The 242,608-nt window shown below is 44.1% G+C and overlaps 1 protein-coding gene across 3 annotated transcripts; it reads left to right on the top strand.

Annotated features, from left to right (window-relative positions):
* Positions 1 to 33,701: 33,701 nt before the first annotated feature.
* Positions 33,702 to 228,561, top strand: RBM20 (RNA binding motif protein 20). Of its 3 annotated transcripts, none has more exons than XM_003904250.5 (14): positions 33,702 to 34,021; positions 169,434 to 170,517; positions 171,999 to 172,060; positions 173,019 to 173,110; positions 173,470 to 173,567; positions 186,671 to 186,811; positions 188,933 to 189,064; positions 199,528 to 199,607; positions 201,190 to 201,859; positions 209,274 to 209,378; positions 210,474 to 211,134; positions 212,665 to 212,799; positions 220,177 to 220,298; positions 224,960 to 228,561. In XM_003904250.5, the coding sequence occupies exons 1-14, from the start codon at positions 33,816 to 33,818 to the stop codon at positions 225,068 to 225,070; spliced, it is 3,699 nt and encodes a 1,232-aa protein (XP_003904299.3). In that variant the 5' UTR covers positions 33,702 to 33,815; the 3' UTR covers positions 225,071 to 228,561. The 3 variants fall into 3 exon arrangements, with proteins under 3 accessions (XP_003904299.3, XP_031508450.1, XP_031508451.1); XM_031652590.1 differs by lacking the exon at positions 33,702 to 34,021 and adding an exon at positions 151,280 to 155,025; XM_031652591.1 differs by lacking the exons at positions 33,702 to 34,021; positions 220,177 to 220,298; positions 224,960 to 228,561 and adding an exon at positions 214,259 to 215,858 and having other exon boundaries at positions 159,915 to 170,517.
* Positions 228,562 to 242,608: the final 14,047 nt, after the last annotated feature.

The following is a 242,608-nucleotide window of genomic DNA, read 5'->3' as shown; positions in this document are numbered from 1 at the left end:
TGTAGTCTTGGGATTATGTGGCTGTTATGTGCCTTAGGATTGTTCCAGAAGTCCCGTTTCCCTACTGTTTAAGAATAAAGAGTTCATCCCCATGGTGAGCAGGCGTGTGGGAGCCCACACACAGCCCTGCCCCTCTACCTCAGCACAGGGGTCACACAGCAGGCTAAATCTCATCTTCTGAGATGCAACATTCTGCCTTGACACTGATGGGAATGCTGGCAAGACCGTTGAGCATGGCCTTGTGATGGACAGAGCTCATCTCATTTGTGAGATTCTGAGAAACTTCAAAAAAGAGAAACCACTGAAGCTGGTGCCAAAGAGGTCTTCCCAGTGACCCTTGCCTTTTGGTTTTTCTTTTTCTTATGGACATGCTTCTAGGCAGGGGGTCTGTCCGTCTAACTTCTGCCCTTGGCTGAGTAGATGAAAAAGAGGGGTTCGTTGATTTCAAGTAATTTCTTGATTCCTTGGGGCAGAAGGATTACAGTCTTTCAGAGAGTTTCTTTTTGTATATCAATGTATGCACTTTGTGCATAATAATTACCTACTAGGTACCAGATGGGCCCTTTTATCATCTCTCTTAAGGGCAGCGACTTTGAAGTGGGTGCTGTTAACCCCAGTTTGCAGAAGAGGAACTAAGCTTCATGAGGGCAAAGTAACTTGTCTAACAATTTCTGTCGGAAAGCAGTGAAACTGAGAGTAGAGTCCTGGCTTATCCTATTCCACCAACCTCTCTAGCTGCCATTTTAAATTTAAAATGAAACCAGTGTCAACACTTGTAGATAGACCAGCCACAAGGAAGGGCAAAAAGCACCTTTGTTGGTTTCAAAGCTGTCTATAAATCTGTGGTGTATTGTTTCCTGCTGTCTCCGTCCTCACACCCTTGGGACGCCATGCCACAAAAGCAGAAGGCTTTGTTTTAACAAGATCCTGGGTGATGGAGGCTCTTTCAGATGGTACCTGAGGAGCCGCAAATTCAAAACCAGGAGCCCCTTTTCTCGCGCTGTATGCCCCACGTGCATCTCAGCAGAGTAGGTTGCCGGCTGAGTGCCTTTGATTCTGCTATTCTCTAGTAGTTAACTTTCAACTCCTCTCACCTGGCCCAACCCTAGTCTCTACTCCCAGTTTTGAAAAGGAAAAGGCTAGTGGAGGATTGGTAGTGGGAGGACTGGGAAAGGTTGCATGCCGAGCACTAGCACTACCCTGTGCCTGTTCCTGACCCTGCCGCTTAGCACTCTGCTTTCTCACAGGAACCTGGCCCAGCCCTGCTTCATCTCCCCACTCTGAAAAGTAGGATTGTGGTTCTGCCCCCAAGCATTTCATTTCTCTTTTGGTTCTCACATCCAATTAATTATGTTTCACTTCGTAGTTTGCAGGTATAAGAGGGTTTTTTTGTTTGAGAGGGAGTCTTGCTCTGTAGCCCAGGTTGGAGTGCAATGGCACGATCTCAGCTCACTGCAACCTCTACCTCCTGGGTTCAAGAAATTCTCCTGCCTCAGCCTCCCGAGTGGCTGGGATTACAGGCGCCCACCACCATGCCCGGCTAATTTTTGTATTTTAGTAGAGATATAATTTCACTATGTAGGTCAAACTGGTCTCGAACTCCTAACCTCAAATGATCTGCCCCCCTCAGCCTCCCAAAATGCTGGGATTACAGGTGTGAGCCACTGCACCCGGCCATAAGAGGATTTTTAAGGAGAAATTTGGGACACTTGATATAGGGAGGTGTATTAGTCTGTTCTCACACTGCCATGAAGGGAATATCTGAGACTCGGAAATTTATAAAGAAAAGAGGTTTAATTGACTCACAGTTCCACATGGCTGGGGAAGCCCTCAGGAAACTCACAATCACGGTGGGAAAACACCTCCTCACAGGGTAGCAGAAGAGCGCCTGAGCACCCAGCGAAGCGGGGGGAACCCCTTATAAAACCATCAGATCTCGTGAGCACTAACTCACTATCACGAGAGCAGGATGGGGAAAAACCTCCCCCATGAATCAATTATCTCCACCTGGTGCCTCCCACAAGATGTGGAGATTACGGGAACTACAAGATGAGATTTTGATGGAAACACAGAGCCAACCATATCAGGAGGGATATGGAAGTTGACAACTCGAAACAGTTCCAGGTAGCCAAGCTGTCAGACACATTACCGCAGGTGCGGGGGTAACAATTTGTCCCAAGGCTAAATGCTCTGCAATGTGTAAGACACACCCCTTTTCTGTGCCGCTATACTCTATTTTAGCTCCAACAAACTTAAGTCTAAAGAAGGGGCAAGGTCAGGACTCTCATCCTCTTTTTTTTTTCCCTGCTTCTAGGGGTCAGAAAAAAATTCATTTCTGACCCACAGTTATTTTCCTGTCACTTTAAAAACAAATACCCATTGTCTTCTATTATTTTAGAGGTAAATGTCCCTTTAAGATCCTGTACCCTGTAAGTTCTGTGCTGGGGCCAGGCCTATCTGTTTATGTTTTGTTTTTGTTATTTTTACCCAGTGTTTGTTGAATACATAGTAGCTGGCACTCACTGAGCACTGACTATGCGTCAGGTTCTATGCTGAGTAATTTCTGTTCTTCGTGGTAGACAAAGCTCACAGCAACCCTGAAAGAATTACTGTTCTGTTCATGTTCTGAAGGAGTGGACTATGCCTTAAAGAGGTTATTATCCTTCATGGCCATGCAGCTGTAAGTGGTGGAAGTCAGCTTCACCGCAGGCCTCGTCCACCTCGGAGGTCCACAGTGACGTCTAGCCTCTCTGGCAATGAGTGAGTGTTCCATGTGTGGTAGGCTAGCTCCTGCAATACCCTGGCTACTTCGCCCCTCGGAGACTGCCCCACAGACTATTTCTGTCTTTGCCATGGTTCTCTTTAACTAGATTCTACCCATAGAGAAATAAGGAATGGGTGTTAGAGAGAAGCTGCATGCTGTGAGGCCTAGTTCATCTGCCCCCCATCCCCCCACCCCGAGGGGAACCTAGCGGTGAGGTAAGATTCTGGAATAGCTTTGCCAGAACTTTGTCTAGAAATGTGTGTGGAACCCAGCGTACTATCTTGTTAGCAAACTGGAGAGGTTCTAATCTAAACCTACCCAGTCCTTGCCTCATTATCAAATTCACTTGAAAGTGATTTTTCTAGTCTCTCCCCTTGGAGATTCTACACTGGGTCTCGGGCAGGGCCCAGGAGGGCCACAGGTGAGACCTGCTAACCAGGGAAATATATTTACCTCAAAGGGTGGAGTTAAGTCGGCTAAAAATTTGACCTTTAGAAAGGATGGTTTGTGAACCTGGGAGACATCCTTTTTGAGGCATCTATACAAAAGAAAGCAGCAGAGATTTTTTGTTTTGTTTGTTTTTATCCAATGAGGAAAGTGAAATTTATCTTTACTACGGTAAATAAACAGTGGCACAGCAACTGGATATAGAGGGGAGTCCCTGAAACTGGCAGAATTTTAGAGAGACAGGCCTCCAAGCTGGAGAGCTGGGGTTACAGAGATGAGCGAGCCAATGTCTCCATCCTGACCAGCCACGGTAATGTGCTACTGCCCCATTTTACTCGGGGCTATTAAGCTCATTCCTTTCTTGAGCGGAGAGTAATTGTAAACTAGCCAGTTTGATTCATCGGCCTCCTCATTAGGAGAAACCTGAAGTTCACAGCTGATAAGTCTATGCTGGCAGCAGCTCTGAGGGTGGGACTTGGGGGTAATCACAGCCCTGGTGGTGCAGATATGCTGCTGGGGGCCTTATGGCTGCTCCTTGCCACCTGATACTGTCCTTGTACCAGTGGTTTCTGGGGAACTTCTGTTAAAAGCTGCTGTGGTCATGCATGAAGTGTGACCAACTCCATAGTTGTCTCCTCTAGCCTAGCCCACCAAGAAAAACCCCAATGGTCCCTGCCCAGCATTCAGAACTCAGACCTGAAGCATCCCTGATCTCTGAGTCCACACCAGGCCCTGTTCCAGTAGGAAGCCCCAGACCTGGTCAGTCTGTCACAGGCCTCATTATGATTCAGCTTCCTTCCAGAAGGCTTCCCACCCTGCTGCCTTCATTCCTGGACCTCAGGAGCTGCTCCTTGCATCCTGCCATCTTCCATATTCACCCCCACCTCCTCCAAAAAACTCGTATCACCAAGCCTTCTGGAACCTTCCTTTTACTCCATGAGAATGTTTTTTGAGGTTTCTTTTCTTTGAAACACTCTCCCATAGAGACCAGATTTCCTCATCCACCTTCTCTCTCAGGTTTAGGAAGAGAGACCAATGAGTTCCTGGTTTGGTGGTCACTTTGCTTGACCACTGTTTTTTAGCAATCACCTCTTCCAGTTCTGCCTGCTCCTCTTCCCCTGCCTCCCCCAAACACTCCCACCCCACATATTCCCACAGCATCCTCAGCACCATTTACTCAGGACTCAGGGGCACTTCCTGCCTGAAGCTCAGCCTTCTCTACCCTATGGCTTGTCATCCTTCACAGAGACTTCAACCTTCTTCCTCCCAATTTTCACCCTCAGAGGTTCTCTCACCCCAGTTCTGACCTCCTCTGGAAGCCTGAGATCAGTGTTGAAGCAGAATTTTTGCAAAGTTGAAATCATGATTCTCTTACAGGCTATAGTGAGAATTTGTCAGGGACTTATTAATGAGAGAACCAGCAGGATGACAAAAGTTCTCTAGGACATTAACCTTTGGGCTTATCTTTATTTTATTTTATTATTTTGAGATGGAGTCTCATTGTGTCGCCCAGGCTGGAGTCAGTGGTGCGATCTTGGCTCACTGCAACCTCCGCCTCCCAGGTTCAAGCATTTCTCCTACCTCAGCCTTCCGAGTAGCTGGGACTACAGGTGCCCGCCACCATACCCGGCTAATTTTTGTATTTTTAGTAGAGAGAGGGTTTCACCATATTGGTCAGGCTGATCTCGAACTCTTGACCTCGTGATCCACCCACCTCAGCCTCCCAAATGCTGGGATTATAGGCATGAACCACTGCACCCGGCCCTAGGCTTATCTTTTCTAGCAGACAAGAGTCACTTCCAGTTTACCAGCCCCCTATTTCCCTGCAAGTTAACATCTCATTTACAGAGCCTGGGTCTAATCAGTAGAAAATAGTGGGTCAATTAAAGCTACTTTCCCCTGGAGAGTCAGATGACCCTTAGAGGGTCTGTTGGACCATGCTGTAGTGTGGCTTTGAAAGAACATCCAGTGAGCTTGTCACGTCTTTCCAAGTATTAGATACATTTCCAAAACATAGGAAGCTCCTCTGACCACCCACTTCAGGCCTCAGAGGGTGGCCATGAGGAAGGCAGGCCTGATAAGGAGCAGCTCAGGTCAAGGTCCGTGTGTGTGGGATGGTGGGAAGGAAGGGAAAGCGTACAGGGAGTGGGGTTAGGGACCTGCACCATAGGGTTGAATGATAGATTTGGGGAGTGACTCTTTGGTTTTATTCAATCATTTGGTGAGGACCTGAAATATAAAAACCTGTAAGTTTGATGCTTTGATTAACCAATTTTTCTGATGAGAAAACTGACACTTAGATTAGTAACAGGGTCAAGCATGGTGGCTTATGCTTGTAATCTCAGCTACTCAGAAGGCTGAGGCAGGAAGGTCACGGGAGTCCAGGAGTTCAAGACCAGCCTGGCCAAAGTGAAAAAAGTCTTGACAAAAAGTTAAAAAAAAAAATTTATCCAGCAGTGCTGGTACACACCTTTAGTCCCAGCTACTTGGGAGTCTAAGGCAGGAGGATCCCTTGAGCTCAGGAGTTGGAGGCTGCAGCGAGCCGTGATTGCAACACTGCACTCCAGTCTGGGCAACAGAGTGAGGCCCTGAGACCCCATCTCTGAAAATAAAAATAGATTAGGAAAGAGTCACCAACTAAGTGGGGAAGACCAGAATTATCAGGCCTGTGTGGGAGCTTCCACATCACTTCCACACACTGAGCCAACTGTGTGGGAGGCCGCTGAATGGGTGGTAGAGGTGACACTGGATGTGTGTGTGTGTCAGCACACACTGAACACTGATGTCAGAGGTAGAAGGGACACTGTGTGTGTGTGTATTGTGTATAAACATACCCTGAGTGGGAGGTTGCGGTGACACTATGTCAGCATACGTATGTGTATGTGTGTGGGCACACACTGAAGCGGGAGGTAGAGGAGACACTCTGTGTGTGTGTGAGAGAGAGAGCGAGCATGTCCTGAGTGGGAGGTAGAGGTGGCACTGTGTGTGTGTGCATGTTCATGCACTGGGTGGGAGGTAGGAGGTGACTTCCTCCAGCAGCAGGTGCAGAGCCCAGGCCTGGTGTGGTCTGACACATCTAAACAAAGGCAACTGCAGGATTCCACACATCCTCACTGCAGGGCCCTCATTCCTGTCCCTCTTCAGCACCAGCTGCCTTGGACCCCAGGGAATGAGCTCAGCAAGTGGGGACCACAGCGATGACAGCAGCTGGCACGGCCTTTGATAGATTTGTGCTCCAGCTTTAGCACTGTTCCCAGGAAGGATGGGTCTCTGCCCTCCTGCAGACTGGAAGGAGGAGGAGGAGGAGGCAGGGAGGGGGGTGGTCTGGGGCTTGTAATTGGATAGGAGGCTGTGATGGTGGCAGCTGTGACAGGGGCCTGAGGAGGGGGCTTGGGTGGATGGAACGAGGTTGGGCCTAGGGTTTGGACTCATTCATCACCCTGGAGGCAATTCTCCTGGGCTTTGGAACCCTCACTCCCACATCTACTCCAGAGTCCCTCGTGTCACCAACACAGCCTGTGGGGGCATGATGTCTCCTAAGTAGGGAGAGCCCCAGGAAGCGCCCACTCGTCGAGGCAGACAATACATGTAGACTCTGGAAAAAGGCGTGGGTTTTGAGTCTCAGCTGTGCAACTTGTTAGTTGCGTGGTCTTGGGCAAGTCTGTTAACCTTTGTCTCCGTTTCCTCTCTGGTAAAATGGAGACACCACATGAAACTATCTAAAAAGGTGGCTTGAGAACTATGTGTGAACAGAGTGCCTTGCGCACAGTGCTTGCTACGTGAGACTTAGGTTTAGCTTTTTGTGCCAGTTGGCAGCCAGGTTACATTTGTAATATTTGGGGCTGGGTAAGTTTGCGTGTACTCACTCTGGCACGGGCTCAACAGCAGCTCCTGAAGAGGGAAAGTTTTCCTACAGTTATTTACTATTGTGTAACAAACGGCACCAAAACTCAGGTAGATTGAAACAAGCACGATTTGATTGCATCTTATGAATTTGAAGATCGGAAATCCACGCAGGACTCACTAGGTGATTCTTTGTCTCACATGGCATTAGTGGTGGTTGCCTAAGTGGGATGGAGAGAGCAGATGGACTGGAGGGCCCAAGACGGCATCACTCCCGTGTCTGGTGTGTGTTTAGGGGAAGTGAGAAGGCTAGGCTCAGAGATGCTGTCAGCCAGAGGCCTGCAAGTGAGTTCTCTGGCCTGGCGGTCTCAGTGTGGCTGGACTTCTTACACGGAAGCTCAGGTTTACAAGAGGGAGTCCTAACTAATGGCTAAAGGGGAAGCTGCTAAATTGCTTTTGACCTAGCCTCGGAAGTCCTAGAACATCACTTCCACATCATTCAATTTGTCAGGCAGGTACTAAGCCCAGCCTAGTTTCACACAGAGGAGAATTGGGCTCCACCTCCCCATGGAGGAATAGCCATGATTTTGCAGCCATCTTTAATCTACCACAGTTACCCTCAACAAGTATTTTACAAAGTATTTGCATAGAACATTTCCAGTGCCATCTTGGGAGAGAACTGGATCAGCCATCAGGAAACCTGGTATTTGAATTCAGCCAACCATCACTCTGAGCTCCCATTACACTAAAGACCCTGTGTCTGATGCTGGGAACACGAAGGAGGAAAGAGTGTGCTCCTGGTTTCTAGATCTCTGCTTGGACTTGCTTCTAACGTAGTGACCTCAGGCAAATCATATCCCTTCTTGGTGCCCACTTCCCTAGTGAGTAGAACAAGAAGGAGCATGGATGTGCTGGCCGTGAGCCTTTTCCTAGCACCAGAGCCCTGTGAGGCTGACTGGCACTACTGGGGAAACAGAGAGACCTGCCTGGCCTCATGCCACTTTTCCAGCTAGTTCCAGAGGTGTCTATGCACCTCTCATCTTAAGCAAAGTCAGAGAAAAACAGCTTCACAAAGCTCCACAGGGAAGAGGTACCTGGTCTGCCTAGAAGATTCTCAGCAGGACTCCTTTAAACTGCCAGCTCTCCCGAAGCTCTGGAAGAATGGATACACAAAAAGGGAATTCCTGGCCCTTTCTCAGAAACACTGAGACATAAAGCCCCCTTGCTCTGTGAACTCCAGTGTGTTGAGGAATGAGATTTGCAAGTCTGGCTGAGCCAAGGTGTTAAGGGGGAGAGTCCCAGGCCATGTAGAGCCCCTTTACTCGCTGACTCTACACTGATCTCCTTGCCTGGAGAGGTCCCCAGAGCAGGCAAGCAGTCCAGATGGGGATCTCCAGAAGGCTTAGCAGACCACCAAGGCCCCAGTCTCTCCCCTTCAAGACCACCCTGGAGTCTCAAATCCTCTGGGTATCTATGGGCCAGGCCATCACAGGGAGGGAGTAGGGGAGCCAGGTTCTGACCACCAGTGGAGGAGGTGGGGGAGAGGAGGGTAGGCAGAGTGCTCTGGCCTGGAGCCAGGCTGTGGGATTTGCAATTATCCGGGGGCCTGTAAATACTTGGAGCCGCTTTTTAATCTTGAGGCCATGAGTAATTGAGCCAACTGTGTGTTGTATCCTACAGCTGGGCCCTGCTTCCTCCTACTCACAGACACACACACATTTACTTACACCTGTTATACACACACACACACACACACCATTTAGAGAGAGAGAAGTACCTTCTGTGGAATGTTTATACTCTGTGCCAGCTGTGCGTTAGGTGCTTTTCATATAATATCTCATTTAATTGTTACATCAACTCTGTAAGGTGGGCCCCAATATCCCCATTTTGCAGAAAAAGAAACTGCGCCAAGGGGAGGTAAAGGGACTTGCCTAAAGATCCACAGCTCATAAGTAGCAGAAAGAGGACTTGAGACCCTGTTCCCTTCCCCACTAGCTCAGGCCCTTCCATAGGCTCAGTTCAAGGTGGCTAGACATTGCCTGACATCACCTCTTTTTGGTATCTAATGGGGACATTGGACTTAAAAATGACCACACATCTAAAAGAAAAGGTTAATAAATTCTTTTAAAAAAAGAATTTTTTGCATGTCCAAAAAATACACCACAAGTGAAGCCAAAAGACAAGTGTCAAGCTAAGAAAGAAAAAAAATGCAATTGACATTAAGGCAAAAAGCTAATCTTATCTTCATAACATATAATATAAAGAGTTCCTATCATTTATATGAAATAATGCCAAAACAATTTTTAAAATGGGCGAAGGATAAAGACTCTTCAGAAAAAGAAATACAAGTAGTTCTTAATCAATGAAAAGATGTTTGTCCTCACTTATAAAAAGAATAATACAAATTTAAGCTATACTGACATTTATATTTGGCAAATAACTCAATTCCACATTATACAAAGAAATTCTACAATATAATCAGAAAAATACAGATAACTCAATTTTAATTTTTAAAATGGGCAAAAGCATTTCCCAAAGCCAATACACATTGGAAAGTCTTCAGAGAATGTGAATTAAAATCACAAATTACTACTACATATCCACCACTGTGGCTAAAATTAAAAAGACTCACAGTATCAAGTGTTGAGGACAGAGAGCAACTGAGACTCTTGTATACTGCTGGTGGGAGTGTAAACCACCACCATTGGTACAACCACTTTGGGAAAAGGTCTGATGGTTCATAAAACCAGAACATAAAACCACCCTATGATTAGTAATTCTACTCATAGTTACATACCTCAGATAAATTAGCACAGTTTTACCACCCCCAAAAAGGTTTCTTATGCCCCTTTGTAGTCAGTCCCCTTGGTCCCAGGAAACCATTGATCTGCTTTTTGTCAATATGAATTAATTTTTCATTTCTAGAAATTCAAATATATGGAGTAATACATTATACTCTTCTGTATCTTGCTTCTTTTCCTCCACACATTTTTGAAATTCATATGTTGCTATTGTACTCCTTTTTATTGCTATGTAATATTCCATCATATAAACATATCACAATTTTTTAAATCCGCATACTACTGATGAATATTTAGATTGTTTCTAGTTTTTGGCTATTATGAATAAAGCTGCTGAGAGCATTTGTATAGTGGTCTTTGTGTAGACATATCATATTTTAAATTCTTCTGAAGGAATTTAATTTCAGTAGGTGAGCAATTTCTGGGTTGTAGAGGTTGTATAGTAAGCATATTTGAACTCTATTAGGAACTGCCAAACTGCCGTCCAAGTAGTTGTATCATATTATTTTCCCACCAGCAGCATATGAGAGTTCCAGTTCCTCTGTACCCTCACCAACATTTTATATCACCAGTCTTTTAAATCTGAGCCATTTTACTGGGTGTACGATGCTCTTATTATGGTTTTACTTTGCATTTCCCTGGTAACTAATAATGTTGAGCTTTTAAAAATTACTTCTTGGCCATTTGCTTATCTTCTTTTATGTTTTAAATCTTTGTTCATCATAAAAAACTCCTGATTTGCATTTTTAATACAGAGTTGTAAAGTTCCTCCTATATTCTGGATTCAAGCTATTTGTTAGATATATGTGCTGTGAACATTTTCTTGGTTTGTGCCTTACCTTTTCATTTTCTTAATGGTGGCTTTTGAAGAGCAGAAGTTCTACTTTTAATGAAATCTAATTTATTAATCTTTAAAGTTTGTGCAAAGATTTTTTTCTATTTTTATTTGAAATTTTATAATCAGCATTTACATTTAGGTCTATGATTCATTTTGAGTTAATTGTTGTGTATGGTGTGAAGTGAGAGTCAAAATTTATTTTATTTTATTGAGATGGAGTCTCACTCTGTCTGGAGTGCAATGTCACAATTTCCGCCTCCCAGGTTCAAGTGATTCTCCTGCCTCAGCCTCCTGAGTAGCTGGAATTACAGGCATGCGCCACCACACCTGGCTAAGTTTTGTATTTTTAGTAGAGACGGGGTTCCACCATGTTGGCCAGGTGGGTCTTGACCTCCTGGCTTCACGTAATCTGCCCACCTTGGCCTCCCAAATTGCTGGGATTACAGGCATGAGCCACTGTGCCCAGCCCAAGGTTTAAGTATTTTTCATGAAGCTGTCCATTGGATCCAATACCATTTGTTAAAAAGATTGTATTTCTCCCATTGAATTATCCTGGCACCACTGAAAATCAATTGACTATATATGTATAGGCCTATTTCTCACTCTATTCTCATCTATTGATCTCTATATCTGTCATTCCATACAGTCTTGATGACTGTAACTTAATGGTAATTCTCAAATTTAGTAGTGTAGGTCCTCTGGATTTCTTCCTTTATCAAAACTGTTTTTAGCTATTTTAAGTTTTTTTTTTTTTACTCTCCATTTATATTTTACAATCAGAATATCATTTTTTAATTTTTTTAACTTTTAGGTTCAGGGGTATATGTGCAGGTTTGTTATAGGTAAACTTGTGTAGTGGGGATTTGTTGTACAGATTATTTTATTACCCAGGTACTAAACCTAGTACCCAACAGTTATTTTTTTTCTGATCCTCTCCCTCCTCCTACACTCTGTCCTTAAATAGACTTCCTTAAATAGTCTGTTGTTTTCCTCTTTGTGTCCACATGTTCTCATCATTTAGCTCCCACTTATAAGTGAGAACATGTGATATTTGGTTTTCTGTCCTGCATTAGTTTGCAGAGGATGATAGCCTCCAGCTCTATCCATGTTCCTGTGAAGGACATGAGCTTGTTCTTTTTTATGGCTGCATAGTATTCCATGGTGTATATATACCACGTTTTCTTTATCCAGTCTATCATTGATGGGCATTTAGGTCTATTCCATGTCTTTGCTATTGTGAATAGTGCTGCAATGAACATACATGTGAATGTGTCTTTATGGTGGAATGATTTATATTTCTTTGGGTATACCCAATAATGGGATTGCTGGATTGAATAGTAGTTCTGTTTTTAGCTTTTTAAGGAATCACCACATCACTTTCCACAACGGTTGAACCAATTTACACACCTACCAAGTGCATTTACAGCACCCAGCAACCCAGATGGGAACTCTATTAGCATCGTTGTTAGTTTCTCCCTTTCTCCCATTCCTCATATCCAAATAGCTACCATGACCTGTGGGTTTTATTTCCTGAATTTTATGAAACATGTCCCTGCCTCTCCACTACTTTGCCATTAACTCAGTGAAAGCCACCACTGACTCTAGTTTGCACAAATGCAGCAGCATCCTAATGGTTTTTCACAGAATTCTTACTGATTACAAAGGAGTTACTGATTACAAAAGAGTGGAGAAGATGAGCAGACACCATCTTAGTCAACAGATCAAAATGAACATCATTGTTAACGGGACAAATTGAAACCGGGGACCCCTTGATAAGATGCAATGAGAAAAATCATGTCTGTGATACTCCTGCCAAAGATGCATAACCTGAATCCAAGTATGGAGGAGACTTAAGGGACACTTAGGGGACATTCTACAAAATAACTGACCTGTTACCTTTTTTTTTTTTTTGAGACGGAGTCTCGCTCTGTCACACAGGCTGGAGTGCAGTGGCGCAATCTGCAGTGCAGTGGCGCAATCTGCGGTGTGATCTCGGCTCACTGCAAGCTCCACCTCCTGGGTTCAAGCCATTCTTCTGCCTCAGCCTCCTGAGTAGCTGGGATTATAGCCGCCCGCCACCATGGCCAGCCTTGTTTTTGTATTTTTAGTAGAGATGGGGTTTCACAGTGTTAAGCTAGGATGATCTTGATTTCCTGACCTCATGATCCGCCCGCCTCGGCCTCTCAAAGTGCTAGGATTACAGGCGTGAGCCACCATGCCCGCCTTTTTTTCTTTTTTTTTTTTTTTTGAGATGGAGTCTCACTCTGTTGCCCAGGCTGGAGTGCAGTGGCGCAATCTTGGCTCACTGCAACCTCTGCCTCCTGGGTTCAAGTGATTCTCTTGCCTCAGCCTCCCAGGTAGCTGGGATTACACCTGGGTAGCTTGGGTGCACGCCACCACACCCGGATAATTTTTTTTTTTTTTTTTTTGCATTTTTAGTGCAGATGGGGTTTCACCATGTTGGCCAGGCTGGTCTCAAATTCCTGACCTCAGGTGATCCACCCACCTCAGCCTCCCAAAGTGCTGGGATTATAGGCTTGAGCCACCATGCCTGGCTGACCTGTTATCTTTAAAAGTGTCAAGATCATGAAAGTCAAGGAAAGATCAAGGAACTATTCCATCTTTCAGGATTTAAGGAAGCTGAAGAAACATGACAACTAAATGCACTGTATGATTTGGAGCTGGATCGTTTTGCTATAAAGAAAATGATTGGGACAACTGGCAAAACTCAGATAGTGTCTGAGGATTACAAGAGAGTAATGCAACTATGTCAAATCCCTGCTTTGTATTGAGGTTATGCAGGATAAATCACACACTAGAGACCAACCTGCACAACATAGGGAGATCCCTGTCTCTACAAAAAATAAAAAAAATAATTAGCTGGGCATGGTTGTGCACATCTGTGGTGCCAGCTACTCAGGAGACTGAGTTGGGAGGATCACTTGAGCCCAGGGGCTTGCGGCTGCAGTGAGCTGTGATCATACCCCTGTATTCCAGCCTGGCTGACAGAAAGGCTTTGTCTTTTTTTTTTTTTTTTTTTTTTTGAGACGGAGTCTCGCCCTGTCGCCCAGGCTGGAGTGCAGTGGCGCGATCTCAGCTCACTGCAAGCTCCGCCTCCCGGGTTCACGCCATTCTCCTGAGAAAGGCTTTGTCTTAATGCTCCCCCACTGTCCTCATACCCCGCCAACCTCAAAAAAACAACAACAACAACAAAAAAGTCAGTAAAGTGTTCAGGAATAATGAGGCATCAGGTCAGTTTCTTATTCTCAAATAGAAGAAAATAAGTTACTTGTACTTCCAAATTTTCTGTAAGTTTGTGCTTATTTCAAAAGTCTTCAAAAAGGTACACATAAATGATACACATTTACTTCTAGATTTATTTATATTCTCTATATAAGAAATAAATACAGATAAAATACATACAGAAATAAATTCACGCTGAAACTTCCAGTTCCAATTTCACACCATAGAATTCATTCTCATTTTCTCCCTTTACATCTTTGCAACCCATTTCTCCAGTGGCAAGAATTCTAGTTTCATTATCCTGAATCTGTTGCCTTCTTTGATTAATCCCCCTGTAGGTGACCAGTGTCCATGTCCTCCACTAATCCTTCCCTCATCAGACACTCTCCTCTCTGCTTGGGCCCCAAATCCCCCATTCCAGGCCACCTGTCACCTATGCATAGATGCTCTCATCAGCTCAGGAACTCAGCCTCCCCACATGTGGACGCCCTCTTCACTCCACTTGGACTCTGACACCCATGCCAGGCTGCGCCTCTGCCCTTCGCAGTGAATGTTCTCCTTGCCCTACCTGTTCTATGACTCTCCATATTGGGCCACCAATTCCCCGCACCAGCAGAGTCCCTTCTCACACAACTTGGTCTCTTACCTTTCACGCTGGGCTGCCCCTCCATTGGGGCAACTGCTTTGCTCTCTTCCCATTCTGATTCCCGTGACATGCGACCTCCCAAATGGATGCCCTCCTCACCCTCCACAGACTCCGACACCCTCACTCTGGGTCACTGCAGTGTTCTCCTCCCCAGTCCCCCCACCCGCCCATGAATTGTTCGGCAAGGAAAGGAGAGGGAAGGAGAAGAAGCAGTTACCCATTTTCTTTTTTTTAGTAAACGAAGAAACCGAGGCTTAGGCAGGTCACGTTGCCAGCCTGAAGTCGCACAGTTAATAAGTGGTAGAGACAGAATTTGAACCCAAGAAGCCAGTCTCCAGAGTTCCTGCTCAGACCCGCTATGCTGTGGCCTGTTCATAAGGGCGCCCTTGACACCCCTGCTGCCTGAGTTGACTCAATTCCAGCCCTATGAGTCTAAGCTGTACAACAGCTGTTATTTCATTTCACAAATGAGAAAACGGAGAGTTGGAGAACTTGAGTACCTTGCCCAAGGCCACACAGCATGGAAGCAGCCTGGATTTGACCCCGTGCCTTTTGGACTCCAGACTTATGAGGGTAATCACTGTGCCAGAGGGCGCAGAGGGAAGGCAGTTGACTCTGACTTTCAATTCCTATCTCATCCCAGGAATATCTGACTCAAGGCAGGGTCCTTGTGTGGCTTTTGGGGGTCTCCTGGCTCACTTTCAGCTGACTAAGGCAGTGTGGCTCAGAAGCGAGTACATGCAATTTGAGTCTTTGCCACTTACTTGCTGTGTGACTTTGGGAAAGCCGCCATCTCTGAGTAGACACAATAATGTCACTCTTCCGTGTGGCCATGAGGAATCAATGAGATCGCAGGTCGTTTGCTCGTATGGGGCCTGGCCCAGAGTGGGCTTTCAGTAAATGGAAGCTCTTACTGTTGTAAAAACAAACCTCAGAAGGCAGTGAGGGAGGTCTTGTCCAGCACCTAATAGAGAGAAGGTGTCATGGAGAGTTCAGAGGCATGGAGACTAGGAGTGGGTGGAGAGCCAAGAGCTTTAACCCTGAGTTTGATCATCAGGCCGTGGAGGGTCATTCTTTTACTGCCTCCAAGCAGGAGTTCTTAATTAAGGCAAAACAAATTATTTTTTTGTTTGTTTTCTTTTTTTTCCCCAATAACCCTTTTGCACTCCCAAGGAAAAATAAATTATTACTGGCACATTTTATTAGGGTTATCAAAGGAAGCCAAAAATCTGTCAGTGGGATGTGGAATGCAGGAAGCACTATCTCCAGGGACACTAAGGGGTTGTTGGAGTCGGCTTCTCCTTTTTGGGGAGTGTTAGAGAGGTAGAGCTGAGATCAGTGGGATGAACTGCTCTTGCAGGATGGGAGTAACCTTTTACGAACTCCTCCATGGTTCCAGCTTGTGGGGCCTGGGCTCACTTGCATGCCCCAGACCTGTTGGAGAGTGGTCTCGACTTTTCACTTTCTCCTTCACTGAATCCCTCAGCCTGAGAAGTCAGGTTGACCATCTAAGGATGTGGGCTCTTAGCTGGCCAGACAGAGATCTCCAGCTGCCAGTACCTTCCCAGAGAGAGGCTGGACCCTCTGGTCCACTTTCTGCTGGAGCCCCCAAGAGACTGACATACGAGGAAAAGATCACACGCTTCAAATTCAGAGAAGCCTGAATTTGAACCTTGGCATGTGTGTGCGCTAGGCTAAGTTTCTTCACCTTCTCAGGTCTCAGTATCTTCATCTATAAAGAGAGGCCAAGTCATGCATACCTTATATGGATGTTGTGAAGGTTGAGTGAGTGTCTTTCGTTATTCCATAAGCCAATGTTTGTTGAATGTTTGCTGTGGTTAATTTTATTGTTTTCAAATCCTGGCTGTGCTCCTAATTGGTTGAGTGACCTTAGAAGAACTTGCTTTAACATCTTCTATAGTATGGGTCTGGTGGTGATAAACTATTTCAACTTTTGTGTCTCAAAATGACTTTTTTTATCATTGTTTCGGAAGTTATTTTTGCTATATATGGGATTATAGGTCAACAATTTTTTTTCAATATTTTAAAGATGTTACTCCAAGTCGTCTCGCTTGCATTGTTTCTGAAGAGAAATCAAGAAACCTGCTGTCATCTTTTTCTTTGTTCCTCTGTACATAATATGTTTTTTAAAGATGTTGTTTTTAGAGAAGTTTTAGATTCACAGCAAAATTGAAAGGAAAGTACAGAGATTTCTCACATACTCCCTGTCCCAACACGTGAATAGCCTCCCCCATTATCTGGTGAACATTCTTCACTAGAGTGGTACATTTGTTAGAGTTGATGAAACTACATTCATGTTTATTATTTTCCTCAATCATTGTAATTTTTATCACTACAAGTTCTATTTGGATCTTTTTATATATCTTTCATGTTTCTACTTAACTTTTTAAACATGGAATGCAGTTATAATCATTGTTTTAATGCCTTCTACTAATTCTAACATCTGTGCCATTTCTGGGTTGGTTTTAATTGAATGATTATTATCCCCATAATGGATTGTGTTTTCCTGCCTCTTTGCATGCCTAGTAATCTTTGACTAGATGCCAGACATTGTGAATTTTACCCTGTTAGGTGCTGGATATTTTTGTATCCCTGTAAATCTTGAACTTTATTGAACTTTGTTCCAACTATTACTTGGAAACAGTTTGATGCTTTTAGATCTTGCTTTTATGATTTTTAAGGTGAACCCAGAGAAGTACTCAGTCTTAGGCTAATTATTCCTCACGACTAAGGCAAGATCTTCTTGAATACGCTACCCAGTGCCCTGTGAATTTGGAGTTTTTCCATTCGCTCTGGTAGGAACAGATATTATTGCCCGTGCTGTGTGAGCGCTGAGCACTGTTCTTTCAGATCCTTTCAGATGATTCTTCTCCTGACCTCACACACGTGCACTGATTAGTACTCTGCTGGATATTTGAGAGGGACGCTCTGGAGATCTCTGGGTTTCAGTCTCTGTGCAGTTCTCTCCCCTCTGGTACTCTGTCCTATGAACACTTGCATCTTGGTCTTACTAGATTCTCAGCTCTGTCTCCTCAAATCAGAAATGCTACTGGGCTTTTTAGTTCCCTACACCCTACCACCCCCTCACCCCCCCACCCCCCACCCGCTACCCCTGGACTGTGTCCTGGAACCCTTCTCAAGGCAGTAAGCTGTAGTAATAACAGGGCTCACCTTGTTTGCCCCCCATTGTTCAGGGATCACGTTCTTTGTTTCCTAATGTCAAGTGTCTTGAAAACCATTGTGTCATGTTTTTCTGTTTTTCTTGTTGTTTCTGGCAAGAGGGTAAATCCGGTCTCTGTGAATCCATCGAGGCCAAAAGTGCGACACTCTTTTTTGTTTATCTATTTTTTTGCCAAGATTCCTACTTGGTTCTTTTTCATTACTCACCTGTTCTCCTTTTTTCTGCCTGTTTTGGCCTTTATTTTGTTCTTATATGCATATTATTTCTTAGTTTGAGCAACCTAAACATATTTTAAAGTAGCTGTCAGGTAATCTTATTATATTAATTTTATCTGTATTAAATTTTTGTTCCTGTTGTTTGATTTTGTTGGCTTTTTTTTAGGGTTAGATTTTTTCATTTGCTTAAAAATATTGTTTTTCAGGTTCATTTTCAGTAGTCCATGGAGATGTTCATTGTGCTTTTGAGCAAAGATTACCTTTTTTTCCATATTTTATTTATTATTCTTATGTGCTTGGAGCAGCAGTAGTGCCTCAAAGTATAAACTTACAAAGCAATCTTTAAAGTCCCAACATTCTCTGTTTATAATCTGGTGTTGTAGAAAGATTCAGGCTTTCAGTAGGCCAAAGCCCTAGCTTTGAATCCAGGCTCTGCCGTGTGCTCCTGCTCAAGTTTTTGAACTTCGTTGAAATTCAGTTCTCTTGTTCCTAATATGGGCATAATACCTACCTTGTATTATGTAGAGTTTTTACGAGGATTAAGAGAAATTGCCTGGAAGGGTCTCCCAAATGTTGTTGACTTTGTAATTGAAGCTATGATTGACTCTCCCATGCAACATGAATGAAACAGAGAAAGTTGACACTCTGCCAACAGGTGCAAAGGAAGCTGCTGGACTTTTAAAACAAAAGGACTCCAAATACACCCAACTGTTTACATTTAGCATGAGTGGTCCCTGATCCAACTTCTGTCTGTGTATTTTCAGAGGGAGTGGGTAGAACCCACAGAGGCAGGGAATGCGTGCTATTTCTGGAGCCAGAGAGCAGCACATCCAGCAGCAGGAATAACCTTCATGGTCCTGATCAGTTGCTATGACTCTGTAGATGCAGAATTTAACCAGCCAAGACCTATGTTTTTCTTAGCCTGGGGATAGAGTCAAAGAAAGGCTCACGTCATTCAGAGCCACACAGCCAATACTAATAATAGGCTGGGGCCTGTGGGTGGCATAGGTATGGGAAGTGGGAAGCTAGGGCTAGTTTAGAGCAAAAACATGCCTCAGTTGAGCCCTGGTGGTCTGAGGATGCTGTCCTTGGGTATACATATTTTACATTCCTGGGTCTTCATGTCATTTTCTTGAGCCCTTCCAAACCCAGAATCCAGCATAGAAGATGCCTCCACTTCCCAGTCATCTCCAGGTTCCCTTTGTAGGAACCCACTCCCTGGGGTTGCTCCCTAGATCCTCTCCAGGGCTGGCCACTCTGACTCTCTGAAGTCATGGGCAACCCCATACTGATTTTCACTCCAATTACTGACTCCCTTTTTGTATGGAATCTCCCTTGTGGCCAGTGCATCCATCACAAGGACACCAGAGGTGAAAACTAAGGCAGGACAGAACTGGAAAAAAGTAGGTGACTACTTTCAAGTCACTTTCACATTTAGAAATGTATTTGATTGACTGAAGACCTATAAAGCAAGTAGGATATAATACTTATTTTCACTTTATTAATGGGGCTCAGAGAATTGGTAATAAACCCAGGTCACTTTGACTTCAATGATGAAATAGAAATATTTGTGATAGTTATTTTTATAGAAATAGAATTTGAAGTTATAGAAACTTTGAAGATATAGAATTATGGAACTATCATTTTATAAGCTCTAGAATAACTATTTTCATTCTGTTTTTTTCTTTCACCTACTATTATTGTAAACAACAACAAAATGACTACCATTTATGAAACGCATGTTCATATTGGGCACCATGCTAAATATTTTACCTATTTTCTCTCTTTTAATTATCACAACAAACCAATATTGCAGATGTTGATAGCCTCGTTTTCTGGATGTGGCCAAAAGGAGTTTAAGTAACTTTTCTATCATTTGGCATTCTTACATAATTGTTTTCTTAAGTTTCTACATAATGGTTATGATTATCATTTTTAATTACTATGTACTAATAATGTCCCTAATTCACTTAATTCCTTCTGCCTTGTTAGGTATAATGATTAAAAGAGCTGGGGGACATTCATTCATTCATGTATTGAACAAGTATTTAATTAGCACTTGCTATGCTATCATATGCTGTGTTATATCCAGGGAATACAATGCTGAGTAGGACAAAAACACTCACCTTCACAGAGCACTCACAGTCTCATGGAATATGTAGCCAGCAAGAGGCAATTAGAAGACAGAGTGGTGATGAGGGCAGTTCTTGTTGCTGTGGTAGCACAAAGCAGGGAGCCTACCTCATCCCAACAATATCAGAAGAACAACTGTCAATTAAGACCAGAAAAGTAGAATGATTTGAATGGCCACTAATTTTCCACATGCAAAACCAATGATGGTGCTGTGGTTTGAATGTCCCCTCCAAAACTCATGTTGAAGTTTAATCCTAAATGTGGCGTTATTTAGAGAGGTGAGCCTTTAAGAGGTGATTGGGCCTTATGAACAGGTTAATGAATTAATGGGTTATCATGAGAGTGGAACTGGTAGCTTTATAAGAAGCAGCAGAGAGACCTGAGCTAGCACACTCAGCCCCCTTGCCAAGTGATGTCCTACACTGCTTAGGGGCTCTTCAGAGAGTCCTCATCAGCAAGAAGGTCCTTGCCAGATGCAGCCCCTTGACCTTGGACTTCTCAGCCTCCATAACTGTAAGAAATACATTCTCTTTCTTTATAAATTCCCCAGTTGCAGTGTTCTGCTATAAGCAACAACAAACCAACTAAGACAGAGGGCCACCAAACACATACCACCCATGATGCTTTAATGGAACTTGGGACTCCAGGGATCCCAGGAATTCAGATACATTAGGATTTGGAGCCCCAAACTATTTTCATTCCATGGTTACTTTACCAAAGGCTTGTCATTCTCTAGGCCAAAGAGGCCTAAAACAGCATTGTTCATGTCTTCATTGTTCTGATGATGATGATGATGGTGGTGGTGAAGGTGCTGGTTTTGACTACTTTCATTAACTGAGCATCTGCATGTGTCAGGTACTTTATAAGTGTTATTTCATTGATGTTCACAACAGCCCTATAAGGTGTTATATGTTTATTTTTTTTTAGATCAGGAACTAAACCAGAGATTATATAACTTGACTAGCTGAAGCACAGCCTGCTAATAAACAGAGAAGGAGCCAATTCTCTAAGCATAGGAGTTATATAATTTAGATTGTGAGGAACAGTGAGTGTGCTGGATTTACTCTAAAGGTTCTAGTGGTGGGTTCAAGTCTTTTTCAAGTATAAGGGGAATTTGATGCATTGTTGTTTGCTTGAAGATGGTGGAGCCACTTGAGAGGGAGTGTGGTGGCCTTAAGAGCTGAGAGAGGCCCTCCGTTGATAGTCAACTAGAAAATGAGGACTCCAGTCCTACAACCACAAGAAACTGAACTTGGTCAACAACTTGAATGAAGATGGAATCAGATTCTCACCTAGAGCCTCCAGATAAGAGCCCAACCTGGCCAATATCTTGATTTTGGCCTTGTAACATCCTGAGCAGAGAACCCAGTTGAGCCATTCTGGACTTCTGACCTGCATAACTGTGAAAAAATAAATGTGTGCCCTTTTAAGCCCTTACATTTATGATAATCTGTTACACAACAGTAGAAATGTAATGTAGCAGCTCTTGTCACATAGTCACTTGATGTTCCGTGGTCGGCAAGATCAGAGGCTCTGTCTCTACCAGGGCCAAATCACCCACTAGGAACTAGTTTCCAAATGCTGTAAATTTCTGCTGCACATGTCATGACTTGCTCCAGAACTCTAGGTGTCTACATTGTGATCCCCCTACTAGGGCTTGTAATAGATTCAACATGTCTTTCCTTCCATAAACGCCTCTCGTGCCATAGGATTCTCTGTGTCACATGGCCCAGGTAGCAGAGTTACTCGTGCCCAGCCTGTACTTTCTGCAGAATCCTTTCCCAGGCAGTGCCTCATTCCAAGAAAGCTGACAGCATTTCCTATCACTGGATAGATGGACCAAGGCAGTCTCTCTATGTTTCCTTTTGGATGATGGATGGTACAAGATGCAGTGAACTGAGGTTGCATCACTGCAGTCCAGCCTGGGTGACAGAGCAAAACTCCCTCTCAAAACAAATAAATAAAATAAAATAAAATAAAAGTAATAATTTATTCAATTGACTTCCAAAAATGAGGCTCAAAAGTCAATCCATTGGAATGCAAGAAGAAAATATTAGAGCTTTTGGTTTTCTTTTATCCATGTTACCAAAAATTTTTCAAAGTTTTGGTAATATTTCACATATAGATTGATCCTGATCCTCACCCAGTTTACATCAGACACTTATAAGACATTGTACCAGCTATTCAGAGGGGAAAGTAGAAGTTTGAAAGTGGAAAGAGGTTGATGAGGCCACTGCAAAGGATTTACCTTTTACTCTGGAGGGGATGACAGACCCTAGACCCTTGGGTCCTTACCAATCTACTAATGTGCAAGTTCCTGAATCTTCTTGAGGTTTAAGTTCTCACGTTCTGGAGTACAGACTTCCAATATAATTCTTGCTCATCCGGTATTAACATGGTGTTATAAAAATAGAGGACAATTGGCTGGGCACAGTGGCTCAGGCCTGTAATCGCAGCACTTTGGGAGGCTGAGGCAGGTGGATCATCTGAGGTCAGGAGCTCGAGACCAGCCTGGCCAACATGGCAAAACCCCATTTCTACTAAAAATACAAAATTTAGCTTCCTGGGTTCAAGTAATTCTCCTGCCTCAGCCTCCTTAGTAGCTGCCATTACAGGCACCCACCATGCCTGGCTAATTTTTGTATTTTTAGTAGAGACAGGGTTTCACCATGTTGACCAGGCTGGTCTCAAACTCCTGACCTCATGATCTCCCCGCCTTGGCCTCCCAAAGTGCTGGGATTACAGGCATGAGCCACCGCGCCAGGCGTTTTCCATGTCTTTTTAACTTTCCACACAATGCCAATGTAAGAATTCATTTTAATACAATAAATGTATATATAAAGATGTGAATATATATATTAAATGTACATATTAGGAAAGTCAGCATCTTAATAGATAAACACATGAGATCAGAAACAAGGCAAAGAAGCCCACATATACACTACTATTTAACATAATCGAGATATTAATCAATACAACGAGACAAGAGAAAACTATTAGAGGAATAAAAATTGACAGGGAAAAAAGTAAAGCTCTATTTGTAGATGACATGATAGAATATCTGGAAAACTCAAGAGTTGTAATGATAAAACTAAAACAAGCAAAATAATTCTGTGGGTATACATGCATTATTTTATATACAGATTAAATAATATAGAAATATAAATACGCAAATATACATTTATATTTATATAAACAATAACCAGTTAGAGAAGATAATAAAAGAGAAAGCCCTATTTTTATACAAACTAAAGAGCTTAAAATATTGAGGAACAAACTAAGAAGAAAAGTGTGAATTATGTGGGAACGCCAACGTAATCCCTTAGGGAGTTGTTGATCCACTATTGTGGCACTAAGCATGGAATAAATGAGTTAGATAGTTATAAATAAGAAAACATGGTATGTAATAGACAAACTTGGCTCTCAACATAACCACCCACAGAACGACCTTACAATCCCTAGGGTCTTACAAGCCCAGGTACTATGAGGGTGGTGCTTAGTTCCGGGGGAGGTGCTATGGGTACCACCTTCCGACTTGGCTAGTTGCCCATCTGGCTCCATATCTCTTGTCCCTCTGGGCTGTGAGTCTGGCAGCTGGTGTCAGTGTGATGATTTGCTTGGCTCTGTCCTCCCTCCTAGTATTACTTTTTCTGTAATAAAGCTTTTGCTTTGATCTGCTGAAGTGTCAAGTATTTTATCTGATACCACTAAAACCACCAAAACTTCTGAGGAAAACTTTAAAATACTCCCTAAAGGCATAAAAATAGACTTGAACAAAGCAAAAGACATCCCTTGTTCTGTGATGGGACTAACTCAACATTGTAAAGGTCTAATTCTCCTCAAGACAATATATAATTTTAACAATACCCTAATAAAAATACCACTTATTTATTTATTTAGAGACTGAGTCTCGCTCTGTCACCTGGGCTGGAGTGCAGTGGTGCGATCTTGACTCACTGCAACCTCTGCCTTCCGGGTTCAAATGATTCTTGTGCCTCAGCTTCCTGAGAAGCTGGGATTACAGGCATGTGCCACCACGCCTGGCTATTTCTTTTAATACCACATTTTTTTTTTTCTAGAAAATTGATTGCAGAGCTCATATGGAAAAATAAAAATGCAAGAACAGTTATGAAAACCCCAAAAAGAAGAACTGTGAGAAGAGATAATTCTTGTCAAATAACAAATATTATTACAAAAGATCTTTAATTAAAACTGATAAGTGAGCAGGAAGACTATTAGGAAAACATAGAAAGTCCAGAATTAGACATAAGTATATATGGAAATTTAGCATATGATAAAGATGGTATCTTTTTTTTTTTGAGACGGAGTCTCGCTCTGTCGCCCGGGCTGAAGTGCAGTGGCCGGATCTCGGCTCACTGCAAGCTCCGCCTCCCGGGTTCACGCCATTCTCCTGCCTCAGCCTCCGAGTAGCTGGGACTACAGGCGCCTGCCACCACGCCCGGCTAGTTTTTTGTATTTTTTAGTAGAGACGGGGTTTCACCGTGTTAGCCAGGATGGTCTCGGTCTCCTGACCTCATGATTCGCCCGTCTCGGCCTCCCAAAGTGCTGGGATTACAGGCTTGAGCCACCGCGCCTGGCCAAAGATGGTATCTTATATCTTGGAAGAAAAGCGAGCCCTTTCAATAAGTGGTGTTGGGACAACTGGATGGCCATTTGGAGAAGATAAAACTGGCTCCATGCCTCACACTGTGCACCAGAATGAACTCCAAATGAATCAGACATCTAAGTGTAAAAAAATTAAATCATACAGATGCTAGAAAAAACATGAGAATTAAAAAAAAAATCTCAGTGTTTAGAAGCTTTTTCTAATTCCGATTCAAAATGCAGGTGCAACAGAAGAAACAACTGATACATTTTACTACATAAAAATAAAATAACATTGGCACGGCAAAAACAACAAGAGAAGATGAATAATAAACCATGGCAAATACAAAAAGAAAAGACAAAACAATAAGAAAAGACAAATAATAAACCATCTTTATCAGAGACAAAGGTCTAATCTCCCTAATTTATAAAGAACTCTAAACATTGAGGGGAAAAAGATAAAAACTATATAAAGATGGGCAAAAGAGATAGTTTAAAGATATACAATGGACCAGGCATGGTGGCTCACGCCTATAATCCCAGCATTCTGGGAGGCTGAGGTAGGTGGATTGCTTAGGACCACTGGGTCCTTATCAATCCACGAATGTGCAAGCCCCTGAATCTTTGTGAGGTTTAAGTTCTCGCCCTCTGGAGTACAGACCTCCAATATAATTCTTGCTCATCTGGTATTAAGATAGTGTTACCAAAATAGAGGACTATTGGCCAGACTGGGTGACTCAGGCCTGTAATCCCAGCACTTTGGGAGGCCGAGGCCCGTATCTTACCCCCTGGGATTTATACGTGCAGAAGGTGACTGACCTCCTGACCCAGAGTAAGCTCTTTTAAGGGACTGTGTATTATGATTACTGAATATTCCCAATGGACAGTCCAGTAATCACCATAAAAACAGCCAATGACAATTTACTGAGCCCCAGTCATATGCTAGATGACACTGGCTTAAGTGCTTTACATATAATCCTCCCAGTAACCTCATGATGTGGACACTATTATTCCCATTTCTCAGATGGGAACACTGAGGCTCGGGGAGGTAGAGTAACTTGCATAACATCATGTGACTAGCAGACCTTGGGGCTGGATTTCTAATGGAGTTATTCTGACACCAGAGTCTGTGCTGAGAGGAAGCGGGGCAGGGTCTTCTGCGTGGGGTGGCCCTGGGATGACCAAATGGGCCACACCAGGGAGTGGCATTAGTCTACTCCCAGCCAGCTGCATGGGTGCCCACTCAGTGAGGTCAGCACATTGCAGGCTCTCACTGTTCCTGGCGTCACTCTGGCATGCAGAGGCCTCCGGTGTTGCCTTCCATAATGGTCACCTGATCCTGGAGTTGGTGGGCAAACAGCCTGAGATGTTTATTCTCTGATGACCAACTGGCCTGACAGACAGGCGGGATGATAAGAGAGACAGAGGAGGCAACTGGGGGATGGGCTGGATAAAGGAGTCCCCCGCCTCTGAGAAGTGCTGTTTTGCTTGGCTGGGGCCTAAAGTCACACCACTGGCCTCTGAATGACAGTGACATTCCCCAGGGATTAAGCACGACTTGTGGAAGCTGGGTCTCCACAGGGGGTGCAGAGCCCCACGGAACTTAAGTCATGCAATTAGCTACCTCTAACATTTCTCCCACATTCATTTCGTACCTCCATCACTTCCCATCCCCCCTCCAAGAACATTCAGCTGCAACTTGCTTTATAATACACAGTAAGATTGTTGTATTATGTGTCCTGGAAACAGCAAATGACAGAAAGTCATTCTCTGGCTCTTTGGAAGCATAGCTCAAAACTCCTCTTTTCCAGGAAGCCATGTCCTGGTTAACCATGCCCCTTGCTGCTCTGGGCCCCTGGGATTCTGGACGCAATCTGCAGTTGTTGGTTTGTCGCCAGGTACCGAACAAGCAGTGGCAGGAGAGAGCTCTAGCCACCCGGGGCTCGGAGCAGTGATGCTTTTAGGAGAGGCAAAGATGCTGATGTCACTTGTGGTTGGGATAACTGCTTTCCTGTTCAGGGACATTGGATATATACCTAAAGCTCTAGAACCGCAGTTTCCTGACTCCCAACCAACTGCTACTTTGAGTATGATACAACACCTGCAGGGCTTATTAGAGGACAAGAGTCCCGGCTGATAAATTCCTGACCAGAGGGATGGAGGCTAAGCCTTTCCCTGCAGCCAATGAAGGAAGTTCCCAGTGAGTTGTCGGGCAGAAAAGAGCCTCCTGGGTCATGTCCTCACTTTTCCTCAGCTAAAGTTCCCTGACTGTCTCTTTCAAATTCAGATGTGCATCCAGTTCCATGAGTAACCACATTATTTTTAAACAGCATCCTTCAGCCACTGTCTCTCTTGGGTTTTCAGAGAGCGGTGACCCTTTGTGAAGCCAGGACAGGATTTTATTTTCTGATTGTTTTCAAATATCTGTAGAGATTCCACGGACTTCAAGTCAAACAAAAATCATACACTGGTCGAGGCACCAGCCAATAGGTCAAGCTGAGGTAAGTATTTCTACCTCAGAGGGGTAGAAAAGAGAAGTCGAGAAGTATGGAGAGATGGAAAACCAAGGGATGGGATACTGGAGACAGCAGAGAGGTCCAAACCCTGGGGATTTAGCAGAGGAGTGTCCAGTCTCAAAGCCCCATTATATCAAGAAACACCACACAAAGTAGTTAAAACTCAATGCTAGGAGTAATAGAGACTAGGGTTAGATCCGCAGCTCCTCTGCTTACTAGCTGGCCAGGTGGTTGGACTTCATGAGCCTTTGTTTCCTTATCTGTAAAATGGGTATAAAAAAACCAACCACCCACTAAGGTGACTGTGAGGACTAAATGAGAAATATGTGCTCAAGACAGCCTGGCAGATTAATACTCAAGAAACAGAACTATTGGCTGGGTGTGGTGGCTCCCCTGTATTCCCAGCACTTTGCGAGGCTGGGGTGAGATTACTTGAGGCCAGGAGTTTGACCAGCCTGGGCAACATGGCAAAACCCTGTCTCTAGAAAACATAAAAATTAGCTGGGTAGGCGTGGTGGTACATGTCTGGAGTCCCAGCTACTCCTTGGGAGGCTGAGGCAGGAGGATCACTTAAGCCCAGGAGTTCAAGATTGCAGTGAGCCATGATCGTGCCACTGCATTCCACCCTGGATGACAGCTTGGGTAACAGTGTGAGACTCTGTCTCTAAAGCAAGTAATGACAACTATTAATAGTAATACCCAGATAACAGTTACTATCTTATGGCAAAGATGATCTATGGTAGACTGCTTCGTATGTATTCATAATTGTCAGATTAGTAGCTTATAACTGTGTCAATGTGACTGCTAGCAACTTAATGATTTACTTATTTAACTGTCTCTAATGGAGTTGCTAGGATAAAAGGACAGTGTTTAAGACTGGACAATATATTATCCAGTGTATTTCTCCTTCATTCCATCACATGAATTTTTGCTTTAAAATTAAACATCTTGGCTGGGTGTGGTGGCTCACGCCTGTAATCCCAGCACTTTGGGAGTCTAAGGCAGGCAGATCACTTGAGGTCAGAAGTTTGAGACCAGCCTGGCCAACATGGTGAAGCCCCATCTCTATTAAAAATACAAAAATTAGCTGGACGTGGTGGCAAGCACCTGTAATCCCAGCTATTTGGGAGGCTGAGGCAGGAGAATTGCTTAAACCTGGGAACTGGAGGTTGCAGTGAGCCAAGATGGCGCCACTGTACTCCAGCCTGGGCAACAGAGTGAGACTCCGTCCCAAAAAATAAATACATAAGCAAAACTCTTATTGATATACTAAGTGTTGTTAATGATTACTAGTTGAAAAAACAAAATTTTAAGTTTTGTTGTCATTGGTTAATTTAAAAACGACATGTTCATAGCAAAAACCCCAATAGCATATGTACTTCAATAAAATTTTATTTCAAGTATTTAAACAATATAAAAGGTCATACAAGGAAAAGGTTCCTGCCCTATCCTAATTTCCAGAGGTACTTACTGTTAAAAAGTACTTGTTGGCTGAACGTGGTGGCTCACGCCTGTAATCCCAGCACTTTGGGAGGCCGAGGCGGGCAGATCACGAGGTCAGGAGATTGAGACCAGCCTGGCTAACACAGTGAAACCCCGTCTCTATTAAAAATACAAAAAAAAAAAAAAAAAAAAAAGAAAGAAAGAAATAGCTAGGCGTGGTGGCAGGTGCCTGTAGCCCCAGCTACTCTGGAGGCTAAGGCCAGAGAATGGCGTGAACCTGGGAGGTGGAGCTTGCAGTGAGCCGAGATCACACCACTGCACTCCAGCCTGGACAACAGAGCGAGACTCCATCTCAAAAAAAAAAAAAAAAATTACTTGTATAACTTTTCCAGAAATGTTCTCTGCTCTTTGATTTTACAGACATTTAGTCATACTGCAATACTGTTGAGAAACTTGCATTTTCTCCTTAATGATACACCTCGGGTCTCTTTCCCTAGCAGTGCATACAGACTTACCTCCTCCTTTTTAAGGGCTACATTGTACTCTTTTGTAATAGAGACCATCTTTTGTAAGGCCACCCTTCTGTGCAGCACTTTGGTTGTTTCTAGTTTTTGCTATTATGAACAACGCCACAATAAATCCCCTTGTCCATGTAGCTTTGATTATTGCTACAAATAAACCCATAGGATAAATTCCTAGGAGGATAATTGCTGAGTCAGTTTCCCTTGTTGCAATTTTAATAGTTCCAATTCTGGCTGGGCACGGTGGCTCACGCCTGTAATCCCAGCACTTTGGGAGGCCGAGGTGGGCGAATCACCTGAGCTCGAGAGTTCAAGACCAGCCTGACCAACATGGAGAAACCCTGTCTCTACTAGAAATACAGAATTAGCCAGGCGTGGTGGCGCATGCCTGTAATCCTAGCTACTCGGGAGACTGGGGTAGGAGGATCGCTTGAACCCAGGAGACAGAGGTTGCGGTGAGCCGAGACCACGCCATTGCACTCCAGCCTGGGCAACAAGAGTGAAACTCTGTCTCAAAATAAATAAATAAATAAATAAATAATCCAATTCACTTCCAAAGAGTTGCTGCAACTGACACCTACAGTGTATGAGAATGTCTATGTCATCAAACTTTACAAAGTAAACTGTTGTTAAAAAATAACAGTGATAGTATACATATGCTGAACAGCCGCAGGCACGTACACATCAGCTCATCTGCAGAGATGAATGCTCACAATCAACTGAGAGGAAGCTATTATATTTCCCCTTTGAAGAGGGTACAGAGGGTCACAGCGATTCAGGCCAGGGTCTGAATCTCAGCTCTGCTGTTTATTATTCCAGTGACTTTGGGCAGGTTCTTCAAGTTTCTCCAAAATGGTGATATTAAATGAAATAAGGTGTGAGAAAGCTCCTAGAACCAGTGCCTGGATTATTTATTAACATCATGGGACAAGCCAGAGTGCCAGAGTCCCCAGTAAGTTTGAGAATGACCCTAGTATAATAGAGACCTGGGTTGTTTTTCTACCCCTTTCTACCGCCTCCCAGCAGGTTGAGTCATTTCTTTGAATTTTCTTATTTGTAAGGGTCAGTTTAGATATTTCCTATTGATTGAATGATCTGAATAGATATGAGTAGCAGAGTTGCATCACAATGCAGGTGGCATTTTATATTCACAGCAGCATCACAGCAGAAGAAGACAGGTAAGATCTCAGTTCCACTTCTGTCACTGAGGTAGTGTAGAGAGTGGGTGAGCTTTGGGGACAGACCAACCTACCTGCAGTCTTGCTTCTGGCTCTTAAAAGCTGGGTGACCTTCAACAAATTCTTGTAGCCATCTGAGCTTCAGTTTTCTTAATTATAAAACAGAGTTAACAGTTGCTGCTCATGGGGTTACTGTGAATATAAAGTAAGATAAACTATGAAAATACTTAGCAGCTTGTTAAATATTAAACGTATGCACAAACAGCAATAGCCTCACCACCTGATCGTAGTTCACTTGTAGGTCAAGGAGGGACAGGATGCTTCTGCGGAGAGGAACAAAGAGAGGTGTTACCAGTCTTCACCTCTCAGTCACGCTCCCATTTGTCAAGTCAGGTGACTCACACTTGTCTGGCTTCTGTCACGGTGAAGCGCATGCTTGGGGGAGGGGAGTGGTGAGAGACCAGGGGCAGATCAACGCAAGGGCTGCAGCCTCAGCTAGGGTTCTTTATGCTTTTTCATTCCTCCAGGAGAGAAGTGAGAAACATTTAGAAATATTTACCATTGCAACTTTTGAATATACTTTATGTTTGACTTGCAAAATGGAAGGCTTGTTCAATGTCATCCTGGAAAACATTTTGTGGGATCTGAGGAAGGACGTGAACTACCTCTAGGTTTTTGCTGTTGTGTTGCCCTCTCCCTTCAAATCTGTTCTAAGTTCAGTTATTATGTAACATGCGGATCGCAAATACTAAGCTATAATCGTGGAGATGGCATTCTGAAAAACACCTGTGAATCATTCATTTTTTTCCATGTTTTTAATTTTGAAAATTTCAAACTTACAGAAAGGATGCAAAAAAAGTCCAGTGAATACCTAGATTTTTCCATTGTTTCTTATTTTATCACATATGCTAGGATATTATTTTTGAGACTCAGACAGCTGCATTCATATAACATGGTCCTCTTTTTTTGCCAATAAAAATGTAATGGGAATAGACTCACTTATATCGATGTTGTGACTTCCAGGCTGTCAGCTTTCTGGGGTTTGAGATCTGTTGTATTAATATTTGGCTATAAGGTTGGAATATAAAGAATTATGTTTGTAATAAGTGCCAGATTGAACATCTTATGCATAAAGTATGCAAGACACATTATCCCTAACCCTAACAGAGACTCTCCAAGACAGGATCTCATCAGTTCTGATTTACGTATTTGGTAACTGACACTCAGAGAATTTGAACTATTCCACTGGTAAACTGCAGAGTCTGGACTCGAAAACAGGTCCTTTTGACCGCAAAGCTCTTTCCATCAAGGTTTTGGAGGATTCTGAGAAAAAGATTTCCGTGCAAACACAGAAAAAATTTTAATTTTATTTCTGGGAGAGCTGCAATGTTAATTTTAAGTAATTTCCTTTCACTAAGGAAGTCTGGGGGTGGGAATATGGGGTGGAGGATGGAGATTTAAGGAAACCACGGTTAGGAATTTAGTGATGGAAACTGATGATGATGAGCTAACTATTCAGAGAATGGACAAAACTCTGGTTCTTACAGCCTCTTACTAGCTGTGGATCCTCCCGACAAATCACGCTAATGCCTCCTCATTTGTGAAATGGGAAAAACAATCAACACCTCTTTACTAGGGTTTGTTGTTGTTGCTTGTTTTTCCTCCTCAACTGCATTAAGGAGAAGGGGGAAAGAGTAGAACAAGTTCCATCTGTAACGAACAGAACAATGAATTGAGCTACCTACATACCTTCGGACCAGCCTACCTGTTTCACGTTTTTGTTTTGTTTTTGTTTGTTTTTGTGAGACTCAATTTTGCGAATTGTGGCAAACTGATCTTTATGAACACAAGGAATTGACAGTGTCATTTTATATTAGAGGAGGAAGAAAGGAAGATAAAAAAAGGGAGAGGGAAGGAAGGAGAGAGAATGATGGCAGAAGTAAGGAGAAAGAGAGAATGATGGCAGAAATCAACGGAGGCGGAGGCGCAGTTTCCTGAGGCTGGAAACTCAGTCTGGGGAGAAATGAAAGCGTCTTTTAGGGAATTCAAGTAGTTGCCAGGTCTCAGGGAATCCATTTTCAGAATTTTCCTCCGCGTGGTTGCGGGAGGAAGGTGAGTTGGGTGGAGACCCTGAGCAAACTCCTCTCCAGGCCATGGGGCATGGTGGGCTCTGGTTTCCCAGGCACCCAAGGCACGCTTTTCTCTACTTCCCGGGGGGGTTGGCGTCAGGACTTAGAACTCCTGTATGCCGGACAGCCGGTGAGGTGTACTGGGCGGCCGCTTTCTCCGGTCTTTGCTCGGCTCCGCAGACATTTCTGCGTCAGGTGCCTAGCATATTCGCACCCACGTGCCACGACATTAAGCTGCACCTTGCGGGGTGGCTCTCAGCCTTGAAAGGCCTCAGGATGTCCGCGTCCACAGCTGTGAACCGGTGAGTGCAGGTGGACGGGCGCACGCGGGAACAAGGGTAATTAACAGGGCTTCAGAGGGCGTGACGGTGACCGTACGATGTCGGCAAACTCTCTTTTCATCCTTTACATTTCCGCCGAGATTTGGCCAATAAATAACAAGAATAAAATGTACGCATGGTTTTGTCTTTGCGCTCGTAGGGTCGTGGCGGGGTCTTTTAAGTGAAGAGAAAAAGAAACCAGAAACCGACGGTGGCCCCACCGGCTGCTTCCGGGGACACCTGAAATCAGCAGCTAGAACTGACAATTTGGAGCGCCCCGGGGATGGTCATCTGAGACCTGGGTTACAATACAAGTCCCACCTCGGGGCGACTCCAGGCTTTCTTCCCCTCGGGGTCGGGTGCCTCAGGCGCGAGTGGCGCTGGCCGGGTTCCAGCCTCGGGCAGATGTCAGGCCCGGCACACTTTGCATGGGCGATGCGCGCGGACGTCCTGGGCGCTCTCGGTCCGCCCGGCTTGGCAGGAGCTGCGAGAGGCCGCGCGCACGGTTCCTGGCTGGAGCGAGAGCGCGGCGGCGGGCCGCGGGCTGCGTGTGTCTCCTTCCTCACGCGGTGTGCTGCGCCGTGGAACGCTGGGCTCCGGACCTTGGGGGTGCACTGTGGCGGGTGGCGTACACCGCGCTCCCTCCCGGCTTCCTGCGCCCAGGGTCGGCGGGCAGAGTTCCTGGGTCCAGCTTGGTGCTGAGCAACCCCCGGCCGCAGAGCAGCTCCAGCCGGTCGGGAGACGCCCCCTGGCCCCCGCCCCCGCGTGGCCGGCCCGGAGGAGCTGGAGCAGCAGGAGGAGGAGGCGGCGCCGCCGGGACTGCCTCCTCCCCGCCCCTCGCGTCTCCTCCCCGCGCCACCGGGAAGGACAAGGGGACTGGGCACGGGGACCCCGGCCAGTGAGCGCCCGTGGCCCAGGACCGCCCCTCCCGTGAGCTCTCTCGCCGCGATCCCGGGCGGGTCTCGCCCCGCATGGTGCTGGCAGCAGCCATGAGCCAGGACGCGGACCCCAGCGGTCCGGAGCAGCCGGACAGAGTTGCCTGCAGTGTGCCTGGTGCCCGGGCGTCCCCGGCACCCTCCGGCCCGCGAGGGATGCAGCAGCCGCCGCCGCCGCCGCCGCCGCCGCCGCCCCCGCCCCCGCCCCCGCCCCAAGCCGGCCTACCTCAGATCATCCAAAAGTAAGAGGGAGAAGGGAACAGGGACGAGGGGTGCGCCTGGGGACGCACCCCGAGAGCCCCCTTTGTGGTTTCATCTCCCGTCCCTGCTGAACTTCGCTCGCCCCCCTTGGGTTTGAAGTTTTCTCGTCCCCCCTCTGGGCAGAGTCGGTGTCCTTCTGGCTGTTAGGCTGGAAAGAGGGGAGCCAAGTTCTTTAAGGAAAATTATTTTGTATTTCCTTATCTCCTTTCTCGTCTCTTCGGGGATGGTACTAGATATTTTGAACTAAAATAGCTCAGATTGGGGGGAAATGGCCCAGGGACTGTGTCATCTTTCTGGTCCCAAGAGGACGCTGGAATGGAGAGTCGTGCGTGAGTGTGTGCGCGCGCGAGGGTGTGTAAGTAAAATGCCAAAAATTAAACCACCCTTCATGGTGCCCCTGAAACCAACCAGTGACATTGGGGTGAAAAGGGAGGTGAGAATTTGTAAACAACATATTTTGCTTTGCCCTGAAAGTGTAGCCACGTTTCAAGAAGGCCATTTCGAAGAGTTTAGCTACGCAACCGTTTTCCATTAATGTTACCATCTTGTGACTCGGGTGACCCGTGCGACTTGGGTCGTGAATTCTCAGGTCGGCCTTCCCAATGCTTGAGAAGGTTGAGGGTGGTTAACAAGCCCCGAGAGGCTCTTTCAGCCCATTTGAGGGACATAGAAGTAAAAACAGTGATGCTTTGTGTTGTTTGTTCTTTTGAGATTGCGTGTGACGGTTTAAGGCCTAGAATGTTGGTTTATTTGAAGGATCTCTACTCTCCTAAGGGTTTACTCAGTTTGTAATGAAGTCTTTAAAACTAGTTTAAGAAGTGTAGGAAAGTGAATGATGAGCACCTCTGCGAAACTGAAAACACTGGATGAATACACGTAAGTACAGCAAAATATACCCTCATGGAACAGAGCAGAGGTTTTCCGCTGCTCTGCTGATGCTTTGAGTCCTGTAAATTTAATAAAACTTAGTAACAGAAAGAATCAGTGATGGGTGTAAATGGAAGTAAATAGCAGTTAAGTATTTATTGTTTTGAAGACTGATTTGTCTAATAGAAAGAATTGCGCAAATTCAAGTTTAATGTTAGAAAACGCTGGTATCATATTTCAGAACAAAATGGTTCCCTCTTTTTGACTGGTGGAATACTGAATCTCCACTCGTGATAACTTTTTGCTTTAATTGGATATTTTATATAACTTTCAACTACAAACAGTTTCCAACTATTCCAAAATGAAAATATTTCATATTATTATTCTTTTCTATTGTTTTGCAAATTATTCAGCCAATACTAAATATGATTGACAATTTATGTACATCAATACTTAAAATTTATCTTTATTCCTTAATATAAATATAAAGCAACAGAGAAAAACTATTTAAAATTTAAAGTTTACTTAGTGAAAAATCCAATTTGGCCAATTATTAATTTGGAAACATCTGATGTACTTCGTATGGAGCCAGTGCCTTATGGCTTGAAATCAGGCTGCATATGAAGTTTATTGAAATTGCTTTGGTATTGTAATCACCTTGCACTTTTCTATTATTTACTTTTAAGTAGAAGAAAACCGGGAACTTTATATTCACAGAAAGGTCTTTGTAGAAGGTTATCTGATTATGAAATACTGCCAAGTTGAAAATAAATGTCATTTTATGGAAATGGATCATTTAAAGTATATTTTATTTGCCTCATATAATAAATAATTTACCCTCTAAATTCATCCCCCATTTTGAAAATCCCATCTTTGGAATAGCTAATTTTAAAAGAAAAGACTCGGCTTTTCAAAGATGGCCCCTTCTACTTGAAGGGCAGGATATAGACCTCAAGAAGCACCTCATTGCTCTCCTTGCTTTACATTGGTGACGGATCAGTGTTCAGGGACCAGGACCCAGGGCTGTGAATATGCCCATAGGATTGGATGTTTGCATACTGACGTTTCAGTCTTTCTTTGTAAGGATGATTTGGAGTTTGTGCTCTCCTTAGTACCCACTGAAATTCCACTGGAACCAGACACAATGTCGCAAACGCTTCATAGGTCCATCTTCAATGTGCCGAAATTTGAGCAGGTTGTTTTGAAACTGCATTTGCATAATTCCATCTGAGCAACCATTTTTATGTAGTTATGAGGTGTGGTTTGCATCAGCCATCTTTGAGAAAATATAGTGGAGCTACTGCGCTTGGCTGCAAAATGAGTTGTCTGCCTGTTGATTTGGGGAATTTTGTGAGCAACAGCTTTGGATGAAATTCTCCTCTGGTGGAACATATATTAAATATTATTAGAGAACCTCTATTTTTTTCTAGTTATTTTAGCGAGGTCGTTATGTAACTCGTAAGAGGAGAAGTTTTGATTGCTTTCAAAATGATGGCGACATCAATCTTCTTCATGTTGCATAGTGTGTTTGAAGATTACAAACATTTTTCCACTTAATGTCTATGTTTACTGATTTTTATTAGTAATGGTTTTTATTTTAGATAAAAGTCAATGACTTTGGATAAACCATAGTAACAATTATAATAAAAATCAGTTCCTGTTCACATGTTATATTTGATCTTTAGAGAACTGCTGCGTGCTACATTTACAAAGATAAACACATGAAGTGTGATGACTAATAATGAGACTGATTTTGTTTGTTTTATGGGAGCCAGTCTTAGTACTTATGAAGATTGCATGTAGAGTTAATTTCTCTGGAGTACAATGATTTCATTTCCTTATCATTGTATTTTTAGCTTCCATTAAGAATCATCCATACCTTTTCTACTCTTCTTACGGTAAAGATTATCAGCCATGTATAGACACAGATAATTAATATTTTATAAGATTTTAATTTTAAATGTGCATTCTCCAAATTGGCTTAGAGGCATTATTGTATATAAAACATGACTTAGGCTATTTAGGAAACAAGAACTATAAATAATACCCTAAGAGGAGATTTGGGATAAGTTAGGAAATCAGAGTAATTTGAGAACTTAACAAATATATATTTTTTCCGTACTAGCAGAAATAAGAAAACATTGACATTCCAGTGAATGTTTTATAAGGATTTATCTCCTCCAACATACACAATGTTTTATTTTTAAAATTATTTTGTTTTAATTGTGAGCTTTAAAAATCAAGCCTAATCCTTTATTTACAAGAAGTTATTTATTAACCTTGATGAATGTCAGAAATTTAAGTTTTAGGTTGCAAGTTTTAAAGCACTCATTAGAATAAAAACAGAGCCACTCAATTCCGTGTGAAATGTTGCAGTTAGCTGTCAGATGGATCCACAAAGTATACCACTAGTCATGGAGGAAAGAAACCAAACATGTGCACCCCTCTTATGAAGTTAATGTATAGGGGATTTTCCTAACTTACTTGATTTGCAGCAAAATATTCCTGGCTAATGCGTGACATCAGGTTGCATATTTAATTTGAGTATAGATGACACTTTTTTCTACATTATTTTTAAAGCAGTGAATAAAAATAATTACAAACAATAGAAAAAGTTTTGGTTTAGCATTTGGTAGCTAGTGTCACCTGCGTGTGTTTGTAGTGAATGAAAATATGAATCCAGCTTTGATCTCTAAAGTTTATAGTCTTCTGTAAAGCATTAGAACACTGGCTGTCTATATTTTCAGAGCAAAGTGCTCCCCTCACTCAGAATAGAAAACGTTATAAGTAGCAGCTCCGATTTACAGACTCTAATTTTACAGACATTCTGCAGAAGGATCCCCATGTAACCGTTAGGGAGTCATGTGCAGGGAGGTTGTGTGTGATGTTCACCCGCTTTGGTGGGTATGCTGACAATTACATCCAGAACCAGGGAGAAGAAATAAGAATTCGCTAAAAAGGGACATTGCCTTGCATTCATACTTGGTCCTTTCTGGAAAGAGGATGGAATTTCTAACATCTGTGCCGGTTAACATCAGTGTGAGCCCACTTTTAGGGGAAATAGGAATACACTTGTAGAAGGAATTTTGAAAATTTTAAATACCATCTTAAACTGCACATAAGACAAGCATTCAGCAGGGAAACCATCTGAGAGGATTAAGCCTTTACCCCAACAGGGAAGAAAAGAGGGGGGGCTATTTTCTTAGCAGCCTGAACCATTCTTTTGCTTGTCTAGAAAGCTTTCCAAAGTTTTATCAGAAAAAGAAATTTTGCTTGAGGGTTTGTTGTGATAAGTATTTTTACATAGTATATACTGTCATTTAGTTGTGAGTTTTTCTCAAATTGCCAAAGAAATCAGTATTATGAAATGTAGTACATTATTCCTATTAGTCACAGTAAAGGGCTATGCATATGGTGCACACAGAGCCGTTCTAATGCCAGTGCTGTAGGGGGGAAAAGAAGAAGAATTTGATCACCCCTTTTATTTTTCTATCCATGTTTTCTTTTGCTACCTCCTTAGCAGTTTATCTAATTAATAATTTTAAAAACCCAAGTCTGTCCACTGGAAAGGGAACTCTGATCTGTTAAGATCTCTTTGCCTGTCCTAATAGTCACCAGGGGGCGGAAAAAACCCAACCAGGATTGACTCATAGTGAAATGATCCCACATTATCCTGGTTCTTTCTCTTTTGATTTATTTATTTATTTATTTTTTGTGGCTTTAGGTTCTTGACTCCAGTTTAAACTTAATATTCTTCCCTGCCCACAAGAACCAGTCCTCAAGTGAACAGATTGATATAGCTTAATTCACAGGTTTGATAAACAAGAATACCCAAAATGTTGGGAACTGGGGTTTAATCAAGGGATAGAAATTAAAATGGACTGTACTAAATAGAGAAAGTAAGAATGGAAGAAGCTTGAGATATTAGAGTTAAAACCCAAAAGAGAAGTTCAGAAGCAGGACTCCCGTCTCCCTTCATCTGTCCTGGTCTCCTTGCCAGACAAAAGTTTGAATGGTCTCCTATACTACAAAATCCTACTTAATCTGATTTTTATTTCCTGCCACAGCGATTATTTAATTGGGGATGGTCTAACTGATATTATTTTGTGTATTTTAACAGGGAAAATTGCTGTGGCTCTGCAGCTGGTGTGAGTGACTGGTAGCTGTGTTTAGAATAGAGTGTTGAAAAGCTTTGCATTAAGTAAAATGATCCATATTCCAGAATCATGGCAAGGATGGCAATTAGTGGTTTGCAGAAAGGAACGCACGGCAGTTCCCTTTCTGTTTAAAGAACCTGTCTGGATCTTGAGAATATGTGTGTTATCCTGGATGCCTAATACTGCTTGTTCCTACCAGTGAGTAGACTGGCAGATTCTGATCCTAATTAAGAAGATATATTTTTGAATCAGGAATGTGCATTTGGTTTCCAACACCACCATGGGGGTATTGTTGGCGAGCTGATAGTTTGACTGGCTCCATGGGTGGTCACTGTTTAAATTCCACCCGACTAAGGAGCTGTACAAGATTTTAGTCTTCTTCGAAGTTTACACACAGCTAGTGTGGGGACAAGTTATCACTGCCAGCTGTTGGGGGAGGAGGTGAAAGCGAGGAGGACCCCCCTCCAAATACTTTGTGTGTGTTTTGGATATGTTGCGTATATCTGTCTAATATGATAAACTCTTGACCGCGGTGGAAGTTACAGTCAAGTTGATTGATCTTCCTCTTCCCTACAACTCCTGATGGATTTTATAAGATAAGTAAGTCCCTGATGGTTTCTAAGGCGACTTTTCCAACTTGCTGACAGCAGATCTGCAGGGGAGATGGCACATATTGGTGCTAATGTACTTTATGAGCAAAAAGGGAGCAGTTAAGCAACTTGCATGAGGATGTATTGATAACTCAAGCTCAGTTGGACAAATCAATCTTTCCATGTGTTCAGAAACAAAAGGGAGAGGGTCATGCATGTGTTTGGGAGTGGTTATCACCCCATGAAGATAGTTTCCACGCCACTTTTGCGGTATTTCTTTAAGGCTGTGGTATTTGCTTTAAGGCTGTATCAGGGCCACCTGCTTCTGCCTTTTCTTTGCACCTGCTTTCTCCTGATTACACTAATGACCCATCGGTTCTCAGTTACCACTTCCCACTCTGGCCCACACCTGGAAACCTCCAATTGCTGCTGTCTGGACATCTTAAATACTTTTTGGTTTTGCAACTTGTCTGTAGACTCTTTCCCAAATATGTTTTTAAGCTTTGTTAGGCCTGCCCTTCAACCTGCCCTCCAGGAGTAGTCTAGGAGTAGACTAGGTAATATATATTTTAAAGTGTCAGGAGTAGACTAGGTAATATATATTTTAAAGATGCATTGATTTCATTAAATCTCTTCCTTTGGTTTATTTTGAATTAATTATTGAAGAGAATGATTTAAGATCAGTCTGATGTTTTCAGGTGTAAAATGAGCATCTTTGCTCTAAATTAATTACTGGGCTTCTGTCGAGGAATGCCAGAGAGGAAAAAACTCTGAACTGGGAGTCAGTGACCTGGACAAGCCAATTAATCTAGCCTCTCCAGGGATTGGAAATGATCAATTGCAGTTTCTTCCAACAATAAAATTAGGTGGCTCCTGTGCAAATCTTAGCAAACTTGTGGAGTGATCACCAATGTAGAATGCCTCCCCCATCTACTTCCTCCATCACCTGATACAGAATATGTCCCACATCAATTAAATTTAGCCATGGAAATAGGTACATATTTGTGACATTGATCACCCATGAAAGCAACAATAACCACAAAAAGAGAATGAAATGCTTTCTGTAGCATTCACAAAGAATATTTGGATCAGTGACATAATTTTAAAAGTCAGAAAAATAAACACTAATGTCAGTGAACAGGAAGAAGTTTTATACTGTTCTTCAATCTCTAAAAATGTCTTTGGTATAAGAATAATTTTTTGGAATGTTAAAGTAAGTACTTTAACATTTACTTTAACAAACTGAAAGCAGCACTTTCAGCTTAGGAGACAGACACAATAATTTCATGTGTGTGAATTGGACTGTGTTAAACACAGGCCGGTGGGAGTGTGTTTGGTGATGTTGTTGGTTTCAGAGGCAGAGAACGTAAACACAGGACACACAAACGTTTTACAGGAGCATGGCTGCGGTTGCTGCAGGGACTCCTGAACCGTGACGCACAGTCAGTCGGCCGCAGAGACCAGCCTGGAGCTCACCCTGAAACCTCTTCGCAGCCTTGCAGATGTCATAGTTGTCCCAAAGCTGGGCCTCACGCTTCCGTGTAGCCTCGCTGAATCAGGAGACCGAGTGTTTCCAGAGCCAGGATGTGGGTGCCGTGGGGCCAATGCTGTGTCCTCCCGTGCTGGCAATAGCAGAGTTGTGGAGAAACTTTATTCGATATTTGAAATGATCAATATTTTAACCTTCTGCATAAAAAGGGAGATGAGTCTGTGATTAAATCTTGATTTAAAGTCTTCAAATATGTACATAAATGAGGATGAACATAAGAATATTTATTGCAACACTGTCTAGAAGAGTGAAAATTGGAAACACTTAAATGTTTCTCAGTTGGAAAAATAAACCATGTGGAGTTATAAGGTCATGTACTCCTCCGCCATTAGAATGATGCTGTTATTTTGCATTGGTTGATATGGAAGGAGGACCATATAATATTAACTAAAAAAAAAAATACAAAAAACTACAAACAGCATGTATGCAAAGATCTCATGTTTGTTTTTGAAAAGATGTATACGAGTGTGTGCTGGTGCCTGCCAGCCTTAAAAAATATCTGAAGAACAAATGCAAAGAACATTAAGAGTAGTTCTAACTCTGGATGGGGCAATTAGAATGGTTTGTCTTTTTTTCTTCCTTTTTAATATTGTTTTTTTTTTTAAATTCAGTGAGCATATATCACTTTTACAGTAAAATAAAACAAAACTATTTTTTCTTTATCTCTTTCTTTTCCTAACCGTCTGTACCTTTGAGTATTTCATTTTTACAAACAGCCACAGAAGGAGTAGACATTTCACATTGGTACTGCACTATCTTGAAGACTGAGCTGCCCTTTAGCATCTTAGATTTTAGTCCTGAAAGGTGGCTGAGGGCTGTTTTAGCCCAGCTTTCCTGTTTTCCTAGGTAAGGCAAATGAGCATCAGAGAAGTCAAGTGAATTGTTGAAGGTCACACAGTGAGGGAGTCCTCAGGCTGGGATGAGAATCCCCTTATTTCTGTCTCTTATATTTTCTGCTAGGCCACCCTTTTGTCATCCTGGGAACGGAGGAGAGAGAAATGGAGGCATTCATAAATTAACCATGTATGTACTGGCCTTAGTCTATTCACATCCCCTAAGAGAGTTGAGAAAAGCATCCTTGGTTGTGTTATCTCCTCCCACCCCATCCTGCCCACCCACTCACACAGGACTTTTCTGGGAATGGCAGTAGACTGGGTCTCTCCTGGGCATCTCATGCTCTGTTCCTTCCTGCCAAACAGAAGCCAACCATCACATTCTCTTCTCTGCTCTTCTTGGTTCAAGGTTACTTATTTTTCCAGATCCTTAATAGAGGAAAAACCCAATACCTACCTTCCTTTCATGCCCAGAAACGTCCTCTTGATACCCTTCCAGCTGTGGTTTAAAGATGAACCTTTTGAGATGTAAAAGCATAACTAATATTTTTATTTAAAGGAAGCAAAACACATTTTACTTCTTACTCCCAAGCCAATTATAGGAATGCCTGTTATTATTTCTGTCACCCCAGTTCTCACTCTGCTTTAAATTTGTTTCAACCAAGGATGTAATTTGGACTGTATTTTTAAAAAGTAAACCTGCTTTGGGGGGACTATATTTGCATTCTTGCTTGCCCTTGAGTGTGCCCTCTCTTGCTTTTTCTTTCCCTGAAGAGTAATTTGTGTAACTATAATTTTGTTATCATAGCTCAGGAAATTGGTCTTATTCAATTTTTTTCTAATAAACACTAGATTTTTAACTTTTTCGTTTGTCAGATAATGCCTCATATAGCTGTTTTTTTTTTGTTTGTTTTTTTGTTTTTTTTTGCATTTGTTCATAATGTCTTTCTCCCTCTTTTTTTTTTTTTTTTTTTTTGAGACAGGGTCTCACTCTGTCACTCAGGCTGGAGTGCAGTGGTATGATCTTGGTTCACTGCAGCCTTGACCTCCCTGGCTCAAGCAATCTGCCACCTCAGCCTTCCAAGTAGCTGGGACTACAGACGTGCATCACCACGCTCTGCTAATTTTTTTATTTTTTGTAGAGATGGGGTTTCACCATGTTGCCCAGGCTGATCTTGAACTCCTGGACTTGAGCGATCCTCCTGCCTCAGCCTCCCAAAGTGCTGGGATTACAGGCATGAGCCACTGCACCAGCCATCTCTTCTTTTTAATCTACCAAGTATACCCAACTCTTTGTCCTTTCCATGACTGAAGATTACAGGCTAGTTGTCTTGAAGAATGAACCATGATATGGCTGTGGCCATTGTTTCTTCATGACCAGATCCAGGTTAAACATTTTGGCAAAGATAAGCTAAAAGTTTGATCCCTTGTTTAACACGGCAGCCACCAGATTGCTCCATTGTAGACAGACGTTTTTCTGTTTGTGATAAGTAGTAAGTTGTCTGCAGAGGTGCTACCATGAGACCCTCTGAATATCCTATGTTCCAACAGACTTTCATCTAGTGGCTTTGTCTTTTAATTTGATTAAATATTTAAGAAGCAATTGTAATGAAATATGTGGATCACTTTAGAATGTATGAGTTTGGACACACAGTTTATATCAAACAACCTTGCAAATATGATTGCATTGTATCAGCCCATTGATATTATCTAGAGCCTCTGGATTTTTCTAGTCCTGACGTCACAGGACTTGATCCATGGCTCAGCTACTTCCTATGTAATTCTATAGGAGGCATTCCATCTCTTGAGTTGCAGTGCCTTTTAATGTCCATTTTAATGCTAATGGAAATAAAAGGATACTGATGTAATTTGTACTACTCATGAGATTTTTTTGGGCATCCTCTTGAAGTTATGTTGGTTCTTTGCAGAAGCCTTTTAACTCCGTTTTCAAAATCACTGTGTGAAGCAGGCTTTAAAAATGACTGATGACTTGCTCTGATGCCTAAACCGGGTGAGTTGTGGTGCTGGTCAGTGACTAGCAGTTTGTTCATGTTTTTTAGATTTAAGTTACACAGCTATTTTTGCCTATTCCACTTTGGTACTCCTGTTTTCATACACAAAATATGTATGGATGAAAAAGGTGGTGTGGAGTAGTGAAAAGGAGCAGGAGCAGGCATGATCTATGTTCTGGATTCAGCTTTGCCACTACTAACCCTGAGCCTCGGTGTTCTTATCTGTTAAAGGGAGCAGTAATAATAAAGTGAATAACAACTAACTTTTATAAAGAGTGCTTTCTGTGTGCCAGACACTATTCTAAACAGTTTAAGTATTTTCAATCCACTTACTTCAACAATAATCCTGTGAGGTAAGTGTTGTTATTCTCCCCATCATGCAGATGAAGAAACTGAGGCACAACCTTACGAGGACCCAGGAAAGCTAAGAAAAATAGTATTTGTGAAAACATGTGGAATGGGGCTTGGCATAAAGAATGTTATACTAATTCAAGCAATCCTGTCTTCTCTGTGTAAATATCTGTATTCTTAATTTATAGAAAATCCATCACTTACAAGAAAATATTATAGAAAAAATGGCTGAAATAAATCTGAAAGTAGGTCAAATTTAAGACAAACTAAGCAATCCAATTAAAACATTTTTTCCTGTTTCTGTCCCCTGCTCCTGCCCTTTTTTCCCCTTATAACTGTAAGTTCAGCTTTGGATTAAAGTGAAATGTATATCCCAATTTAACTTCCTCAAACAAATCCGACTCTGGCATTTGATTCACTGTCTTATTCTGCTTGTTATGCACGTTAGGCAAGACCTAAATTTGATGCTCACGGAGAGTACACAAACACTTAGAATCCTCTCAGCATGTGCTAAAATAATAACAGATTCAATAGTTTGATCTGCAAAGTGTCTGCCAACTTCCACCAGACCATTTTTGAACCAATTCAGAAAACCAGGATTCTGCAATGATTAAAGTGTCCAAGGCTCCTATTCATAGCAAAAGGAATTCCTGACTTGAAACAAGGACACATCAAGCTCAGCCAGTCTCTGCCAGACATACTTTTTGAATCATCTTCGCAGACATTGTTACAGGTGTTCTTCTGCTTTAAGAAACCATGGTCTGTAACAACCAGACTGAATAGAATCCATAAATCGGGGAAGGATTGTGACTTTTGACCTGCGACAGGGTTTATGGTAAACATCGTTAAACCATGAGTTTCTCAGTGTGTTTCAAGTAGCAATTCAATAATGCTAACAATTCAGAGATCTAATAATAAAATTTAAAACTTTTTTTTTTTTCAATTTTAAGAGGTATAATTGAAGTATGTTAAGCTACACATGTTTAAAGCATCCATCAGGATCCATTAAGCCATTAAACAATTGAGATAATAATAAACATTGTTGGCTGGGTGTGGTGGCTCACTCCTGTAATCCCAGCACTTTGGGAGGCCGAGGCACGTGGATCACCTGTGGTCAGGAGTTCGAGACCAGCCTGGCCAACATGGTGAAACTCCGTCTCTACTAAAAATACAAAAAAAATTGCTGGGCGTGGTGGCGGGTGCCTGAAATCCCATCTACTCTGGAGGCTGAGGCAGGATAATTGTTTGAACCTGGGAGGCAGAGGTTACAGTGAGCCGAGGAGATCGCGCCATTGCACTCCAGCCTGGGCAACAAGAGCAAAACTCCATCTCAAAAAAAAAAAAAAAAAAAATTATCAGCCCACGATGTTTCTTCACACTTCTTATAATTTATCTTTCCCTCTTCTCCTTATGCCCCTCATATTCAGGGTACCACTGATTTGCTTTGTTTGTTGGTGTTTTCTAGAATTTTATACAAATGAAATCCAAGTATGTACTCTGTGTGTGTGTGTGTGTGCACGTGTGTGTCTTCTTTCACTATTTTAAAGTGCATAATTTAGTGACATCAAGTACGTTCACAGTGTTGTGCAACCATCACCACTCTCTAGTACCAAAACGTTTGCATTGCCTCAAAAGGAAACTTCATGCCTACTAAGCAGTTACTTCCCATTCCTGCCGCTCCCCAGTCACTGGAAACCAATCTACTTTCCATCCCTATGGATTTGCCTATTCTGGAGGTTTCATATAAATGGGATTACATATGTGGCTTTTTGTGTCTGGCTTCTTTTACATGGCATCATGCTTTCAAGGTTCATCCATACTGTGTCATGTGTCAGCACTGTATGCCTTTTTACTGCTGAATAATATTCCATTGTATAGGTAGAGAGAACGTTTTCTTTGTCCGTTCGTCTACTGATAGACATTTGGTTTTTTCTACCTTTTTACTATTAAGAACAGTGCTACTACGAACATTTTTGTACAAGTTTTTGTTTGAACATCTGTTTTTGGTTCTTTTGGGTATATATCTTGGAGTGGAATTGGTGGGTCATGTGGTAATTCTTTTTTTTTTTTTTTTGACATGGAGTCTCGCTCTGTTGCCCAGGCTGGAGTACAGTGGCATGATCTCAGCTTACTGCAATCTCAGCCTCCCAGGCTCAAGTGATTCTTGTGCCTCAGCCTCCCAGATAGCTGGGATTACAGGCACCCGCCACCACACCCAGCTAATTTTCATATTTTTAATAGAGATGGGGTTGCACCATGTTGGCCAGTCAGATCTCAAACTCCTGACCTCAGGTCATCCACCAGCCTCGACCTCCCAAAGTGCTGGAACTACAGACATGAGCAACCACACCTGGCCGGTCATATAGTAATTCTATGATTAATTTATCGAGGAACCTCCAGACAGCTTTCCAAAGCCCTGCACCATTTTACATTCCCGCCAGCAATGAATGAAGGTTCCAATTTCTTCACATCCTTGTCAGCACTTGTTATTTTCTGGTTTTGTTTGTTTGTTTGTTTGTTTTTCGAGATGGAGTCTCACTCTGTCACCCAGGCTGGAGTGCATTGGCGTGTTCTCAACTCACTGTAACCTCTGCCTCCCAGGTTCAAGTGATTCTCCTGTCTCGGCCTCCCGAGTAGCTGGGACTACAGGCACATGCCACCACGCCCGGCTAATTTTTTGTATTTTTAGTAGAGATGGGATTTCACCGTGTTAACCAGGATTGTCTTAATCTCCTGACCTCATGATCTGCCTGCCTTGACCTCCTAAAGTGCTGGGATTACAGGCATGAGCCACTGTGCCCGGCCTGTTGTTGTCGTTGTTGTTTTTAATGGCCATCCTAGTGGGTACGAAGTAGTATCTCAATGTGGTTTAGATTTGTATTTCAGTAATGACTAATGATATTGAGCTTCTTTTCATGTTGGCTTTTTGGCTGTTTAAATATCTTCTTTTGAGAAATGTCTACTCAAATCTATCATCCATTTTTAAATTGGGTTTTTTGCATTCTTGTTTTGGAATGGTAAGAGTTCTTTGAAAATTCTGGAGAGTAGGCCCTTATTAGGTGTATAATTTGCAAATATGTTCTTCTATTTTATGGGTTTTTTAGCATAATGATTTTGAGGTTCAGATATGTTGTTTCTTGTATCAAAACTTTGGGCCTTTTACTTTGCTGTGTAGTATTCTGTTTTGTGGATATAGTGTAAACTGTTTATTCATCCATTGATGGACATTTAGGTTGTTCCAGGTTTTGGCTATTACAAATGAAGCTGGTATGAACATTCCTTTGCAAGTCTTTATCTGGACATATCTTTTAGCTTCTCTTGGGTAAATTTCTAGGCCAATGATAATTTAACTTTTTGGGATCACAAATATTGTACATAAGAATCATTGTTTGGGTGAAACCTCTTCAAATTTTTATTACTATGTAATTGAACAGAGAATGTTAATGTAACCCTTCAAGGTGTTTAAAGAATACACACTTTTTCATCTTTGTCTTCAGAGTCAATCACTCATTAGTTTAGTTTTTTTTTTTCTTCTGTTGATGAATCTTCCTTCAATAGTTTTTCATTTGGCAAGTAATTATGACCATGGAAGTTGGGACACAAGATGAATAAGACGACAAAACCGCAGAACTTTCAAACTGAAAGAAACCCTAAAAATCACCTGAGTCAGCTCTTTTATTTACAGAAAATGTGATGAGGTCCAGAAAGGAGACTGGATGTACCAAAGGCCAGCTAAGTATTAGAGCAGTTCAGTGGAGCAGGGGAAACTTACGCACCTGTGAGGGTAATTTGACGTCTCCTAGCCATGATGCAACAGTGCTGGGGGATGAGTGAGTGGCGCTGTGTTTTGCAGTCTGTAGCATTCACAGGGCACTTTGTTTCCTTCTAGGTTATCCCAGTTAATCCTCCAACAACCTTGTGAAGTAGGTAGGGATTAAGTAGCTAGGAGTAGCTCAGGGTCACCTAGCCAATGATTGGAGAGTCTGGGCTCAGAGCCAGGTCTTCTGACTCCTTTCAAGTTGCACGCCCTCCTCTTGTTCGTTTGGGTTCCCTCCTCCTTGTCCCTACCCACTGCCGTCCCCTTAGTTCAGGCCTTCCAGCTCTCCCCCAGCCTCCTGCTGGGTTGGGTTCCGCTCCTTCTTTTCTCTGCAGCAGCACAATCTTGATCTTGTCCTCTGCTTGTTGGAAGCCCTGCTGTGGCTTCTCCTGGTCTTTAGGTTAAGGTTCAGACTGTGGAAGGCCCTTCCAGATCTGCCCCACTCAGTCCTCCAGCTGCAGAACTTGCTGTCCTATCTTGGCTGTCCTCTTTCCTTCTTCTCAACTAGAACATTCTGAATTCTGCTTAGACCTCACCTCTTCCAGGGAGCTTTCCCCAACCTTAAGCAGGAAGGAGGGCTGAGTGTCCCTCTTCCTGTAATCGTCTGTGGCTCCCATTGTAGCATTTGTCCATGCTCTCCTCTTGCTTGTCTCCCATAAAGACCATGCAAAGTCCTTGTAGGCAAGGCCACTGCCATTCATCTTTGGTATCCCCATCACCTAGCAGGGCCCCTGGCACATAGTGTGTTGAATATCTGGGAATGAGGAACTTAACTGCAACTCAACTTTCAATCTAACTGACTTGGTGATGAGAAATACTAGTCAGGATGGTCTCATGGGTGAGACCTGACGTGACGCCAAAGCTTGGTTTTCTCCATCGTCTGTTTTATTTGGACTGCCTCTCTGAAAGGGCTAGACAGACATTTATGTTTGGAGAGGCCATGTAAGAGGAATAAAAATGTGGAAAGTCATAAACTTCAGCTCTGCTCTGGGCTCCACTGTTAAGCTACTGTGTGACCAGAGGTAGCAATTAGCTTCTTAGAGTCTACATGGGTTAAAGGGGGACCAGGGTATGGGGCTTGTTCAAACAGTCAATGAGATGACAGGTGAACATGCCTTGGTAGGAAAGCAGTACTGAATACATGTGTCCTCATGTAAACCAGCTTTTTGTCTCATGATGCTGTCATCTCCAGCCAGACACCAGATTGTGTGCAGGCAATTCCAGGCTGAATTTCTTCTGAGAGATTTGATCCAAATAGGATAAATGGTGGAAATGACCACTGGGAACACTCCTTGAAACCTGCTTGCGTCAATGCTTTCAACAATACATTTTTGCATCACAAAAAAAAGTTTCTAAGCCCTAAGCTAGCATCTGCCTATTTCAAGCAATTTCTGTTCTCTTTTCTTTTCTTTTCTTTTCTTTTTTTTTTTTTTTTAAAGACAGGGTCTTATTCTTACCCAGGCTGGAGTGCAAAGTGATCCTCCCACCTCAGCCTCCCAAGGAGCTGGGACTGCAGGTGTGCACCACCATACCTTGCTACATTTTTTGTATTTTTTTTTGTAGAGTCAGGGTTTCACCGTGTTGCTCAGGCTGGTCTCAAACTCCTGGGTTCAAGCGATCATTCCACCTCAGCCTCCCCGTGTGCTGAGATTACAGGTATGAGTGACCGTGCTCGGCCTCAAGCAATTTCTAAAATAACACAAATCAAGACAACAGCAACACCAAGATACTGCTTTATTATTGCCTTGACATTTGCAATAATGACAGTTTAACTGTAGCATTAATAACGACAGTCCAGTCGCCTTGTGGCAGCTTAAAAAAAAAGTTGGCTGGAAAATAAGTGCTCACGATTCCTCAATGAGACTTATTCCAACCACCCTATTTAAATTGCATCTTGAAGCCATCTCTTCCCATCCAGGCCCTCTTATTTTGCTTTATTTTTTCCACTTGTCATCTTCCAGCACAAGGATCCCCAACCCCCAGGCCGTGGACGGGTACCAGGCTGTGGCCTGTTAGGAATGAGGCCACACAGCAGGAGGTGAGTGGTGGGCGAGCAAGCGAAGCGTCCTCTGTATTCACAGCTGCTCCCCACCACTTGCATTACCGCCTGATCTCTGCCTCCTGTCAGATCAGTGGTGGCATTAGATTCTCATAGGAGGGCAAATCCTATTGTGAATTGCACATATGAGGGATGTAGGTTGCACGCTCCTTGTGAGAATCTAATGCCTGATGATCTGTCACTGTCGCCCTCACCCCCAGATAGGACCATCTAGTTGCAGGAAAACAAGCTCAGGGCTCCCACTGATTCTATATTACGGTGAGGTGTATAATTATTTCATTATATATTACAATGTAATAATAGAAATAAAGTACATAATAAATGTAATATGCCAGAATCATCCCAAAACCATCCCCTGCCACCATAGTCCGTGGAAAATTGTCTTCCACAAACCTGGTCCCTGGTGCCAAAAAGGTTGGGGACCACCGTTCCAACAAATTATATAATTTACTCATTTATTATGTTCTTATTGTCTATTATGGCTCCTTTCACCCTGCCCCCACCACATAAGCTCCCCAGTGGCAGGGGAGTTGTACTCAGTGATTTATCCCCCGGGGCCTAAGAGCAATTCCTGACACCTGGAAGAAGCTCACTAAATATTCGTTGAATGACTAAGTGAACTGTAAGTAAAAATACTGACTTTAGTGATTGCCATGTGGTGGCCTTTGTTCCCTCTCTGAGCCCACCTAGGATATGAACTATATGGGCTTCAGGTTCTGAGTTTTGTGATTCAGGAAACTGAAAGGGGAAGGTGTTAGAAGATTGTAGCCTCCGCTCCTGTGGGGTTCTTGGAAGTAAAACTCTCCCTGGGCACCCGTGACTCAGTGCTCTTCTCATGGCCCAGCTCCAGCAGTTGCCAGTGTAACCAGAACCCTTAGGCTGGGATCTGACTTGTGTATTTGGTGGGATCTTGATGGTGGAGGGAGAGCAGCAGGCCTGGTCTCAGTCCCTAGACATAGAGGCCAAAAAAGATAGGAACAACCATGTGTCCAGCAATAGGGGATTCATGAATAACACTTGGCTACGTCTTCCCAATACTATTCGGACCATCTCTGGGTACTGATACAGAGAAGTCTCAAGAATATATTACTAAGGGCAAAAATCAGGGTGTGGAAAGTGTATACCATTGGCTGCCTTCTCTGTAAGAAAGCAGGGTGGGAGGAAGGTGAATATGTATTCATATTTGCTTCAGTGATCAGAGGGTGAAATTTGAGAGATGTTGAAAGTAGGGGCCAGGGATGGTGGTTCACGCCTGTAATCCCAGCATTTTGGGAGGCTGAGATGGGCAGATCACCTGAGGTCAGGAGTTTGAGATCAGCCTGACCAACATGCCAAAACCCCATCTCTACTAAAAATACAAAAAGTTAGCCAGGCATGGTGGCAGGCACTTATAATCCAAGCTACTTGGGAGACTGATGCAGGAGAATCACTTGAACCCAGGAGGCGGAGGTTGCAGTGAGCCGAGATCATGCCATTGCACTCTAGCCTGGGTGACAGAGCAAGACCAGTCTCAAAGAAAAAAAAAGATAGTAGAGTTGAGTGGCAGAGTCTATATGCTGCTAATCTCAGTTGCTGGGAGGATGCTCGAGGAAGATGATCTTCAGCAGTGTTGGTGTAGATAGGAGCCAGCACTTGACTGGTACCGTTAAATTCCAAATAGATCTGTGCTTTGTTAGAAGGGCTGTGAAGGGATGAGGAAAGGAGAAAGCACCGAGAAGCTCTCCTTTCCCAGTGAACTTCCATTTCCAATTCAGGAAGCCACTTGCAGTTCACAAAGACCTAAACTAATCGATCGTATTTTCAAACTAAATATTTAACACTGTGCTGACTTCTCTGACATCATTAGGAGAGAGAGAGATTATGTGTAAAGTGCAAAACTGGGTCAGGCAGTTCCTTGAGTACATCACTGCCCTTTCTCAAAAGAAATTTTCTCGGTCTAAAATGTAGAGAATTGAATCAGATGGCTTTCATTAACAGTTCTCTTAGAGGTTTTTAATTAAAGCTCCCGAGATTTTGGAAGAATTAAAGAAAACTTGTCAGCATGTAAAACATATCACTTTATGGTAGGGAACGTGAAATGATACAACCTTTATGGAGAAGTTGGCAATATCTAGCAAAAGTATATGTGAGTTACCCTTTGACCAATCAATCCTATTATAGGATCTATCCGAAGATACACACACAAAAATGTTTAAAAAGACATAGGCACAAGCTTCTCCATCATGACACTATTTGCAATAGCAAAAGACTGGAGACAACCCAGATATCCATCAACAGGGAATGTGTTGAGTAAAACGATCGTCCTCCTTCCTTTATACTGATGCGTAGAACAGTGTCTGAGATTAGGCAGCCTGTAGACTCTGATCTTCCTGTTCATCCCTACGTTGGACATCCCTCAAATCTGTCCCCTGTGGTCACTGAAGCAAATACGAATATATATCCACCTTCCTCTCATTCTGCTTTCTGGTTTTTTTTTTGTTGTTGTTGTTTGTTTTTATGAAACAGAGTCTTGCACTGTCGCCCAGGCTGGAGTGCAATGGTGTGATCTTGGCTTACTGCAACCTCCGCCTCTCGGGGTCAAGTAATTCTCCTGCCTCAGCCTCCCAAGTAACTGGGATTATTGGTGCATACCGCCACACCCAGCTAATTTTTTGTATTTTAGTAGAGACAGGGTGTTGCCCAGGCTGGTCTCCACCTCCTGAGCTCAGGCAATCTACCCGCTTCAGCCTCCTAAAGTGCTAGGATTACAGGCGTGAGCCACTTCGCCCAGCCATCACCCTGCTTTCTTACAGAGAAGAGAGCCAGTTGTATACATATTCCACACCCTGATACATAGAACACAGTATTCTATGTATCAATGACAGGGAAGCGGGGTGATCTCTGCTATGGAATGATCTCCAGAGCGTACTATTAAATGAAAAAGCAGAGTGTAGATAAACTGGATGGCATGCTATCTATTATTTATGAAATATACATGTACTTGCTTATAATTTTTTTTAAATGGAAGAATAAACCAATAAAAATATTTACCCGTATGGGTAGGGAGGAAATGGATGAGTGGGTCAGAGGTGGAAGCTGGACTTCTCTGAATGTGTTTTGTTTTGTAGATTTGACTTTGGAACCTTGTAGATGTTTGTCTTAATTATAAAAAAATTAAATCGAAATGGACAAAAGTAATCCCAAAAAATCAAGAGTAAAGTGAAACAAACTTATGTATCAAGTTGGTGGTTTAACCATACAATTATTTCAGATAACTTGAAAATACAATTAATTTAATTATCCATCCCTAGTGGAATATATTGCAGTCAAAGTGAATGCCAAATTAATCTTGACCTGTTTTCAGTAATATTGTAAGTAAAAATGTTGATAGAACTGTACTGACACTAATATATATCCACACACACCCACATAAACATATGAATATACATAATAAAAGTAATTATGTTACAATCATTAGAAACCAAAATTTTCAGAATACAAAAAAAGTGACACCAATTTTACCATCAAGATGTTAAATGAAAATCATGTAATTCTAAATCTGAATGGGAAATATTAATAAGAACTCATGATGTATTTTCTGTTAAGCATATAAAAAAAATTTTCTAACCTTGTCTACTGAACAGCCTAGAAATAATGACAAACCTAGTAGCAATAAGCACCTGTAACATCCAGATTATGGCCTCTAAGTACATTTTTTCTGCTAAAAAGAAACTGAGAATCCTTAGAAAAATGGTTGATTCCAGGCCTGGGGCAGAAAGTCTACAAGATGAGTTGGAGTATCTTGTTGTATCAGAAAGCAAAGAAACTATCAAAGACCACTGTGTCCTGTGAGAATTACTCAGAAGCTAATTGAAGAGGATCCCCCTGTCCAAATATTGAACAATTTGGGCATTAAAAGTAATAACTATAATGGATTTACACAGATCAAATATGTTAACATATGCAAAATCTATGAGTTAAAAAAATTCAGTAGTTTTGGCTGGGGGTGGTGACTCATGCCTGTAATCCCAGCACTTTGGGAGGCTGAGGGGGGAAATCACCTGAGGTCAGGAGTTTGAGACCAGCCTGACCAGCGTTGCGAAAACCTGTCTCTACTGAAAATACAAAAATTCGCTGGGCGTGGTGACTCACCCCTGTAATCCCAGTACTCTGGAGGTTGAGGCACAAGAATTGCTTGAACCTGGGAGGTGGAGGTTGCAGTAAGCCAAGATGGTGCCACTGCACTTTAGCCTGGGTGACAGAGTGAGACTGTCTCAAAAAATATATATATAAAAAAGAAAATAAATAAAAATTAAAAAAAATTCAGTAGTTTCCACTATAGGATGCAGGGTAACCAACTTTCATCCCCCTTCTCTCCCTCCTCTCCTCCTTTTCCTCCTCCTCTCCTCCTTCTCCTCCTTCTTCATTCTCTCTCTCTCTCTCTCTCTTTAGAGACAGGGTCTTGCTCTGTTACCCAGGCTGGAGTGCAGTGGCACCATCATACCTTACTGTAACCTTGACCCCCTGGGCTCTAGCCATCCTCTCACCTCAGCCTCCTGAGTATCTGGGACTACAGACACATGTTACCACGCCTGGCTAATTTTTTTTTCTTTTGTAGAGATAGGGTCTTCCTATATTTCCCAAGCTGGTCTCAAGCTCCTGGCTTCAGTGATCTTCCCGCCTCAGCCTCGCAAAGTGTTGGATTACAGGCATGAGTCACCATGACCAGTCAGAAAATTCTTCATAGAAGAATGCCATCTAATAAACACAGAAGGAATGAACATTAGCATTTTGCAACCCCTAGTGAATAATGAGTTTAGACAATGTGGTTGTTAATGGCTACTAAGCTATTAGGTGCATCTGATGGGGATCTTATAATGGGGGGATCAGGCTGGTAATATTCAAACCCACTGGTCAATCTTAATGTCTTGCCGGGCTTGAGATTTAACTACCAGTTTATAGAAAATACAAGGGACGCAGGAACATGTACAGATGATATCGGGCAGATGAAATCAAGTAATCAGAAAATGGGACATGCTAAGGCGTGATTTCTTAAACAAATTTTAAGAATCAAAATAGCAGGAGGGGTTATCTGTAGATTAAAATGGACTTAAAATACTTATCAGCAAAATGTATATAATTCTTATTTGGGTCCTAGCTCAAAACAAATCAACTGTAACTCATATACAGACATACATATGCATATATATGATAACCTAATATATTATATTTGAATAGTGAGGTTAAAGAGTTATTTATTCATGTATTATTTATTTGATTATTTGAATATTAAAAAGAATAGTTACTTTATTATTTATTAGTTACTTATTTATAGTTGTGGTAATGGTATTTTCATTATGTTAAAATACAGAAGTTGGCCGGGTGTTGTGGCTCATGCCTGTAATCCAGCACTTTGGGAGGCTGAGATGGGCAGATCACTTGAATCCAGGGGGTTGGAGACGAGCCTGGGCAACATGGTGAAACTGTCTCTACAAAAAATACAAATAATTAGTCCAGTGTGGTGGCACACACCTGTAGTCCCAGGATCGCCTGAGCCTGGGAGGTTGAGGCTGCAGTGAGCTCTGATGGTGCCGCTGTACTCCAGCCTGGGTGACAGAGTGAGAACCTGTCTCTAAAAAAGAGAGAGAGAGAGACAGAGGGAGAGAAAGGGAGGGAAGGAGGGAGGGAGGGAGAGCAAGGGAGGGAGGGAGAGCGAGAGAGAGAGAGAGAAAGAAAGAAAGAAAAAGAAAAAGAAAGAAAGGAAAGAAAAGAAAAAGAAAGAAAGGAAAAGAAAGAAAGAAGAAAGAAAGAGAAGTTATACTCTAGGACTGTATAGTAAGGTATAGATGAAATATAATATGTCTGGGATTAGCTTCAAAATAATGAAAGGGGGGGTACAAAATAAACAAGATTGGCCATAGATTGATAATTTTTAAAGCTGGGTGGTGACTACATGGAAATTATTATACTATTCTCTCTACCTTTGTATAATTTGAAAGTTTCCATAATAAAAAGTTAAAACAAAATAAACAGAACAAGACATCAGCTCAGCCACTTGGCCAGTTCTGTTTTCAGATGTCCTTAAATTTAATATTGCGCTGTGAAGTAGACAGACCCTTCTTAAAAATCACCTGGGGGCTGGGTGTGGTGGCTCATGACTGTAATTTCAGCACTTTGGGAGGCTAAGACAGGAGGATCGCTTGAGGCCAAGGGTTTGCGACTAGCCTGGGCAATATAGCAAGACCCCATGTCTACAAAAAGTGTTTTAAAAATTAGCTCAGTATGGTGGTACATGCCTGTAGCCCCAGCTACTCAGGAGACTGACGTAGGAGGATCATTTGAGCCCAGGAGTTTGAGGCTACAGTGAGCTATGATTATACCACTGCACTCCAGCCTGGGTGACAGAGAGAGACCCTGTCTCAGAAAAAAAATAAAAATAAAAATCACCTGGCCAGCAAGTAGAAGGCTGAGATCCTAACTCACATCTGTCTGGCTCCAAAGCTCACAGTCTTTCCATCTTACCCTACAGAATTTATGTCTCTCTTGGGGCTCAAACTATTGTAGGATTGTTTAGATTGAGGATTATAGAGTTTTACAAGCAGCTGTAATATAAACATGGGAAAACGGGGGCAAGGCAAATCAAGAACAAAAACTACCACCAAAACATCAGAGTCGGTCTTGCTTTGAGGGAGGGAAATTTATCCAAGGATAAGGCAAGAAAATGGAAATAGACCACATTCCTCCCACCGTGGCCTTATTGGGCCCTTTCTGTTGCCACCATCCTGGGCTTTGGATTGAGAGAGATCTGGGTTAGGTAGCACGGCCTGTTACTTAGGATGTGTGTGGTCTTACTGTTCTGTGCCACAGTTGCTTCAACCAACCTCATTTGGCTGTTGGGAGGATAACATGAGATTGTCCATATGATGCTTACCACAGTGCCTGGCAAGAGGTGAGGTCTCTGATGTTCATTTAGAAAAGAAGACTGCAGTGCATTCACCAGGATCCTAAGAATCCTAAGGCTGGGCCGGAGCTTATGTGTTTGTATATCCTTATGACGTGGGCACCCCCACTGAACCCCATGATATTCTCCAGCACTTTCTTGGGGACCTGGGGCCACCTTGCCTAAGTCTGGGATGATCATTTAGCCTGAATGCGGAGGCTCAGTGCTCTAAGGGTGGCAGTTTTTCTACCTGGCCCCATTTTATTTTGTCATGGGGCTTGATGGGTATGGACAGTGGGGAAGATCCTGCCTCGGTGGGTGAATGAAAGGTAAGTAGCTAGATGACTAGAAGCAACTTGAACTTTGCCAGCTTTGAGATTGGAAGGAAAAGGTGAAATTGCCTGTTCTTCCTGAAGCAAGCACCACGTTTTCTCTCCTTTCTACCTTGTTTGCCTCTTACAGCCAGAACCCAGCCCCCTTTTCATCAGTAATCTCATAATATACAGGGCTCCATCCTGGCAACGTCGAGCTTTTCATGAGCCCTTTAAGAATGACTGGCAAATGCACTTGTTTGAGTCATCTGGTCACCTGGGAAGTGTCTGGGAGCCATGCCTTGGAGTGCCTCCCCGATCACAAAGCCACCCAATGTGGCCTTTGATTCCTGGGCCCCTGGTGTCCTGCTCACTTTACCCCCATGCATGTGACCTGTCTACTTTCTGAGGCTTGGGTGTGAGTGAGTGGTGCAGGGAAGCTAAGCCAGAGGGAGCCCTGATTTACGAACTGTCCAGATTTAACTGAGGCTACAGCACTTTTATTAATAGAACATGCTGCATTTCCTTTTTATAAAAATATGAAGATCACTGCACTCAGGAAAATGCCTGGTGACTTTCTGTCTTTAGGGCATGTTCATCACCAGGCTAAAATTAAAAGTGAAGTCAGGCCCTTCTTGCATCTATTTTTAACTAAGTTTAGCATATGAATGTGAACGTGAAGTCTTTCTTTAGATCCCCCTAACTCAATTACTGACATATGCCAAGCATCCCGCCTGGAATTCCAGAGCTGTGGCTGGGGCTACCTTGGGTCAGGAGGCCCAAAGGGAAGTTAGGGACCTCTGGCCCGGCCCCCTGCTATCTGACTTTGTGCGTCTTCACCCATCCCAGCTTCACTTACTCTGGAAGGTTAAGGTGCAGCCAGTTATGATACTGCAAAAAATAAAACAAGGGAAAAACTAACCAAACAAACCAACCTGTAGTCATTTTGTCATGCGTAGATACAAAGTCTCCCCTAATTGGCACAAATTTTTCTAGGGGGCTCCAATTTAGAAGCAGCAACTTGGGTTGAAGGGGAGATGCTGGATTATAGGGGAGACCTTGTCATTCAAGCAGAAAGCGTGAATGGCCCCAACATACCAAGGGGGACTTGAGACAACAGGTGGAGGGAGGAAGAGGAAAAAAAAAACTGAACAAATGTCGTTCCTGCCCAGAGAGTTTGCGATGAGTGATGAGAGTGCCAGAGAAACCTTTTAGAAACCCTCTTAAATTCCCTCTTTGAAATCTTTTTCATGTCTGCTCTTTGAGGACTGTGAAGAGAGGGGAGGGTAGAGGCAGAGTTGATCCCAACTCTTAAGATTCTTTGGCCTAATGTTTCACTTGAAGGCAGAGACTGACAAAGTTCTTTTTTGAACTTCTTAGGACAGTTCCCTGTGGATACTTTTTTAGTATAACAATAATAATAATACTAAAAAAGAACCTACTGATCATTTTAAGTCCTGGCCCTTGCTTTGTTTTGTTTGAAAAGTGGCTTTTAAAATGGTGATTTTTATGGAAAACATATTTACAGTTTGTTAAAGTTGTGTCATTTTTCTTTGCACGTTTACGTGAATGCGTATTTAACTTATGTTGTCTTGAACCTCATAAGGGTGTTGTGGTTTTTAAGCAGAGGAAAATCTTCCTTCTGTTTTTTGGAATGGCAGCAAAGCCATGCTGAAGAATAAGCAGAAGATTAATTTAAAATACAGGCTACTTTTGCCAATCCACTGATGGTGAGGTTGCTTATGGCTGGAGAACTATGAAAGTGTTTTCAGATAGTCTGAGAGGGAAGCACTGGGAAGGAGTATGACAAGTCTGTATGCATGTGAGGGGTAGAGGGGACAGGGTTGTCTTTTGGGGAATAGGAATGGTATTTAAACAACCAGCTCCTTCCATGTATTATTTGAATTTTCTGTTAAAAGCAATAAAAATGAAGTGTGACGTGTTTATAGGCCACTACAATCTGTCTGAAAAATCTCTTACGGTTTTTTGCCTGCCATTCAACAAACCACTTACATGATTGAATGTGCCTTTCAACAAAACTTTGGATCAATTACAACACTTGTAGGATCAGAAGATTGCTTTCAAATCTGAAAACTTTGCACCTTCACTTGGTTACAGTACTTTTTAAAAAATGGAGATGGGGTCTTGCTGTGTTGGTCAGACTGGTGTCCAACCCCTGGGCTCAAGCGGTCCTCCAGCTTTGGCCTCCCGAAGTGTTGGGATTACAGGCATGAGCCACTGTATCTGACCTGGTTGTAGTACATTTCAAGGGACTGGCTTTCCCAGCCAAACTGAGATTTCTGCGTCTGTCCAGTTCGTAAAAGGTAGGGATTGGGGTGGCAAGAGTTGTACATTGCCACGGTTCTTAAGCAAACTAAAGAACTAAGAGTACTAAAATGTACTCTACTGGCTTTTGGAGAAGGCTTAGAACTTGGTCAGTTGACAAACTCCTGATTAAAGAGTTGCTGAATTAAAAATAATATGCCATTTCTTTGAAACCATTCGATTTCACCCTATTTAGTTGTTCCAGAAATGTTTGCTTTGGTTTTTGCCCAACTTTATTTAGTAAGTCTAATGAGTCATGTCTTTGAAACCTTTTAGTTTCCACCTTGTTTTTTTTTTTTTTTTTGAAAAGTGATTTTTGTAAATGGCGATTTTTATGTGAAATAATATTTACAGTTTGTTAAAGTGGTATAATCTCTCTTTGCATGTTTACATGAATGTGTATTCAATGCATGTTGTCTTGAGTTGAGAATTTTTGTCTTGATTTTTCCTTGCTTCAACTTGACTTCCTAGGGAGTCTAAATATTTCACACCTTGGAGTTTTAGCGTGGATTCAGGAGACGATCTAGATCACTCTTATCTCTTTCCCAGGGACTGTTGGTTGATATCTGGCACAGATAGATAGGAAGTGAAGAATGTGGCACATCCTTAGACTGCCCGTTGGTGAGATCTGAACCTAAATTTCTCATGACTGGACTGTATTTCTTTAGCTGCTGGGTGTGAAAAGCCTCAGGCATTGGCTTCTGCTTCTTTCACCATCCTTATGATTTGTGGGGACTGATGCTAGGCCTGGAATCCCTGCAACATTCATCTCCGCTGGGGTTCTCTAACACAGCGGCTGAGAACCGTGCTAATTCCAGCTGCCAGCATGATCCTCCTTCCCTGGCAAGAGGGAGCCCCACTCAGAGAACACTTAAATACTGTAGAACCATGCCTGTTACAGGTTTCCTTCGGGATGCTCTTGGCGCAGGAAATACGGCTTATTCTCATACATACTTTGAGATGTACTTCACTTCCTCCAAACTTTATGCATAACAACACGACTATAACAACAACAAAAAGGGAAATTCTTGACAGAAAAAATGTTAGCAATAATCTCTTTGTCTTATTTTTCTATTTTGTGCTCATTCCTTTTATTTTTGGTCATGTGCATATATTTTAAAGTATCACACATGGTTTTACATTGTATTTTCCAAGGATTTTTCTTGCAGTTGCATCATCTTCATAATTTAATTTTTCATGATGGCATTGGCGCTGCAAAAGAAATTCACTTTCCCATGCCACAAGAAAAGATCGTCTCTCCTGTGGCTGCCTAGAAGCCCCCGGGCCTAGAAACATCTCCAGTCAAGAAACAGAAGCCACCAGTGGAGCATCTTCAGGGATCCCTGGAGAACCACGTGGGCATGTACACATACCTCCTGACTGAGCTGACTTACCCAAAGTTATTATTCGCCTACTGATGGACAATGATGGTTCTAGTTTTTCTGTCTTATCCATACTATAGTAATGGCTTTCTTCATGCATGTCATTTTGGAATATTTTCTCAGAATGGGATTATTAGGTCTAAAGGTATGAATATTTTTATTGCTTTTGATATATTAGTCACAGTGCTTTACAATAAAGTTGTACCTGTTTAAAAAGTTAGCAGTAACATAGGAGGATGCTGGTCTCACAATAACTAAGTGGAACCACTCTGCCCGGCTTTGAATTCCAGCTTGACACTTGGCATTTACCAGCTGTATGAACCTCAGCAAGGTATTTAATCTCCCTGTGCCTCAGTTACTGCCTCTTTAAAGTGGGGGTGACACAGTACCCACCTCATAGGTCTATTATTGGGAATGAATATTTGTATATTGCACGGAACAGTGTCTACCAAAGTATTATGCATTGTGCGCTTGTGAAACAAACACCTCTCCAGCTCAACATTTAAAAAAAAACTAATTTAATAGAAGTAAAATGACACTGATATATATATATATATATAGACATGCTTATTAACCATATTTACGAGAAACACTCCCTTTAAATCTTTTTATTGGAAAAGGTATCTTTTAAAATGTTAATTTACAGAGCAGATCCATTCTAGTGTGATTATTGATATTATTTAGGAATTCTTTTCCAGCTTTTAAAAAGAGTTGCTATCCCTTTAGGGTGGAGTCTCATGATCAAAATATCACCTGGGACCTGAGGTGCTGAGGCTGATAATCAGCCACTTAGCTCTGAAGACTTCAAATTCATCCCAGAGGGACAAACCTGTGGGGTATTTTAGGGCCCTATTTGGGACTCTTCTTCCTCTCTTGTCCGGTGACGGCTCTCGGAGGATCCTGGTTTTGAAGTCTGGCATTGCTTTTACCCGGTGGGCTTCAGGGAGCCGTCCCCGCTGCGCTTTGCATTTCTCCGCGCACGTGGACTGGGTTCTGCCACGAGGGAGGCAATACCTGGCGCTGTGGGTGGGGGCAGTGGTGAGACTTCAGCCCCTGGTGGCCGGAGAGGTGGCAGCACTGACAAGTTTATGGCTCCCTCGGCTTTCCCTCCTTAATCCGCTTTCTGCTTTGCTCTCCGAATAATACAACCCTCGTGTTTGAAAACTAGAAGCCTGAGAGTTCTCAGCGAGCCAGTTGAAGGGGAGGCTCCTCTCGCTGAGTGTCACCCGGGACCCTGCGTCCCCGCTCTGCGAAGACCTCCTCTCCGGGCTGCTGCCGTCCTCCCTCGCCAGCGGAGCTTTCGGGATCGTCGGCCAGAGCCCCCGGGCCTGTGCGCTGCGCGGGCGGTCTCCCCAGGTGTTGGCGGAAGCGGCGCGCTCGCGCCCGCACGGTTCTCCAGCGTCCCCCAAGATGCTTCCGTCCGCGGATTGGGGACATTTCAGACCTGGGCGGGGCACAGCGGTCCCCGGAGAGATGGTCTTTTCTCCTGGAGTGGGAAGGCGACTTTCTTTTGGAGTGCCAATGCCCCCAGAATGCTAGGTTGTAGCGTGGACTGGTACTTGAGTTTTTCAAATAAAGCTTAACACGTACTTAGTATAGAGCAGTAGAAAGCAGGGAGGAAAAACTCGTCCTGGGCCCACTATCTAAAATCAACTGCTACCTGGAATAGTTCCTTTGCTTTTTTGTCTATACATACATTATATTTATTTTTTTCTAGTTTTTACTTGTACTATGAAGCTCAACTTTGAATTTTGCTTTTTCCCCCTTATTATAATTTTACAAACATACATACTGGCTGCATAGTATTCTATCATGCCATATACAGCCACTCTACTTTTGGATATTTAGGTGTTTTTTTTTTATTTTCATTAAAAAATTCTGCAGTAAGCATCTTTCTGGCTAAAACTTGTTTCCGTATTAGGTTATAGTCTCATTATTGTAAGGCAGAGTGAGAATGTTTTTAAGGTCCTTGATACATATTCCTGAATGGCTTTTCTTTTCTTTTCTTTTTTTTTTTCCTTTTTTTCTGAGACAGAGTCTTGCTCTGTTGCCCAGGCTGGAGTGCCATGGTGCAATCTCAGCTCACTGCAACCTCTGCCTCCTGGGTTCAAGCAATTCTCCTGCCTCAGCTTCCCGGGTAGCTGGGATTACAGGCGGTGCACACCACCATGCCTGGCTAATTTTTTTATTTTTAGTAGAGACAGGGTTTCACCATGTTGGCCAGGCTGATCTCAAACTCCTGACCTCGTGATCCACCTACCTCGGCCTCCCAAAGTGCTGGGATCACAGGCATGAGCCACCACGCCTGGCCTCCAAATGGCTTTTCAAAAAGTTTGTATAAATGTTTACTCCTGCTAGCTGTGCTTAAGTGTTTATTTCAGGCCAGCCTCACCAGCACCAGGAATTATGAGAATACTTTTAAAATAATGTCACTAAGGCCACAGGTGAGGAGAGCTTAGAAGGTACTGCCTGCTGAAGCCTGTGTGATTTGAAACCTAGATCTATATTCTGCAATCTGCTTGTTTCTAACTCCTCATATTCTGAGGACAGTGGCCTATATTGAAACTGGAGGAATGAAGTTTACTCATGTTGCAGGGATTGAAGTGGTACTAGAGGTTGTGTTGGATTGGTAAGTTCAGAGAGCCATCAGAAATTGTCATGGCTTGGTAATCTATGAGCTTGAGTCACATAAAAATGGAATATCCTTTACTGTGGGTGGCACAGCTTTTTAGGGTTGGCTTCCTAAACATTTTGGGGAGAATGAGTCTACCAGCAGAGAAGCTTTCCTTTGGCAGTCTGAGGGTGTATCTTCCTGAGGCAGGGCCAGACCTGAGGATATTCTAATCCTCCCTCCTGCATTTTTATATTGCAATTTCTGGCTGAACTTGCTGCCTGGAGAGATACGATATCTCTTTAAGGGTGCATTTCAGTCCCTTTGTGTGTCAGGAGGGTGGAAAGTAATGTAAAAGTCATTTATAGCTACTCAGTCTGCAAACATATTGGAAGGAAGGGCTGGGCTTTAATATCTGTGTAGGATGGAAGTCATTTTTGAATTATAGTCAATTGTTATGTTCTGTAAAATCCATTAGAAAACCTGTACCCATATCAGTTCACATATTCTGCACCTGCCTCTCCTGTTCATGGGGCATTGCTTATAACAGGGAACTCTTAAAACCAAGACTGCTGTTTTTGTCCCACTACTTTCAGGTTAGAGCAGGATTCCAGTGTCCTGAAGTTTAAACACATTCCAAGCATCCTCTGAGAATCATTCCCAATTCCAAGCCCATTTCCAGATGATGAGCAGACTTGAATTACATAACCTGTAGCTACACATTTTTGTCGTGACCACACAAACTCAATAATGTCTCCCAAGCCTTGTAGATCACTTTGAAGCTCACTGGATTAATGGTGTTGAATCTGTTTAATCCAAATAATTTGAATTGCATCAGGAAGCCTGCATATTAACAAGCTGGTAATAAGTGCAGGCATTAAGATTGATCACTGCTTAAGTCTTTGAGATCACATACAAGGTCTGGTGTTTTTGAGGCTGTCGATGGACTATATTTTTTAGACTCTTCCTTGATTTTATTCTGCACTCTTGACATTTAAAATAATTTAAATCAGTAACTTCAGAATTCTCCCAGCAGAGGATATGCCTATTTGAAGTGATTGTGTGTCTGTGTGTGTGTACACACTAGCTCTGTATTATTGCCTATGGAGGACATAGAAGTATATCACATACTGTCCTCAAGGAGCTTGCAACCAAGTCTTGGGGATAAGGCAAACAAAGTCAAAATATCTAATACATGTTCCAAGGCAGGATGCAATTCTGTATCCATGGTACATTGCTGATTGCTGATGATGCTCTAAATGCTGACATGGTGGACTGCAGTCTGTCTGGAAGGAGAGGAACAATGGAACATCTGTGTTGGGGGACACTTCATGGAGGTGGGATTTAGGGGAGCCTTGAAGAAGTGAGCAAGTTTTGGATAGGTGGAAGTGAACTTACTGGCTATACCCAGAAAAGAGCAGGATGGCAATAAAGGGAAAGAGAGCCTGTTTTGGCAAATAAATTTAATATTGAATTGTGATAGTCAAAAAATAGATAGGATGATGGACTAGGTTTGGGAGGAGGGTCCAAAGTTAAGAAGTGAGGCTTATACTTGAGATCATGGCCTTCACCACAACCAGCACCATCATCATTATGAGCAGCTGATGTGTCTTGCGTTCTTACAGTGTGGTTCTGAGGACTTTACATGTAGTATCTTATTTAATCCCCAAACAACCGTGTGGAACAGATAACAACTGTTACGTCCACTTCATAGCAGAGGAACTGGGATATAAAGAAGTCAACCAATTTCCGGCTGGTGTGGTATGTGGGCAAGAAGGGTTCAGACGAACTCAATCAGGCAGCTTGCTTTCAGAGTCTGTTCTTCACCACTGTATAATACTATCTCTTAGTGCTAGTTGAGAGCCCCTGTTGAGATTAACATAGTCATCCTCAAGTTCTAAGGGAGCTCTGCCTTTCAAGTCAGACAGACCTGGGCTCACATTCTGGCTCTACCACTTACTAGCTGTGACCTTGGAAATTACTTCTCTGAGCCTTGATTTGCTCATTTATGAAAAAAGAAGAAGAATACTTACCTCAGGTTGTTAGGAGCATTAAATGTGATAATATATGTAATCACTTAGCAGAATGCCTAGCAGAGAGTAAGCAAGCAGGAAATGATAGCTGCTATGGCTTATATTTCACAGATATATGTAGGGTTATAATGCAGTCTCTGAGAATGAGAAGCAATGAGGGTGGACATGATTCAGGTAGAGTTTACTTGGTAGACACTTGCAATGATAGTTAGCTAATGGAGAGCGGGTGCTGGATTTCTTCTCGAGCATCCCAGGAATGGACTATGAATTCCAGATGTGGTTCTGCTTTGCTCCAAGAACTGACTGCATTTCCTTTTGTCTTCTAAAGCCCAGAGGGTGAAACCAGGACATTTCCATTGTACTGAAATTTGGCACAAAATCTGGTGCCAATTGTACATTCCAGGGACTGAAATCAGGATATGCTGAAATTCTCGGTGTCCTCGCTCTGCTGGTTCCCACTTCCTGATGGCGCTGACAGATAAGTGCCCTGCATCTCACAGAGAGAAAAATAGGTATTTGAAAGTGGTATCTTTAATTGCCTATAAAGTTAAACAATGCACAAAACAATTACAACCAAAGCAGAGCAGAGGCATAAAAGGAAAAAAACAGTGGAAGAGAAATTTTGCTCTGAGATGAAATGCTAATTCTAACTATCGCTCTCAGAATTTATGGGGCAACATTACTTAGTACTTCTTACACTCGCGTTCCTGCACACTTCAAACTGTTCATATGGTAGTTTTTCTTCTATATGACATTCTGCGATTGTAGAGTTTTTCTTTATATTATTTCATTCACAAATTTCAAAATCCACAAAGTGTCTATCAATTAGGAAGAACAACTTCTTGTCCTTTTCTGATTTGCAACCTCCTTGGTTGTGACAAACCTATTTGTCCTTGTCCCTGTATCCTTTATATAATCCAACTTGGCGGCTTTGGAAGCAACAAATGCTATTTTTTTGCTTCAAATCCAATATTGGTTTTTAAATTTGTGGATGCGAGAGGCTATAAAGAGGTTTAAAAAATATGTAGCTTGAAAATATTAATGTTTTTTTAAAATCTCAGAGTCACTTTAGAGTTTTAAAATTTTCAAATAAGGCTATAATCAGATTGATACTTGCAGACTGTCTTAGGCTGTTTTCTGTTGCTTTTAACAGAATTCCTTAAGCAGGATAATTTATTTAAAAAACAAAATTTATTTATTATAGTTATGGGGGCTGAGAAGTCCAAGGTCAAGGGGTTGCATCTGGTGAGGGCCTTCTTGCTGGTGGGAACTCTGTAGAATCCCGAGGTGGCATAGGGCATCACATGGTGGAGGAGGCTAAGCGTGCTAGCTCAGGCCTGTCTCCTCTTCTTATAAAGCCACGAGTCCCACTCCCATAATAACCCATTAATCCATTAACCATGAATATGTTAACCCATGAATGGATTAATCCAGAGCCCTCATGATCCAGTCACCTCTTAAAGGCCCCATCTTTTTCATGACCCAGTCACCTCGTAAACGCCCCCCCCCTTTTTTTTTTTTGAGACAGAGTCTCACTCTGTTGCTCAGGCTAGAGTGCAGTGGCGCCATCTTGGCTCACTGCAAGCTCTGCCTCCTGGGTTCACACCATTCTCCTGCCTCAGCCTCCCGAGTAGCTGGGACTACAGGCGCCTGCCACAACACCTGGCTAATTTTTTGTATTTTTAGTAGAGACGGGGTTTCACCGTGTTAGCCAGGATGGTCTGGATCTCCTGACCTTGTGATCTGCCCACCTCGGCCTCCCAAAGTGCTGGGATTACAGGCGTGAGCCACCGCGCCCGGCCAAAGGCCCCATCTTAAAGGGGACAAATATTAAACCATAGCACAGAACTATTTGGTGCTAAATGGTATTTTGGGAAAACTGGAGTGTTACATATTGTTTAATTTTTCCAAATTTCTGATAAAGTGGAGGATCTTAAATAGTTGGTGTGTTTGATGCGCATGTATCTCGTGTTACTTGTCTTCATATTATAGACCTCTCTCTAAAAATAATGGTATCAATCAGGCTGGTAAAATGGCTTTCTGAATGTTTTACTTGAGTCAGAGGGAATTTGCACCCTCTAGAGGTTGCTCCTTCACAGCCTAACCCCCCGGGGCACTTCATTTTTTATTCATTCAACTGAAGGAAGTATTTACTGAACACCTATTATGTGGTAGGTGCTGAGTGATGAATGGATCAGGTAATTCTTATGGATGGAGCTTCCTGTCTAGTGAGGAAAACTAACATAAACCAAAAAACATAGGTAACTATAAAACATAAACTGAGCTAAATAATATTAAGGAAAAGAAAGGATTTCTTTCAACCTTATCTTTCTTATAGACAAGGTGGGGAAATAGAACTATGGGAGTACTCAAAAGTTTATTCACACAAAACAGATCCCTATACAAACCTAACCAAAGAGCAAAGATTAAATGTAATTATGCAAAAAATGTTTAGGTGTCAAGGCATTTAAATACATTACTTTGCCATTTAGTGGCTATGAGGGTGTCACTAAATAGAATTCTGTTTCAAGACATACTTGAGCTCATAGCATGTTGCGACCATCATTTTCTTATAATTTGGTTCACTTTGATTAAAGCAGCATCATGCCCACTGCAGCATCATCTGAGAAAGGATCTCCTGAGTTAAGGACACCCATGGAAAGCATCCTATTGTGTGATTTCTCCCTCATTGTTCATTTCTAGTAAGGTACAGTTTGGTTTTGGAAAGCACTCTTGAGTATGCAAGGCGGGAGGAGTCTGGGGTCTACTATTCATCCTGCCACCCACTCCCTTGATCAATGAACTTGGCTTCTCTGAGACTTGGAGATTTGGTTTCCACATCTGGAATAGAAAGGAATTGAGCCTGATGACCTTAAAGGATTTTTCTAGGTCTAAATTTTATTACAGAAGCAATGGGCAATAAGAGAATGTTTAGGGGGTAGATTCACTTCATATCTAATGAAGATGTGACATTTTCATGATATGATGCAGTAGAGGGAGCACTGGTCCAGGAGTCTGAAAGTTCAAGCTCAGCAATACAGAGACTTTTGGAATGACTTGGTTTATGTTCATTCAGGCCTGGAGCACAGATGGGTTCATGCTTTGCTGCAACCCACACTTGGAGATAAAGAAGCTCTGCAGTGGTTTAACATGCAGGTTCTGGGTTCAAATCCAGGATACTCTGCTGAGGAGTCATGGAGACCTGGGCAGGAAACTTGGCCTCCTGGAGCCTCAGGCTTGAATATATGAAATGGAGCCTCTGCTTCTTATTTATAAGTACTCCTCTCTTCCTCCCAAGGTTGGCACTAGGATGAAGGCTATGTAAAGTGATTAGCACCGTATCTGGCACGTAGTAAGTAACCAATGAATGGTCATTGTCCTTTTTCTTCTTTTTTTTTTTTATTTTTAATTTTTTTAGATACAGAGTCTTGCTCTGTTGCCCAAGTTGGAATGCAGTGGTGTGATCATAGCTCACTGCAGCCTTGAACTCCTCGGCTCAAGTGATCCTCTTTCCTCAGCCTCACGAGTAGCTGGGACTATAGGCACGTGCCACCATGCCCAGCTAATTTTTATTTTTTGTAGAGACAGGGTCTCACTGTGTCGCCCAGGCTGATCTTGAACTATTGGCCTCAAGCAATCCTCCTGCCTCAGCATCCTGAACCACTGGGATTAAAGGCATGAGGCACCATGCCCAGCCTCTTCTTGTTAATAATTATTATAGCTCCTGTTATTGCAGTTCTTCAGCCGGGAGCATCATGTTTTGGTTTCCTACTTACGGTTCCTGCCTCACGGGGTTGTTTTGAAAATCAAGTGTGACTTTGTGCAAGTGCTTTGTGAGCCCCTGGATCCTCTCTGAAGGGCTGGGCAGGCAAAGCCACAGGCTGGAGGTCTGTGTGTCTGCAGCGTGGCTGTTTCCTGAGAGAAGGCTTGGCTGAGGGCTGGGAGGCAGGTCCGCCTTCCTCTAGCCCTGACGGACTGGGGCACATGCAGACGCACTTCCCAGCCAGGCAGACAGGCCCAGCACACAGATGGCCACAGCGGCGTTCACTTGGTGATTGTCATTCACAGCTCATGCCATCTCGTGCCAGAGACAGTCGGCGGGCACCTCGATCTCAGTTTCATCCCCGGACTGACACTGCCCCTTTTAACCTGCTCTTCTGACATTTTGAGAGAAGGGCATAGTGGGACAGCACTGTTTCTAAATGACTTTAAAAACAATTATTTAGGCTAATTAAAAACAACGAAACCCAGAAAATGTGAGTAGTGGCATTAGAGCCGGGCACCTGTTGTCACGCAGGCTGTCCTGGGGGAGAGCAATTAGTTTGTTTGGCAGAACCACTGGAATGTTCTTGGTGGGGGCGGAAGTTCGAGTTGGGAGTGGTTGGTGGGTTTGCTCCTTGGGTGTGTTTCCTCCTTCCGAGCAGATGGAGTCGAAAGAATTTTCCGAGTGGGGAGGGGTGGCACCGGCCGGGGAGGCCGACAGGGCTGTTTTCCTGTCTGAATGGTCCATTCATAAAAACGCCTCCTCTTTCTTCTCCAGATGGCACTGGCCACTGCCTCGTTTCCCCCATCTCAGGGGTTCGGTTCTCTCAAAGCTGAGGGAGGAGGAGCTCGGTCAGCTAAAAAGGTGGTAGCAGCCTCCTTCTCCAAGTCTCATCTGCTCTCCTGGGCTGGCATGATGGATGGCCTCAGGCTGCTGGGTCGTGTGTTCAGTGGCAAGCCAGGATTTGCCAAGGGTGTTTGGCCAGCTCGGGGACTGACACATGTGGCTAACTAGCCTGGGCTGTGGTGCACTGTCACGCAATGCTTGTCACCTGGGGGCTGAGAGGGTGCACGCTTGGGGGAGGCTGTGACCCACCTTTCACGGTGGGGCTTGGCGGGACCTTCTCCTTCACCCTCGCTTTGATGCGCCTATACCAGGGGTGATTAGTAAGGTTGGAGGAGGACAGGTGCTTCTCGAGGGTCTGTTTGCTCAACTGCTTCTTGCTGGGGAGAGCTGCACCCCTACACTTCCTTCCTGTTTCTCTTGTGTGCTCCCGTCTCCCCACCCATTTCCCTTCACTTCTCTTTCCTTTCCACTTCTTTCTTGCAATCTGTCTCTTATTCTCTTTCTATTTTTGCGTAATTACAGACATGACTTGCTATCATTCATGAAAAATCTTAAGTCTGCGTGGAAGGTTTCTGTCTAGGGGCCACTTGCTTGATAGAAGAGGGACAAGGGCACCTTCTTCTCACACATTCCTTGCTGTCCATGCAGGGACAGCCTTTGAACAAACGAGGAAGAGACCTCTGCAGAAGGCATTTCACTCCTTTGTCAGGGCTGCGCGAGAAGCTGGTGACAGAATTGGCCCCGAATCCCAAGGGCACACTGTCTCCCCCTGCTGTTAGACCACGTCTCCTCTGCAGTAGGGTCTGCACCAAACCTCCTCCTGCTGGCACTTCCAAGAAAATCTTCACATCCACCTATCTTTTAGGGTTAGTTTAAGCTTTGAGAAATGGCATAAGAGAGATTTAGATGTCTAATTTCATACTCTTGTTTAGTACTTTATATTTAGGTACAGGGATCCCTAAACTGTAAGGCATTTTTAAAGGCAGTATTGGTTGAGGCATGCTCTCTGCTAATCTTGTGTGCCTTCAGGGCACTGGCTTGAAGTGTCAGTGACCTTGGAATTATTTTTGCAGTTGCTTTTAAGCCCCATAAAGACACACATTGGAAGGTTGAGGCTGGAGGCTGGCCTAGAAATGGCAGCTGCTGCTGCTCCCCGTTAGCCTGAGGTCAGGTGAGGAGTTCATCACAATTATTGTTTAACTTTTTATTTTAAAATGATTTTAGACCTACAGAAAATTTGCAAAAATAGTGCAGAGAGTTCCTGCATGCTTTTTACCCAGCTGCACCTAATGTTAACATCTTGGATAAACCATGATACATTTATCAAAACCGAGAAAGGAATATAGTCACAATATTAATAACCACACTATAGGCATTTTTCAGATTTCAACAGTCTTTTCATTAATGCCTCTTTTTTCTTTTTCTTTTCTTTCTTTCTTTCTTTCTTTTTTTTTTTTTTTTTTTTGAGGCAGTTTCGCTCTTGTTGCTCAGGCTGGAGTGCAATGGCATGATCTTGGCTCTCTGCAACCTTTGCCTCCCGGGTTCAAATGATTCTCCTTCCTCAGCTTCCTGAGTAGCTGGAATGACAGGTGCCCACCACCATGCCTAGCTAATTTTTTTTGTATTTTTAGTAGGGATGGGGTTTCACCATGCTGGCAAGACTGGTCTCGAACTCCTGACCTCAGGTGATCCATCTGCCTCGGCCTCCCAAAGTGCTGGGATTACAGGTGTGAGCCATCGTGCCTGGCCTTCACTGATGTGTTTTCTATTTCAGGATGCAATCCAGGATCCCACCTGGCATTCGTTGTTGTGTCTTCATAGCCTCCTCCAGAATGTGACAGTATCTCAGCTTTTACTTGTTTTTCATGACCTTGACATTTTTGAAAAGTATTGGTCACTTATTTTGTAGAACACAGATCGAGCCAACTTTTTCTATCTGGGGCCAGACAGTAAATAGTGTTGGCTTTGCAGGCCACATGTTCTCTGTGGCAACTACTCACCTTTACTGTTGTGGCACAGATCAGCCTCAGACAATATGTAAATAAATGAGCATGGCTGGGTCTCTGTATGACTTCATTTATGGAAATGGGCAAAGGTTCAGATTTGGTCCTTGGGCTGTAATTTGCCAACTCCCATTGTGAAAGTTTCCTGGATTTGAGTTTGCCTGCCATGTCCTGATGATTAAATTGAGGTTATGCATACTGCAAGAAGATTCCCAAAGAGGGGGTGTGCCCTTCTCAGTGCATCACTTAATTGCTTGCTTAAGGTGGTGTTAACTGTAAAGTTAAAAGTTGCTATTTTTTCTTTGTAATTAAGAATATTTCAGGGGAGCTACTGTAGGATTATGCAAATATCCTGTTTCTTTTCAGACTTTCTCCTGCTAATTTTGGCATTCATATGTGCAGCTTGCCTACGATAGTTATCATTGTTATATTCTAACAGTGATTTTCCATTTCACTCATTCCTTCTCCATTTATTATTTGGAATTCTTCTGTAAGGAAGAGCTGTTGTTCCTTCTTCCTCATTTATTTATTTATCAAGTATTTATGTCAGTATGGAGTCAGATATTTCTTTTACTTTTTGGGTTATGATGATCACAATTTTTGATTGTGTCATTGATCACAATTTTTGATTGTGTCTAATTCTTGTAATCAATAATTAGATGAGAGCAAAAAAGTCCAAAAGTGGTCGCTAAGTGTCACCCGTTTTGGGCTTTTCTGTCTCATCAAATTCCTGACCACCTTCTTGATTTCATAGTCAGCTTTACTCCAATTACAACTTTGTGGGCATCTGGTGCCCTCAGACCTAATAGGTCTGAATTTAATGAACTTGTTAATGGCAGAAGGCAGTTTTATTTTTTGGCTCAAAACACTGGTCAGATTTACGATTTAAATCTGCAACACAGCTGGTGCTGGTTGAGTTGCAGTAAGAGTGTCCGCATTAGGGCGATTGGAGCTGGTAATCGGTTTTCATTAATTTTGTGTGCAAGAGGAGTTTGGTAATATTTTCTTGTAAATGCTAGGTTGGGTTTGCATTGTGAGTGTGGTTCCAGATATTAAGCTCTCCTTCTCCTCTTATTCCTTAAGAGCTTCCTTTTTGTTCTATTATTTGTTGGGGAGGGTTATTTAAGAGTTAAAAACCTTGCTTCAGTGAAGACTTAAAGCAAATCGAGTTTTGTAGCTTTTACATACTCATTTCTAGATTAAATTAAAATGTCTAAATGATTTTGCCTCAACTGGAGAGTCAATCAAGACTTCCAGTTCAACTTTCAAAAGCTATTTGACCTGTTTTAAAAAACAAAATGAATATGTTGAGTCAGTTTTTTAAAATAGGAGAAACTCTTATTTCTGCCTACGGTTGAAATTATTCTTAAGGCAACCATATGAAAGATTAGTGAAATGATTGGTAAATGTGGCTTTTATGTTTTTTGTGGGTTCTTTAGATGATTTCAGAAACTTATGGCTCTTTGGTGGAAGATAATGGAAGAAAAAGAAAAATCAAGTTATATCCTGTGACTAAGAACAGAGTTGTATGCCTCACTTTGAAATATTTTTAATTAATTATATTTTTGCAGGGGGTGGGGGAGATGAGTAAATTCATTCAGCTCTTAAAGAAAGTCATGGAAATAATTTTTCTACAGTGTCAAGGAAAACATTGACAGACAAGAATTGCCATTTGGGACGGGCGCAGTGGCTCATGCCTGTAATTCCAGCACTTTGGGAGGCTGAGGCAGGTGGATCACCTGAGGTCAGGAGTTCGAGACCAGCCTGGTCAGCATGATGAAACTCCTTCTCTACTAAAAATACAAAAATTAGCCGGGTGTGGTGGTGCACACCTGTAGTCCCACTACTCAGGAGGCTGAGGCAGGAGAATTGTTTGAACCCAGGAGGCAAAGGTTGCAGTGAGCCGAGATTGTGCCATTGCATTCCAGCCTGGGTGACAGAGCAAGACTCTTGTCAAAAAAAAAAGGAAAGAAAGAAAGAAAAAGGAAACAAAGAAAGAAAGATGAAAGAAAGAAAGAAAGAAAGAAAGAAAGAAAGAAAGAAAGAAAGAAAGAAATTGTCATTTGCCCAAGATATTGTTAGAACAAAACCAAACCAAAATAAAACAGCACAAAAAACAACAACCAAAAAATAATTTGGGGAGCTTCTGATTTGTCTTGGTACAGAATTCAAAAGAAGTGTGTGCTACAAAACCCTGTAGAAGTTCAGGCTAGTTTCCACTGGTAATGAGAAATTGCATGCAAAATTCAGGCATGCTGTTTCTGCTTAACTTGTTCATCTTGCTCCATTGCAGTATTGGGTGAAAAGTGAGGACATTAATACTTTAAAAAAATTTTACAATAGAAAATCTTAGACTTTGTCACCATGTGTTTATTTCATTATCTGGGATGCACCCTAAATAAAGTCACATACATGAGTCAGACGTAGACCTCTTGAAGCTTAGGAGCACTCCCCCTCCCCTGCCCTGCCACCACGCATACACAAAATGTGAAGGAGGCGAGTAAAGAGAACTGCTGGTGAAACAGCTGGATGATTGTGGTGGATCCTAACATCTTGAGAAGTGAATCTGTTTGCAAAAGCTTTAGCACGGGGAGAGCGGAGAGGGATCTGCCTGAATTGCGGTAGCCAGTGGGTTTGCGCATTTGTAAAACGAGGCGAATGACCCAGCTGTTGGCCGTAGGGGCCTTTGCTGTCCTTTCTGGGGTTTGTGGTCACCGCAGAGGATCAGCACTTTTACACGCGACCTTACGCATTCCTTGTCATCTTGTCCTTGGCGGGCCTGTCAAAAAGAAGTTATTTTGAAAGCGTATCGCTGATTGCACATTTTATTCCATAAGTGCTTAGCGCATTTCATGTAACTCCTGGAGGCCTCTGAGATAAGACTGGAAAAGTGCCCTGTGCCCTTCTGAGTGGTGGGTGATCTATTTTCGACTTGGAGACTGGTGACAAAGCTGTCTTCTGTCAGGTCAGACTCGCAGGGACTTTCTTGTTTTCTGTTCCTCTGTTGACAGCTGTGCCTATGTTCAGAATGGTCATGGGGTAGCTGGAAGATAGCTCTGGCATTTAAACACCTAGATAGGAAGGAGACGACGGAATGTATTTTTCTTTGCTATTTTGGTTAGCAAGTCCCTAGTAGTCCATACTAAGAGGGGAAGAAGCAGAGAGATCATTGGGAGGGTGGGCAGGAAAAGATGTCCAACTTCAGGTTTGGAAGGCTCAGAGGAAGTTCTACCACTGGTATTCGGTATTGGTATTTTTAATGCCTAGAAAGGAAATGGCTGGAAGGAACATGAATAATAAAGGTTGGAATTGAGATAGCCTTGGGCGGGAGAGTCCGGAGGTGGGTTTGGGATAATGTGACTAACAAGATCAGGGCAGGACTTCTTTTTTCCGTACGCTTTGTGAAAAAAATGGAAACTGACACACTGAAAATTGCATTTCTATAATGCTTTTACGTAATGTGGGATCTTTGTTTTAAAAGCACAATGACGCAGGCTGACATGATAGGAGAACTTTTAAGAGACCGTTTAAATTCTCACAGATATTTAACGTAAGCCTGAGCGTATAGCTCGGATGGGGATCAGTTTAAATGCTATATGTATTCCCAGCATCTTGCATCCACATTGAATAGCTGTGGAGCTTTGACAAGTTCTTTAATCTCATGGGCCTTACTTTTCTCATCTGCAAAATGGAGCCCAGTCCATTCCTGCTTCACAGGGCTTTTGTGAGGGCCCTAGATACAGCGCTACATGACAATGTCATCATGACTCTTTAAATATGCTATCAAACTTGTGATAGAAACTTGGGCTCTCACTCCCAGATCTTACTTTCCTTACTCTTTATTTATTATTACTATTTATTTATTGTAGCTAGTCACTAATGATGAATGATTCTTTCCCTTGGCCCTCCTATAGTTAAGGTCATGGCTTCCTTCAAGAATCTGATGGAAGTATGAGCCTCCTTCCCCCGATCCCATCCCCACACAATTTAGCACAGAATGCCAATAATTCAGTCTGAAGCGCAATTTAAAGCCTCTGATTTTAAAGTGCTTTGTAAAAATGGAAATTACCCATGGTAGCACACGCCTGTAGTCCCAGCTACTTGGGAGGCTGAGACGGGAAGATTGCTTGAGCCCAGGAGTTCAAAGGCTGCAGTGAGCTAGGATCACACCACTGGATCCAGCCTGGGTGATGGAGCCAGATGCTGTCTCTAAAAAAGAATAATAAATAAAATATAAATGGAAATTACAATTTTATTTAAGAAAGATATTTTTACAAATGTCTGGAATTTGGAAATTTCTGCTTGTAGGCATTTTTATCCATCATTTATTTTTACAGTAAAAGAAATAGGCCAGGCCTGTAATCCCAGCACTTTGGGAGGCCGAGGCTGGCAGATCATTTGACGTCAGGAGTTTGAGACCAGCCTGACCAGTATGGTGAAACCGCGTCTCTACTAAAAATATAAAAATTAGCCGGGTATGGTGGTGCATGCCTGTAGTCCCAGCTACTCGGGAGGCTGAGGCAGGAGAATTGCTCGAACCCGGGAGGCGGAGGTTGCAGGGAGCCGAGATCATGCCGCTGCATTCCAGCCTGGGTGACAGAGCAAGACTCAAAAAGAAGAAAAAAAAAGGAAAATATTGTGTTCCTTGTATAAGCACAGTGCTTTTCTAGTACTGTCCCAGTTCAGCTGCCTATGGCAAGATTGTAAACTATGAAAAGAAAGAATATAAATTAAACACAATGAAAAGCTGAGTCATATGGTAATGTCTAGAAAAGTAGTAAGATACTAAAAGTATGTAAGTCAAAGAGGCACAAATTATGTTTTCCTTTCCATCCTTAAAATGTCATAGCTAACTAGAGGGTTAACATTTTTTAAGTGATGAGTCCAATCAGTGTGATTTAAATCATCCATGATATATTCATAGCTGAATGATTAAGTTGGATGATGTGACAAAACACTTAAATTGTATTTATGGTCATTGATGGTTTTACGCATTATTAGAGAGAAGCATAGTTACACCCAATTAAATGTAGACATCTGATCCAGACATCAGTTCTGTAATTTCATGGGAAAAAGTAAATCTAAACGAGCAAAAAATGTTTGGGTATTAACTCCAGTCTGATGGTATTACAAGTTTTCCCAGTTAATTAGTAACACATATTATAGAACAAATGTTTGAAACAGAAATCTCATGATTTTGCATAACAGACCAGGAGTTGAACTGGAAGTCTCTGTTCTCCCACCGCATTGCTGTGTGACCTTGGGCAAATCACTTGACCATTGTCCACCTGTGAAATACAGGGGATACGTATCTCGAATGAGAAAAGACTTCTTCCCATGTTAACATGTTGTGACTTTAAATCAATTGTGTCATTGCTGCTTTTTAAAAAATGTTACATCAACATTTAAGATGCATATAAAAAAGCTCATTGAATATTTACCCTTCTAACCAGCTCCTAGATTAAGAAATAAAACATCAACATCCTAGAAGTCCCCCTTGTCCTTCCTCTGGGTCATGAGTGCTACTCCTAAATGTCGTGTGTGTGTGTGTGTGTGTGTGTTTAAAAGGAGAGAGAGAAATATTGAGGTGATAATTTTTAGAAATTTGGTGATTTAACAAATTAAAAATCAAATATTATTCATTTGGAATCCTAATAATCCAGTCCACAATTCCTTATCTGCAATTTTGAAATCCAAATAGCTCTGAAAACAGAAAGGTTTTTCTTAAAGTTTTGAGCAAAAGTATTTGGCAGCAAAATCTGACTTGATAGAATGAGAGGCTGTTTGCAGTCTTTATTTTTGATCTCACATAGTGTGACTTTATGCATTTTGCTCAAGAAATGTGCATGTGTTTAATGATATGGTTCTGGCCTGGACTGTACTGGGTTCAAAGGCTAGTACATCCATCATACTTGTTTTTTGAAATAAAGAGGATTCTAAATTTTACCAAATTTGGCCCCAAGGATTTTGGATTCATATCACAACATAATTGTTTATGCGTTGATGTCCCAGCATTTTTACTGCTTAGATTTGTATGATTTTTATCTGAAAAGTAAAGTAGGTATAGTTCTAGTTAACTGCTTGGTCATTATCAAACATCCTTCTTTCAATCCTGTTTCAAAAAAAAAAACACTGTTACTTTGCAATTTTAGATTTACTAAAAAAGCTACAAATCAAGTATATAGAGTTTCCCTAACTTCCCCTAATGTTAATACCTTACATAACCATGTTATATTTGTCAAAACTAAGACATTATTAATGTTGGTACAATACTATTAACAAACTATAGACATTATTCAGATTTCTTCAGTTTTCCCACCAATGTCTTTTTTCTGTTTCATGATCCTACCCAGGATTCAACATGGCATTTAGTTATCATTTCTTCTTAGTCTTCCCCAGCCTATAATAGCTTCTCAGTCTTTCCTTGTTTTTTATTTTTTAAATCACCTTTATAGTTTTGAAGAATAATAGGTATCTTATAGAATGGCTTTTAGGCATTTTTTGTTTGTTTGCATGTATTTTAAAGGTTTTAAAAATTAAACTTTGTATTTTGAAATAATTCTAGATTCACATGCTGTTGTATGAAATAATACAGAAGAAATTCTAGATTCACATGCTGTTGTATGAAATAATACAGAAGAAATTCTAGATTCACATGCTGTTGTATGAAATAATACAGAAGTAAAACCAGAGGGTACATAACCTGTGTAACCTTTATTCAGTTTCCCCCAGTGGCAACATCTTGAAAACTATCACCTGATATCATAACCAGGATATTGACATTGATAGAATCAAGGTCAGTAGATCCTCCAACCATCTCAACTCTTGCACTCCCTTGGTTCAGCACATGCTGATTGAGGCTTCCCATGAGTCAGTCTCTGCTGGAGGCCTGGGGAGACAGGAGTGAGTGGGAGACAAAACCTGCCCTCATGGAGCTTAGCTTCTAGGAAACAGACATAGCAAGTAAACACCTGCACAAACAGTATAATGTCAGCTAATAAATGCTATGAAGAAAAATCAATCAGACTAAGGACTCAGAGAAAGTTGGAAATCCATGGGCCAGCCTTCCCTTTCAGCTCTGTTGGCCGGAACTCAGGGGCAGGTGCTTGCTTTTGATGGGAGAAAATATCAGTAACAGTTTAATCGGTGTTTTACAGTTCCATCATGTATAACTATTTTATATCTTTGTTCGAAATCCACAGGGTTGTTCTGTACTGGTAGTGTGGGTCTTTAAAAATCTAGGGAGTTTGTTTGTTGGGAAATTCCATGGAAAGCCTTGTTTCCATTGCTTCTAGTCCCACAGTGTAGAGTCCCTCCTGTTGGTGGCATTTTTTGCATTTAGTGACAATGGACATAGAGTATAAAGCCTTTTGCAAGTCTGAAGTAGCAGTGTTTCTATTTCTTGGTATTCTTCATATCATCAAGAAGCTGTGACAAAATCAGAGAGGTAGAGGCCAGGGAAGATTCTGGATTGCATATATTTAGATGGGCTTTTCATCTGATTGTCAATTTGTGTCACTCATAAAAGAGATTTCTTTTTAAATGCTTCCAGAAAATGGGAATGAAACAATGCTTAAATAGGGCCTTCAGACCAATATATGGAATGGTATGAGTTATCTTAAAATCCTGGAAATGACAGATTTAAAATAAGAAACTATGGCCATTTTTTATTGTAGTTAAATAGATATATAGCCTATTTGCAATTGTACAATTTGGCTAGGCATGGTGGCTCACGCCTGCAATCCCAGCACTTTGGGAAGCTGAGGCTGGAGGATTGCTTGAGGCTGGGAGTTTGAGACCAGCCTGGGCAACACAGTGAGCCCTCCTGTCTACCAAAACATTTAAAATTAGCTGGGTGTATGGTGTGTGCCTGTAGTTCCAGGTACTTGAGAGGCTGAGGCAGAAGGATCACTTGAGCCTAGAAATTTGAGGTTGCAGTGAGCTGTGATAGTGCCACTGCATTCCAGTTTGTGTGACAGAACAAGACCCTGTCTCAAAAAAAAAATTGTACAATTCATTGACATTAAATAGGTTCACAAAGTTGTTTAACCACCCACACTATTTCCTGAACTTTCTCATCACCCAAACAGAAACTCTCTACCCATTAAACAAAACTCCCCGTGTACCTCTTCCCCCAGCTCCTGCTAACCTCTAGGCTACTTTCTGTCTCTATGAATTTGCCTATTTTAGGTATCTCATATAAGTAAAACCATACAATATTTGTCCTTTTTGTCTGGCTTATTTCACTTAGCATCATGTTTTCAAGGATCATTCATACTGTAGCATGTATCAAAATTGTATTCCTTTTCATGGCTGAATAAAATGTACTTTGTAAGTACAATACATGTATATATCACATTTTACTTATCCATTCATCTGTTGATGGCCAGAAGCGTTGTTTTCACCTTTTGGCTATTGTGAATAATGCTTCCATGAATATTGGTGTACAAATATTTGAGTCCTTCCTGGACTTGAAAGACCTGAGTCAATTCTTTTGTGTATATACCTACGAACAGAATTGCTAGATCTTATGTGTTATGGACTGAATGTTTGTGTCCCCTCAAAATTCATATGTTGAGATGCTAACCCCCATGTGATGGTATTAGGAGACAAGGTCTTTGGGAGGCTGCGGAGCCCTCTTGAATAGGATTAGTATCCTTATGAGAAGAGACATGAAAGAGCTTGCGCTTGCTCTCTATCCATACCATGTGAGGATAGTAGGAGAATACAGTCCCAAGCTAGAAGGAGTGCTTTCACCAGACACCAGATCTGCCAGTGCCCTGATCTTGGACTTCCCAGCCTTCAGAACTGTGAGAAGTAAATGTGCACGTTCAAGCAACCTGGTCTATGGCAATTTGTTATAGCACCTCAAATTGACAAAGAAAATATGATAATTCTGTGTTTAGCTTTTTGAGGAACTGCCAAACTGTTTCCAACAGTGGCTGAACCATTTTATGTTCCCACCAGCAATGCAAGAGGATTCTAATATCTCTACATTCTCAAACACACTTATTATTTTGTTTGTTTTTATTGTGGCCATCCTAGTAGGTGTGAAGTGGTATCTCATTGTGGTTTTGATTTGCATTGCTCTAATGACTAATGAGATTGATTATCTTTTCATGTGCTTATTGGACACTTGTATTTCTTCTTTTTTCTTTTTTTTTTTTTTTTTTTGAGACGGAGTCTCACTCTGTCGCCCAGGCAGGAGTGCAGTGGCCGGATCTCAGCTCACTGCAAGCTCCGCCTCCCGGGTTCAGGCCATTCTCCTGCCTCAGCCTCCCGAGTAGCTGGGACTACAGGCGCCCGCCACCTCGCCCGGCTAGTTTTTTTGTACTTTTTAGTAGAGACGGGGCTCCTGGCGAACACTGTGTTCGCCAGGATGGTCTCGATCTCCTGACCTCATGATCCGCCCGTCTCGGCCTCCCAAAGTGCTGGGATTACAGGCTTGAGCCACTGCGCCCGGCCTGTATTTCTTCTTTAGAGAAATATCTGTTCAAGTCCTTTACCTGTTTTTGAATTGAATTTTTTGTTGTTGTTGAACTGTAGAATTTCTTTATGCATTCAGAATATAATCTTTTACCAGGCATATGATTTGCATGTATTTTCTTCCACTCTGTGTGTTGTCTTTTTACTCTCTTGATAGTGTCCCTTAATGCATGAAAGTTTTTAATTTTTATGAACTTCAATTTATTTCTTTTTTCTTTTATTGCTTGTGCTTTTTGTGTCACACCCAAGAAGTCATTGCCAAATCCAATGTTACGAAGCATTTCCCATGTTTTCTTCTAAGAGTTTTATAGTGTAAACTATAGTTTATAATCTCAAGTTCTGGTCTTTGGTTCCTTTCTGCATATTGTGTAAGGGTCCAACTTCATTATTTTGCATGTGGATACCCAGTTTTCCCAGCACCATTTGTTGAAAAGACTATGCTTTCCCCATTTAATGGCCTTGGTACACCTGTTGAGTATCAAGTGATCATATATGTAAATTTTTTTTTCTGGATTCTCTATTGTATTCTACTGCTCTATATGTCTGTCCTTATGCCAGTACCACACTATTTTGATTACTGTAGCTTTGTAGTTAGTTTTGAAATCAGGATACATTCCCCAACTTTATTCCTCTTTTTCAAGATTTCTTTGACTATTTGGGATTTGTCCCTTAAGATTCCATGTGAAGTTTAGGATAAATTTTTCTATTTCTGAAAATAATGTTATTGGGATTTTGATAGAAATTACATTCAATTTGTAGGTCACTTAACGATATTAAGTCTACCAATCCATGAACATGGAATGTCTTTCCACTTATTTATATCTTCTTTGATTTTATTCAACAATGCTTTGTAGTTTTCAGTGTACAAGCCTTTCATCTCCTTGCTTTATTCCTAGTTTATTCTTTTTGATGCTATTATAAATGAAATTGTTTTCATAATTTTCTTTATGGATTGTTAATTACTAGTGTGTAAAAATGCAACTGATTTTATGAGTTGATTTTGTATCCTGCATCTTTCCTGTTTGTTTATGAGCTATAACCATTGTTTGTGTGTGTGTAACTTGAGGGTTTTCTACATATAAAATCATGTCATTTGCAAACAGAAATAGTCTTACTTCTTCCTTCCCAATCTGAATGCTTTTCATTTCTTTGTCTTGCCTAATTGCCCTGGTTCGAACCTCTAGTATTATGTTGAATAGAAGTAGAGAAAGCAAGCATTCTTGTCTTGCTTCTAGTATTAGGAGAAAACTTGCAGTTTTTTGTTTTGTTTTGTTTTACCATTGAGTATGATGTTAGCTGTGGGTTTGTTGTATCTAACCTTTATCATGCTGAGGAAGTTTTTTTTCCATTCCTAGTTTACTGAGTGTTATTGTCATAAAAAGGTGTTGAATTTTGTCAAATGCTTTTTTGACATCAATTAGATGCTCATGAGGTTTTCCTTTTTATTTTGTTAATGTGGTATGTTACGTTGACTAATTTTTTTATGTTGAACTATCTTTGCATTCTGTGAATGAATCCCACTTGGTCATAGTGTATAATTCTTTAAATATGCTGCTGAATTTGATTTGCAAGTATTTTGTTGAGGATTTTTGCATCATATTCATAGTGGATGTTGTTCTATGATTTTATTTTCTTGTACTGTTTTTGTCTTGCTTTGGTATCAGGATTATATTGGCCTCATAGAATATGTAGGAAATGTTTTCTTCTCATCAAATTTTTGGAAGGGTTTGAGAAAGATTGGTGTTAATTCTTCTTTAAATGTTTGGTAGAATTTGCCAGTGAAGCCGTCTGGTCCAGGAATTTTCTTTGTTAGGAGGTTTTTAATTACTGATTCAGTCTCCTTACTTGTTATAGGTCTTTTCATATTTTCTACTTCTTCATGGGTCAGTTTTGGTAGATTGTATCTTTCTAGGCATTCGTCCATTTCAAACATGACCATTCTAAACTAAACTGTTGGCAAATTTGTTACTACTGTCTGTTTTATTGAATTACTTTCTTGTCTTAGAGTGAAACTCTCATTTTAAATGACATGGTATTTCCTTCCAAGGTAAAGTACCAAGGAACATGAGGCTTTTGTTTGTATATATTATTATTAATGTGTATTCAATTTTTGCCAAATATTTAATAAAATATTTTATTGTGTCTTGTGACTCATTAAAAGTGGGAAATCTCATTTTATACAAATAAGATTATCAGGCTATATAAAAATGATTCCAATATACCAGTGACATAGTTTAGATTATAGGGCCTCTGTGGAGTTTTTGGTAAAATATCATTATTGACTCACAATTATCTTCACTCTTGGTAAACTGACTGCTTTTTTATGGTTCTTAGTCTATTTAATCTGTATAGCAGGATAAACCAGTGTTATACTTGGCTCAAGTTTAAATTTCTCCATTTTCTTATCAGACACTGGGTCAGACAGAGCTAAGAGAAGCAACCAGCATCAGTGGGGCACAAGAGCTTTGTGACTTTCCTGTGTGCTTCTACCTGGTCTTCAGGGTGGGTGTTTCCTGATAGATATTCATGCAACAAGTGTTTGCTGTGTACCTGCCCTCTGCTAAGCACCGTTGTAACCATAGGTATCCCAACCATGCAGAGCACAGAAGCGCACAAAGCAGACAGCTCCCTGTGCTTTGGGAGAACCAATGAACCCAATGAACCGAATGAAACCAAAGCCAAAAGGCAGCCTTGATCCCCCAAAAGAAATTGATTCTGTAATCCAAATTGTAAAGTTTAGAGGCTTTTAATCCTGGTCCTATTAAAGAAGTGAACCCATTCTCAGGCACTGCCATCTTTGTTGGGACTGGGCTAGCTCTTATGCCAAAAGCTTGAGCAGTGATGATGCAGTCAGTAAATTTGTGCATGGCCTTGGAAACCATCCAGAATTATATGTGAAAGCTGATATTCTCTCCACAGAAGAAAATATAGCAAAATGAGAATCTAATCATTTCATTGGAACAAGAGATTAGACTCAAGTTACTAATGCAGGAAAAGGCAAGTAGAGAAGGGTTGAGGTTTGAATTCTAAGCAGCTCTGCTTGAGGTGCAGAGCCGATGATGGTTTGGGTTAAGATAACAATTTCCAAACCACAGCCCTGTTGATAACAGCAAACTGGATTATACCATAAGAAGGCAACTAGTTCAGTTAGAACATACCTTAGTATTACATTTTAATCAGACACCACAAGGAGCTGACTGACATTTAACTCCAGAGTTCTAACAATTTTGAATTGTTGAATTCAACAGTTGCCTCCTACAGCAAGTCAGGAAAGATATACTAGCAGAGTATAGTATCATGTCTGTGGTTCAAAGGTTGTGCCCTTACCTCTTGAGTTACATTTTGATTGAGAGGGCAGAACTGACTTTTTCAGGTATTGTCACTTCAAAGGATTCTTAAAACTCTTCCACAGGATTGATTTTTATTAGGATATCCTCAGGCAGTGAGTGAGATGACATTCTGGGGTGCTGAAATCCTTCAGTTTTCTGACCCCTGATGAGTGGTGACCCAAAGTCCCCTGCAGTTTAACTGAGGTGTTTATTCATCTGCAGACTGGAAGCCAAGGATTGGAAATTTAACATGAAATAAATAATTAAACCTCACTTCCACAGGTGCAGAGGGCATAAATAATCTAACTGCATGCTGCCCAGGCATTCCATAGCATGGGCCATTTAGATTTAATGCCCAGGCAGTCACTTGTAACTGAATATGTCAGAAGGCGGCCCCTGCCTGGGACGGGAACGGGTGCTATTTCAGAGCAGTGTGTTTGTCTGTCTGCTGGAAAGCTGCCTCCACCCTCAGACTCTTCTGGAGACCCTTTGCTGGCTTGGACTGCAGGGGAAATGTATCCGCCCCCTGCCCAGCCCAGAGTACAAAATCTACAACCAGCTCCTCTTCTGGTTAAACAAAGGAGGTGATGTATTGAAGAGAGGCCCAAGAGAAGTGATTCATTTCATCAGAAACGTTTGGAGAAACAGATGAGTTCACTGATGGGAGTGGACTTCAAACACTTTGTTCTCCGAGTCATGAGTTTGAACCTGAGACCATTTGAGCATTGGGGTGTGGCTGAAAGTGGGTGTCATTTTCTGCTTTAACAGCAAAACTTGTGATAGGCACTGAGAGGTAGCAATCCATTTTCTGGTGACCAAGGGTAAGGGTTCAAGTACTAGTTCTAATTATGTCTGCACCATTTACATGGCTTTGCACACAGTACAAATGTAATAAAAATTTGTTCAACGAGTCAATGAAAGACCACTGATGCATTGCGATATTTTGTTCTTCCTAATAGTGGTCTTGCCTGAGCCAGTGCCACTCACAGCGGGGGTCCCTGGACCAGCAGCATCAGCATCTACTTAGGAATGCAAATTCTCAGGCCCTGTTTCAGAGTCAGTCGTTCTCCTGGGTGGGCCCAGGAATCTGTTTTTAACAAAGCCTCTGGTGATTCTGATGCCTGCGGAAGCGTGAGCCGCACTGGCCTAGAGTTTCTTTGGCCAGGGAGGTGATTTGAGAATTGTACGCATCCTTATTTCCTCTCCTCAGTAAGAAGTCACCATAGCTGGTTGCAAGAGGATCACATTTTACATCTTTAGATGCACATGTCCCCAACCCTGCTGCTCCAGGACTTCTTACCCAGGACTCAGCTAGTCCCCTGGCTTTTTTTTTCTCTCCAGATCTCATGTTTCCAGATTCTGTGCTTAGTCACTTCTCAGGAAATAGAGATGGGGCTGGGGAGGGAGGCATCCTCCCCTTTGCTGATTGCTGGAGGAGATTAAGCTGTCACGTCAGACCTCTGCTGAATGCCCACTGTTTGCGAGGCCTGCACCACAGTGGGCGGTGCACAGTCCTCATCCCCGGGACCTCAGAAACTCCAAGGGTGGCAGACCTGGGAAGTGGTGAAGGTGGGGGTGAAGGTGGCACTCACTGGGCTGGATCTGGGAGCACCCAGATGGGCCAAGCACAGTTATGGGCCAGGGTGGAGTAGGAGGGCTTCCTGGAGGAAGTACTGCCTGGGCCGTGGCTGACAGGGCAAGTGAGTGGCAGCGGGGTAAAGAGAGGGAGGGCCAAAGGGGATTTGAGACCAAAGGAGCAGCACAGCTTAAAGCACACTCTGGAGAGGGTTTCATCCAACTCTGGGGGACCTTTTTTGCTTTTTGCTTTACTAGATATAGTAAAGTGTACAACTCTTATGTTTACAGCTTGATGAATTCTCAGATGTGCGCTCATCCCTGTTACCACCACACAGACCAAAAGACAGGAGATTTCCAGCCTCCCGAAAGGGAGCCAGTCCACAGCCCCCTGCCACCAAAGGCAACTCCCATTCTTACCTCTATCATCATAGATTAGTTTTGTTGGGGACTTTTTTAGACTATCCACTTCTTAAGCAAAAAAAACCTGATCCTATATAGCCAAAGATGGCTCCCAGGCTGGATATGACTTTGGGTTACGTGTCTTGTTTGGTCTATGCAGAATTTTTTTTTTAAGTTCATTGCTCAGATTTAAAAGTTGGGAGATTTCACATAACAAAAGCCCAACAACACTGGGCTTGTGAACCTTAGCAGCAGTGCTGGGCTGCAGTCAGGTGGAAACCGTCCCCCTGAAGATGGGTGTCCACACGTCGGTATCCCTGGTGTTCCCCACTGCTCACTCCTAGCCAGCTGCACTTTTGTTACTTGCCTGGCCCATGTGGTCATTGAGTTTTCAATCCCCACCTTTAAACATGGCTTTGTGTTTTGGTTTGGGGCCTCCTGCATGACTGAGGGTGCTTAGTAATTTCCTTGGTTCATTCATCAGTGTGTATTGAGCACTAACTATGAGCCAGGCCCATGCCAAGCGCTGGGATACAGAGGTGTGCTCAGGCAGAAGGACTGAGGCATTGTTTGTTGCTTGCCATGCAGGCAGCCAGAAATGTGGTACAGTCCTGCCTGCATGAGTTCACGTCTCATCACCTCCTTGGATGCCACCCATGTTGGTTGTTTCCCGGCCCCTGAGCCCACCTTGTCTCATAATCATCACACGTCTGCCGTCACTATCCTTTCATTTCCTCCTTGTCTGGCCTTCATCCCTCCCTCAAGCCTTTGCTCAAGTCTCACCTCTTCCAAGAAGTCTTCGCTAACCAGCCCTTTCTCTTGTGATACCTCGTTCCCCTGATTTTATCAGCGCGTTCCCCACACCACGGTCCCATCAATTCCTCTCAATTATTGATTCCCTCACATTGAAGAAACAGGGGCCTTATTTCTCATATTAGCTATCATAGGCCCTATGGGCAAAGACTTCCCCTATACTTCTCAGCATTGCTGCAGCATGCCCTGCACGGTTCTGAGCTTACGGCAGATACCCAGGACACACAGGAGGTGGGCTGGGAAGGGCAGGGAAGCACCAGAAAAAAAGGCTGCGATGGTGGCCCCTGAGAAGGCCAGAAGGAGAACACCAGGAGTTGCCCTCACTGGCAGGAGCCTGGCAGGAACCCTGCCTGTCCTTGAGGGCCCATCTTCCTTGCAAGAGTGTTGACACCCTGTGAGGAGGGTTCAGAAACTCCAGTCGCAGGGCCACAGACATTCCAGGCAGTGTCATGTGAGGTGGCATTGGAGCTTCTCCCCTTACAGCCTGACAGAATGTCCCCTGGGGTGGCAGGTTTGTTGAAGACAGCATGGAACTGGAAAGAAAAGGTGTCATTTTGATGGCCATTCCCTCAGCTTTATGCCATGCTCCGTAGACAGCCTAGGACACCCCTCTCTGTCCTACTTTTAGTTCCTGACTCAGTGATACAGATTGCTAAAGACAACTCAATTGCAAATAGCCCCACACCGTGTGACACTGGCTCCTTGAAAAGTACCTCAGATGCTGGCAGAGGATGGTGACCTTTCAGTGGTGTATGCCTGCTCTCAGCCCAGCCAGCCAGACCACTGCCACAGAGGTGGGAGAGGCAAGAAGAGCGTTTAACGTAAGGGCACTTGGCAAAGGGCAGTCTCATTTGCTAGGGTTCTGTTATATGTCACTTGGTGTGCAAGGTTCCAAGAACTACTTGGCTTCTTGACAGGGAACATGATAGAATGTCAGGACCTAAGCTAATGTAAAATATGCTTTGGTCAGCCAAGTCATGCACAGGCAATGCAAGAAGCCATTGGTTGTTCACACATCTGCGCCATGTGAGACGGGGCTCCACTGATGGACTTAACCTTTCCAGATCCACGTGATGATGGAGATCCGGCAGGCAGTGGCTTCTTACTCAGGGCATGCTGATTTTGAAAAGCATGAGGGCACCTTTAAAAAAAAACAACCCATTCTTTTTTTTTTCTGAGACGGAGTCTTGCTGTTGCTCTGTCTCCCAAGCTGGAGTGCAGTGGCGCAATCTTGGCTCACTGCAACCTCTGCCTCCTAGGTTCAAGTGATTCTCATGCCTCAGTCTCCCAAATAGCTGGGATTACAGGTGCCCACCACCATGCCCGACTAATTTTTGTATTTTTAGTAGAGACGGAGTTTCACCGTGTTGGCCAGGCTGATTCTCAACTCCTGACCTCAGATGATCTGCCTGCCTCAGTCACAAAAAGTACTGAGATTACAGGTGTAAGCCACCGCACAGAGCCGTTAAAAAAACCAAAAACCAAAAACCAACATTCTTAAACTTGTTTCCTGTCTCTCTTTTTTCCCTTACACAGTGGTCCCCCCTTATCCATGGGGGATATGTTCAAAGACCCTCAGTGGATACCTGAAAATGCAAATAGTACTTGAACCCTATATATATACACACTATGTTTTTTCCTATACATAACATGCCTATGATGAGGTTTAATTTATAAATTAGGCACAGTACTCTTGTGCGTTGGGGCCATTATGAAGCAAAATAAGGATGACTTGACCACAAGAACTGCCGTATTGTCACCGTTTATCCGATCATTGAGACGGCTACTAAATGACTCGAGGGTGGGAAGTATACACAGCATGGATATGCTGGATAAAAGGGTGATTCACATCCCGGGTGGACAGAGCGAGATGGCCCAAGACTTCGTCACACTACTCAGATCAGTGTGTAATTTAAAACTTACAAATTATTTATTTCTAGAATTTTTCATTTAATATTTTTTGGACTACATTTGACTGTGGGTAAAGCGAAACGGTGGGTAAGGGGGGACTGCTGTACTCCTCCTTCCTATTTTTCCCCTCTCCCATGCCTCCCCCTAGTCCCTGCCTTTTCTGTGTGTTTGTGTTTATCTGTTGCGCCTTTGGCATGAACACCAGACTTCCAGGTGACAAGGTTGGCTGGGTTTATAGGTGCTACATTTTTTCACTTGGGCGCTTCAGATTTAGATAATAGGATAAAGAGACCTAGAGGTTTCATCCAAGTTTCAGCCTTGGGCCAGTTAGGGAGTGTGGAATTGGCAACCTTTTATGATTGTTAAGCAAAATCTTTGCAGAGGAGCTTACCAATTAAGAAATGCTTGGCTGCCGACAGGAACCCCAACAGTGGCTTAAACCGGAAGGACATTTCTCCTCTCAACGTGAAACCTGGAGGCAGAGGCCTAGGTTTGATTTGGTGGTTCAACAGGGTTTTTAGGGACCCAAGGTCTTTCCATCCCCTACCTTGCCAAGTTCCATGACGTTTTGTTCTTATGTCTGTGGCCTCCTCTTCACAGGACAGTGACAGAGGCCCCAGGATTACCTACTTACATGCCAGTAACCAAAGCAGGAAATGGGATGGGCAACAAATAAAAACCCTCTTTGGGCCAGGCGCGGTGGCTCACCCTTGTAATCCTAGCACTTTGGGAGGCTGAAGCGGGCGGATCACCTGAGGTCAGGAGTTCAAGACCAGCCTGGCCAACATGGTGAAACCCCGTCTCTACTAAAATACAAAAATTAGCTGGGCATGATGGCGGGTACCTATAGTCCCAGCTACTTGAGAGGCTGAGATGGGAGAATCACTTGAACCTGGGAGACGGAGGTTGCAGTGAACCGAGATCGTGCCATTGCATTCCAGCCTGGGTGGCTGAGAGAGACTCCATCTCAAGAAAACAAAACAAACAAACAAACAAACAAACAAACACCCCTCTTTGCTTCTGCCTTATCTGGGAGGGGAAATTTTCAGACTCATTGCCAAGGAAATGTCATTTAAATGTGAAAACTGATGCACAGAGCTGAGTCATTTTGGGATACCTGTGTGAGCCGGGGGTTCCATTTTCTTGGTGACCCTTCTCAGCTCTGTTCCTAGTGGTTCTTTCTCAAAATTACAGATTGTAAAGAACTTTTTTGGGTTTTTTCCTCTTAGTTTCTTCCAGCCTGGAGTTCACAGTGGGGCTTACTTCTCACCTGGTCAACCAAAACTTAACTGAAAATCTCCAAGAGTTCCTGTCTTTAGAAACCCATAAAGTCCAGTCCTACTCCGTGGTACCGATTCTCCTTTTTTTTCTGAATGATATTCGCATCAGCCTGGACCACGGGGAACATGCTGTTCCCATCATTTACCCCATGTATGAGCTGGAGATCTCACTATTAGTGTTCAGTTACAGTGCCTTACTGGTTGGGAGCTTGCCTTTTGAAAAGTTCAGGTCTAGCCCTCCTTTGCCTTATCTTGGGAAATGACTTTCTGCTAAAATAATTTCGGTTTGTACATATGCATATCCATGAACACACCCCAGCTCCACACCATCCAGTGGGAAAGGGAGACGGGGATTTCATGGTAGCTGTCATTTTGATGAATGTCCCTGTGTCCACCCACAGAGGCCGTGACATTCCTGCCTTTCCCACTTGATAATCTGAAAATCTCCCAAGCCACATTGCCTTGCTATAGGCCTGCAACCTGGAATGCTGCATAGGTTCTGAGTTTCAGTCCCCAGGGTCTGCACTGGCTAACATCTGTAAGAGGCTGTGGGCTTGATGCTGATAAGGAAGAGAGCTAATGGGGGATTATCGAGAGAGAGTGCCAGACAAGGTGCATTCCTCTGGGGATAGAGCAGCAGGACTTTGAGGGCTGGGACAATTGTGTGAGGCAGGATGTGATTGCACAGTCTCTTTCAGCCATCCTCAGCCTTCCCCTTTTATCTGCCCCCAGATGCACTGTGCTTTTTAGGCCTCCTCACCTTCCCTCTGAAATGTGCTCCCCAACGTGCCCACCTCTTCTTTCTGTTTGCCAATCTCTGCTGGGCAAAAGTGGGAGGTTGCTCTCAAGTGTTAAACGTGTTCACTCTCACCAAGTGGAATATTTTACATTAGAATTCAATCATTCTGTTTACTTTCTTCAAAGTGAGAGCATATCAGCTGAGTGTGGTGGCTCACACCTGTAATCCCAACATTTTGCTAGGCCTAGGTGGGAGGATCGCTTGAGGGCAGGAGTTCAAAAGTGAGACCCATATCTCTACCAAACAAACAAACAAACTAATTTGCTGAGTGAGACGGTGCACGCCTGTAGTCCCAGCTAGCCTGGAGGCTGAGGCAGGAAGATCACTTGAGCCCAGGAGTTTAAGGCTGTAATGGGCTAGGATGATGACCGTGCACTACAGCCCAGGTGACACAGTGAGGCCCTGTCTCTAAAAAATTCATAAATGAAGTTGAAAGCATGTGAAGTTTATGATTGGCTTTATGAATGGAAGGATGTGCCATGCTTTCCCTTGGGTGTTGGGAATCTTCTAAAATAACTGCCATCGGGATTCAGGGTCTTCTGTGCCTGTCCACCCACGAGCCCTCACGGGCATAATGCAGAGATCTCAGAAGGGAGAGCTCTGGATCCAGACTGCTTGTGTTGGAATCAGCTTCCACCCACTTACTCACTGTGTGCCCTTTGGACAGCTGTTTAACCGCTCTGCATCTCAGTTTCTTCGTCTGTAAAATGGGAATTATGATGGTGCATACCACATGTGATTGTTAGGAGGAGTCAGTGAGTTAACTAACCATTAAGTGCTTAAAATGGTATCTGGCAATTAGCACCATGTAAGTGTTTGCTTAATAAATATTAAGAATTTGGGGTGGGTTTTTTTTTTTTTTTCTGGTTGGCTTAATACTTTTCTAACTGAAATTTTGTTGATATAATTGTAGATTCAGATGCAGTTTTAAGAAATAATTTAGGCCAAGCATGGTGGCTCATGCCTGCAATAAGGCCTCACTTTGGGAGGCTGAGGCGGGTGGATCACCTGAGCTCAGGAGTTCGAGACCAGCCTGGTCAACATGGTGAAACACCATCTCTACTAAAAATACAAAAAATTAGCCAGGCATGGTGGCAGGCACCTGTAATCCCAGCTACTCGGGAGGCTGAGGCAGGAGAATTGCTTGAACCTAGGAGGCGGAAGTTGTGGTGAGCTGAGATCTCCCCACTGCACTCCAGCCTGGGCGACAACAGCAAAACTCCGTCTCAAAAAAATAAATAAAGAAAGAAAAGAAAAGAAAAGAAAGAATTTAGAATGTATCAATTAAAAATAAAACTTAAAAAAGGAAATAATGATGAGAGTTCCCATGTACCATTTATCTAGTGATAACAATTTGCAAAACTGTAGAACAGTATTACAGCCGGGATATTAACATTGTTACAATCTACCTCTCTTAATAAGATTTCCCATTTTACTTCTACTCATTTGTATGTGTGCATGTGTTTAGCCCTATACAATTTTATCACACATGTAGGTTCATGTTTACAGCACTACAGTTGGGATACTAAACAGTTCCATCACAAGGATCTCTTGCTTTGCCTTTTACAACCACATCCACCTCCCTCCCTTTGATGAAACACCTGGCAAGGACTAATCTGTTCTCCATTTCGAAAATTTTGTCATTTCAAATATGTTATATAAATGGAATCAGGCCAGGCACGGTGGCTCACGCCTATAATCCCAGCACTTTGGGAGGCCAAGACGGGCAGATCACTTGAGGCCAGGAGTTGGAGACTAGCTTGGCCAGTATGGCGAAACCCCATCTCTACTGAAAATACAAAAATTAGCCAGGTGTGGTGGTGTGCACCTGTAGTCCCAGCTCCTCAGGAGGCTGAGGCAGGAGAACCACTTGAACTGGGGAGGTGGAGGTTGCAGTAAGCTGAGATCACACTACCACACTCCAGCCTGGGCGACAGAGCAAGACTCTGTCTCAAAAAATAAAATAAAATAAAATAAAAGCACTAATACAGTGTGTAACCTTTTGGGACGAGCCTTTTCACTTGGCATAATTTCCTGGAGATTTATCCAAATTGTCGAGCGTATCAGTGGTGCATTGTTTTTCCTTGCTGAATACTATTCCAGGGTAGGTATGTACCACAGTTCGTTTCACCATTCACTTATTGAAGGATATCTGGCATCTTTCCAGTTTTTGGCTATTACAAAGAAACCTGCTATGAACATTTGTGTACAGGTTTTTGTGTGAACGTAAGTTTTCATTTCTCTGGGAAAAATACCTAAAATGCCTAACAGTGCAATTGCTGGGTTATATGGTAATTACATGTTTAGGTTTACTACTTTAATAATTACAAAAGAACACTTTGTTATTTAAATTTGTACCTCCCAACAGTAAATGGATGTTCTACTTTTTGACTTGCAGCTAGCATTGTGTTAGTATTTGTTAAATAAATTAAAACAGGCCACTGGCTTTTACAATGTATCCAGGACTGTGTAAGAGAAAAGAGAGAGGAGGGGATTCAGATGGTATGGTGACAGTTCTCATCTTCTTGTCTTCAAGACATGTCGAATCTTAGCTCTGGGAATTGAGTGACTGGAAAGAAGAGCCATTAGATTGTGTGCAGGCAAATTACAGCAGGCCTGAAAAAGCCCAGGGGGCAGCCATGTGGGAGGTGGGAGATGAGGACAGACTGGAGGTTTGGGAAAGGCTTGTCAATGTTGGTGCCACCGATACCTGAGATTGGGAATTTGATGGTCTTTTGTATTTGACAAAAAATTGGAAATATTTGAATTTGAAGAAAAGCTATCGATTTTGCATGGAATATTATATTTTTAGTTAAAGATAAGGATTATCGTAGTGATAAATCCCTTAGAAAGGGTATACTTTTCTTACAAGAAGAAAACAGAAGCATGGCATTGCTGGAAAATGGCTGGTTTTAGTGATTCACCATCGTGAACAAAAAGTTCGATTGTTGGCCAAGTCACACAGTGGTTTTCCCAGACTCCAGCAGGACGCTGGTTCTTTCTGTGGACTGGGTCATTTTGATGGAGTGCAGTGAAAGTTCACAGAGTATGTTTGACACCTGGAACAGATAATTTTTCACATTACTGTCCTCTATATGACAACATTATTTTCAGTAAAAATCATGCAGTCAGCAGTACTTTTCTTGATTTTTTCCTTTAGTTTGTAAACAATGAATGGTTGAAGAAGAATGGATGTAAGTTTTAAATATACTACTCAGATTCAATAAAATATTTCACATCTGAATTAAAATCTGATTTTTCATTTTTATAATCACTGTGCTATCACTGTTTATACCAAATCTGTTTTAACCAGAGAATCAGTAATACTGCAGGGATTGGAGATACAAACTGTGTTGGAAATGGAATTGAAAATGAATTGATTCTAAACTAGTATGAATTTATTTTCTAAATCTATGTGTGTAGGTGAGTCTGGATTTGCATGAGCAGCTACAAATCTGAGAGTTCCCCAAATAAATTTCATGTAAATACCATGCTTATGAAAGCATAAGTAATACACATGTGCTAATTTGAAACTTACATATATATTAATCTCAACAGTGGTTGCAATAATTGTTTAGAACCTAAACCAACAAAATAATTGTTTTTGTGAAGGAGTAGCTTCTTATTGACATTGTTTAGAACTACTGATGCTTGGCCACATGCAGTGGCTCATGCTTGTAATCCCAGCACTTTGGGAAGCCAAGGTGGGTGGATCACTTGAGGTCAGGAGTTCTAGACCATCCTGGCCAACATGGTGAAACCCCATCTCCACTAAAAATACAAAAATTAGCAGGATATGATGGTGGAGTCTTGTAATCCCAGCTACTTGAAAGGAGAATCACTTGAACCTGGGAGGTGGAGTTTGCAGTGAGCCAAAATCACACCAGTGCACTCCAGCCTAGGTGACAGAGTGAGACTCCATCTCACTATAGCTATGAAGGTGAGCAAGTCACCTTCATAGCTATAGTCATCTTCCTTATCTGCAAAATGGTAGAGCTTTGTGTGCGTTAATAATATGATCCACATAAAGTATCTGGAGTGGCACTGGCATACAGTAGGTTCTTAAGAAATGTGAGTTGTCTTCCCTTCTCCATCTGGAATGGGCAATATCTGTGTGTCTCGGGGACAGCCCTGGACCTTGAGGATGGAGCTCAAGGTGACCAGTCACAGAGCTGCCTCCCTTTTCTCTTTCTGATGTCCACCAGGAAATGCAATGGTTCTGTTTAAGCAGCATTCATTGAGTGACCACATTGAACTCCAAAGGAAGCTTGAATAAATTCTAGAGGTTCTGAGCTGTGTCCATGCAAGCTTGGATGGGAGAGTTATTCTGGTCTCTCTTGGGATGAAAGGGTGGGAAATTTCAGGACAGTGTGTTGGGCTGTCTGTCTGGAGGGTGAACCTCAAAACCAACAGTGTTTCTCCTTGGCTTGAGGGTAAAGAGGCTCTGCAGCTGTTTCTCCTAATCAAAGAGGGTTGGTTGTAGTCAGGCCATTTACAAATCACTTTCCTTCTCTTTCTCTGTCTTTGTCTTGCCTTCTCCTCATACTGATAATTGCCAAAGAATGTGGTCCAGGCCTTTCTGTGGCTTTTGTGAGCCTTTTATAGCAGTAAGAAGGAATTCTCGGTATTCTCATCGTGTATAAAAGATCAAGCTATTCTTATGCATGACATAGCTCATGTTGAACGTGGAAAAACGCTTAAATGACCCAGGGAGGCTCTAGGATGGCTACTTTACATAGCAATTGTGTGTTGTAAAATGAACCTGTTGCATTTTAAAGGAGCTAAAGAGAATTCTTAATTTTGTACAGTTTAATCTGCCAAGTGATAAGGCTTTCTTTTCCCCTTTTTAAGGGAAATCTATTTAGTGACGGCTAGTGACGGCTACAGAGAATATTGGGAAGGAAGCTCATATTCTTAATTTAAACAATTAGAAGCGTATTAGAAAGTCTATCCTAGAAAAACATCTCTTGTTGTAAATAATCTCAGATGTAGATTGTTGGATATAAAATGGAGCTTAAGATTTTGTTTTTGCTAACCTGATATTCCAGAATGTATATTGTATTTTTACAATATTAGCTGCATAGCCAATTCATTTCAACGGAAAATACATCAAAAAACATATAAGTTAATCAAGATCAAGCTAAAATACACTTTAAAAAAATGTTTTTCCTGGTTTTATTGCCTGCCATTCTGCTGATTTATTTCCTAGAGAAAGTTAAACATTTTTAAAACACAGAATGAATGGTTTTAAAAGGCTAACAGGATAGCTCTGAAGCCTTAAAAATATTACTAAGCCATAAAAAGGAATGAAATCCTGCCATTTTCAATAACATGGATGAAACTGGAAGACATTATTTATGTTAAGTGAAATAAGCTGGCACAGAAAGACAAATTTTGCATGTTTTTGCTCATATGTGGGAGCTAAAAATTAAAACAACTGAACTCATAGAGATAGAGAGTAAAATGATAGTTACCAGAGGCTGGGAAGAGAGGGCGGAAAGAGGGGATGATTAATGGGTACAAAATATAGTAAGATAGAATGAATAGGACCCAGTACTGGATAGTGCAGCGGGATGACGATAGTCAACAATAACTTACTGTATGTGTGTGTGTGTGTATATATATGTGTGTGTGTGTGTATATATATATATTTGTTTGTTTGTTTTTGTTTTTGTTTTTTTTTTTTTTTGAGACAGAGTCTCGCTCTGTCGCCCAGGCTGGAGTGCAGTGGCCGGATCTCGGCTCACTGCAAGCTCCGCCTCCTGGGTTTATGCCATTCTCCTGCCTCAGACTCCCGAGTAGCTGGGACTACAGGCACCCGCCACCTTGCCCAGCTAGTTCTTTTGTATTTTTTAGTAGAGACGGGGTTTCACCGTGTTAGCCAGGATGGTCTCGATCTCCTGACTTCATGATCCACCCGTCTTGCCCTCTCAAAGTGCTGGGATTACAGACTTGAGCCACCGCTCCCGGCCAACTTATTGTATATTTAAAAATAACCAGAAGAGTGGAATTGTAATGTTCCTAACACAAATAAATGATAAGTGCTTGAGTTGCCTGATATGATTATTATACTTTGTACCTCTGTGTCAAGACACCACATGTACCCCACAAAAAGATACACCTATTATGTACCTATAACAATAAAAAATTAAAGAAAACATATGAATTAAACGCTTGGTTATAAAATGGTTGAATGAATGAGCGTTGGCAGGGCCAGCTTCACTGGAAGGTGATCTGTGCGGTCACATAGGGCCCCAGGCTTAAAGGGGTTCTGTGCTTTGTGTGATGCTCTGGTAATCATCATTTTGAAATTCTTGCTAATTTCTGAACAAGGGCCCCACATGTTCGTTTTGCAGCGTGCCCTGCCAATTATGAAGCTGGTCCTATGCATCAGCTACCCAATAGTTCAGCTCAAGCTAGCGTTGGACTTTTGAACTTTAATCCTAATCTTAACTAACATTTATCAGATTATTTTTTTCCGTATGTGAATTTGTGAGGACCAGCCTGATGAACTTTCACATAGATAATTTTTTTTCAACTATTTTCAAAGTATTAGAGAAGTGGTGTTTTAAAACATTTTTATCTTGTTTCATACAGTATAAAACTAAATCCCATTTATTTACTAGTTTTTAGTAAAATATGTAGGTTCATATATATTTTTGCTAGATAAAAACAGGTGAAATAAAACCTTGTTCCTCAAATTATTAATAAATTATTAATAGTGGCTATTGCTGGAAGCTGGGATTTCAAATGAGTTTCACTTTCTAAGTTTTATAGCTCTGAGTTCAAGTTTTTACAACAAGGAGGAATTATTTTTGTGTTTCAGGGGAAACAAGAAACAATGAAGAATTTTTTGAAAGTCTGTTAATTGGTTCCCATTCTGGAAGGCGCTGTTGGGGCGTTGAGGATCCTGGGATTCCTATTACTGAGGGAAACCACAGAAAATTTAGTGAAGTTCAAGAAATGGCTCAGAGTGATTGAGAATGTGGCTGGGGTGGCGGGACTGTTTGTGGCAGAAACGTCCAGTGGGAGTCTGTAAACTTAGGAATAATCTGGGCCTGGCATCCAATTTCACATGAGGCAGTGATGGAATTTTATTTCATTTTGAGTCCTTGGCTCTCAGTTGTAGTGTGTCTTTGTTTCTCATTTCTTTTTCTTTTTTAATGTTCTCCTCACCTCATCCCTCAATAGCAGGTCAGACGTGTTGCTGTTAACAAAGCTGCATCTCGCCTTTGAACCAGGACGGAGCTGTCTGATGCAGGGTCAGGTTCAATGTGAGCTAAACAGCTTTGGATTCTAAACCCTTGTTGACATCTCATCCCCGCTGTACAATGTGGCATGGCTAATACCCTCCTGCTGCTTGTGAAATGGCCAGGATTTAAATGCTGGGATCAAGAGTCAAAGAACCAGGGGATGACCCTGGCATTTTGATGCTGGACACTTGCCTAGGAGAGGGCAACCCCGCAGGCGTGCTGGGAACACTGGAGTAGACAGCAGGCCGTTCTGGGAGCAGCCCACACTGGCCGGCATTGCTGCCCCTCTGCTAGAGGGAGTGTCTGCCCTGACCCTGGGAGGAGGGACCATCTCTTACTTTTCTGTTTGTGGGCAGAAATGTTTTCACTAAAGGCCCTGGCACATCTTAAACATGACTTTAAAGATCAATCATAATTTATTTTGTTTTTGTTTTTTTTTAATTGGGATGGGATCTTGCTCTGTTGCCCAGGCTGGAGTGCAATGTTATGATCATAGCTCACTGCAGCCTCGAACTCCTGTGCTCAGGTGATCCTCCCCTCTCAGCCTCCTGAATAGCTGAGACTACAGGCATGTGCCACCATGCCTGGCATTTTTAAAAAGATTTTGTAGAGATGGGGGTCTCGTTTTGTTGCCAGGCTGATCTCAAACTCCTGGACTCAAGCAATCCTCCCACCTTGGCCTCCCAAAGTTGGGATTACAGGCATGAGCTGTGGTACCCAGCCTCAATTATGATTTCAAAAATCATAAAGCTCAAATAAAAAAGTCAAAACCCATTAGAGATTAACAGATTTTTTTTTTTTAAACCTTTGTCCCTTGGAACCCCAGGGACTCCAAGACGTGTGCCCTCCTACACATCTTCCAGACCAGCTTTGCTCACATCAGCATTCTGTTTTAGGCTTTCACCTAGTATTTCATATGAAGAAAGAGTTCATTTCTAGAAAGCAGTAAGTGTGAAAACCACTGAATTCGATCAACTTTTTTATCATGCTATTTGATCCTTGGTGTCCAAGGTCTCTTTAGTGCTGATGAGTGAAAACAGATACCGATAACTGGACCATGACCATATTGAGCAGTTTCCTTTGTATTTGAGGTGGGTTTTAGTGCAACAAGCTGGTGGTCATGCTGAACTGGATATTCCCCAATACTCTGGAAATGTAGCCAAGACTCCAAATTATGATGACAATAATCAGACACTTCTGTAGCGTATACTGTGTGCTCCCACTTGCCTGAGCACTTCCCATGTGATTGCTATTTGATCCTCTCAACAGCCAGGAGGTAGGTCCTGCTGCCGGCCCCATCTCATGGTGCCTCCGGTTCTAAGGTTGGAGAACAACTGAATATTGGGGCTGCCTCACTGGGCCTCCTCAGAGAGCTGCTTTTCCATCTTCAGTTCTCTGCCTCCCAGTTAAACTCCCAGCCCCAGTAGGAAAGACTGAGGTGGGAGAAGGAGCTCACATTTTGGAGAATGCAGTTTTCTTGGAGAGAAGCTGGTCCTTCCCTCCACCTTCCCCTTTGGGGGATGAATCATGGGACTTCCTTTTTCCAAAGTTTCTTATGAAGATAGGGCACCCTGGCATCCAGTTTTCCAGCTAAACACGTGTGTCATCAGGAACTGCTGCCTGCCCTGGGCTCCTGGCACAGGAGAAGGAGAAGTGAGATCAGGAACCCTTATCCCAAAGACAGGCTTCGTGTGAGCCCTGGGCTCTGGACTTGTGGAGGCAGGCAGGTGATGTGAAGGCCACGGTTGGCTGGGACTGCTTTTGCTTGGGGAACCAGAAGGCTCCTACATGTGGAGGTTGTCATGAGGCGCACTCTTATAGGGGAATCCAGATTTCTCCAGCGTCATCTAGAGGAATGGTTTAGGAGGAGGCTCTTGTTACCGTCCCCCAGCCCAAGACCATGGAGGACTTGTAGGGTGCGTGTGTGATTAGACTCCAGCCAGGCGATCGTGGCCGCCCCTATCCAGTAGTGCAGGAAAGAGGCCAGGAAAACCAGCCTGGCCAACATGGTGAAACCCCGTCTCTACTAAAAATACAAAAATTAGCCGGACGTGGTGGCAGGTACCTGTAATCTCAGCTGCTCAGGAGGCTGAGATAGGAGAATTGCTTGAACCCGGTAGGTGGAGGCCGCAGTGAGCCAAGACTATGCCACTTCACTCCAGCCTGGGAGACAGAGTGAGACTCCATCTCAAAAAAAAAAAAAAAAAAAGAAAAGAAAAGAAAAGAAAAGAAAAGAAAAGAAAAGAGTCCAGGAGAGGGGAGCTGTGGGAAGGGCAGGCTACTGCCACCTTTACTCCAAGCTACCACCACTGCAATAGCTCTTGCCTGGCTGAGGGGACGAAAAGAATGTGGAATCAGCTGTGAGACTGAAGTTTTGAAATGAACTGAGTTGAGTCTTAGAAATCTAAATGAGACTGGATAATTGCAAGTGACTGAAAAGTCAAGGGATGACTTTAAGGTTAAGATGACTTTAAGAAAGTCCCCACTCATGGGGAAAGACAGAGAAGGGATTGACATTGCCCAGATGGGGTAGTTATGTAAAAAATGAAGGCATTATATGTTTGTACCTTGTGAACTGAGACTCCCGCATAAGCCAGCCTCCTTTATCTATCAGTCTGATCCAGAAGGATTATTGATTTATTCATGCATTTATCCCACAATGCTTAGTATCACCTGCATACAATGCTAGGTACTAGGAAAACAGGACTTCAGAGTTTTACAAATGTGCTCTCTTCCTACCTACTAGGATTCTGAATTCCTACAGGGATTGTATCCCTTTTATTCCTCTGTCCCTCACCTCTGTTTATGATTGTTACTCATTTAATATTGTAAAGTAATATGTTGTTGATCTATAGTGGGAAAGTGCTAGCATTGTTTCAGATTCAGGAAGCTTATTAACATTAGTAATGGTAATCTCTTATTAGTATCAGTAATAGTAATAAGTGATAGGATCCAAGTATGGAAGTAGCATTTTATTTTCTTTTTTCTCCAATTGAATTATATGTTTTAATTAAGATCACGTTTTATATTATTTTGTGTCATTCTTCAGTAGGAAATGATGCATCAAACGAAACAAGGTGCTCAGTTACAGTTAGTTAATTGTGAGTTCATGTATGGTTCGCAGGTAAGTCATATGCCAGCTCTGGTCCTCATTTTTGTCATCCCTAAGATATTGTGTATGTTTGTATGTGTGGTTGTGTATAGCAGTAGCAATAATAGTGGTGGTGGTAGTAGTAATCATTGTGAACAGAGATGAGTCTTAAAATTAAAAGCTACTGCAATTTAGTAGCTACTGCCATAGTCTGGGCTTGACAGGAAGAGGTTCACTAGAATATTTCAATCTTTATCGATTGAGGCCAATAAAAGCTGATGTAGAGGCTGGGCACTGTGGCTCACCCTTGTAATCCTAGCATTTTGGGAGGCCAAGGCGGGTGGATCACTTGAGGTCGGGAGTTTGAGACCAGCCTGGCCAAAATGGTGAAACCCCGTCTCTACTGAAAATACAAAAATTAGTGGGGCATGGTGGTGCCCGCCTTTAATCCCAGCTACTCGGGAGGCTGAGGCAGGAGAATCACTTGAACCTGGGAAGTGGAGATTTCAGTGAGCTGAGATCGTACACTGCACTCCAGCCTGGGTGACAGAACAAGATTCTATGCTCCGCCCCCCAAAAACTGATCTAGAGACCCCAATAATTACCTTTCAGTTATGTCATGAGTGTGTACTTCGTCACCTGGACTCCACTATATAATTCTGTTTGGCATAAACTGTTTTTGGTCTTTTCTGTAATTCCCCAGCACATCTATTACACCCTCTATAGAGTATCTTAAAATGGTTGCTGTCATCCTGGGTCACCTCTCACTTTGGCTTCCATATTTTTAAAGTGTCTTTTCCTTCCTGTTTGAGTACCTCATTTTCCCCCAGGATACCTCTTGTGATGCTTCTTTTGTTCTGTCCACTCTCTCAGTGCTTGCTCTATTCCTCTGCTCTTTAGGGCTTTTAGTGTGAGAATCACAGAAGATAAGTAGTTGACATACAGGTTTGACTAACGGGGCAGATGCAGAGAAGGGGATTTATATGGAAAATATATGGAAAGAGTCCTGGCCAAAGAGCCAACACTAGGATTCCAGGCCTGGCTTGGCCACAGATCTGCTGTGTGGTCCTAAACAAGTCTCCTATGGAGAGTAACGTGCACTAGGCTTAGCTAGTATTATAACTGTTGCTGGTTATTAGATAATCTTTCCTGGCCTCAGTTTCCTCACTGTTAAGTAAGGAACATGGCTTGGATGATATCCTGAGTCCCCTCCACTCTCATTTTAGGTGCAATAAAATTATAACCCTGACTAGGGTAAATCACTAGGGAACAAAGATGAGGCCCTAAATCTCCTGTGTCCCTTGTGACACTTTGCATGCTAAAGGGGCAGACTAGTCATTTAATAATTCAATACTACTACTGGGCATTTAGGGCATTGCTGAGGAATTTTTTATTATCTAAATATATGCATTACTGGCAAATTAAAGAATAAATGGACAAATTCTACTCAGCATTTGTATAGTGTTTTGAAAGAGACACACATTCATCAATTTAATGTCAGCCTTGCAACCATTCCCTAAAGTAGGTAGAGCAGGTCTGACCTCAATTTGTGGATAAAGAAGTAGAAGCTTAGGGAGGGGATTATTTTTTCAGGTTTCCCAGCTAGTAAGTGGCAAGTCTGGAACCACAATCCCAGGCTTCTTATCCCTGTGCCAGTGCATTTTCCGGACCACTAAGGACTACCTTTTCGGGCTAGTTTGGAACAGTAAGAAATACTTCGTTGTGAAGACTGATAATATTCAAACATATTAATCCCTAGAAGATACATGGCCCAAAGGATCATCACCCAGGAATGTTATTAGAATGAAACTTACAGATCTACTGTGAGGACCTGGCTAAGCAGATCTGTGCCTGGAGTTACAGTCATGGCAGTGCTCCTAATTCTGAAGATGGGCTATGGGAAGAGGACTTTAGGACATGCTAAGCCTACTGAATAGACACTTGAGCCTTGGCATAGTCGGGATTAGGGAATGGTAGGAGACCCTCTTGAGAAAGAAGAGAGTGTTCCCTGACTCAAGAGCTCATGAACCTGGGTCTTGCCCATGCTGGGTAGCTAGAAATGTAACCATATTTGCAGTTCTTGGAGGGCAATGAAAAGGTTGTGTAAAGGAGTATTCTTTGGCAGATGTCTCTAGTACCATTGCTGCAACAAATAAAGCTGGCCTAGCACTGGCCTGTCTGAAGCTGTGCTCTGCAGTGGTTGTAGTCATACTGAACTGACCATGTGGCCATCTAGGCTCCTAGGAACTGCTAGAGGGGCCAGAAAAGGAGGACCCAAGAGCTTCCAACCCAAGGTACTCCTAGAAGATCCTATTACTTGACAACAGCAACTTCTGCTTCTAGGACTTGCCGAGAGACCTGCTGATGAGAGCAGCTGCTGTCAGCTATCAGGAGGAGCTACTGCCCCAAGAGGGCAGGAACAGCCTCTGGGAGCTGTGGGTGGCCCATGCCCAACAGAAGTCACCAGTAGGAGTAGCAGATAGAATGCCAGGTGAGGCAGTCCTTCCTCGTTGTCCTCAGCCCCTTAGAATTCTTGAGAAGGGGCAACATGGTCCACCTTCCAAGAATAATCCTTCTCTAGTGGTTGATCTGGTTGGAGACCCAGCAGCTCAGGGTAGAGGCTCCAGCTGGCTTGAATTGTCACCTGGTCTTCAAGTCACTTGTTGGAGGGATGTCCCAGGGAAAAAGGATTGCCTTCCCAAATGATGTTGATGAAAATAATAACAGTAATCCAACAGGTTTTTAAAATGTAATTTATTGGCTGGGAGCAGTGGTTCAAGCCTGTAATCCCAGCACTTTGGGAGGTTGAGGTGGGCGGATCACTTGAGATCAGGAGTTCGAGACCAGCCTGGTCAACATGGTGAAACCCCAACTCTACTAAAAATACAAAAATTAGCTGGGCATGGTGGCAGACTCCTGTAATCCCAGCTACTTGGGAGACTGAGGCAGGAGAATCGCTTGAACCAGGGAGGCAGAGGCTGCAGTGAGCCAAGATCATGCCACTGCGAGCCAAGATCGTGCCACTGCACTCCAGCCTGTGTGACACAGTGAGACTCTGTCCAAAAACAACAACAACAACAACAACAAACAAATAAAAAACCCGTAATTTGTTAATATTTGTATTTCTATACTCCATCACTCTTTACTGATTAACTCCAAGTGGAAGTGAATGTTTCCATCTCGTGTCATCACACTGTCTGCAGCACTTTCATGTAAGCCATGCATACACTCCTTCATCAGACATTGGTTGAGTACTGTAGATGGTTCAGGCCATCAAATGTCAGTTTTCCTTTGCTGCATTGTACTTACTTATGTACATATCTTAGGCCTCCGCTAGACTAAAGGCTTTTTTGTTAAGTCATGGTAGGTTAGGTTTATGCCGTAGCCACAAAACCCCAGAGGTTTAACACAACAAAAATTTTATTTCTCACTCATTCACAAATCCTACATGATTTGGTTGGGTGAATATTGAGGGGCTGCTCCATATGATTCCTCAGGGGCTCAGGATGACTGGGGTTCTACCATCTTACAGCTGAGCTAACTGGAACACGTGGCCTTGATCACTGAGACAGGAAGAGAGTACAGAAGGGTCTCACCCCGGCAATTACATTACAATCACAATTACAGTACTGAAGGGTAGCACCCCAGCCTGGAGATAGCATCACATCTACTCACAGCCCATTGGCCAGAACTAATGGCATGGTCCTCACTTAACTACAAGGGAGGCTGAAAGTATAATCCTCCTGTGTGCCCAGAAGAAAAGAACTAGATGAAGGTGAGCACTAGAAGTCTCTCCACAGCTTTTGATTATGTTCTTGACTCTCTAACTGACTTGCAGCGAAGTTGTCTCGGAAAGTATCACATTCTTCATTTGTAAAAAGGGGATAATGTAAGTGATGAAAAGTGAAGTCTGTATTGCCAATTTTCCAGTTTGGAAAAGACTAATCAATAATTTAGGCAACCTCTCTGTGAAGGTCTTGGTCTTTTCTCTTTCCTAGTAATGGGGAGGTAGAATGGTAGGTGTGTGATTAGGGGCAGAAGCAGTCCCCTTAGAAGGCCCCAGATGCTTCCCTCCAGGGCAAGGCTTAGCCTCATTTCCTGCCATGAAACAAGTCCTACAACTGCATACCACCCTCACCCCAGAGTGCCAGGGCATCTTGCTTCTCCTGCTCGGTGGGCCTAGATGGAGGCCCATTGACCAGGTCTCAATTATGTAACATCTGGCACAATTAAAAATGTACTGTTTACCTTTATTCACGCAATTGTCTTTGAAAGAGTAGGATTTGGGATTGGGGTGATCTGGGTGATCTAATATTGCAAGTTATTATGTCCTAACTTGGAGTGAGAGTACAAGAAACGGTGATCAGAGTTCAGAAGACAGTGGGTATTTCAGTATGCATATTCATGGGGAATAAATGACTGGAGTATAGAGTAAAAGAATTAAGGCCGGGCGCGGTGGCTCATGCCTGTAATCCCAGGACTTTGGGAGGCCGAGGCAGGCAGATCACGAGGTCAGGAGATCGAGATCATCCTGGCTAACACAGTGAAACCCCATCTCTACTAAAAATACAAAAAAAAAAAAAATTAGCCGGGCGTGGTAGCGGGTGCCTGTAGTCCCAGCTACTCAGGAGGCTGAGGCAGAAGAATGGCGTGAACCCAGGAGGTGGAACTTGCAGTGAGCTGAGATTGTGCCATTGCACTCCAGCCTGGGTAACAGAGTGAGACTCTATCTCAAAAAACAAAACAAAACAAAACAAAAAGATTAAAACATGGAAATTTTGAATTTACAACTGTGCTTGTTATCCTTCCTGTAATTGTGTTTTTAAACATCGGTTGATTTTTTTTCGTTGTTTGTTTGGTTTTTGCATAAAGAAATGTTTAATGTCACATTTGTCTTATCTGTGTTTCCTGTGATAGGCCCCTACACTAGTGTGGCAATCCTCAGCTGCAGGCTTCTGAGGACACTACTGTGTGCTGCCTGCTTCATTCTCTCTCCAAGCTCCTTCTGCAATGCAAAATAAGGTGTTTAATAGATGATGAGGTTGGTGAAGGTGGTCTACAGGGACAGCCTTCATATTTAATTCACTACACCCTCATTCTTTCCTATTCTTTAGAAGTACTGTTGGGACCTTCAAGTCTCGTAAATATTCTATTGCCCTCCTCCCCCTCCATCTCCCTCCTTCTCTCCAGAAAAATGCCATCTGTGCAAATCCCATTTTGTTCCAAGGATGATAATCTTCAGGGAAACTTATGGAATGTGGTGGGTTTACTGGAGTTCCTGGGTGACAGACCCCCAAGAATCCCCTTCACTTCTGCAGGGCTTACTGTAGAGATGACATCGATGTCCCTGGCCATCTGGAGTGAACTGAGTGTGAAGCGGAGAGAGTGTGGGCTTTGAAGTCTCTCCCACCTGATTTGAATCCCACCCCTGTCGTTGACTGGCTGTGCGACATTGGGTCTCACTTCAGATCTTGTTCACTTGTGGTCTGTAGTGGATTATGGTGTCTGTTGCTCCATCTGCCTGCTCCAGTTTCCCATCCCTCTTCCTCTGGTTTTAATTCCTTGAGGGGAACTCCTCATCCGTCCCACGTGGTCCTACTGTGGCTGTCAGTCATGGAATCACAAAGGGGCCTTCCTCACTCACTGGAGTGGGCAGGTGACCCAAAGCACTCCATTGCACTGGCCCCACTCACTGTGCAAGGGAGGAGCCTCATTCTCAAGCAACCCCAGTTAGCATTTCCCCTGGGACTAGCGAATGGAGAGAAACAATCCCTTTTGCACACGGGCTGCTCAGAAAGAATGTGAGTCTGGGGCTTCAGGCATCTGTTTTGTGTGACATGTGGCAATATCCTCTGAGAATGAAGAAAAACAGATAAGCAGCCTGAGAGCTAGGGCAGGGGACAGAGGCTTGGCCACATGGCCTCCTCCCTTGCATGCAGTGGGCCTGGAGTGAGCACCACCCCTGGCTTCCCAAGGACAGAAGCCAGCACTTCACCTTTTTGTTTCAGCAACTTTGGGTTGGGTTTCTGTTACATGCACTTAAAATAGTTTGAATACAAATACCATTATCATCCTCTAGTTTTTAAAACATATTCCATTTTATAAGCAATATATAAATTCATAATGACAGACATTCAGACATCTTAGTTTTTCTTAGAAGACCAAGTACTTAGAGGAGGGCCCCATGTTTCCCCACTTCTATCCAGTTGGACTCTCCTTTGCAAAAAAAGTGTTACCACTGAGAGCTGTTTGGGGTACAAACTTCCAGCCCCTTTTTTAGTATTTCTATCTGTATGTTTGTGTACATGCATAGTTTGTTTTATTTTTTAGCATATACAGTAGGTTATCACATGTATTCTTCTATAACTTTTTTTAGGTTTTTGTTTTTGTTTTTTTTTTTTGAGATCTTTGATGTTAATACATATAGTTCTACTCCTTTTTTTTTTTTTTTTTTTTTAGTCTCACTCTGTTGCCCGGGCTGGAATGCAGCGATGTGATCTCTACTCACTACAACATCCACCTCCCATGTTCAAGCTATTCTGCCTCAGCTTCCTGAATAGCTGGGATTACAGGCACCTGCCACCACGCCTGGCTAATTTTTGAATTTTTTTTTTAGTAGAGACAGGGTTTCACCATGTTGGCCAGGCTGGTCTTGAACTCCTGACTTCAAGTTATCTGCTCATCTCGGCCTCCCAAAGTGTTGGGATTACAGGCATGAGCTACCATACCCGGCCTAATTCTGCTTCATTCTTATTAAAGACTTCATAGATTTGATAGCATAGTTAATCTGCTTAAATAATACCCTGTTGATGGATGTCGAGTTATCATCATCCTGTCTTTTTCTGTAGAGGGAAAGTTTGTGTTTGTTTTTGTACATACATTTGGAGGCATATCTGTAGGTAGAGTCTTCTAATAGAATGGCTGAGTTGCAGGGCATATATGTGACACATTTTGGTAGATTCTGCCGAATGGTGTTCCAAAAAGGCTGTTTGGATTCAGACTCCCACCTGCAGAGCAGGAAATATTTGTTTTCCCACATCCTCACCAACAATGAAGGTGAGCCAGTTTTAGTTTTCCTAGTCCTGAAGATGAAAACACATGAGGTTGTTGTTCCTGTTCGTTCTTCTGAACACTGCAGGGTGGGCACCCTTCACGGAGGTCTTGGTCTCTTGCATTTCCCCTTCTGTTAATTGATACTCATCGATTTCACTTTCTAAACACACGATTGTGTGTCTTTCTTATTGACTTGACAAATTCCTAATTCCTAACAGATCTCACTGCCATGCTATTGATGTTGTAAATATTGCTTTTAGTTTTGTTTATAAATGGGTTTTATTTTGTTTTTGTTTTTGTCTCATGGGTATATGTATGTAGAGTTTTAGGTTTTGTTTTTGTTTTTCTTTCATCAGGCCAACACTTTCAATTTTTAGGACTTTGAACCTGTTCGTCTTTTTCTTTATGGCTTCTGAGTTTTGTGTCTTTCTTGGGAAGGCCTTTCCCATCCCAGATTACAAAGAATCTCTCCTGTGTGTATTTTTTACTAAAGTTGGAGATTTCATCCAGTGTTGTCGTCTTTGTCTTAGTTTCTTCATCTGTAAACAAGGATTGTAATATGTGCCTCTTAAGGATTCAACGAGATAATGTGTGTAAAGGGTTCCTCCTCCCTCCCCCATCCCTGTCTTATTCTGTTTGGGCTGTTATATTGGGCAGCTTAAATAAACATTTATTTCTCATGGCTCTGGAGGCTGGGGCATCCAAGATCAAGGCACCAGCAAATTTGATGTCTGGTGAGAGACAGCTTCCTGGTTCTTGGAGATGGCTTCTTGCTGTATCCTCCTATGGCAAGAGGGGCAAAGCAGCACCCTGGCGGTGATCTCTTTTATAAGGGCACTAATCCCATTTATGAGGGCTCTGTTCTCATGACCTAATCACCTCCTAAAGCCCCCACCTCCTGATACCATCACAGTGGGGGTGAGATGCCAACATGTGGGTTTTGGGAGAACTCCAGTGTTCAGTCCACCCTCCCACCTTTCCAGTCACTGCACTGACAAGCCTGCCTCATTCCTAGTGGAGTCCTCAGGGCTGTTTCTTTGATGCCAAGGAGGTGGGCACCCGGCCACCAGCAGGGGACTAGCTGCTTCCTGGGAGTGCTCAGGCCCTCACACCACCTTTGCTCTCCAGGAAAGTGACATTCTTCTCCTATCTACTTTCTAGTCCACATTTTGCTGTGCAACCGCAGGACTGGAACATAGCCTTGGGCCAGAAGCCTTGGCGTCATCTTGGACTCTCATCTTTCTTTTCTCCCCACATTCAGTCCATCAGCAGATCCTCTCAGCTCTACCTTAAGACACAGTCAGAATCACTTCTCCACCCCTCCTCTGCTACCACCTGGGCCAGGCCACATGACCTCCCACTTGGATCCCTGCGGTGCCCGTCCCACCCTGCCCTTGCAGCCTGCTCTCCTAACCTGCATCCCTGTGGTGCCCGTCCTACCCTGCCTGTGCAGCCTGGTCTCCCACAGCAGCTGGAGTGACTGTTTAAAATGCAAGTCTAGTCATTTCCCTCCCATACTCAAAACGCTCCAGACCCTTCCCACATTATCAGAATAAAAGCCAGAGGTCCCACTGTGGCCTGGCAGGCCCTCCATGGCCTTCACCTTCATTTTCTCTCACTTCATTTCCCATGCTCTCCCTGACATTTCTCTCACTGGCTACCTTGCTCTTCCTCAGGTATGGCCTTCGCTCCCTGCTGCCTGGAACCCTCTCCTTCCGGATTCTACAGGACTGGCTTCCTTATTTCCTGCAGGCACCTGCTCAGTTGCCGCCACATGGAGAGGCCTTCCCTGGCCCTATCTCAAGGACCCCCTAATCCCCCTTCACTCTCTGTCCCCCTTTCCTTCCTCAGTCTTCCTCTTAGCACTAAGCATTGCCTGACACATTATACATTTACTTGTCCTCTACTGGAATGTCATTTCCATGAGAAGAGAGACTTTGTCTTGTTCCCTGCTGAGTGAATCTCCAGCCCCTAGAGCAATGCCTGCCATATTGCAGCCCCTCACCTGTTTGTTGAATGAATATAGAAATGTCGAACCTGGACTGTTTCTAATGAGGGCCCTGCCTGCTGTTAGAACATTGGCTACCTTCCCTCTAGTGGGCCTCAGAGTGGGCAGTGTGAACATTTGCTCTTGTGAATTCCATTTCCCATGGGCCTTGATAAGTTCTGCCATGGAGGGACGGGACTGGTGAGTGTGTGCGTGTCTGTCCATGTTTGGGTCTGTCCAGGCATCGTCCTCCCAGTGGTAAATCATCAGAGCACTGACTGTGCCTTTTCACATGACCAAAGGGCAAATCAGCACGCTCTTCTGCAGCCTCCCTAATTGGTGTCATCTTCAAAAACAACCTGTGGCTTCCGACTCTGGTTTTGCTTGTGAAAGTGTCTCCCTATTTCTCATGGAACATCTTAATGTAGCTGGGTACTCGGATCTCTCTACACCTTCTCATTTTACCAAGCTATAAAATGAAGGCCTAAAAATAGGTGTGATAAGCAGATAAAGGCCATTTATTGCAGAGTCTTCCTCCTCACTTCACCTACAGCCCTGAGCATGTGCGGGCAGAGCAGCCAGTCTCCGGGGAGATGCATCTAGGACTTTGGGTGTTAGAACGAGGCATACTGGGGTGTCAGGGTGCAGATATTTATCTCCTGTGCCAGTTGTGGAGGGGAGGGCTCCCTCCTTAGGCACCTACTCCTTCTCCCTCTCTCTGCCCCTGCCTTTTGTCTGCCTTTGATTAATTTTTTGGAGGGGATGATGTAGTTTAGAGCAATTAAGTTAATTGTCTTAGAAATCATGATTTCTTTTGGTGCATTGTTTCCTCTACAGAGACTTCCTGGCTCTTAGTTGCTGTCAGTGTTTAATTATGGTTGTCAGGCAAGATGATTTGAAATAATTAATGGGAAGATGCGTTTCAAGAACAACGGCAGGCATTTTAAAAATAATTTTTAAATAGACTTTATTTTTTAGAGAAGTTTTAAGTTCACAACGAAGTTGAGAGGAAGGTGCAGAGATTTCCCATCTACCCCCTCCCTCACACATGCACAGCCTCCCCCATTATCAGCATCCCCCAGCAGAGTGGTACAGTTATTACAGCTGATGAACCTGCGTGAAGCATTGTGATCACTCCGAGTCCATAGTTTACAGTGGGGAGCATCCTTGGCGTTGTGTATTCTGTGGGTTCGAACAAATGTGTCTACCATTATAATATCCTACAGAGTAGTTTCACTACCCTAAGTGAAAATTAAAATTTAATCACACAAATAATAGATGAATGCATGCTACTTTAAAATATTAAAACATTACATATAAAGCTAAAGTCTCTTTTTTCCGCCACTCTCATTTCAGATCTTGCCCCAGAATTAATCACTGTTATCAGCTTGTTTGTATGCTTTTATTTGTGCCCCAGGTAACCTTGGAGGATACAGTGATAATACTAATGACATCTCTGATACCATTGGCAAAGGAGCTCGAGGGCTGAGACGTGTACAGGGGACTTCACATAATTCTCCGAGCCGGCCGAGTGCGGTGGCTCATGCCTGTAATCCCAGCACTTTGAGAGGCCGAGGCGGGCAGATCACTTGAGGTCAGGAGTTTGAGATCAGCCTGGCCAACAAGGCAACACCCTGTCTCTACTAAAAATATAAAAATTAGCTGGGTGTTGTGGCATGCACTTGTAATCCCAGCTACTCGGGAGGCTGAGGCAGGAGAATTGCTTGAACCCAGGAGGCAGAGGTTGCAGTGAGCCGAGATTGCCTCACTGCACTCCATTCTGGGTGCCAGAGTGAGATTCCATCTAAAAAAAAAAAAAAAAAAAAAAAATTCCTCTCAGCAACCCTATAAGGTAGGAGGTGGGTACCGTTTTGTTAATAACGGCTTTGTTGAGATGTAAGTCACATACCATAAAATTCACCGTTAAAAATATACAAGTAAGTGGTTATATATTCACAGAGCTGTAATTCATCACCACTAATTCCAGAATATTTTTATACCCCCAAAAGAAACTGCATGCCCATTAGCAGTCACTCCCCATCCCTTTCCTTTCCCCTTCCCTCATCCTCTGGCAACCAGTAATCTACTTCCTGTCTCCGTGGATTTGCCTCATCTGGACATTTCATATACATGGGATAATGTAGGAGTGGAATCGCTGGATCATATGGTAACTTCCGGTGTAACATTTTGAGGAGCATACAAACTGTTTTTCAATGTGGCTACACCATTTGACACCAATGCCACTAACAATGAAGGAGGATTCCAATTTTTCCACATTCTTGCAATGCTTATTATCGTCTTTTTGATATTAGCCACTCTAGTGGGTATGAAGGGGAAACTTATTGTGGTTTTGATTTGCATTTCCTTAGTGACTAACGATGTTGAACATCTTCTCCTGTGCTTAATGGCCATTTGCATATCTTCTTTGGAGACACATTCAAATCCTTCACCCATTTTTAATTGGCTTATGTGTCTTTATTGTTGAGGTTTTTTAAACCTGTTGTACAGATGAGCACAGCCCTTCCTCTGTGGCGGTGCACAGGGAAGGCAGAATTATCGTGATTCTCAGTTCATAATGAAATTTCTTAAGTGTTGGGCTGAGTTTTACTTCGATTATAGGCTTATCTTTTCTTCCGCGTATAAATAATAATAGTATTCATTTGTTAGTACATGACGGATACTGTATTCTAAACACTCTACTATTCTAAACAGCTCTGCAGAAACTGAGGCTCAGAAAGGTTACATTACTAGCCGAAAGTTACCAGGTAAGAGACCAAGCCAAGGTCCAAGTCAGGTCTATTGACTTCAGGGCTTGTATTCTGAAGTCAATCGTTAGCCATCAAAAGAGACAGACAAATCCTATCTGCCAGTGTGTGTGCAGAACCCGTTTGTCTCTGTGGCAGTGGTAAAACAAATGAACAAACAAAACTGATGCCGTGATGCTGGGCCTTCAAGCTAGTGATGCTTCAGAATACACCACACCAGACTACCTGTAAAACGTCTGCTCCGACAGGTTGCAGGCTGCTCAGGTTGAAATTGCTCCAAGCTGGGAGCTGCAGAACTGAAGTAGCCTTTCAGCAAAATTGCAACTTATTTGTTGAGAGGGGAAGTCTGAAGATGTTTCCTGGGGCCTCACCTCTTACCTGCTATTTCCTGAGAGTGCTTTGTTAAGATTTTCTCAGTTCTGTTTCTGGAGACAGAGCAAGAACCATTGACTTGAATCACGTTAGCACTGTGAGTGGGGAGAAGCATTGACTCCCTGGCTTCTCCCCACAAAGAGTCACCTTGACAGGCCCAGTAACATCCCTGTAGCTGTGGATGTGCTAGGTCACATCGTTGACCTGTAGAGGTCTGGCACAAGACTCAGGGAGGAGACAGTCCTTCTCTGAAGCCAAAGCAGATGTTTTCACTTCATGTGAATCATCTGGGGAATGAGAACAGTAGGCAAGGAAGGCAAGATCACCATTATCACAGGAAATGCTTTATTTGGCACCTACTGTAAGTGCACCGGCTTTCCTAAGGCAGTGCCTGGAAACCTTGATCCTGATCTGCCTGCATCCCCCTCAGGAACTTGACTGCTCGGGCTCTGACTGCATGCCTAGCATGTGCTGGGACTTCGAGGAGGAGGCCCAGTCCTCAAGAAGTTTAAAGTTTTGGGTAGAGAAATATGTGTGGATCGCAGTTACTGCAAGGTAGACTGTGATAAACACTCTCACTGAACTCTACTGAGCAAATGACACCATTCCATGAACTTGGATGATCATAGCTCTTTCCCATCTGCACGGCAGGTTAATCATTCTCACCCCGTGTAATTCACAAGAATGACTTGGGAGTAAATGAGACCAAGAATGTGCCAGAGTTGAGTGTACTAGTAGTGCTAACATTTTGGAATCAGAGATCCCTTTCAAGGGCTGATGAAAGCTTTGGACTTTCACCTCAGAAAAATTACTCTGGAGCGTGCACTTAGATGACTTTGCAAACAATTTCAATTTCATGGTTTTTATGAACATCCTGAAACCCATTCATGGACCCCTGTGGGGACCCATAGGTCAATAACACCTGTTTCAGTGCTTATTCCCTGAGGGGTGCTTTTAAAGTCCCAGGTAAATTCACATTACTATTATTAAGAATCTTATGTTTCTCAGTTACTTCTATGTTAAAAATCTTTCTCCTAAACAATTATTTGCTAAATATCCCTTATAACTAGGTATTATTTAGATTGATGAACTTTAAGGATAAAGCAAAAGCAAGACAATGAGACAATCTGATTGGCTAGATTTGTCTTCTGTTTTGTGTACACGTATAACATAAAATGGAAAACAATTGCAGAGGTGCAGGCTTTAAAAAAAAATACAGAAATAGAGCACATCAACCTGGATTTTCAGTATGACATCTTGTTTGGTTGTGCATTTCAGGGGCTGCAGAGCCCACAGAGCTATTGCAGGGAGGCAGCGTTAAATCTGCTGCTCTTGTAAAACTAATTGTATGGCATATAGCTGAGGTGGCGTGTGTATAGGAAGCTGAGAGCATTGGTCACGCCAGGTTCCCTGAGACGGGAGGCAGGATTGACAGCCACAGCTTGGTCTCTGTGCTGGGGGTGGAATCTGCTGCGTGTGCAGCCTCCTTCCTTCCCCCCGCCACCCCATCCTGGCAGGCAGTGGTGCTGGGCAGATGGACCCCATCCTCATCTTGGGGGCAGATGTGCTACTGGCTGCCCCATCTGCCCACTCCTGCTTTGACTCTCCCTCTCTCTGGGCACCCGCCTCCCTGCTCCCCTGACGCAGCCCCTCTGCCGGCCTCTCCCTCTCAGTGGAATGTTCTGTCCCAGGAGGCATTGCATCACTGCTGACCAGCCTCCTGCTCCTGATGACTGGTTTGGCTCTGACCATGAAAGGGCTCAGGTTTGGGTTTCAGGGCTGCTGTGGGTGTCTCTGTCCTAGGTGGCCTGTCTCAGAGTTGGAGATGGTAAGGTCATGATAGCACCCAGCATCTCTACAGCATCATATTTTTCCCTACTAGAGCACGTTCTAAGGTCTTCCCTATCCTCTCATGGCATGGGTTACTGTTCCAAGCATCAGCAATGGGCGACGCCCTCTATTCACTTGCCTTTACTCTCAGGTAGCAGATGGAGGCAGGATTACTCTGCACCCAATGAGAGTTTCACTGGTGCATAGCTTGGTGATTAACTCCAGTTCCTCCACCCACTGGATATGGGATCATGAACGACTCACGGCCCTCTAAACTACTTAGTGTCATTGTCTGTGAGGTGGGACCAACACTCACCTCTTTGGTTTTTGAGGATTAAATGACACTGGAGAAAAACTACAAAGTTTGGGGTCCTCAAAACCACTTTCACTTCTGATACCAGTTGCAGGTTCAAGGGTCTCCAAGACCACATTCAGGTGCAATAATTTGTTAGAAAGTCCTACAGCACTTACTGAAAGTAGTTATGATCAAAGTTATGGTTTATTGCAGCAAAAAGATACAAATTAAAATAAGCTGAGGGCAGAGGTGCACAGGAAAGCTCACTTCAGCCGGTTTTTTTTTTTTTTTTTTTTTTTTTTTTTTTTGAGATGGTATTTAGCTCTTATCACCCAGGCTGGAGTGCAATGGCGTGAACTTGGCTCACGGCAACCTCCAGCTCACAGGTTCAAGTGATTCTCCTGCCTCAGCCTCCTGAGTAGCTGGGATCACAGGTGCTCACCACCCTGCCCGGCTAATTTTTTTGTGTTTTTAGTAGAGACAGGGTTTCGCCATGTTGGCCAGGCTGGTCTCAAATTCCTGACCTCAAGTGATCTGCCTGCCTTGGCCTCCCAAAGTGTTGGAATTACACGTGTGAGTCACTGTGCCCAGCTTTTTTTTTTTTTTATAGTAAGAAATTCCCCCTTTTATCTTTAGGTGACACATAATGTATGTATTTCTGGGATACAGCATCGTATTTCAGTATGTGTGCCTAATTCATTTTTTCAGTTTTTGGGTTTCTGATTCACGCACGGTTTATTCTGGTGTTTGGTGTCAGATGTGGGCTGCAGTTGTATCTTTTTCCAAACAGCTGTCCAGTTGTCACAATACTATTTATTAAAAAGTCCATCCTGTTCTCACAGATGTGAGACACTATCTCAATTATATTTTAAATTTTTGTATGTGGTTGAGTTTACCTTTAAACTTTCTGTTCTGTTTTAGTTGTCTGGTTGTTTACTCATATGCAACATTTTGATATAGAGAAGACCAAATCACTTCCCTCTTGGCTCTTATTTATAAGGGGCTTATCAGTTAATTTTGTATATTTTTCTTTTTTTAAATTTTACTTTAAGTTCTGGGATACGTGTGCTGAATGTGCAGGTTTGTTACATAGGTATACATGTGCCGTGGTGGTTTGCTGCACTCATCAACCCGTCATTTAGGTGTTAAGCCCCGCATGCATTAGGTATTTGTCCTAATGTTTTCTTTCCTCTTTCCCCCATCCCCCGACAGGCCCCGGTGTGTGATGTTCCCCTCCCTGTGTCCATGTGTTCTCATTGTTTAACTCCCAGTTATGAGTGAGAACATGCAGTGTTTGGTTTTCTGTTCCTGTGTTAGTTTGCTAAGGATGATGGTTTCCAGCTTCATCCATGTCCCTGCAAAGGACATGAACTCATTCTTTTTTGTGGCTGCATAGTATTTCATGGTGTATGTGTGCCACATTTTCTTTATCCAGTCCATCACTGATGGGCATTTGGGTTGGTTCCAAGTCTTTGCTATTGTGAATAGTGCCGCAATAAACATACCTGTGCATGTGTCTTTATAGTAGAAGGATTTGTAATCCTTTGGGTATATACCCAGTAATGGGATTGCTGGGTCAAATGCGATTTCTTGAGCCTGGTTTTTACTGGGGCTCACTCATGTAGCTGACAACTGTGTGGCTGGCCCAGGTCTCCAACCTCTCTGGAGATTGAGTTGATGCTGCATGGCCCAGAGCCCCTGCCATAAATCATGTTATTAGACTATCTGGGTAGCCCAAGGTCCCCACTCTTCTCAGGCAGTCCAGTCTAAGGGTGTAGAGGTTACCTCTCAGAGTCCAGGGAAGGGGAAAAGCCAGACTTCTTTTTGGATAATGTTGATTCTTTACTAGACAGGTAGACTTTGGTAGACTTGGGTAAATTGCTGTTAGTGCTCATTTTTATGCCTAAGGTCAAGGTGAGGGGGAGTGACTTCAATTTTCTCTCTTTCTCCTTTCTCTGTAATTATGTCTGTGGTCTTGGGAGGGTGTCATTCATTGTGCCTACTGGAAGTTATTATCAGGGCGTGTTTTTGCCCAATCATAGTGCTTCTCGTTTGTGTGGTGCTCTCAACCCGTCAGGCTCACATGTACTTGGTTAAGCCTCACAACAACCCAAGGAGGTGGGTGGGCAGGTGTCATTATCCCAGTTTTACAGGTGAGGCAGGTGATGTCATAGGAGGCTTGCCAAGTCGCCAGGGCTCAGGACTGACAGCAGGCTGTCCCTGCGTATCTTTCTACCTCCTCTGCTGACCCCCTGAGCGATACTGCCCTGTTTATGCACACAGCCTTGAACTGGTTGGGCCTGGGTTCAGATCTGGTCCCTGTCACACCCAGGCTGTGTGATCTTGGGCAGAATTTCTTCACTGCTCCCCTGCCCATAGGGTTGTTGTCAGAATCATGTGCACTGAAGCATGTAACGTATGGGCTTTTAATACTGTTTGCTGAGACAGAGTATTGGTTACTGTTGCTGCAACCATTGGTTACTGTTGCTGCAATAATTTCTTCAAGCGTTTTGCTAGGTGTATAAGAAATTCAGCATGAGAAAGTATCTTGGATACAGAGAAGGCAATTTATGGCACAAGATTTAAGAACATGCGAATTAAAGGCTCCCATTTTTAACCTCAATAATCCTTTTCACTACCTTTAATAATCCTTTAACTACCAGGTAATTATTTAAATAGTCGATAAAATAACATGTGTTGTTCCCAAAGCTCTCTCCTGCGAGGGGTTGTCTCTTCCTTCAGGTCCTGGTGCCTGGGCCTCTCTTTTCTGCCCTTCCTGCCTCTCCTTCTCACCTAGTAAACTTTACGCTTTTTTCAAATCCCAACAATTTTCCAACTCCAGGTAAGGTTCGCACCCTCTGATTTACCCTTTCCTTTGATGCACTGACCAACCCACAGTTTCACAATTATTTGACAGTTTGATTAATATCTATCTCTTCTGCTAGGCTATGAGCCCCAGGAGGGCAGAAGCTGAGATCGTATCTCCCAGATTTGGCAGACGCAAACCTAAAAGTCAGATGTGATAACTTAGAGGCTCCAGGGGTGATTCCTAGCCGTCCCTTATCACTGTAGAGAACACTGGCCCTTGTACCCTGGCTGCAGTGCAGACAGGCCTGAGGGGGACTGCACCCACCTGCGCCCTAGAAAGGATGTTGGAATGCTGGAGAGGCCCTCTCCTGACCCCCTCTGTCAGGAACATTAATGTCATTTCTTCCCTATTTATTTATTTATTTATTTATTTATTTATTGAGAAAGAGTCTTGCTCTCGTTGATAGCCAGGCTGGAGTGCAACCTCGGCTCACTGCAACCTCCGCCTTCCAGATTCAAGTGATTCTCCTGCCTCAGCCTCCTGAGTAGCTGGGATTACAGGCATGCGCAACCATGCCCGGCTAATTTTGTATTTTTAATAGAGACGGGGTTTCTCCATGTTTGTCAGGCTGGTCTCAAACTCCCAACCTCAGGTGATCCGCCTGCCTTGGCCTCCCAAATTGCTGGGATTACAGGCGTGAGCCACCACGCTCAGCCCCTCTTTTTAAGACTGGTCCCAAGCACCAGGTGCTCATCTGCCTTGTTAGCTCTGCATGCTTCCTGGGAGAAGGAGACCCTTGGATAAATGACAGCAGCTAATTGGTTGCTTAGAACACATTCGAGATGGTTTCCTCTGACTTCTGTTCTCCTGACTGTGCGTTAACATAGCAATGCCAAGGCAAAGTTTCCATGGCAAAGGTTTAAGAACATGCAAATTGAATGTGCCCGATTTTAACCTCATTAATCCTGGCTTGGAGATCCCCCAACCTCCTTTCTTGGGTGTCCCACTCCAGAATGCTCCTCCCCCCTGTCACAGGTCCTCCAGCAGAAATGAACACAGCTCCTGTCCCGAGGATTCCTCTAGCCTAGAAGAAGGAGGCAGCATTGTGCAGACTCTGGAGTCAGACAGGGTGAGGTTCTCCTCCTGGTTGTGCTGTTGACATTGTGGCCTTGAACAAGCTTTAAGTTGCTAGGAACTTCATCTGTAAAATGGCCCTCAGACCATGCCAGCGTGTCCTCCTCTCCAAAGCTCATTGCGTTGGGATTGAGTGCTCCCTTTACAATCTCTCCTGGATTCCTGAGTGAGGACGAGAAGCTCTGAGACCCCATGCCCAGCTCCTCCTTCCTTTGTGTTTCCCAATCAAATAACTGCAAGAGCAAAGTCATGTGGGAGAGGCCAGCAGGCAGGGAATCAGGAAGAAGGAGGAGGGAGGCATCCTTCCTGGTTTCTTTCTACCTCCCCACCCTCCTCCTTGAAGTGCCAAGCCGCCCCCCATCCTGCTTAGAGCATGCACACTGCACCAGTCGCTTCACACTGGCCCCATTAGAAACCAGTGGGTTAGAACTCTTTAGCCTTGTGTAACTTACATGCTTTGTCTAGAACTCCGTCTGATAAGTATTTCCAGTGGTTCACTCGCTGGCCAGAGTGAGTGTGCGGTGTGAAACTGTTTTATCTTTTCTCGGTATGAAAGGCAGTCTTTGCTCTAGGTACTCTGCATGAGGCCAGTTCTCGATATTTGGGGGCTGGTTGTTATCCATGTTGGGAAATCACCAGATTCCTCCCTGCTTTCTTATTTCCTCTCACCTCCTCCATGTCTGCCCACAAATTCAAACAAAAAACAAGGAAGCAAAGAAGCTGCTAATTTCCCTGCTTTATTCCTTTCCTTGAGAGAATGAAACAAGGAAGATGGCAATTCATTTGCTTCCTTGGTAAAGAATAAATGAATGTGATCAATGAAGAGAGAAGCTAAAATTGTGTTTCGGATTTCCATGAGTTCAGTAATGTGCTATCCATAGGGTCTTACGCCTGTACCCTGGGTCACAAGTTCCCTCTGCCATATCCCATTTCTTTCTGAAAAACTTAGGAATCCACCCCTTTCAGCTGAGTTCATAAATCTGCCTTAGTTACAATTCTATCATTTTCTATGTGTACTGCCATCTTTATCTTGATCTTTAAAAAATAATTTTTCAGAAGCCTTTTATATTATAATTTGTAGAAATTATCATTTCTCCCTGTCTTGTTATCTAGGCTAATTCACCTTAGAATTTTCTGAGAGTGTGCTAATGAAAATAGACATTCTTATGTTACAATGGCTCCCAAAGGCAAAAGCTGCATTTCTTTGTCCACTTCAGGTTTAGGCTTCTTCAGGCGTTTTCCTTAGTTGTATGCTGAGAGTGTTCTTTTCAGCTTAGTTTGCAAAATGTCCTTTTTTTGTACTAAGTTTACCGTTGCAGTAAGATTCGAGGTATAAATCTGGTCTTTTAAAATCCTTACCCTTGCATTTGGCATTAGATGCCTCTTAATCTCACATTCATGGACCTTCAGGTCCATCTTCTCAGCACATCTAGAGCTCTTTCTTGTCTCCTCAATCTTCTCACCTATGTTTTTCTAAAAGGACTGTGCATCTCAAACAGTGCCACTTTTTATCTTAATAACCATCCTTCTGATAGTGACATTTTTCCCTCCCCTGATTTTTGCCTTTTCTCCAGAGTATTTCTTATACACAGCATCCTTCAGTATCCCCATGTTGCAGTTCTCGTTGGTTTATCTGTTTCGTGGTCATCTCCACTGTTTCCTGTTCTCCTGTCCCCTCGCCCCTGCTATTTCTGTGGAGAGCTTGGCATGGATTTTCTTTCTCTGACGCGCTGTCAGTCATGGTTATTTCCCAGTTCCTCCATGCTCTTTCCTATGAGAATTATTTTTTATGAAGATGGACATCCCTTCTCCAGCTTCCTCTCAGATTCCTTTTAAAGATTTAGGGGAAATGTTTCCTTTCTCCATCAGATGATTTCAGTTGCCCACCTATCCTGACTTCTGACAGAGGCAAAACCAGGTTTCCAAGGGCAAATTCAATTCACTGCTCTGTCTCCAGCAGTTAGGGTTCATTCTTAGGTTCTGAAATCATTCCCTAAATTTCTTTTCTTTCTCAAACTCAAATTTTGCCTTTCTGGGGTACAGGGTCCTTCTGGGCTGAGTGTGAGTCACTGCCACATAAATTCTGCCCTTGCTGGCCATGCACACCCATCGTTGGGTTCCAGAGTGAAAACTCTTCAGGGAGCCTCGTTCTTTCTCCTGCTCTGAGAAGACTGAGATCATGTCAAGGGTGAGAACTTGGTCCCCTGAGTCTAGAAGTTTTGAAGACCTCACTGGAAATCATTGACTGTGTTGACCTCTGGAACCATCAGCATCCCTCCTCGTTCCCCATAACAGACCCCATGAAACCCTAGGAAATCTTCCCAGGCTGCAGAACCTGGAAATAAGAATGACTACTCTCAGTGACACATATCATCAGGGCTACTCACCAGGCTCAGAAAATCTCCTTTTGCTCTTCTATTTTCCATATGGAATCAATTCTTATAAGTACCAGGATCCCTGCTGGACATCCTACTTCTGTCAGGATTTTTTGCTTCCTTTCCTTTCCGTCTCTGTCTCAGCACCGTCACCACCGTATTGCAGGAGGGAAGCTTGTAAGGCTCTGGAAGGATCCCTACAGCCAGCAACAAACAATGCTCTTTCAGAAAATGGAGTTTCTTTACTACTTACTTGAAGTTGTTCTTGGGATCTCTTTCTGCGCTTCTTGCTCCAGAGCTGGTTCATGGTGTCTCAATTCAGTTCATCCCTGTCCCCAACCCTGATATTTCTTCTAGGGCAGAATCAGTGACCCCTTCCCTGCCTTCACCCCTGACTGGGGATGTGTAATGTTGAGAGGGAGGATGAGGTGAAACCACACGGTACAGAGCCGGATGTATGGCGGGGAGAATTGACGACGTGGCTTCCAAATACCTACCCAAACAAATGTCTTTTGGAGGACGACGCTGCCTCTGGATAAATGATCTCCGGGTACACAGAGGAGGCATGCAGTGATTTGTGGTTACTATGAATAGAATTGCCCATGCAGGGCTAGCTCCTTGGGGTTCTGCACCCTGATTGAGGTCACGGTTGATCAGGGGTGCATTCCCTTTCATAATCCCTGGGGATCTTGCCTGGCATTTTTGTTTAGCTGGAGAAATATTGGCTTCACTTTGGCCACGCATTTCCCACACTGGCGTGGCTTGGCGCTTTCTGGCTGCCTTTGACATCCTGATGCCTGTGACTTTGCAGAATGCCCAGGAACTGCTCGCTCAGCTACTTTCGCTCTCGCTCTAAAGATAATCATCTCTAAAGCAAGGTAATGGACATGCTTTATCCCCAGCAATTCGGTTTGCTCATCTGGGGTGCTTCTCAAAAGAACAGCCTCAGAGATGCTGACACATGACTTCAGCTAACCAGCTTGTGTGGGTGTGATGTTTAATCATGCCTGTCTTTTTCTTGTCTTTTCATTATACCTGCGAATGTCTGTTAACCACATTCACCAGATGCATTTCTTCTCTTCTTTTGTAAAAATAAATCAACCCCTCCCTTCCATTGGATGAGGAGATAATTATCATCATTCACTGAAGGTCGACATTCTGTCTTGAATTATTTGTCTTTGGGCTAGAGCTTGAAAGAAGCATTCTAATTCCAACATATCTTCTTGATTAAATCTGGTTTTTAGAATGTCATAGCGTGTGATAAGAGGGTCTCGTTTGTCCTGGGAGAAAATGATTTGTGCTTCCTTGGATGAGATGTTGAGCAAAAGGATGGTGAGATTGTAGGAGCAGAAAGAGGGATGGAGAAGAGACTAGAACATGGAAAGTCAGTTCCACAAATACTGCTATGTCAGTAGAGAAATGGCCCCTCAAGATTGGCTCTGGGCACTCATATGCATTCATGAGTCATTTACTTTCAGATATGGTTTTGAGTATTCTTTGAACTACAGGTGTCACTGGAAATGATTCCCTCTGCTCAATATGGATTTGCATCTGTGTTGAATTTCATGTTGTTACCTACCCTATTAAATCCTGTGGGTGAACTCATTTTATTCTATAAGCCAAGATGCTGTCTTTTTTTTTTTCTATCAAGGAACCAATACAAAAATTCCCTCTAACTTTTTTTTTTTTCGAGTGTCCTTAATATACCCAGACCCCCCAACCCACTGAGATCAGTAATTTTAATCTTAAGAGTAGATATTTTCTCATTTGTAAAATAGGGCTCCTGACTCAGTTTCTTGGGTATCTTCCCAGAGATATTCTTTACCTATACACAGTACCTCCCCACCCATGTCCCCTGAATCTGCGACTTTACTTTCCACAGTTTTAGTGACTCTTGGTCAACTGCAATCTGAAAACATTAAATGGGAAATTCCAGAAATAAACAATTCCTAAATTTTAATTTGTGAGCTGTTCTGAGTGTCATGATGAAATCTCATACTGTCCCACTCTGTTCTTCCCATGACATTAATCATCCTTTTGCCAGTGTATCCACAGTGTATACACCACCCACCCTAGCATCACTTAGGAGCCATCTCAGTGAGCAGGTCCACTGTTGAGGTATCGCAGGGCTTGTGTTCAAGTAACCGTTATTTTCCTTAATAACAATCCCAAAGCACAAGAGTAGTGATGCCAGTGATTCAGATATGCCCAAGAGAAGCCATAAAGTGCTTCCTTTAAGTGAAAAGGTGAATGTTTATTACAGGTGTATATAGAAAAAAAACATAGTATATATACAGTTTGGTACTGTCCAAGGTTTCTGGCATCCAGTAGGGGTCTTGGAACATATCCCCCATCGCAGATAAGGGAGAACTACCATAAACATGTATCTGCATGTATATCTTTTTTATGTGGAAAGGAACATGTCATACATACCTTCTAGCCACCATACTTAACTTCGTTTTGACAATGTATCTCTGAAGAGATTGTAGCCTGTTTGCACACAAGCCCGTACCTTGTGCTTTCGTCCTGATTGAATAGTATTCCATTGTATAAATTATTATAATGTGTTTTCCCAGCCCCCTATTAATCTAGGTTGTTTCTGATAGGTTACTGTTACTGACAGTGCTGCAGTGAGGATCCTTGCACACCCATCTTGGCATGTATGTATGAATCCATCGGAAGGATACATTTCTGTAAATAAGATTGCTGGGTGAAAGGTATATTTGCTTTTATTTTGATGAAAAACAGTCACCTAGGGCATGAGCATGCCTGTTTGCCCCACCAGTTTGCCTTCATCTCAAGGTTTTATGCCTTCTAGTTAAGCATCAGCTACTATATGTAGAGCTCAGGACACTGACTCACGCACAAAAGGTACCTAAGTCAAAGTTGCTAATTAACATGCATCTTAGTAGGAGTTTGGGGTATTTGTTCAGGACTGCTGGTCTCATGGCTAGATTAGTGAACATTCACCCCAAGAGTGAAAGGCTCTGGAATTTAACCACAAGCTTAGGCTTTGAGGAAATGGTATCTCCCACCCATCTCCCTCTGATGGCAGATTAACCAGGCGGTGGGCAGAACCGACCCTTCCACACACCAGCCTGTCTTCCTCAGAGAGCACAAGTGCATTTGCTGGGAACATTCACACTTTCAGACCTGGAGAGGGTGACACACAATTTTTTGGCAGCAAATCCCAAATAACATATATTTAGGATTACAAAGTCACAGTTTTGCAACCAGCGGGCTTGCGAAGGAGTTGCTTAAAGCAAGAAAATTGCAATGCAGTTTTTACAAAAATTAAAATATAAACTCCATCTTCCCAAATTATATTCCATCACGTTTACTTCTCTACAAATGCCGTTTGCACACAATATACCCAGTTTTCACTGAGTTCCATTCCTTGCTGCTTTCTTCCTTCTCAATCACACACTATCTGTGCATGTCAACACGCTGTCATATAGAACTTCTGCATAGAATAAAGTATTTTATTTTGTTTTGTCTTTGCTTTAAATTTTATACACTTTTGGGATTAGGTCATTGAATACTGATCCTGTTTTCTTCTGAAGTTTCTTGGGAGAGGAAGTTTAAATATTTACCTTCATCTTAAAAAAAAAAGAAAAGAAACCCACCCAGATGACAGAAACTGAGAGGGACATGGTAGTTGCAGGTGTCCATGTGTGCTGGGAATGCAGAAACATGCCTAGAGCAGTGGAGGCTGTGCTCTGGCTCTGCCAAAACACCCTGTGGGCCTATTGAGATCCACTACCACCTAATGGAGGAATTGCCTTCTTTCCTTTTTTTCAGCAAATCTTTATTGAATGCTATGGTTTGAATGTTTGTATCCCTCCAAAATGCATATTTTGAAACCTGATCCCCAAGATGATGGTATTGAGAGGTGGAGCCTTTGGGAAGCAATTAAGTCATGCAGGCATGAGTGGGATTAGTGCTTTTATAAAAAAGACCCGGCTGGGCACGGTGGCTCACACCTGTAATCCCAGCACTTTGGGAGGCTGAGGTGAGCAGATCTCCTGAGGTCAGGAATTCGATACCAGCCCGGCCAACATGGTGAAACCCCGTCTCTACTAAAAATACAAAAAAATTAGCCGGGTGTGGTATCGTGCGCCTGTAATCCCAGCTACTCAGGAGGCTGAGGCGGGAGAATCGCTTGTACCTGAGAGGCAGAAGTTGCAGTGAGCCGAGATCACGCCATTACACTCCAGTCTGGGCACGAAGAGTGAAACTCTGTCTCAAAAGAAAAAAAAAAGAAAAAAAACAGCACAGACAAAAACACAACAGAGCTTGTTCACCCCTTCCACCATGTGAGTGGAGGCAGCAAGAAGGCACCATCTATGAGGAAGCGGGTCCTCACCAGGCACCAAATCTGCTGGTGCCTTGATTGTGGACTTCCCAGCCTCCAGAACTTTGAGCAATACATTTCTATTGCTTTTAAGTTACCCAGTCTAAGGTTTTTTTGTTACAGCAATCTGAAATGACTAAGGTGCTAAAGTATAATGTATAGAAATAATGTGTGAACAGCTTGATAAATTTTTATACAGTTAACATATCCCTAAAATCCTGCATCCAGATCAAGAAACAGAACACTACCAGCACCCCAGAAACAAGTGGCTACCTTTTGAGTCACTCTCCAGCATCTGACGATCTTTAACAATGTTGACCTCTCTGAACATAGATTAGTTTGTGTTTTTTTTTTTGAGTTTAACATAATTGGAATGATATGGCATATACTCTTTTGTGTCTAACTTCCTTTTACGCAGTTTTATGTTTGTAACATTCATCCATGTTGTAGCAAGTAATTGTACCTGGTTAGTGTTCACTGCTGTGTAGTATTCCATTACAGGAATACACCACTATTTATTCATTCTACTCTTGATGGGTATAGGTTGTTTCTAGTTTCCGGCTATTGCAAAGAATGTTGCTGTCAACATTTTTGTGTACATACGTACACATTTCTGTCAGGTATACACCTGGGGTAGAATTGCTGGGTTGTTAAATTGCCTTAGCAGGGTTATAGGACCATGTCTTGCCTACTGCTAGATTCTTGTCATCATTAATCATCATTCATATGCCAGGCACTGTGCAAGGCATTGGGAATAGTAAGGAGCAGAAGCAGATGTGGTTTCTGCTTTTGTGCCAACGTTAATTAAGCAAACACCAAGGTGCGGTAGTATGATTGCCATGGAGGTAAGTGCTAAAGAGGAAAGAGACAGGATCCCAGGACAGCTTGCTGTTAGGTTTTTTAAAGGGAAGGTGAGGGTTAAAGAAAAATGGAGAGAGAGTTGGCGGCCCTACAGCAAAACGTAGGCTTTTTGTCCAACATAAAACCTCCAGAGGTAGGGGACCAGCTTAACACCAGTGCCCACCACTGCTTATAGGCTGGGGCAATTATAGGCCTGAGCAGGAGGGGCCTGGCGGGGCATGGCCTACTGCCTGGGAAAATGTTGATAATGTGTTCCCATGATGAGGTGGTTTGGCCCTTGTTCCAGCGGAATGTGATGTTCCTTGCCCTTTCTCCCAGCAAAATGTGACAAAGTCAGGCAGTTGGTCAGGCTGTTTCTCACGGCCTGAACCCCCCGTGGAATGTTTCACTTTGACCAAGGTCTGCGAAATGACAGGGAGCTTACAAAATGGTGCAGTTTGGATTAACACTTATGACATAGGAAGTGGATCTGGGCTGGGGGAGAGGGTGGCATGGAAGGGGGGCTTTCCTGAAACAGTGACACAGCTGAGATTGGAGGGATAAGGAGAGTATATCAGGGTATGGTGAGGGAGAAGCTTTCCAAGAAGCTGGAAGAGCATGTGGGGCATGTTCCTGAGCTGAAGGAGTGCCAAGGTGCCAGAGCATGGAGGCAGGATTGAGGATGGGGAGGTGGTGAGGCTGAGATTGGTGTGAGGGCTGCAGCCTTTATGCCTGTGATGGGAGCTCAGACTTACAGCCGTGAGGTGTGTGGGTCTGAGAACTCTCCAGACCTCGCATTCCTTGCAACTTCATGTCACAGCAGAGCAGGAAGGGCCTATTCAGCTACAGGAATTAGTAGGAAGCATTTGAAATGGTCCACAACTGCTCACAATCCTTCAGGGAGTTTATGTATAACTGAGAGAGTGTGGGGAGGTGTCTGGACAGTCAGGAAGTGACTGTCACAGGTGGCATTTTCTGGCTGGGCACAGGATCCGATGGATGTCTTTCTGTCTGTTGAGTGGAGCGTGGTCTCCTGAGGACCAAGGCCTGCATAGTCTGAGTTATGCGATATGTATGTAACTACTTTAGTATAGTTGAGGGCTCTTGAAGTCATGCTGTGTCTTTAGGAAGTGATTTGAGCAGGAGATCATGAAAATTTTGCAAGAATCTGCAATCTGGAAGAGTGTTGATTCAATATACATTGATTGGGTGCCCACTCTGGGTTAGTATGTGTCTGGCACTGCCCTGGACACTAGGGATTCAGCAGTGAACAAAAATAGACAAAATTCCCCAACCTCATAATGTTTATATTCATCCAAAATGTTCTCTCAAAATAGTATTGTTTTGATGAGCTGTTGGATCTCTTGACCCTTCAGAGAATTTTACATTAGGGGAAAGTGCTTGTGTGTAGGCTTAAGAAAGAAAGAAAGTCTAGGATTGGAAAGTTGGAAACCAGTTTTCTACCGCCTTCCAGAAAGAACTGGAGGACTGACGTGGTGGTGGAAGGCAGAGTGGCAGGGGAAAGAGCACCAGCATCAGTGTTAACATTCTGGCTGGGACGCTTCCTCATGGTACAACTTGGGGCAACTTTGATCTTCTAAATGGGTATTAACAATTCCCACCTGCAGGACTGAACTGTGAAAATGCACTGAGATCCAGCACATGCAGGACTGAACCGCGGAAGTGCACTGAGATCCAGCAGGCCAAACCCCTGGCCTGAGTATTGGGTGCAGGACTGAACTGCGGAAATGTACTGAGATCCAGCAGGTCAAACCCCTGGCCTGAGTACTGGGTGGCTGTTGTGGCCATGAAGGCATGAGGCTTCGGTGTAACCTGGCTGACTAACACAGCCCACAAGCAGTGAAGAAGCCACTCCCAGCGGCCCTGCCCGTCTGGGTCCTCCTGCCCTCACTGGGTGTTCCCAGCCCCCCTGTGCTGTCTCCCTCTCCCTCCTTCTCCAAGTGCCCAGACCTGCTCCAGCTGCCCCTGATCCTCAGCAATGCAGACTTGTCTGGAAACGTTGGCACTAAGGCAAGCTTGGCATTTCCAGGCCAACTGCTGAGATGAAACAGGTTCATTGTCAAGGCCAAGGCCAGGGCAGGAAGTCTAGTTGGAGGCCCCAGGGTAGCTCGCCCCAGAGTTCTGAAAGAGCGCTGTTTAGAATTTTGTAAACATCTGTTGGCTTGGGTGTGTGTTTGATGACTGTGGCTGTGGGTTGAGGTGGAGTAATGTTGACCTTGGAAGGTTAGGATGCTTTTGTTTCTGATGAGACCATCTAGTGTAGGTCAAAAGGACTGTGTCGTAGACAGAAAACATTTTTTTTAAAGTTGGGTGTTTTTGAATCAGCCACACCTTAATGGACTGGGCAGAACTGGCGCCTGGGGTAGTACCAGCTTGGTCTGAGTGTTCATGGGTAAGGGTGGGGGCTGGGAAGAGAAGCTTGCGCAAGGCCCTGCTGCAGAGGGAGGGGCAGGGGAGCTAGTGGGAGCCAGGTGTGGGGAACTGCCTTTCACAGAGCTGGGTTATGGATCCACCGGAGAAATGGAGCCCTTTCTCTCCTTCCCACCCCCGACGTCTCCCTCTCCCACCAGGGCTGGATAGGGGTGGAGAAAGCAAGTTTATGGCCACCTTGACATTGACTAAGTGGCCTGAGGACTCCTTTTTGAGTTAAAGTGACTTGTTTTTTTTCTTACCTTTATTCATCCCCTTACTCAGTAGGATGGCAGCAGATATAATATCATTATGTATGTGAAAACATATAAAGACATTCGCTCTAGGGGACATTGTCCAGCAGATGCATGGATGTCCATGTTAGCTCTTGTGAGTGCAGAGAGAGGATGCAGAAGTCAGCTGGATCCAGCGTGGGGGAAATATCCTTGGAGATATGTGGTGTTGGATGCTTCTGTCCAGGGTGACGTGGCTCTTATTACCCAGGTTTCGGAGCCTTCTCTACTTTACTATCTGCATTTGTCTTTTCTTTTTTATTGGGTGGCATTCAACTGGGCTTTCCTTCACTTCCTGACCATTCAAGATGTCAACTCTCTTCTCTCATCAGGCTGAGCTTCTCTCAGCAGCTCCTGACATTTCCTCCAGCTTGTCTCACCTTCTCAGTTTTCTCCCATTCCCACCAGCACATCCTTTGACCTTCCCTTCCATACCCTTCTGCACCTAGGACCTCTTCTACTCCTTCCCAGACAAGAAGCTCCTGTGAATAAGCACAGGTATTCAATATATGTTAGGGTGGATACAGGTAAAATAAGAAATCACCTATAGAGGTAACATAGAAAGCACAGATAATAGAGAAATAACAGGTGTCTGCACCTGTCATCTTTCCTGAGCCCCACATGTCGGTATTTAGGGAACTGCAGGTATTTCCACATTATATCTTCTGGCACCAACAACTTCATGTGTCCGAACTTGAGCTCATGCAAACTCAGCCCTTGTCTTCCACATGACTCCTCCATCAACTCAGAAAGCCAAAGAGACCCACAGGTCATCCTTGACTCCTTCCTTTCCCTCACCTCTACCCTAGCCCCTCCATGTCCACTCACCAAGTTCTTCCAGCTTTCAGTCCTGAATTTTTCCCGAATCTCTATCTTCTCTCCAAGACTGCCCCACCAAGCCTTCTGCCATTTGTCAATTCACAACTCTGTGGCAGCCTGAAATTGTTTTCAACTCCCAGTAGCTATGTACCTGAAGGCTGCCCCCTGCCCCCCTATCACCTGGCTTTGTCCTACTCTTTCACCAAGGCTGAGCTCAGACCTCACCTCCTCCAGGAACCCCTCCAGGACCAGAGTACATGACCCACCTCCCTCCCCAGGAGAGCCCTGCAGTACCTCTTCTAGGGTCCTGCCCCTCTAGAATGCCTACTTCCCATCTAGTGTGAGGATGATCAATTTACATGCCTGTCTCCCCATGGATGTACACTTCTCTAGGGCAGAACCCAAAAGCTGCTGAAATTATCTCTGCCCAATTTGACAGAGGGAGGGAAATGTAGTGGACTAAGAGTTGAGACACCAGGTTCTGCCTGACCCCAATTAGTGCACCACCCTTTTTTGTAGATTAAATAAACCTAGGAGCTAGTTTATTATGTAGTTCCTGTAAAAGACAAGTCAATAAAGAAACCTAGGAGCCTCAAAGTCCCTTCCTGCCCTGATGTTCTGCGATTCTGCCAGAGGAATCTGCTGTCTCCAGCCTAACTTTTCTGTCTGCACTGCCTCATCAGAGGAGCCTTCTGCACTACTGCCCTCTCCCAAGTCAGTCACAGTAGATGGGAAGTAGGCATACATACAATTCACAATGTATTTAATATTCACTTTTCAGTAGCTTCCTGAGCCATTTCTTTCTTAGCTCCCAGGCTGGAGGCCTTTCCCAGATCTCTAATGGACAAACTTTCCACGCATGACTTAAGAGAAGAAGACACAGGACTTGGACTTGGACAGTTTTGCTGCATGAGCCACTGAAGTCTCTGGAACCTTAGCAGCATGCACCCATGGACCTTGGTCTTGAGTGTGGGGCCTGGGACAGTCCCCTGGCAGTGTGCTCATCTTGGACTTTTTCTGGAGCTACTAAAGGCAAGAAACCCGGTTGAGCCCAAGATTTTTTTCTTTACCCCCAAACTTCTTTGTACAGAAGTTTCACTTTCTCATAACGTGATTTCTTTCTTTTACAAAAGACAAAATAAAACAGAACCCAAACTTGACACACAAATCCAACCACTACTGCTACCATTCAGTCAGCTGGTCTATATTTTAGTAGCTCATCTATTTCAAAAGCATCTAGGTAGTAGTTGGGAGCCTTGGTTAATATTTCAAACCCCCCAAAGCTGCAAAAAGCAGAGGCTTGGGTTTTTGAGTAGAGGGCTGATGCTAGAAACGTGAAGAGATTCATCTGCATCTTCTTCAACAGTTTGCTTCACCTCCACCTCTCACTATGAAAGATCTGCTTTCTGCTGAGCATGGACCTGGGAAAGATGTGTTCCCTGGAAGGCGGCCTGGGCTGTCACCAAGTCAGTTGCAAAGGAACTGTGTGAAGCCTTCTCACTGTGGCATAAGCCATCACTCTCAGAGTACCTCAAGCCTGGCAGGGTTCTGAGAACCTCAGGGTTTAATCATTCCCGTGTTTAAGGAACTCAGACACAATGTATTTTACAAATTAGTTTTGAAATGTTTATATAAAGTGGTAATTTTATGAAATGTATATTTTACCAACAATGAGGAAAAAGGCTTATGAGCCTAAATAGAGGCTTTCACATTCATTATTTCACTTAATTCTCTAAACCTCCAATGGGGTAAATAAATTTCTATTTTGCAGATCATTAAACCAAGGCACAGAGAGATTAAGTGGCTTGCCAAAAGGGGTAAGAGTATTCATGGACTAACTGGGGTTATTTTTTTCACAGTTCATTCAAATGATAAGTTTAACATGGTATGTCTTATTTTATGTTGTACGTGATAAATATGTACACTTTTATTTGTTAATTACTACGTTTTAATGGTCAACTTTAGCCCAAAGCTTGTCCCTCTTCTCAACTTCTCACAGCCTTCTGATTCAGTTTACACACACACACACACACACACACAAACATATAGAGGCACGTACACGCATGATGCATGCAATGCCCACATTGTCCTTTATTATTATTATTATTTGAGACAATGTTTTCCTCTGTTGCCCAGGCTGGAGTGCAGTGGCACAATCTCAGCTCACTGCAACCTCTGCCTCCCAGGTTCAAGCGACTCTCATGCCTCAGTCTCCTGAGTAGCTGGGACCACAGACGCACACCACCACACCCGGCTAATTTTTGTATTTTTAGTAGAGATGGGGTTTCACCATGTTGGCCAGGCTGGTCTAGAACTCCTGACCTCAGGTGATCCGACTACCTCAGCCTCCCAGAGTGCTGGGATTACAGACGTGAGCCACAGTGCCCAGCTGTCCTTTTATTTTTATTTGGTGTTCCTTGTTGGAAGAGATCAGCTTCTCTTCACTCGAGAAATTTGTCAGTGATCCTGGCAGGGGCTCCAGGCCCCTTTTCATTAGGAAGAAATAGAGCAGAATGATTGGGAGTACAGGGACAGGGTGGTGTCACATTTCCTGAGTTTGAGCCTCAGCTCTTCCACTTGCTGGCTGTGTGGCTTTGGGGGCAAACTCCTTCACCTCTCAGAGCCTCAGATACCTCTCCCTACAGAGGAAATGCAAGTAGAAGTGTAAAGAAGATCCACACAAAATAGCACCCGTCAATCACTGTCAAGCACAATGCCTGGCACACAGTAGGTTTGCAGGGTGCCTGTGGTTTCTGTCGCCCTGATGTGCCTCACCTGGGGCCCTTGAAGGTAGCATTCCAGGCCCTCAGAATCTCCAGGGGAGTGACTGGGAGCTGTAGTTTCACCAGCACCAGGCTGATGCTTGTGGCTGGGAAACACCACTACCAAGGTGATGAAAAGGGGAAGGTGGGGTGATATATAAAATAAAAGAACTTGGAGGAAAGTTAATACCTTTGAATATTGGTTCCCAAAGTGTGGTCCTGCACCAGCAGCAATATCCACCTGGCAACTTGGTGGAAATGCAGATTCTCGAACCTTCCTCCAGACTTACTGTACAAAAACTCTGGGGTTGGATGCTAGTGATATTGTATTTGAACAAGCCCTGCAGGTGTGTCTGAGGCCTGCTGAAGTTTGCGAACCATACTTTAGAATGTTAAAGAGCCAGTCCCTATTTCATTTCAAATGAGTTTAGATGTATATTTAGCTACTGAAACAAGAAATCTAAAGATATGTACACTTGTACTAAAAAGAGAAGGAAAGAAATCCGCTGATATGAAGACTCAGTTGTATTTTGAACATCCTGGTCCTTTGCTTGGCTCATGGTGAAATACAGCGACCACCATGTGGGTCAAGAGGCTTGTGTTCAGGACAACTGAACGGATTGAGGCCTTGACCTCACGTCCTCCCAGCACCAAAAGGAGCCAAGAGTGAGAGGTTACTTCTGCCTCTCCGGAGCTCCAGCACTTCCTCCCTGGGGGTGCCGGCATCTTTCTTATGCACAGTCACTCTCCTCGTGGTTACTGTTGTTTGGGTAAATGTTGTAAGCAATTGCTTGAATACAAACCCTCTGCTTTTTCATCCCTGTTTCTCCTGGGCAAACCCAAATGTGACTGCAAAACATCTCCAAATAGAGTTCGATTCTTCTAAGTGTCAAGGCTTGGCCCAGCCACTGCCTCTGCTGTAAAGACTTTCCAGCCTGAATACCACCATGGCAAGTCATAAGTGTTGTTCTTCCCCTGCTGTGCTTCACATCCCAGGGGGCTGATCCCTACAGGCTGCATTTCCAGGCGCCTGCTGGGTTTGAACAGTGCAAGCGACTGGGGTGAGACTGCAGGATGGCAGGAGGGGGCTGCCAGGGTATTCCTCCCCTTCCTCTGTGGCTGGCTGTCCGACAGTGGCTGGGGATCTTCCAGGGCTCTATGGCTACTCCTGTCCCCACTAGTTTTTGTTTACCTTCTTGCCTGTATGATAAATTCCCTGGATTAAATTCCCCAAGGGATTTGGAGTGGTTTCTCTCTTCTTAATTGGGTCCTGACTAATGTAGCCCCTTTCCTTGCTTCCACTGGGAGTGGTCACTCAGTTGTCATGACGCATTTGCACACGTATCTTCTCCAATAGCCATGAGCTTCTCAAGAGTAGCCATCATATCCAATTCAATGTCACATCCTTAGTGCCTACTCCAGGAGCTGTCACTTTCAACATGCTTGGTGTTTGATGAATGAATGCATGATAACATGTGACAAGGGCTGAAAATGCAAAGGAAGATCAAAGTATGCCATATATTCAAAATGCATGCAACGAGCAAGGTTTACCATATGGAAATAGTGATGTATACCCTGCCTAGTAATCCAGCTTAAAATAGTAATAATAAACCTCAAGCTTGTCCACAGGAGAGATTTTTAAAACAATAATTTGAGAATGCTGAAATCTACTGCTCCATTATAAACCACCCCAGAACTTAGTGGTTTAGAACCCTTTATTATTTCTCATGATTGGTGGGTTATGACTTGAGTTGCCTTCAGCTGTTCTTGCCTGGGCTCGCTCATCACTACGTTTGGTAGCAATTTGGCTGGAATTCATATGCTTGGGACCTCAGAAGAAATGGAGATTCTCTCTCCACTAGAATCTCATGCTGAAGGAGGCTGGCGCGGGCTTGTTCACAAAGTGGCAGTCTTCCAAGAGGGTAAAGAGCAAGCTCTGAGGCCAACTGAGGTGGAGGCTTGGAAGTTACACAGCATCACCTCCTGTGCATTCTGCTTCAAAGCAAGTCAGGAGCCCAGCCCAGAATCAAAGGATGGGGAAATAGACTCACCTCTTAATGGGAGGGGCTTCCAGGAATTTGTGGCCATATTTAAGCCACTGTAGAGTGGTTATTCTCATTGCAAAACATTCTTTATTACAATATTATTATGGCTATACTTTAAGTAGAGCCTCCTGGAGTAGATTTAAAAGGTGGCTCAAGTGATAAGACCCACAAACGGGGAGCTGTCACTGCTTTCCTTAGTTCTTTGTCTGACCACCAGATGGTGGCATTGCTCAGTCGACCTGGAGTATTTCAAGGCTGGCACCAAATTCCACCTGGAGATGCCCTTAAAGCTGTGGGAATTCTATGATGTTGCATGACTGGATTGGGAGCAGGCAGCGCTAACTATGGAGAGGGTCTGGAATTAGGACTGCAATGGGCACTGGATGCCCAACTGTCTCTCCCTGACTCTTCTAGAACTGTTGTGGGAGATTTCTTCACCTCCCCAGATGGGGGACTGGAGTAAGATGCTGCAAATATCATCCCGTCACAATGGACTCAATCATGAAGAAAAACATTGTTTGTAATAAAAAATATTGTTTGCATACTCATGAACTGCCTATCGAAATTACATTGTATTGATTTCATCCCAGTGATGTAAATAATTCTATACCACTTCTTTTTTTTTTCTACCCTCTGCACCATTATAGTTGTTTGTCTAACAGTGTCTGCAAAAACTGATAACATTTGATTAAGGTCTGCAGTCCAGTCCATTGTATTGTGCCAATGTCAATTTCCTGGTTTTGATCATGTAATATAGTGATATAAGATGTTATCATTGGGGAAGATAGGTGATAAGGACATAGACCTTTCTGTACTATTTTTGCAAATTCTTGCAAGTCTATAAGTATTTCAGAATAGAAAGTTGAAAAATACCCTCACTAAAAATCACCACCACCTGCTTGTGTATTACTGGTATTTGCATTATCATTTGGGAGAAAAGTTGAGCATTCATTTTAAAAACTTTTTTTTTTTTGGTCATTCTGGCAGAGTAGCACTGGCTTCTCAACCCCCTTCAGATCCACTGGCGACCTCCACAGACCCCACCCAGGCTCAGAGCCCCTGCTATACCAGCTGATCAGTGATTCATAGACCTAGAGCCAAGGATGGAGAGAGACAGTCATCGCCACCTCCTTTCTTCCCTTTCTGGACTCAGAGATCTTCTGTCCCAAGTTTCTCCCTTATAGTCAGGGCTCTGCCCTTTACTACCCACTTTCTTGTTTGTTGTCTTAATTGCAGCTTACAGTGCTCCTCTAAGACTAACAGGAAGGCACTTTTATTTCCATTTTGTGAATAAGAAAACTAACACCCAGGGTTTGAGGAGCTTGCCTGGGGCCAAAAGTAAGCGCTGCATCCAAGGCTAGAAGGTAGATTAAATGACTTTTTAATCTGGGTTTTCCTTGCTAATTTCTAAATACACTAAAAAGAGAAAACTTTTTAGAAAGTTTTCTTTCTAAAAGAGAACACTTTTTCAAGTGAAGTAAAACTTGTTTAAAACATTACATGTTTAAACTCCTAAGCTGTAATTACATATGCTTTTATTTACTGTCTTGCTCTATTAAAATGCAACCTATAGCACCTTTTAATGTTCACACAGTGTGTGAAGTAGAGAAATGAAACTTTTATGAGTAAATGGAGAAAGTAGTGTTAACTTTTTTTTTCATTAATGAGAAAACAATAGGCAGCAATGGGTTTAGGAGTTCTGTGGCAAAAAGGCATTTCCTGAGATTAAATCAGTGGCAAAAGGAGAGCCTGTTATGTTTTGCTAACCAAAAGAACGTGGGAACATTTTAGCTAAAATGCAAGTTAAAACTGTGAAACCTATAAATAAGCAATTGGTATGCTTTTCGTCAAGCCAGTGAGCCCTGTGGGGAGGGCTCTTGGGTCCTGGACTCAAAGAGCTCAGAGTATGTCTACCTGGGGAACTAAACCGGTGTGCATGAAACAACCAGAGAGTGATATGGGGCAGATAGCATTTCATGCCAGGGTGTGTACCATGTGTGTGTCTGGAAACAAGGGCTACTGAGGCCTGGATCACTCAGAGGAGGCATCAGGGAGAATGTACTGGACTTGGGCACAATGTAGAGATGTAGGGGATAGCTCTCTTTTGACTCCTAAAATTACAGTGAAAAACTGGGTTCTTATAATCACATTTACTAGTTGTGTGTCCCTGGACTAGTTAGTATCCAGAACTTTTTCATTACCCACAAAGGAGACCCTGTGCCCATTAAGCAGTAACTCTCTCCCTGGCAATCACTTAGGTGGTTTTCGTCTCTATGGATTTGCCTACTGTGTGACACACAGTGTTTTGTGGTGGATGGGAAAACGTATGAGATTTAGGCCTTACTCTCAAGGAGCTTACTAATTGGTAAAATGTAATCTGAGAACATGAAAAAGACAGTTACATCCTATGACCAACATCTTGCTTGCTGGGAAAACCTTAGAAGCATTCCCAATTACAGTCAGAAATAAGATAGAGATGCTAAATATCACCACTGTGATTCAGCATTGTGCTGAAGAACCTAGCCAATGCAGTAAGACAAGAAAAATAAATGAAGCACAAGGATGGAAAGTAAGAGACAAATTCTTGTTATGTGAAGATGGTATGGTTGTGTACCTTCAACAAGTTGCTTACCTCTTTCATTACACGTAATACTTTTGAAAATTCAGCATCCATGTACAGAAAGCAATAGCATTTCTGCCAAACTACAATAACCTATACGAAATGTTATAGAAAAAAGATACAGTTCACAATAGCAATAAAACTGTAGGGTACCTAGAAATAAATTAGATAAAACGTGCCTAGTTCTTTAATAGAAAAATCATAAAACATAAAGTATATAATAAGTAGAATGTGATATGTTCATAGATAGGATAGCTCATTTGTGTAAAAGTGTCTCATTGAAGACAATTCCAATAAGTATCCCAACAGGATTTCTCTTGCAAGTACAGAAACCAGTTCTAAAATTGATTTGGAAGAGTAAGGTAGATTTGTAGGTCTGATACGTCTAAAAAAGAACAAAAGGGTCAAGAAAGCAGATGAAAGAGCAGAGAAACAGACCTAAGAATCACTGTGAATTTAGCATGAGGTAACGGTGCATGATGAACCAGTGGGAAAGGCTGAGCACATCATTGACTCATCTTGAGACAACTAGCTTTCTATAAAAAAAAGACTAGATCTGCATCTTCCAACACACACCAAGATACATCTCAGCTAAACCAGCATGTGAAAATCAGAACATTAACACTGTCAGAAGCCAACCCCGGGAGAATATCTTTATGACCTCAGAGGTTAAAAAGAATTCCTTAGAAAAGACCCAAAAAACACAACTCTGAAGTGAAAAAAATGATACATTTGACTAGGTTAAAGTATTATGATTTACAGGTGTATAGGAATAAGATTATGGCCTAGAAGTATACACATAGATGTTGCCTCTGGACAGAGAGGGGAGAGGATGGGACGGGGGACATTAGCTTTATCCGTCATTTGAAAAATGATAAAAATGTTAACATTGGTTAATCCTGGTTGGTGGGGACACAGGGCTTGTTATACTTAGAAATAGTTCCATGTTTAAAAACATTTTAAGAAAACACAGAGCAACTACCAACCTCAGCATGAAAGGTGGAAGCTATTGTTGCATAGGTGGAAATTGCCAGACCCAAAATCCTGATTGATCTTATCACTGCCATCAGCAAGCTGCGTCCGTGGGTGAGGACCTTCCTCCCAGAGGCTGTGCGCTCTGGAAAACAAGAGGGTTGGACTGATTACTAGCTTAGGTCCTCCTCCCTTGCCAGTACTCACATTTTCTCTGCTCTCTGTGGGGCAGGTTACAACTGCTAGAGGAGCAGAGAAGGAAGAATGCGTGGGGAAGAGCACCGTCACAAGCATAAAGTTCTATCCAAGTGTAGGGAAATTGTTTTCATTGCATTCACTTCCTACTTACCTGACCTCTTAATTCATAGGCCCTGCTTGATTTCTTTTAAGCTCTAGACCTTGCTGTTTTCCTTAACAGGGTGGAACTGGGTGTTCTGTAGTGGAATGTGTGTTCCCTGACAAGTGGCAGAGATTCTGAATTTTCTGGGACTGAGAAGGAGCAGCATGCTGCTGACATCACTGTACCAGCTTAATTGGGCTTCATTATTGGTCTTTCAGGAGCCAAGAAATATACCCGGGTATGGTGGGGTGAAGGAAGGGTGTGATGGGTCCCTAGGGAGGTACCAGTGTTTTAAGCAAGGTGGTCATTTGTGGGCTGGTAATTTGAAAATGGGAGTTGTGGAATTCTGCTTTACCTGCAGACCTGCTGATCTGTTCTGCCTGAGTTTTCTCATCTGTGAAGTGGGGCAGATGCAATTAGACTAGAGTGACGTAGGGCATGCTTTCCTTTTTGCCAGCAGAGAGAGGGCTTTGAAGATAAGAGGAGGGTAGCGTGGTTTTCCACTGGGGCTGCGTACTTATAGCTATCACTGCTATCAATCTAAGCAGGGAGTGTAACCAATGTCTCAATCATCTTAAATTATTTGTGTGTGTGTGGACAGATTCTTCAGACCTTAACAGGATATCTCTGTAAAACCTGTCTAGGTGCTAGATGACAAGAAAGTCAGAGATGAAAGGCAAGACATTCTCTAAGGGCCCCTCTTGACTACAGAAATGAATTTTAAGAGACTGTGAGATAAAGTGACAAACATAAAAAGCGACATTTACTCATCTCCACAGCATCATTTCACAAAGCCTATAATTCTGTGATGACATACAACTCTCCAAAAAGATACTTTAAAGACAAAAGAAAATAAAAAACATGCCCCCACCGTGTCTTTTGCCTAAGTCACTGTATTTCTTAAAAGAAAAATGACTCCAATCCTTGCCTTTCCTACACACAAAATAATGTCTGACAAAATCATAATTATGCCTCTATAATCTATAACCAAATACATTCTTGCACCTAAACCGTCATGGCAACCACACTTTGGATAAATCATTTAACTTCATTAGACTTCAATTGCATCATCCATAAATGAGGTATAATAGTAATTTACTTGCCTTTAGACAGGGACTGGATGAAACCGTTTTTGGAGAACCCCTCTGTGGGTTTTTTGTTAAATAACATTAAAGTTTATTTGGTAAAGGACCAAAATTGTAAAATAGAAATTAAAAAAATCTACTGATTGTTGGGTTTTGGGAAGGAACTTGGGGGAGATAGAGCAGATCCTCTGCTCAGGCACACTTTTTTTTTTTCCCCTGAAAGACTGTTTTTTCAGAGTAGGTTCACTGCAAAATTGAGAGGAAAGTACAGAGATTTCTCATATATCCCCTGCCTCCACACATGCACAGCCTCCCCTATGATCAACATCCCTCACCAGACTGGTACTTTTGTTACAATTGATGACCCTACACTGACTCATCATAATGACCCAAAGTCTGTCCTTTACATGGGGGTTCACTCTTGGTGGTGTACATTCTGTGGGTCTGGATAAATGCGTGATGACATGTATCCATCATTATTGCACCACACAGAATAGTTTCACTGCTCTAAACACCATCTGTGTTCCTCCTATACATCCCTTCTCCCCGCTAACCCCTGGCGATCACTGACCTTGTTTCTGTCTCTGTAGTTTTGCCTTTTCCAGAATGTCACATAGTTAAAATCATACAGTATGTGGCCTTTTCAGACTGGCCTCTTTCACCTAGTAATGTGTATTTAAGTTTACTCCATGGGTTTTCATGACTTGATAGTTCATTTCCTTTTAGCGCTGAGTAATATCCCATTATCTGAATGTACTACAGTTTATTTAGCCATTCACCTGCTGGAAGACATCTCAGTTTCTTTCATGTTTTGGCAATTCTGAATAAAGCTGCTATAAACATCAGTGTGTAGGTTTTTGTGTGAACACGTGTATGGATTTTTGATCTGCTAAACACTGAACTAAGAAGATTCCTGGATATAGAATGTAGTTGAAATGCATAGTATGTGCTTATTTTTTTCAATCATTTTTCATTGTAAAATTTTGCATGCACACCAAAAAAATACTTAAGGCATCTATGCAAAGTTTAACAAATAAAGCAAACACCTATGTATCTATCACTGGATCGATAAATGGGATGCCCCTGGCATCCAGAAGCCCTTGAGGGTCCCCTCAGCCATCCCAGCCTCCTTCCTCACTTATACCTTTGTGTAATTTCCTTGCTTTTCTCTATAATTTATATAATTTTACCACTTGTGTTTCTATTAGTTGGAGAATTATATGCTCTATTCTAGAAATTTTATATATATATATAAAATTTTATATATATATATATATATATATATATATATATATTTTTTTTTTTTTTTTTTTAATGGAATCTCCCTCTGTTGCCCAGGCTGGAGTGCAGCAGCGAGATCTTGGCTCACTGCAACCTCTGCCTCCCGGGTTCAAGCGATTCTCCTGCCTCATCCTCCCGAGTAGCTGGGATTGTAGGTGTGTGCCACCACACCTGGCTAATTTTTGTATTTTTAGTAGAGACGGGGTTTCGCCATGTTGGTCAGGCTGGTCTCAAACTCCTGACCTCGTGATCCACCGGCCTTGACCTCCCAAAGTTTTGGGATTACAGGCAGCCACCGTGTAGGGCGAAATTATAATATTTATACTGACAGTCTAAAGTTTATCAAAACTTTCATTTCCCATAGAGTAACTCAAGGTCCTTGGAACACTCTAAAAATGTTTAACCACTCCCCACTTATTTTCTCTCATTGTTTTGTATTTTAATTCTATGTTTTTAAAGAACACAAACAAAATACATTGTTCCACATGGTGGAAGTTCATTTTGATTTACTCATCATGCATCTGTCACTTTCTTTGCTCTTCATTCCTTTTTGTGTTTCCAGTCTTCCATCTGGAATCACTTCCTTTCTGCCTGAAATGTAACCTTTAGAATTTCCTTTGCTGGTGATGAACTCTTTGTGTGCCTGAAAACTCCTGGATTTCACTTCATTGTGGCAGGGTATTTGTGGCAGTTGTCTTAGTTTTCTCTGGTTGCTGTAACAAATTGCTACAAACCTGGTGACTCAAAACGACACAAATTCATTTTCCTTTGATTCTGGAAGGCAGAAGAAGCCCATCATCAGTTTTTCCCTGGGCTAAAGTTAAAGTACCTGCAGAGCTGCACTCCGTCTGCAGGTTCTAGGGGGAAATCTTTTCCTTTCCCAGCATTGCAATGCTGCATTCCTTGCACTGCTTGATTCATGGCCACCTTCTCCATTCTCAAAGCCAGCAGCCATTGTAGCATCTCTAAATCTCTCTCCTGTCACATCACCTCCTCTGTGTCAAATCCCTCTTTACCTTACATAAATTCTGAGATCCTCAACTTAATCACACCTGCAGAGTCTTTTTGCCATGTGAGGTAACACTCACAACTTCCAGGGACTATGACCTGAATATCTTTGGGGGTCATTCATCTTTCCACATCAGAATTATAGATTGGTCATTATTTTATCATTATTTTATTTCAGTGTATTAAAGATATTATTCAACTGTCTTTTGGCTTCCAGTTTTTATGTTCAGTTTTTTTTTTTTTTTTTTGAGACGGAGTCGTGCTCTGTTGCCCAGGCTGGAGTGCAGTGACATAATCTCAGCTCGCTGCAAGCTCCGCCTCCCAGGTTCACGCCATTCTCCTGCCTCAGCCTCCTGAGTAGCTGGGACTACAGGCGCCCACCACTACACCTGGCTAATTTTTTGTATTTTTAGTGGAGACAGGGTTTCACTGTGTTAGCCAGGATGGTCTCGATCTCCTGACCTCGTGATCCGCCCACCTCGGCTTCCCAAAGTGGTGGGATTACAGGCGTCAGCCACCGCGCCCGGCCGATGTTGAAATATTTGTTAGTCTAAGTATCATTCCTTTTAAGGTAATCTGTATATTTATTTTTCTCTAAGCTTTTCTCTTGGTTTTAATCACTGTGATCACAGATAACTATGATGGGTCTAAGTGTACATTCCTTTATATTTACTTTACTTGGGATTCTCTGGTCTTTTGACCCCTTAGTGTCTTTCAATAGTCCTGGAAAATTTTCAGCTTTTATCTTTTCCATATTACCTCATTCCCATCCTCATTGTCCTCTTCTGGGACTCCAATCAAATATATGTTGGGCCTTCTGACTTATCCCCATAGTCTAAATCTGCTCTTCTGTGCTTTCCATATTTTTGCTTTTAATGCTGTATTTTGAACAATTTCCTGTGATCTGACCTCTGGTTCTTAATTCTCTCTTCTATTGTTTTTAATCTTTTGCCAAACACTTCAATAAGATTTTCATTTGTTATTAAATTTTTCCTTTCTAGAAGTTCTGTTTGATTCTTTTCCAAATCTACTAGGTCAGTTTTTACAGTTTTTGGTGCCCTGCAGGTATTTGCAAGCTTGTTTACTTTTTCATGTGGTTAGCACATATAAACTTAATGAGTTTGCATCTGAAGCGTGTCCAGGTCTGTTTCTGCTCTCTGCCGTTTATGCTCGTTCTCACTTATGTTGCCTTATTTCCTTCTATGCCTGATTATCTTTTTTCTGATACGCCTGACAATTTCACTAGTTATTGCCCTTAAAGAAATTATTTGTGGAGATTCCCTGAGGTTTAGAATGAGTGTACTCTCCTTCTGGTTGCCTTTTGGATTTACTACAAACAAAATTCATTGTCCATGTATGATATAGAACCCGGGGGTGCAAATCTGGATGAGGGCAGGCCTCTGGTCACATCTCAGGGGTAAATTTATCCCCTTCCTACTTCCTGTCTTGCTTTGCTCAGGTTTCTCTCTGGGACCATGGGTTTGGGGGGAACAGGAAATGACAGATTAGTCCTGGTTCATCCTAATCCTGAGGGTGTGGCCCCTTGGGACCCAGCTTCCTGTAGATAAAGGTCTCCTGTAAGAGTCTACATCAGATGTCCTCTGGGCTCTGACATCTGTCATCCTTACCCCTTTGATGTCTGCAAGGCAAAAGCAGCTTTGGCACTCAAATCATCCTCGAGTCTCTTTAGGGTCAAGCTTTCTCCCTAAATCAGCCTGGTAGGGATGTGGTATCATTTAGCTCTTCAGTGTTTTTATGGTTACTTACTCAGAGTTGTTTTTAGCTGAAGGCTCATCCAATAATTCAATCACCTAACCTTCCCTCATAGGAAATAGCTATTACATTTCTATTGTGTGTAATTATGCAATTGTGTTTAATGTCTGTGTTATGTGTCTTTAGGAAATTTAGAAATTTATGGTGCAGAAAAAAAATCAAGCGAATGTAGGGCCACAAGTTTGTATTTGCTTTAAGATATTAGTAGCCACTTGGGAGATTGACCTGGTGTCGACGTCTTGGGGGAAAAAGGTGAGAGACTTTTACTGGTTGCACATTAACCCTGGGGAATGGAAAAACCCATCTTGCTGGATGCCATCTAATGTTTCCTCAGGGGGTAACTTTAATTTGTTGGCCAATAAGTTTCATCCTTGCCTTAAAAAAATGGCCACCAAGGGAAAACTACTCTTAGCTGGCTTCCCAGTCACCTCTGCCTGGTCCTGAGCTGCCCTGGAGTGGCCACCATCCAGCCTCTTCAAGTTAGGGCGGCTGGCTTTGATTCAGGCTGTGGAGACAGCATTAGTCAGCAGCCTCTTCTCCCATGCATGCCCTGATCTTTAATGCTTCAACGTGCGTCTGTGACAATGATCGCGGATTCCTGACTGTGGCCACGGCTCAGGATACTTCAGTGGATAAATTTGGGCCAGGTTTGTGAGTCCAGTCCTTGGGCTCCCCTCAACATCACGCTTTAGCCAGTTAGTGTTGGATCACGCTTTTAAAACTTTAAACCTCGAGTGTTAAGAATGAATTCTTGACTGTTCAGTCCTCATATCCCAGATTTGGATGGAAACCTCTGATGTTATAACCAACATGAGGAAAAGCCTGTAAATCATTTACAGATTCAGAAAACACTTAATGGGCTTCTCCTCTGTGAAAAGCACCATGCTGGGTATTGTGGAGTCCTTGCCCTCAGAACGCTTCTAGTCTTTCTTTTCCTATGCAGAGAACACAAGTGTGCCCACCTAAGAGAGAAACTGAGATTTAGAGGAGCCACTGAGGATGGCTGTGAGAGTGATCTGGCTAGGATGTTTGTCATCCCATTGCTCATGAGGTTTGATGTGGCTGATCCGCCTAGCTGGCATCTCTTCCCTCCTCATACCTCAATGCACATTCCTCCCACATCTGGGCTCATGGCAGTGAATGTGACCTTTCTGTCCAGAGGAGTTCTATCATTTGGTCAAGGCAGGGAGGCGATTGTGCTTCTCTGTTTAAGACTCAGCAAAAGACAAAATGCAGAAAGCCTGAAGGTGGGAGCTAATCTTTCTGGCTGTCACCAGGTCTCGTACAACCATATGGTTGTCATGATGTATGCATCAGAGTAGACCCCATTTCCTGGAAATCATTTCAGAATGGATACTGGAATTTGAATTAATAAAACTTAGATGGACCCAAACTTGGTATCTCCTTGCCAATTCTCTCAAAATTCAGTGTTCTGCAGTGTTCCTACACAAGTGAGGTTGGTGCACTTATTAATGTCACTAAGAGATCAGTTAAAGCCTCAGCAAACAATTGCCATGTGCTCTTTCAGGGGAAAACAACTTACAATCAGATTTGTTTCCTCAGCAAGAATTAGAGGATATACTGCCAGAGTTTCTCCAAGCTGCCCCCTCTTTTCTTTGGCAAGCTATTGGACTGTTAGTTTCCAGTCCCCAGCTTCCTTGACTATGAAGATTCCTTCCTAGTTTGGTTCAGAGCACAGATTCCACTTGCTTTTATTTTGCTTTCTAATTGCTTATTATTCTCCCAAGCACACACTTTTTCTTTGCTCTACTCCTCTATGTTGCTGAATATTTTGATCCTAAACAAAGGTTACTTTTGTACTCAGCTTGTTATGAGAGATCAGTAATATGTGACATGTGATATGTTTTCCAACTTTTATATCTTTATACTCCCCGGGTGTTTGGCCATGGAGATCATGTTTTGCTGAGTGTAATATCCTTGCCATTCAAATTTTAATTGAAGTAAATAGTAAAGCAAAGTTGGAGTAGAGTGGGTCTTTCTCCTTCTCCTGTCCCAGAGGAGGCATCCAAAAGTACTCACAGAATATGCAAAGTATTAAGATACTAACTTCTTAAACTTAGGATACATTCCATCGTATTACTTGTTTTTGTATGTGCATGTGGACTAAAAGTGATACCATGTTGAAGACTGTCTAATGCTATATTACAGGATATTTTGCTCTTTTGCAAAAGTAGAGAATGAAGACAGTGCAAAGTGCTACACACAGCACTGGGCGTTGACTGTTGGGAGGTAAAAGGCAACTGGTGTTCTTAGAGGAGAATTGGACAAAGTTGGACTTTGGCTACTCTGCTACTGCGTCAGCACCCTCTCAACACTCAGCCTCCCAGATGCTCCTCATGGGACCCATGCTTAGACATTATGTTGGCACATGGGAGGATTAGCTGCAGTTCTTTTGGGTGGCTTGTGTCCTCTAACCCCAGAGTCATGGAATAGACCCTACTGTGAGTTGTTTATTCATGATATTGAGCTCTGCTTGTGGCGGGTGCTGTCATAGGCATAGGGCATACAGCAATAGAAAAGACAGCAAGATTGTCTTTTTCTGTTTGTTTGTTTGTTTTGTTTTTGAGACAGGGATCACCTCTTGCCCAGGCTAGAGTGCAGTGGTGTGATCTCAGCTCACTGCAATCTCTGGCCCCCAGGCTTAAGCAATCCTCCTGTCTCAGCCTCCCAAGTAGCTGGGACTACAGGTGTGCATCACCACACCTGGCTAATTTTTGTATTTTTTGTAGAGACGGGTTTTACCATGTTGCCCAGGCTGGTCTCAGACTCCTGGCTTAAGCAATCCACCTGCCTCAGCCTCCCAAAGTGTTGAGATTACATGCGTGAGCCACTGCCTGCCCTAAGATCCCTGTCCTTATGGAGCTTATATTCCAGGGAAGGGACAAGCAATAAAGCACAAGATAAGGTAATTTTATAGTGGTAAAGGTAGGATAAGGGAGGAGGACAGAGAGTAAACCATATGTCCTGCTTTAGAGGAATCCACATGCACATACAAAATCCAGTAATAGGATGGGAGGTATCCTAAGTTTAAGGCATCACATATGGTTCACTCTCTGTGAGGTGGCCTCTTTGAGAAGATGACAGTAGCACTGGGACCTGAGGTTGAGACTCAGTCACATGAAAACATAAAGCAACGCTGCCCAGCAGAACCCTCCACCTGCCACTGATGACATGTACTGTGCTGTCCAGCATGGTAACCACTGGTCATATGTGGCTGTTGAGCCCTTGAAATATGGCTAATGCAACTGAGGAGCTGTGTTTTAAATGAAATATTAATAATTTAAATTTAAATAATGAAATGTGGTAAATAACTATCCTATTGGACAGTGCCGATGAGGGGAAGGACATTTCAGGTAGGGAGGGCAGCTTGTGCGAAGGTCCTGAGGCTATGTCACCCTGTGGATCCAACGTGAGATCTCTGCCTGGAAGCTCTGGTCAGTTTTTAAAGAGCAAATCTGGAACATTTAATGACGCTTCCTGCTTCTGTTTTATGGGCCTCTGGAGAACCTACAAAGGAATAACAGTTAACCAGACAGGAGTTAAAATCCCTGCTCAACAAAGAATCTATTTCCTTTCCTAGGAAGGACTCATTCCCACATTGGCTGACTCACAACCCTTGACTGGTTTCCTCTGCTAATGGCTGTGGCCGGCCTTTGTCTGTGCAGGATGTAGCCTTTTCGTCACTGAACTTGTTCGTTCTGGGAACGAATCCTGCCTTTGTTCTGGACTTGCATCTTCTGGTAACAAGAGGCTGGAACCCCTACCATGGCTCCTTCAAGGGGTCGCTTTGTATTCCACATACAGTCCTCCATTCATCCTATGGGGCTGAGACCTCATCTTTTCTGGCATAGCTTTTCTATTTTCCTCCATTGCAATGATAGAGTAGTCAGTCCTGGTTTTAAAGAGAAATTGGTGTTTAGAGAGGATTTCACCTTGAATTGCCACTTTAGGTTGAAAGGATTAAGAAAGAAAAGGAAAGAAGAAATAAGAGAAAAAGAAAGGCCCCAGGAATGTTTCCAGTGGTTTTCTCACATGCCATGCATGCATTGGGATCTCTCAGGCCACGGAAGCCTCTCTACCTCCTGGGCAAGAATTGGGCTATTCGAAGCAGCCACTGGTTAATCCCAGCAGGGGCAGAGGGAGGGGCAATGGCAGGGACCAGCTCTGTCCATCCAGCATGGGTGGAGATTCGGCTCCAGTGAGATTCCCAGGCGAAAATAGAGATGAGGTAGCCAATGCTGGCTCAGTGTGCTGAGGATTAGAGGAGGCTCTGCTGCAGAGTCTGTAATCCTGGACTAGCCTGGATTTGTCATTGGTTTAACGATGAATCTACTCCTCTCTTTGTACTTACATAGCCCAAGAAAAAACAATGACCTAGTACCACCCTGAAAGGTATATGAAACCAAGCGAAGAGGATCCAAATGTTAAATTGGAGGCCACAGAGCCAAGCCCACCTCCATGGGTTGACCAGTTACTCTGCCTTCTTCCTTTGGTCTTACCTGACTGTCTGCAATTAGCTCAGTGGTGGTGGGGGGCACAGGGGAAGGCTGTGAGCTTCAAGCCGTGGCATGTACCAAGAAGCTGTCTCGATGTTGATGACCTTGATCCCTCCGATGGAGAAGTTTGAGATCATAAAATGAGTACCTGTGATGCCTCAACAATGTGCTGGCATGTTCCATCTCGTTTTGCAAAGAACCTTCCCAGAATATAAGTGTGAAAACCCACCTGAATTGGGTGCTTTGGCTTCATGTGTAAACGCGGCAGTGCTTCACGAAGATCCCTCCCATGCACATGTGCCTTGCCCTTACTTTTAGCATGTGGTTCTCCAGGAGAGAAATCCCTTCTTGAGAAAGGGGCTGTGTTAGACACCTTCATCTGAGGGGTTCATTGGAAGACTCTATAAGCTACATGGGTCAATATTAGCCCAGTTGAATTCCTTCGTCTTTTGTGTGTGTGTGTGTGTGTGTGTGTGTGTGTGTGTGTGTGTGTGTGTGACAGGGTCTCACTCTGTTGCCTAAGCTGGAGTACAGTGGTGTGATCTCGGCTCACTGCAACCTCTGCCTCCTGGGTTCAAGCAATTCTCCTGCCTCAGCCTCTCAAGTAACTGGGATTACAGACACTAGCCACCATGCATGGCTAATTTTTGTATTTTTGGTAGAGACAGGGTTTCAACATGTTGGTCAGACTGGTCTCAAACTCCTCACCTTGTGATCTGCCTGCCTTGGCCTTCCAAAGTGCTGCAATTACAGGTGTGAGCCACTGAGCCTGGCCAGGAATTCCTTTGTCTTATAAAAATTATTTTTAATTTAAAAATAGGTGTGTTTATTAAAGAAAAATTAGTTGGCTGGGTGCAGTGGCTCATGCCTGTAATCCCAGCACTTTGGGAGGCTGAGGCAGGCAGATCACGAGGTCAGGAGTTTGAGACCAGCCTGGATAATATGGTGAAAACTCATCTCTACTAAAAATACAAAAAAAAAAAAAAATTAGCTGGGCGTGGTAGTGGGCGCCTGTAACCCCAGCTACTCAGGAGGCTGAGCCAGGAGAATCACTTGAACCCAGAAAGGTGGAGGTTGCAGTGAGCCAAGATGATGCCACTGCACTCCAGCCTGGGCAACAAGAGTAAGACTCCATCTCAAAAAAAAAAAAAAAAAAGAAAGAAAGAAAAGAAAAGAAAAATTAGCCTACAGCCATACTACCTTGAACATGTCTGATCTCATCTGATCTCAGAAGCAAAGCAGGGTCAGGTCTGGTTAGTACTTGCATGGGAGAAAATTTAGAAAATTTACAAGAAGAAAGAGGAGAAAAAAATTACGTATGATTCTACCATCTAAACACAGCAACTCCTGTTAACAGTTTGGTATGTTCTCCAATAGGATTTCTTTCCTACCAAAGGGTTATTTTGCCTTTTACATGGCTGTAACTGTAATATACATACAATTTTGTGCACTGGCTTTAGATTTAACATTAAATAGTAAATGAATAGTAAATATCACTTGTTAATGGCAGCATAGTATGTCCTTAAGTTCCGTGTACTTGGCACTTGGGCGACTTGAACCACAAGGACTCAGTAACGGCTGAATGTCACACAGTGAGTGGGTGATGCAGCCAGCCGTAGCCACCCCACCTCCCAGGTGAATTCTCATTATATTCACTGGATCTCAGTCTTTCCCTGCCTTTGTCCCCACACGCGGGATGTATATCACTGCCAGTTGCCTCCTTACATTATTGTGTTTTAACGCCCTCGTCTACTCCAGTGAGGACCACTATACCACCCGCTACAGGACACGTCCCCGGTGTGGAGGTCAGATTATCCCTGTCTATCCTGGTACCGGAAGAGACCCATAGTATCATAATAAATAACAGTATTCATGGGGGCCAGGTGTGCCATGTGCTTCTCCCAACCCAACTTCCACCTCTTGCCTTAATACTAGTTTTGGAGTAAAAGAAAGGATTAACTGACCTGGCACACTGGCTCATGCCTGTAAAATCCCAACACTTTGGGAGGTCGAGGCAGGCAGATCACATGAGGTCAGGAGTTCGAGACCAGACTGACTGACCAACATGGTGAAACCCCGTCTCTACTAGAAATACACCTTGCATATTGGGAAGTGCGTTAGTGGAAGTACAAAGTCTTTGGAATCCAACAAACATTGTTTCAAATGACCACATACTAGGCTTTGACACTTTAGGTGAGGTACTCAGCCATTTGGAGCTTCAATGTTCTCATCTGTGAAATGGGGATAGTGATCTTAATTTGTCTTAAGACTTGTGAAGATCAAGAGAATGTGTGAAGCAGGTAGCATAATGCCTTGTGCACCCAGACTTACTACCTACCACATGTTCACCCCTCCTTCCTTGCCTGGCACAGTGCTAGTATACAGTAGGTACTCAATACATCCTACGACATTGAACTGAATTTTCATTTGGGGTGTTTAATTTGTGCCTCTTCATTTCCAGATTGGATCTGGAGTTGTGTCCTGGTCTCTGGGTAGGAGCTAGGACCATACAATTAGAAGGGCTTATTCTAAGTATCGACATTTATTCTCCTGGGAGTTGCATTCCAGGCCATGTCTGAGGGTTCCTTTTATTTTAATAATCAAGCTCACATTCAGTGTGTCATGTTATGGAGCTCGCAATAGCAGATACACAGCTCTGGCTGCACCACATGACACATGGCTTCTACCATAATCCTGAAGGTAGGTGTGGTCCTCATCCTTCTTTCCTGTGGCTGGCTGTGGGTGGCAGGTTTCAGGCATTTGTTTTTAACCACTGCACATCACTGCTTCTCCCTCAATGGCAGACAGGAGCAGAGCCTTCTATGTGGATTTGGAATGATGTGTGTGGTGGGGCACTTTTCAGTAAACTCTTAGTCTAAGAAAGTTCTGGGCATAATGAAAGAAGACGGAGAGAGGAAGGGCCAAACCTGCTCACTGGAGTAGAACCTTGCAGTTTGGGGAAACCTAGTAGACCATGGGAAGCACTCAAGGCCAGAAGAGAAAGGCAGCCGCGGCCAGGCTGTCTGGTTCCCTCAGGTCAGGAGCTGGGACTGGCGCTTTTAGGTGTCTGTGACTGAGTCAGCAGCTGAGGCCAACGGAGCCTGAGGCAGCCTGTGGGCTGTGACTAAATTAGGAAGAAAAAGCCCTTGGGCTCTCCTGGGAGCTCACTGGGGCAAGTGGGCCATGGAAGGACCTCTGGTGGGCAGCTAGAAACAGACTGGTCAAACTGACTTTCACTTTGATTTTTCAGCGTAACTGTAGAAATGTCACACACTGGGTCTGAGTTCAGTCCCAGCAGGAGGAAAGTCCCCCGATGCCAGGGTACCCCAAGCCCCATCTCCTCCAAGGGGCTAAGTAAAATAGGAGAATCTGGTAAGCTTCAATCACTAAGTCACTTATAAGCTCACTGGGGAGTTGTGACCTTTTAAAAGGAATATGCCCTTTTGACTGTTTTGGGTAGGAGATTATAGTGGACACCAGGCATCGCAGGTGGACATCAGCCTGTCCCAGACAGGACAAATTGGAATGATGGTTGCTTTGCATCCATCATTCTAAAATCTGTGACAACAGATTTTGATTTTAGAAAATCACAAGAAGTTTCAGTTTGGTTTGAGTGTTTAAGGATTGCAGTGTGAGATTTGGAAGGAGGAAAGTAAAAAAAAAAAAAGTTGGCAGGAGAACGGTGGCTCCTAGGAAGAAAAGTTACATTTCTAAGTAATCAAACTCTGAATGAGGCCAGCCAGGGCCTTTGGCCACTTCCTCACAGAGAGGGGCTTCTTGGTTTGTTTGTTTATTTTTTTGTTTATTTGTTTGTTTGTTTGGTATTGTACTTTCTGCAAGACTGGTTGAAGGCATTAGCCTGAGAGCACAGTTTCTCAACTGCAACACTATTGATATCTTGGGCCAAAGAATTCTCTTTTGTGGTGGTTGTCTTGAGCATTGTAGGATTTTGGCAGCATCCCTGGTCTCTGCCCAGTAGATGCCAGTTGCATCCCATCACCCCCCTCAGTTCTGACAACAACCTGTTTCCAGCATTACCCTGGGGGCCAAAATCGTCCCCAGCCACTGCTTAGAGCAAAGGAGAACTCACCTTTCCTACTGAAAGGAATTGCAGTTACCACTGGGTAGGTGAGATGATGGGTCGTCTCCGTTCATCTCCTGTTCCACAAAAATAAAGAAGGGCAAGTGTTTCTGGAGCTTTGCTGGTTGGGTGTCAGTTCGCTGGGATTGTCTGATGTAGCTGTATTGCTAAGGATTTTTAGGGTATCTTCAGGACCAAATTTTCACCCGTGAAAACCCAGAGTAAAAAGCAAGCAAACAAACAAGCAGACCACCACCCACAGCAGCAACAACAAAAAACAGAGAAGTAAACCAGGTGAGACTTTGGAATTTTATTAAAAATGGTCAGCGCGATCAGCCCTAGATCTCTCCGTCAGAAGTGCTCTCAGGAGGCCTGTCTGCATAGAGCTGGCTTGGGTGTTGATACGTGAAGAGGCTGAGAACATGTGGCATAAACATCGACTGATATTGTTTGCCATTGCCATTTACACTCAGCGTGTGTAATGCAGCAGGAATGGCTCCCAGTGGCATGTGACTGCCCTTCCAGGCGGGTATGCCATGCTCAGGCACTGCTCTTTCTCTTTCGCTCCCTCCCTCCCTTGCTTGCATACCCCCTCCGCTGCCCCTTTCCAGACTCGGGAGAGTTTGATTGAAGGCTTGTCATGATTGGCATGCAGAAAGCTGGTAGAATGTCATTGGAATTTTCTAGGGAGGCACATGCGCGACACCCAAAATGACTCCCGGCTTCGGTGGCCACAGGTCAGCGCGTCGTGCCAGGCACCCTGGTCTGTTTCAGAAAGGTAAGGTTGCATGACGTCATCGTACCTTTCCCCAGCACAGGGGAGAAATCAAGGTTTATTTGTTTCTTTTTTAATTCTCCAGTTCAGGCAGTACCTCTGAACATGTTCTCGGCGCTGAGCGTTTGTGCATGAGTGTGCGATTTGTCTGTGTCCCCACCCCCTCCGTTTAAAAAAAAAATTAACAAATGATTCACAACGGCGGTTTAACATGTGACCTAAAACAGCTCCTCATGACCCCAGTGAAATCAGCGATCCTAATGTCAGGAAGTCTCGATGCTCTTTTTACGCCGGTTACTAAACTCTTCTATAAAGAAAAGTCGCGAGGCTACTGGAAAACAGATTGCGTTATCACCAGATCTGGGAGAATGGAAGGGGATGCATTCAGAATCCCAAAACTTTATAAATGATGGACATCTCTTAAGGGTGAGGTGTTTTGTGTTAATTGCTGGAATTTGGCAGTGATGGAAAATGAACTTAAAGGTGTTTGAAACATCTCGTATCTGTTGAGTGTTGACTCATTCTGGACCAGGAGGGGAGTGCCGTGATAAAATTCATGAGCAGGGGATATTTCGCCAAGAAACAAGCTTGAGAATGGCTTCTGAGCACCCCTGAAGTAGCTGGAATATGAATTTCAGCACCTCTTAGAGATCTTTAAGTAAAGTTAAGTTTTTAAACAAAACTATTTTCATTGTCGCCAAGCAAGCAAGCAAGTCTATAAACTTCTGTCATGTGGTTCAGGGCACAAATTTGGACATGGACATGATGGTCTGTTAGCAGACTCAAGCACAACCGAACATGACTCACCTCATTTCTCTATCTGATGCAATTACAAGTAGCTTCAACACACGTGGTAGAGGAATACTAGTTTTCTGCTTGCAAGTGTGTAAAAGCAAATCCACACTCATAAAACAGCATGGACGGGGTATCTTATATCACAGAGTTTTTTTTTTTAACCTTAAAAATATCTTTTATGTAGCTTTGCCATTGGTGCCATTGGTTTCTGCCTTATATGCACTGGAATCTTTTCTTTCTTGCAATTCTGAGATGTGAGAAAACTGAAGGGGAGAGGGTTAATATGTTCACACACTTGCCCCTCCCCCACGTGCTTATGCTAACAGCTGCCATGTATGATTTTTGTGGAATTTGATATTTCGAATGAAATGACTTCCTTATTTTCCATAGTAATATAATAATCAATTTTACCATAGAGAACAGTGTACATGTCAAGCCTTGGCTGCTTCTAATTAGCAATGGATGGGGTAGCTGGGGAAAGCACAGGAGAGCAGTTTCAAGGAAAAAAAAAATCAGCCTTCAAGCTTTAACCATTCTTTCTGGCCTCAGCCAAGGCAGTTTTCAATCTGCTTGGATCTTAATTGACCACAGGTTTAGTTTGTGGTGTTCTAAGAAAATATCCAGAATGGCACGTGCAAATGTGATGAAGATGGGCCTGTGTATCTAACCGTTGTGGGGTTGTCTTTTATCTCTACTCTACAGTAACTTTCTTATGGCCACAGCTTTGTAAGATAGAGGCAAAAGCCAAAAGTAAGGCACATATAATATTCTCTGCCTTGGGCGACATCTATATTTTGTTGGCTGTAGTCAGAAAGGTATGTGTCTTAAGGTACCAGAAACTTCCATCCATTTTGGGAAAGGGATATTTTTCTCAATAAATAGTTATATGGCTTATTTACAAAGCCCCAATCTTAATGTTCTCATTTAATCTAAGGAATGTAAAGGAATGAAACTGTGCACATTCCCAAAACACACATGGAAACATATACCACGTCCTTCACAAGGAAACAGAGTATTCGGGTAAGACCTACATTCCCACAAGCTTAAGACGGTCATAATTTCAAGTCAGTTGAACGACTGTTTGTTCAGTGCCTCTAATTTGCCCAGTGCTGAGCCACGTAGACACTTGGGAGTTTGAAAGATTCTAGGATGTGGATGATGTCCTCAAGGTGCTTATAATTTAGAAGGCAAAACTCCTCCCCTGGCAAACCTCACCTGGCTTTCTGCAGCAGAAACTGTATGTGTTCTCTGGGGGAAATCTTATTGCAAAAAATAGTTATTGAATTGCATGGAAAGGTGCATCAATAGAGCTAAGAAATATTTTTAGCTCGATGTGTTTGACTCTTTGTGGACTTGTAACCCTTTGTGGACTTGTAAAAGTTTCAGTATTTATTCTTCAGGGTCAGTTAAGACAAAAGGCCATGCTGTTTGGAGTGACAAAAAACGGCTTATGGAACCCAAAGTAATAAAGAACAGATTGATTCTATTCTTTTATAGATTGGTAATTCTTAGACTTTGCTGCACGATTGTTCTCCTGGGGAGTTATTAATATTACAAATTCCAATGCCTTGGTTGAGTCAATCTCTGAAAGTGGGACTCAAGCCCCAGTACTTTTTAAAACTTCCCAAGTAATTCCTAAATGCCACCAAGTTTGAGATCTAGTGATAGAAATGACTTTATCAACAACCTTTTTTTGGTTGTTTATTTGGTTTTTTTAGCCTAAGCCTTCTAGGGTGAGTTTTGGAACGGGCTTTTTATAATGATAGGGGTGGGTGTTGACTAAAGAACTTTCAGCCTTCTGGAAGCTCACCTTCTGTTCTCTGCACTAGTGAACTCAGTGTGGATGGAGGTATGCTTTCTCCCTTTCCCACAAACCTGGTAATATGACGCCAAGTCAATCACTCAACCATCTACGTTACCTAAGGTTTCCTGAACCTTGAGTGTTTTTATTACAGGAGCCCAAATGTTCTGAAAATCTTGATTATGTCTCTTAAGGGAGGGTAGTTATATGATTAATTACATGTGTCTCTTGAAATTATTTTTGCATTGTCTGAAACCCCCATGGAAAAGGAAGTCCATTCTTGGTGTACTTGCAGCTAGTAGAAGTAGCTCATTAAAATACAGGGGTTACTCAATTCCTGATAACTCACTATAGATTTTTTTTTTTTTTTCAGACAGGGTCTTGCTCACTCACCCAGGCTGGAGTGCAGTGGTGCTATCATAGCTCACTGTAACCTCAAAACCCAGGGCTCAAATGATCCTCCCACCTGAGCCTCCCAAGTAGCTGGGATTACAGTTGTGCACCACCATGCCTGGCCACTTTAAAGATTTTTTTAAGAGACAGGATCTCTCTATGTTGCCCAGGCTGGTCTCAAACTCCTGGCCTCAAGTGATCCTTCTGCCATGGCCTCCCAAAGCGCTAGGATTACAGGTGTGAGGCCACTGTCCCCAGCCACCTCACCATAGATTCTTTTCTTTTTTTAGACGGAGTCTCGTTTTTATTTTTCTTTTTCTTTTTTTTCTTTTTTTTTTTTTTTTTAAATTTATTTATTATTATTATACTCATAGGTGGGAACTGAACAATGAGATCACTTGGACTCAGGAAGGGGAACATCACACACCAGGGCCTATCATGGGGAGGGGGGAGGGGGGAGGGATTGCATTGGGAGTTATACCTGATGTAAATGACGAGTTGATGGGTGCAGCAGACCAACATGGCACAAGTATACATATGTAACAAACCTGCACGTTATGCACATGTACCCTACAACTTAAACCATAGATTCTTAGAGTTGGAAAGTATTTTCAAAATATTCTAGTGCCGTGGTTCTCAAAGTGCAGCATCAGCCTCACCTGGACTTGTTAGAAATGTACATGTTCAAGCTCCACCCCCAGATCTTCTGAGTCAGACACAGAGATGAGGGTGTGGGTGGTGGTGAGGGGCGGGCCCAGCATCTGTGTTTTAGGAAGTTCTTCTCTCTGGCTGCCCACCAAAATTTGAATTACTGCTGTTATTTCACCTTGTCAGAAACTGAGATACCTCAGTCCTGGCATCTGTCTCTGCATCATGGCCAGATCATCCTGACTTTTCTATGTGTCATGAATAACTGCCTTAAGAAAACACCCACCATCCTAAAATCATAAGGTATAAAGAAACCTTAAATGTTGTCTCATCTGACTCTCCCATTTCACAGATGAGAAAACTAAGGTCAATAGGGTGACATGAAGTCAATAAGATGTAGAGTCATTGGTGACATTGCTTTTGGTCTACTTATAACCAAACACTCCTCCTCCCACACTGGCCCACATTGCCTCTCCAGTTTCATGTGGACTTCTAGTATTTGGCATAAATCACATCAGTTAAAATGTCTAGGTTAATCGACAGGCAACTCTAGAAAAAGACCAACTATTTAAGAATTTTAATTCTTTAAAATTATTCCAAAATTCTTTAATTTCAAATTGGCTTGAATTTTATAACCATCTTTGTACATTTAATAGAAAAAAATCTCAGTGGTGTAAACTGCTGAGAAGAAAATTCACAGAACATGGGGACTACTCCTGGAACATAGGTTTCATCCCAACATCATGTAGATTAGGCACTAACAGTGCCTCAGAGGCACACACTGAAATTACATTTTCTTCAGATTTAGTTAAAAGGAAAAATGTGACAAGAAGCCTGTTTGTTGAATACTTTAAAATTTTATACTTGATGTAGTTGGTGATATTTACGTAATTTTGTCAGTGTTCAAAGACTGAATCTAATCCACATTTTCTGCAGAGCTTCATCTTTCAAAACATTGTAGCAATACACAGGGAACATTTAGCCAAGAAAACGAACGGAGAATGCACAGCTATTATCTACATACACACATACATGGAGCAGGCGTGTCCATGGATAATTTTTTTTTGTTTTTTTTATGGATTTTTTTGAGACGGAGTCTGGCTCTGTTGCCCAGGCTGGAGTGCAGTGGTGTGATCTCAGTGATTCTCCTGCCTCAGCCTCCTGAGTAGGTGGGACTACAGGCGTGCACCACTATGCCTGGCTAATTTTTGTATTTTTTTTCAATAGAGACCAGGTTTCGCCATGTTGGTCAGGCTGCTCTAGAACTCCTGACCTCAAGTGATCCTCTTGCCTCACCGTCCCAAAGTGCTGGGATTACATGCGTGAGCCACCATGCCTAGCCCATTGGATAGAAGTGTTTATTGGTTCCACACACCTACCATGTGCCAGGTATTATGATATGGTATGGGACACATATAGTTCCTATCTTCGAATGATCATGGAACAGTGGGGAAGTCAGGCAAGTGCTTCAGTAGACAATTATAAGAGCAGGTGGTGGAGTTAGAAGAGAGTACAATTGAGGTTAATGGAGCAGAAGGGCATTCTGAAGATCATGAAAGGGACATCAGTGCACACTAGATGGGAGCAGAAACCAGAGAAGGCTGCCTGGAGGAGGTGTCCTGTGAGCTACATTTCAAAGGATGGTAGATGTCTAGGTGAAGGGGAGTAGGGAGGAGGTTGTGCAGGGAGAGGGGCCAGTATATGCCAAGACATCAATGCTCATGTGCACATTGTTGATCACTGGGGCAGGACTGATCTATAAATCCCTATATATTTCCTTTGTGTGTATAAACATTAGCAATTTGGTTTCTTAGAGAATTTTGTATAGCAGTTTTAAAATATACATTTCGAAAAGCTCATTTTTTCCATTACAAAAGACTCAGATGTTTCCAAGAAAAGTTTCTCAGCTGAGCGGTCACCAGATCTTATGTTACCGAGAAAATGGAAAGATTTCCCCTAACCCCAGAAGTCAAACCAGCTTCCTCAATTTGAGACTGCACAAAACCAATTAATTTTTGCCCAGTGTGGATTTTCTTAATAATCGTATCTCAGACAAACCAATTCCTGTCCTAAGTGGATTCGAGCCACATTTCACTCTGAAAGTTGTGGGTCCATCTGGGAAATGTCTTTGTAGAGGAGAGAATTTTATAATAAGGTATTTTTGGTATTTCATTTACTAAATCTTCAGGGATATAGGTAAGAGAGCCTCTGTGCTGAACTGACTGCCCAACAGAATAAGGTTAGAGGGAATGAAATTATTTCATGCTGGCTGGCCTGCAACACATGCCTCTGAACGAAGCCATATACAGTCATGGGTTGCATAACGATGTTCTGGTCAACAACAGATAGCATATACAATGGTCGTCCCATAAGATTATAATACTTCATTTTTACTGTACTTGTCTAGGTTTAAACATATTTAGATATGCACAAATACTCACCATTGTGTTCCAGTTGCCTTCAGCATTCAGTACAGGAACATGCTGTGCAAGTTCGTAGACTAGGAGCAATAGGGTATATCATATAGCTTGGGTGTGTAGTAGGCTACACCATTTGGTTTGTGTATGTACACTCTATGATGTTCACATGACAAATTGCCTAACAACACATTTCTCAAGACATGTCTCCATTGTTATATATGGATATATATAATCTCCATTGTTATATATACATGACTGTATATATAACGATGTTTTCTTTAAAAGCATTTTCAGGAGCGGCCAGGCGCAGAAATAGCTTAATTTGTGAGCAATGATAATGATAGCTAATATCATGATCATACTTTCCAGAGCCCCTGCACATCATGTTTGATCTTCACAGTGAGTGGAACAGACACTACGATCTCCATTTGACAGATGAGGAAATTAAACCTTAGAGCTATCAGATTTCAAAGGTGAAGAGACCTTGAAGATCCTTTCATCCAGCTTTCTCATTTTACAAAAAAAAACTCCCTGAGATCCAGGGAAACGAACTGACCTAGGATCCCACAGGGAGTAAATAAGGGCTGTTGGGCCAGGCCTGGGTTTTCTGATTTCTAGCTCCCTGATTTTGTACTCCATCATACTGTTCTCCATCTTCAGTGTGTTAGAGGAAACTTGGTAGGTTATGCATTCGTTCTTAAGGAGAAATCTTGTTGATATCAGTCCTATGTGCTATTTTATAAACACACACATGTGGAAAAAGTCCCTTATTTTCCTGTTTTTTTTCTATATGTAGATACAGACGGACACATACAGACAGATACACACACCGCATGTGGATGTCACTGGGGAAATGAGGGTGGGATTGGACTTAGCAGAGTCTCAAAGGGGACTTCAACTTTGTCTGTCAAATATTCTTTCATTAAAAAATTTTGAAGCAAAATGCCATCACAGTAGCATTTGTTCATTTTGGATAATGGGCACTGAATTCATAGGTGTTTGTTTTCCTGTTCATATTTCTGTATTTTACAATTTTCAAAAGAAAACCAAATATGGATATTAAAAATAAATTCTCACCTACAATACCATACCCTTATTTTATAAAATTAAAGCATATTTTAAAGAAAGAAAAATGGTTCAGAAGGAAGGAAAGAAAACTATACTATGGTTCTCATTAGTTAAGTTGACATTAATCCTCTCTTTGCTTTAAGTCTTTCCTGTGATGACACTAGCAGAATGTGTATCATTTTCTCTGCATTTGCTGCAGGATCAGTTCTTTTTGGCAGGTTTTGAGTCCTTCTAATAAGTCCAGCAGGAAAAGCAGGCCTCTTGTGTCAGTTCTAAACCCACCAGCTGCCCCATTGTGACTGCATAGTCCCCTGGCTGTGAGAATATGCTCTGCCTGATAAACAACGTACACAGCATGATGGACTGAAAGCCCAGGGATCTGGTACCAAACATGTTAGTTAAACTCATGCCCGAAGGAAGTAGGCCCAGAAACATGATTTGTGGAGCTCCCTTTAATGAATGTGTAAACAGAGGATAGAATATTGACCTTACAGTTTAAAAACCCTCCTTCAAGTCCCAGTCAAGTCCCTTATTCACTGGATGACCTCACACGTTCATCTGATCTTTCTTCGTTTCAGTCTTCGTACTATAGACTGGAAATGGTCATATTTGACTTAGCTGTCCATATGGCTGTTCTGGAGATGAGACAGCTAATGAAGTGAGAACACTTATTAACACACCGACTGAAAAACACAAAACAAAAGAGAGATGAGATGATAGGATTATTATTGCTGTTATGAATCAGTCCAAGAGGTGTCATGGTGATATGAATCATCATATGGTAATGTCATGGCTAAGGGCCAAACACAGAATAGCAGCATTGACCCAGCAGTCTCAAAATTAGTCACAGAGGCCAAGCTACTGAAGACCCAGCAGCCCTATTGTTATCAAGAAAGAGCACTATCCAAAAAGTGTGTGGCCTCATCTTCTCCTTGCAAAGAGGAAATTCATCTGGTATATGTTGATAGGCATGTATCCCACCACTGCCACTCCTTCAGTCCTGAGGACAGAGGCAGCCTGCATTCTAGTCCCAGCTCTTCTCTGTCTCGGTGTGTGACTTGGGCTGATTCACAGAGGATGCCAACTTCGTTGGCTTTTGCAGTTTTTTGTTTGGGTTTGTTTTGTGTGTTTGTTTTTTGTTTTGTTTTGTTTTGTTTTTGTCTGTAGAATGAGTGAGTTAAACTAAATTGTCTCTAAGGCCTCACCTTGCTCTTCAAATTTGTGATCACTAGCTGGAGTTTGAACTTTAGCCCCAGTATGACTGTTGTGTTATCATTGTCATCTTTGTAACCTGGCATTCAGGGACGTCCCTCTCTAGTTCATATCCTGACCTAGCTTCTGAAAGCATTATAGCGGAGTTGAGAATTTTTGATCTAGGAAAGATAAATATTAAAAGGAAATTCCCACCTACAATACCATAAATAAGGAATATTTTAAAGAAAAATGGTTCAGAAGGAAGGAAAACTATAATGTAGGTCTTGTTAGTTAAGTTGACATTAATCCTCTCTTTGCTTTAAGTCTCTCCTGTGTTGACACTAGCGGAATGTGTCATAAAGGCATGGAAAGATCATAAATTCTCAACTCTACTCTAAAGATGTGACCGTGAGCATTGCATTTTTTTGGCCACATCTTTATAGTGTTGTCATACCTAGAAAACATTTTCTTGCCTGGTCATGAGCTCTCTCACCTCGATTACTTTCTATATTTTAGCACAAAAGAAGAAATGGCACATTCGCCACTCAGCCAGTTGCACTGGAAGTGAATTTAAATTCCTGCACTGGTTATCTTGGAAGATATTGTGCTTATTGCAAATGTGGCCGGTTGCATGAGTTTAGGCACTACCGTGCTCTGGGCTGTGGTTCTTGGTTCCTGCTTCTGGGTGACTGGACAGTAGCAGGAGAGAGTCTGCTGATACATCTATGCACATTCACTCTACTGCGTTTCAGCTGTGCCCTTGTTATTCCACAGCCCCTTAAGTCCCGGTTCACCAAGCAGATGTTAAGACTCTCTTGGATCCCTCAAACCCCATCCCCCATGCCTGCTCCCTCCTCTCTCAGCAGTTATCCACTCCTTATCTTCTAATCCTCTTTTCTCCCTACGATGATGATAGTGACCCTGTAGCTCCAACTACTGGGTCCTCACAGTCAGTCCACTCCTGCAGAGGAAACTGGAGGGTGACCAGGAACCTTCGAGTCAATGTGGACCACAGAAAGGAACCATCTTTAAAAGCTGGTTAAATGCTGGTGGTTTATGTAGACTGGCTTTCTTTAAGCAAATAAAGGAAATGCATTGCCTCATGTCCAGCAAAGTCCAGGGTGGATTCAGGAGAAGCTGGCTCAAGGCATTCCTAGGAGGTCATCAAGGAGCTGCCTGTACCTCTGTCTTCAGGCCAGCATCTTCTGACTTGGCTTTATTCTCAAGCAGGCTGTCATTAAGTGATGGCTTAACAACAATTTAGCAACCGTGGCATGACAGAGAATCATGCCTGATAGCTCCAGCAAAGTATCAGAGAGTCTTCCCCCTTGAGCCAATCACTGCAGCCAGAGGGATGTGGTTCTTGGACTAGCCAGATCTGAGACATATTGCATGGGCCCCTATTTGTGCAGAATTTGCCCCTGACTACATTCCCAGAGGGTCTTTGGATGTTTGGTTAGATGGTCTGTACTCCGGGGGGATCAATTCATACCAGCAAGATCCAATCAGCCCCTACACCTACCACCGCCTCTCTAGTGGAAGTTGCTTTTGCATCTAATTGTCTTGGGAACTGTGCTGGTTTTCTCTTGCTGCTGTAAGAAATTGCCACAAATTTAGTGGCTTATAATAACATACATTTATTATCTTACAGTTCTTGAGGTCAGAAGTCCAAAACCAGCCTCACTGGACTACAGTCAAGGTGTTAGTTCCTTCTGGAGGCTTAAAGGGACAATCTGTTTCCTTGTCTTTTCTAGTTTCTAAGAGGCTACCTGCATTTCTTTGGCTCATGTCCCCTTCCTCCATCTTCAAAGCCAGCGGCAAAGCATCTTCTCTCCTCTCTGACTTCTGTTTCCATCCTTATATCTTCTCACTGACTCTGATCCTCCTGCTTCCATCTTAGAAGGACTCTTGTGATTACATTGGGCATACCAAATTCAGAAATTCAGATAATCAAGATCTTTAATTCAATCACATCTCCAAAGTCCCCTTTACCATGTAAGACAACATATTTACAGCCTCTGTGGGTTAGAATGTGGACATTTTCAGGGCATCATTATTCAGCCTACTGCAGGGATTATCCACTCTATTTAAAAACCTGGACTTAGACAGAGAAAGAGTAGACTGAAGCTCCTGCACTGGAGTGGGGAATTGTAGATAGTCCTCTAGGAAGGTGACTTTGTACCTGCTTATAGGTTTAGTTATTCACAACAGCAATATTTATTTGCTTCTTGGGTGTATTTAGATTGTCCTTTTTGAGCTTTTTGTGGGTTTTTCTCCACAGAATTGTGTACTCATAAAAGAGGTATCCATATTGCCTCAAAGCCACCAGGTTCTGATGAGCCATACCCATTATCTTCTTTCTTCATTTTGTTCACGGCAATTACTTTGTGCCCATCAAGTGGGAGGCAGTGTGCTGAGGAAATACAAGATTCTCCAAGACATACTCCTTTCTCTTGTGGAACTTATGTCTAATGGAGTAGAAAGGCACGCACGCAATTATTTTTAACCCAAGGCGCAGGATGTGCTAAGTGATATAAAAGTGACAAACTAAGGAGTGTGGGAAGACAGCAGGAGACATCAGTTCCAGCTTCCAGGGGTGTCAGATTATGCCCCCCAATTCTTGGTTCAGAAATATGATCACTATATGCACCTGAATTTCAGGTTATTAACTATTGCAGGCTAAGAATTTTAGGGCTTTAAAAAATAGTATGATGTGTTTTTTCTTCTTTGTCTAGGGTGTTTGGATCAAAACAGGTGCTCAGCTCTGATGATTCATGTGAAATCACTTCTACTCAAGGTTGACTAAAGTTGAGAATGATGAAAATTTTCCAGTCAAAGCAAAAGTTAGGAAGAAAACCTGGTTAGTTTTCTTATTTTTTGCAGAATCTGAATGGATTAACTTCTGTAACCTGGGTCATACTCTGAAAAGGACAGGTTTCCCATGGCTGACCTGCAAATACCCAGTGTGGCTGGCTTTCCTAGTCGAAAAGCTAGCTCTTCCTCACATGTCCTTTCAGGGGCAAAGGGGAATCTCTACTAAGAGCTCTCTCCTGCCCAGAATGCAATTTTAGAAAATACAGCTGACTTCTCTGGGAAAAACAAAACCAACCTTGTCTTACTCTGGTCATGGAAACCAACTTGGCACCTCATTATCGCCTTGTTAGCAAGAACAGGCTGCATGATGGACAAACCTGGGAGGAAGAGTTGGCCCAGTGTGGCCAGGGTTTTCAGTTAAGCTTAATTGCTCTTCTAAAGCTCAGCTACTTAATATTACACAAGTCGAAATTTATCGTCAGACTCTTGATCATCCATTCTCCTCTTCCTTCCGTATTCGTGCCTACATAGATATCGGTGCCTCCCCATTCTGCTGCTGTTGAATTTGTGGTGGGTCACCAAAGGGCCCCCAAGGCTTGTTTGCAACCAGCTCGACTCCCCAAAGGAGAACAGGGCTGTAACTACCTTTAGCTTTGAGCGCCCTCTTCCCCCATATTTTAAAATGCAGCTAGCTGGTGCTGCCCTTGGAGCATAGCAGGGCTGCTGGCTGGGGAAGGTGGTGCCTTTTTAACATCTTATAGGCAATTTTTGATTTTTCATACAAATGGGAAAGAATAACAAAGGTATTTTATCTGGCTCTCAAATGTGCTTTGTACTTACGTTTCAATGTGGGTGTGCCTGACGTTCTGGGAACACCCTTCCAACAAGACAGTGTGGCAGCTTATGTCACTTGCCCTTTTCCTCCTCACCTGAGCTAGTCCCCCGCCTAAGTGTCCAACAACAGATGAACAGATCTCCTTTTTGTTTCATTATCGTTGGATTTTTACTGTACAGAACCTGTGACAGTAGAGACTAAGGTGTCCCAGTTATGCAAATGTCTACCCTGTACTGCCTAAGCATGCTTATTGTACAGCATGCATTGTCCATGGCAACCCCAATTTCCAATTTTCCAGTCCCCTTCTCCCCATTCAAATGTCCTAGAATTCCAGTTTATCAACATCCTGAACATATTTCCTGATGACACCCACTTTTCAGAGGGGAATTTAAAACCTGGAAAATATGGTCTTAACCAAAGATTCCCTGCCTGCCTGTGGTAACCACATATCCCAGACGTTCTGGGAAAGTCTTTCCAGTTTCCAGATCATGCACACTGATTTTTGGTCCAGAAACCACTATAACCAACCAATATAGGTCACATGAAAGACACATGTCAGACAGACACCCTTTGTGCAGTAACATTCGGTGAGAGTCTACTATTGCCCACTACTTCAAATTCAGATTTTTTTACTTGTAATTTTTTGGTTATTCCTTATGCTAGTTGAGTTTGAGAGCTCAGTTGAAGGGAACTGTGATATTGTGAGATTTGGTCTTCATCAGGTTTCCTAGCATACAACTCCAAAAGTCTTTGGAATCACATAAATATCTTTTTGTATGCTAATGAGTTGACAAATGTCTGGCAGCCCCTTAGGTATCGTTAGGATGGGATCTGGTTACTGGAAAGACCACGGCAGCATGGAAGGATTGGGACTTTCAGCCCCACCCCCAACCTCAGGGAAGGTGAATGCCGCTGAAGGTAGAGTTGATCACCAATGGCCAATGATTTAATCAATTATGCCTGTGCAATGAAACCTCCATAAAAACTCAGAAAGGACTGGGACATGTGGAGGTTCCTGGAGAGGGGGGTGCCTGAGAGGTCGTGGGAGTTCTGCACCCCTTCCCACACACTTTGCCCCGTGCACCTCTTCCATCTGGTATTCACTGGCATCCTTTGTCATTTATCCCTTCTAATAAACCAGTAAAACTAAGCAAGTCCCTGAGTTCTGGGAGCCTCTCTAGCAAGTTAGTCTAACTCTGATTTACAGCCAGTTGGTCAGAAGTACAAGTAAAACAAGCTGGGGCTTGTGATTGACATCCAAGTGGGGGACAGTCTTGTGGGGCTGAGCCATCAACCTGTGGGATCTGACACTTTCTCCAGGTAGTGTCAGAATTGAACTGGAGGACACCCAGCTGGGGTCCACAGCAGAACTGGTTGCTTGCTTGGTGTGTGGAGAAAACCTCCCACACATCTAGTGTCAGAAATGATTCGTGTTGTGAGAGTATAGGAGATGCTGAGTTTGTTTGTGCCTGTATTCAGACAGGAAGACAATTCATGTTGCTTTTGGATGTGAAATGAGGACAAGGATGAAACAGTGTTTGGCACAAATGTAAACACGATCCACTGTGTAGGCAATTGTGAAGCCTGCCTTTTTCACTTAACATTAGAGCATATAGATTTTCTCATGTCATTAAAGTGGTTTTGTTTTTGTTTTTTGTAACAGAGACTTTGGCAAATTCAAGATAATGTTTACCATTGGCAATGATGGGGAAGGGTGAGGTGGGGAAAGCAGGTAACCAAGGGAGATTTATCGTGTTGGAATGTTCTCTGTCTTAAACTTGGTGCTGGGTACTCTTTTTTGAATGTCCTAAATGTTACATAATAAAGTAGAAATTTAAACACCAAGTTTAATGGTTACTTAATATTTTATTATGTTGGTGTACCATAATTTCCTCAGTTCAAATCCCATCTCCCTATTGTTGGATATTTGTAATTTTCAACTTTGGACTCTTAAATAATATAGTATTAAGCATCTTTGGGTATCAAATTTTATCTTCATTTGAGCTCCTTTTCTCAGTTTAGATTTATATAATTGAATTCCAGGGTCAAAGAATATGTCTATAATAAATGCATTTTGTTAGACTATCTTTTAACAAAGCTATATGCGTTGATTATCACTGACATTGTGCCTATTCTACTCTCTCTCCAACACAGTGTCATTTTTAAAAAATTGCTATTTTGCTAGACGAATATTTATTTCGAATGGTTTTAGTTTATGTTTCTACTTGCCAGTGAAATTGAACGTTCTGTCATATAATTTTTCCATTGGAGTTTTTTTCAAATGAGTATGTGTAAGCACAGGTTTTTGCAGATTCACTTGTATGTGGGACCTGTGTGGGAAGGTCTTGTTTATGTGGGGGCGGGGACCACAGATAACAAACAACAGCCCCTTGCCCCCCTCACTGAAAACGAGCTGTGCATCTAGACCTCTGTCTTCCTGCAGTGCCGCCAAGCTCCTGGACAAGAACCCGTTCTCGGTCAGTAACCCGAACCCTCTGCTTCCTTCACCTGCCAGTCTCCAACTGGCTCAACTGCAGGCCCAGCTCACCCTCCACCGGCTGAAGCTGGCACAGACAGCTGTCACCAACAACACTGCGGCCGCCACAGTCCTGAACCAAGTCCTCTCCAAAGTGGCCATGTCCCAGCCTCTCTTCAATCAACTGAGGCATCCATCTGTGATCAACGCCCCCCACGGCCATGCTGGGGTGCCCCAACATGCTGTAACCATACCCAGTACCCGGTTTCCCTCTAATGCAATTGCCTTTTCACCCCCCAGCCAGACACGAGGTCCTGGACCCTCCATGAACCTTCCCAACCAGCCCCCCAATGCCATGGTGATGCATCCTTTCACTGGGGTAATGCCTCAGACCCCTGGCCAGCCAGCAGTCATCTTGGGCATTGGCAAGACTGGGCCTGCTCCAGCTACAACAGGATTCTATGAGTATGGCAAAGCCAGCTCTGGCCAGACATATGGCCCTGAAACAGATGGTCAGCCCGGCTTCCTGGCGGCCTCGGCCTCAACCTCGGGCAGCGTGACCTATGAAGGGCACTACAGCCACACAGGGCAGGATGGTCAAGCTGCCTTTTCCAAAGATTTTTACGGACCCAACTCCCAAGGTTCACATGTGGCTGGCGGATTTCCAGCTGAACAGGCTGGGGGCCTGAAAAGCGAGGTCGGGCCACTGCTGCAGGGCACGAACAGCCAATGGGAGAGCCCCCATGGATTCTCTGGCCAAAGCAAGCCTGATCTCACAGCAGGTCCCATGTGGCCTCCACCCCCCAACCAGCCCTATGAGCTGTATGACCCCGAGGAACCAACCTCAGACAGGACACCTCCTTCCTTCGGGGGTCGGCTTAACAACAGCAAACAGGGTTTTATCGGTGCTGGGCGGAGGGCCAAGGAGGAACAAGCGTTGCTCTCTGTGCGGCCCCTGCAGGCTCACGAGCTGAACGACTTTCACGGTGTGGCCCCCCTCCACTTGCCACATATCTGTAGCATCTGTGACAAGAAGGTGTTTGATTTGAAGGTGAGTTGTCCAAGACAGGCTGGGAGCCACAGCTAGAAGCCTGGGCAGGCCTTTCCCCACGACCCAACTCACGCTGCCAGTGGGCAAGGAACTTTTGCATTGGGGTAACAGAATTTTGCCATCAGTATTCTTGACTAAAATCATAGGTATTAGGACCCAAAGGAATTTCAGAAATGTATCAGGACCAGTCCCTTGCTTGAAGGTGAGTCAGAAATTCTTACACACTTTTTATAGATGAGAAAGCTGAGACTGAGTAGGGGAGCAAAGGACCCCATCTGGGTTGCAGAGAAGGGGCTCAGGAACTCGAGTTTCCTGCCCTCTTATGGAGCGCTTCTCCCCTGTGGTATACCTAAAAGCTACTGCCCCTTGAGTACCCATATTGTAGTGAGTTAGAAAGGAAAAAAAACAGAATTTTGGATCAGGGGAAACAGATTAATTCCCCCTTGGAACCAAGACAAGTTATAGAGAGCCTCAGGTTCCTCATCAGCAAAATGGAGATAGAGCCTCATGACACCTTCCCGGTGGTTGGAAAATGCCTTGAGTTGCTGCACACAGAGATGTATGATAGTATAATTTCCCCCCAAAAAATGTATTGCAGGTGCAGTGAAATATTTTGAAGCAACAAAAATTATAACAATTACCATATATTAAACCCTTTCTGTGTGCCAACAGTAACTCTTATGAGGCAGATATTATTATGATTTTCATTTTACAGATGAGAAAACTGAGGCCCAGAGAGATGAAATGACTTTCTCAGCCCCTTCCTCCTGCCACCTCCCCAGCTTGAAAGTGGCAGAGTGGAGATTCAAATGTGGGCCTGACCCTTCCAGAACCTGCACCATTTAAGCACTGGGCTGCCCTGCCTCCCATCTCTTATCCTGTCCAAAAGCATAATAATGTCCTTGCAGAGTGTGAGTCACACTGCAGCATGTCATTCACCTCTATTTGGGTCACATCATCCAAATGCATCCCTGTGACCCAGATGGGACATGCCCTCTGACCTCCAGTCTTGGGAGGGGGCTAGCTGACACTGGGAGGTGCTCAAGGATTTTGTCTCTCATGAACCTTTTCTAAGGCTTTGTAAGTCACTGTGAGTCTACCTGCCAGATTCTCCCAACTGGATATGAAATAGATGGGGTCTTCCTGGGGGAAAGGAGAAGGGGTGGGAGGTGGGAGGTAGGTTGTGGGTGCAAGGGTCCATTGAGAGGGGTAGAGGGAATCCAACTTGTGAGTCCGGGCTCCTGTTCAAGATGGGCATGAGATGTGTGGATGAGGAGCCGATGGAGCAAAGGCTGGATGGGGAGGCAGGAACAGTGGGAGGAGCCTGGGAGGGAGAGCAGGAGGGTGGGGGATGTGTCCGCAGGGGTGGTCTAGCCTCTGGGAGCTCTGTGCTCCCTGCCTGGCCAGTGACTCTGTGCTCATCCTTTGCCTTCCCATGGACTCAGTTCTACTTTGGTCACTTTTTTTTCTTTCTGACCTAGGACTGGGAGCTGCATGTGAAAGGCAAGCTGCACGCTCAGAAATGCCTGGTCTTCTCTGAAAAGTAAGTGCAGTTCAGGAGGACAGGCTCATGCATCGGCTCAACACATATTCACTGAGCATTTACTGTGTGTCATACGCTGTTTCGAGTCCTGGGGCAACAGCAGAGACCAGAACAGGCAAAGTTCCTGCCCTCAAGGAGCTTATGCTTCACAGGGGCCAGAGAGATGATAAACAAAATGAACAAGAAAATTACAGCATCCCTGGTGGTAAATGCTAAGCAGAAAACACCGGGTAGAGGCGGGAAGTGTGTGTGCCCGCGCGTGTGGAGGCGGGAAGTGTGTGTGCGCGCGTGTGGAGGCGGGAAGTGTGTGTGTGCGCGCGTGTGCCTCCCTTTTCTGGCTTTCATATTTTTTCATTGTAGTCAAGTTCACATAGGACTTACTATTTTAAATACTTTGAAGTATACAATTCAGTGGCATTTAGCACATTCACAAGATTGTGCAAATGTTACCACTCTCTAGTTCCAGAATATTTTCATTACTCCAAAAGGAAACCTCATACCCATTAAGCAATCACTCCCTATTCTCTCTAAGCCAGCCCCTGGCAACCACCAATCTGCTTTCTGTCTCTATGGATTTGCCTGTTCTGTACATTTCTGTAAATGGAATCATATAATATGTGGCCTTTTGTGACTGGCTTTTTTTTTACTTAGCATAATATTTTCAAGGTATATCCATCCATGTTGTAATATGTACAACCTTTCTATGGCTGAACAATATTCTATTACATGTATATATCACATTCTTGTTTATCTATTCATCTTTTGATGGACATTTGGATTGTTTCCACCTTTTGACTATTGTGAATAGTGCTGCTAGGAACATTTGGGTATAGTTTTTGTTTTAACACCTGTTTTCAACTATTTGGGGGTCTATACCTAGGAGTGGAATTTCTGGGTCACATGCTAATTCTTTGTTTAACTTATTGGGGAGCCGGTTTCCCTTTCTCGCCCTCTCCAGTGCTGGCATCCGGTGTATACTTGGTTCGGCAGAGGGAACATTGTGTGCTTCTCCTAACAGCACAGCTGTTTATAGCCCTGCTGGGAATGAAGGTGAGCGAGGCCCTACAGGTCAGCAGCTTGAAGCAGAACTGGGCTTCCCACAGGCACATTATGTCCCATCTTTAATAACCAGGACTTCCCTGATGTCCCCTTCTTATGCATATAGAAAGCAAACAGATCCCAAGACACTAAAATGCACTGGGCCTGCTGTCTGGAGTCATCAGTATTCTCTGAGATACTTTAGGCATAAAGCTTTGCTGATTATCAGCATGTCCAGAGGTATAGTCATGTCAATCACTAATAATATGTGAAGGGGAAAGGTTTGGTTTTGTACGCCTGCTTATGTCCTAATAATGACTTTTGATGTTAAGTTCTGGGTTTTCATCGAGTTTGTGTAATTCGTCATTTAGATTATGCCTCAAATCTTGGAACATCATACGTGCCCATTCCAGCAAGGTCATTTGCTCAGTCAAGCCCCACATTTCCTTTGGCTTCTGCGGGGACAACTGTGAGTACAGAAACATTTTCTCCAGAAATTAATGAAAATGATTATTAGTTTATTTATTTGTTTGTTTATTTATTTGAGACAGCCAGGCTGGAATGTCGTGGTGCAATAATATGTCACTGCAGCCTTGAACTCCTGGCCCCAAGTGATCTTCCTGCTTCGGTCACCCAAAGTGCTGGAATTACAGGTGGCCAAAGTGCTAGGATTACAGGTGTGAGCCACCATGCCCTGCCTCAGATACCTCTCTGTGTGCCGGTCACCCTGAAATGCTTGTTGCTTTCCCCAGCACTGTGTTCTTCATGCTCAGTATGCACCTGACATGCCACAGACTGGGAGGATGTTAACATCTTTTTCACTTAAAGAATAGAGAGTTGGCTGGCTTTTGAGGTCTAGACTCATTTATACCTTGTACCCTTCAATTTACCACTCTGGGAATCACACTCTCTAGTTTCCAAGATGATATCACCACTAGTGAGGTGAGCATGTGACTCAGGCAGCCCGGGAGATCATCATACTTGCTGGCCATAGATTGGTTCATGAATGGTGTGTACCTGTAGTCCCAGCTACTTGGGAGCCTGAGGCAGGAGAATCACTTGAACCTGGGAGGCAGAGGTTGCAGTGAGCCGAGATCACGCCACTGCACTCCAGCCCAGGTGACGGCAAGACTCCGTCTCAAAACAAACAAACAAAAAACCATTTTCTCCATTGTCATTGTTGTCCTCAAGCATTTGTATGGGCCTACAGGTGCTGATCTGGCTTTGTGTCATTCAGAAAAACATCCCCAGACAGAAGTTAAGAGCTGTTTAATCCAGTTCATCTAGTATGGAAACACATGACTTAAGAAGCTGACATAAATCCTTAAAATTGAAGGCATTCCTGGACTTTCTAGCATTCAGCGCTGGCTTAGAAAAAAATAAGTTTGAGCTTTTTATGTTTTTTTTTTAAGACTATTTGATGTTTTATTGAAGTGGGTTATTTCCTAGGAGAAGGTAATTTTGAAGCTCGAACCAGAAAGTGTGTGAAAATAAGGACTATGCGCTGAGCATTTGTTGGCCCCTTGAGGAACCAGTTGGTGCTGTATAATGTTTTTGTTTGTTCGTTTTTAGTTTTGCTCTCTCTACAATATACGCTTAAGTCCTCCAAAGCTCCTAAGCTTCGTCTCTCCTTTTTCACCAGTGGTGACAGCTCCTCTTCTCTCTGGGGTTTCAGTTGTTTTGTGCCACCACCCTACCCACCATCTGACTTCTCTTCTTCTTCCCTGGGCAGGAGAAAGGGGAGTGGGAGGAAAGCTGACTGTAAAACAAATGTGTTTGTCTGAACCCTCTGGAGGGCACCTGTTTGTATGCCTTAGCCTGTGCCTGTGTTTTTGTGGTGTGAGTTGCTGCAGCCTTTCTCTCTTGTCCTGCGAGTGAACACAAACTCACAAGAGCATGTCTCCACGTGCTGTCCCTTCTATGTGTTGGCATGCAAAACATCAGGCCAGTAAGCCATGAAGTGCAGCTCTCAGGCTCTGGGGAGTGAGTAAGTGGAAAAGCGAGGTGGTTCGTGATGAGATGTGAGGCCTGCCTGAGCCCAGGCTTCTGTTTATTCGTGTGCATTGATTTGTGATGTTGAATAGGAGAAGCGCTTTGAGAGAGTCCCTGTCTAGAAGCCCACATTTTGGTGAAAGAGAATTTTGTGGTTTCCTTCTTTGCACTCTGCTCACTCAGAGCCACGCCCAGGTCAATGGCAGCTTCGGGTCAGTCCCAGGAGCCTGCAATGGCTAGATTCAGTGAGGCCTGTCCTCTGAGGTCAGATTCCTGATGACATGACCTCTTGTCCTGATGGAGGTGTGGGCCATGAAGGAACTTCTGTGCTCACAACCCTGCCCTGAGACCCCACTCCAGGCACTGAAGGGGAGGGACTGTGACCACGATGGGGGAGGCTGGATTGGGTGTCAGGTGGGCAGGGGCCAGGGCTTGTAAATTGACTCCAACCTGGGATATGGGTACGGGGAAGAGATGGCATCAACTGAGCCCCTCTGTAAACCGGGGTGGATAGGGAGAGAAGAGACACAGGCAGGACATTCTGCAGTCTGTCCCAGGTCTCTTCCCCACCCTCCAGTGCTGCCCATTGAGCCAGAGACCCTTTCCTATGGACTTGGCTCTAGGGACCTAAGTTCAAGTCCTACTTCTGGAGCCACTTGCTGTGTGTCTCCAGGCAAGTCACGTTACTTCTCCGAGGCTGTTTCCTTAAGTGGGAACAATAATGCCTTTGGAAGATAAAGTAAACAACTGGATTTTCATCCAGCTTGTGTAATTTATTGTTTTGATTATTCCTCGAATCTCAGAACATCCCATGCAGCCCTGCAGCCCAGGCTTCTGGTTCAGTGGCCAGCACCAGACAGTGGGAGCAAGGCTTGGCATAGACCCAGTATTGTCTTGCCCTTGTGAGGATCAAATGAGATAATATAAGGGACAATGATTTGGGAACTGTCAAGTACATGTGAAGTAACCATGGCTGTTGTTGAGTAATGAGCGCTTTTAACCCAATTTGGCTGTGAAGAGTGGAGGGGAACCCACCCTGTCTAAGGCTGGCTCTGTCTGCTGGCCACAGGATTTTGTCCAAGTCTTGGTATCAGTGTTCCCCTTATACAAATCTGTCTAGTAATACCCAGGGTCACCCTCACTCCACCTTAGAGATGTTTTGAGGTTCCCATGAATGTATTTTTAAATTATGCACCAGTGGGCAAGCACAAGCAATCTGATGATTTGTGTGTTGATTCTAATTAATTCCTAGGAGCTCTGAGTGCAACTTCCTCCAAACGCCTAGAGATGGGGAGTTTATCTGACTTGAGCCTGGTGAGAAGCAACACAAGAAACATTTTGCTAGGAGCTAGGAGGTGACAGAGACCTAGGGGACAGCTCTCTGCTAGAGCTAGGAGGGGACAGAGAGCTAACATTTTGGGAGCTAGGAGGAGACAGAGAGCCCCAGACATTGTAGGATGATAATAACAACAATAGCCAACATTTATGTAGTGCTCAATATGTTCTTAGCATTTTTGTTTTGTATTAGCTCATTTAATCCTCTAGACAACCCTGTGAGGTGGATACTATTATCATCCTTATTACACAGTTGGGAAACTGAAGCCTAGAGAAGCTGAGTACCTTATCTAAGGCCACATAGCTGGTAACTGGAGGTGGTGGGATTTAAACCTAGGCAGCCTAGCTCTGGAAGCCTCATTTGTAACCACTAAACCCTGCAGCCTCTCTGCAAGGATCTGAGGGGTCTCTTCCTTGCTGTGATCCTTCTCTTTAGTAAGCCCCTCTCACCTCCTCCTCCCTCCGCCCCACAAGCCGCTTGGGAGGTTCTGAGGCTGCGTTGGAGGTGACAGGGACTTCTCTGGCCTTGGCCACTCAAGGATCAACCTGAAGAGGCCAGCCACACCTGGTATCCACATTCTTCTGCACTCTGACAGCATCTGCCAAGATGAACTCAGATGTTTGGAGGCTTTTTCTACAGACCCTGTGGAAGGGGAGAATCAGCATTTGTCTGGTTTTATCATTATAACTTTTGTGACATCTTGCTGGTCACATGAGCCTCCCCAAGGCTACCTGAGGGACAAGGACAAAGCCTGCCCCAGCCAATCCCTACATTGTCAGTGGCTTGATGTTCATTCACATCCTTCTGTCAGATGCTGGTCCCCCGGTTTGCCATTGCCAGCAAATAGAATTGAATGCAGGTGTATCTGTCTTGAGGAAAACCTGAAATGCAAGAACATTGACATTTGAAGACAAGCTCAGAAATGGAGAAATGATTAATCCACTCTTGAAAAATACTTTGCGAGGCTCCTTTAAGTAGCAGGAGAGTCTCTCAGAGAAACTATTGATTTTCTTTCTGCCTACAAACACCGACCTCCAAAGATATTACCTCAAAGATAAGGGGTGATTACTCTGTTGCCAAAGGATATTTTTCCAGGTTCCAATGAGTGCCCAGTGAGTTGTTTTTGCATATACATTTCTATTGTTTTTCTGCTTACAAAACTTATGCTTATTGTGAAAATGCAAACAGAAAAGAAATAATGAGGGGAATGAAATTCCCCAGTTATCTCCCTTTCAGCCCCCATAGAGATCTCATTTTCCTCCACAAGTGAGGTCTGGTCCTGTGCCAGCACTTTTTATGTCTGATTCCATTTACATACATCTTTTCAGAAACACATTTTGTTGAGTGAAACCAGGAACAGCCAGGACCCCGCCACTATCTGATCAGATCACTAATGTCTGTGGAGCGAAGAGCAGTTACTGCCTCTAAAGCTCCCTGTTTTTAAGCAAGAGAAAATCAAAGTGACACGGAGCTCTGGAAATGAGCCTTCAGAATATATCCGAACTGCCACAAAATCTAAAAGGACCGCAAAGACCATCTGCCCCTGCCACCAAGCCCTTCTGGGGACAGACTTGGCTGCATTTAAACTTCTCCCACCTCTGTTGGAGTCTGAGTGTTTCATTGCCTTGTTTGTTTGTTTATTTTTGTTTGGGTTTTTTTCTCATTTTCTTTTCTTTTCCTTTTTATTGTTATTTATATATGTATTTATTTATTGAGATAGGGTCTCGCCGTGTTACCCAGGCTGGAGTGCAGTGGCGTAATCACGGCTTACTGCAACCTCCACCTCCTGGCCTCGAGTGATCCTCCTACTTTAGCCTCCAAGTAACTGGAACTACAGGCATGCGCCACCAGGCTCAGCTAATTTTTGGAGAGACAGGGTGTCGCCATGTTGCCCAGGCTGGCGTGTTTAGTTTTGACAGAGATGGGACACTGCACTGACAGTTGTATGCTGTGTTTGCTAGTGGTGGGGTGATTTGTGTCTGTCCCCCACCCCTCCCATCCCACCCCAGGGTCCCCAGAGATGGGTGTTCACTTTCACTTAAGCTTCTGCCATTTGAGGCCAGGCACTTTCCCCTTGGTTGCCTGAATTGACATAAACAGAGTAATCAGGTTTCTGGAAGGGGCCTCGGGGTCTTCTCAGCCTGTTAATAGTTTTCTTGTGCCTGCCCGAGGTGCACTTTCTCTGTGACCGTCCCTGTAAAGCCACCCTGCGGTTTTCACAGCCACCTTGGAGTTTATTTAGTGCCACTGTCACACATGGGCCACCCTGACCTGGGATGATACACCGTGTTTTTATTATTTCTTTCTCGCCAAGACCCTGCACATTGGGGAACTTGTATAAATAAGGAAATGGAGGCTCAAGAAAGTAGAAATGTCTGTGGAAGGCCAGAGGTGTAAGTCACAGGCTGCACCCCAGATTACTTTCTGTTTCTAGAACATGCATCTGTCTGCCCTGGCCCTCTGAACACATGGCTCAGAGCACTCTGGTCTCCTGACTTCTTTGAGCATGAGGACTAGTAATTGATGTGGCGTATGCTACCAGCCCCCTCAGCCACCATTCCAGCTCTGTCATTGCTCCTGTCCCTCCAGCAGGGGCCACCTTGTGCTTTTTCAAAGAGGACAAAGATGAGGAGACAGGAGCCCTGGGTAGGTTTTGCTTCGGAATTTGTTCTTTTTACAAATCTTACTTTTTCTTTTTTTTTTTTTTTCTTTTTTTTTTTTTTGAGACGGAGCCTCGCTCTGTCGCCCAGGCTGGAGTGCAGTGGCCGGATCTCAGCTCACTGCAAGCTCCGCCTCCCGGGTTTACGCCATTCTCCTGCCTCAGCCTCCCGAGTAGCTGGGACTACAGGCGCCCGCCACCTCGCCCGGCTAGTTTTTTGTATTTTTTAGTAGAGACGGGGTTTCACCGTGTTAGCCAGGATGGTCTCGATCTCCTGACCTCGTGATCCGCCCGTCTCGGCCTCCCAAAGTGCTGGGATTACAGGCTTGAGCCACCGCGCCCGGCCACAAATCTTACTTTTTCTTGTTGGAAAAGCAGTATGAACATTGTATAAACAATCTTTAACAGTAACAGAAATACAAAAGTCAACTTTGCAGAGAAAACCGAAGCTAAATGCTTTTGTTATAACTATATATCTCTCTAGCTAGTGTATGTGTACATGTTTCAGTAGTAAAAGTAATTTTTTGGGCACAAATCAGATAATGTCATATAATCTGGTTTTTTTTTTCACTTAACATAAGCTTTCAATACATATTTAAATTGATTTCTAGACATCTTTCCACATCAGAACATAAATAGTTCCTATTTTATTTTTTAACTTCACTTTTGTATTTACCTTAATTTGTCAAGTCTGCGATTGATAGGTTTTACCAGTGACATCTGAGTTTTAGTCACAAATCTGCCACCGTTTAATTGACCACAGATTAAGATCCTTAACTTCTCTCAGGTTTCAGTGTCCTCATATACAGCGTGGACCAGATGACCTCCCGATTTTAACATTTTGTGACTCTACAGTTTCCAGGGATGTTAAAGTTGCTAAACAGGTGAATCGTCCAAGATCCGTAGGCAATCCTGTGGATTTACCAGTAGAAGTTAATTCACTCTAAGTCAAAGCTAATATGCTCTATAAAATATTTGAAAGTATTAGTAAAGGCAATGTCTACCCTCTAAGTTAAGCCAAGATCCATAGCTATGGAATTCACAGCCATTTGCTATCTGCATAATAGGTTCAAAATCAACATCTTGCTCTCTGCATAACAGGTAATAAATCAACATCATGAGAGAGAAATATTTGCCATGTCTGTTCTTAGGCATGTTTAGAACAAAACCAGCAGAGGCCCACAGACTCTGTGCCAGATAAAATTAGGTCACATCTAAGAGAGATCAGGCTGGAGCACAGAAGTCGTTTACTGAAGATGGAATCTACACTCCGCAGCTCTAGGAAGCAGTCTGAGAGACCTCACCCTGCAGGCCTGTTGCCGTAAGCCATATTTTTATTGCAACTCTAAGTTATTTGAAGTTGGGCCTCTTATTTGAACTCATCTGTGAAGCCTGTTTCTACCTGCACCAAGGGGAAATGAAAGGTCTCAGAATCTTCATATACAAGTCTGTTTGCTTCTTTTGCATTTCTCCCCAGCTATAAAAGAGTTGAGGGTCAGTTGAGAGGTCTGGGGCCCAGCCATATGAACCATCAGGAGCACCATCTGGTTTTAAAAGTGCAGCCCCAGCTTGTGAAAATGCACAACCCAGGCCCCTGATCCCATGTGGGGGTACTCAAAGTCAGTGCTGGCTTGCAGGCAGGCTAAAGCCTCCCTGAGGCTGCAAAAGGATGATTATCCCTTTAGCTTGGTAATTAGGGCTTTGGTCACTCCCCTGCAACTTAGCTGTCTTAGAGATGTGACCTCTGCTAGAAAGTTTTCAATGCACCTGTCTTATGGGTGGCTCCTGGGCGCTCAGCAGACAGAGCCCAGCAACACCTTGACCTGCCCTTCTCCCTACAGTATGTCTTTTAAAATTTATTTTTGATAACTTTTAATATATTTCAAACTTACAGAAAAGTTACAAAAAAGGTATAAGGAACTCCCATATAACTTTTGTCCAGATTAACTTCACTCCTCCTTTATATTTTGCCCCATTTGCTTTGTCATTTTCTCTGTATCTTCCTCTATCTATCCATCCTCTGATCAGCTATGCATTTTCCCCTAAATCATTATTTTTAGAGTAGATTGGTGACATTGTATCTCTTCGCTTCTTTTTAAGCTTGAATTTCCTAAGAATACAGACCTTGTCTTACATAATCACACCAATATTTTTCCCAATCCAGAATCATTGTAACATATCCTTTAACTGTTGGGGGGAGGAAGGAGATAAACATTATTTACAGGAGCCTACATAATGCCAGGTATTGCAGCAAAGCACCGTACATTCACGGTGGCATTTCATCTTCCCAGCAGTCCTATGGAATCTGTTTTTATTACCCCTGTTTTACAGACAAGCCAACTTGGGCATGGAGAAATTCAGTACAGACTCAGGTCTGTCTGATTCTCCCACTTCCCTGACTCTGGTACTTGGTGACTATAAAACTCACACTTGACGTGAGTCTGTTCTCAGAGAGGCCCCAGGCCCAGGTGTCTGTAGTTCATTTGTGTATCATCTCAACTCTTTCTAGCCACTGTGGCAGCACAATTATTCAGGGAGCTGCAGGGTTCATAAACAAGGTGCTCACTGCTTGGAGCTTATCTTCAGTCCTATAAAGATGAGACCACTACTAACGCAGACAAACATGTCTGAAAGATGAACATGCTTGGAAATGGTTGCATGGTTAAACAGCCGATTACATGGAGAGAGAGGACAAACATTACATTCATTGGGACAGGGAGTGGGAAAGACATGGGTTTCCTGTTTATGCTGAGCACAGTTGGAGAAAGCTATCATTATCCTGGTTCTTGGGGTTTAGCTTGTCAAGGCGTCTGGGAGGAGTAGAATTTTAGAACTTAGAGCCACATAAGCATATATATTTTTTACATCTGGAAAGGACTTTAGACCTACAGGTCACCTCCCTCATTCCAGACATGGGGAAACTAAGGCTCAGAAAAGGAAACTAGTTTGTCTCGGTCATGCACCTAATCAGTGGCTGAGCTGGGGATTGAACCCAGGTCCTCTGTTTTCTAGCAGGATGTTCTTTCCACTGGAAAGTTCCAAGCTTTTTATAGCTCAAGTCCCCTTTCATTATTTACTTCCACCCCCAGCAGCCACTGTCCCACATTTTCAGATTTGGAAAGATTTTGTCTGCCAAAGTACTTGTATTAATAAGTAACTAACTAGTGACCCATTTTTATTAATCAAAGACAGAGACACACCAATTAGACTTTCTGATTAACCTAAGAGCTAACCAGTGTTAAAAGACAAATTTTAAATGAATTACATTTAACAGAGTTTAATTTAATTGGGCAGCCCTCAGAACCAGAAGAGGTTCAGAGAGCTCCTCTGCACCACGTGGGCAGGCAGCATTTATGGGCAGAAAACTGAAGCGAGGTACAGAAACAGCTTGATTGGTTACAGCTCCGTATTTGCCTAATTTGAACATGGTCTGATCAGTCGGCTGCCTGTGATTAACTGAAGTTTGGCTGCTGTGATTGGCTGAGACTCAGCTATTTGTTACAAAAGTACACTACTTCAGGCTTTCACCTAGTTGATGTGCTAAACGGCAGTTCCTTACATAAGAACTCAAAGTATGGAGGCATCCTCAGGCCTAATTGAATTTAACACCAGATTACCATATCGATAAAGAAACTCAAAGTATGACCTCAACTCGCATTTTTCAATGTCAAAAATAATGTTTAGCCCCCTGCTTCCTGTAGTATTATTACCTTCGAAGACCTTTAAGGGCTTATAAGAGAGCCCAGGTTGAGAATTACTGCACAGCATGGTGACGCTTGCTCAAGGGCACTCAGGATTGCCAGTGCCTCTGATGTACAAACTATACTTTTGATGTACCACTCAGGGACCTCACTCCCCCTGTTTCTCTTCTCACTTTCCTCCCTACCTCCCTCCCTTTTTCCCTCATCATTCAGATCTCCCACAGGGCATAGGGCAAATATGCCCTGTGGCATATAGCAATGTTTATGTAAAGTGTAATGAGAGTAGAATAGAGTGATAATACTTACTATTCTACATCTCGTATGAATCATAGATGGTTTTGAACCTAAATGGACTTTAACAACAACCAAAAGATATTTCAGATCAATGGCAGAAAAGAACTTGATGAAGCATCCTAAATAAAATATTGACAAAAGAATAGAACACATAAAAATTAATTTATCTTTCTAACTGGATAGGATTTACCACATGCCCTGAAGCCAGACACCACACAAAAGCAAACTATTAACCCAGAGATTCTCAAGATTTTCATTTCATGGCTCACTTAGAAAATAATCTGCTGAAGTAAATGGTTTAACTGAAGAAGCTGTTCATGGTTACTGGAGGAACTTGGCCTTCAGCCTGAGGGATCAATATCTTGGCACTCCCATAACCATTTGCAGTTGATGTAGCTCATAATTGGAAAGCTCCAAATCACTATTATCTGGAAGAATCTAAAAATCTCATTCGTATCTTAATAAATGACGACAAGGGAATTGGTAAAATCCGGCTCCTATTTCTGATGAAAATCTTGGAAGAGAAGGAACTCAGATGTCTTTTTAAAATTTGAGTGGAAATTTTAATTGCGACCCATTCACTTTAGTGCCTTTGGTAACGACATCTACAGCATGAATACTTCTCTCTGGTGACCGGCAGCTGCGAGGTTGTTTTTTCTACTACCCAGCAGCCGCAGTTGCTGTGCTGTGTTCCAATAAAAGCCTCTCGAGTTGTCCTTTCAGTCTGGAGGAGACAATGAGAGAGGCACTGGCCCTCATGCCTGTTCACTAGGCAACTGGATGGGCCAGGAGCAGGATAGGCCCGGAACTGCCTTGGGTGTCTGCTCCGTTGTCCAAGCACGCATTAGCACAGGCCAAGCACAGCAAAGTCACATGGGGCAGAAACATGCCTCGCTAAGAGGAGACCAGGCAGAGCGCCCAGCCTCAGCCCTCCTTGTGATAAGCTCAGAGGACCAGCTACTCTGCCCTGCTTGAAAGCTCAGCTGTGTCTGCATCTTTATGTGAACACTCACACTAATGGGAGGCAAAGATTCTGCTTCTTAATAGCACTCCTCCTTTCATCTCTGCAGAAGGGTTCAGTCCTCACTAGCCAGGCTCAGACTCAAAGTCTCCTAGCTGATGGAGAGTGCATTTGCACTTTAGGGAGATGAGGAGCTGCTCTGGGAGCTGCCTGAATCCTTGCTCCCCTTTGGGAAAGTGCTTGACCTCTGGACATTGCAGAGTGGGAGGTCGGAAAGAGGCACTTGGGCTTCTACAATTCAGGGTTGAACCATAAAAGGAAATTCTTATGGACTGTAATTGTTTTCAGCTCAAATGAGACAAACGAGGGCTTTTCATGGTAGAATTACCCAAGTATTAGCCCTTGTTAGGGATGATATCTTAGACTTTCCCCCTATATTACCTTAGCAGAGTCGGACCCACATCAAATGTAATTAGATGTTGAAGTTCAGTTTAACATAGAAAATTGTGATTATGCAAATGGAGACTATGCTATTAGAATGTGTTTCAGGTTTGGAAAATTATATCCTTCTCTTCCACATTGGGTTGGCTTATGGTTACTAATTCTTGACCCTCCCAGAGACTCTAGGCTGATTAAGGTTTGCACAAAACAGACACACTTCCTCCCTCAAGGAGCTTTGATTAGGGCCAAATGGTGGCTTCCAAACTGTATTCCTTAAAGGTGCCTTTGAGACTGCCAGGTAGGGGTGGCGCCAGGGTGCCAGACCCCAAGGTTTGACCAGAATAGCTCTTTTATTTGTTGAATACATTGGTATAAATCAGTTTTATCTGAAGAAAGGATTCCAAGCTGAAAATATTTTGAAAACCACTGCCCTAAACCACAGGTTGCTGCTGTGAATGTCAATGCATATATATTACATTCTCATAAACTTTTCTATGTTCTTTTTTCTTTATTGGAATTGTAAGTCAAGCAATATGAGGTATATATGAAGAAGGTTCATCATGTCTCATCTTACTGCCTTCCTCTGAAGATAACCAGCACTGACAGGTTGATATGTATGCTCCACATCTTTGTCTGTTTGTGCTGACATTCTTTAAGCATTTTTTATTGCAAAAAATTTTAAACATACAGAACAGTAGAGACCAGTATAATTAATCCTTGTATACCCATCACCCAATTCCAGTAATTATCAAAATTTTACAACACTTGCTTCATCTTTTTTCATATATTTTTGTTTTGTTTTCCAAAAATGGCATCATGGTACACATACCCCTTGGTAACCTGCTTTTAACTTAACAATCTGTCTTAAAAAGTATTCCATATCACCAAGGTGAGAGAATCACTTGAGGTCAGGATTTCGAGACTAGCCCGAGCAATACAGCAAGACCCTGTTTATACAAAAAATAAAAATAAAAAAAATTAGCTGGGTGTGATGGCTCAAGCCATCAGTAGTCCCAGCTGTTCGGGAGGGCGAGTCGGGAGGATGGCTTGAACCTAGGAGTTCAAGGCTGCAGTAAGCTATGATTGTGCCACTGCATTCTAGTCCGAGTGGTCCAGGAAGATTCTGACTTCTTAAAAAAATTATTCTATATCAGCACATTTACCTCCTTCTTGTCATGGGTTTGTAGTTTTCCATTGTATGATTAAACCATCATTTACTCAAACATTTCCCTATTGTTGGACATTCAGGCTGTTTCCAAAATTTTTTGCCACCTAATAAATTACTGTAATAAATGTTCTTGCACATAAGCCATCACATATTGGGGTGCTATTATTTCTATAGGGTACATTTCTAAGAGGGGAATGGCAGGATCATGGGCTCTGTATACTTTGTTTTATTTAATATTGCTAAAGTGTATTCTCAAAAGTTTATCGATACTCAACCTCCCACTAGCAACATACGGATATGCTCATTTCCTCATATCCTCCACAGCCCTGGTTGTTACTGCTTATAAAAAACATTATTGCCAGGCGCGGGGCTCACGCCTGTAATTCCAGCACTATGGGAGGCCGAGGCAGGCAGATCACGAGGTCAAGAGATCAAGATCATCCTGGCTAACACAGTGAAACCCCGTCTCTACTAAAAATACAAAAAAATTAGCCGGGTCATGGGCGCCTGTAGTCCCAGCTACTGGGGAGGCTGAGGCAGGAGAATGGCGTGAACCTAGGAGGTGGAGCTTGCAGTGAGCTGAGATTGCGCCACTTCACTCCAGCCTGGGCGACAGAGCGAGACTCTGTCTCAAACAAAACAAAACAAAACAAAAACATTACTGTGACATGGTGGTGGACGCCTGTGGTCCCAGCTACTTGGGAGGCTGAGATGGGAGAATCACCTGAGTCCAGAAGTCAAGGCTGCAGTAAGCCGTGTTTGCACCACTGCCCTCTAGCCTGGGCGATGGGAGTGAGACCCCGTCTCAAAAATATATATATATTATGAATCCTTTTGTAAAGAGATAGAATACAATTGATATTTTATGTGTGTCTGTGAATGGATTTTTTCTGCACTAATTTTGTAAATTATAGTTTTACAATCATTGTTTGGGGGAAAGATAGCCATTAGGAATGTCTGGAAGATAGGGGAAAAGGGAACCGTCTTCTGAAGACCGCGACTGATCCTTGTTGCTATTAGTTTGCACAGCGGAAAGGGGCTGGCCGCGTGGTGCACATCTGCAATCTCCCTGAAGGAAGCTGCACTGAGAATGACGTCATTAACCTGGGGCTGCCCTTCGGAAAGGTCACTAATTACATCCTCATGAAGTCGACTAATCAGGTAGGTCTGGGTATTTTCACTCCAGTGTAATACCACACATTAGTGAAAGGGAACGATATAATTTTTGAAAGAAGTCATTCTTAACATAAAAAGCTGTTGCATAGCTGGCCTTCTGTTGGCATGGCATAGACGTTTTTGCTGGTGATGTTTTTTTGTTTCCCCTAGTTTCACTCTATCCTTCTAGTGATGGATACAGGCCTTTGTGAATTGTCTAGAGGTGAGAGGAGGTGCTTTGGAATGAGGTGCTCATTCACATAGAAAGGGTAATTGGCACACCCAAAATAAAAATCTATGGATTTTAATCTCTTCACTGTGTTGTCAACCCCCTGAGCTAATGCTATAGTCTTATCTTCTAAGCCTATCCTATCTTATGACCTGGATTTGGAGCCAGCCAAGAACCTGGGACTAGGTATTTTTCCTGGTCCTTGATGTCAGCAGGAGAGTAGGAGTGTAAGAATGGATGGATGCTTAGTAAATCTAAGGAACTAAGAATCCTTAACCTGTAGGAGTTGACTGAGCCCTTGGGGATGGAGTACCTTTGTCTTCATTTCTAAAGTCAGGTGGGGAGTTTATACTCCCAACAGTCAAAAATCAGAATATTTTATCTTTTAATGAATATTTTTACTTTATTAATCAGAGGAACAGGAATACGAAAAATTCTTTTCTTAAAGAAGGCTGAACTTTGGAGACTCATAGCCACATCAGGTCATCAGCTATCTCTCTCCATCAACCTGGCGTGAGACTACTCACTTGTCTCTGTTCCTACTTCTCAGAAATTCTATTTTGGGTAAATGCACAGAATTCAGCTTGTAACATTGATGTAGTGAGAGTCCCTAGATTAGTATTATTCCCATTTGACAAGTGAGAGCTAGAGGTGCTAAAATGTTTATCAAGAAAGAGGCACTTAGAAAGCTGGGTGGCAGAATGTGAAATAAAACCCTAAAGAATCTTGACTTCTTAGTCGCCCACGCTAATGTCATAGACTATGATAGCATGGAGAAAAGCCGTGCATCTGAAATTCAGAAATAAGTATGAGAGAAGGAAGGGAATGAGCTTATTTAGACCATTTAGTTTAAGGAAACGAGAGAGTTAGGGGCTCACAGTGAGAGCTTCCCTGTCACTGACCCCTTTTCCCCTGTAGCACTGAGGAATCAGGATCAGTATATTGTCAGTATAGTACAAACCAAACAAATCCAAGAAACAATAGCAGCAACAAATTCACCACACCAGCTACTGGGGTAAACTGATGCACAGTCAAGACAGTCTCTTTGGAACTCTCAGTAGACACAGATTGAGTGGAAAAGCCCATTTCTCTGTGTTTTATCAGAGCAGTTAAATAAAGAAGAAAGATGCTGTGGAAACATAATTGGGGAATTTTCCTTTTTCTGTAACTCACGACAACATGGCCTTCCTTCAAGCCCAGGGGTTTGTGAGTTCCTGAATTTTGAGTATGTTTCTGTCTTTATAAGGAAAATAAGAGCTCAAATAACCAAAGCTTGTGTCTCTTGCTGTCACCATCACCACCAAATAGCAAGTTTTATAGGGATCAGCTCAAGGCCACATATGCAACTGCCCCTCCAGGGAAATGTGGGTTAGTGAACTCTCCCATCTCAGAGGGATTCTATGGCATGATGTAGCCCGGGACAGACATACATAATTAAGAACAATGTCTGGTAACCCTGGGGATCAGGAAAGGGCCATCTTATAATGAGCTCTTTTGGTGATGTTTATAAAAAGGTCTCTTTGAACAGATGGGATCAAAGAGATCTCTTCTTTATACTGACTTTTTTTTTCCTTTTAAGTGAGGTATAAAACACATACTCTACAGTGTGTAATGTACACTCATCCTACGTGTACAATTCCATTAGTTACATGTGTACACCCATATAGTTAACACCCAGGTAAAGATATAGAGCATTTCCAGAATGTCAGGTTTCTTCATGCTTCTTCTCCATCAGTTCCCCATCCCCACCTGAGAGAGAAGCTCAATGCTAACTCCTGTCACCATTGATTAGTTTTGTCTGTTTTTGAACTTCATAGACATGGAATCATGCCTTGTACTGAATCTTGTTTAAGACCATTAAAGTCAAGTCCAATGAGTGTCCTTCCTTTCTTTCTTAGGCCTTTTTAGAGATGGCTTACACAGAAGCTGCACAGGCCATGGTCCAGTATTATCAAGAAAAATCTGCTGTGATCAATGGTGAGAAGTTGCTCATTCGGATGTCCAAGAGATACAAGGAATTGCAGCTCAAGGTAAAGCATTATCTTGTTCATTCAGTCATTCAACAAGCACCAGATGAGTTTCTCCTTCTTGTTAGGCACTGACCTAAATGCTGGTGGAAAGGAGAGGATAGGAAAAGATTCAGAAATGACACACTGCCTTTGAGGATCTTGAGGCAAACCATTGCAGCATGGCAAGAAAAGTGCTTTTGAGGTAAATACAAAGTGCAAAGAGGCATTTAAGTCTACCTGGGAGCCAAGGAAAGTTTTCCAGAAGAAGATGTTTACAGGGGAACTAAGTCAGAAGGGAAAGGTTCTGGGAGTTCCAGGCATAAACGCTTGAATACAACCTTCTCCACCTATACAGACCTTCAGTAACTTTTTCTTCCTCTGTCACCCTCTTGATCTCTTGCTCTCTTCTCTCTCCTTCATATTTACGTCTTAAGCCTCATATAAGCCCTTCTAAGCAGTTCTTGGCTGAATTGGCCACTGTCAGAACTCGGGAATGCATTCAGATAGTTCCAAACCAGGGTTTGCTTTTGTTTTAGCTGATCTACATTTCTTTCTTTTCTTTCCCTTCTTTTTTGTTTTATTGTGAAGTATAACAGAACACACAGAAAAATGGCTGATTATACATTGTGCTGTTTAAAAAGTAATAATGGGTGAGATCTCATAAACCCCATAAAACCACCACCAAAGTCAAGAAGTAGAATATGGACACACCCAGAAGCTCCTGTGAGTCCCTCCTCATGTTCAACCCCTCCCTGTCTACTCTCCTGACTTCAATGATAATCATATCTGTGCTTTTCCTTGTAGTTCTATCACCTGTATATGCCTCCCTAAATATCATGGTTTAGTTTTGCCTGTTTTTGAACTCTACATAAATGGAATCATGCTGTGTTCTTACAGATCTTGCTTCTTTCATTCAACATGATGCCATCCATGTTGTTGGGTGTGTCTATTTATTTTCATTGTTATATACATTTCCATTGTATGGCTATACAATTTGTCCATTCTACTGTTGATGGACATTTGAGTTGTTTTAGGGACAAGGCTAATCTGAACCTTCTCAAACATGTCATCCTGGTATATATGCACTTGAGCAGACAACTAGAGGTACATACATAACTAGGATTGAGATAGCTGCATCATAAGGCATGCTTACCTCAACTTTCCTAGATGACAGCAAGCTCTTTTCAAAATTAGTTGTCTCACATTTATACTCCTCCTAGTAGTGTATTAGAGTTTTCGGCTGGGCGTGGTGGCTTATGCCAGTATTCCCAGCACTTTGGGAGGCTGAGGTGGGCAGATCATGAGGTCAGGAGTTCGAGACCAGCCTGGCCAACATGGTGAAACCCCATCTCTACTAAAAATACAAAAATTAGCCGGGCATGGTGGCAGGCGCCTGTAATCCCAGCTACTCGGGAGGCTGAGGCAGGAGAATTGCTTGAACCTGGGAGGTGGAGGTTGCAGCGAGCTGAGATTGTGCCGCTGCACTCCAGCTTGGGCAACAAGAGTGAAATTCTATCTCAAAAAGAAAAAAAAAGAGTTTTCAGTGATCTACATTCTTGCTAACACATTGTCTTGTCCAACTTTTAAATTTTTGCCTATCTTGGAGAGTATCATGGTTTATCAGAGTTTTGTTTTGTTTTGTTTTTGAGACGGAATCTTGCTCTGTTACCAGACTGGAGTGCAGTGGTGCGATCTCCGCTCACTGCAATCTCCACCTCCCAGGTTCAAGCGATTCTCCTGCCTCACCTCCGAGTAGCTGGGACTACAAGCATACACCACCACACCTGGCTATTTTTTTTTTTTTTTTTTTTGTATTTTAATAGAGACAGGGTTTCACCATGTTGGCCAGGATGGTCTCAATGTCCTGATCTCATGATCCACCCACCTCGGCCTCCCAAAGTGCTGGGATTACAGGTGTGAGCCACTGCACCTGGCTGGTTTATCACAGTTTTGTATTTTATCCTCCTAATTGTGCATGGAAGTTGAGCACTTTTTCATTGTTTGTTGGCTGTTCCATCTGGATCTTCTTTGATGGGATGTTTCTTTTCAAGTCATCTGCCCATGCTTTTCTTTTGCATTGTGTCTTCTTATTGGTTTGCAGGAGTTCTCTTAACTGGAGCACCAAGTCTATTTGGATTTCTTGTAATTATTGCTATATTTGTGTTTAAATCTACCCTCTTATTTTGTGCTTTCTACTGTTCCATTTAATAGGGATTTTCCTGTTCACTTTAGCTCATTCCACATTGACTTAGGATCCATTTTGTCCAAGACCCACAGGCCTTAATCCACCTTCAAGGTTGAAGTCAGAAGACAAAGGCTCAGTGGCTAGGACTGGCATTCTGACAAGTCTCCATATGTAGATGGGTACTGTGTCAACCAGCTTCCAGAGTCCTGAATCTGCTTTGCTTGCATCATTGCCTCTGAAGTTCCTTCGCTAACAGTTCTCCTTCCGGCAGAACTTGGCTTTTTTTTCCCCCCCTAATGAAAGTATATTGCTTCTTTCAGACAAGTAAGGATCCCACCCCATTCTGTATCCGGCCAAAGTTCCTGTTCTCCTGGATTCTCCCCGTCGGGGCTAGAATTGAATTTCTACACTAAATTCCCAGTGGAACTTTGGTCTCCAAATGAGAGGTTGTCATAAGTTTCTGATTAAGATTAACGGCAGTAATCGGCTTCTTAATTAAAGTACCAAAGCATAGTAATACCTTCCTGAGGGAGATAGTTTGGGGTGGTGCAAAAAACACGGGTTAAAGAGGTCAGATGGTCGAGTTTTGCTTTCAGCAAATGTGCACTGAGTGCTCACCGTGGGTGGAACTGGGCCAGGTGCCATGGAGGTAGAAGTAGCAAGCGGGCGAGGAGCTCAGTCTGGTGGGAGTAAAAGCAAATAAACAAAGAACCACTGACAACCATGTGACCTATCCCAGATTGGAAGATGGTGATGTCAGCCTGGGCTCTACCACTTCCTGCTTTGGTGAGCTTAGAAGAGTTGCTTAACCTCTGTGAACCTCAGTTTACAGATCGGGAAAGGACTATACTTTGAGTAATTTGGCTTTAAGCATTTTTTTCATGTATTATCTTTTGAGTCTCATAATTCACCGTACCCTGTGAGGTGTGTAGGGTGGATAATAGCAGTAATTATAAGAGTAAAACAATAACAATAATATATACCTTTAATTGAGTCCTGGTACTCTGGAGCAAGTAATGTACCAAGCACTTTACATACATTATTTAATCCTGACATCAGTCCTGTTAGACAGCTATTATTATCTCAGTTTTACAGATGAGGTATCTGAAGCTAATAGAAGTTCAGTAAGTTGCCCAGGATTGTATTTAGCTACTGGAAGAGCTATGATTAAAACTTAGTACTGTTTTGGTTTTGCACTAAAGCTGCATTGTTATAGTGTGTTATTATGATCTCTGTTGTCTGCATGAAAAAAACCCTGAGAAATCAGGTAATTTGCTTATAGTCACCCAGCCAAGAAGCAGCAGAGATAGTATTATAACAGAGCTTCTCGAGCTTCAGTGTGCTACAAATCACTCGGTGATGTTGTTAAAACGCACTTTGATTCAGCGTGTCTAGGGTAGTGCTGTTATTGCGTATTTCTAACAAGGTCCCAAGAGATGCTGCTGCTGGTGGTCCTCGGAGCACACTTTGAATGGAAAGGGCCCAGAACACATTGTTTTCTGATCTTTAGTAGGGCTTTTCTGCTCCCCAAGCCGCCATATTCCCTCTTAAGGTCATTGTGAAGGTCGCATGGAATAATAGATGTGAAAACAACTTAATGTATGTTTCAACTACATAGTAATGCATGCTTTATGGTCCCTATGTTGATATGAATCTCTGTCTGCAAGTAACAGAAATTCATCTCCATTAAGCCTGTTGGCTTAAGTAAAAAAAAAAAAAGAAAGAATTTATGGATTCATGTAAATGAAAAGTCCAGGAGTAGCTCTGGCTGCAGATACGGCTGGATTCAGGACTCAGAGACCCTCATTAGGACTTGGTTTCTCTCCACTCTGCCTTCTGCTCTTTTGGCCTTGTTTACTGGGGGCTCCCTGGGGTGGGCCGTTGCAGCCCAGGCTCTGTCCTCTAGGTGGCATGATAGCTACAGTGACCTCAGCAGTTCTTACTCCCCCTTCCATTTCCTTCAGCAAGAAAAGCCTGAGTTTTTTTCCTAGAAGCTCCCACAAAAGTCCTGGGACTTTTGAGAGAGTAGCTCTGACTGGACTAGCTTAGCACAGGGGCACATCCCTAAATTGATCTCAGGCCAGGGCTAGGTCATTCTGTGATTGGCTGGACCTGTGTCATCTGCTACATCCTCAGAGCTGGGGCAGAGACCCACCCAGAGCTCTGGAGCAAGATGAGGGAGGAACAGCTGCTATCAGGAGGAAGGACAGTGGCTACTGGGAAGGTACAGGGCAAACACTGTATCCCTGTGTATCTCTGGACCAAAGGGGCTGCATGTGAGGTCCCACCAGGGTTTGCAGAGGTGGAGAGAAATTCTGATTGCTCTTTCTCCTCTAACTGTATCTTTTGCTCACCAGGCAAAGTATAGGGAGAGAAAGGAGAGATTTTAAGGTATTTTTCATTTCCTCTCTTGAATATTTCCTCATGCACATATCTTATCTCCCCATATACTTCCTGTGGCAAAGGTTCTGTTCCTCAGCTTATTTGAGGCAGAACCTTTCACTTGATAGATGTTTAATAAATATGCAAAATGAATAAGAAAGAGAAAATCTGAAGGAACAATAAAAAGTGAGTAGCCTTCTTCCTACAGACCTGGACAAGACGATTGGAATATTTTCTGGGTTGTTCTATAGAAACGTCGTCAATAAGTATGGAATCATAATCTCTTTGATGCAGAAGTGAACTTGGAATAATGTAAACCAGTGTCTCCCAGTCACTTCATCAGAGAGTCATCAGGGGATTTTTTGTTGGAGGAGTCCTCTTGCCCAGAGATTCTCTTTAGTAGGCTTGGGGTGGGAATGAGACTCCAAGGTGTTTTTGAGGGCAGAGGGCCTGGTTTCAGAGCCACTGGTCTTGCCAGCCTCCTCACTACAGAGAGGGCTTCTGGCCCTGGGAAGCAGTCTTGTGAATGGTCCATGGTGCTCTCAGTTGGGAAGATGATTGAGAGTCTTCTCTATGTACTGATAGTTACAAAGCATACAAGGCATGGTTCTCACTTAGGGAAGAGTTCACTCTCCAACTGGGAGACAAATTATTCTCGTGCAAAATTACACAAAATTTAAACATGAATGCATAAGTACAGGGACGACCAGAAGTTCCATGGCAAAAGGCAGTATGACTGAGGGGTGTGAAAAAGGGAAGAGATTCCTAAACGAGGCCTTGAAGAAGGGGAGAATTAGCTAAAGAGAGACAGGGCTTCCAGGCAGGAGTCGGGTGAGTGACAATGTCGAGCCTAGAAAGCCTGGTAATGTTGAAACAGTCGGGGCTGCCTTGACAGGATCTGGCTTAGATGAGTTCTGGGCTCATCTGGAAGGTTTCAGTGTCTTCCTAGGACTCTTGAAGTGTGTGAAACAGCTGTGGAGTTGTCAGAGGGCATGAAACTCTCCAGCAGCTCCCTTCATGTTGGCCAAGCACTCTGTGACTTTTACAGGTGTAGCCTGCCATGCCCTGAGGGTTTTGGTGGATGCCAGATGGGCCTCATTAACCCATCTTTACAGGTAGAGAAAGTGAGTTTCCCATAGGCAATAAGCCTTGACCCAGGGTGACCCAGCCAGGTGCGGGCACAGCTGGGGCTACTCTTCCTGGGTTGAGGTTCCAAGTGGTGGTGCCTCCCTCTTAATATGCCAGCACTTTTCTGGAACTACATGGGGCTTGGAATCTCAACCTTGTCTTAAAAGCAGCAAGATGTGTTAACTCTGAGCACTGTAGATGGTCCCTTGTGGGGCTGTTGAGCGGGATCATGGTCATCGCAGAAAGGATGTAAAGATAACAATGTCTGACATTTGCTTCAAAATAATATAGGAGGTGGGGAAGGAAGGTGGTGAGTACAGATGTGTATTAGTCCATTCTCACACTGCTATAAAGAACTGCCTGAGTCCAGGCCAGGGTGGCTCACGGCTGTAATCCCAGCACTTTGGAAGGCCTAGGTGGGCGGGTCACTTGAGGTCAGGAGTTCAAGACCAGCCTGACCAACATGGTGAAACCTAAACTAAAAATACAAAAATTAGCCAGGTATGGTGGCAGGCACCTGTAATACCAGATACTCAGGAAGCTGAGGCAGGAGAATTGCTTGAACCCAGAAGGCAGAGGTTGCAGTGAGCCGAGGTTGCATCACTGCACTCCAGCCTGGGCCCACAGAGTGAGACTCTGTCGCCAAAAAAAAAAAAAAAAAAAAAAAAAAAAGAACTACCTGAGACTGGATAATTTATAAAGAAAAGAGCTTTAATTGGCTCAGGGTTCCTCAGGCTGTACAGGAAACATGGCTGTGGAGGCCTCAGAAAACTTACGGTCATGGCGGAAGGCAAAGGGGAAGCAGGCATGTTTTTCGTGGCCAGAGCAGGAGTTAGAGTGGGAGCAGGGAGGTGCTACACACTTTTAAGCAGCCAGATCTTGTGAGAACTCTATCATGAGAGTAGTACTAGGGGGATGGTGCTAAACCATTAAAAACCACCCGCATGATCCAATCACCTCCCACCAGGCCCCACCTTCAACATCTGGGATTACAATTGAATATGAGATTTGGGTGGGAACACAGAACCAAACCATATCAAGATGCAACAAGATTGGTCAGCATCATTGACTGAAGATGGGTAATAGATTCTTCGGGGTTCAAAAACCATTCTCTCTACTTTTGTGTATGTTTGAAATTTTCTGTAATAAAAAGGTAACCAAAATTTTATCATAGACCTACTCTTTTCTCTCCCATTTCATTTTTTGATTACAAAGCTGTAATCACCTTTGTTTCACCTGCCCTCTTTATGCCTTTACCCACAGGATACAGAAGCTGGTCAAAGAGGAAGGTTGAGAGAATTTTCTTAGGGCTTTCAGAAGTCAACTCTCTTATTTGAAAATCTTTGGCTGCTTCTGTCCCCTTATCAGATGGCAGCTGACAGCTGGTCCACAGAGCACCAAAGAATTTGCAATTACCACCTAAAATAGCAGAACCAATGCTCTGATCCTTGGGAGGGATCACAATACCTGTGACCACTAGCCCCAGCATGTAGTATTTGCAGATTCATATTCATTCTCTGCAGCCACCTCCTTCCATCTCTCCAGCCACGCATCTTGAGATGGGTGTTAGGCAGCGCCTGCTCCATGCCAGGCTCTGTGCTGGTGCTGGCTGTGTGAAGACCGTCAGTGTAGGAGGCCCCTCACGGGGGACCTGCGATCCGGATAGAAGTAACTCCAGGAGGTATGGGCTGAAAGCGACCCCAGGAGGACGTTCTGTCGTTAAGAAAATAAGGGACAGAGGAAGGTTTAAGCCAAGGAGAGGCTCTTCTAAGTCCACTCTAACTGCACCTCTTTGACTCCTGGGAAACTGCACGGGCCACTAGAGGATGTTTTCATCTGCAGTGTCTGATCAGCCTGTTCTGCCCCTCATTGGGGGCACCCCTGAGGGGAAGGGCCTGGGGGTGCCATCTGTGATAACCAAGGTGCAGAAGGGACCGAGAGCTTGTGGAATGCCTCTGGCCCTGACATTGGCCTGACCTGCTCCTGCCCCCATGCGCCTGAGCCCCACCCTCATAGTCACTCTGCCATGGGTAATCTGCAAAACCTCAGCCGCTCCCTGCCAAGACCATCCTCCTCCCACGTCGGCCTTTCCTGGATCTGAGCTGGAAGGAATAACCAGGAGAATATGAAGTTCCAGAAGAGCAGAAGAAAACTGGAACCTTGGGGACTCTTTTTACAACAGAAAGCTCCCCATCCAATTCCCATGGGGAATTTTATTTTTATGTTCTAAAGAGTTGCCAGATACATTTATCCCAGTTTGGGGACACATTCTTTAGCCTTTGTCCATTCTAATGTGGCAATGCAAACCACAGATTTGGGAGGGACCTGGGGTGTGGCCTCCCCGGTGATGGCAGATCTCATGACATGATCTTGGTCCTGATGGCTCCCACCAGCTTTCCCAAGCTCTGCTGCTCCCTTGGTGCCTGCTGTGACAGGTCCTTTCAGGGACTAGCCATCCCAGTTGGCTTTCCCTTGATGATACAGTAGCCGGAGTCACTTGTGTGGCCCAAGGTGGGCAGGCAGGAAGAAGACCCACTTGGTGGGATCCACATTAAGTTCTATCAGCTTCAAGTGAGCCTTCTTCTTCTACCCCAAGTGACAGCCGACCCTGGCTGAAGGACCGGTGGTCTCTAGCCACACGCTGGGGTGGGAGGAGACATCCTGGACAGCAACTTTCTTCTTGGCCAATGCCAACAGCCTTGGCTTCTATCCTTGTTTGGCCTTGGTCTGAACAAGGTCTAGTTTAAGCAGCTGAGGTGCTGGAGGCCAGTGCGAGTCTTGGGTGATCTGGTTATTTGTAGGTGGCACTTTCAGGTGCTTTATAAAGGGTCGATCTCTGCAGCTTCAGTTTGACATAAGGGACCATTTGCCAAAGTTGTGGTGCCTTTTCTGGTGGACATCCTGCCCAGTGCTGAGTTCCTGGGCCTTTTCTTGAATGGGGGATTGGCTGACTTCTAAAACCTCTGACTTATTCACAAGCACAGATGAAGGAGTCACTGCCTTCTCTTTGACATTCTTTCACTTTGCATCTCCGTATGACAAGAGGTGAGGTCCCTCCCTCACTTGAACATTTTATGTCTCTTTTCTGTGTACTAGCCCTGACCTCTCTCCCTGAAACTGCAGGCAGCTCCTCCTTCATTGTCACCTTTACTCTGTTTTTCCCAGCCCAACCCTCTATCTCAACAATAACAGATAATCAGCCACGCCACTTAGAGCACTCATACTGTGCTAGTCCAGCTAGATCACATCTCTGGACCTGAGTTTCCCATCTGTCAAATGAGATACATGATGCTTTTTAACATTTGTATGGCTCTTAGTGCATGATTTAGCTGGGCGTGGTGGTTCATGCCTGTAATCCCTGCACTTTGAGAGGCCAAGGCAGGAGGATTGCTTGAGCCCAGGAGTTCAAGACCAGTCCTGGCAACATAGCTAGACCTTGTCTTTTATAAAAACTGAAAAAATTAGCCTGATGTGGTGATGAGCCCCTGTAGTCCCAACTGCTTGGGAGGCTGAAGTGGGAGAATCACTTGAGCCTGGGAAGTTGAGGCTTTCAGTGAGCTGTGATTGTGCCACTGCATTCCAGCCTGAGTGACAGAGCAGGACCTCGTTTCTTTAAAAAAAATTTTAAAAAGATGCATGATTCCTTGCAAATTACATAGAAAAAAATCAAGGATAAAAAGCAGTTGATTAAATTTAATAAGACTCATTATCAAAAGTTTACATAGACTGAGGGTTATTAGCCTTGGTCTTTAAAAAATCAGCTTTTTTTTGAGATATAACTCATATTCCATAAAATTTGCTCTGCTTGATACATTTTTATTTAAAGGATGAATTTTGCATCATCTTCAGGAAGATGCTCCTGACTTGCCTTTTGTGCTTGCGAATTTTTTTTTTAATCGTTTATTATTTATTTATTTTGGTTATCGTGTGTCCATTCTGGGTTTAGGAAAGGGCTTTGGTTGGGAATGGGGGGCTGGGGTTAGTCCTGTCCTGGCATAGCCACCGTCTAATGATCTCAGGGAAGGATGGAGCCCTGGTTGCCTACTATTCTCAGCTGTGAAGCCCGACTCCCAGCTTATGCCACCCTCCTCACAGATTTACTTTAAGCATCAGCTGATGCCTGTGCATGAGGTGTTGAAGGGGGCACAGGGCATGGAAAGCATGGAAAGGAACTTGGAGTTAAAATACCTGGTGTCAGGTCCTGATTCTTTTCACTATCTGCGTGACCTTGAAGTGTTCCTTAACCCAACACAACTCCAAGAGTCACCAACTGCACAGAACACAAGGTGGCTGGTGACCCTGGAGCTGTGCAGAGCAGAGACCCTGCCTCAACCTCTCTGGCTCTAAGTTTCCATAGATATTAAAGGTGGAGGCTGCAGTCAATGATCTTCAAGTCTCTCCAAGTTTACAATGCATGCCTGCCTTCCTTCCTTCCCTCCTTCCATCCCTCTCTCCTTTTCTTTCTTACACATTTTATTTTATTTTTTTAATTCAGGCAGAGGTGGGTATTAACAAATGCTGCTTGTCTCCAGCACATGGATGTGAACACCAGGCTCCTTCCTTCCCCAGTTCGATGGACCACCACTCAGTGTTCTCTGGGCCACTCGGCCCTACCCAGTTTAGCATTATACTCACACTCATCCATTGGATTATACCTTTTGTCTTCTCCACACAAGGCACTTTTTCCCTTTTGGTGGACCAGGCAGTGAATGACCCAGGTCAGAGCTGCTTCCCTCTGGTGTTTGCAAGGCCATCTCTGATCTGATGGTGATCTCTCTGACTTTGCTAGAAACCCGGGAAGGCTGTGGCTGCCATCATCCAGGACATCCATTCCCAGAGGGAGAGGGACCTGTTCCGGGAAGCAGACAGGTGAGGCCCCAAGCCCTAAGTCTCCAGGCAGGTTCTGGGCAGTGGGAACACACTCCTGTTTCTCATTCTTAGGGGCATTTGAGTCATGCTGTGCCCTGCTCTTGCCCCTACCCCATCCATCTGCTTTTCTGGGTCCCACTTTTCCATGTTCCCTATGAAAAACACCAGTCCAGAAGTCTAAACTGGCTTCTGTTTAGAACCAGCTCTTGGTTTTTCATGAGTTGAATGTAGGTGTAGGAAGTAGAATGTAGATGGTTTTAAAAAATCCGTTATTTGAACAGTCACTTTCTCTGAACATTGAATATATTCAGTTTTCCAACCCATTTCTTCCAGCCGAAGTTTGTGATCAGGCCAAGCTGGGGCTACAATTTGACCACTGTCACTCCCCTACAAAGATAGTTCCTGCAGAGAACCGAGGTAGAAAACTGCAGGAGCAGGCACCTGGCTGGCACATCTTGGGATTCTTGCTGCAGTGGCCGTAGGCGGTGCTGTCACTTCCCAGTAGAGGACACAAGCCCAGGCTGTTTCCCCCATGATGGTCAAGGCAGCCTGGTCCTAGCGAGATGCACCTCGGTGTCCCCTGGTCAGTGAGGGCTGCGTGGTTTTCCTGTATTTAGGAACTTAATGAAAAAATGCCCATCCTTTTAGAGTATCGGATATATGACTCAGTTGACCTGCTTAATAACCAAACAGTCTTCAAAGTGTATGTGTATATGTGTGTGTATATCTTTGTATGTAACTGTTCAGGCTTGCTATCTTTATTTGTTTATTAGTTTATCTGTTTTCTAAAAAAATTATGATTATTTGGGTTTTTAAAAGACGTGTAAAGTCCCATCCTGCCACCTGCAATTCTGCAGCAGAGCGGAGGGAGCTTAGGGAGTCTTGCTCTGAACCTTACACAGGTTGGGGTCCTTGTCTGGGTTTCAGTTTCTTCATCTCAAATGTGTAGGTCGGAGTTCTAGAGTCTCTTCCAACCCTAAAATACCTTCCTAATTCTTTTTTTTTTAACCTCTGAGCCTACCCTCCCCAATAATTAGCATCCCTTTTCCATGCATAAATTGAGCTGAGAAATAAATGAGAAAAGTGGAGGCTAAGAGGTTGGCTTTATTCTGATACAGCCCAAATGTAGAAGTGGCTTCAAGTCTTCTGGCTAAGAGGCCGGCTAACAGCACCCAGGGTTGGGCAGCCTTACCCACTAGGCTGGACTAGGGCAATCTTGCCCCCCAGTGCCCACCCTGCACACCCCCAGGAGGAGAGTCAGAGGTCCGCTCCCTGAGCATAGCTCCCTTCTAACAAAAGGCAAGCTGGAGCTGAGCCAAAGCAACCTAGTTCTTCTTCCTAGTTCCCAGGAGCAGGATGAGTAAAGGGATAGAGAGTGGCCAGTACTGTGCTTAGGAGAAGTCCCCTGCACAGAAGCCAGAAGGGAGGAAAAGGCTTTCTCCCGAACCACTCTATGTGGTTGTGTAGAGTTGGGAGTTAAGAGTGTACACAGTATATCTCAGAGAGAGATTGTATCTGTGTGTGGGTGGGGTGGGATGGGAGGCGTGAAGATTCTAAATCCTGCTCCTTGGTTCCCTCACAGATATGGCCCAGAAAGGCCGCGGTCTCGTAGTCCGGTGAGCCGGTCACTCTCCCCGAGGTCCCACACTCCCAGCTTCACCTCCTGCAGCTCTTCCCACAGCCCTCCGGGCCCCTCCCGGGCTGACTGGGGCAATAGCCGGGACTCCTGGGAGCACTCTCCTTATGCCAGGAGGGAGGAAGAACGAGACCCGGCTCCCTGGAGGGAGAACGGGGATGACAAGAGGGACAGGATGGACCCCTGGGCACATGATCGCAAACACCACCCCCGGCAACTGGACAAGGCTGAGTTGGACGAGCGACCGGAAGGAGGGAGGTCCCACCGAGAGAAGTACCTGAGGTCTGGATCTCCCAACCCGCCCCACTCTGTGTCCAGCTACAAAAGCCGCGAAGATGGCTACTACCGGAAAGAGCCCAAAGTCAAGTTGGACAAGTATCTGAAGCAGCAGCAGGATGGCCCTGGGAGGTCCAGGAGGAAGGATGAGGCCAGGCTGCGGGAAAGCAGACACCCCCATCCCGATGACTCAGGCAAGGAAGATGGGCTGGGGCCAAAGGTCACTAGGGCCCCTGAGGGCGCCAAGTCCAAGCAGAATGAGAAAAATAAAACCAAGAGAACTGATAGAGACCAAGAAGGAGCTGATGATAGAAAAGAAAACACAGTGGCAGAGAATGAGGTAATGATCAATCTCTTCCCCAGGTAAGGTGAGGCAGGCCCTGAAGGAGAATAATCGTAATAATATAATGAGGATGAACGTTTATTGAATGAATGAACATTTACTGGCTATTTACTATGTGCTAGGCATTGTGCGAGACACTATCTCAATGAACTCATTTAATCCTCACAGGTTTTGAGTGCCAACCTTTGAGCTTGGTACTATTGTTACTGCAGATGAGGAAACTGAGGCACAGAGAACTTACGTTATTTGTCCAAGAACACACAGTGAGGAAATGGCAGACCCGGAATTATACCCAGGAGATCTGGCTCCAAATCCCACGGCACCTGTTGCCTTTACTAGAAGTTAGGGCGGGACTTGATGGAAAGACCTGTAGTCCTGTTTGTCCAGTAGGGAGTGGCCCTGAAGTGTTTGTATCCAAAGAGCCTCCCAAGGGAGATTAGATCTTTGGTTCATTCTGTCCTCCCTCCTGCCAAAAGCATTTACCAATCCTAGAGCTCTGATGAGAGGTGGTGAAAGAGAAGCCGCCACCACCCACTAAATTAAACTGGGTGCCCAGAGCTGTCCACAGTGTTTTACCTCCACTCTAATAAAAATGCACGGCGACCAGGCACAGTGGCTCATGCCTGTAATCCCAGCACTTTGGGAGGCTGAGGCAGGCAGATCACCTGAGGTCAGGAGTTTGAGACCAGCCTGGCCAATATGGTGAAACCCCGTCTCTACTAAAAGTATAAAAATTGTCCAGGCAAGGTGATGCACCCCTGTAGTCCCAGCTACTCAGGAGGCTGAGGCAGGAGAATCACTTTAACCCGGGAGGCAGAGGTTGCAGTGAGCCAAGATGATGCCATTGCACTCCAGCCTGGATGACAAAACAAAACTCTGTTTCAAAAAAAAAAAAGAAAAAAAAATGCATGGCAATTGGCTGGCACCTTCATTCCAGCATCTGAAAGGTCTGAGGGCTTGCAGCAGTGCTTCAGTTCACAAAGGGGCATCACAAGGAGGGTTCTGGTTACCAGGTTTATATTCCAACTTGGCGTACACTTCCTTCTTGCCAGAGCCTTCTATATTTAAGTAGGGGTAGGATAAGTAAGGTTTGGCAATATGCATAAGAAGCCTAATTTTTTAAATCCTCCACACGTATCTTCTAGTCATTCTGACCTGGGAGTTGGTGACAATACTAAGTGCAAATAAGGAGCCCAAATCTCAACTCCATGAACACCGAAGAGTCACCCTACTTCAGCATTCGTTCCCACATGTGTAGATGGAGTGCCACTTTGCCAGGTGGTGTGCTAGGTATAGGCGAGCCAAAGGTGAATAGGACATAGTCCATGTTATAGCAGAGACTGAAGTCCAATGGTGGAAACAGACCTATTAATATAAAAATAATTTGTATACAATGGGACTCATGCCAGCATTTACAGCGAATGAGCTGCTCTGTGGGCAATTATTAACTCTGCGCAGGAACAGGAAAAGAGCTACTCAGAGAGGGTGATATTTGAGCTGAGTATTAAAAGTAGAAAAAAGCAGTTTGGGTTTTTTGTGTTTTTTTTTTTTTTTTTGAGATGGAGTCTCGCTCTGTTGCCCAGGCTGCAGTGCAGTGGTACAATCTCAGCTCACTGCAACCTCTGCCTCCTAGGTTCAAGTGATTCTCCTGCCTCAGCCTCCTTACTATTTGGGATTACAGGTGTGCACCACCACACCCGGCTAATTTTTATATTTTTAGTAGAGACAAGGTTTCACTATGTTGGTCAGGCTGGTCTCGAACTCCTGACCTCGTGATCCTCCTGTCTCGGCCTCCCAAAGTGCTGGATTACAGGCGCGAACCACCGTGCCCCACCAGGGTTCTTGATAGAAGCAGAAGCAAGGGCAAAAGTGAAAAAGAAAGACTGTTTTGAAAAACCTGGAGATACTTGGCATGGCTGCATCTTTAGGACATAGTAGGGATAATGTTTTTAAAGAGTAAAATCATGACTCTGATGCAAATATATAATGAATACATGTCAAAGGTTTTATTCAACTCATTAATTAATGAGGGCATCATAAGATGCAAAAACCAACTCGAAAGAGAATCCAAAGAGCAGGCAACATATACAGGCAATCAGGAATGCTCAAATGAATTTGCTAATAGGTGTAAAAGTGGCCCCTTCCACAGGGGGCAGGGAATCGGTTGCATCTCCAGCAGAGACAATTCTTGTGTATCTCTAGGAACAAGAATCCTTTGTATTAGGATCTGATTTCTGCAACTTCATATGGTTGTAAAATAGCTCAGTTCGAGACAATGAAAGGTGCAGACTTCTATAGAATCAGATGCCCTGAAGGGATGTGCTAGACAAATGCCCAGCATTCCAGTGAAAGGACACCCAGTAGTCTTTTTTTGCCCATTACGAAGTCTGCCACAATTTTTCCTAACTGGCATAGCAGGGGGAAGCACAGGAGATGAGATTAGGGAAGAGGGTGAGGTGGGCTCATGGAAGACATTGTGTGCCTCACCAAGGACTTGAACTGCATCCCAAAGACCTGGTGAACCAGTGGATATTTTTAAAAGTATATCTGCTTGGAAGGGTCCCAGTTGCTGGTGATGGATGATGGGCAGAGAGCAAGAGTTGGCAGGGGCTCAAGGAAAGCCTGGGCTTCATGTGGATACCACCAGCCTGCCAACCCTCTCTCCCCCTAGGCTGAGAGGTAGAACTGCTCCCTGCACTTCTACTCACACTCCTGAGACTCTGCTCTGACGACCCCATTTCTCCTACTGTTTTACCACCCTGCTCTCATCGGTTTGTATAACATTGCTCATTTAAGGTGACACTATGTGTCAGCCAAAGAGCCCAGATGGAAAAAGAGTCTCAGAAAGTCCCAAGAGTTTCCCCACAGTTCTGTCCCTCAAGTTGGTTCTGCCTTTTACAGCCTTGGGGTGGAGTCAGTAGGGACTTACTGGGGCCCCTCACAGATTGTTTCTTTAGGTTGGAGCCAGGCAGTCCAACACTGTGTTGGAATGACAGCAGAACAGAGAGTATTTTGCACTGTCCTCAAACTCTGTATGATGAACTTGAGAAAAGCCCAGACCCCACAGGGCTGCCCCAGGAGTCAGATAACAGGTGGCAGCTGAACTTTGGCATGAAGGCAGCAGGGCTTGCTGTTCTTCCAGTGTACCAGGCACCTCCCGCCCTCAGTGCCTTTACAGGTGTTGCTGCTGCCAAGGAGTCACAAGTCTTCCTGGCTTGCTCCTCGCCTCCTTTGTCTTTACTCATGGCCACATTCTCTATTCTCCCTGGCCACTGCGTACGATTTCAACACCCCAACCTGCTCCTCCCACTCCCACCACTGCAGACTATCTCAACACCTCAACCCATTTCTCTCCCATCCCACCACTGCAGACCATTTCAACACCACAACCTACTCTTCTCCCACCCCACCACTGCAGACCATTTCTTCCACCACCTGGTTCATTTTCCTCCCCTCCACTGGGCCATCCCAGCCATTCCTCCACGGGTTCATCCATACAACCCTCCCCTCCCTCCATCTTCCATCTTTATCCACTCCTCTCCTCCACCACTGAGACCTCCAGCCATTCCTCTCCCCATTTCCAGTCCCTCCATCCACTGTCCATTCCTCCACCTTCATTCCTTTTCCCTCCCTCCCTCCACTACCATTCCATCTTCCCTCCCTCCCATTTCTGGTCCATCCTCCTTTACAACCCTCTTCTCCCTCACCTCTGCAGACCATCTCTTCCCCCAACCCGTTCCTCTCCCTCCCCACACTGCAGACCATCTCAACACCCCAAACCATTCCTCTCCCTCCCCACCACTGCAGACCATCTCAACACCACAACCTGCTTCCTCCCTCCACTGCAGACCATCTCAACACCCCAACCCACTCTTCTCCCTCCCCACCACTGCAGACCATCTCAACACCCCAACTCCCTCCTCTACCTCCCTACTTTCCTGTTTTTGGTGGCATTTACCACCTTCAAACCTATCACTTAATGTCTTTATTTTACTTAGTGTCTATTGTCACCCCCGGCTCCCAGGTGTAACCTTCACAAGGCAGGGAGTTTTGTCTGTTGTGTTCACTGCTGTGTTCCCAGTCCCTAGAGGAGGGCTTAGCACAGAGCGGGTGTCCAGTGGGTATCTGTTGAAGGTATGAAGGATGGAACCCAGACTCTGGAGGCAAAGGCCTGGCTTCTGAGAACCAGGTCACACCCTGTTTTCTTCTGCCTCAGTTTTCTTGTTTGTAAAATGGGTGTGATCACAAGGCTGTTGTACTACCTTAAAGAGCTCACGCTCATTAAAAAATCCTGAGCTCTCTGGAGAAAGTGCCCATGGTTGAGAAGTCAGTGTGCGTGCTGCTCCGTGGTGATGGGTGGCCACATCCGTACCTGAGACCCAATCCTGGCCACAAGACCATAAAGAGGAGGAAATAAATCAAGTCACAGATAAGGAAAACATGGGGAAGAAACACTGCTACATCCTACTGGGAGAGGGGTTCGAGAGTGGCAAGCCCAGATGCCTAGGGAAGGGAAGCCAGGCTAATGATAATTGGAGCCAGGCCAGCGTGATGGGACCATGGTTGACTGAGGAAGTGGTGCCATCTGTGGGGCTGGAGCCACTGCTCAGCTCCATTCTACAGCTGTCATGCAGGAATGCATGCCACGCTGTCAAATCTCCCTTTTCTTAGAGCAAGACAAATGCCTAGTATAAACCAAAACATAGCTGTGGGCTGGATGCCATCTAGAAGCCCTAGAGTGTAAGCCCTGGTATAACCAATCCATAACAGGAGAAGATTTTAAAACCCTTATGCTCGCTTCAGAGCCTAGACAAGACCCAACCATGTGGAAAGACAGGTGAGAACTTGTTATTCACCCCACCCCCTTCTACCAATTTCATTCTTTTATTGACCAATATTTGTGGAGCACCTGGCACTGAGACCACAGTTAGTGACACTGAAATGACCCCTGGGCTCGCGGAGCTCATAGTCCAGTGAGAGAAATGCTAATCCAGTGATTTCTCAAATCAACAGAAGAGCTTGACTATTAAGTGCTAAGAAGGAGATGAAGGTACACAATGCTGAGTGCCTGTGATAAATCCGATCCTTCTCAGAGTTAGGCTGTGACTATTGAGATTTGGAGGCATGGTGAGTATTGACTGGGTGAAAAGAAAGCGAAAAGACAGAGGGAGCAGCGTGCACAAGGGCCTCCAGCAGCTCCAGGGCTCCAGCGTTGCCGTAGCAGAGAGCTGGCATTAGAGTAACGGGAGGTGAGGCCGACTTATAAACAGGGCCTACACTACACAGGGCCTTGTAGGCAGGTGGAAGATTTTTGCCTTTATCCTAAGTACCAGGGGACGCAAATGAAGTATTTAAGCAAGAAAATACAGTGAGGAGGCTGGACACAGTGGCTCATGCCTGTAATCCCAGCACTTTGTGAGGCCGAGGCAGGCAGATCACTTGAGGTCAGGAGTTCGAGACTAGCCTTGCCAACATGGTGAAACCCCGTCTCTGCTAAAAATAAAAATAAAATAAAATAAAATAAAATTAGCCAGGTGTGGTGGCGGGACCTGTAATCCCAGCTACTCGGGAGGCTGAGGCAGCAGAATTGCTTGAACCCAGGAGGCAGAGGTTGCGGTGAGCCGAGATCGTGCCATTGCACTCCAGCTTGGGCAACAAGAGGAAAACTCCATCTCAAAAAAAAAAAAAAAAGACAATATGGTGAGGATGTGATCATTTTTGCATTTTGGAATGATCATTCTTGATTGCCTTGGCAAGAATAGATTTTGGGGGAGGGTACAGAGCAGAAGTGGGAGACCAGTTTGGAAGTGGTTCAGTAGCTCAGGCCCTGTGGTGGCAGAGCCCTGCTTGCAAGAGTTGGCGTTTCAGTCTCAGTCTATGAGCTGGTGTGGGCAGCTGGGGGCACCCGTTGCACCCATTGCACCCATCTGTTCCCCTTGAGCTGCTGCCTTCTCCTGGAAGTGATCCCAGAGCAAAGGGAAGCTCTGAAAGGTTGTTTCCTTTGCCTGCAGGGAGGAAGAGCAGGGGTCTGCTTGGTGGAGGGCTTTCAGCCCGGCTGGCAAGACTGTCCCTGCCTCTCCCAACTTGAACTGAAGGGGGTTCCTTTACTGTGTTGATCTGGGAGTGCGGCTGCAGGAGCTGCTTGGGAAGGGTAAGGATTATTCATTTTGACAAGAGAGGGCCATGCATAGTTGATTCGGGAGATAAAAATAAAGTCACCTGTTGGTAGAAGCTGTAATAGCTAAAAAGGTATTTGTAGCTGCTTTACATTCAGGCTAGTGCGGTAGACTTCAGCAAAGCTTTTGGTGGAATCTTCACAGCAAACACTGGAAACAGAAAGGACTTGGGGATTTGAACCATGCGTCCCTGTCTGGTAATAACTGGTGAAACCAGTCAGCCCTGAGCTTCTGCTCCAGCTGGCTCCTAGTCAGCTCATAGAGGTATGTCTGATTGTAAGAAATCAGAACTAGAGTGGTTTACTTCGAACCAACCTCAGCCAAGAATGTCCTAGAACTGCAACTTGCCCCTGAGAAAACCCAGGAGTAGTCATTGATTTGGTGGACAAAGTTTAAGTCATGGGAGAATATCCCCCAGAAACTTCTAACATGGGAGCTGGCAAAGTTTTCTACAAAGGACCAGATAGTAAATATTTTAGCCTATGTGGGCCAAGAGGCAAAACTGCAGATTTTATGTAGGCACTTCTATAATCACTTAAAATGTGATTATGTGAACATGTACAATTCATTCTTAGCTCACAAGCTATACAAAAACAGGCTGCAGGTCAGATTTGGCCTGCAGACTATAGTTTGCTGATCCCCTGTCTTAAAGGTTGGTTAGAGGCCCTAATTCTCAAACCAAACGCCTGCTTTCAATTATTTAGTTTCACAGACATGGGCATTACTGTGAGGGCCCTGATTTGGGGGAAAGGAATACAAGGAAGGAAGAAAGGGAGTGCTAGTTTGGGCTGTCACTCTAGGACAGAGAGCAAAAGAAAGGTGCGAGGGCACTCTGACTGGGTGACAACGCCCTTTCTACCTATAAGTGTCCTGAATGATTTAACCCCAGGGTCTTGGCCGGCCCAGTAGTTTGGCTGCTTCTACTCTGCAAAAAATACCCAGTTTGGGGATTTCTGCCCCCTAAAGACATCGGGCCAGGCTTCAAGACATTTCTCTGCCTCCATTTGTCTGTGTGACTGTGAGCAAATTACTTAACCTCTCTGAACCTCAGTTTTCTGATCCATAAAATGAAGATGCTAATAGCAGCTGCCTCTGAGGGATTCCGGGAGGATAAAGAAAATGCTGTATGTGAAACCCCTCTGAGAGCTGGGACCTGCATTCAATATCATTCTTTTTTTCTTCTCCCTGTCACTGCTCACTGTTGATTTGGTTTGCTCTGTCCTTCCTTTGGTAAGGCTGGAAAAGAGGAACAGGAGGGCGTGGAAGAAAGCCCTCAATCAGTGGGCAGACAAGAGAAAGAAGCAGAGTTCTCTGATCCGGAAAACACAAGGACAAAGAAGGTAAAGTTTATTTCAGATTCTGCACTTCTGCCATGAGGGACTGAGTCACAGGAGTCCCCCTGTTGCCTGGTGATGTCCTGCTAGATGGAATATGGCTGAGACCCCACCATTAGTTACATGAATGAACCAGTCCTCCTAGCACTACTTTGGAGGAGTGGCTGTGCCTGGAATCTTCGGATAGTTTTTATTGAAGCGATCTTTACCCACATGTCTGAGCTCTGCTCACTCTCCAGCAACTTGGCTGTGTTCCCATGAGAAAACATGTGCCCAAAAAAAGACTCAGGCTTCAGAGCCAGGCTCCCAAAATAGACAAGTCCCTTGGCGGGGATGGGGCGAGAAGCTGCTTTAGGCACTCAAGCTGGGGCCCTGACTTCAGCAGGCCCAGACCCTAGGATTAACAAGACATCTACTGTGCTTGTACAGATTGTTTTACTTAATTAAAATGAAAAATCCAGTTACAGTTCTCCTGGGCTGGGGCTGCCACAACAAAAAGAAATGTCCTTGGAACGGGGCCATCTTCATGCCTTTCCAGTCAGGAGAGGCAGGAGAGATGAGTATCGCTGGCAGGAAAGCTGATCTCCTAAATCTTTCTGTGGAGTCAGGAGTCCATGGGCTGCTGCAGATGCCAAGGGGAAAGTTCTAGAAGGGGCCAAGTAGGAGCTTTGACTGTGGAAGTGTATGTACCCCTGCTGGGAGATGGTGCTTGGGGGAATTTTGTGAGGGGCTTTGCTGCAGTTACATTTAGTGGTGACCCAGATGCAAGAAAGATGTTCCAGTAAGTATTTAGAGTTTATAACTTCATTATTCATGCATTCAAAAACTGTATATTGAGCACCTGTTATCTACTAGGGCTTGAAATTCTTTGTGTCACTTTAAATACGGTGGATTAAGCATTAAGGGCTTATTCCAAACTTTGAGCATCACCCTAAGGATGAGTTGGTGCTGTTGGACTTGAGTGGTTCACAGTAATTGTACCGGGTAGAGGTAAGAATGCTCAGGTTCTTCCTGATTGGAGGGGTCCTCATGGCCAAGTCTTGTGCCTTCCGGTTAAATGCTCTCAACCACCCTCTGACCTCCTTCTGCATTTTTGTACAGGAACAAGATTGGGAGAGTGGAAGTGAGGCAGAGGGGGAGAGCTGGTATCCCACTAACATGGAGGAGCTGGTGACAGTGGACGAGGTTGGGGAAGAAGAAGATTTTATCATGGAACCAGACATCCCAGAGCTGGAAGAAATTGTGCCCATTGACCAGAAAGACAAAATCTGCCCAGAAACATGTTCATGTGTGACAACCACCTTAGACCTAGACCTGGCCCAGGATTTCCCCAAGGAGGGAGTCAAGGCCGTAGGGAATGGGGCTGCAGAAATCAGCCTCAAGTCACCCAGAGAACTGCCCTGTGCTTCCACAAGCTGTCCCAGTGACATGGACGTGGAAATGCCTGGCCTAAATCTGGATGCTGAGCGGAAGCCAGCTGAAAGTGAGACAGGCCTCTCCCTGGAGGATTCAGATTGCTACGAGAAGGAGGTAAAGGGAGGGGAGAGCTCAGATGTTCATCCAGCCCCTACAGTCCAGCAAATGTCTTCCCCTAAGCCAGCAGAGGAGAGGGCCCGGCAACCAAGCCCATTTGTCGATGATTGCAAGACCAGGGGGACCCCCGAAGATGGGGCTTGCGAAGGCAGCCCTCTGGAGGAGAAAACCAGCCCCCCCATCGAAACCGACCTCCAAAGCCAAGCTTGCCAAGGAGTGTTGACCCCGGGTAACTACCTCCCCTTTCCTCATGGGTGGTCGGGTTGATTGGACCCCTGCTCACCTGATAAAGTATGAGCATGTGCAGGCTGGAATGAACATAAGTAAGGTTTCAACTAGCATTAAAGTGGGTGCAGAAAGTGATTTAGTAACAGAGGCAAGCCTCTAAAAGCCTGGCTAAACTGTTAGCGATTTTAGGCAAGTGGTGTAAAGGAAGTCAGATCGGAGGCTGCATGTTTTCTGACAAGCAAACTCAGGGCAGACTTCTCTGCATTTACAGGAGCCCAGATGGACTTGGATAACTAAAATTAGATTGAGTTATCAGCAAAAGGAGATCAGGAGGAGCCTCATGCCTGCACAGCAGAGGGCCACCCAGGCTGTTATTTGTGTGATGGGGGCAGGAATAGGGGAGGCAAGAAAGGAGTGGAAGGGGAAGGAACAGGGGATCCCTAAAGGGTACAGCTGTTCCCCTTCTTACTACCTCAGACCCATTTTTTGCTAGGGTCTGACGGTGATACAAGACTTGTTTTAGGATCTTCTCTTACTCCATTGGAGGTGACGTTTTGGGCCTATGCCCGGCACTGTGACATCATGAAAGAGAGAGTTTAAAATAGGCTAAGCCCTGTCTTCTCTGCCAAGTGGAACCTCAGATCCATCAAGGGATTTGGGGGAAGGGAGGGAGAGTAGCCTTTAAGATTCTCACTGTGAAAATAATTAGGGATTTGCTTTACAGAAAGCCTGCAGCACACCAGGCTTTGAAGTGAGAGTCGGGGACAGAAAATACAGAGGAAAGGCTTAAAAATGAACATTTCAACCCAGAGCCCTGTGGGTGGCATGAACTATTAGGTAACTGGGAGGCTTGGGATTTTTTCCATGTCAAGATGACCTGAGCTGTTTTTTACCTGCATGGATCTGAGTTTCCATGGAAACCCCGCCGTGAAATGCCTTCTTGTTGCTAGAGAAACCCTGAGGCCCAGCCTCTGTCTAGAGAAGGCAAGAATAAAGGAGCAGTGAAATCTTCACTTCACTCCAGTCAAACCCCTTTTATTTTGCAGTATAGGTCTCAACATGTGCCAGTGTTAGAGGCTCATTAGCTGACCCAGTGTTTGGGGTTCATATTTAATAACAGCTTGACAAGCTTGGGGAGAGAATGGTATTGCCTGTTTTGCTAGCCTCGGTGGACGTCAGCACAATTTTTGCCCGTCAGTAATTCCTCTGCCTGCAGAGATGGAATGATACTGAGATGGGAGGCATGGGGGGTGGATCTTCTCAACTGAAGCCATCAGTAGCCCATCCCCCTGGGCCAAATGCAAAGATTTGCCAAGTTTTATTGTGTGTGGCATTCTTTTGGCGGTGGAAAAAGCTCCTAATGACAGTGCTTTGGTTCTAATTAGCAGCCGTTGCCCTAGCCTTATGTGATTAAGCAGTCCAACGGACAATTCCCAATCATACTATGCAGGGATAGAATTTCAGGGACTCATTGAGGCGTGTTGTATTTCATTTCTTTTCTTTTCTTTTTGCCTTGGTTCATGTTTTGCAGAAAACTCCAGGTATGTGGAAATGAAATCTCTGGAGGTGAGGTCACCAGAGTACACTGAAGTGGAACTGAAACAGCCCCTTTCTTTGCCTTCTTGGGAACCAGAGGATGTGTTCAGTGAACTTAGCATTCCTCTAGGTAAGCAAAACACACAGTCCTTACTGAAATTCAGGTCTAGGAAATAACTGTTCCATAGCCACCTCTAAGAACTTGAGAGGGCTTTTTGTCATTTTGTTGTTGTCATTGTTTTTTGTCCTTTTGAGACAAGATCTTGCTCTGTCACCCAGGTTGCAGTGCAGTGGCATGATCTCAGCTCACTGCAGCCTCAAATTCCTGTGCTCAAGTGATCCTCCCTCCGCAGCCTCCCAAGTAGCTGGGACCACAGGTGCACACCACCAGGCCCGGCTAATTTTTTTATTTTTATTTTTTGTAGAGATGGGGTCTCCATATGTGGCCCAGGCTGGTCTTCAACTCCTGGGCTTAAGTGATCCTCCTGCCTCAGCTTCCCAAAGTGCCGGGATTACAGGCGTGAGCCACTTCACCTGGCCAGCCTATCATTATTTTAAATGTATGATGCAATAACCTAGATTTGCAAGGGGCAGCTGTAAAGCTTCTTGCAATTTCAGTCTCCTATAGTAGACTAGATACTCCGTGAACACACGCCTTGAATAGCACTGCCCTGGGACCCAGAGCTAAGAAGCCTTGTCTTTCCTGTCAGGGAATGCTTTATTCTTGATGACATGGAGGCTTTAAGCCTAGCCCTTATTCAGGCAGGAAAGCAAATGCCCAGCAGCCTCCATAAAGTCAATAGAAATGAACCTCTTCTGTTATTGTTCATTGCTCCAGCCCTTCCCAGAACAATGCTACATTTTTTTTCTTCTTAGAGGACAAACTCTTTTGAGGCAATGATGCTGAATAGACTGTGTTTGGGACAGACTCCCCCTAGTTCATAGAAAGGGTATTGAGCAGAGAGACCTGGGTTTCTGTCCTTCCTACTTAAGGGTGACTGTGTGTCCTTAGATAAGTCATACCCCTTCTTGAGTCTTAGTTTTCTCACTGTAATTGGGACAGTGATTTTTTCAATGGTGGAAGTGTTGGGAATGAAGTGGGGAGGGAGTTTACTGATGGAATCACCTAGGAGTGAATCCCTTTTCAAAGAGGAGAGTTAAGCAGAGTCTCGGGGAGGGAGTGAAGGCACTTTAATATAATTCCCTGGGAGATTCTGACAAAACTATTAACCCAGCAACTCCAGCCTATATCATCTTTGAGTCCTCGCATTAGCTCTGAAAGGTCGGAAAGTAATTAGATAAAGCAGTAGTAGCAGCTGCTCAGAAGGAGAGCTCGGGAAAGTGTCATCTGGGAAAGTGTCACACAGAAGCATGAGAAGCACGGGTCATCTGATGCCTGATGACCACGTGTCTGATCATGCAGGCAGGGGCTGGTCAGTGTGGAGGCTCATCCTTTCCATCCACCTTGCTCTTTTTTCCCCTTCTCCTTTAAAAAAAAGTCTTACTATTTCTTCCCTCCAGATGTACCATTTTTTTAGTCAGATCTGGAGAGCAAACTTCCTTTTTTTTTTTTTTCTTTTTTTTAAAAGGGATAAATTTGCTGCACAGCATCTCCCAAGACAAAAACATAAGAAAGAAGGAAAAAGAAATACTAACCTTAGAATAAACTGAGATGACCCTCAGTATTTTAGCTCTAGAAAACAGTTGCAAAGGCCACCCTACAGGAGAAGAGAGGCTCCTTCATGCATTCAGCCGGTCAGCAGATACTTACTGGATAACATGGTACTGTGCTAGACACTCTGGGGTAACCAAGAAATATAACGCAAGTCTCTTGTCATCCAAGAACTTGGAACCTAATTGACACTAGCAAAAATTAAGAATAAATTCTGCTACCTTGTCATTTGTGTCTTTTTATTACTGTTTTTCATTACAGAAAGTGTGAAAGACTATTGTAACAAATTCAAAAAATAAGAACCATATCAAGTCAATATTAAAGGTCTGATCTCTTCCCTGTAGTCTCTCCCCAGTCTCCAGAGGTAGCCTACCACTGTCATGCCCACAGTTTTTCTCTCACAAAAATAGGATCACACTACACACATAATGTTCTACAAGTTCACTTAGTAGCGGGTCTTAGAGATTTCTTCATGTCGGTACATAGAGAACACATTCTTTTTAACCACTGCAAATATTCCATCGTAAAAGCTATGCTGTAAATGACTGATCTTTCCTCTGCTGGTGAACACGTAGGCTGTCTGCTCTTTTTCCCGTTTTAATAGCTAAGATTTTATTGTTAACATTCCCCATGCAGGCACCATTCCTAGTGATCTGCATGTATTATCACATTTAACCCTCTCAAAACACCTATAAGGTAGGTACTGCTTTTATCCTTGTTTAACAGATACAAAATCTGAGATCGAGAGTCACACAGCTAAGGACAGGCAAAAACCAGAGTCAGGTTCAAATCCCAGTCATCTGACTCTAGAGCCATGTTCTTAGCCTTTGTTCTCTGCTGCCTTTCAGATGTGCTTATTCAGTGGTATGTGTGTGCCAGTGTTCCTGTGGGATAGCGTCCTAGCCAGGAGGTTGTAGGGTCGTATGTATTTGCATTTTAAATTTTCATAATTGCTACTAAATTGCACTCCAAAAAGATGGTATCAGTTTTCACTGTGACCTTGAGTGAGAGTTCCCAATATCCACCTCCCATTGGATTTTATCAGTTTTTAATCTTTCCCAACCAGTTAGGAGGAAACTAGTATCTCGCCTTTTTAAAATTGGCTGTATTGAGGTATAATTGATATATAGTAAGTGCACATAAGGTGCATAGTTTGATCAGTTTTCACCTATAAATATACCTGTGAGACCATCACCACAGTCAAGACTGGGAACAATGTTCATCATATCTCAAATTTCCTGTCTCCTATGTAACCCCTCCCTCCCCGCAGTGCAACCCCCAGGTAAAGGATCTCCTTTCTGTCACTAAATATTAGTTTGCACTTTCTAGAGTTTTACATAAAGGAATCATGTTGTATGTGCTAGTTTGGCTTCTTTTGCTCGACATCATTGAGATTCATCTGTACTGTTGGGTGGATCAGTAATCTGTTTCTTTCTTTCTTTCTTTTTTTTGAGACAAAGTTTTGTTCTTGTTGCCCAGGCTGAAGTACGGTGGTGTGATCTCGGCTCACTGCAACCTCCACCTCCCAGGTTCAAGCAATTCTCCTGCCTCAGCCTCCAGAGTAGCTGGGATTACAGGCACCTGCCACCACACCTGGCTAGTTTTTTTGTCTTTTTTAGTAGAGATGGTGTTTCACCATATTGGCCAGGCTGGTCTTCAACTCCTGACCTCAGGTGATCCACCTGCCTCAGCCTCCCAAAGTGCTAGGATTACAGGTGTGAGCCACTGTACCTGGCCAGTCTGTTTCGTTTTATTGTTGAGGAGTATTGCATTGCAGATATGGATACATCACATTATTTATTCATGTGTCGACAAATATTTGGGTTGTTTTCAGATCGGGGCTTTTACAGATTGTACTTGTTACTAGTCTTCAGTTAGCTTTGAGACTCATTATCTCATTGGTCCCCCAAGGAAGAGTATGGGATGAGGTTCTGCATTTGACAGGTGAGGAACCTGAAGTTCAGAGACTTACCCAAGATGACATTAGCAAATGCAGGTTAGAACTCAGGATTTCTCAGCCTGGGCAACATAGGGAGACCCCGTCTCTACAAAAAATAAAATAAAATAAAAACTAGCCAGGAGTGGTGGTGCACATCTGCAGTCCCAGCTACTCGGGAGACTGAGGTAGGAGGATTGCTTGAGCCTGGGAGGAGATCCAGGGTGCAGTGAGCCATTATTGTGCCACTGCACTCCAGCCTGGGCAGCAGAGTTAGACCCTGTCTCAAGAAAAGGAAAAGAAAAAAAAAAAAGAACTCAGGATTTCTGATCTCAGATCACTCTGTTCTCTGGGTTCTTCCAGTTCAGGCAGCAGCACAGTGTAGGAAAGGCAGTTTTTGCGCAGAAACTACGAACACAGTGTGTGGTATCTGATTCCCTGAGTTTAAATCCCCTGTCTACTACTTACTGGCTGGATGACAAAGAGCAACTGATTTAACCTCTCTGCTTGGATTTCTTCATCTGTGAATCAGCCATAGTAATAGGAGCCTACTATGCAGAGTTATTTTGAGGATTAAGTGAACAAATACTGGTAAGGTCTGAGTGGCTTCTAGTGGGAGGTACTTAATAAGGGTTGTCTATTATTATTATTCACTCATGAAATATTTAAGACCTATTATGGCTCCTCTCACTGGGGCTGCATAACCCTTTACCCTCCAGGGCTGGTCACTACTGGCATGGAGACTTCTAGGGAGGTGAGAGACAATTTTTTGGCTTTGTCCCTGTGGAAAGCATAGAGTTGAAATAAGGGATGTCAAAGACTGGGCTTCCAGTTGGGAAGAAAGGGAGGCCAGTCCTGTTGCTCAGGGACTGGGGGTGGGCATGGCTGGGGAAGTACACTGCACTTGAAATCCAGGCCAGCTCTGCATGACCCTGGCCAGTGTGAGCCTGCCAAGGCCTGCTATCAGTAGAAACAAACAGCTTTGCCTGCAAAGTGCAAGTTCCCTCCTCTATCCATCCCAGCTTTACTAGGATGACAGAGTTATCATTACCCGTGCCATGAGCTATTATTAGAAGCCAAATGGAGCTTTCATGATCCTAGTAGAGGCTAAAAAATGGAGGATTGAGTGGCTCCAGAACACATCAGTGTGTCTTGATGCTGCCTCTTCACGTCCCCTTCACATTCCAGAAGTGTCCTGAGTTGTGCAGTGGGATTTGTGGTGTCTGCAGCAACCCCGTTATTCTGGTCCAAGTTAGCAGCTGTTGGGATTTCTCCCAACCCAGGCTTCTCTTCTCTGCCTGGTGGCTGCCTGGTACTGCCCGAACCTGCGGAGCCAGGGCCAGGGAAGAAAGTTGCCACCAAACTGTGGAGCCGGGTTCCCCAGGTGGCCTTGGGGAGAGGTTGGGGTTCAGGTGAGAGGGCCAACATTTAGGCAGTTATTAACAGCTTCTGTGATGAAATATTTAACACGTGTCTCCAAACCAGTATTATCTGAGCACCAGGCAAAATGATAGGTGCTTCCCCTAAACATCACTTGTAGCATTATTATTCCTATTTCGCAGATGAGGAAACTAATCTCAGAGAGGGTAAACAGTGTGCCTGAGGTCACACAGCATAAGTAAGAGTTGGGTTTGACTCTACATTCTATTTTCTCTTCATGACACTGTGGCTTCCAAGGGTTTTGTTTTTGTTTTTGTTTTTGTTTTTTTGACAGTAGAAGTCTTTGTTCAGGTGCACTCTCTCCCAGAACTTACAGAGGATAACTCCAGCTATACTGCCAGGGGCTTTGGCTCCAGCTCAATCCCTGCTTCAGGGTCTGTGGTAGCTCCTAGGGCAGCTGTACCCCTTCTGGGGGTCCCTCTGACAGGGACTCAGGGGACTCAACAGAGGGCTTAATAAAAATCCCAGGGCTTCTTCCTTGGTACCACCCAGCTGGCTCAGAGGCTGGGACGGGACTGAGAGTGTGGCTCTGATCAAAGCCCTCCTTTTATCCCCGCTGCCCCTCTCCTGTGTTGTGGGGGTCTCGGCTCCCTGCAGAGCAGCAGCAAAGGGAAAACTATTTTGTAACAACAGAGGAAGGAGGCAGACCTTGCTGAATGCGCCTCTGCCAGCACCAACAGCCAGGAGCCAGGACCTGTTTGCGAGGTGGAGGGGAGAACTGGCCCCCACAGCCCAAGCTGGGGCCACTTTTCCATCCTTTGCACAGAGGAAGGGAAGGACACTCAACCTCCCTCCGGGCACCTGGGACTGAGTGAGGCCCTCTCGCTTCTGGGGACCACTGCTGAGGGCATGGCGTGTAGCCTGCGACGTGGCAGTTAGAGAAAGCCAGGCTGAGGAGGACACCTCAGGCCCCGGACTGCAGCCTCACTGTCAGTCCGGGCAGGCCTCCTGGGCTCCCTCCTTCCCTCCCATCTCCCTCCCTCAGAGCTGCCCTTCACACTGATAAGTGGCTATTTTGAAATGGAAAAAAAGTTCTAGTGACAAGTGTAGGCTGCTTGCCTCTGACAGGGTCTCCTAAGCACTTAGCTCAGTGGGTGTCCTGGGAGGTGGGAGGAGGAAAGTGAAGCCACCCAAGCAGCTGGGCTTGCATTCGGCCACGCTGTGCCTTGGAGCGGTTGTCATAAGTGGAGACCTTTCCTGTCCCCACCCCTGCAAGAAATTGCTGTTCCCCTGCCTCTGCCTTTCCCAGGCCCCTTTCCCCCTTCTACCCAGGATGGCCGGACCTGAAACCATTGCCCAGCCGCAGAAAAGAGAGGCTTGCCCCCAAACCTGCAGGTGGGATTGGGTGTTCCAAGCATCACCCCTCTTTCTTAGTTCCCTGATGGGTCCTGCTTCTCCCGGCCCTCACACCCTGCCCTTTGGCTGGCACTGCACAGTCAGGGGCCTGGTAAACAGTACATGTGTTCCTACCTCCATTCTCAGGTGAGGAAACTGAGTCCCAGGAGCAGTTCGGCTAACTCTCCCCAGGTCACATGAGTTCTTAGCATCTGACCTCAACCCTCTCAGTGCTGGGCTCTTTCCACTCCGCTGATTGACTGTGTCTTCAAGAGGAGAACTGTGATCTGCAGAACACCTTCGTGGAGGCTGGAGCAGCCACCATCCCTTCAAGGATGAATCCCCTGGCTGTGACATTGTCACCCCTCTGTGGTGGTGGTGCCATTTTTTTCCTTTGCTTGGAATCAAAAGGCCTCCCAGAATTCTGGGACCTATATTTAATAAATCACAAATGAAATGCTAATTGATGGTTCAGATATAAAGACTGGAGGAAGTGGGAAAGTGTTAATGATATACAATTGCATGAAAAAAAGAGGACAGAGAATTGTAATTAGGGTATGACTAAAACGGTCCCACAAAAAGAGGCCTACATATAGGTTAATCATGTGGAGGAAAATATTTGGATTGGAGTGACTCTGGGTGATTTTTTCCTTCTGTTTATTTGCTTTTTTTCTGTAAAGAACATAATTCTAAAATAAACAAAAATGAGAGAATTCTTCGAGAGTCCTGGTCACAGCAGCTGCAGAGAGAGGTACAGTGTGGAGAATGAAATCCAACAAGTGAAATATCAGAAATATCAGAAATCACCTTTTTTGTTCTTGGAAGGAGGCTGATAGTAGGAGAACAGGCCAGTGGCAGGCCGTGGAATGGCTAAGTGCTTACGACACTGCCAAGTCCATCCCTTATATTCACAACCACCTGTGAATGGAGTGGGTGTGAGTCTCTTTGTGACTGTTCTGCAAATGAGGAAACTGAGGCTTGGAGAAGCTTGTTAACAGCCAAGGTCAACAGCAAGTGTTGGGTGGAGCTCGTGGCTCCCATTTCTACCTGATGGCTGCCAGGACACAGGGGCCTGCCTCCCACGCCATCCTAACCCTGTCTGTCTATCCCCCATCCTTCCCCAGGGGTGGAGTTCGTGGTTCCCAGGACTGGCTTTTATTGCAAGCTGTGTGGGCTGTTCTACACGAGTGAGGAGACAGCGAAGATGAGCCACTGCCGCAGTGCTGTCCACTACAGGAACTTACAGGTAACCATCCACCCTCCTTGCCCAGCATGCCAGGGGCTCCTCAGTCTCCATAACCAGGCCAGGTGTCTGGGGTCCTCGGCCTTGCTTGCCTCTGAGTCTAGCTCCCACCTGCAAGGCCTACTCCAGGCCACAGGTTACTTACCATTCCCCAAGCACACCAAGCTGTTTCCTGCTTCTGTGTCTGTCTCCTTCCACTACTCGGAGAACTCCTGATCTTCCCATAGACTTGATTCCATCAGGCTGCTCTCCACATGGTGGCTACCTCCCATGTTGCTCCTAGCACATGTCTCTACTTTAGTACTTAAAACATCCTGTTTGGATTGGCTTTGGCAATATCCGCCTCTCCCTCTATACTGTGAGTAACTCAAGTTAGGCCAGTGTTCCTCCGGCCTGTGACTGGGGCTGACCCCTTCCCACAAGACCCGAATGTTCCAGTTTTTCTCTGTTTCTGTTCCCCTATGCAGGTATCCCTGCTTCCTAGAATAAAAAACCACTGCTTTGTTCTTTTTAGCTGTTCATCCATACAGCAAATACTTACCACAGGCATGCTAGGTACCAGACACTATTCTAGGGACTGGGGATACTGTAACAACAACAGTAAAGTGGACAAAATCCCTGTTCTCATGGAGTTTTCATCCTAATGTAGGTGACAAGCAATAAATAAAATAAATGGTATAGTATGTTAAAAGACGACATATAAAAAATACTGTATACACCGTATTTCACCCAGTCTAAGGTGCCATCATTTGTAAGGCACCATTATTTTTTCGTACCAACTAGAAAAAAAAATGTTGCAAATCAAGTGATGAGACTCCACCAACTGTAAAATGCATTTTTATTTCAGAGATATTAATGTGTGAAAAAAATGTGTCTTAAGATCAATGAAATATGGTAATATATTCTATAATATACACCTAATTAATATGTAATATATTAGAATGTGGTTTTCATGATTAACTTCTGGCATGGGCTAGGTTTTGATAGCTTAACAGAAGACATGGTATATCAGATGGCCAGGGGTAAGTATCTCAAGACACCTGCTGTTTTTACTACAAGGAATCACACTAGTTATTTGAACTACAAGGCTTTGACTCAAGGAGTCCTCACAGTGGCTGTGCCCAAATCCCAGGCTAGGCATTACTATTATCATTAAATTGTTTAAAAGTGACTGATTTAGCCGTTCTTAACCAGGGACATGATCCAGACTCATCTGAACAGTATTTCTAAAATACAGGTACTAAGTTAGATATTTAGTAAAATTTGGAGGTGGAAGGCAGGTTGCAGGAAGATGTAATTTAAGAAAGTTCTCCAAAAGATTCAAATGTGCATGCCTAGTTAAAACAACAACAACAACAAAAAAACAACAACAAAAACTCAGATATGGGCCAACTTTCTTGTTTAATGATTGAGAAAATTGAGGCCCAGAGAAGCTATGTAATTTGTCCAAGGCCACGCAGATAGTGAGTTACTGGGCCTAGGATCAAATCGCCTGATTCAGAATCACTTTAGTCTTTTCACTCTACTATACTTGTCTTGGAAACTGAGACCCAGAATGTCATGGCCTGGGTCACCATCTGCAGAGGACTCTCATAGGCTATGCCCAAACTCAGGTCATTTAAGCCTTTTGATTTCCCCCTGGAGAGCAGCTGCTCTGTGCTGAGGCAGCCACAGGGCCTGTGGCCCAGGGCTAGGCCTCTCCAGGGGCAAGGCAAGAAAGGCCTGACTTGGCCAGAGCAGGAGGGTCAGACTGGGTCCCACAAAGCCAGCTGAGGGAAGTCATCTAGCTTGAAGACATAATCATCCCTTTTCCCGACAAGATGAAACCTACACAATGGCAAGGATGGAAGGGGTCTTGGAAATCATCTGGTCCTGATTTTCCCAAACCTTCGTCTTTGTACCAGCTGGCATCTTTTTGAAATACAGCTTTCTGGGCCAGGCACAGTGGCTCACGCCTGTAATCCCAGCACTTTGGGAGGCCGAGGTGGGTGAATCACGAGGTCAGGAGTTTGAGACCAGCCTGACCAACATTGTGAAACCCCGTCTCTACTAAAAATACAAAAATTAGCTGGGCGTGGTGGCGCGTGCCTGTAATCCAGGCTACTCAGGAGGCTGAGGCAGAAGAATCACTTGAACCTGGGAGGTGGAGCTTGCAGTAAGCTGAGATCGCACCACTGCACTCCAACCTGGGCAACAGAGTGAGACTCTGTCTCAAAAAAAAAAAAAAAAAAAGAAATGCAGCTTCCTGGATCTCACCCTACACTTGTTTTCTCTAGGGCTGGGCCTGAGAGTCTGTATTGTAGACCATCCTTATGTCAGGCTCTGCTATGTTGGCGTGAGAACCTTTTCTCTCATCCAGCATTTGCAGTGGTATTGTGCAGCCCTTTAGGGGGCCACACAGTTCAAGGTCACCTTGGAAGTCAGGAAGAGTTCAGACTTGCCAGGGCCTCTAATTCTAATTCATGTATGTTTCCCAGGGCAGTGGACTGCACTGTGTTCTGAGCCTCTGGGCCACACCCCCAGGCAGATTCCCCTCCCCGCAGCAGGCCAGAGCCATTCTTGTGGCCTTGGGGTACATTGGGGTAGACACTGGCTAAGCCCCTCGTGCCAGCCAGCAGCAGTGCAGCTTTACCTGGTGCACCGGCTGGGGAGCTGGGAGTTTCCACCACAGGCTTCCCAGGTAGGATTTCTGTCAGTGGCTTTGACAGAATGCCTCCGTCCACACAGTCTCCCCCACCCCAAGCAGCAGGTGATGACTGACACTTGAATCAGGCAACTTTTAAACTTAACACAACTGAGGGGCCTTGAGTTGAGGACCAGAGATTGCTCCTAAAGGCAGGAAGCAGGTTGAAGGAGCCTCCGTTCTCTCTGAGCAGCCTGTGCTGTGCCCCACGGCTGGTCACGGCTCTGCAAGAACCCACCCAGAGTGATTCAGAACAACAGGTGGAGCCAGCGCTCGATAGGAAAACTAGATACCTGCTTGGCTCCAGGCCCTGGAGCAGAACGTGTCCATGTACTGGACACTCATTCACTTGCCTTCCTCAGCACATGGTTTACCCTCCCTGAGCCAAGGCAGAGGAGAACCCAGGCCCTCCATCAGCAGCTTTGCCTGCTGCCACCCACCATTTGCTCTTCTCCCAGTCAGGCTGCACCCATTTCTGGAAGCCAACTGCAGTCTCTTCTATGGAGAGAGCAGGCAGACCTGGTCATCTCACACACACCCTGTCATCTGACCCTCAAACCATCCCAGAAGGGAGGGTGAGGACAACTGTTCCTCCCATTTAGCAGATTAGTAGTCTGAGGCTGGGAGAAGAGGAGTGGCTTTCTCCAACTCATATGGCTGGTGCTGTGCTAATAAGAAAAGCCCACATGACTGAGTGTTTATTCTGTGTCAAACGCTGCGCTGAACGCCTTGTGTTGCTTCTCTTCAACTTCACAGCAACCTTATGCGGTAGTTACTGTTATTCCCCTCCCTTCACAGATGTCAGAGATATTTGATAACTTGCCTGCTGAGGGCTAGGATTTGAACCCAGGTCATCTGACTTCAAAGTGCACACACTTAACCACCGTACTGGTCTGCACCCTTCGGTCTCTTAATCCAGTGCTCTTTGCCTTTTCCTTGCTGCCCTGTCAGAGAACCCCAGCTGGGGCCTCAAACCTGTCCAGATAGCCCAAGAAAGGCCCGACCTGGCTCACAGTGTTGGGCCGAGGCCAGTCATAGCAGTGAGTGTTCTGGGGTCATGCAGAGGCAGCCCTCAGCGATGGAACAGACAGGCCCATTTTCAAATCTGCCAAAAGACCTCCAAGGCTCCCCACCCACTAGCCTGCCCTGACAGGAAACAGGTTGTTAAGAGTCTCAAATGTCAGGCCGTGGTGCTGTTTTGCACAGCTGCCATAGGCCAGCGCTCATTTACCCTGCCTTCCAGCTTCCCTCCCTCTGCCTTTTAGGCATAGATATGTTGCCTAGAGCTTGGGTTGTTTCTGGAAAACAGAGTTGTTTTGGGAGTTAAATGAGCTTATTTAAGTCAAGCAGTTAGAACAGCACTTCACACTAGATAAGGGCTTTGGAAGTGTTTGCTATTATAGCTCTACTTTCTACTCTCTTTCTCTTTCTTTCTTCTTTGTTTCTTTTTTTTTCTTTTTTTTTTAGACAGAGTTTCGCTCTAGTTACCCAGGCTGGAGTGCAATGGCGTGATCTCGGTTCACAGCAACCTCTGCTTCCCAGGTTCAAGCGATTCTCCTGCCTCAGCCTCCTGAGTAGCTGGGATTACAGGCATGCACCACCACACCCAGCTAATTTTTTGTATTTTTAGTAGAGATGGGGTTTCTCCATGTTGGTCAGGCTGGTCTCAACTCCCGACCTCAGGTGATCCACCCGCCTCGGCCTCCCAAAGCGCTGGGATTACAGGTGTGAGACACCCACACCCAGCCTGTACTTTCTACTTTTTCTACAGGAGACATCTATTACTTGTAAGCTAACATAATGAGGTACTTAGCATAAGTTCTGTAGCCCTAGGGGGGATCTATGAACCAGGAAGAGGGTAAACCCCACAGCTGGGCACAGATGCCAGGAGAGGGATGATCGAGGCATGTCCCCTCCTCTCCTCTCCTTCTAGGTCCCTACTAATGTGTCCCTTCCTCCACTTCCCCTCTTCTTTCCACAGAAATATTTGTCCCAGCTGGCCGAGGAGGGCCTCAAGGAGACGGAGGGGGCAGGTAGCCCGAGGCCGGAGGACAGTGGAATCGTGCCGCGATTCGAAAGGAAAAAGCTCTGATGCTTCTGCTTCTACTGCTGCTGCAAGGTTGGAAAGGAGAGCTTGCGGAAGCGGGGCCTTCCTGATTCTGAGGACAGGACTAAAGCCTGAGAGGAAGGAAAACCAAGCAGGGCACATTGCTTGCGTTTGTTCCCAGAGACTCAGTGAAATGCCCATGAAATGTCTCCAGGAGCCAAGTCACCCAGGTGTGTCCAGCCCACTGAGGGTCACCAACTCTCTCCCTGTTGACTCTTGTTTCTCTCAAACCATCTTTCAATTTGTTTTTCTCTCTTTTCCTCTTGTTCTCTCTCTCCCTCTCTCCTTATGTGCCAAGAATCATTTCCTTTTCACAAAACCCAACTTCTCAGGGATTTTCACGGTGTTTAAATTCTTGATAGGATCTAATACGTCAGGCCTGGCTGAGTCACGCAAGGAAAAGGTTTAATGGAAATTCCTGGGTCAGGCGAACCCCTGCAGTGAGTCTACAGCAGTATCTCTGTCTGGTGTCCCGTGTATCCCCTGCGTTGGGGAGCTGAGTCGGGTCTGCAGTCCCGGTGAGGGGACATCACGGACAATCTGTTGGCAGAGCTGGGAGGGACTTCATTAACCTCTTCCTCCAGCTGGGCCACCCTTTTGAAAAGCCCCTGTTTTTAATAACTCTTTCATCCTGTCAGTTCTTCTAGAAGTCTGCCAGACTTATGCCTTAAAGTAAAATAAAATGAATTTTAGAGAAGATGAAAAGAGCCCTTCATTGTGGAAGCTCTGATAAGTTTCCTCCAAACTTACTTCCCTCCTCTTGATTTCAGGAGATGTCAGGGTTTGTTCTATTCTGGACAATGAATTTGGTACAAATTCACTATAATTAAAAATAAAAACAGAAGCATCTTCCTCCAGCTAAAGCAGCAGTTGGCGTGGGTTTAGGTAGAATGCTGGCCTTTCTGCAATGTGTAGCATTGGCTTGAGACACAGTTCCAGGCTGTGGAAAACAGAGTTGTTTTGGGGGTTAAATGAGCTTATTTAAGTCAAGGAAACATCATCTGTCCTTCACTCAGCCATGGTGCCTGCACTCTGGGGTACAACCTCCTCTCAATGGGATGGTTTTTAAATGGCCCCCCAGTTGGGGGAGAAGCTAAGGAAAGAGAAGGCTGCAGAGCCAAAGAGTGGCATTGAAGTTTGCTGGGTGTCTGTAGGTGGACCCTTTCCAGCTGGGCAGATAGTTGAGGGCTCCTTGGGTTTGACTGCCTGTGCAGACTTTGATACCAAAATGTTATGAAAAGTCCTGATTCCCACTGCTCTTTCTGGTACTGGAGGGTAGGTACCTTCAGGCTGTGGGGTCTGTAGTCTGATATTCCATTGAAAGGGTATGGGATAAAGGTGCTGGGGGAAATGAGGCTCAGCCACAGCCATAGAGAGGCCCTCGGGCAGGTAAGAAGTGGGGCGTGGAGCTGTTTTCCTGAGCTGAGATACTCTCCTGAAAGCACCCTTCATAGCTTAGCCCAGGAAAAATAAAACAAGGAAGACAGGTCACTCTCCCCTAGGCAGTTCCTGTTGTTTCATTCCTGACCTTGGGCAGGCAGACTGAGAAGGGACTGTGTAGGGTTTTGTTTTGTTTTGTTTTCATTTTCCTTTTTATGGCATGTGAGATCATACTGCACATTCTGTCCTCTGTACTAATAGAGGAAGGGCAGAGAGATTAGTTCAAGGCTGACATTTTGTATCAGGTAACTGAGGCACACAAAGGGAACAAATGAAGAACATAAAATAATCAGTGTAAACCTGAAAGCATGCAGTCATGGCAAGGGACATACTCATGGGAGCTGGTGAGAGAGAACAGTTAAGGCAAGCACCAGGTGAAAGCAGACCAGCTTGAACAGGTGTGATGCGGAAAGGTTGGAAGAAGCAAGAAACCTGAACTCATCATCATCATCAGACTATTAAATAAAATTTATAGGAGGCTGTTGGTTTGAACTGAGCTCCTGCGCTAGGCCCAACAGACCAAAACAAAAGGGAGTCACTCATGTTAAAGTTCTGTCTTCCAAGAAATCAGGAGAGAGAGAGAGAGAAAGAGAATAGCCAAATCCCCAAACAGGCCAGTTTTAACCAGCATGATGAAGTGTCCTTGGTTTTAACCTTTATAAGGAAAGCAACTTTGAGATGACCAGTCTGGTTTTTGTTCTTTGTGTCTGCTTTCCTCAGCCCTTTTCTGTCTATAAAGCCAACCTCCTCCGCTCAGCTCCTGGGAACACTCATTCTATTTTATAGAATGACATGTTGCCCAATTCTAGAATCAAAAATAAAAGCCAGCTAAGATCTTTAAAGTAAATTTGTTGTAATTTTATCTTTTGAGAAGACCATATGGGGGCTGCTGAAAAGTTGGTATCTCAAATAAAGTCTGAAGATCGTGGCTCAGCCCAGATTGTTCCCCTGGAACTTCACAGGTTTGAACCTGGCATTCTGGAGACCAGCTCTGCCTCCTCCATTTCTCAGAAAACCTTTGATCTTGTGTGTCTTTCTTGCCACTGAAGGGAATTCTGGGGGCAGTTCTTTGGCCTTCTTGCTGAACTTTGCTGGAAATAGCATACAATTTTTATCGGAGGCTAGAACTGTACATTATCAGAGAGACTGGACACTTTATCCCCTAGCAAAGTGGGAGCAGACTTCACCAGCTCATTCTGCTCCACCCCTGCCTTCCCCCACCTCCCATCCCCAGCAGCATTTCCGGAAATCCAGATGGTCGTGTAGTGTTATGGCTCCCATGTGATAGACTGGCCTTCATATTGGAAAGCTAGGGAGGGCCCCTGGGAGGGAAAGAGATAAGGCACTATCTGCATTCAATCAGAACCTTCAGTTTAAAATCATCTAAGAGTCTATACTTGTGTACATATGTATTTATTTTTATTTATTTTTATACAATTCCATTGGCGTGGTCCTTCACCGACCCTATGATTTGCACTTTTTATTCCTACGTGTGCCACACACAATGCAGTATTAAAGGCAACCAGGAAAATATTGATTTGTTTTTTAAAGCTTTTTTTCAGTGTTTTGTCAGCCATTTCAAAGTGTCTCCCAGAAAAGGATGCTGAAGAGCAATTGCTACCTTGAGCAACAGATTCATATTTACCCCAGGTTAATATAACAAAAGGCCTGTATAATTTTCTTTTCATTGTTAACACCCAAAATAGCATCTATCTAGACAGTATCCCCAAAGAATTTGGAAAATTTGATGGTGTGAGCAGCAGCCATTAGTATCAGGGTTTCCCATTCTTGGACAGTCTGAGGCTGTGACCTGTTAGATAATTAGATTATACTTGAACTGGACCAGAGTTTGTTTTTTGAATTTATGAGAAAAACAAAAACACTAAGTTAATTTAAGTTTGAACTTGTAAAGTATTGAAATTCGTTGAGTGTCCTATAAATTGTCACGACTTTTCCTGATCTGTATAACTGACTGCAAAGTGTTTGTTTTTACAAAAGAGAAAAGATTTTTAATAAAGAGAATTTGAAAGCTGTGAGTGAGTGACTCTGTGTCATGCAGGGGTCCCTGGCATTTGGCCGGGGAAGGCTCACCAAGCAGAAAGGCTGACATTTGGTCCCTTTGAATTATGAATTATTTTCAAGGGTTGAACAGAAAGGACAAAACAGGTTTTCTTAGGGCTCCAGTTAGGCTACCAGAGAGAAACAGATTCTCAGGGGTGATCCTTGGAGGATGAGTCTGACTAGGTGGGGGCTGCTGTCCTTTTGGAGGCTCAGATATGAACATTTCTTGGCCTCTTATAAACTCCTAGCTTTGCTACCCAGTGTCCCGCACCAGGGTTAGGCCATTTCTGGCAGTTCCATCCCCTGTGAAGATGAATATCTGGTGGTCAGTGCTGCAGTGGAAATAGCAGGCCCAAGCAGAGGCCTGGCCCTGCCCCTGTTAGCCCATGACTTCCTAAGGCCCGCTTCCTTGGGTGTAAAAGAAGATAAGAATATTAATCGCTCTGGGTGCGGTGGCTCCCAGCACTTTGGGAGGCCGAGGTGGGTGGATCATGAAGTCAGGAGATTGAGACCATCCTGGCCAACACGGTGAAAACCCATCTCTACTAAAAATACAAACATTAGCCGGGCGTGGTGGTATGCACCTGTAGTCCCAGCTACTCAGGAGGCTGAGGCAGGAGAAGGGCTTGAACCCAGTAGGCGGGGGTTGCAGTGAGCCGGGATCGCGCCACCGCACTCCAGCCTGGGTGACAGAGCAAGACTTTCGTCTCAAAAAACAAAAAAGAATGTGAATCGCCTCCCAGGGTTGTTTCAGGGTTAAGATAATTGCTGGTGGAAGCACTTGGTGTGCTGCAGATCACCAAATCTTGTTTGTTTTTGCAATCTGGACAGCAGCCCTCCAAATTTCAGGAGTTCTTAAGTTGTTTCTCAACCGTTTATTCTAGCAAAACAATGCCAGTCTTCTGGGACCGGTTGGCCAGTCCTTTGAATGGCCCGGAACCTTCTCTGGGCCCTTCCCTTTTGTTGGCAGTGCTCCTGAGTCAACAGGGAGGGGCTGGGCAGCCTGGACCCAGAGGGCAAAGTGAGGGGGCCGCCTGCAATTCCTGGGAGCAGATTGCAGGTCTGAGGAAAGTTCCTGCTGAACCTGTTGCTGTCTGCACCCCACCCCCACCTCCTGTGGTCATCCCTGGACCAAGCTCAGGCCTCCAGTTTCCAACCAGGAGGGGTAGGGAAACCTCCTTTTCTGCAACTGCTATCTATGTCCCAGATGGTCAAAGCAGTGAATGGGCTTAGACTGGTTCTGTTGCCCTAAGTTCAGGATCCAGGATGCTTGGGGGTACCCCTGGTGCCTAGTCCTAGCTTGTTGTTCTACGTGGCACAACTCTAGAGAGGGCGTCCACATTGTATCCTATAGGATAGCACCCCCTGGAGTTGTGCAATGCAGATACCCAGCCAGGGACACCCCCATCCCTCGAGTTGCAGTTGTTCACCCAAGCCCGGGTGTTCCCATTTGCTCTCTAATATCTCTGTGGGCCCTAGAGCCTGATTCTGAGCCAGTCCACCGAGCTGGACCACTGCCACTCAGACCTACTCCCTGTATCATACCTATCCCCAGGGATCAACTCCAGGCTGCCCCTGCCTGACTCTGCCACAGCCTAGACACTGGGTTCACTCCTCATAATGCCTTACTAGGTCAGGGCACTTGGATACTAACCTTGTTTGCTTTTCTTTGTTTGTTTATTCGAGACAGGCTCTCACTCTGTCACCCAGGATGGAGGGCAGTGGCGCACGATCTCAGCTTGCTATGGCCTCTATTTCCTGGACCCAAGCCATCCTCCTGCCTCAGCCTCCCTAGTAGCTGGGACTACAGACATGTGCCACCACATCTGGCTAATTTTTTTGTAGCGATAGGGTTTCACCATGTTGCCCAGGCTAGTTTCAAACTGCTGGGCTCAAGCAATCTGCCTACCTCAGCCTCCCAAAATGTTGGGATTACAGGCATGAACCACCGAACCTGGCAACAGCAACTGTTAACTACCCTCTTAGGCAGTGGTTGGACATCTGGGCTCAACCCTGTAGACTCCCCGTTCTCTTTTCCCACCATGACGATCCTACAAGGGTGCCTATCCTGAGTGAAATTCCAAGCATGTTAGAGAAGGATGGCCCAAGAGACCTCCAAGTCTCTGCTTTTATAAGTGAGAAAACAGGCCCAGAGAAGAGACATGACTTGTTTGAGGCAACACAGCTTATTGGTATAGGACCAAGACTAGAATCCAGATCCCCTGAGTAGTTTTGCTGGGGCTACTTGGAGAGATTACGATATTTCAATTACATTATCTTGTGAATTTTCCAGGTCTAGTCCTAGCTGGACTCTGGCATTCAGCAAGGGACTCAAGAGAAATCATGGATTCTCATGCTTCGGGTGCATCAGCCACACCTGGTGAGCTTGCTAAAAATGCAGATTCCTGGCCCCTCCCATGGAGATTCTGACTCACTAGGTCGTGGGGAGGGCCCAGGCATTTGCATCAGCAAGCCTGGGGGGTAATTCAATGCAGGTGCAGATCACCGATCACACTTAGAGTAACACTGCCCTAGATGTCAACCAGGGACTTCCCCAGTAGCTCCTAGAATAGAAGCACCCAGCAGCTCCTAGAATAGAAGCGGCATTTATTTTACTGGGTGGTAGGTCAGGAGAGATATGAATGGAGACCGTTCAAGGTAGGGACGCTCTAGTGTGAAAAAGGCTTGACAGTAGGAGGCAGAGACCAGCATGGCCATGGCAGAAGGGGCTGGTGGCAGCTGGTGGGTGGGGGAGCCAGCGAAGGATGGGGGTGGGAGCGTGTCACAGTCATCAAACTGGGTTTGGGAGCATGTGTTATGATTTTTAGTTGGGTTCGTACTTACTGTGCTTAGGCATAAGTCAATTTTCCAGCGCTCTCTTTATCTTTGTTAACGGCTAGAAGTGTTGTGGTTATTAAACGGCTCCTCGAGATCTGATGGAATTCCTGCCGCTGAGGACAGAGAGCTGTGTGGAGTCAGCAATCCTTTCTCAGAGGAGAGAAAACGAACAGGGCCACTGCCCAGAGCCATGTCACTGTCAGCGAGGAACTCTGGGGTCACACACACTTTCTCTTCCTCTTCCATGAGCCACTACTGCTGTCAGCTCAGCCCTGCTGATTCCTGAGTCCATGTGCATGGCACACTCAGTGTACTCCATAGGGGCACTGTCTCTTGGCTTCTTCACAACTGGAGAAGCAGGTGCTGTTATTCTCCCCATTTCATAGATGGAAAATGAGGCTCTGAGAGACAAAGTGGTTTGTCAAGGGTCAGACGACCAATAAGTGGCAGAGTTGGGATTCAAACCCAGGTCCACATGACTGTCAAACCACACTCTTAGCCACTATTCTCCACTGCCTACCTCCTGTTCCTGCATCTCCCTAAAGCCTCTAGACTCTGGGTCTGCTCAGAGCTGCTTGGATGAATTAGAAAGTCTAATTCAGCAATACTTCAGTTGCCTATGACTGAATTCCTGATTGTTAAATTCCAGAAACTGATTTCTCCAGTACCTCTCCTCCCTAGAAAGGAGATAAAGAAAGGCCTCCACCCACAGCACTGTACCCAAATAAATACTGTTTCTTCCTTCTTCTCACTTAGGAGAATTTGCCAGGGGAGCTGAGTCTGAGGGCAAGAGAGGAAGGAGGGCCCCAGGAGCTCTTCAAGTTCCTCCTGTTTCAGGGAGGAGAAGAAAGAGAAGCGGCTTGTTCTGCTCTCAGGGGACTTGGGGACAAAGAGGAGTGATCAAAAGGGGATTTCCCACAGCCCCAAAATGCTAGCCACATTGCACTTGTGACCTCTCCTTCCTGAGTGAAACTTAATTGTTGATTTGCCTGACACCTGTTTCCAACATGGAGCTGAGATGATGCACTCATTAAGACAACAAAAAAATTATAAACAAGGATTGAAGAAAGTTGGAGGCAGCAAATATATGGTCTGTAAGGGTTCATACAGCAAGAGATGTGACTGGAAGCCTCTTGGGAGCCATGGCAGAAAGAAAAAACAAAAAAAAAACAAAAAAACAAAACATGCTCTGTCCTTAGGCTGGAGAGAGCATTCCAGGTTATCTGGGGAGATTGTTCTACCTGACTCTATATTCTGGAATAATTCTCCTGAGGGACGGCACAGAGGTACTGAGAGGTGTTGGAAAAATCCTTAGGGAGCTCACAGCCCAACATTGGAGAAGAGCATAGTGGGAGTCCCTTTGGAGGGGACATTGGGATGGCTCCTGGTCTGTGTGAAGTAGTTCCTGATGTCAGGGCAATACCTCCCAGTGTCCGAAGGCCTGATCCTTGCTTACACCTGCCCAACCCACCTGAGAGTGAGTATGCTGGCTGGAGTTCATGAATTTTTGTTTGGGCTTTTTTCAAGCTCTGTTTTTCAAATATCTCTGTTAAGTGGCTGAACTTCCAGGAACCAGTGTTCACAGGCCAAGGAGGAGGTCACCATCATCTCTACTACCTGACTGCCCTGCCACACCCACCCAACATTAGAGAGCTCTAGGGTGGGGCCCCTGCTATCTGGATTGTTGGGGGAAAATAAACCTTTCCAGCGTTTATTCTTCAGGGTTACCCCAAAGGGATGACCACAGCCAGGAGGGAACCCAGCCTGACTGGGAAGTGCTGACTCCCTCTGGCAGAGTTTGGGAACTGCCCTTCATATCTGATAAGGAGCGGCCTAGGGAGGAGGGGTGCAAAAGGTGTGCCCTGTTTGCCTATGAGATCTCTCACCATCACTGTATACAAGCCTAGGAAGAAGAGAGCTTGCTGGCTCAGGGACAGATTCCCATGCTGGGAATCAGGACCTTAAGTTCCTGGGTCAAATCTACAATGAACTCATTCTGAGATGTAGACAAATGTTTACCTTCTGTTGCTTCAGTTTTCCCGTCTGTGCCTTTGATGTGTGCCTTGTGCGTGCCAGAGGTTTTGAAGGAGAAAATAAGATAGGAGTGGAGACTTGCTGTCAATCACAATAAGATAGGAGTAGAGACTTGCTGTCAATCACAATAAGATAGGAGCGGAGACTTGCTTCTCTACCCGAACTGTCCCACATGGGCCTGTGGGGGAGCTACGGTCCTTGTCACCATCCTCCCACCCCCAGCAGAGGAGTCTACCCATGAGGCAGGTTTGCTTGGGGTCGGCCAACCTGGTCTCTGTGGTTTTTGCCTCCTGTGCTCCTCATATGCCTTAGCTTGGCCTTCTACAGACACTACTTAACTCCGCCTCCTCTCCACCCACCTCACCCCCACAGCCTCCATTTGTGGTTCAGCCATGCTCAGTGCCTCAGGGGTTCCCAGATAGCCCCCTTCCAGCTCCTTGATTTTGCACATGGTTTTCCCACTGCTGGGAATACCTTTTGGCCCTTTCTGTCTACCTGGAAACTATGACTTTTTTTTTTTTAACATTCTACTTAGGTGTTATCTTCTTTACGAAGCCTTCCTTGGCTTCTCTGACCTCCCTGCAGGTATTACTGGACCCCACTGTGTCCCAGAACACTTTGTACCCCTAGCCCAGACATACACAGAGGCCCCTCTTTTTTTTTTTTTTTTTTTTTTGAGACGGAGTCTCGCTCTGTCGCCCAGGCTAGAGTGTGGTGGCGCGATCTCAGCTCACTGCAAGTTCCGCCTCCCGGGTTCACGCCATTCTCCTGCCCCAGCCTCCCGAGTAGCTGGGACTACAGGTGCCCACCACCATGCCCGGCTAATTTTTTGTAGTTTTAGTAGAGATGGGGTTTCACCATGTTAGCCAGGATGGTCTCAATCTCCTGACCTCATGATCCGCCCGCCTGGGCCTCCCAAGAGGCCCCTCTTTTATAGCCCTTATCATGTTGCCTTGTTATCTGTTTCTAGATTTGCCTCTGCAGTAGTCATTGAGTCTCCAAGGGTAAGAAGTATATCCTGCTTCCCCTGTGCACACTGGTATCCCCACCACAGAGCAGATACCAGTGAATGTTAGTTGAAGGACTAAGTTATCCCTTGCTCACCTCTGGGACTTGCTGGAGCAACAGAGACCTGAGTCCTAAGTCTCTGCCCAATCACACTCTGCCCAGGTGCCATGAGGACTGGCACAGCTGGCTGGCTCATAGGAGAAGGGTGGGTTCTTGGAGCAGTGCCAGGGAGCACCCTACCCACCCACCACCTTCCCTTCCCCTGCCATCCTTCCCTTCCCTGGTCCCCCTCTCCTAGGGCTGGCGGTTGGCTCTGACAGTGGATAACAGAGCCCTGCTTACGTTGCCCAAAGCTTGGTCTTTTAACAGCTGGCTTCTTCTATAGCCACAGAGCCAGGCCTCCTATGTAGGCCGCATCTCTCTCTGTCCCCAGGGGCATCTCCTCCCCAAACCTGTCTGTCCTCACGCTGCACCTCCACCTAGCCAGGCCCACCCAGTTCTCCAGGACCTTCCCAGGCAAAGCTGAGAACAAAGCAGGGTTTATGACAGTTCTGTCAACACTGGGTGGATGGCCTTGGTTCACCCTGCACTTTGCAAGCCACGCCTGCCTGCATGCCTGATGCCCACACCTAATCAATGCCTCCAAAGACCCAAGGGCTGCAGGGAGGCTCCTGGCACCTTCTTCTCTTCATGTCTAAAAAGCACTGGGAGACTTGGGTCAGTGAGTGGGAATTTCACAGCCCTGGAAGAGAGAGATCTTGGTCTAGATTGATTAGGCCAGCCAGATGATTAATAATTAAACTTGACCTGTTCCCAGCCACACATATACCCTGCAGCGAGGAATTACCAGAGAGCAGGGCCTGAGAAGGAGGCTTTGAAGCTTGGCATGGGACCAGCTCTGAAAGCCCCCAGGGAACTAGATCTCTTAGTCTCAGGGGTTCCTGCCTACCTATCCCAGATCTACAAGTCCAACTCCTAATAAAACCTTACTGACTTTTTCCACAGGCTCTGAGCTCAGAGCAGGCCTTTGGCAATTCCTAGGGTGCAGGCAGCCTTGGCAGCTCTGCTCCGGGGTGGGATTTGCAGAGCAGATTGGACTTCAGCTGCACCTGTGTTGACACACGATTTCCTCCTGAGCCCCTCCTGAGCACAGCCTCTCCCCTTTCTTATTTATACTCCCACTGCTCAGCACCCGGCAAAGGGCATGGCACACTCAGCATATCCAGGACTGGCTTCTTGCATGATCCTGTCACAGCAACAGCGTTCAGCTCAGAGAGGTGGGAACTGGCCAGTCAGGGCGCAGCCCACTCATATCAGCAGGAGTCTCCTAAGCTCTCCCAGGGGTCTTCCCCAACCAAGAGAACACTGAGACTCCACATCTGGTTGCTAGACACCATAGAGGCTGAGGACTCAAATACTAGGGTGCAGCTGGGTGGCCAAAGTGGGGCTCCCTTCCTCCCTCTCTCTGTAGACTCATCTTCCCAGCTTTTCCCTTGTTTTTTCTAAGGTCCTGGGGAAGCATGGTCTTCTCCCCGTAGGCTGCCTTCCTGCCGCCCCTTCCTGCTTCCAGCTCCACATTTCCCCAGTTATGGGGCTTCTTCATCTGGGGGAGGCCACTCATCAGCGTGTTGTCCAGTCTTTTGTGGCTAGTTTTACTTCAGGTGTGGGGATAGGAGTATGACTTCAGCCCCTCTGATGCCTTGGTCTCAAGCCAGTTAGGCTAATGCAACCCTTCTGCTTTGGGATGAGATAAATCCCCCAAGCTCTCTACAGCCCAGATTTCCCATCTGAGACAGCCCAGCCAGTCCAGGAAAGCCATATGAACCCTGTGCTGCCCATCCTGCTTCTTCCACTGAATGGCAGGGTGACTTCATTGGGTCACTTCCTTTTCCCCCTACCTCCCCTCCTCACTCCCAGGCCTTTTCCTCCCTGGAAATGAGACCATTATCCTGGTGGCTTCCTTCCCTCCTGGTGTGAAGTAGCAGAGAAAGACATCAACCTATTATTTAAACACGTGTGTGCAAGTGCATGTGTCTGTCCACACATGCATGTGTGCAAGTGTGCATGCGTGCATATGAAGCTCCTGAGAGCAGTCACGTTTGGCAGTTTCAAATCTGAGCCTTCCCAGGATGCCCTGTCATAGGTAACACTCACATCCATCCTGGCCCTGGGCTGCAACCCCTCTATCTGCCTGTTTCTCTTGGCTCCTGGTTCAACAAGTATTCCTGTGGGACTATGCAAAGCCTCTATCTCTTTCCCTTTTCTTGCTAAAGAAAATTTTAACTGCCAAGCATTTACTCCTCTCTCTCTTTTTCTTATTAAGTAGAGCAGCTCAATCATCTGGGTTGGGGAAGTTCTTTTAGATTCTTTAGTACACAACAACGTGCTGGGACTGGACTGCTTCGGGCTCTTAAATTTCTTCTGTTGACAGTCATGCATCTGGGTCAGTCCTCTCCTCTTCACCCTGTTTTCACCCTGTAGCCCTCATAGTGCCTACTCCATGTGCCTGCACATAAGACGAACTCATTTAAACAGTTAAATGTTGAGCAATCACATATTCTCAAGGGGCTATAGTCAAGTCCTCTCCTAGTCTTCATAGATTTTGTTTCATTTTAATGACAACTTGAAAGATGGATAGAAAAATAGGTACATGTGGGCAGGCACAGTGGCTCACACCTGTAATCCCAGCACTTTGGGAGGCCGAGGCAGGTGGATCACTTGATGTCAGGAGTTCAAGACCAGCCTGGCCAACATGGTGAAACCCTGTCTCTACTAAAATACAAAACAGCTGGGCGTGGTGGTGTGCACCTGTAATCCCAGCTACTTGGGAGACTGAGGCAGGGGAATCGCTTGAACCCAGGAGGCAGAGGAATCGCTTGATTCTGGGAGGCAGAGGTTGCGTTGAGCTGAGATTGTACCACTGCGCTCCAGCCTCAGTGACAGAGCAAGGCTCCATCTCAAAAAAGGAAAAAGAAAAATAGGCACATGCACAGAACCACATCCACACATCCCCCCACACCCATACCATAGTCTGGACATCTGGATGGTCAAATGACTTGACCCCTCCACCCCCCACACCCACCCATGTATGTTTGGGTTTATGATAGTGTTGGTGCCAATAGCGTACCGATTGCTCTGATTATCCCAGGCTCTTGAGGAGAGTATTGATGGAGACTTAGTACACAAAGGACGTATTTGTGCATGTAGAAGGCAGTGTGGTTTGCAGTGGTCTAAGAAAGAAATGTCTTTAGTAATTGAGAGCCTGGGGACAGATCAGATTGCCTGGAGGGAAGAAAAGAGGTTTTATGGCAGAGCCCTTAAAGACTTCCCTCATCTAAGGGATGTGCAAAGAGTCTGAGAAGCAGCAGCCAGAGAATTAGGAGGAAATCTGGGAAAGTATGGCATCGAGGACATCTGAGAATGAGAATATTTCAGGAGTGAAGAGTTTTGTTTACTAGAGTTGAATGCTCCTGATTGATTGTATTAGTTCAGTGCACCAGTAATTCTGAGTGTAAGTAAGTAGAAGATTCAGAGTGTTAAACAGCAAAAGTGAAAAAGCTCAGACAGGTCAAATTGTATTAGAATGAATGCCATTTTTAAACTGCAATGGCTGGTGTGACATAACAAATTTCTATCAACTTATGAATGGCCCAGAGAATCATTCTCCATCCCCAGCTTCTAATATCTGAATCCCTTTTGCCTTGCTCTATCAGCCACTCCTGAAGACCCACTGGATTCCAATTCCTGAATCAAGTCTGGCTAAGATAGGAAACATATAAACAGTCATACCCCAACATTGTTGATAGGAGCCACAGAGAGAAGCACCTGCCCTTGCAAACACACATAGTACCCACCGCTGCAGCCACACACACAACCTGAACAAACCTGGGTCTGGTTGCCTCATCCTGCCTGCTGGACTGAGCTAAACTAGCTGCAGGACCTGGTGCCCTCAGGGGCAGGGCTCCTGCCTAAGAATCTTCTCATCACCTATAATTCACTCTCCTGCCTGGTGCTGGCCTCGGGCTCTCCCAGGAACAGGCCCAGCCACTAGTCTAGGCACCAACTTCTTTTACCCTATTGAATTGATGTTGTACATAAGTTATTTTTGCCTGTGCAATATCCCTTCCCTCTTGTTCCTGCAAGAAAACCACTGCTTCTTGCAGGAACCTATTCCCTGTGATTTGCATGGGCCCATCTGTCCTGTCCTTCTCAGAGAGGTGTGATTAATCAGAGATCCTCATCCTCCCATCACAGCAATTGATTCAGGATGAGGAACATGATCCAAATGGACCAATCAAAATCTTCCCTGTGATTTTGTCAGTACCATCAAAAAGACACAGTCTAATTCTGGGGTTGCTAGCTATAAGTCAATGGTTCTCGAAGTGTGGTCTGCAGATCCCTGCATGAGGTCAAACCTATTTTTATAACCACATTGAGATTTTATTTACCTTTCTCACTGTGTTGACATTCACACTGATGGGGCAAAAACAATGCTGGGTAAAATTACTAGCACCTTTGCTGTTCTGTGGGAAAAAGCAAGAGGCTAGTAGCTGAGCAGTAGTCCTATGAACCCTGTGCTTCCCATGCTCTGCCCTGTAGTTACAGAGATCATGACCACTCTCATACATCTCAGGGGCACCATGAATATGGTAGTCTATCAGAGTGGTCCCACCAGAGTTGTTCAGTGCACAACCCACACTGGGTGTGCCCAGTGGTCCTGAGAGCTCTACTCTCCAAACTATGTTGCATGTGACTCTGGTGCCACAACATGCAACTCACAAAAGAAGGCCATAGTTAAATAAGCTTGGGAAGGCTGCATTCTATATACTTCTCTCTTGAGACTTTCAATGGAAATCTGCACAGAAAGGTTTCACAACCAAGTAACCTGTTTTCCCCAACTATTTCACCATGCAATCATTTTAATTCAAGGAATATTTATAATATACCACGGAACAGTGGGCTTTAGCAAATGCTCTTGAACACTATTACAACTTCATGACAGCAGAGACTGTCTTCTTTTCTGCAGTATGCAGTATGGTCATGCCTGATATGGTGCCTGGCACATGAGAGACCCTTGAAAAATTTGTTGAATAAATTAATGAGTCCATGAATGATTGATGCTTTCACAAGTATCTGATCTCCTTAGTATTCTCTATATTTACAAAAGGTGAGGTCCCTGTAGTGCATTATTTATGTCATTTTGCCAACACTGAACTCTGTGCTGTGGTCTACTGTCTTCTCAAAATGATACGTTTTTCAGGATGCAATGAGATTTTATGCATTTGAATATGTTCCCCCTGTGAGCAGAGCTGGGCAAGCACAACTGTTTCCCATTACCCAGCCTCTCTGAGGCCAACCTTCTTCTGTGGTTTGAGCTGGAGAAGAAGCACAGGCAAGCCCTTCCCAGCGGTTTCTGTGTGGTTGACAAAGAGCTAATGCCAGCTTTGGAAAAGGAAGGCCTGCAGCAGTTCTGACTCTGCTCAGTTGAGAAATAACGAAGTCCCTGGGACCTCTTCTCTGGAGTTGTCAGGCTCAGACTTGTGTTTCCTTCTTTGAGAAGGAAGAGGCACCAAGAACAGGAGTGAAAGTGTCTTGGAAACCCCAAGGTTTTAGAAAGTGCAGGACTTGGGAGATTGAGGCCAGAAAGAGAGAGAGAGAGAATGAGAATATTTTACTCTTTAGTATCCTCAATTGCAGGGGTTGACAAACTACAGCCTGAAGCCAAATCCAGTCCACTGTCTATTTTTGTGCTGCCCTCAAGCTAAGAATCAATAAAAAAAAATTAAAAGAATATTTTATGACATATGCAAATTATGTGAAAATCAACTTTCATTTTCAAATATGAAATACATAAAATCTCTTTACCCATCAGCATTAACAGATGAACATTTGCAATTGATTTTAATGATAGAATACTTTGAACCCCAACTAAGGAAAATGCTATTTCTGAAAAAAGAATTTTAATCTTCTTATTAGGAGACCTGTTCTATCTAAAAACTATACTCATTATTATATTTTGAATTTCACTAATAAAAATATCATAGGAATTTGTTTTCTCTTCTGCTTTTTAAGTACCTATATCATAGCCTCGATTTTGCCTCTTGCCTGGTAACCTAGATTTTTTTTGAGACAGAGTCTCACTGTGTTGCCAAGGTTGGAGTGCAGTGGTGCCATCAGGCTTATTGCAGCCTTTATCCCACCAGGCTCAAGCAATCCTCCCACCTCTGCCTCCCAAACAGCTGGGCTATAGGTACTTGCCACCATGCCCAGCTGATTTTTAATTTATTTTGTAGAGGTGAGGTCTCACTATGTTGCCCAGACTTACTACCTGATTGCTTACAGAAAATGTCTGCCAATCCCTGCTCAAGTGGATTATCTGCAATGACTTAAGCTGTTATATATGGCAGGGGAAAAGGGAGTCTAAGTGGATTCTTCCTATATTCATTTAGTCACCAGGTTCTTCTAGGAGTCTTCTATGGTCTTGAGTGTGCAATTGGTGAACAAAGCGGACACATGGACATGGTCACTGTCCTCAGGGACTTTACTATTCAGAGGCAGGTCACTGGAAATTGATCAGCCTGCATGTACATGTCAATAGGATGATGAGTCAAAGTGAACACTGACAGCTTTGGAATTTGAAGTGTGTCAGCTGGTCAGTGAGTCACATTGCCCAGGGCATGGCTACCTAGAAGTGCTCTGTGTGAAACGGTCCGGGAGGAAGGATCAGGTGAGCGCCATGAGAACGGCAGGGGAGAAGCCAAGCCCAGGAATGTCAACCAGGATAGGGTTGCTCTGTCATATTGATTCAGGCAGTTGGTCAGAGAGTTAACCAAAAGCAGCACCAGCACATGAAAAACAAGGTGGAAAGCGGCATCCCAGGGCAAAGCTGCCTGCTAAGGCCTTTTTCACATTTTCACTCTAAGAGCTCCTTAGCCTCTAAGAACTCCTGAGCACAGCAAGGGTGCAGGGATGGTCCTCTCAGGAGGCTAAGTACTTCTTTCTAACTTTGTTTCATTTGTAACTTTGTTTCATTTCTTCAGATTAGAAATTTCTCTTTCCTTATGGCTGCAGCCTTTAGAGGAGTCCACAGTAATCTCCTTTTGTCCTCTCAGAAAATCTGTGGATAAGACAACAGGCACATCATCTTTCTCACAACTCACCACTGAGGAAACGGTACAGAGAGGAAGAAAAAAAGCATCCCAGAAAGGCAATCCAGGCCACTCAGTGACCACCGCCTAGCACCTCCAGGAACAGAGGCAAAGGTTGGAAGCAGGGTGTGTCCCCAGGATATCCCTGCAATTCACCCTTTCTCCTCTGCTTCCAGAAACATCCAAGCAATGCCTCCAGGGCTAGTCATAGACTTAATCTTGTCTGCCTGGGTCCTTAAGATCCCAGGTAGAATCCTGTAAGCTATTCTTCCTAACCCCATACCTCGGGAGCAGCCTACCAATGTGAAATGAACATGGGCTTTGGGGCCAAATGAACCTCACCCAGAGCCTGGTTCTGCTACGCAGTAGCTCCATTATTTGACCTTGGCAATGACAACTTCTATAAGCCTCAGTAAACTTACATACAAAGCAGAGAGAATACGTTCACCTATAAAAAAATACATGTAAAGAGAAGAGTCTCCTTCCTCACCAATCCAATACCCTTCCCAGGCATGTATCAATAATACTTTGCTTCAAATGCCTCCAGATTTTCCCTAGGCTTATATTGACACCACAAATATATATAGATATAGATACACATGCATATTTTCACTAACTAAATATTAGTGTACATATTGATCTGACACTCGCTTTGTTTCTATCCAACAATATGTGTATATCATTTCAAGTCCACACAGATAAAATATCATACTATTCAGTGACTGTATAATATTCCCTAATATGCATAAGTGATAATTAACACAACCTACTGATGGATGTTTTTCTTGGTTTAAATGTTTTTCTATTACAAATCTTGCTGCAATGGATGTGCAGGTTTATGAATCTGTGTTATTATTTCTGTAAGACAGAGTACTGAACATGGAATTGCTGGGTCAAAAAGGACACACATTTAACATTTTAGTAGATTCTATGAAATCACCTTCCTCCCAAAGTTGTGCCAATCTACACTTGCATTAGCAGTGCGTGAGAGAAC

The sequence above is a fragment of the Papio anubis genome, chromosome 11 (assembly GCF_008728515.1).
Source record: "Papio anubis isolate 15944 chromosome 11, Panubis1.0, whole genome shotgun sequence".
In the NCBI taxonomy this organism is placed as follows: domain Eukaryota; kingdom Metazoa; phylum Chordata; class Mammalia; order Primates; family Cercopithecidae; genus Papio; species Papio anubis.
The sequence above is the reverse complement of the archived record's forward strand: the minus strand, read 5'-3'. Positions and strand labels throughout refer to the sequence as shown.

Bases quoted from the DNA above. Each gene is read 5' to 3' on its own strand.
- RBM20 (XM_003904250.5), top strand. From the start codon at position 33,816: ATGGTGCTGGCAGCAGCCATGAGCCAGGACGCGGACCCCAGCGGTCCG. The intron at 189,065-199,527 runs GTAAAGCATTAT...TGACTTTGCTAG, and splicing joins ACAAGGAATTGCAGCTCAAG to AAACCCGGGAAGGCTGTGGC. The intron at 201,860-209,273 runs GTAATGATCAAT...TCCTTTGGTAAG, and splicing joins ACACAGTGGCAGAGAATGAG to GCTGGAAAAGAGGAACAGGA.